We start from the raw sequence: 288,358 nt of genomic DNA, 5'->3' as shown, positions 1-288,358 counted from the left end.
AATATTTTCTTTGATATTCAATGATTGACTGATATTAACCAAGACAGCTTTTTTTGTTCCCTTCAACTTGACTAAGTCTAAGACATGTTTCTTTCTTACTGTAGGCCCCCTAGACCTCTCTTTTCTTAGAAAAGTTGCTATTGCAAACTCTTTCTCTGCCCCTTTCAGATGTAAGTCTTCCTCAACAGAAATGTTTTCTTAAGACACAGGAGCCATCTCTGAAAGGTAATCCTCAAGAAAAATAGCCCCCAATCCCCTAGTCTCTGTGGAAGAGTTAGAAACCAACTTCAATAAGCATCAAGCAGCAAATACTGATGGCCTCATCATATTCACCAACTTTCTCCATAACTTTTTCAACTTTCTCTATAGTTTTTTCACTAGCTCACAAAGCTGCTAAAACCTCTTCCATCCTTTATTTCAAAGTAGAGTAGAAGTTGTCTCCCACATTGCAATGGTCTTGACCATTATTGCAGTAAGTTCCTTGTTGTTTTTAACAAGCGTCCAGTGTAAATTTTTCTTTACACTGCAGGGTCAATGCAGGGTCTGTCCATTTACACATCCTTTAAAGAATTTATAGTATGAAATTAATTTTAAGAACAATGGTACATTTACTAGAAACCAACAGTGAAAAATAATTTCCTGTTTTTATGTTTAAGCCCCAGAGATACAAGTTTTGCTTTGTATTAAGATAGTTTTGCTCCTTCTCTTACTAAACTCTATTATAATTTTGGCTTTATGTGGATCTTGTCAATAACAGCTATTAATTAGTTGTCATGATTTTCAAAATCTCTGATTTGAATGACTGATAGGACATGATGTTTTTAAAAAGAAGCTCAAGAATGAATTACTTTTTGAAAAATCCGGTGAGCACTAAATGAAGCTAAATATTTCTGGCAAAATACAAAAATATGCTTATGACATTATTAATAAAAATATTTTGACTCCTCTCTCAGTAGGCCCAATAAAATAATTTCTTGATGAATTATGGTAGACACGGAAGGACGGAAAATTTTCCACCATGGTTCCAGGATGTTCCTCTTTATCCATCTTGGTGAAATCCAAATTGCCCAAATAATGCCTGGCAATCAGCAAATCAGAAAGAAGTTCTTCCTCTCTGAAACTTTGTGACACCCCCCAATCTGCCTTAATAAAGCCCTAAAAACCATCCCTTCCTCCTTTTCTATCTTAGAATCCTCCTTAAAAGCCTTGTCACCTGGAATGTTTTTGAATAAAAGTTTATTCTAATATTCCTTTATTTGATTTTCTTCCATAAGAGGTATTTCTATGTATTAAATCATTCTTGTAAACTTTGTGTGTGTGTGTGTGTATGTATGTGTGTGTATATATGTGTGTGTGTATATATATATATATATATAGTTTTACATATATATAATATTTTATGGTATTTTGTTATGGGGTAAAAAATATAATGCATTGAAGTATAAATGAATTTACCTTTCCACACATAAGATAAAGAATGTTGCAAAAGAAATTACTCTTGCCTACTAGTTCCAAAGTGTTTCTCAGTACAATAATCCCAAAGAGAGATTTTGATCAGATAAATTTGAGAAATTTTGCAGACTGAAGACCAGGAATGCCAATATCACCTTGTTAGAGCATATGCAGAGTTTGATACGATTTGTTTGCCACAGCAGTTTTAGCTGAAGCAAATATGAAGTTCAAGTCCACAGCAGCTAGGTTAAACCAGTCCAGGGTTGTAAAGGCCCCAGAGCTCAAAGCCACCCCATCGTGGCCTAGGCCCAAGTTGTGTAAAACTCTGATACAGACACTTCAGAGAGATTCACAAATTATATTACTCTATTAAAAGTTTGGATAAATTCTACTCTTAGGAAAACAGTTTAATTCCTTTAGTTTTTATTTGTTTTGCTGTTTTTCTTTTTAATTTCAGCATATATTTAAAAAGTGTTTTGTTTAAATAAAACCTATTCTGGGAAAATATTTTAGAAATATTATTCTAAGGCAAATTACCTTTTTCTACAAGCTATAATCTTTATTCCTAACAAAAAGAAAGAAAAGAAAATATAAATAACATTTCATAGAAATATCTTTAAATCTAGAAAAATATTTCTTAATCACAAATTAATTATTTTTCATTTATTTATTTTTATTTTTTATTTTTATAAAGAAAAAATAAAAGAGAGCAAAGTCTACTTTTGTGGACTGAGTTAAGAGACCAGGGGACAGCATAACTGCAGTCCCCACCACCACAAATTATGCAGTTGAGTTTCCTACATTTGGGGAAATCGCATGGGTCAGCACATCCAGAGTGTAATGGATAAGCCTCGCCCTGGGAAAACCACCTTTGTGATCATAGTATCTCCACTGTTAGGTAAGTATAATCATAAATTCTGATAATTTTTCAAATCTACGAAGGACATTGGGTTAACTATAGAAAATTTAACTATGTCAAAGATAAAACAGCATAGTTTTAAATAGTTTTTTAAAGGCCTTTTCTTTGAAATTTTCTGTTTTCTTTCCTGTTAGAATACTGCTTTTTATCTCTAATGGATCCTTATTATATTACATAAAATTCCCACTGCATTCCAGATATTATGTAGTTGTTATTATTGGTGTGTTGAATATTTTCCACCTTCTGGAGGACAATATTTAATGTTCATTTATAGTATCTTGTTACAAAAATTTATATATTTTAAAATGAATGTATGATGACTGTGAAATTATTTAATACATATTTATATATGTAAAAATTTTATAACCAATGTTATTAGTGCAATTATATTAAATCACCATTTCTGGTAGTAAAAATAATATGCACAAATTTACAAATGTTATTTGCTTTACATGAGTTCCTACCATTTAGCTAAGTAAAATCTTTTAATTGATATTAAATGGAGAAATTTTTTAGTGACATAAATAATACTTAAAATGTTCACGGTTCTGCTAAGATTGCCATAGAAATAATACGTAAAATAGGGTGACTTGCTTTAACAGAACACTTGCAAGTGAAATAAGATTTTAGAGCAGAGTATTGCTAGAGTAGTTATTAAAAGACATCGAAGCAAAACCAAATAGGAAGAATTTATGCTCTTGAGTGCTTTGCTGAAATCCTTTCAGTCATGTTGAAGCAAGACAGAGTCTGTGCTTTTCCAGTTTTGTATCTCAGGTAAAACATAGCAGGGGGTGAAATGAATTCATCTTTCTGTCTTCAAGTAAACTAAAAGCAATTTTTGTCTTCCCATGTGGTCACTTGAGGTGCTTGTCATGTTCAAGCTAATGATATCAGGCACCCTCAGGTTGTTTAAGTATTCATGAAGTAATTAAATTCTCATTAACATATAAATAAAAGAAAACTGAAAACAAGTTTAGCAGGCACCTAACATCTGTTCTAATGCTTTTAAGTATTAAAATGTGCCACACAGAAGGAAAAGTGCATTCTGTTCAGGGAAGTATTTTGCATAGATTATTTATAGAAACTGTAATTAAACTGATTTGGCATATTAAAGAAAGTTAACAGGAGCACATTATTTAGATAGTTTGTTGTCTGTCACTTAAATAAGGAGTTAAAAATAGAAATCAGAAAAGTAAAATTAAGTTTCGTTTATTTTACATTTCAGAAAATATTATGAGTAATTGGAATTTATTTTCATTCTAAAATAAGATGGTTAAATTTTAGTTTATGCAGGTATATATCCAACTTTACAGCTGTACCCAAAAGTCCATTTCATTGCAAATTTTATAAAACAGTTTTGGTACTTGTCCAAATATTTCACTTAAACCCCTAAGTTTACCCTAATCACAGGTACAGATAATTTTCTCTTTATTGCTTTTATATATGGTTTTGTCAAATGGTAAAATGGAATGTATCGAAGGGAATCTGAACTTTCATTACTAGCCTTCTTGTTTACTTCTATTTTTTTTCATGCTATGTATTAACTGTTACAATTAAAAATTTTCCCAAAATTTTGCTGTTTCCCAATCATCTCAATAAAATTTGCTATTCAAATAGAATAAATTCACTTATTTTACCAAGAGTTCGATAACGGTAAGAAAATTAATTTTTTCTTCAACTCTTACAGCTTCTTAGAAAGTAACCCTATAATATAAGACAGATTTAAGGAGAGAAAGACAAACAAAACATTACCCATATTGTTGCATCTCAGAAAATAATACCCACAGAGTTTGTTGCTTTGGTATGCTGAACACCTTAAACTTCTATAGGATGGGTTTAGAATATGCCTGGAACTCAAAAATATTCTGACCTTTTCTGTTTACTCTCACCCCCGCAGCAGGGGCATTTGTCTCTGACCTTTCCTTACTAAGTTAAAACCACACCTATCACTGAAAATACAATTGCATTTTATCCCCTCCCTGAAATTTCACTATTTCAGGTAGAAGAATGAGAAATGTAATCACACCTGAACAGTTTGTCACAAGATATTGCCTGTCTCTCAGGCTCATTTAAATTCCAGAGAATCATTTAAAAAATGATGTCTGCTTCTTAGGTACATTTATTTTCTTTAAAATTTTCCTTCCCTCTAAAATTGCTTATAGTTTCCCACTGCCCACTCCCCTCTCCCTTGTGAAAAGAGTGAAACTGCCTTTGTAAAATTATAGCTAAGGAAATTATGACAGTGAAAGATATCAGACCTAACCAATTCTATCTTGCTTGTAACTTCTAAACTGTCCTTATTCATTCTTGGGTGTAGGTCAAACTAGCCTTGGGAAGGTATTTAGTTTATAATTTAAACAGCAGTCCTTCCCAAAAGCTAAACTCTTCTTGTAAAATGAATGAAAGGCCACCAGCCACAAAGTAACGATTAGAGGGGCTGCAATTGCAACTGTTACCAACCATTATTCTAAAGATCATAAAATTTGCAACTTCTCCAATTACTCTTGAGGATAACGTCACTACTATGAACTTAATTAAGATTGGCCTGTCAAGATGTCTTTGCCAGTTACTGCATATCTAACAACCAGATAGCCCCATCTGGACCTGCCATCCAGTTCTGTGGCCCCCACCCAGGAACTGACTCAGCATAAGAGGACAGCTTGGACTCCCTATGACTTCATCCCTGAGCCAACCAATCAGCTCTACTGACTCACTGACCCCCTTACCACTTAAAAACTCTTATCTCTGAGTTTTCAGGGAGACTAATTTGACGAAAAATAAAACTCCAGTCTGTCACATGGCCAACTCTACATAAATTGCTTTTTCTTCATTTCAATTCCCCTGTACTGATAATTAGCTCTGTCTAGGCAGGGAGCAAGGTGAACCCATTGGATAGTTACAAGAGTGGTTAAGCTTCAATTAACTGGCCCTACTTTAACTCTCATATTTTGTGTGGCTCCTGTGCTTAAGCATGTTAATACATTTTTATCCCTTTTCTCCTGTTGATCTATATATTGTCAGTTTATTTCAGCAAACTCAATCACTTATAGGAAGAGGAAAAATTCTCTTTACCTGTATAACATATACATTTTATATATACAAAAGAGACACCCAGGGAATTAGGAATTACCAAAGAGATAGTTTTGAATTCCAGTTTATGTAGCATTTTCAACCTTTGTTCTTTAGTAGTAAATTTTTGCAGAAGTGACAAGAGAAGAGGAGAGGACTTGCAACTTTAGGGAAGACCAATAAATGGCAAATAAAGGCTAGTTAGTAAAGCCTGGTAATGTAGATTTTGCTAGTATCTTTTTCTAGTATCTTTTGCTAGCATCTTTTTTCAGATGATAAGCAGCTAAAGCTGTTTTCAGTGGTTATGATTTTTTCTCCCTTTTAGGAAGAACTTTAAATTATCTGAGGCTTGAGAGGAATGTGACTCTGTGGCCTGAGTCACATGGCATGTCACTGTAAATTCTCCTTTCACTTCCTTATTCTTGTATTGTAGATGATTAGGAAAGACTTGAAAGCACCTTAGAAAAGAGCACCCTTGAGTCTAATACCCCTTTATAAGTAATGATAAAGCAATCTTACTTGCAGTAAACTGTAATCAATCAAATCACTGTAATGTATGTATTGGCCTTGTGTAGAAAATGTTGCAATTCTGCTAAATTTCTCTATCTCTGCCTATATAAGTGAAATTGTAACTTTCCCACTTTGGAGCACTGACCCAATTCTTCTGGAGTCTTTGTTAGCTGCGTGGAGATCCTCAAGTTTTGCAGTTGAATAAATGCTATACTTAATTGTATTTTTTGAATCTCATTGTTGAAGGTTGACATCTTTCATCTAGGCAAATAGGAGGGTAGAGACCTTTCCTGCATCTGCTTATTCTTTTTTTTCCTTTCTTGGCCTCTTTTTTATGAGTATATTTTAAGTCCTGTGGTACGTGTGCAGATCAAGCAGGAGTGTTGCATAGGCATACACATGCCATGCTGGTTTGCTGCATCCATCCCCCATTATCTACATTAGGTGTTTCTCCTAATGTTATCCCTCCCTGAGCCCCCTACCCCTGCTATCCCTCTTCTAGTACCCCCACCCCCCAAAAGGCCCCAGTGTGTGATGTTCCCCTCCCTATGTCCATGCATCCCCATTATTCAACATCCTTTTATGAGTGAGAACATGTGGTATTTGGTATTCTGTTCTTGTATCAGTTTGCCGAGAATGATGGTATCCAGCTTCATCCATTTCCCTGCAAAGGCCATGAACCCATCCTTTTTATGGCTGCATAGTATTCCATGGTGTATATGTGCCACATTTTCTTTATCCAGTTTATCATTGATGGGCATTTGGGTTGGTTCCAGGTCTTTGCTATTATATACAGTGCTGCAATGAACATATGTGTGCATGTGTCTTTATAGTAGAATGATTTATAATCCTTTGGGTATATACCCAGTATATATGGGATTGCTGGGTCAAATGGTATTTCTATATATAGATACTTGAGGAATCACCACACTGTCTTCCACAATGATTGAACTAATTTACACTCCACCAACAATGTAAAAACATCCCTATTTCTCCACATCCTCTCCAGCAACTGTTGTCTACAGGTTTTTTAATAATTGCCATTCTAACTGGCATGAGATGGTGTATCTCAATGTGGTTTTAATTTGCATTTCTCTAATGACCAGTGATGATGAGGTTTTTTTCATATGTTTGTTGGCTGTATAAATGTCCTCTTTTGAAAAGTATCTGTTTATATTCTTCACACACTTCTTGATGACATTGTTTGTTTCTTGTAAATTTGTTTTAGTTCTTTGTAGATTCTGGATATTAGCCCCTTATCAGATGGGTAGGTTGCAAATTTTTTTTCTCATTCTGTTGGTTGCCAGTTCACTCTAATGATTGATTCTTTTTCTGTGCAGAAGCTCTTAAGTTTAATTAGATCCCATTTGTCTATTTTGGCTTTTGTTGCCATTGCTTTTGGTGATTTAGTCATGAAGTCCTTGCCTATGCCTATGTCTTGAATGGTATTGCCTAGGATTTCTTTTAGGGTTTTCATGATTTTAGGTCTTACATTTAAATCTTTCATTCATCTTGAGTTAATTTTTGGATAAAGTATAAGGAAGGGGTCCAGTTTCAGCTTTCTGCAGATGGCTAGCCAGTTTTCCCAACATTATTTATTAAACAGGGAATCCTTTCCCCATTGCTTGTTTTTGTCAGTTTTGTCAAATATCAGATGGTTGTAGATGAGTGGCATTACTTCTGAGGTCTCTGTTCTGTTTCACTGGTCTATATCTCTGTTTTGGTACCAGTACCATGCTGTTTTGATTACTGTAGCCTTGTAGTATAGCTTGAAATCAGGTAGAATAATGCCTCCAGCTTTGTGCTTTTTGTTTAGGATTGTCTTGGCTATGCATGCTCTTTTTTGGTTCCATATGAAGTTTAAGGTGTTTTTCTCCAGTTCTGTGAAGAAGGTCAATTGTAGCATGTTGGGGATAGCAATTAGGCAAGAAAAAGAAATAAAGCATATTCAATTAGGAAAAGAGGAAGTCAAAATGTCTCTATTTGCAGATGACATGATTATATATTTAGAAGACCCCATCGTCTCATCCCAAAATCTCCTTGAGCTGATAAGCAACGTCAGCAAAGTCTCAGGATATAAAATCAGTGTGCAAAAATCACAAGCATTCTTATACACCATAAACAGACAAACAGAGAGCCAACTTATGAGCAAACTCTCATTCATAATTGCTACAAAGAGACTAAAATACCTAGGAATACAACTAACAAGAGATGTGAAGGACCTCTTCAAGGAGAACTACAAATCACTGCTCAAGGAAAGAGAGGACACAAACAGATAGAAAAGCATTCCACACTCATGGTTAGGAAGAATCAATATTATGAAAATGGTCATACTGCCCAAAGTAATTAATACCATCTGCTTATTTTTAATTGTCTTCAGCTCGAGAATACTTCATATTTTGGTGTGGCATACTCTGGTCTTCCAGAGTTGTTAAAATCTGTTTGCTAAAAGCAAGTCTCAAAAAAATCATAATATTGTAAACAAAGTTTAAGTGAAAATACAATTTCTATGATTTTAAATGGAACAAGACTTGAAATCCATTCTAATATTAACAGTTATTTCATATTTTTGCATTTAAATTTCACATTTTTATTGTCATCATCTACAATTTTGTATATGATTAGAAGAATGTAAACTGGATATTTTGCAAAATAAAATGAGAGTAAGTTCCAGAAAAAAAATTAAAATAAAATAAACAAAATGAAACAAAAAACTAGTTTATGTTTTGAGCAATTTCACACCATGCTATTTTTTTTTTTAATTTTTCTTTTTCAATACAGAAAAATAAGACATGCCAAATGGGACTAAGTAATTTTTTTTTGGTGGGGGAGATAATAATGCTGCTACTTTATCCTATTCATATCTAGAAAGTCATTATAGCTAGATGATTTCTATTATCCTTAAAAAGCCAAAATATTATGTGAAATTTAAAATACATTTGTAAACATTAATGGCATTTTAAGTGAAAAATTATATTTCTCTTGAAATTTTAATTTTTTTCTTCAAGTGGCAAAGATTTTTTTGCTCGACCCAATGTTAGCCTCATGAATTTTCTTACAGGTTCATTCATCTATGTACCTTCTAGTAAAATTACCTTTTATCAAGAACTCTGCTAAGTCAGTTTAATAACAAACCCCCATCTTTCATATCTGATCACTCTCAATATCTAATAAGATTCCTTATTCTATATTATCTTCCAGATGATGTCTAATCACCTTGACCTGTGTTCAGCAAGTATCCTATTAGGTTGTGATAGCAACAGAAGGTAGCCAAATACCTAGGCAGATAATAGCATGTCCCTGGTGAAATGTCACCTTCAAGCCATAAAACAGTTGAAAGGCTGAAGGACCGGACTGCTAGTCCTAGGCGAAACTCACGACCCAGAGTGATATCTTCTGTCCTGTTTGCCCACCCTTTCCTGATTGGTTCTTTCTGAATAACACCTTTTAACCAATTGAATGTTGCCTTTTCTGATGCCGCCTACTGCCTGCCTCTCCCCTATTCTGAGCCCATAAAAACCCCAGACTCATCCACATTGGGGGAACTTTCCCACCTTCAGGTAGAGGAACCACCCTGTGTCACTTCTCCACAGAAACCTGTTTCATCACTCAGTAAAACTCCTCACCTAAAGACCAGCCTAGCTAACATGGTGAAACCCCACCTCTACTAAAACTACAAAAAATTACCTGGGTACGGTGGCAGGTGCCTGTAATCCCAGCTATTTGGGAAGCTAAGGCAAGAAAATTTCTTGAAGCCAGGAGGCGGAGGTTGTAGTGAGCCAACAGTGCACCACTGCACTCCAGCCTGGACAACAAGAGTGAAACTCAGTCTCAAAGAAAAAAAAAAAAAGAAAAGGCTGGGCACAGTGGCTCACACCTGTAATTCCAGCACTTTGGGAGGCCAAGGTGGGCAGGTCACAAGGTAAGGAGTTCGAGATCAGCTTGGCTAACATGAAGAAACCCTGACTTTACTAAAATTACAAAAAATTAGCTGGGTGTTGTGGTGGATGCCCTTAATCCAAGCTACTTGAGAGGCTGAGGCAGGAGACTCACTTGAACCTGAGAGGCAGAGGTTGCAGTGAGTGGGGATCGCATCAATGCACTTCAGCCTGGGTGACAGTATGAGAATCCATCTTAAAAAAAAATCTCCCCACCTTGCTCACTCTTTGATTGTCTGCATATTCCTGTTCTTGGTTGCTGGACAAGAACTCAGGACCCCTGTGAGTGGATACTGAGAAAGGCTGTCACATAATCTTTTGCCCTCGCTAGCAGAGTATAGCCACCCCATGTGAGGGGCCAGACTGTTTTATAAAGGTAAAGACTGTTTTAGTAGCAATGCCTATGCCCACTACTTGTGTAGCTTAGTACAGTTCTTTTCAAATAGGATCAATGTAGTATAAGTTTTTGAATTCAAACATTCATTAGAAATATTAACTTAATTATCCTCAGATATGTTTAATTAAATAAAATAATGTTACTTCTAAGGATAGCAAAATCATTTAAAATTTGATTACTGAATATCAATTATGTATGTTTAAATACATAGTGACAAAGACTAAAATAATTTTGAGTTAAAACATTACTATAAATTTTAAATGACCACTAACTTGAATATGTTATAATCTCATAGACTTTTGCTGTTTCTACTGAATATAGGCAATGAGTATATTTTTAAAACTTTTCATTATTTTTGTTTTACAAGTATAGAAACATACACAGTACACAGACAACATCAACTACATTTTATCACGAATACATGGAATACATACATGATTGATTCCCCACCATTAAACCATTCATAACATGGATGCTAGGGTCTAAATGTTTGCGTTCCCCCAAAATTCATTTTCTAAAAATTTAAAGTCCTAGGTGATGCTATTAGGAGGTAGAGCCCTTGAGAGATGATAAGGTCACAAGGACAGAGTGCATGATTGGGAATAATGTCCTTATGAAGATACTCAAGACAGACCATTTGCCTCTTTTCACCATGTGAGAGCACAGCAGCACTATGAACAGCCCTACATTCAGTAGAAAAGTAAACCATTCAAGCTTACTGACTCAAGATCACAAGTGGAAATAGCTCCCGGTTTTTGGGTAACAAATCATTTCCCTTTTTCTCTCCCATCTATCACTGTTTTGCTGTCCTGATTTTGAGTGAATTTGTAATCAAGTCCTTGTTTTAAGCCTTTCCAGATGAGATCTCCAACATAGCTTTCATTTTCTGGATAAGACCTAAATATTAAAACTGCCAATTGGTTTTTATCTTCATAACTTGCTTAGATTTTCCTTTCTCTAGAATATTATTTTCCCTCTGATTTTAAATTTGGAGTAGCTTCAAGGCCTCTGTATGTTGCTTCATGACTCCTTATAGATCACATGAAAATTTGTTCCTCCAAATCAAGTTATTTACTATAAGACTTCACAAATTAAAACAGATTGTACACAGAGAAATAAAGAAAATTTTTCTTTTTTGATTTTTAAAGTTGTTTGGATGGAGTCTATGTATAGCAGTGGAGAACAAAGTGCTGCCCAAATCTTGTAAGCTTCCTGTGGTACAGTCATTCAAACGGTTCTTTAGGTAAAATTCTCAGATTTTTCTCTCTAAGCCCTCCCTCGTCACTCTTTGACCAAAATGTTTTTTGGTAATTGGGATAGTAAGTCTTAAAAAATCATATGTGTATTGAGGAGAAATAGATACTGAAATCCACACAGTATTTTCAGTAACATCACCCTACACTAAGATGGTTTACTTCAAGTCCTTGTCTCCCTTACATTAGGAATGTTTTAGCTTCTTTTTTAAATGATGTAGCCCTTTCTTGATTTTCACTGAAAACACATATGCTTCTTTTCTTGTCCTCCATTTGGTATGATAACTGAAATCAACATAATTTACCTGTCCATATTTAACACAATATTGAGAATAAGTAAAAGAAGCTTAATTATTTTCTCCAGGAAATAATTAGTACTGAATAATAACACTGTGAACCTCCTCAAATAGTTTATTTAAGAACAGTTTGTTCATCAAGGATTTGCTTCAAGATTCTTACATCAGCATGCTCACTTTATTCATCAGTTGAAAACAATTATGTAATAACATATATCCTCCTAAGTCCAAGTAAAATATTTTCCCATGAATTTTTTTATTTTTGAGATAGTAATAAGACTGTCAAATTTATATTTTCTTTTACCCAGTAAGTCTAAAATCTTAGGCATGCTTGATCAAGTTTTATTTGTTTGCATTTGCTTTTGTTTTGTTTTCCTAGTTTTTTTTAGGGAATCAAGAGTTGACTGGCAGTTGGCTCAGGCTACTCCTTCTTACCTTGACAGATTCCTTAATATTCCCATTGAATCACTACCTACATAATCCCTACATGCCCTCTGCAGGGAATTCAACTTCCCATAAACCACAAGCAAGAATCGAAAGAGACTTTAGAAAGCTAAACTCTGGCCTTCTTACTGTCTCTTCACTCTCCAACTGCAATCTTAGTTTAATGCAGCCACACAGTAATTGTTATGGACAGCTTGCAAGCCCATTGTTTTCCAAAGTCCCAAACATTTAGATGGGAAAAGCCCTCTCTCCTTATAAAATCTCCCAAACCACCGCACAAGTCTCCTTACTTTGGTCCAAAACTCAGAGAGTTCACATTAGAAATTATATTGCAATTTCTTAATTCTCTTTATTTTTCTTCCTTATAATCTCATTGATTAGAGATAAAGATAATTCTCTATTTCTTTTTCCTTTGTGATTTTCCTTATTGAAAACTGCCTAATTGGCCCTTTCAGTCATTTGATAAGCTCAAGGGAAAGTTTTTGTAGTAAAAAGCTCAACTTTGAGAGTGAGGATTGATCAATGGCTTCTTTTCCTAGAACAGTGGCTCTCAACAAGAGGCTATATTGCCCCTGCAGATCTTTGGCATGCAAATACACTTCAATTGCCTTGTTTTGGAGGATGTTACAGGCATCTCCTACTAAATGTCCTTTAATGCACACCACAGCTACCAAAAACAAAAAATTATTCAGCACATGTTAATAGTGCTAAGGTTAATAGTTCTGTTCCAGACAATATTACCCCCCCTTTTTTCTACACTAGATCATAAATAAATTAATACATTTATGTATAGTAATCACTTTTTTTTTTACTTTACAGGCAATGAGTAAGTGATTGTTTAATCATTTATTTATTCAAGTATGTATGTACACATTTCTATTTAGTGTTGCTGAAACATTTATCTATCAAGATGATTACAATATATTTCTCTTTGCAAAAGTGTTTCCAAAAATCAGAGTCTTAATTTGCAATGCAGTTTAATAAGCAGTTATTGTACATCTCTTATATGTAAGCATTCCTGGAGGATACAAATATGTCTAAATAAGAGTTTTTTTTAATTCAGGGGCTTAACCAGTAAGACCTACTCCACTAAGAACTATAATTGGGGGAAAAAAAAGTACTTTGAAAAGAGATGGAAGTAACAGATTAATTCCTGTTAGGAGTTGTAGGAAGGCCTTATTTAGTCAGGAGAATATAAGCATATTGGGAAATAAGCAAGTATTCAAGAAGAAAAAAAAACTTCTTAACAAACGCAGCAAGTTAAATTCCATGGTAAAGTTGAGTTAATTTTAATAAAGTTATTTAATACAGTTTATAGGAGCAGTGAGGGTTAAGAAGATATTTAAAGAATTTTTTTTATAACAGGTAAATTGTCATGTGGGTATTAGAGGTTGTTTTCAAGCATATGGCTTCACAGAAAAATATTCCTGAGAAATTGATGCAAATTTGCACATGCTCAGAAATAAAATATTTGAATTTCAGATTGATTGTTTTACATATTGTACCCTAATAAGTATTCATTTTGCATGTTCTTTGGAAGAGAACATTGAAAGCATTTGCCTAATCAATGATACATGTACATCTTCAAACTTGTATATTCCTGAACATCAAAATTTGATTTAATTACAAGTTAATGAGATGTATTTGGTTCCATCTATATTTGATTATGATTTTTAGGGCTTTACAATTGTAAGTTGAGATCGTCTTACCTAATATAGTAAAATAAAATAACAAAAATACAGCAAAGCCAATTAATTTTATTCAATATTTTTTCATGTTGGAAACAAAAAATAAGCAGGGTAAAAGGAGAATGTTCTCTTTCCATGTCATTAAAGACCAGTAGAATTCCATCAGTAACTTCCTCAAAGGTCAACAGTTTGTGTCTATAAAGGCAAATTTCAATTACCTTGAACACACTCAGCAAGTACCGCATTACTTCATTTATTATGCTTGACTGTTTAAACTAAGACAAAGGTGCATTTGTGAGATTCATTAGACTGTCTGTAGATAAGAGAACCTACAAGCTAATTTTAGCATGGAGAAAAATTTTAAGACATATTTATTTATTTTGTATCAATAGCTTAAAACAAAGAAGTGCTTATCGCCTTCAATTTGCAAGCTAAAAATTTAAACATCAACATTAAAACTATTGCATTGGTTGTTTTACTATTCTATTTTTAAAATTGTTGACTCAGCTTTTGAATACTGAGATTTGTGATTTATAAAAATGGCATGATATAAAATTTAATCACATTTATATGAACATGTTATTGTTGCCAATACTATATGAATTAGAACTTGCATTTTTTCAAAGAGCAATACTGAATAAATCACATTTATTTTTAATAACAACTACTAGTTTATATTTACCTTACACAAATTTCATAGTGATTTAAATTATTCTGACACAAAATATTAGGCAATATTTGGACAGTCATTCCTGAATGTTTATATAACTCTTCTAGGCCCCATAAAAATATTTCTATCATACTGAAAAGTCAGTGTCTAGAACAATCAGGATATTTTCTTGAATATGCATGACTTGTGACATTCCAAGCATTTCTATATATGACTGGCAGAGTGGGCTCATTCCTAGTAAATTCATTCATTCTCTATATTCAGTGATAAAGACAAACTTTCTAACTGAATTGCTCAAGTATAAATATTAGATGCTCATGACAGAAATAAACAGATGTGACCATAACATGGACATTTGTTGTGCATATATGATGTGACTATTGCAGTAAAATTAAAGACTCAGTGGCTTTTCAAGTAACCAGGTAAACATTTTGTACTGATAGTAATACAATACAGAAGTACTATTCTGAAAAGATAAACTATATGACAAAATCAATATCTATGGAAACAGACAAAGTCTTTTATGATAGCACAATATTTTTAGGCAAATGTGCAAATGCAAATGTGAGGTAGCAAATAATGTAATAAATAAACCTCAGTTGTTTAAAATAATTAACTTAGTATCAGATGGTAACTTGAACCCTACGTGTAACAGCCCCAACAGAGTGGCTCAGTTGCAATTGTGCATTATTTTTGCACTAGAGTTAAGAAAGGCAATTTCAATGAAATTGATCATAATCACAAAATAGGTAAATAGAAAAAAGAATTGAATTTTTAATCTTAGTGACTCTCTATTAGAATCAGAAGAACTCTTATAATAAAGGCTTTCTTATTCACTACTAAAACTGGGTGAACAACCCCTTCCCTTTTCTGTGTTATATCAAGACTTGTTATTGAAATAATGGTTTCTGTGAGAGCTCTGCAGGCTCTCCATTATCAAACTTGTGTGTGAGATATAAGAAGCATAAAACAACTTGAATTTTTAGCATTATAGCTCATGAGGTCACCCCATTGGTGAGGGTGAGATGTTTCATTTCAGACTAGAACTTCATAGCTGACAAAATAACTAAGGACTTATAGACTGCATAGCAGCTTAGGGATAATATTTTCCTCTACTAATGCAAGTGAATATGCAACATAATAAAATATATTTTCTTATCTTGATCTAATGTTATCGTTTCTATAACAACTAACATTTTGCATATTATCCTCTAAAATGTACAATGTTTATGCACAGGCACACATGTACACACAAGTATAAATGCACACACACACACACACACACACACATATATATATATATACACACATATACACACATACATGGAAACTCCTAGAGATGACATTGATATTAGATATGTATTTCTGTTTTGTTCTCCTGTGAATTATTTTATTTGAATCAAAATAAAATGAATTCATGTTATAATTGTATGTATGTTAAGTAAAATTTATAGGAGGCCATAATTTTGGAGTTAGCTCCTGCACTAGGCCCAACAGATCATGCCCAAGTGGAGTTACTCATGCTGAAATTCCAGGCCACCAATGAAACTAAGATCCTCATCTGAACTTCTGAGAGAAATCAAGGAGGTAACCAGCCTGATAAGGAAGTCTCTGCCTTAACTTTTATATGAGAAGTAACTTTTAAACTGCCAATCCTCTTTCTGCTTTCTTCAGTCCTTTTCTGTTCATGAAACCAACCTCCTCTGCTTGGCTCATCAGAAGACTCATTCTAATACAAAGAGCTCTTGCTGGCTGGGCATGGTGGCTCACAACTGTAATCCCAACACTTTGGGAGGCTGAGGCAGGCAGATCATGAGGTCATGAGTTCAGGACCAGTTTGACAAACATGATCAAACCCTGTCTTTACTAAAAATACAAAAATTAGCCAGGAATGGTGGCACACACCTGTAATCCCAGCTACTTAGGAGGCTGTGGCAGGAGAATCACTTGAACATGGGAGGACAAGGTTGCAGTGAGCTGAGATCATACCACTGAACTCCAGCCTGGGTGATAGAGTGAGACTTCATCTTAAAAAATAAAAAAAAGAGGTGTTGCTTGATTCCAGGATTAAAATACACTGGGTGCAGTGGCACCCACCCTTAATACCAGCACGTTCGGAGGCTGAACTGGGAGGATCACTTGAGTACAGGCGTTTAAGATGAGCCTGGATAATACAGTAAGACTTCATGTCTATAAAAATTGTAAAAAAAATTTAACCAGGCATGGTGGAACATGATTGTAGTCCCAGTGACTCAGAAGGCTGAGGAGGGAGAATTACCTGAGCTCAGGAGATCAAGACTTCAGTGAACTGTGATTGCACCACTGCATTCTAGCCTGGGTGAAAGAGCAAGACAAGTCTCTCTCCCTTTCTCTGTACACACACACACACACACACACACACAATATATATATATATAAATATATAATTTATATTAAATATATATAAAATCACACATAAAAGTCAATTAAGATCTTAAACAAAATGTATAATTTTATCTTTCAACATGTAGAATGAATTTATTGAATCCTTACATGTTCTCATCCTACCCAAAAAAGTTTTGAGAAACTATCTATATGGACAATTACTGTTGTGTATTGTTTAATACTTTAAGCATCATATGTAGTAGCAGATAGGAAACAGATACGTTGCAAATAACTCACACCTGTTATAGAAGGTAAAACATTAATTCTCTTATTCTTTCAGATAAAATATGATAATTTGGACTGACCTCCTAAAAGTACTCAGTGACTTAGAATGAATAAAATGGCACATAGACAATATAATTGAAATAGATTAACAAATGTATTAAAATTATTCTAGTTATTATTTTGCTCATTAAACCAAGCAGGTAAGCATAATTTAAAATATTATTTCTAGAAACTATATCTGTTCAGAATTTTTTTAGAGATGTATAGAAATAGTATCAAGCTACTATTTCTCTGTCTCATATTTACCTATAAGAACTTTAGAATTAAGTGAATTTTTTTCCATTTTTTTAAATTGAGATGGAGTCTCACTCTGTTGCCCAGGCTGGAGTGCAGTGGCACGATCTCGGCTCACTGCAACCTCTGCCTCCCAGGTTCAAGCAATTCTTCTGCCTCAGCCTTTTGAGTAGCTGAGATTAAAGGCATGTGCCACCATACCCAGCTAATTTTTGTATATTTAGCAGAGACGGGTTTCACCATATTGGCCAGGCTGGTCTCAAACTTTTGACCTCGTGATTCACCTGCCTTGGCCTCCCAAGGTGCTGGTGTTACAGGCGTGAGCCACTGCACCCAGCTGAGTTCAGTGAATTTTAATGAACACAAATAATGTCACATGTGCAGTAAAACAATTCAAATATATCAGACCCAAAGGAGTAATGTGAAACTTAAGTGCATTTTATTTTAGAATACTACAAAAACAAAACTCAGAACAGGATGGAAATAATTTGTCTATAGTTTACAAATGAGAAATTATCATGTTTCCTTTAATACTGTTTTGCATTTTCTAAACATTTTACTTTTGCAGTATAAGAATATATTTTACATAAGTATATTAAGATATATGTAAAATACATTTAATTATACAAATACATTTAAAACAAAATTTTTAAATGTGCAGTGTACAGTACTATCCCTTTATTTATTTATTTTTTACTTTTCCATAGGTTTTTGGGGTACAGGTGGTGTTTGCTTACAGGAGTAAGTTTGTTAGTGATGATTTGTGAGACTTTGATACATCCATCACCCAAGAAGTATACACAGAAACCCTATTTGTAGTCTTTTATTCCTCTCCTTCCCTCCCTTCCTTCCCTTCAAGTCCTCAAAGTCCAATAATGCATCATTCTTATGCCTTTGGGCCCTTATAGCTTAGCTCCCACATAGCAGTGAAAACATAGGATGTTTGGTTTTCCATTCCTTAGTTACTGCACTTAAAATAGTGGTCTCCAATCTCAACCATGTCGCTGTGAATGCCACTAATTCATTCTTTCTTATGGCAGAGTAGTATTCCAGTGTGTGTGTGTGTGTGTGTGTGTGTGTGTGTGTGTGTATCACAGTTTCTTTAAGCATTCTTTAATGTATAAGCATTTGGTTTGGTTCCACAATTTTGCAATTGCAAATTGTACTGCTATAAACATGTGTGTGCAAGTATCTTTTTTATTTTCCTCTAGGTAGATACTCAGTAACCCAGTAGTGGGATTGCTGGGTCAAATAGTAGGTCTACTTTTAGTTCATTAAGGAATCTCCACCCTGTTTTCCATAGTGGTTGCACTAGTTTACATTCCCACTGGCAGTGTAGAAGTATTCCCTGATGACTGCATCCATGCCAACATCTACTGTTTTTCAGTATGAAACCCACTTGGTCATAGTGAGTTATCTTTTTGATATGTTGCTGGATTCGGTTAGCTAGTATTTTGTTAAAGATTTTAGCATCTATGTTCATCAGGAATATGGGTCTGTAGTTTTCCTTTTCGGTTATGTCCTTTCCTGATTTTAATATTATGGTGACACTGGCTTCATAGAATAAATTAGGGAGGGTTCCCTCTTTCTCTGTCTTGTGAAATAGTGTCAATAGGATTTTTACCAATTCTTCTTTGAATGTCTGGTAAAATTCTGCTGTGAATTCATCTGGTCATGGAGGCTTTTTGTTGGTAATTTTTGAATTACAATTTCCATCTCACTGTGTATTTTTGATCTGTTCATGATATCTAATTCTTCTTGATTTAAGCAAAGAGGTTTGTGTCTTTCCACTTCATATTAACTTTAGATAACATGATGACAATGTGCCTAAACAATGATCTTTTTGTAATCAATTTCCCAAGTATTCTTTGTGTTTCTTGTATTTGGATGTCTAGGTCTCTAGCAAGGCAATGGAAGTTTTCCTTGATTATTCCCCCAAATATGTTTTCAAAACTTTAGATTTCTCTTCTTACTCAGGAAGGCTGAGGTTTGTGATCCAAGATGGCTGATCACTAACAGCTTGGGATTGTAGCTCCCAGTGAAAGCGCAGAGAACGAGAGGATGCCACACTTTCAGATAAATTTTCATTGCTCACAGACCAGAAGATTCCCCCTGGAGGAGACCCACGGGTCACCAGCGCAACTCTTGTGGCTGATGCAGCAGTTTTGCCGGCACCTCCGCACAGCAGCTCTTTGTGCAGAGTAAACGGGAGGAGATTCCCAGACAGTAGAGCACCATCAGTCTTAACGCCACTGTTTTGGCCAGTGCAGTGGGTTGCTCAGATTCCAGCACTGGGAATCAATAAACTGGACGTCCACTCAGAAACCCAACTAGAAAGGCGGTAATCGTAAAGATGACAGATGGATAAATTTATAACAAAGGGAAGAAACAAGCCTAAAAAGGCAGAGAATACCCAAAATCAGAACCCCTCTCCCTCTACAGGGGATTACAGATCCTCATCAGCAAGGGAACAAGCCCTGATGGAAAAGGACTGTGTGCCATTAACAGAAGTAGGCTTCAGAAGGTGGACAATAAGAAACTTCTGGGAGTTAAAAGAACTTGTTCTAAACCCAATGTAAAGAAACTAAGAACTTTGAAAAAAGGTTTGATGAAATGCTAACAATAGATAATATAGAGAGGAATATAAATGAACTAACGGAGTTGAAAAATACAACACGAAAACTTAGCGAAATATGCACAAATTTGAATAGCTGAATTGATCGAACAGAAGAAAGAATATCAGAGGTCGAAGACCTACATAATGAAATAAAACGAGAAGACAAGAATAGAGAAAAAAGGATGAAAAGGAATGAGCAAAGTCTCCAAGAAATATGGGACTATGTGAGAAGACCTAATTTACATTTGATAGGTGGGCCTGAATATGACAAAGAGAATGAATCCGAGCTGGAAAATACTCTTCAGGATATTATTCAGGAAAACTTTCCAATCTAGCAAAGCAGGACAATATTCAACCCCAGGTAATACAGAGAAACCACAAAGATATTTCTTAAGAAGAGCAAACCCAAGGCACATAATCATTAGATTCACCAGGGTTGAAACGAAGGAGAAAATACTAAGGGCAGCAAGAGAAAGGTCAGGTTACCCACAAAGGGAAGCCTACTAGACTTACAGCAGATCTGTAAGCAGAAACCCTACAAGCCAGAAGAGAGTGGGGGCCGATATTCAACATCCTTGAAGAAAAGAACTTTCAGCCCAGAATTTCATATCCTGCCAAACTAAGCTTCACAATTTAAGGAAAAGTAAAATCTTTTATGAACAAGCAAGTACTCAGAGATTTTATTACCACCAGGCCTTCTTTACAAGAGCTTCTGAAAGAAGCATTATATATAGAAAGGAACAACCAGTATTAGCCTTTCTAAAAATATACCAAAAAAGTAAAGAGCATCAACATAAAGAAGAATTTAAATCAACGAATGGATAAAATAGCCAGTTAACATCAAATGGCAGTAACCCTAAATTTAAGTCGACTAAATCCCCCAATCAAAACATACAGCCAAAACCTAATGGTATGCTATGTCCAGACCCATTTCACATCCAAAGATACACAAAGACTCAAAACAAAGGGATGGAAAAAGATTGACCAACCAAATGGAGAGCAAAAATAAATAAATAAAAAGCAGGAGTTGCAGTTCTCACATCTGATAAAATAAATTTCAAAGCAGCAAAGATATAGTGGTAAAAGGATCAATGCAGCAATAAGAGCTAATGGTCCTAACACCCAGATACATAAGACCTATAAAGAGATTTAGACGCAACAAGACAGAAAATTGATGAAGACAACCAGGATTTGAACTCAGATCCGGAACAAGTAAACTTAATAAGTATTTATAGAGCTCTCAAGTTTAAATACACAAAATATACATTCTTCACTTTAAATACACAAAATATTGATTGGCCATTATTAATACCCATTTTTTAGAATAAAGCAATATTCCTGTTTTCTCTCCTTTTTTTCCCTCTTTCTTCTTCTCCTCCACTCCTTTTTTCCTTTCTTTTCTTCTTAAAAAAAAAAAGAATGCTGCGATTTGTTCATTTAACATAATCCCAGACTCCTTGGAGGTGGCTTTATTTATATTTTCCTATTCTTTTTTTCTTCGTCTTTGTTGGATTGGGTTAATTTGAAGACATGAATTTCTTTCTTCTACTTGTTAAATTATATTGCTGAGACTTTCCAGAGCACTTTGCATTTCTGTAAGTATATCCAATGTTCCCTGATGTTTTGTTTTTAATTTATGCTATATATTTCCCTGAATATTTCTCCCTTTAATTCTTGTGTCATTTTTTTGGATTTCCTTGCACTAGTCTTTGCCTTTCTTTGGTGCCTCCCCGATTAGCTTAATAACTAACCTCCTGAATTCTTTTTCAGGTAAATCAGGGATTTCTTCTTGATTTGGATCTCTTTCTCTCTGTAGCGCTCTCTCTCTCTCTCTCTCTCTCTCTCTCTTTCTCTCTCTCTCACACACACACACACATCCAGCTGTTGTAGATATTCTTATTGGTCCATAAAGGCAGTTTTGCTTGAGGAATATCTTGAAAAACCAGTACAAGAGAAGGGAGATAGAAAAGTGAAGCATAATATTATAGTCTAACTTTCTGGAAAAAAACTGAAAACCCATTTCTGCATATACTCTTAGCCATGTTTAGGGAAAAAAAACTTAATGGAAAAAGAAGTTTTAATGTTTAATTAGTATATACATAACTGAATATTATTATAATATGTGAAGAGATAAAATGAATATTGAAGTATATACTAAGTAGCTTCAATATCTATATTTTCAAGTAATTTGTTTATGGTCTTACTTTTCAAGGTAGGCATTATGTATTTACTTTTTATTATGAAATAGGAAAATTAAGGTCTCCAGCACCCACCCCTTTGCATCCCACCCTATGACTTTCCAAAATGGTGAAATCATATCTATTGTTTATATCAATATTCACTATGTACCTTGGTAGATTATGCAAACAGTATCCATATCTGAAACATGTCAAAGGTCAAATTATTTCATTTATAACATTTTATTTTTCCAAAGTTAACTCACTATCACTTAGTATGAGCCACCCTCCAGTTATCCACTCCAAATGAAAACATCAGATTTCTCTCAATTTCATCTACATGGGACATACTCTTAGAGCTACCAGTTGTCGTGCTACAGTAAGGAATAATTACTTTCTCTGTCTACAGAACAGAAATTATGTGATTTTCCTTCAGTGCCACCCTAGGAATTTCCCCAAAACCTTTACTATGTGGATCTCTTGTTTTTTGGATATCAGAACCTTGACGCTTTGCTCCCTGAGAATGCCTCCCTAAGTTATAAGACCTTGTTTATTTTAAAATGTCTCTATTTATCTTTAATAGTGATTCAATATTTAATTAGGTATAGAATTATAATGTTAATCACCTGCCCTGATATAATTTTGTTTTCTTCCTCTGGATGATTTCATCATATTATATTTTAAACTTGCAAACTGAAATTTCAATTGATTGGACTTAATGTAAATTTTTTTTCATATGTTTTGCTAGGCATACTTTATATCTTATCAATTAGAAAAAGTATATTATTTTAATTAATTTAAAAAGAAAAAAAAGCATAGGCAATAAACTTGGGGGGAAACTGACAATCAACTATCCACAAAGTTTCTGAATTGGATGAGCATAAAAATCAATATGTTTCAAACCTTATGTAACAAATGATTCTTATGGGGTTTAAAGTTTTCCAGTGAATAGAACAAGATAGATGCTGCCTCAATTCTTTAAAAAAAACTTACCATCATATTGATATCTAAAAGTCTGCATCAAAGATAAAGAAACTCAATCAACTTTACATAAAGAAGCAAAAGTTTAAAACAAAGTGATATTAAAAATCACCTCTGACATTTCATATAAATTATAAGACACCAAGATTAAGCAGGGCAATTTCCAAAATGCAAAAATGATAGTTTAATAATAAACACATTGTATTTAAATATTAATAGAGAAAAGGAGTCAACATAAAATGTGAACAGTCAATGGATGCTGCAGAGATAATTCAATACATTTCACCGTTAAGTTGAAAATTCTTAATAAGGTAACAACCTTGGCAACCACACATTCTCTATAAGTCTAGACAACTCTAAGAATTTCACATCATTCTCTTTCCTTGACATAATAAAAGTGTATGTCCATTTGAAAACAACATGTGCTATCACATTTAGTTTTGAAACACTGGAAGATTTTCCATTAAAGTCTCAGGCAGTGTGGAAAACAGAAATGAGAGTAAAGGTGTAAGAGAAGGCTGTTCTTGAAGCATTGGCACAAATGCTACATAGTGGTGTCCGGTAGGCAATGAAGCCTCATTCTCCTTTTACCTCTGAGAGACAAAAAAATAGTATCCAAGAAGAAGAATTTAGCATTGCCACAAATAATCACAAAAACAAATACAGGAGGATCAAAATAATGCATACTTTTTTTTTCTTTTTGCCAATTGTACTGACTAGCAAGTGATTTTACTGCATGATGGCAAAGCAACTGAGTCACAGTTCAGAGTTGCCAGAGTTTGATGTATGGTGGAAAAGTTGAGTGGAAGTTTACTGTATGTGATTTACTGATCCCTTTGATAGGAAGCAGGTTCAAGGAGGACTTTGACTTCAGAAAGTAAAATCTATATTAATAAAAAAGGAGCATTTCATAGCTTTGAAGGATGTGATCTAGAAAAAATTATGTAACATTTTAGAAAAGTTTTACCCATGACTTAAGCCATATGCCAAAGCAAGGCCGGATAAAACAGTCTTGTAATGAAATATTGAAACCGTGGAAATTGGAAAAAAAGGTAGAGAGTGTTTTCTGAACATGACCTAACATTAGAAACATTTTATTATTATTTTTAACCGGTATAATAAATATACATATTTCTGGTGTATACTGTGATATTTTGATACATGTTTAGATTAATAATGATCAAGTTAGACTATTTAGCATATCTGTAGATACATTTCATGAAATGAGTGCTAAACTTGACTACTGTGCTCGACATGGTTGGTTGATTTTCCACAGATATTTCTTCTGCCACTTTAGAATATCATTATTACAGGTTGCTCTGAATCTTAGTCTTGGTGACTGGGAACTGAGAAGCAGCTGTTGCTGAGCTTCTGGAAGTTTTTAATAGTTGTAAAAAGATTCATAGAATTGAAATACTACTCTAATCAATAAAAGTTTGTGACATCCAGACTGCTGCAGCCATTTTTCAACTATCTGAAAAGACAAGCACTTGACATCTTTGTGTTTACAGAAGTGTACTATACAGAGATGGGACAATCTTGTCAGAATGCTGCTGCCACCACTAACCACACCTGCTTTGATAGAAACAGTTACCATTATCTTCCCTTACTGCTGCTGCAATGGCTAACACTGTTGCTGGAGAGCAGGTTATAAAATATTTGAAATATTTCAATTTCTTTACTTTTATTTTAACTCTGGTGTACAAGTGCAGGTTTGTTACACAGGTAAGCTTTTCTCCTGGGGGTTTGTTGTGCAGATTATTTTATCACCCAGGTATTTAACCTAGTACCCATGAATTATTTTTCCTGATTTTCCACCCTCCACTCTACAAAAGGTTCCAGTGTATGTTGTTCCCCTCTATGTGTCCATGTGTTCTCATCATTTAACTCCCACTTACAAGTGAGAATGAGTAGTATTTGGTTTTCTGATCCATTTTTTTTTTAATCATATGCTGACAAGTAGAAAATCCGTGTTCATTCTTAAAGTCAGGAATTTTTTTTTTTGAAACAGAAGTCTTGCTCTGCCACCCAGGCTAGAGTGCAGTGGCAAGATCTTGGCTCACTGCAATCTCTGCCTCCTGCATTCAAGCGATTCTCCTGCCTCAGCCTACTGAGTAGCTAGGGTTACGGGTACACGGTACCATACCACACTAATTTTTGTATTTTTAGTAGAAAGGGGGTTTCCCATGTAGGTCAGGCTGGTCTCAAACTCCTGAACTCATGATCTGCCCACCTCAGCCTCCCAAAGTGCTGGTATTACAGGCATGAGCCACCATGCCCAGCCTAAAGTCAAGAATTTTACATAAACGGGATCACACAGCATATTTTTGTGATTTTGTATGTACATATTTTGTTATTTGGATTCTAGCATTTAGCGTGTTTAAGATTTCATCATGTTGTTGCATGAGATCCTCAGTTTTTTTTTTTTTTTGAGACGGAGTTTCGCTCTTGTTACCCAGGCTGGAGTGCAATGGCGCAATCTCGGCTCACCGCAACCTCTGCCCTCTGGGTTCAGGCAATTCTCCTGCCTCAGCCTCCTTAGTAGCTGGGATTACAGGCACGCGCCACCGTGCCCAGCTAATTTTTTGTAATTTTTAGTAGATACGGGGTTTCACCATGTTGACCAGGATGGTCTCGATCGGTTGACCTCGTGATCCACCTGCCTCGGCCTCCCAAAGTGCTGGGATTACAGGTTTGAGCCACCGAGCCCGGCCGTTCCTCTGTTTTTAATACACTTAACATTTCTACTGAACTCCTCAATACTGTTGCATATTACTAATTGGATTACTAAAGCACAATTTATACAGTTATTATTGATTTATATCTGGGCTGCTACTAGCTTTTTGGCTATTATCAATAATTCTGTAATATTGACATGCTTTCAGTGTGCTTGGATAGACTTGGAATATCCAGATGTTAGGGTACATAAATGTTTAACTTTTTAAGAAACAATAAAAAGTTTTCCAAAGCAATTGTACTATTTTACACTTCTACCAGCAGTGCATGTGGGCCACAGTCTAATACATACAGTATCTGAAGATGTTCATCTATTTTGTTTAAGCCAATCAATTAAGAGGGTAGGTTTGCTGTGTCATTGTGACTTAAAAATTCTAATTTCTCTGATGACTAATGATGTTGAACACTTTTTCACACCCTTCTTTATGATTTTTTTACTCTGAAACGTGTTTTAGCCTTTTGCCCATTTTTATTGGGTTGTTTTTTTATAATTGATTTGCAGTCATTTATAATATATTTTGTCCTCAGGTACTTTTTAATCTTTTTTTTTATAACTGTATGTTAAATTCTGGGGTACCTGTGCAGATCATGCAAGACTGTTGCATAGGTACATTCATAGCAAGGTGGTTTTCTGCCTCCATCCCCCCATTACCTATTCCTGGCATTTCTTCCCAACCTCCCTCCCACTATTCCACCCCTAGCCCCCACCATGGACCCCAGTGTATGGTGATGCTCCCCTCTCTGTGTCCATGTGTTCTCATTGTTCATTGCTGCCTATGAGTGAGAACATGTGGTGTGTGATTTTCTGTTCTTGTGTCAGTTTGCTGAGAATGATGGTTTCCAGGTTCACCCATGTCCCTACAAAGGACACATACTCATCAATTTTTATGGCTGCATAGTATTCCATAGTGTACATGTGCCACATTTTCTTTGTCCAGTCTATCATTGATGGGCATTTGGGTTGGTTCCAGGTCTTTGCTATTGTAAACAGTGCCACAATGAACATACGTGTGCATGTGTCTTTATAATAGAAGAATAGAATCCTTTGGGTATATACCCAGTAATGGGATTACTAGGTCAAATGGAATTTCTATTTCTAGATACTTGAGGAATTGCCACACTGTCTTCAACAATGGTTGAACTAATTTACACTCCCACCAACAAGGTATAAGTGTTCCTGTTTTTCCACATCCTCTCCAGCATCTGTTGTCTCTAGATTTTTTAATGATTGCCATTATAACTGATGTGAGATGGTATCTCAATGTGCTTTTGATTTGCATTTCTCTAATGACAAGTGACGATGAGCATTTTTTCATATGTTTGTTGGCTTCATATGTGTCTTCTTTTGAAAAGTGTCTATTCATATCCTTTGCCCACTTTTGAATACGTTTGTTTGTTTTTGTCTTGTAAATCTGCTTTAGTTCTTTGTATATTCTGGATATTAGCCCTTTGTTAGATGGGTATATTGCAAAAACTTTTTCTCATTCTGTTGGTTGCTGATTCAGTCTAATGTATGTTTCTTTTGCTGTACAGAAGCTCTGAAGTTTAATTAGATCGCATTTGTCTATTTTGGCTTTTGTTGCCATTGCTTTTAGTGTTTTAGTCATGAAGTCCTTGCCTATGCCTATGTCCTGGATGGGTTTGCCTAGTTTTTCTTCTAGGGTTTTTATGGTGTTAGGTCTTATGTTTAAGTCGTTAATCCATCTGGAGTTAACTTTAGTGTAAGGCGTCAGGAAGCTGTCCCGTTTCTGCTTTCTGCACATTGCTAGCAAATTTTCCCAACACCATTTATTAAACAGGGGATCATTTCCCCATTGCTTGTTTCTGTCAGGTTTGTCAAAGATTAGATAGTGGTATATGTGTGGTGTTGCTCCTGAGGCCTCTGTTCTGTTCCATTGCTCTATATCTCTGTTTTAGTACCAAAACCATGCTGTTTTGATTATGGTTCCCTTGTAGTATAAAGTCCGGCAGTATGATGCCTCCAGCTTTGTGCACTATGCAGGCTCTTTTCCATATGAAGTTTAAAGTGCTTTTTTCCAGTTCTGTGAAAAAGGTCATTGGTAGTTTGAATGGGGATAGCATTGATTCTATAAATTGCTTTGGACAGTTTGGCCATTTTCACAATATTGATACTTTCTAACTATGAGCATGGAATGTTTTTCCATCTGTTTGTGTCTTCTCTCATTTCCTTGAGCAATGGTTTGTAGTTCTCCTTGAAGAGGTCCTTTATCTCCTTCGCTAGTTGTATTCCTAAGTTTATTCTCCTTGTAGCAATTGTGAATGAGAGTTCCCTCTTGATTTGGCTCTCTGTTTGTCTTTAGCATATCTATTCATTTAATTTGTAGTTTATTTTGATGAGAAGATATTTGTAATTTTAAAGAATTTTCTCTTTTATTTTATGGTTCTTTCTCTGGTTTAAGAAACATTTGCTAAACAATTGGTCAGAGAGATAACATTATTACTTATCTTCTAAAACACTATGCTAATTATTTCCTACATTTAGGACTCTGATGCATCTAAAATTGATTCTTGTGAATTGTGTTAACTAGAGATTGGTTTCCTTTTTCCTCCAATTTTGATAATCACTTGTTCCAGCACCATTTGGTGAACAGATTTTCTGTTCCCCATAGAATTGTTTTGGCATCCTTAAAAATCATTTGACCATCTATAAGTGAGTCTATTTCTGTATTCTCTGTTCTGCTCTATTGATCCATTTGTCTAACCTTTTAGCAACACTACAATATATGGATTAATGTAACATTATAATACATTTTGAAGTACTTCAACTTTTTTGTTCATTTCTTTAAGTTACTTTGGCTATGCTTGCTCTTTTGTCTTTCCAAATAAGTGGTAAAATCACCATGCCAATTTCTAGAAAATAATCAGTTTTGAATTGTAACAGATCATTGTGGTGTGATAATTTAATTTTGAAAGAATTTCTATCTGTACAATATTGAATCTTCAAATGCATATTGTAGGGCATATTATTTCACTATTTCTGAAGAATTATTTGTTAGCAAGTATTAAAAGCCTAAAATATTATTACTAGAAGATTATTCTAAGCAGAATAAATTTTTTAATTCTAAACAAATAATAAATTGCATAAAGTTACATATGTTATATATATACGTAACTTTATATATATAAAAGTTCTATATATAGGAATATATATATATTTCTCTATATATAAACATATATATATAACTTCTTGATGCATTATTTCTAATATTTATAACCTGGAAGCAACTAATCTCAATAGTAGATTGTGTAGCTTTATTTCAAACATTAATATTATGGAACTGAGTGACATCCTTAAACTGTGCATTTAGAATTATTTTTAAATTTAGTTTTTTGATTGACATAATAATGTGTATATACTTATACACATGGTATAATAATTAAATCTATTAATTAACATATTCTTAACATAAATTATGTGAACATTTCTTCACATAATTTTGAAGAAATAGTTATGATATATTCATACAGAGAAAATAAGTAAAAAAGTCCAGTATGATCTACTTTTGTTAAGTAAAAAAGTCCAGTATGATCTACTTTTGTAATTACACATAAAACAAAATACGACATTTAATATTTTTATCTTCCTGCTACATTATTACTGTATGCATTTTTGATTTAAGAAATATTTACAAATTGAAAGCATTTTTTACTTTGCAAGAAGCAGCTACTTTAATACATATATAATCTCTTCTATTCTTTTGTTCGCAAACTTTTTTTTCTCTTTGCTTATTGTTTATAATAAGCTAAAATGGAAAATGCTGAAGGAGTAAACAAGTCTTCCATACATAGGCCAGTTTCATTTTCTAAATGAATCGCATACATTTTAGGTACAAAAGGTAGCATGCAGTTTTCTAAAAATTATATGTGTATATATATATATATATATATATATATAATATACACACACGTACATATATCCACATATAATATATATGTATATGCACAATCTTTTTCCTTTGGTTTTTATATTTTAATCTTCAATAATATGTTTACATATGTCTGTATACATATATATATATATGTGTATATATATGTACACAAATAAAGAGATCCTTTGGAACACTGGGGAATATCAGAAAAATTTCATCATCAAGCAGAATTAATTGCTCCTATTGCTTTTCTTGCTATTAAAAAGCCACAAGGTGTACAATATGCATAAGACTTACAGTTTGTCAGACCCAACTGTAGTTTGAGGTTACAATTTAGTGGCAGCATAGCCAACACATTATGTACTTTCCTTGGTAAACCATTAAGTAACCTGGCTATTGAAGGGAGGAGAAATCAGTTTTATTGATCTTTGTTGGTTTTTTTTTTCAGCAGATATCAGAAAAGAATAAGGGAAAAATAATGATAATATCAACAGAGAGAAGTTTTAATATTTGCCCATAGGTATGAGTAGGAGAGAAAGTAGAAAGAAAAGAATGTTTATATAGAGATATTAGAAGAATTAAGAGTATGAAGGGCTACTTGTGATAAAAGAAGAAGTAGAGAAGAGCTCTATGGAATTATGCTCAGAACAGTAAATCTTCAATTTAAATGTTTAAAAATGAAGCCTTATGGATGGTGCTGAAATTGGCTTGTATGTATGAGACCAAGTGGTTGAAATAATGAGCATCAACATCTGGATGTAATAAGAATCTAATAATTTGCATAGAGATCATATATGTGAATATTGCAGTCATTTGTATTATTTCAGTACTGAAGGTCAAGCAGAAGGAATCAGAACAAAAAAAAACAGAAACTAGAATACATGTTAGAATAGGCAAACTGTGTGATTTTAAAGGAGGGAAGACATTTGTACACATTGTTAGACATGTCATTGTGCAGAAGGAGTAGTGAGGTGTGAGGACAGAGTTTCTTTCATTTCAGATTTTCTCAAATTCTATGATATGAAGGATAAGGGAAAGTAACATAGTCTCTTAAGAAAGCTGCAGGAAAACAGTATGTGCAGTTTTGGTCTGGGTTTAGGTAAAACAACAAGAAGGGATTACACTATAATTATAATTGTATAATTATAGTTGTAAATTTTCTTTAGAGAAAATTCTAATAGCATATGACAGTTTTCTTTGGTTGTTTTTACCTATGGAATAAGATTTTTTAAAGCACAGTGAGTTTGGAAGGATTGAGGATGGCCTGCAGCTTCATGAAGTAGTTAACAGATAAAATTGGCTTAAATAAAGAGAAAACTCATTTTTTAATGTAAAAAGGTCAGAGTTCAGAAGTCCTGGGATAGTTTATTAGTGTCCTGAGATCATCATTTCATGGGTTTCTTCTGCCTCTCTGCTCTATCATCCCTAGCGAGTGCAATAAAACTCATGGTCACCTGTTTCATGGTGACGTTCTGTCTTATAGCACTGGTTACAAACATTAGCTGGACAAGCACATGACAAGGAGAAAGAGGAGTGCCTGTATCAGAAAACCAAATATGCCCAAATATTTCAATAGATTCTCATTGATATATGAGAAGAAACTGCAGCTTCACGGGATGGTGGACAATGTTTTCTTTCGTTTACTTTATTTTATATTTTGCTAATACCTAACTCAATTTTTTACCCAGGGGTCTGAATTATCATTTTAGAAGTTTTCTCACCAAATATGAATATTTGTGTTATGAGACTGGTAATACTCTGCTCCTCCAAAGCACAAAGAAAGAGTAGGGTAAAAGTAAAGAGGGGACAGAAGGGAAAGCTGATGATAGGACCATTCATTTCAGCCGCTGCCCTAGTAAAATAAAGAGTCTGCTGGTAATAATCACCAATGTTTTCTCAAAAATAGCCATAGTGGTCCAAGTCTGAATTGATTACATTTCTGATAGATTTAAAGAGTAAAAATTCTGATGGATGCTGTTGAGTGTTTTAGCAAAAAACTATTAGCCCAGTGGAATATTTAATGGAATGGAATATTTAAGTTTGGTGGGGAAACCCTAAAATGATGATATAGATGTGTCCATAAAATGGAGTTAGCTATAAGTTCTTATCACTCCAGTCCTCCACCCCCATACTATTATATCTTACCTATTCAAATCCATGGCTTAAACATATGGAACTAGCAATGGATTTTACAATGATTAATTAAGAACATTTGGTCAAGAGATCGAGACCATCCTGGTCAACATGGTGAAACCCCGTCTCTACTAAAAATACAAAAAATTAGCTGGGCATGGTGGCGTGTGCCTGTAATCCCAGGTACTCAGGAGGCTGAGGCAGGAGAATTGCCTGAACCCAGGAGGCGGAGGTTGCGATGAGCCGAGATTGCGCCATTGCACTCCAGCCTGGGTAACAAGAGTGAAACTCCGTCAAAAAAAAAAAAAAAGAACATTTAATGATATGCTTAAAAAAGCTTATATTATTAAATGGTGAAAGTCTATTGTGAAATTATATACATTATGGCTATTATTTACCACTCCACACCCCATAATTAGAAGAAAATTTACCCAACTGTTGAAAATGTTTATACTTGGGTGGAGCAAGTATTATTTTCTCTGCACCTTTCTGTTCTTATTCTATTACATATATAACAATCATATGAGTTATTATTATAATGAGAATAATTGAGGGTATATGCTTTTAACAATAGTAATTGTTTTTGCTAACTGACACTTTCTGAGAAATTCCTTCAATGGCCTCTGTCATATATATTCCTGATTCCTGGAATGAACCAGATCATTGCTCTATGTTTGCACATCTTCTAATCATAACCTAAGGAAGCCCCTTCTCTGTGGTTAGAGACTGGGATATATTGTAAGCCTCAGACTGTCTCAGGAAAATTGGTAAATCTAGCTACTTAATATTAGGAGAGTGAGACAGACCCATTCTCTCTCATTAAGAACCTGGAGTGATTAGTTGCATTCTAAAAAAACCAAATGTCTTTGAATATTTTATAAATAAGACAAGCCACATAATATGCTATTTTGAATCTTCCAGAATTGTTGATAATGCATAATGTGATGCAGCCTGATGTTATAGAGATCAGCTGCTTTTCTTGTTTGATAATGTTTTTTAAATGTTTTATAGCAAATCATTATGCAACATGTGCATTTATCTTCATATTACAGTGACAATATATTTGTAATTCAGTGAAGTACTGCATTATATTTGCATTTATTTCCTTTGGCAAAATAATAGTTATATATTTTATTCTTACAATTTATACAACTTTATTCATGCACACACTAACAACAACAGCAACAAAAATACTAGTCTTTTTCATAATCACACAGCTATAAACTCACTAAAAACAGGATGTGATGATGAAATACTATTGGGTATATTAAGACAATGAAAATGCAACTGAGAGAGACTCAACTGTTCATTGTAAGATTTCCATTAAATTTTAAGCTTTATATAAATCTAGGTGGCAGCCAAGAGTTGGAGGGAGAAATACTTATTTAACCAGTGTGAAGTTAATTCAACAAATAGCTGAGTGCCTACTATGTGTCAGACCCAGCAATAAGCTCTAGGAACATAACATTTAAGGGTGAAACACTGTCTTGGTGAAGATTTAATTTTAATAAAATAAGGCAGGTCATAAACTGGGAACCAATGAAATGTATAGTGTGACAGCTGGTGAGTGGCACACTATATTCAAATCAAGATAAGGAAAATAGGAATTTCTATGGTTAGGGACAAATTGATATGTTACATTGGAGAGTCAAGGAAAGGTAACATTTGATTAGAGGGAGAAAACTTTATGGCTATCTGGGGAAAAGAGCAAGTGCAAAGATCCTTTAGTGTAGATTGTTCTTGGTGATCCTGGGCAGCAGCAAGGGTGTTGTGGCTAGGCAGAGTAAACAAAAGAGAAATAGGAGATAAGTCACAGGTAAAGTGTGGTGAAGTTCTTCTAGGTCAGTATAAGGCCATTTGTTTTAGTTTATGTGTGATACAGAATTAACAGAGTTTTGTGTTGAGCAAGGAGGTAACTTGACACATTTAAAGGATTATTCTAGCTGCTCTACTGAACACAAACTGTAAAGAAACAAATATGAAAGCAGGAAAGAGACTAAGGAATAACCCAGTAACTCATGCCTCTCTAAGTCTTCATGAGGGAGGTACTGTTTAGGTAGAGATTTTGAGTGTCAGAATCTGTACATATTTTGAAGGTAGGGTCCACGGTATTTACTTAGGTATTGGGATTGTAAAATAGAGAGGTAAAGGTATTAATCACAACACTAAGTTTTTGACTTAAATAAAAATTAAACCACCATTTACTGTGATTATGAAATGAAGAATTGTTTGAGTTGGACAAAATATGAAGTATTTTTGTCCAAATTAATTTGAGGCTTAATATTATTAAACTTCAAAAATGAGCTGATCAGATATAATTCATGTGGCATTTGCTAACATAAATTAGTAATCCAACTGAATCAAAAGTGAACACTCAAGAGAGAGTAATCACCACTGGCTAAGGGAAGACACAGAAAATTTCACCATAATCTTGCCATGGAATTTCTGATTCTGTATGTGTTCTCAAGAAGAAAAAGATACAACAGCTACCATAAAATTCTAGGCAGCCAATAGAAGGAATAAAAAAATTCTAAAAATAACTTAATCTAGAAGGGAAAACTATAAAGATGTGCTATTACACACAAACACACAACATAAAAAATAGAAGTTCAATTGGCCAACAAACTTCTACTATCATCAGACACATGTTTGAAGAATGTTTCTGTGGGAGGAGTTATACTTGGAAGAGGCAGGAAAACCTATGACTACTAAATGTTTGTCTCTTAAAATTGTTCTTTGCTCTGAAATCAGGAACATATGTTAGTTGTGATTTAATAAAATTGATAGAATACTTGGAGAGGAATCCTTATTATGAGAACAAGCCACAGTCATTAATCCATAGCATTTTACATATTGAAATATGTATTTGTAAGGTGTTTAGTATTGTTTATGCATAAGCATCTATAATTCAATTTGTTAGATAATAATTATGTATGTTGTTCTCACACAGGTCCCAAATTAGAGTCTGTGATTGTTTGTGTTTTCAAAAACTACTGATTCTGAATTCTTATACACATAATTGCATATATGTAGCACTTGTATTTATTTATCTTATCCTCTTTGCTCTAGCATATTGGTTTTACTTGCTCTGTTTTACTTTGGTTAAAAGAAAGCTGAAAAAAAAAAGCCATTCTTTATCTGGTTACATAGTCATTCTGTCTTCCCTTTTAAAAATTAAATGTAATTAAAATATAATGAAGTTTAAAAAATTAAAATTTAAATAATACATTATGAATATATTTTTTAAAACAGAAAAGTATATGTGACATTTTTTATAATTGATAAAGGAAAAGTATTTTCTTCCTTATTATCTAAATAACAAATAGGCAATTTAGAATATTTCCTCAAACATGTTATGTGACTTATTCTATTAATTAAATTATTCTTTAAAAGATTTTTATTACCCATTTCACTGATTACTTTCTACACATTTATATGGTACTGAATTGATAAACAATAATTGCATGCAGTATCAGTTATCAAGTCTTCTGTTTATATATAAGTATTTATGAAGGGTTGTAATCTAGAAATATTAGCTGAAATTTTTATTTTCGGTATAAAAGTTGACTCATGAAATAACAGAATAAAACTAAAACATAATCATCGTACAACTTTTACTCATATATTACATTTTAGGTATCAAGTATTTACTTTTTATTTATAGTAATGCTTTGCCATGGTTATAACATTGCTGTTATGTATGTGATTTGGTAGACTGCAGAAGGAGCTAGCTGAGATGTGTTTCTCTAGCTATACCTTAAACCATTTTCACAAGTTCTCTAAGCCTCACTTGACTAATCCTTGGAATAACACTTTATCTCTAACCTTCTTTCATCCCTTCCTATGGTATTCAACTATACTAATAAAGAAATGCTAGGCAGCAAAAAAGCAGGAAAATATGTCTATTTAAAGTGACTTTTACAAAAAAAAAACATAGAAATACATAGTATTGTATAACAGACATTCCTATGATAGGACAAGTACCTATTTAATTCAACATTTAAATATACATCCTTAAGAATCCCAACTAATTCCCCCTTTATACTATATCAGTTTTGTTCTTAGCTGCTTCTCTTTCAATCACAAAATGGCTATTATAGTTTCTCCTAGCACATAAAAACACCACAACGTCCACCATATATATGTGTGTATTCATTCTCTTTGTGTGTGTATGTGTGTGTGTTGTGGGGAGTTGTATCTTATTATATGTTTCTTTTCAACCCTTAAGAATAAAAAATATTTCTTTTTCATTCCCTTAAAGTTGTTCAGCAAACTTCCCCTCACACCTCATTAACTACAACTCTAACAACTCCCTATTTCCTGGTAAGGGGAATTGAGAAAGGTTGATATTTATCTGAGTTGCACCAACATGTGGCCTTTCCACTTGATAAATATTGAAATACCTATAGATTACTTGTGGTGGATTACTTTAAGGACACAATGTCCTTAAAATATGGCACCTTGGCATAGTGACCATTTTAAGCTGAAGGAAATTGAGAAAACTGGAAATGCAAGATCTGAACAACTTCTTCCCTTCTCCTCTGAGAGCCTCTCATGTAACATGTGTCCTGCCCTGTACCCTGAGGAAAGGTATAAGGACACACAAATGTCACAGAGAATCTGAGCAAACAGACATTGGTAAGTTTACCTCGGTTGTTATCATTATATTGTATTCCCTTTTGTCCAGTCATACTTCTACATGACTTTCCATTCATCAAACTTAAGCATAAACATACAGTTTTCCCTGTTTCTTTGGGAATAATTCCTGAAGTCTCTTATGTCATATAAAACTTTTATTGAATAAATTTGTTGTTAGGCTTTTCTCTTGTTTATCTTTCTTATACGTGTATTACATGGTTTGGCTCTGTGTTCCTACCCAAATCTTACATTGAAATGTGATCCTGAGTGTTGGAGGTGGAGACTGGTGGGAGGTGATTGGATCATTTGGGTGTTTTCTAATGGTTTAGCACCATACCACTAGTGCTGTCTTGTGATAGAACTCTCACAAGATTTGGTTGTGTATGGCACCTATCCCTTGCTCTCTCTCTCCTGTTCCACCATGTAAGCTGTGCTGGCTGCACCTTCGCCTTCTGCAATGATTCCAAGTTTCCTGAGGCCTCCCTAGCCATACTTTCTGTATAGCCTACCAAACTGTGAGTTGATTAAAACTCTTTTCTATATAAATTACCCAGTCTTAGGTAGTTCCTGATAGCAATGCAAGAACAAACTAATATGGGTGTCAGCCATGAAATTTTCAACAGGTGAGAAAAAATTTCTTCTTTCCTACACTTGTCAAACAACTGAAGCAATCCTACTTAGATTTGCTAGGATCCTTACCTCAGTAGCATCTGACAGGCAGTGCCTGCAGCTGCAAGATATATGAGAACAGGCAAAAAATTCTTCCTCCCAGATAAGCAAGACAGAGACACAGAAACATTCTGAGCCTGTAACAAGCTCTCCCACCCTGAACACTAAAATATTCTTAGTCTGTAAGAGACAGTGCTCCTAACCTAATTCATCCAGAAGCCCCTCTGAGGTTTATTCTCCAAAATAAACCTGTCTTTGACTGTTGAACTGCTTTTCATATTTCTTTCTTCCTTCTTCTGCTCTTACAGGCAGCCCTCTCACATTCAGAGTGCGAAGCCTCCAGACTTCCATCCAGTGTTAAAGCAGTCCTCCATTCCAACTGGTGGATGCCTCTGAAGTATCAACTGCTGAATATTTTGCAGGGGGCAGTGGGGGATACTAGGGAGAATTAGAATTGCTGTGCCTATTATTGCACAGCTCATGGATACATGTAAGTTAGTGGGTTCCTTGCTAAAAATCAGATTTTTGTTGAAACAGAAGAAAGAGGAAATGGATGGTGACTAAGTCATCTAGAGCGTCTGCTACTACAAGCACTGTAAAAGCCCTCATTATATGTGTAACAATAAGAACTATTTTTTATAGGTGATCCTTCCCAAAGAATTCCTGAGTGCTCTATTAATAACTTAAAGGCCAAACTAGCTAGACACAGTGGAAATCTGCCTTATTCCTTGCAAATTACCACTTATTATATTATTCAAAATTGTTCTTCTGGTTAGTGTTGTTGTCAAAATATAGAAACATTCCTTATGAAATCACACCTAACCCTGAACCCTAAAATAGATAAGACTAGTCTTAAAGTCCAGTCAGACTTTACTGAGAATTTGAGCATAAACAGGATACAATACAAGAATCTTTAAGAACAATAAAAACATGGAACTGAATGCCTCCTAGACTCTATCCAAGACACAAAATTGTCATTGACTTATTTTTCCTTAGACTCCTGGCTATTGTTCAGTTATAGAAGTCTGTTTCCTTTTAACTGAATGAAATTCCTTAATAATCTCCCTTTGCAACTAGAGCGTAGGTCTCAACTCCCCTTTCACTCTAAGTGAGGAAAAAAATAAACAGACTCTTTAATCCCTTGCATAACGCTACAAAATAGACTTCAATATCATCATCATCATAATCTTGCTGCAAGGAGGCATTTAGCCCAGAAGGAAACAATTTTAGACATTAATATGCAGAACACTTTCGTATTGTTTCAAAACCTTATTTCTATTAAAAAGTTTTCTGTCTCACTTCTATCACCAAAGGCCCATTTAAGTGATTCTAACATTCCCACTTTCTCCAAAAGATATACTTCACCCCAATAAATTTTGCCACTCCTAGAAAAACTTTGGAGTTGCATTTCCTTTAATTCTGGTTATCAATTATTTGATATTGGAGCCCAGCTTCAGAAGACTGTAACAGTGCTTTATAACTATCTCTAAACTTAGTCTTTTCAGCAGAACATAACATATATTTCAACTGAAACATAGTCAAACTGAAGAAGCCTTAAGGTGATATTTAATATGGTTGAAAATATAAACAGTTTGTTTACCCTCAGCACCAGGAAATGAGCTTCAATAGATCTGTTTTCAGTATCCTGAGAAATATACTAAACCTCCTTCACTCAACCCATACACTTAGGACTAAATGAAGACAACAAATAAATTTGTTGAGAATGAATCTGTACTCTATAAATCTGTATGCCAAATTCATAAGTTTGAAATATTAATGTAATACATTTTCATATTTTTTGATACTGCTTGCTCCTTTCCTCATTTTACCAGAATATCATGAAATGCTCTATGCTCATTGCTCCAGGGAAAGAGAAGTTAGTCTAAAGAAACCTAATTGTTGAATTTCACATAATTTGACTTTGAGGAAAGTGGAAATAATTCAGGTCATAAACAATAGGCTTTTGGAGACAGACATGAACAGGTGATTGCAATGCCTCTTCAGACTGGGAAAGGAATGCCTAAGTGGAAAGTAGGAGATGAGCATGAATGCATAGTGGGTAGATCGAAAAAATTTTCATTTTCCTGTTCCATGATCCAGGTCCAAGAGGGATGAAAACAACCCTGAAAGTGTTGTACAATTTAATAGTTGAGGCAATATTGATTTTTTTTTCACGTAGAACTAGAGGATGGAGAGACAAGAGCTAGGAATCTCAAGAAAAAATAAATCAATGGCTATATGAAGAACCTAAGTAGATCTTAAACAATCTCGTCATTTCTAGGCAGAAGTGTGAGAATGATTTCTTTCAATGGGACTTTGAGGACTGAAATGAATGATGATTCAGTGGCAGCTCATATGCACTGATGACTAAGGACATGACAGGATGATGAATGTTTAGTAAATACCATCATGGACAGATGATGATGAGAACCAGATGGCACACTTTCAGCAACAAGTAACAAACAACCCAACTGACAATGACTTCAGCAATAAGGGCATTCTTTACCTCACATAACAAGGATTCAAGGGGTCTGATTACTTTAGAAGCACAATGATGTCATTGGGATCCTGGAGGGTTTTTTTCATATTCCTCTCAGTTAACATCAGGTGTTCAGCTTTAGTTGTCTTTTCCTCAAGCATCACTGGATACCTACCATTGATTCTTGGCAGCATGTTCACTACACTGCCTCCAAAAAAAGGAGGTTATATTCTCCTTGAAAAATCTTTTTGTATAAGGGAGAAGAAAAAAAAAAAAAAAACTTGCCTAGGACACCTAATGCAGTCTTCCTATTTGTATTTTAGAGAACATGCCTAAAGCTAAGTGAAATGCCTAAAACTGTTTGTATTTTGGAGAAACACCTAAAGCTAGTTAACTGTCCTTGACTTTCTGGCATTTTCTGGCCTCTGTAAAAGAAAGCATTTTGTATTTCTTGATGTGATGATTAGTTGGGCATGATCACAAGAAAAGACACAGGAAAGGCTTAAGTAAACAATGTTTATGATACTCACCTAGAGACAGGTGGCATGGAATGTGGTGAAGAGCAGGTAGGAAAGACATCATGGTGCTCAGGAGTTAGAAGGTAAGAAAGAGTGGGGAAGTGCTTAGGCCATGGACTTATCAGGGGCTTACTGGGGAAAGTCAAGGCAGGGCAGGGAAAATAGCTTAGGATTGATTCGTTTGAGTAATTTCAGCAGCCTTTAAGCTACAGCGGTAATCTCCAGTTGTCTGACACCTGGTCCTACAATAATTAAAGAATATTGCCTCTTGGGATGCACAGGTAAGATAGTAGACACATTAATGATTTGGTTAGGGTGCACATCAAAGACATGATTCTAGCTGGGCCCTTTGCAATTTTTAAGAATTGACTAGTCTATGGAGAAGTGATATCTTCCCAGCTAGAAGGTTTTTTAAAAGATCTCAAAACAGGGCCTGGTGCAATGGTGCTCATGCCTGTAATCCCAGCACATTGAGAGACTGAAGCAGGAGGATTTATTTGAGCCCAGGAGTTCAAGGACACCCTGGGCAACACAGTGAGTCCCAATCTCTACAAAACAAACTCAAAACATAATAACATACGAATATTAATATCATAAATAATTGTGCCCAATATAAAAATTAATATATAGATATAAGCACACAAATATTAGGTGAACTCTTTCAGCAGGGAGAAGAAAATGAAAAAGTATTGGGGAAAGAGGGAGAATATGTGTTTGGCACACAAAATAGGGAAAAGAGAAAAACAAATACCTATCAGGTTTCAATGAGAACATAGCATCTTTTTGTAATATTCTTATCAAAAATACATAAAATGAATCTGAAATGTAATCATAAGGAAATATCAGATAAGTCAAAGTTAATGAACATTGTATGAAATAACTGCCCTATAATCTTCAAAATCTGCGAAATGTCTTAGACTGAATAACATTGAAGAAGTACCACAACTAAAACTATCTATGATTTTGAATGAGCTTATTTCACTATTGGAACATTTGATGAAACTGGAACGGGATTTGAGAATTAGATGACTGTACTATCTTAGCACAAATTTCCTAATCTTTATGCCATAGCTTTGTGAATACAGTAGAGAAAGGTCTTTTCTTGCAGCATAACTGAGAATCCAGACATGAGGATGACTAATATCCTTTAGCTACTGTTTGAAGGACTGCTGAGAAATTACTATGATGAAGAGAAAGACCTAGAAATCACTAAAGTCTATTGATTATTCATTTAAAAAATAGCATTTATGTAGTTTGTCATGCATAGACTTCTTTGTAATGCAATTACTTCTGGGGAGGGGAACTGGCTGACTAGAAACAGGGGAATAGAGACATTTTTATGGTGTACCCTTGAATTGTATACTATGTGCAGGCATCGTCTATTCACAAGAATAAATAATGTATTGACTTATTAATAAACCAATAAATTATTGATTATTGATCATGATTTATTCCTATAACAAAATGAATGAATAAAAATAATTATGTTTTAATTAAAAAATTTAATTATGTTTTAATGATTCAATAAAGGACCACTGTCTCCCAACTTTCTGGTTGGTAGAGAAAATGGATTTCTAAGTATGGGACTGAATGAGCAGAAAGGCAAAACATGTTTATATTTCTCCTCTCAAGTTCAGTTTATTGAGTTCATACATACTTAAACTGTTGTTCAATCCATTTTCACAAGCCTTAGGATTAGAATATATTCTGTCCAAATTCTAATACTCTGCTGCCTGTTAGCATTGTGTGTTGTTGAATATTTTCTAGTTTAGAGAGTCACTATGAGTATTTTAGAGAAATGCTGGGTAACTACGCATCAGAAGCTTTTAATTATACATCATAAGTCACAGATGCACACATATTTGAATTGCAAACTGAAAGCAACTAACCCAAAGTTTTAAGGTTTACAATAATAAAAATCTAGAATGATTTTGTAAAGAACTCAAAATGTAGAATACAATTATCAAATGTTAATGAACATAAATAAATTGAAGAGTATAGATAAAACTATGTACAATAAAATAACTACATAACTTTTTAAATTGTTTTTGAGACAGAGCCCCTCTCTGCTGCCCTGACTAGAGGGCAACGGTGCAATTTCGGCTCACTGAAATCTCTGCATCCTGGGGTTAAGTGATTCTCCTGCCTCAGCCTCCCAAGTAGCTGGGATTGCAGGGGCCTGCCACCATACCCAGCTATTTTTTTTTTTTTTTGTATTTTTAGTAGAGATAGGATTTCACTATGTTGGCCAGGATGATCTCAAACTCCTGACCTCAAGTGATCCACTGACTTGGCCTCCATAAATGCTATGATTACAGGCATGAGCCACCGTGCCAGCTCTATATAGCTTTTAAATCATATACCAAATGTATTATAACATCCTTAGCTTCAAATAGCAAAACACTACAATATGAGTAGTGAATATTCTATATATTGATTTAGATATACAAGCATTGATTTAGGTACACATAGATTCTCTTTTAATATGAGAAATATAGCAATATGCCTCTTGTTATTCTATAAATGATGATTCATAGGATCTAGCACTGTCACTTAATATCTGTATTAGTAAGAGGATCTTAGTGACAGGGCAGTCTAATTTATAAGATGTAATGAGTATAAAAATAAATTTAACATATAATTTTGCAACTGTGTTTTGAAATTATTTAAAAAGTTTTGTAATCTACTCATCTGACAAAGGGCTAGTATCCAGAATCTACAAAGAATATAAACAAATTTACAAGAAACAAACAAACAAGAAAATCAGAAATTGAGTGAAGGATATGAACAGACACTTCCCAAAAGAAGACATTTATCCAGCCAGCAAACATATGAGAAAAAGCTCATCATCACTCGTCATTACAAAAATGCAAATTAAAACCACATTGAGATACTGTCTCCTGCCAGTTAGAATGGCAATCATTAAAAAATGAGACAACAGATGCTGGAGATGATGAGGAGAAATAGGAATGCTTTTACACTGTTGGTGGGAGTGCAAATTAGTTCAACAATTGTCGAAGACAGTGTGGTGATTCCTCAATGATCTAGAAATAGAAATACAATTTGACTCAGCAATCCCATTACTGGGCATATGCTCAAAGGATCATAAAAAATTCTTTTATAAAGACACATGCACAAGTATCTTTATTGCAGCACTGTTCACAACAGCAAGGACTTAGAACCAATCCAAATGCCCATCAATGATAGACTGGATAAAGAAAATGTGGCACATATACACCATGGAATACTATGCAGCCACAAAAAAATGGATGAGTTCATGTCCTTTGCAGGGACAGGGGTAAAGCTGGAAACCATAATTCTCAGCAAATTGACACAAGAACAGAAAACCAAACACTGCATGTTCTTACTAATAAGTAGGGGTTGAACAATGAGAATACATGGACACAGGAAAGGGAACATCACACACCAGGGTCTGTCGAGGGGTGGAGGTCTAGGGGAGGGATACTAGGGGGTGGGGGAATAGGGGAGGGATAGCATTAGGAGCAATACTTAATGTAGAAGATGGGGTGATAGATGCAGCAAACCTCTGTGGCACGTGTTTACCTATGTAACAAACCTGTACGTTCTGCACATGTACCCAAAAAATTAAAGTACAATAAAAAATATAAATAAAAATAAAAAAGAAATTATTTCTTTGAATACATATGATAATGTAAGAAATAAAAACTGTGTGAAGTTTGTAGAAATTATAAAATAAAAAATATTATCAGATAAAAATCTATTCTGTTCTTTATAAAAATATTTTCTCATACTTTTTAAAATGTGCACATGTACAACTCAAGAATACCTCAATTATATTCTCGTTTTTCTTTCAATGATATATTCAAAGAATTTTAACAGGTATGAATAATTTTTTTATAAAAGTTGATCAATTTATGAGTTAAAATTATATGTCTTTTTTATTTTGATGAAAATACACACTATAAAATTTACCATCATAACCATTTTATAGTGTACAGTTTACTAATGTGAACTATTTTCACATGCTTATGAAACAGATTCAAACTTTTTATCATATAAAACTGAAACTCAATACCCTTTAAACCACAATTCCCATCTTTCCTGCTACCCAATTCCTGGTAACCATCATTCCACTTTATTTCCTATGAATTTGACTATTTTAGATACCTTATATAAGTGGAGTCAAACAGTATCTGTTTTTTTGAGGCATGTTTATTTCACTTAATATATTATTCTCAAAGTTTATCCATGTCATAGCGTGTGAGAGAATTGCCTTCCTTTGTTTTGTTAAATAATATTGTATTGTATGTATATATCACATTTTGTTTGTTCATTCATCTGTCAATGAACATTTGGGTTGCTTCTGTGGGGTACTGTGAGATTCCATATACATTTTAGGATCTTGTTTTCTATTTTGTAGAAAATGCTTTTGGGAGTTTTATAGGGTTCTGGCTGAATCTCCAGATCACTTTGAGCAGTATTTACATCTTAACAATATTAAATCTTCCAAGCCATGAAAATTTGATGTCTTTTCATCTATTTTTGTTTTTCTTTCATTTATTTCAGCAATATTTTATAGTTTTGAGCATCCAGGTCTTTCAATTCCTTGGTTAGGCGTATTCCTATGTATTTTATACTTTTTGATGCTATTTTAAATTAATTTTTAAATATTCTTTTTGGATTATTTATTTATAGTGTATAGAAATAAAACTGATTTTTTAATATTCTTTTTTAACATGAAGCTTAGCAAAGTTTTTAAAATTAGTTTTAACAGTTTTTTGTAGAATATTTAGGTTTTCTGCATATGGGATCATGTCATTTGTGAACAGATAACTTTATTTCTTCCTTTCTAATTTGGATGCATTTTTAAAAATTGCCTACTCTGGCTAGGACTTCCAATATAGGCTGAATAGCAATGGTAAGAATGGTCATCCTGATCTTGGAGAAAAATCTTTTTAGTCTTCCCTCATTGAGTATATTGTTCCCTATGGGTTTTTTATACATGGCCTTTACTATGTTGAGTTAATTTCCTTCCATTACTAGTTGAGTGATTTTATCATGGAAGAATGCTGAATTTGGTCAGATGCTTTTTATGCATGAAATTAGATAATCATGTGTTTTTTTCATCCTACATCCTACTAATGTGGTGCATTACACTGATTGATATTTGTATGTTGAAATATATTGCATTTCATCTATAAATTCTACTTGGACATGCTGTATAATTGTTTTTTAATGTGTTGTAGGATTTGATTTGCTAGAATTTTTGTTTAGGATCTTCGTATCTATATCCATCAATAATATCCATAAGTAGTTTTTTTTTCTTATAGTTTATTTCTCTAGCTTTGGTATCAGGATAATGCTGGCCTCACAGAATGAGATTTTGGAAGTAGTCCCTGTTCTTCAAATTTTTGGAAAAGTTTGAGGATAAATGATGTTAACTCAACTTTAAATATTTGATAGAATTATCCATATCCAAGGAAGCCATCTAATCCCAAACTTGTAAAAGTTTTCCATTTTTCATGATTTAGTCCTTATACATTATGTGTTACATTTACTCTAGGTTTACCAATTTGGTGGCATACAGTTGTTTATCATTGTCTTATAATTCCTTTTAATGACTTCTCTTTTATTTCTGGTTTTAATTATTTGGCTCTCCTCTCTCTGTTGATTAGTTAATATAGGGTTTGCCAATTTTGTTGATCTTGCAAAAAAAAACCTTAGTTTTGTTTTTCTATTGTTTCTCCATTTCACTTATTTCTATTCAAATATTTATTATCTTATTGATTTTAATAGCTTTGGGTTGTCTTTATTTTTTTCTTTTTCAAATTCCTTGCAATGTAAGTTTGGTTGCTGATTTGAAATCTTTCTTGTTTTTGATATATACTTGTTATATGTGACACTGCTGGGCTGCATCACTTAACGTTTAGTAGGTTGTGGGTTGGGTATCATTTGTCTCAAGGTATTTTTGAGATTTTCTTGGCTTTTTCCTTAACCCATTGGCTGTTTAAAAGTATGTTCTTGAAAGGCATGGTGGCTCACCCCTGTCATCCCAGCACTTTGGGAAGTCGAGGAGGGCAGATCGCCAACATGGTGAAACCCTGTCTCTACCAAAAAAAAAAAAAAAAATTAGCTGGGTGTGGTGATGCATGACTGTAGTCCCAGCTACTCAGGAGGCTGAGGCAGGAGAATTGCTTGGAGGCAGGAGGCAGAGATTGCAGTAAGCCAAGACTGTGCCACTGCACTACAGCCTTGGAAACACTGTGAGACTCCATTTCAAAAAAAAAAAGGATGCTCTTTAACTTTATAGATTTGTAGATTTTCCTGTTTTCCTTGTACTACTGATATTTAGCTTCCTTGTGCTATCGATGTCTAGTTTCATTTTCCTGTTTCCTTGTGCTGTTGATGTCTGAAAAAGAGAGTACTGTTTCAATCTTTTAAAATCTATTAAAACATTGTGGCCTAAATTGTGGTCTATCATAAAAAATCTCATGTGTTCTTGAGAAGAATGTATGTTGTGCTTTTTTTATTGGTGGGGGGGCCGCAGGATTGGTGTTCGGCATATGTCTCTTATATCTAATTGGTCTATATTTTTGTTAAAGTTTTCTATTATATTATTTATCTTCAGTCTGCTTGTTCTATCCATTATTGCAAGTAGGATATTGAAGTCTACTACTTTGGAACACTTTCCATTTCTCCTTCAATTCTGTCAAAGTTTGCTTTATATTCTGGAGGCTTTGTCATTTGCTGCATAAATATTTATAATTGCTATATATTCTTGATGAATTGACACTTTTATCATAAGTTCTTTGTCTCTTATAACAGATTTTGACTTGAAGTTTATCTTTATGATATTGTTATACCCATCCCTGTTCTTTCATTGTCTATCATTTGAAGGGGATATCTTATCTATGTTCATCTTTTTACATTCAGCTTCTGTGGCTCCTCAGATCTAACATGAGTTTCTTACAGAGAGCATATAATTGAATCTGCTTTTTAAATCCATTCAGCTAATCTGTGTACATGTAATATAATCCATCCATTTACATGTAATATAATTATTAATAAAGATTCTTTTTTTTTTCCTGTATGTTTTACAACTTCTTTGTTCCTTCTTTCCTCTTCTACTGCCTTCCTTGTGTTTCATTGATTTTTATTGTAACATGCTTTAACTGCATTCCCATTTCCTTTAGTGTATATTTTGTTAATACATTCTTTGTGGTTACCATTGCAACTACAAAATCATTTTCAATTTATAACATTCTATTTTATGCTAATATAATTTTATTTTAAGCTAATAACTTTAATTACCTAGAGAAACTGTACTCCTTTACAACTTCACACATAATTTATGTTACTAATGAAACAAATTATAACTTACATATTATGTAACCATTAACATAGATTTATAGTTTTTCACAATGTTTTTGTCTTATACATTTTATACAAGAATTAGAATTGACCCAAATTGCAATAATACAGGTTACTATTATTGACCATGTATTTATATTTTTTCAACAACTTTGTAGAACAGGTCTAATTGTAGTGAACTTCCTCAGATTTTATTTATCTGGAGTAGTTTTAATTTTTCTTCTGTTTGTAAGATGCAGTATTCTTGTTTGTAGGGTTTTATTCTGTTTTCTTTTCTTTTAGCCCTTTGAATATATTCTCTCAGAAGAAATCTTGAAAGCCAGAAAGGAGAGGGTTAGCATATTTAATTGTTTGGAAGCTCCCTTATAATGAAATACTTTTATCTTGCTTTCAAGAGTCTCTGTCTGACAATTTGATTATATGTCTTTATGTGGGAATCATCAGTTTTACTCTAATTAAGCTACACAGAGCTTCTTAAACTTATATGACAATGTCTTTCCTCAAAATTGGGACTTCTTTGGCATTTATAGCTTCAAATGAACTTTCTTCTTATTTCTCTATTTTTTCTCCATCTGGGACTTATATAATGGCTATATTTGTCGACTTGATAGTGTCCCTTAAGTTCCTTACACTCTATTTTTCTTCATCTTTTTTTAAATTTTTGCTTCTCTTATTTAGTGATTTCAAATAGTCTTTTTTTAGGTTTGCTGATTCTTTCCTCTGATCAAGTATACTGTTGAATCTCTGTAGTGAACTTTTTAGTTCAGTTTGAAAATTACAGAACTCTTTTCACATGATAACTCTATCCAAACTTCTGTGCTAAGAGACCTGAACAAGCTCTAGCATAGTTTCTAGCAACATAAGATCTTGTTCCTAAAATGGCTCCAGCCATTAAAATCTCTACCTGCTGCCACTGTGAAATTTCTGAATAAAATCTGTTTTTACTACTTTAACCACTTTAGCTGTGTTTAAACGTTACAATATTTTTAAAAGTAAATTATTTTGTACAAATAATATTTGACCAGTTATTGTATTTCTCAGGTCTATATTTCATTTGGTTCTGTTTTTTAAATAGTTTTTCTTTGTTGATATTTTTATTTTATGTATGTACCATTTTTAAATTTTAATTAGACATATAATGCTTTATTTGTCTCCCTGAGGGTTTTATGATGGTTATTTAAATTTTTTTGTCAGGCAGCTCATATGTCTACATTTCCTTAAGGTCCATTTCTTTAGGTTTATTTTGTTTCTTTCATTGGGTTGTTTTTTTCTGTTTTTTGATCTTTTATTGAGATTTGGGAATTTGAAAAAGACAATACTTTTCTATTATTTTTAGGCTGTCTTTGTGCATGGGAAGATCTTCACTATTAACCTCCAGTAGAGGTTCCAGGAATTCTCAAACATTATCTAAGAATGTGCTTTTTCTTGGGTCTTGCATGTGTTTTAACTATTTCAAATGTCGTAATCAGCTTTCCTCTCCTTCTCAGGGTTGGTAATCTCTTGCTCCCCCTGGAATCTACCTGAAGAACTGCAGCTCTAATGTGCTACATTGCATGCCTGTTTTTAGCAGCTTTCAAACTCTTGTGGATTCCGTCAAGTGAGACAGAAACCAGTACTTCATGCAGCTCCCTGTAAAGTCAGAATGTTGGGAGCTCAACGAACTCTATTTTTTTTTTTTTTTCTATCCTAAGGGAGGATTCCTGGTATGGGAAGTTTTCTCCTTTGAGTACATTTATTCTAATGAAGTCTGTTGTGATATTAATATACTTACATGACATGCTAATAATTTAGGAATTAAATGTTTCATTTATGTTTGTAATCTTTATCTTCAATGCTTTTAATGTTCAAGATGTGTTTTCAAAAGATTTTATTTTTTAGGTATACCGTCAAACTGAGTGGAAGATGCTGAAATTTCCCATATACTACAGACCGCACACATACATAGTCTCCCCCTCATCAACATTCCCTCCATAGGAATACATTTGTTACAATCAGTAAACTTACATTGATAAATCATTATCATTCAAAGTCTATAGTTTATTTTAGGGTTCATTCTTGGTATTGTACATTCTATGCATTTTGATAAACATATAATGGAGTATGTCTGTCATTATAGTATCATATACTTTTTCATCGCCCTAAAAATACTCTATGCTTTGCCTATTTATGCCTTCCTCCCTCATCCTCTAGCAACCACCAATTTTTTTGCAGTCTCCAGAGTTTTGACTTTTTCGAAGTGCCATACAGTTGAAATCATATAATACATAGCCTTCTCAGATTGGCTACTTTCACTTAGTAATATGCATTTAAGTTTTCTCCATGTCTTCTTACGGCTTGGCAACTCATTTAGTTTGTGTGCATTCAAATTCCTTTGTCTAAATTTACCAAAATTTATTTATGCATAACCTACTGAAGGATATCTTGTTTGCTTCCAAATTTCTGCAATTATGAATAAAACTCCTATAAACATCCATGTGTACTTTTTTGTGGACATAAGTTTTTACCTCCTTTGGTCATCCATAGGAGCATGATTATTGAATCATGTGGGAAGAGTTATATTTAATCTTGTAGGAAACTGCCACACTGCTTTCTAAAGCATCTTAACCATTTTCATTTCCATCAACAAGGAATGTTGCTCCATACTCTTGCCAACATTTGGTGTTGTCATGTTCTAAATTTCAGCCATTCTAATAGGTATGTGTTGGTATCTCATTGATGTTTTAATTTGCATTTCCCTTATTCTTGTGACATGCTTATCTATAATCTATACATCTTATTTAGGGAGATGTCTGTTAAGGTCTTTGGCCATTTTTTATTGAATTGTTTATTTTCTTGTTATTAAGTTATAATAGTTCTTTGTAGAGGGGGACTCAAGATGGCGCTGTGAGAACAACCCAGGATTGGAGTTCTTGTTTTGTCTGCAGAGAGGTGAGTCTGAGCTGCATTTCCAGACTGATCTTTGTTGCTCACGGAACGGGGAAATTCCCAAGTGAAGAGGAGACGCGGGACGCCAGGCAGATATTACGCCTGGCGAAGCCGGCAGCCGGGGTGGCGGCGGCCGGCCCTACCCAGTGCTCCCCACAGGGCGCACTTGTCCGGGTGCCCCGTTGAACCGGCAACTGGAGACGTGAGAGGGCTGGACTTGAGACTGAGCTAGACTTGAACAGTGGGCCAGCCCAGGGGATTGCAGGAACAGAGCGTTAGGATTGGCCCAGTGGGACGAACAAAACCGGGATTTCAAACAAGCCCCGTGCAGACGGCCCGAGACGCTCTGAGGGGGAGGGGCGGCCACCATTACCGAGGTAACCCGCCCCAACTGAGATACACGCCCATTGCTGACGCAGCCAGCCGTTGCCGAGGCAACCCGTCCCTACTGAGATACACGCCCACTGCTGACGCAGCCTGCCGTCGCCGAGGCAACCCGCTACAACAGAGAGACTCCACCGCAGGGTGTGGCGGAGAACAGCAGAACAGCAGAGCCAGGGTGAGCCTCACAACAGCAGGGCGGAGCCTCGGCAGGCAAACAGTGGCTAGTCTTCATCCTAGCTGGGCAGGACCTCAACGGACATCCAAAAATAAAGCCCAAACCCCTCAACACAGCATTTGAGAAAAAAAGGGTTTTTTTAATGAGCTCTGTTGCAGCAGAATCAAACATAGCAGCCTAACAGCCCTGAATGAACAACACAGCTCACAGCTCAGCAATTAAACCCCTATAAAGTACAAACTGTCTCCTCAAGCAGCTCCCTGACCCCTCTATATCCAAAAGACTGACATTAGGCAGGCACCATCCTGGGACAAACATAGCAGAAAAAGAAACTGGTAGCATCCCTCGCTGTGCCACAGCTGCTAGAGGTGCACCCCAGACAAGCAGGGTCTGGAGCGGACCTCAGCACTCGTACAGCGAAGGGGCTAGACTGGTAGAAGGAAAACCAAGCAACAGAAATACTTCATCATCAACATTCAGGGTGTCCACTCAGAGACCCAATCGAAAAGTCAGCAACTACGCAGACGACCAGCGGACATCAGCAAAGATGGGAAGAAACCAGCGCAAAAAGGAGGAAAACACCCCCCGAAACCAGAACACCTCGCTTCCTAGAAAGGACCAAAACTCCTCACCAGCAAGGGAACAAAGCTGGACGGAGAATGACTGTGACGAAATGACGGAATTAGACTTCAGAAGATGGATAATGAGAAACTTTGGTGAGCTAAAAGATCATGTATTAAATCAATGCAAAGAAACTAAGAACCTTGAGAAAAGATTTGAAAAAAGATTTGAGGAAATGATAACAAGAATGGATAACTTAGAGAGGAATATGAATGAATTAAAGGAGCTGAGAAACACAATACGAGAACTTCGCGAAGCATGCACAAGTTTCAATAGCCGAATTGACCAAGCAGAAGAAAGAATATCTGAAGTCGAAGACCAACTCAATGAAATAAAACGAGAAACCAAGATTAGAGAAAAAAACGCAAAAAGGAATGAACAAAGTCTCCAAGAAATGTGGGACTATGTGAAAAGACCTAACCTACGTTTGATAGGTGTACCAGAAGGGGACGAAGAGAATGAATCCAAGCTGGAAAATACTCTTCAGGACATCATCCAGGAAAATTTCCCCCACCTAGCAAGACAGGCCAACACTCAATTGCAGGAAATTCAGAGAACACCACAAAGATATTCTGCAAGAAGAGCAACCCCAAGGCACATAATCGTCAGATTCAATAGGGTTGAAATAAAGGAGAGAATACTAAGGGCAGCCAGAGAGAAAGGTCAGGTCACCCACAAAGGGAAGCCCATCAGACTCACAGCAGATCTCTCGGCAGAAACACTACAAGCCAGAAGAGAGTGGGGGCCAATATTCAACATTCTTAAAGAAAAGAACTTTCAACCCAGAATTTCATATCCAGCCAAACTGAGCTTCAGAAGTGAAGGAAAAATAAAATCCTTTGCGAACAAGCAAGTACTCAGAGATTTTGTCACCACCAGGCCTGCTTTACAAGAGCTCCTAAAAGAGGCACTACACGTAGAAAGGATCAACCAGTACCAGCCATTCCAAAATCACACTGAATGCTAAAGAGCATCAACATAATGAAGAATCTACAACAACTAACAGGCAAAACAGCCACTTAGCATCAAAATGGCAGTGTCAAATTCACACATAACAATATTAACCCTAAATGTAAATGGACTAAATGCACCAATCAAAAGACACAGACTGGCAAATTGGATAAAAAGCCAAAACCCATCAGTGTGCTGTATCCAGGAAACCCATCTCACATGCAAGGATACACAAAGGCTCAAAATAAAGGGATGGAGGAAGATTTACCAAGCAAATGGAAAGCAAAAAAAAGCAGGAGTTGCAATTCTCATCTCCGATAAAATAGACTTTAAAGCAACAAAGATCAAAAGAGACAAAGAAGGCCATTACATAATGGTAAAAGGATCGATACAACAAGAAGAGCTAACGATCCTAAACATATATGGACCCAATGCAGGAGCACCCAGATACACAAGGCAAGTTCTTAAGGACTTACAAAAGGACTTAGACTCTCACACAATAATAGTGGGAGACTTTAACACTCCACTGTCAATACTAGACAGATCTAACATCATCCTCAGCAAACTGACACAAGAACAGAAAATGAAACACCGCATATTCTCACTCATAGGTGGGTGATGAAAAATGAGAACACATGGACACAGAAAGGGGAGTACTAAACACTGGGGTCTATTGGGGGGAAAAGGGGAGGGCCAGTGGGAGGGGGAGGTGGGGAGGGATAGCCTGGGGAGAAAAGCCAAATGTGGGTGAAGGGGAGAAGAAAAGAAAGCACACTGCCATGTGTGTACCTATGCAACTGTCTTGCATGCTCTGCTCATGTACCCCAAAACCTATAATCCAATAAAAAATTAAAAAAAAAAAAAATAGTTCTTTGTATATTTTGGATAAGACTCCTTAATTAGATATGTGTTTTACAAACATTTTCTCCCAGTAAACTGTTTGTATTTTCATTTTCTTGACATTGTCTTTCACACAGCAGATATTTTAATTTCAGTGAAGTATAGCTTATCAGTTATTTCATGAACAGCCACTTTGGTATTTTATCTAAAAGGTGACCACAAAACCCAAGAACATCTAGATTTTCTCCTATTTTATATTCTGGAAGTTTTATTTTTTGTTTACATTTAGGTCTGTGATTTACTTGGTGTTAATTATCGTGAAAAGCTTAAGCTCTGGGCCTAGATACATTTGTATTCATATGCTTGCTCAGTTGTTTCAGCACCATGTATGTAAAGACTATCTTTGCTCTGCGGTGTGGCCTTTGCTCCTTTGTCAATGACCAGTTGGCCAAACTGATATGGGTCTATTTCTAGGATCTGTATTCTGGTCCATTTATATATTTGTTTATTCTTTTGTCAATACCATGTTTTCTTGATTACTGGAGCATTATAGGAAGTCCTAAATTTGGGTAACATCAATCTTCCAACTTCATTCATCTCTTTCAATATTGCTCTGGTTATTCGGTCTTCATTTTTTTTCTCTCCCTCTCCATATATACTTTACAATCAGTTACTGATACCCTCAAAATAACTCACTGGGATTTTGATTGGAATTATGTTGAATTAATAAATCAAGATGGGAAGCACTGACAACTTCACATATTGAGTATTCCTATCTCAACAGAGACTATATCTATGTTACTTAATTCTTGTTAGATTTCTTTCATTAGAATTTTCCTCATATAGACCTTATGCCTATTTTGTCAGAATTAAACCTAAGCATTTCATATTTTGTAGTGCTAATGTAAGTGGTATTAATTTTAGATTCCACTAGTTCATTGCCAGTATATAAAATGTGATTGACTTTTGTATACTAACCTTGTGAACCACAACTCTGACACTGACTAATTAGTTCCAAGAGTTTTTGTTGATCCTTCTGGATTTTCTACATAGACAATCAAGTGATCTGTAAATGAAGAATATTTTATTTCTTCCTTCCCAATCAGCATAACTTTTTATTAACTTTCATTGTCTTCTGTTATTAACTAGGACCTTTAATATGATGTTGAAAAAAATTAGTGAGGAGACATTTTTGCCTTTTATCTTACTGGAAAAGATTCTAGTTCCTCAACATTAAATATAATGTTAGCTGTAGTATTTTTGTGGTTTTCTTTTCTTGAAATGTCTCAGTCTTGTTTTGGTATTTGGATGATGCTGGCCATAGAATAAGTTAAGAGGTATTTTCTCTGCTTCTGTCTTCTAAGATAGTTTGTAGAGAATTGATAAAATATCTTTAAATTGTTGTAGAATTCACCCAGGAATCCATCTGGGCCTGGCTATTTCTGTTTGTGAGGCTTATTAATTATTTATTAATTATAAAAATAGATATAGGCCTTTCCGGATTGCACATTTCTTCTTGTGTATTTGCAGATCTTATCTTTTAAAGAATTAGTCCATTTAACCTAGTTTAGAAAATCTGTGAGTACAGAATTATTTACAGTATACCTTTATTATCTTTTAATATCATTAAAAGATGTCATGATTTCTGCTCTTTCATTTTTGATTTTTTAATGTTTTATTTTATTAATTTTTAATTGTTTTATTTCAATAGTTTTGGGGGACCAGTTGGTTTTTGCTTACATAGATAAGTTCTTTAGTGGTCATTTCTGAGATTTAGGTGCACCCATCAGCCAAGAAGTGTACACTGTATCCAGTGTGTAGTCTTTGTCCCTCACATCCATTGCCCCTTCTTCTGAGTCCCGACAGTGTATTATATCATTCTTTTGCCTTTGCATTCTCATAGCTTAGCTCCCACTTGTAAGTGAGAACACACAACATTTGGTTCTCCATTCCTGAAAATTCACACAGAATAATGGCCTCCAATTATGTTCAGGTTGCTGTGAAAGCCATTATTCTATTCCTTTTTATGACTGAGTATTCCATGGTATGTATGTTCCACATTTTCTGTATCCACTTGTTGGCTGATGGGCGCTTAGGCTGGTTCTGGATTCTTGCAAGTGCAAATTGTGCTGCTATAAACATGCATGTGCAAGTGTCTTATTTATATAATGACTTATTTTCCTCTGGGTAGATACCCAGTAGCAGGATTTTTGGATCAAATGGTAGATCCACTTTTACTTCTTTGAGGACTGTCCATACTGTTTTCCATAGTGGTTGTACTAGTTTACATTCCCACAAGCAATGTAAAAGTGTTTCCTTTTCACCACATTCATGCTAACATCTTTATTATTATTATTATTGTGCCCCCTCTTGCAGGAGTAAGGTGGTATCATATTGTGGTTTAGATTTGTATTTCCCTGATAATTAATGATATCAAGCATTTTTTCATATTTTGGTTGGCCATTTGTATATCTTCTTTTGAGAATTATCTATTCATGTACTTTGCCCACTTTTTGATTGGACTATTTGATTATTTCTTGCTGATTTGTTTGAGTTCCTTGTAGATTCTGGATATTAGTCCTTTGTTAGATGCATAGTTTGTGAATATTTTCTCCCACTCTATGGGTTGTTTACTCTGTTGATTACTTCTTTTGCCGTGCAGCAGCCTTTTTGTTTAATTAGGTTTAATCTATTTATCTTTGTTTTTCTTGCATTTGGGTTTTTTTTTTCCTTCAATTATTCCCTCAAATAAGTCTTCTAAACTTTCAGATTTATGTTTTTTCTCAGGAACACCAACTGTTCTTAAGTTTAGCTATTTAACATAATCACAAAGGTCTTGGAGGGTTTGTTCATTTTAAAAATTCTTTCTTTTTCATACGTATGATTAGGTTAGATTGAAAGCTTTGTATTCAGGCTCTGAAGTTCTTTCTTCTATTTGTTCTAGTGTATTATTGAAACTGTTCACTGCATTTTTGTATTTCTCTAAGTGTGTCTTTCATTTCCCGAAGTTATTACTTTTTCTTTATGATATCTATTACTCTGGATAATTTTTCATCCAGATCCTGTATGTCGTTTTTAATTTCTTTAAGTTGGTTTTCCCCTTTCTCTAGTGCCTCCTTCAGTAGTTTAATAATACCTTTTGGAATTCTTTATCTGGTATGCAGAGATTTCTTCTTGGTTTGGATCCATTCCTGAGGAGTTAGTATGATTTTTGAGGGGTGTTGTAGAACCCTAATTTTTCATATTACCAGAATTACTTTTCTGGTCTCTTCTCATTGGGTTGAGTATTTCAGTGGAGATGTCTGAAACTCAAGAGCTGCTGTTCAGATTCTCTTATCCCATGGGGTGATTCCTTGATATCATGCTCTCAACCTTCCCCTTGGGTTGATGCTTCCTGAAAGCTGAACTTCAGTGATTCTCATTGCTCTTCTTGGTGTAGCCACTTATCAGGGCTACCAGGCTGTGGAATGGTCCTGGGGATGTCTGAAAAGAGTCCTGATGTGATTCATCAAGTCTTTCAGCCATGGATACCAACACTTGCTCTGGTAGAAGTGGCAGAGAAGTGAAGTCGACTGTGAGAGTCCTTGGTTCTAGATACGTTTAGTGCTCTGGCTTTCTTCAATGCTGGTTTTGCTAGCATGAAGTTGTCATATGGACATGCTAAGGTTTTCTGCTTAGCCAGAATGCTGCAAGCAGTAGAATTGGGTATGGACATTTCCTTCTGGAATCAGGGTTATTCTTTCATTAGTTGCTATGATGGTCTAAGTTGATTGGTCTCAAATCAGGAGGTGGAATTTTCAAGAGAGCACCAGTTACAATAGTAGTAGGGGAATCTAAGCTTTGCCCTTGCTGTAAGATGGCCAGGGTACATATATTGGTTTCTCAAGCAATGGCAGGTCTTTATAGATCCAAAGAGTTTCTGTGTTTTGTGTTCAACTACCAGGGCAGGTAGGGAAATACCATAAGCCTGGGCCCATGTTAAGTGGGTCTGGGCTCAGATTCTCCTTAGGCAGGACTTGCTGCCACCACTGTAGCAGATGGGGGTTGGTTCTCAGGCCAATGGGGTTATGTTCCAGAGGGGATCTTGGCTGTCTTTGCTGTGTCATATATAGTTCAGGAAAGTGGGTGATAGACAGTAGCAAGAGACCTCACATAGATCCCATGCAGTTGATGAAGCCAGTCTCATTCCTTCAGTTCCCCACTCAGACCTTGCCCCAGGCCTCTAAGAATACCAAACCCTGTCTGCTAAGTCCATCAGTTGCTCCTGCATGCCTGCTCTCTTATCTGCAGCAGTTCTCATTTGTCCCTCGACTCTGCTCAAGAAAATTTGTGCCCAGTTGGAACCACTACCAATTTCAGTTGGGAGCTTCCTTATCCCCCAACTGCTCCTCAATTCCACTGGCTGACTTCCCCAAGAACCCATGTAATACATAGTGAGGAATGACTTCCCTGGACTCAAGCTGGAGCCTGGGAGTGCCTACAAGGCACTCCCCACTGCTACATTTACTATTAAATTTGATTTGATTCCCTAAATTGGTTTCATCTCTAGGAAAGGTTAAATCCTTCTCCTGTGATCTGGATTTTCAGATTCCCCAGTAGTGATGTGTGTTCAGAGGCAGATATTTCCCCTCTCACACTTTGGGAGCTCAGTTTTTTGCCTGTTTTGTGAAACCTGAAGTAGTGTGCTGCTTTTTTCAAAGGATCTGTAAATTGTTTTGTTTTTTCTGGTATGTTCCTGCAGTAGTTCTTGGAGCAAAATGACATGGTGTGAATCTCCATATGCTGTTCCGTTCATCCACGTGAGAGCTGCATGTTAACTCTCTGTCCTATCCTCCATCTCCTCTGCTCTCTCACATATGATATTAGCAATTTGTGTCCTCTCTTTTTCTTAATTAGCCTAGATAGAGGCTATCAGGTCTTTTGGTCTTTCCAAATAAACTGCTTTTTAGTTCATTGATTTTTTATTTTCAACTTCATTAATTTCTAAGCTCTTTTATTTTTTTCTTCTGTTTAATTTGGATTTAATTGCACTTCTTTTCTAGGTTTTTTTTTAAGGTGGAAACTTAGATTGATTTTAAATCTTTCTTTTTCTGCTATTGTATGTTCTAAACGCTAGAAATTTTCCTATAAGCACAGCTTTTACTGCATCCTGCAAAATCTGATAAGTAGTGTTTTTATTTCCATTTAGTTCAAAATATTTTTACTTTTTTTGAGATTTCTTCTTTGACTTATGTGTTTAATTTCTATATATTTGGGGATTTTCCAGTTGTCTTTCTATCATTGCTATTTAGTTTAATTTTATTGTGTTATGTGAGCAGACATTGTGTAAGTTTCATTTTTTTTGTTGTTGTTCAGGTGTATGTTTGAGCCCATAATGTGGCCTATATGGTAAATTTTCTGCTTGAGCTTGAGAAGAATACATAATTTGCTATGGTTTGATAAAAGAGTCTATAGATGTCAATTGTATCACATTGATTGATGATGTGTTGAGTTAAACAATGTTCTTAGTGATTTTCTGTCACTAAGAACTGGATCCATCCATTTTTGGAGAGAGGTGTTGAAGTCTCCATGTATACGATTAGGTTAATCTATATCTTCTTGCAATTCTATCAGTTTTTGCTTTACATATTAGGATTCTCTGCAGTTAGGTATGGTTTTGTCCTCTTTGATAATTGACTTCTTTATCATTATTCGGTGCCTTTTTCTCTCATAATTGTTCTTATCCTGAAGTCTTCTTGTCTGAAATTAATATAGCTATGTTCACTTTGTTTTAATTAGTGCTATTATGATATATTTTCTCTGTACATTTATTTTTTATTTATATGTCATATATATATTATTGTACTTTCAGTTCTTGGGTACATGTGCAGATCATGCAGGATTGTTGTATAGGTACATACATAGCAATGTGGGGTCTGCTGTCTCCACCCCACCATCACCTATATCTGGCATTTCTCCCTATGTTATTCCTCCCCAACCTCTCTACCCTCTGCTGTCCCTCCCCTGGTCCCCAACGGACCCTAGTGTGTGATGCTCCCCTCCCTGTGTCCATGTATTCTCATTGTTCAACACCCACCTATCAGTGAGAACATGTGGTGTTTGATTTTCTGTTCTTGTGTCAGTTTGCTGATAATGATGGCTTCCAGATTCATCCATGTTGCTACAAAGGACACAAACTCATCATTTTTTATGACTGCATAGTATTCCATGTTGTATATGTGCCAAATTTTCCTAGTCCAGTCTGTCATTGATGGACATTTGGGTTGGTTCGTCTTTGCTATTGTTAAAAGTGGGGCAATGAACATACATGTGCATGTGTCTTTACAACAGAATGATTTATAATCCTTTGAATATATACCCAGTAATGGGGTTGATGGGTCAAATGGAATTTCTATTTCTTGGTCCTTGAGGAATCGCTACACTGTCTTCCACAATGGTTGAACTAATTTACACTCCCACCAACAGTGTAAAAGTGTTTCACATCCTCTCCAGCATCTGTGGTATCCTGATTTTTTAATGATCACTATTTTAACTGGTGTGAGATGGTATCTCAATGTGGTTTTGATTTGCATTTCTCTAACAGCCAGTGATGATGAGCATTTTTTCATCATCAGCATTTTTTCATGTTTCTTGGCTGGATAAATGTCTTCTTTTGAAAAGTGTCTGTTCATATCCATCGCCCACTTTTGAATAACATTGTTTGTTTTTTCCTTGTAAATCTGTTTCACTTCATTATAGATTCTAGACATTAGCCCTTTGTCACATGGGTAGACCGCAAAAATTTTCTCCCATTCTGTTGGTTGCCAGTTCACTTTAATTTTGTTTTTGTTTTTGTTTTTTTTTCTGTACAGAAACTCCAGAGTTTAATTAGATCCCATTTGTCTATTTGGCTTTTGTTGCCAATGCTTTTGGTGTTTTAGTCATGAAGCCCTTGCCTATCCCTATGTCCTGAATGGTTTTGCCTAGGTTTTCTTCTAGGGTTTTTACGGTGTTAGGTCTTATGTTTAAGTCCTTAATCCATTGGGAGTTAATTTTAGTTATATGTCTTTAAGTGGGTTTCCTGTTGCCAAAATACATTTGTGTTTTAATTATTTATATATTCTGGTAATCATTGTCCTATCATTGGTGTATTTTGGCTATTGACATTTAAAGTAATTATTAATTAATATCCAATATATTTGTAAATCATTTTCCACTTGTTGCACTTATTTCTTGTTTCTATTTTTTCTACATTTTTTCTGTCTTTTTTGTTTCAATTGAGCATTTTAAGTAATACAATTTTCTCTTTTTTAGGATATTAATTATATACTTTAAAAAATAGACTTTGTCTTAGAGTTTGCAATGTACATTTACAACTAATCCAAGCCAACTTAAAAAAAATATACTAGTTCACAGGGAGTGTTAGCACTTTATAACAACTAGATAATCCTAATTTCTTCATCACAACCCTTGTATTATTGCTGTCATTAACTTCTCTTATATATGCACATATACATGCACACACACACATATTTGCATATCTGTAATTGAATACATTGATTTATTATTTTGAACAAATTGTTATCTATTAGGTAAATCAGGATAATAATAATTATTATTAGCCCTAACAGTCAATTAAAAATAAAAAATCTTTATATATATGGAAATTTCTGACTATATCATTTTTCTTTTCTTTAAGAAACTTCTAACATTTATTTCAATGATGACTGACTGGAAAAAAATTCCTCAGTTTTTGTTTGTATGAGCAAGACATTATTTCTATTTCATTTTTGAAAAATAATTTCTCAGGGTAACACAATGTATGTTGGTGAATTTTTCTCTAAAACATTGTATATAGCACTTCATTCTCTTCTTGCTCACATGGTTTCTGAGAATAAATCAAATATAAGAACTCCAATCCTTGCTTTCCTATAGATAAGAAGTTTGCTTTTGTTTATTTTTCTCTAGCATATTTGGAGGTTTTCTTCTTTATCTTTGATTTTAAGGAGTTTGTTATGCCTAGGTATATATGTAGTTGTTGTTTGGCATTTATCCTCCTTGGTGTTCTCTGAACTTCATAGACCTGTGGTTTTATATCTGTCATTAATTCAAGGGACTTCTTGATTATTATTTCTTCAAATATTTCCTCTGTTTATTTCTCTGTTTCTTCTCTTTTTGGTATTTCCATTTGCATTTTGCATATTTACAACTTTTGTTGTTGTCTCACAGTTCTTGAGTTTTCTTTTATGAATTTTTTTTTCAGTATTTGTTCTTTTTACTTTCAGTTTTGAAGTGTTTTTGTATTTTTTTATTAAGACATCCTCAAGCTCAGAGGATGTGTAGTCTAGTAATAAACTCGTCAAAGATATTCTTTATTTCTATTAGTATTTTTGATATCGAACATATTTAAAAATTCTTTAAGGTTTCCATCTGTCTGCTTATACTGTCCATGTGTTTTTTTTTCATGTTCTCTACTTTATCCATTAGAGCCCTTAGGATATTAATCATAATTTTTTACATTTCCAGTCTGATATTTCCAACATCCCTGCCTATATGAGTTGAGATCTAATGCTTACTTTTTCTCTTCAAACTGTGTATTTTTATTTTTAGTATGCCTCACAATTTTTTTCTGATACTAGAAAATGATGTACTAAGTAAAAATAACTATAGTAAATAGGCCTTTAGTAATGTGAAGTTAAAGCACAGGAAGTGAGGGCATGTTCTCTAGTACAATGATGATTTTAGGTCTTCATCTTTTAGTAAGCCTGTGCCTCTGGACAGTGAACTTCATAAGCATTTTCAGCTCCCCTTAGTTGAGACAGGATTTTTAGATTGGGGTGGAGTTGGGTATTTCTCTATTCCCAGGTTTGCTAGGCTCTCAAAATTTTCTTATGGTTTAGGTTCTGGTGAAGTAGTTTTATTTCAGGGCGGACTTTGTTAAAAAGAACAGAATGCTGTGTCTTATTTCAAAATAGTTACTTTCCACCTTCCTCTGTCACAAGCTAACAATTTTTTTTTTTTGTAAAACCATGTTTTTTTATTTAGCTATTTTTGCCCCATCAACTGTTGATCTGTTATAATAGGATATGCCAGATGCTGTACATTTTTTTTATAGTTTTTTAAATTGCATTTTAGCTTTTGGTGTACATGTGAAGAACATGCAAGATTGTTGCATAGGTATAGACATGGCAGTGTGATTTGCTGCCTTCCTCCCCCTCACATATATCTGGCATTTCTCCCTATGCTATCTCTCCCCAACTCCCTACCCCCTGCTGTCCCTCTCCTATTTCCCCCCTGACAGACCCCGGTGTGTGATGCTCCCCTCCCTGTGTCCATGTGTTCTCATTGTTCAACACTCACCTATGAGTGAGAACACGTGGTGTTTGATTTTCTGTTCTTGTGTCAGTTTGCTCAGAATGATGGTTTACAGGTTCATCCATGTCTCTACAAAGGACACAAACTCATCGTTTTTATTTTAATCCAATATTCGCTGTTGAGAATGCAGTCAAGCTTCTAGAGGTAAATCTCACAAAAGTATGAAGACACCCTGTGACTAAGTTTCCCTGGAATCTAACCCTTAGACTTGTTACACTGAGTTTCTAACAATGTATTGATTCAAGTTTGGTTTTCCTACCCTGGCACTGTTTCCTATGAAGGTATTTGTAAGTGGGTTTCTGCTGTGACAAATTGTGATTTTTGTATATTTGCTTATCTGTGTCTCCAAATTATGGGGACAGTATCGAGACAGTAGTTTGATCTGAGACCTCACTTCTCTGACAGATCTAAGAAGGAGTGTTATATTTTTTAGTTTCTTCATTATTTCACTTGTAAAAATGGAGTGGAGAATTCTAGTTTCCTTTCATGCTAGACAAGAAACCAGTAATCATTAAGGACTTTATCTTTGCTTACAAATCTTTGTCTTTAATTTTTATTTATTGTACATAATTTTTAGAATTATTCTTTTAAATTGTATCAGTGTTATCAAAATTTCTTTCCATAGTTAAAAATATATTTGCAGCCCAAGTTATAAAATAGCTAGCTGATATTTTCTTCTACTTGTATTTCATTTAGTATTTCATGTCTATATTTTCTGTCTAAAATTTATTTTCTTGAAAAGTGATTAATCACTTGTCAAAACACTAATCATTGTCAATTATATCTCTGCTCTCCTGTTTCAAGTTGCTGTCTGTCCTTTAATATAAAAATCACAATTTATTATTGGATCCAGAATTTGTATTAAGATTGGGGGATGTTTATATCTCTCAAAAGTATTGCTTTTTTTGTTTGTTTGTTTGTTTTTTGGACACGGAGTTTCAAGCTCTTGTTACCCAGGCTGGAGTGCAATGGCGCGATCTCGGCTCACAGCAACCTCCGCCTCCTGGGATCAGGCAATTCTCCTGCCTCAGCTTCCTCAGTAGCTGGGGTTACAGGCATGTGCCACCATGCCCAGCTAATTTTTTGTATTTTTAGTAGAGACGGGGTTTCACCATGTTGACCAGGATGGTCTCAATCTCCTGACCTCGTGATCCACCTGCCTTGGCTTCCCAAAGTGCTGGGATTACAGGTTTGTGCCACCGCTCCCGGCCACTTTTTTTTTTTCTTCACATTTTCTAATTGGTTATTGCTGCAATGGAAGACAGTTACTGCTTTTTTGCATTTGCTAATTTTTTATTGTATTTTGAGTTTTTAAATCTGAAGTCAGTTCATTTGAAATAATTCAACTATTTTATAATATTTATGCTCCTTATTTAACCTCTATATCTGAGTTCACTAGCTACAAGTTGTTCATTAAAATAAATTTGATGAAAGAGAAATTTGGATGCCCAACTAGAAACGGCAGTGTTCTGAGGCCATAACAATTGTGTAAATCCTTCACTGGCAACCAAGATATTCAGGTTCTCATCAGAACTGACTAGGATTCTGGTGTGAACCACCCACAGAAAAGAAGGAAAAACAGTATGGTATGGCAGCCCACCTGAAAGCCACATGGGATAGGGGAGCCTCCACCCCCAAGCCAAGGAAGACAGTGAGTGTGCTGTCCCTCAGGGAACCATGCAGAACTGTGAAAGTCATGAATCAGAAGATCCCACTCACAAACCCATGCAATGGGGGCCTAGTGTCCCAACCCTGGAACCATGCATATTCTCAACAGCCTCTCAGTTGGAATCTGCTAAAGCCTACTGAACTTCCAGATAGAAGTTCAGCACCACAGCTGAGGCTACTACCTGTTGTCTAAGCCATTTGAGCTCCTTTTGGGAGGAACGGCAGCCAGCAGTTGGACTCACAATTGCCTAACATGCTAAGCTCCCAGGGCAGGGTTAGGGTAGCAACCATCTCTATAGCTCCAGGCTGCACTTTTCCCCTGCTGGAGCCAGGGAGGACAGCTTGGTCCCCAGATATGTCTCCCACAGCCCAAGAGCTGCGGCAGTCTGTAGCCAGAGTGCCTCTTCAGACCTGAACCTGACCTATCCTTCCTCATTGGGTGGAGCTTCCCTAATGGACTCCAATAACTCCAGCCAGAGGCTCAGGGACAGAATATGGATCTCCCTAAGTGTGAGACCTTAGGGAGAAAGGTAGTCCCATTCTCTGGTGACCAGCAGACTTAGACTTTCCTCTGGTATTCCTGAGGAATGGGTTTTCATCAGCCCAGATGAATGGGTTTTCCCACAGCGCAACACATTTCCTCTACCAAGTGACAAAGTGCTTTGTTAAATGAGTCGTTTTCCCTCAAGTACCACCCAACTGAGTGATACCCTCCAACAGGGGTTGTCAGATACACTATACAGGAGCAATCCTACTGGCATCAGGTTAGTGCTCCTCAAGGCCAGAGATCCCAGAAGAAGGGGCAAGCACCCATCTTTGCTATTGACATCTCCAGGTGAAGCCTCCTTGAGTGACACCTCCAGGTGAAGGAGTGAGCCAAATGAATCGGTCCTAAAGTGAACCCCCAGCAAATTGCAGTAGCCCTACAGAACAGGGACCTAACTATTAAAAACAAACAAACAAGCAAACAGAAAGGCAACAACAACAGCATCAACAACAACAACAAAATCCCCCCCTCAATAATCCCATCCAAGGGTCAGCAGCCTCAAAGATCTAAACTAGATTAACTCACAAAGGTGATAAAAAATCAACAAAATGATGCTAAAGACTCAAAAGGCCAGAGTGCCTTTTCTCCTCCAAATGTTCACAACATCTCTTCATCAAGGGCATAGAACTGGAGGAGGATGAGATGGACTAATCAACAGAAGTAGACTTCAGAAGATGGATAATCAAAAACCATCCTGAGCTAAAGGAGCACATTCTAACCCAATGCAAAGAGGCTAAGAATATTGATAAAACGTTAGAGAAGCTGCTAACTAGAATAACCAGCATAGAGAGGAACATAAATGACCTGATGGAGATCATGAGCACAGCACCAGAACTTTGTGAAGCATACACAAGTATCAACAGCTGAATCAACTAAGTGGAAGAAAGGCTATCAGACTTTGAAGACCACCTGGCTTAAATAAGGCAAGTGGACAAGACTAGAAAAAAAAAACAATAAAAAGGAATGAGCAAAGCCTCAAGAAATATGGGACTTCATAAAAACACCAATCCCATGATTGATTGGAGTATGAGAGGGAGATGTGGAGAATGGAAACAAGCTAGAAAACACACTTCAGAATATTATCCAGGAGAACTTTTCCAACCTAGCAAGACCAGCCAACATACAAATTCAGGAAATTTGGAGAACACCACTGACATATTCCACAAGAAGGTTAATACAAGACACATAATCATCAGATTCTCCAATGTCGAATTGAAGGAAAAACTGTTAAGGGCAGCCAAAGAGAAAGGCCAGGTCAGATACAAAGGGAAGCTTATCAGACTAACAGTGGATCTCTCAGCAGAAACTCAACAAGCCAGAAGAGATTAGGGGGCCAACATTCAACATTCTTAAAGAAAAAAAATTTCAACCCAGAATTTTATATTCTGCCAAACTAAGCTTCGTAAGAGAAGGAGAAATAAAATCCTTTACAGACAAGCAGATGCTGAAGGATTCTGTAACCACTAGGCCTGCCTTGCAAGATCTCCTTATAGAAGTACTAAATATAGAAAGAAAAACCACTATCAGCCACTGCAAAACCACACCAAAATATAAAGGCCAAGGACACTATCAAGAAATTGCATCAACTAGTGTGCAAACTGAACAAATAGCATCATAATGACAGGATCAAATCAACATGTAACAATAATAACCTTAAATATAAAGGTGATAAATGCCCCAATTAAAGAAACAGACTGGCAAACTAGATAAAGAGTTAAGACCCATTGGTGTGCTGTATTCAGAAGACCCATCTCACATGCTACAACACACATGGGCTCAAAATAAAGGGATGAAGGAAAATTTACCAAGCAAATGGAAAGAAAAAAGGCAGGGGTTGAAATATTAGTCTCTGAAAAAACAGACTTTAATTTGAAAAAAGATTAAAAAAAAGACAAAGGCACTGAACTACATAATGATAAAAGGAACAATTCAACAAGAAGAGCTAAATATTCTAAGTATATGTGCACCCTACACAAGAGCACTGAGATTCATAAAACAAGTTTTTAGAGACTTATAAAAAGTCTTACACTCCCACACAATAATAGTGGGAGACCTTAACACCCCATTTTCAGTGTTAGACAGATTAATGAGACAGAAAGTTAACAAGAATATTCAGAACTTGAATTCAGTTCTGGATCAAGTGGACCTAATAGATATCTACAGAACTCTCTACCTCAAATCAACAAAATACACTTTCTTCTCAGTGCCACATAGCACTTATTCTAAAATTGACCACATGATTGGAAGTAAAACACTCCTCCACAAATGCAAAGGAACAGAAATCATAACAAACAGGCTCTCAGACCACAGTGCAATCAAATTAGAAGTCAGGATTAAGAAACGCACTTAAAACCACACAATAAAACAGAAATTGAACAATCTACTCCTGAATGACTCTTTGATAAATAATGAAATTAAAGCAGAAATCAAGACGTTCTTTGAAACCAAGGAGAAAAAAAAGATAATATACCAGAATCTCTGGGACATAGGTAAAGCAGTGTTAAGAGAAAAATGTGTATAGAACTAAATGCCAACATAGGAAAGCTAGAAAAATCTGAAAAACATCACAATTAAAAGAGCTAGAGAAGCAAGAGGAAACTAATAGAAAAGCTAGAAAAACAGAAGAAATAACTAAGATCAAAGAAGAATTGAAGGACTTAGAGACATGAAAAACCCTCCAAAAAAATCAAGGATTCCAGCAGCTGTGTTTTTTTAATTAACAAAATAGATAGACTGCTGGCTAGACTAATGAAGAAAAAAGAGAAGAATCAAATAGACACAATAAAAATAATAAATGTGCCAGCACTTTGGGAGGCCGAGGCGGGTGGATCATGAGGTCAAGAGAGCGAGACCATCCTGGTCAACATGGTGAAACCCCGTCTCTACTAAAAAAAAAAAAATACAAAAAATTAGCTGGGCATGGCGGCGCGTGCCTGTAATCCCAGCTACTCAGGAGGCTGAGGCAGGAGAATTGCCTGAACCCAGGAGGCGGAGGTTGCAGTGAGCCGAGATCGCGCCATTGCACTCCAGCCTGGGTAATGAGCGAAACTCCGTCTCAAAAAAAAAAAAAAAAAAGAAAAATAATAAATGTGATATCACCACAGACCCCACAGGATACAAACTACCATCAGAGAATTCTGTAAACACTTCTTTGCAAATAAACTAGAAAATCTAGAAGAAATGAATAAATTTCTGGACACATACACCATCCCAAATCTAAACTGAGAAATCAAATCCCTGAATAGATCAGTATCAGGTTCTGAAACTGAGGCAGTAATACCTACCAACCCCTCTTCCCCAAGAAAAGCCCAGGACCTGAGGTATTCACAGCTGAATTCTACCAGAAGTACAAAAAGGAGCTGGTACCATTCTTTCTGAAACTATTCCAAATAATTGAAAATGAGAAACTTCTCTCTAACTCATTTTATGGAGACAGCATTATCCCGATACCAAAACTGGGAAAAAGCACTACATATAAAACCTCAGGCCAATATCCCTGATGAACATCAATGCAAAAATCCTCAATAGAATACTGGCAAAACAAATCCAGCAGCACATCAAAAAATTTATCTACAGTCAAGTTGGTGTCATTCCTGGGATGCAAGGCTGGTTCAATATACACAAATCAATTAACATAATCCATCATATAAACAGAGCCAAAGACAAAAACCACATAATTAACTCAATGGATGCAGAAAAGGCCTTTGATAAAATTCAACATCCCTTCATGTTAAAAACGCTCAATAAACAAGGTATTGATGGAAGATATCTAAAAATAATAAGAGCTATTTATGACAAATCTATGGCCAATATCATATTGAATGATCAAACCTCTGCTCAAATAATTAAGAGAGGACACAAGCAAATGGAAAAACATTCCATCCTCGTAAATAGAAAAAATCAATATTGAGAAAATGACTATACTGCCCAAAGTAATTTATAGATTCAATGCTATTCCCATCAAATTACCATTGACATTGTTCACAGAATTAGGAAAAACTACTTTAAATTTCATATGGAATCAAAGAAGACTCCATATTGCCAATATAATCCTAAGCAAAAAGAACAAAGTTGGATCCATCAAGCAACCTGACTTCAAACTATACTACAAGGCTACATTAACTAAAACAGCATGGTACTGGTACCAAAACAGACATGTAGACCAATGGAACAGAAGAGACCTCAGACATAGCACCACACATCTACTACTATATTTTATTTGATAAACCTGACAAAAACAAGCAATGGGGAAAGAACCTCCAATTTAAGTAAGTGGTGCAGAGAAAATTGGCTAGTCAGATGCAGAAAACCAAAACTAAACCCCTTCTTACACCATATACAAAAAATTAATTCAATATGAATTAAAGATTTAAATGTAAAACCCAAAACCATAAAAATCCTAGAAGAATACTGACACAATACCAGTCAGGACATAGGCATGGGCAAAGACTTTTCAGGGACATGGATGAAGCTGGAAGCCATCATCCTCAGCAAACTAACACAGAAACAGTCAACTAAACACCACATGTTATCACTCACAAGTGGGAGCTGAACAATGAGAACACATGGACATAGAGAGGGAAACAACACATACCAGGGCTTTAGGGGTTGGGGGATGTGGGGAGCGAACTTAGAGGATGGATCAGTAGATGCATCAAACCACCATGGCACACATATACCTATGTAACAAACCTACATGTTCTACACATGTATACTTTCTTTTAAGAAGAAATACAGATAAAATAAAGAAAAAATTATTTTTGTTTTTTATACTTTCAAATGAGATTCCTGCTAATATTAATAAAATAGAATTATTGATTTTTGGTGAGATACCTGAAAACATTATTTAATATGATCTTTTGATTAAATCTTTTTCCAAGAATTATAAAAACTATATTTATAGAGAATCACCACATTACCATGCCAAAGATAAATTATGCTTTTCCAATATTGAGCCATCTTTTATTCCTAAAATTTTGAACCATGCCTGAAAATCCAGTGATTCTGTCATTGTATTTATTTTGCTTTTATTGTTTATATCTACAGACACAATGAATTTTGACTTTCAGTGATTATTTGCCAAAATCTATCAGGCTCTGTATTAGGTTATTCTGTAAATTGGTCAAATTTCCAAAGGCAAAACAAAGGAAGAAAAAAATGCTTCATTTCTTCTAGCTTGAACATAAAATTATTTATTAAAGCATATTTGGTAGCAAACATCTTATCAAAAGCAATAGTGAAGTGGCTTGGAAGTAGTTATAACACCTGATAATTCAGTAAGATTTATTTTTGTCAGAAAGCATGAGACTAAACACAAAAATCTATTGTATTATTTCATTTTCATACTGCTATAAAGAACTGCCTGAGACTTGGTAATTTATAAAGGAAAGATCATTGACTCACAGTGCAGCATGGCTGGGGAACCCTCAGGAAACTTGCAATCAGGGCAGAAGGCAAAGGGGAAGCAAGGTACCTTCTTCACAAGGTGGCAGGAAGGAGAAGTGGTAGGCGAAGGGGAAAGAGCCCCTAATTAAACCATCATATCTCATGAGAACTCACTCACTATCATAAGAACATGAGGGAGACTGCCCCATGATTCACTGTCCTTCACCTGATCTTTCCCTTGACCCATGGGGATTATGGGTATTAAAATTCAAGACGAGATTTGTGTTGGCACAGAAAGCCTAACCATATCATTCATGGTGAGTGGTGCCAACTCAGTGGTGTTTCTGGAGATCTGATAGCCGGGAGAATGTAGAAGAAAGGAAGTCAAGGGCAGAAGTGATAGAGATTAAACACCTTGGGTCCTTGATGAATCTGAAATAAATTTTCCATAGACTGTCTCATTCCTAAATTTTATGACAAAATAAAAGAAAACAAATTTTCATCATGTCTAAATATTTTTAAGTTTTAAAAATTTCATCATTGCTTTTATATGCAGCTAAAATTAACTGGAATTTTTATGGCTTCATACTGGCATTCTTTGTTTTTTCACCTTTTCTTGTTTGCAGAATTTAAATCAATACATTTATAAGCTGGCAGGATAACCACATTAGCATGAAAGGCCAAGTGGAAACAATTAGAACTCTTCCTACTTACTAAAATAGCAGTCCAAATGAAATAATCCATCCCTGTGGGAATCACAGAGATTAATGTCATGGAAAAAATTTTGAATGATGTAGCTTTGAAGAGGCTTACCCATTAATTTCCCTGGTTTGAACTACAACAGTCTGGCATGTATGGAAAAATGACAATACACAATAAAGAAATTAATCGGGTAGTGACTCCAATTATTGCTGCTGTTACAGATGTGGTCTCTTTTCTTGGAAAATGTACCAAACTCTTGGCATTGGGAATTAGTTATGTGTCTGCAAACTTACTGGAGGGTAATAAAACTCACTGATTCAGTCCAAAACGTTTGGCATCCTGTGACACAAAACAGGGATGTGTGAGTGGAGAGTAGATTAATAGAAACAAACATAAAATATCCAAAAATTAGGACTCAAATATAACTGGTGAAACTCTTTGAGTTTTTGAGGCAAGTATATGGCATTCCACTGTCTTGTTCATATTCATCTACTTATATCTAAAATACTACCAGCTGTGCCTGGTGATGAGGAATAGAATAACTAGCTAGCTGATCACATTAGTTTCCATTAAAACATATAGCAAATATTCTATATGCTATTGCTTTTAACAGAATGTGTTATAAATTATTTTTGAAGTTTCTGTGGTAAACTTCTCCACCATTTGATACTTTTGGCTGGTAAGATTTAATGGACTTTGGGTATGCTTCATAGATAGTGATGCTTTATGAAGCCTGGAAATTTCCCTAAAAGAAATCCCATCAGAAGCTCAAAGTTTCATGAATGAGCCCATATCAATTGCACAAAATAAGTGTACTTCTTTAAAAATTATTCTTTCTTTGCCATTACAGAGCTTTGCTGTGTAGTAAATGATTAGCAATGGGAAACTTGGGAATTGTGCAACTTGAGCAGACACTGTGAATTATGTATTGTCTGGCCAATTTAGCCATAGATTGAGATTATTCAGTGACTCCTTATCATAAAGTCCAAGTAGCAAATGCTGTAATGGGTTCAAGATAAAAAACAGACTATCCCAACCCTCTTATCTATGCTATTATTATGCTCTCTGCCAACCACTATGATAATCCTCATGGGTGACTTTATCATTATATACATGATAATCATAATTTTTAGCATCTAAGCTTGTTTAAAAATAAGTAACTATGAGATTAATAATATCAATAATATTGTCTGGCAAAATATTATAAATTGTTTCAACGAGTGAAAAAATACATTGTGCTGCTTCTCCAATTACGTGTGTGTGTGTGTGTGTGTGTGTGTGTGTATTTGCCTGTGCATATATGTATTTAAGGTTACCAAAGAATAGAAGTGCAGCTGATATACTGAAATAATGTATTTAATGAGACACTTTTAAAAAATTTGTCCATTATCTTCATGAATCAGATTTGCATTTGTTCGAAGGTGTTCTCAGTCAAATGAGAAAAATTCAGATCACAGAATGTAATTAGGAGCCCCCAAACATGGCTGAGATTGATACCTGGCCACTTCAAATAATTCCTGCCAAGAATATAGTGAAAAAGAGGATAGGGAGTTAGGTTAGACTGATTGTCATGCTTTACTAAAGAGAGTTAGTGTTACTGCTAAACAGTAGTGACCGGAAAGAGAATAGTTTGAACCTGGAGGATTCTGTGGTATACTAACATACCTATTCATAGTTCATAAAAGACTAAAAGAGCAGTAATTCCAAAAGCTCAGATATGAGTATTTTGAATGTACTCCTGGGTAAAGAACTCTAGCTAAAATATAAGGATAATAGAAAGTCATAATGATTGGCCGTCACATTTTAAATAACTGGACAATTTAGAATTCCAACATTTACTTTTATTTTTGGCTTCATATGAAACAAAGAATTTTCTTTCTTTTAAAAAAGTTTACCTAAAAGTAACACAATATTTGTAGAAAATTCCAAAATATAGGAAAGTAAATCACTGTAAATAAGACATCCAAAATCTTGTATATTAATTAACCCTATCACAATATGAATTAATTCTTCGTGATTTTTTTAATTGTACTTTAAGTTCTGGGGTACATGTGCAGATCTTGCAAGATTGTTGCACAGGTACACAGATGCCATGGCGGTTTGCTGTCTCCATTCCACCATCACCTACATCAAGCAGTTCTTCCAATGTTATCTTTCCCCAACTTCCCCACCCTCCAATGTCCCTCACTAGCCCCCATCCCCCAACAGATCCCAGTGTGTAACGTTCCCCTCCCTGTGCCCATGTGTTTTCATTGTTCAACAGCCACCTATGAGTGACAACATGTGGTGTTTGGTTCTCTGTTCTTGTGTCAGTTTGCTGAGAATGATGGTTTTCAGATTCATCCATGGCCCTACTAAGGACATTAACTCATCCTTTTTTATAGCTGTATAGTATTCCATGGTGTATATGAGCCACATTTTCTTTGTCCAGTCTATCACAGATGGGCATTTGGGTTGGTTCCAGGTCTTTGCTACTGTAAATGGTGCTGCAATAAACATTTGTGTGCATGTGTCTTTATTTTATAACTTGCTTGCACATACACACTATATCTAAATACATAAATATTTATGTTGATATGCATATTACCCATGAAACTTCATCTAATATTAATTTCATAGGCATGGAAAGGAATACTTGATAGTATATTTTCAAACTTTCTTATGTTAACTGGTCAAGAATATAGAAAACCCCCAACAGTGTTTAGTGTGACTAGTATATTCCTATTCACCTGGAACTCTATGCTACTTGGAAAATTAAGACTGGCTTTTCTAAACAGTATATTCTGCAAGCTCAGCTAGTGGATGCAATGTTTGCAACTGGCCATTCTTAGGCATCCTTCATCCAATTCCCATCCCTACCCTTTGACTCTTACCCACTATGGTCTGTCTAGAACATTTTTCACTTTTGGCTTTCTCTTTCCTTGGTCTTTTTAATCTCTGCTATTCTTCCTCCATCCAAGTTACTAGTCTTTTATTTTACTATCATTTCATAGATTGGTTTACTAAAGGCTTTGAGTTTTCAAAGTAAAAGGACACAAAGAGAAATAAACTGGTGTTCTGGTGTAGCATGCAAGGGGATCGTTTGAAAATCAGATTTTCACATTTCACAGAGCAAAATGTCAAATTCTACCGTATCGCCTATATGCTACATTAGTTGTATTATAAATGGTCCCAGATTATAAATGGTGCTAGATGCATTAAGTAAAGAATAAAGGCCAAAACTTTAAAATAAGATAAACAACAACAAGAAACAAGCTCTATTTATTTTAATGAATATGCATATGGCTATACTTTTATATAAAAATGCTTTAAACAAAATTGGTATATATACTATGAAATGTGAAAAATAATATACATATATAAATTAGTCTACTATACATTATATTCTTTTGTGTCACCTTTACTATTATGGAATTTGTGCTTTAAAAGTGGAGAGTTTTGGCTATTTAAATTTGAGCTGAGTTAAATGTAGGTAATGACTATTAGACTATGAAAGTACACATGAATACAGTTTAAATATTTCATTTACCTATGTGGATATCAATACTTTTTGTATCAGACTAAAAGAAAGAAAGTTAAAGCCTGAATATTATGCATTTATTGTTTCTGTTGTAATAATGCATACATTCCACTCAAATTAAACTTTACAGTCTTACAGAAAATATCCTAACAAGTTGTTGATTTAAATATTTAAAATGCAAAAAGCAGCTCTTTATGTATCAATAAGTACTCCATGTTTTAAGTTATAAAATTTGGATGTCAATTGAAATCAATTGGTCCAAAAAGTATGTTTCCTCTATTTTTAAAGCGTGACTAAAATGTAAAATTTTTCTTTCATGAATTTTTATAAAATATATAATCTTTTGTAGAATATATGTTAAATGATATATAAAATACATATTTGTAGAATACATAAAATATTGAAGAGTTTGGATTTTGCATGGAGTGATTAAATTATATTTTATTTCAACTTTAAAACAAAATGAGGAAGAAGAGAAATGAACTTTAGAAGTCTTCCTGGATTTCTTCGTTGACATTTTTCCTCGTAATTGAGTTTTTATATTGATCATCAAACTATGTAATTAATATTAATTTATAAAAACTATGTCTAAAAGTTTAAGAACTAATTATGTAAATAAAGTGTTTTTATTTATTCGAAATATGCCTCATTGTTTCTAGGGAATTTAAGAGATTCAATTAGATTGACTGTGACTTCGTGGGAAGAAGAGTTGTTGCTGAGTTTCACTAAAGGTTATCTAAGTCTACAAATTTACTTTGAAAAATTATAAAGCAGCAAGTCTATTTAGTCAGCCAGAAAACATCACTCAGCTTACTATTGAGCTTTAAGAATAATAAAGATCTCAACATCCAAAATTTATTCACATACAGTATCTTATGAGTGATTAATTTTATCTTAAAAATTGCACTCCAAAAATATATGTATTATAATTCTGTAAGAGGTGTAATTCTTTTTCCAGATGATTAGTGCACAGTATATGACCAATATAGTCACATTTCTATAAAATATGTGCTTTTTCATATATAAATTTGAAAAATATATTTATAAGATCATAACCAGATCTTAATCAGTTATTTAATTTCAGAATGAAGCACCATGTTGAATGGGGAGGGTATATGAATAATCTAAACCATTCCAAAAACTTCCTAATAGATTTTCTGTTCTGGTTTTAATTCTAATTTTGAGACATTTCTTGTCTTTTAAAATTCCCCAACTCTCTTTGAGATTGAGCCAAGATAATATAAATTGAGGCATTTTATTGAGAAATAATTGGTATGGTGTTTTTGTGCAAGCACATTAGTTTCCATTAAACATATATAAAATATTCTTTATGCTATTTTTTAGACAGAATGTATTATAAATTATTTTTGAAGTTACTTTGCATGACTTAGATACTGTATTACTAACAGAAATAAACTACTGGACTTCATAGTAGATAACCATGGCCTACATATAAGAAACAATAAATCCTTTTTTGTAATAAACAACTTCCCAAACTTACAAAGGTTACTCTGGATTTAAGTTTCTTTTTTCCTTGAATTTCAGCAAGAAGAATATTTTTTAACAAGAAAATTCTACTCTGTTTTGTGGCTAACTCCTTAAGGCTGGCTAAGAACGGATTCAGTAGAGTGAGAAATCACCTCCTGACTCTTGAACTTTCATAAGCTAAATAAAATTGTTTGTGGTGATCCCTTGAAAACTTTATCTGACACTCAATAGTCGTTGAAGTAGGAAAATCATGGCTCAAAATTCTATAATGCTGTAAAGAAGAAATTGGGTCACAGTGGCCAGGGTTAGTGAGGGCATGATTGAAAAGCTGAACAGGAACGTGGTTTGACTCCGGTGAGATCTTGCTAAGCTGTTAGGTCAAAGCTGTGCTGGCACAGAGTTATACTGAGAACCAAACAGGACTTAGGAATTCTGCTATGGATTTGGCCAAATAATTTTCCTTACACTAATCAGAAAGATTACCTCTGGGTCCATGTAAATAGTGCATAGACATTATACTATTTTTAGTAACATGAGTAGCTTTGGCAAATTGTTTGCCTTTCTAAATTTCTTATTTATTTGAGGAAGTTTCTGAGACGCTGTGGAAAGAAACCATGCACACACAGATTCAGATGTGTGAAATGTTACATATCTTTAAATATATAATTCATAAGATGATAAAACTATGTAGAAGATGCTGGGGCTTACTTTTTACAAGAAAGTCTGAATATATAATCAGGATGCCGATGTGTAAGACCTTTCATTTTACTGTAGAAAGAGCATAACAAGACCATTTTTGTTTGTATTTTTTTATGTGTATATTTTACTGAGATCTTTTTCGACCTAATAGAGTAGGTATTGGGTGAAAAAGCGTTCTTCAATTAAATACCTTTTTTTAGATAGACTTTATCGATTATACATACACACACATAATTGTGTTTAGGTTTGTAAGTCATAACAATTGTCTACCTTAAGGAAATCAACAATCAACATATTCAGCATTTTAATGTATTCAACATTTCAATTCCCTCAAAAAGCTTCCTGTGACTTTTGCCAGTCAATTGCTTGTCCTTTAGTTCCAGCCAAGAACAAATCTGAATCTGTTATTTTTTCCTTTTACAGTTATATCTTGATCTATTAATATTTCAAGTTACTTTTTGCATATTTTGTAGGAAGCATTGAGGATTATTTTAAAATTTGATACAGAATAATTTTTGAAAGACCATGCTTTCTCTACTAACTTACTTTGCTATCTTTGTCAAAAATTATATTTTATGTATGTGTACCTCTATTTGTATTCTATTTAGTTTCATTGACCCATATGACTATCTTCAGGCTGATTCCATACTGTTTGCATTACTGTGGCTTTTCAGTTAAACTTGAAATCCTGTAATTCTAGTATTCCAGCCTTATACTACATTTTCCAAAGGCAAATAAGTTTTCAAAAAGTGGACAATACAATATTATATTAGTTTGAAATGGAGGACTTCACAGAACTTTGAATATGGTAATGTAATTATTAAATCTCCAAGAGGAAATATTCATTTAGAAAAACTCATATAACCCAACCCCCCTGAATATATGGCAAACATATTTCTACACATACACTTCATAAGGCATATTTTGATGGGTAGGCGCATATATAGAAAGATAAAAAATACATTTGAATCTAGCAATTGATATAATTTTCCTTTAAGATTGAGAACACATTAACTCAAAGTAAATGGAATGCAATGGAAATTGGTGGAGTGACCTCAATTCTATATGTATTATATGCAAATTCAATTACTATTCTTTGGCAAAAAGGACAGAGAAAATAATGTTTGAAGGAATAAAATAAAAATGTAAAATATAGCAGTAGATTCCCTCATTTAGTGAGTCTCCCAAGTAAATAAGGGCTAAGAGACATGTGTTTCTACATGAAGAATTAATCTGTGTTGAACTTACTGTTTGACACAATATAATAGTGAAATTTATGGATGACTGAAGGGATTAATTATAGATAATCTGAAATATACATGAATGTGCTTCCATATATTCACTTTAACATTTGCAGTTGTGTAAAATGCAACTCTTCTATAATACCTGGCTACTCTCCTTATTAAGTGGGAGCCTTGTACTCTGAAAGATTTGGTGACAGAGACAAAGTGGACAAAGGGGAAAATTGGACAGGGGGCAAAAACTGTCTCCTAGTAAAAGAAAAGAAGCAAAGTGCCACTAAAGGCTCCGTCTCGGTTTAAAATATTTTTAGTAATTGAGAGCAAGCTAACACAAACTCACTGACATAATTAATCAATGTTTACTTCAAGAAATATTAAAGTTTTATATTTTACATTTAGATCTATTATGAATTTTAAGCAAATTTTGTATATGCTGTGAGGTATGGTGAAGTTTATGTCTTTCAGTATGCATGCCCAGTAGTTGAAATGAGTATCCTTTCTCCATTAAAATACCTTTGCACTTTCCTCCAAAAGCCATTTACCATACACACGTAGGCCTGTATTTAAGTTATCCATTTTGTTTTCTTGACCTATGTGACTATTTTTTCACCATTACCATACTACCCTATTAAAGGTTTAAAAAACATCTTGAATTATGCAGTATGAGACTTCCAACTTTGTTTTTCTTTTTCAGAATTGTCTTAGCTATTCTAAATTCTTTTTTTTGTTGTTTTTGTTTTTGTTTTTGAGACGGAGTTTCGCTCTTGTTACCCAGGCTGGAGTGCAATGGTGCCATCTCGGCTCACCGCAACCTCCGCCTCCTGGGTTCAGGCAATTCTTCTGCCTCAGCCTCCCGAGTAGCTGGGATTACAGGCACGCGCCACCATGCCCAGCTAATTTTTTGTATTTTTTTTTAGTAGAGACGGGGTTTCACCATGTGACCAGGATGGTCTCGATCTGTTGACCTCGTGATCCACCCACCTCGGCCTCCCAAAGTGCTGGGATTACATATTCTAAATTCTTTATATTTCCTTTTACATTTTAAAATCAGTTTGTAAATTTCGGCAAGCATTTCCTTTTATAGTTCAGTTTCGATCACGTTGGGGAGAATTGAAATCTACCCAATAATGAGTTTTCCAACCTATGAACACACTATATCTATCACATTATTAGGTCTTGTTTAACAAGGCACGTCAATATTTTGTAGTTTTCAGTATTCAGAACATGCACATACTTTCCTAGAATTGTATATAAGTATTCATGTTTTTGGTGCTTTGTAAAAAATTTCAATTTCAAATTTCTAGTGGTAATCTATAGAAGTACTATGGATATTGTAATAACTACCTTATATCCTGAAATTTCGCTAAACTAACTTATTAGAAATACCTTTTATAGATTATTTGAAATTTTTCTTTATAGACAATTATAGACGTTTTCTTCATAAAAGGACAGAGGACAGTTGTATTTCTTTCTTTCCAGTCTATAAACTGGAAAGAATAAAAATTGTATTTCTATTTCTTATATTATTGCACTGGCTAAAACATCTAGTATTAAGCTGAATGCAAATGATGAGTATTGATACCACTGTGTTGTTTCCAATTTTGGGAGGAGGTATTATATATTTCACCATTAACTATGTTAGTGTGTTAGCTGGCTTTTTTCCTTTTCTTTTATCCTTTTTTTTTTTTTTTTTTTTTCTGAGACAGAGTCTCTCTCTGTCCCCCAGGCTGGAGCGCAATGGTGCAATCTCAGCTAACTGCAACCTCAGCCTCCTGAGTTGAAGCGATTTTCCTGCCTCAGCCTCCTGAGTAACTGAAATTACATGTGCATGCCACAACACTTGGCTAATTTTTTGTATTTTTATTAAAGACAGGGTTTCACCATGTTGGCCAGGCTGATCTTGAACACATGACTTCAAGTGATCCACCCTCTTGGGCCTCCCAAAATGCTGGGATGATAGGCATGATGCACCACACTCAGCAGGCTGTGCATTTTTACTTTTATATTTTTTCAGGTTGAGAATAAGCTTTTAGATTGGCTATAGAAAAACAATCTATAAAACAAACTGATAAATAGGATATTAACAAAATTTAAAACTTCTCCTTTGACAGAGAAAATGAAACTATCACAGAAACATATAACATATATATATAACATATAAATAAAACATATATATATTGCAAAAATGCAAATATATATATGTTTTATTTATATGTTATATATATATTTCATATATATATCCTTGATATATATACTTTATATATGATATCTTTGATATATATATTATATATATATCATATATATCCTTTATATATATTTATATATAAGTATATCTATATAAATATCTATATAAAGTATATATACTTATATATATAAAAAGGATATTTATAACATATATATAAGTATATATATAAAGAATATATATAATATACTATATATATAACATATATAATGTTTTATATATATATAAGTATGTTAAAGGATTGCTATCCAAAATATATAAAAAGCTCTCCTAACTCAATAACAAGTAAACAAAAATCTAGTAAAATTTAGGCAAAATCTAAATAGGTGAAGATAACATAAACAGATGGAGGACAGTCAAAAACATGATAACAGGCTAAATAACTTGTTAACAGAGAAATGCAGATAAAACCACATTAATATGCCACTAAAAATCACTAGAATGAAATGATTAGCATTAACCATAATAGTACCAAATGAAAGGTGAAGCTGTAGATTAACTACAAATCTTATGTAGTGCTAATAGGAGTTTAAAATAGTGCAACACTTTATAAAACTGTTTGCAGTTTCTAATATAGTTATGCAAATATTTATATATTGTATGACATAGCCACCCTTATGTATTATGCAAGAGAAACAAAAGCATATGATGATACAAATCTTATTTGTGAATGTGGACAGCAGTTTTATTCATAATCACCAAAAGATGGAAAAATATGAAATGTCTATCAGCAAGTTAGTAGATGAGCTAATTGTATACTACACATGCAGTGGCATATTATTTGCCATTTAAAAAATCAATGACATGGAATAATCTCAAGAGAATTGTGCTGAGTGATTCCATTTATATGTTATTCTTGAAATAACAAAATTATAAGGGACAGAAAAAATCAATGTTTGCTTAGAGCTGAGAATGAGGGAGAGGAGTTCACTAAAATGTAGCAAGAAAGAACTGTTCTATATCTTTATTGCAGTGTTAGCTGCACAATTACATGTGTTTCTCAAAATTCATACATCTGGCCAAAACGTGTATTTTATGATATACATTTTACCTCAATAAGCTAAAAAAGAAAATAAAAGAAAACTAAATAAACTAAAAAACTCAATAAAAGAAAAAAGAAACGAAGTGGTTCAAATTGCAAAGTCCAGTAAGCAAGGTCAGTCTTTTATTTAACACTGTTTGGTGGGTGTACCATATGCCATGCTTTGTGATAAATTCTAGGAAAACAGTAGTGAATCAGTTAGATAAAAAATCTTGTTATTATGGAACTTGCATTCTAATGAGGAATAAACTACTGATAAACACATAAATCACTTAAATATATTGCATCTTCCATGATAATAAGTGCTATAAAAGTAAAGAAGAAAAGGGGATAAAGAAGATGTCAATTATGTAGATAAGTGTGAGAGAGTCATGTGGTCATCTGGAATAAAAAAGTTACAGGTAGAGAAAATAGTGTATGCAAAGGCCTTGAGTCCTGGCAGATTCCAATAATAGCATAGAGATGATTGTGATTGGAATATAGTGAGATAATTTTTAATGTATCTATACATATTCCCATACTTTGCCAAAAATAGTTATTGTGAATATGACATATATGTTATATGGTGAGTTAGATGGTGATGATGATGATTGATAGATACAGATAGATACATGATAGATAGATAGATAGATAGATAGATGATAGATAGATAGATAGATAGAACATGTATCTTCTCAAGACCCTCAGTTCTCAAATTTTAGATCCCACTAACATATGCTTAAAACCATGAAAATAACAATATAGAATTTTGATTTCCTTTTCCTATGCTACAAATGCAGGGTTTGTGGTTGTTGTTGTTGCTGCTATTGTTGTTGTTTTTACCAAATGCTTCCCCAAAACAGAATCATACAGCATATCATTTCCTCCTTATTTCATTTTTCATTGAATAAACATTACCTTCTGATGCCACTCTGTTATTTATAAATATAATATGAATTCCCATATTAACTAATGTAAATCAGTGAATTCTTTTAAATGACTGGATAGTATTTCATGGCACAAATGAATCACCATTAACTCAACAAGTTCTCTGTAGATGGGTATTCCATCCAGCATGTGCAAATTTGTATGTGTATTTGAGTGTGTTTGCTTCTGCTAAAAATGCTGCAAGAATACTTTTGTCCATTATTCTTTATTTACTGAAATTATATTGCTATGGGTATATTTCAGGAATGACCATGTAGAAATGCATATGTGTTCTACATTTCAATACATGTCCCCACTCTCTAATTCATATCTTCATTATGTAATAGTAGCCTTTATATCACATCAATGTGGTATGAAAGCTCATGTCACATGTTAACAATTCCCAGTCTAATGTGTATACAACAATATCTCCTTACTTTAATTTGGATTTACTTTGCTGTTGATATTTTTGGAAATATTTGCAATTATTTGGACATTCTCTTTTCAGAATCATATCAGTTGCCATTTTTTTCTCTTAGGATATTTGTACCTTCCTGTCAATTCTTGAGGGCATGACCATATGGTTTGCTTATAGATTTTGTTTTTATTTTTTAAATAAATATATATGCTTATATAATTTATAAACTTTTAAATTATAACTTACATATTTTATAATTTAATTTATATACTTTTAAGATAGACGTAAAATTTATGTAGTTGAATGCACCTACTTTTTCTTGGACGCCATCTGTATTTTCAGAAGTTCCTCCAGCTTCTAAACATTTTCTAGCATAATTTGCTTTACTGTTTCGTTTTATTTTTCATATGTAAGTACTTTTACTCATCTCTAATTAATTGATTCACATTCTTTGAGGTAAGTTTCCAATGTTTTACTAGTATAAATTAATTATGTTTTAAATATATAATTATATGTAATATTACTAATATATACTTATATTTAATGGACAAAAATTCATTCTATTTCATTTTGCCATAAATTTATCTTTATTTACTTTGAAGATTTGTCCTTTCTCAATATAAAGCTTTATGATTTTTGAAAAAAACATATCTGGGACAAGTAATTTAATTTAACTAGGATTATTTAAGAAGGAATCCAGGAAGTCAAAGGACAAAATGGGAACAGTGACACATAGGAAGTATAAAAAGCCCAAACAAGCTCTATTAATGAATCACTTACATCTATGGGCACCTAGGACTAGGTCCTCCTGGCATGGGTTAAATTGTGTTTATCTTGTTTTAGATTTATGTCCCCTGAAAGTGGAGAGGCCACAGTATTTTCCCAAAAAAGCCAAGCTGCTAAGGAAGTCTTTCCGGTTGAGAAGATGAGAGAGAGATACTTAAGGTGGAAAACTGTGCATGTGACTGGGGGTGAACTCAGATGACTGCAGGAGAGCTCAGGAAAAAAAAAAAAAGACAAATGGCATCTGCAGAACTTTCTATGCCACTTTTTACAGTATATAACGAGTGTGTTCTTCGAATATTTTCTGAATATTCTTGCCCCTAACTAGTTGAGTTTAAAGTATTTTCCACAACCTTTCAGTAAAGACAGTATTTTAAAATAAAGAAAGAAAAAGATGCATAGTGAGCCCATATAAATCCCATTAAAGATGCCCAGTGAGCTAAAGGGTATGAATTCTAACTGCTAAAAGACTATTAGGTCAAATGTTAGCCTGGTGTCTCAGGTTAACTTGGTTACTACAAGGAATCTAAGAAAAGCAAGAATGATGCCCAACATTACTTGCATCTATATTCTCATACTATTCAGTATCTCTTGAGCTCAGACTCTATATTCCTTTTCTCACTTTTTCAAACTATTAAACTGTGCTGTCCTGAAATTAAAGAATATTATCTACAGTTTCCTAATATCCTTAGTCTTTTCTCTGGAGGAGTGCTTCCTCTTTTTGTTTTAGCTGTAAACTGAACATTCAGTATGGAAACTATTTTCAACCCTTAAAGGAGAAGTTATCTGTTTTTCTTCATGCCCAGGCATATATTTCATATAGTTTGTATCCATTCATCCTACTTATAATATCTCCTCTTTTAAACTATTTTCCTTTTCAAAATGTTTCCTTCCAACTTGCCTTAACATATAGATATCTTGTATTTGGGATAGATACCAGATGCCTTACATGACCTTCTTAACCTCTTTTGCCCTATGCAGGACTTTTGGGTTAGATGTTTAACACACTCAGTGAATAGTCTTGGGAATAAAGTGGTTTGTTCTCACTGACTCACACTGTGGTCGAGGTTCCTTGACACACTAATCTGTTACACTATCCCACAAATAACTCTTAAAACGGTGTCTAGTTACAGTTGGTTTCTCCTTAGTCCCATTTATGTCAGACATTTCATTTGTTTACTATTCCACCAGAGAAAGGAGTAGCTGTGAGTCTCTTCAATTCTATGAAGGCCATATTCTACTTATTTTATTTTTTAACTTTAGTTTTAGGTTCAGAGGTACATATGCAGGTTTGTTATATAGGTGAACGGCATATCACAGGTGTTTGATGTACAGATTAATTTGTCACCTTGGCAATAAGCACAGTATCTGATAGGCAGTTTTTCAATCGTCTCGATCCTCCCAACTGCCACCCTTAGGTAGACCCCGTGTGTGTTTATTTCTTTGCATCCACGTGTACTCAATGTTCAGTTACCATTTACTAAGTGAGAAAAAGCAGTATTCGGTTTTCTGGTCCTACCTTAGTTTGCTTAGGGTTACGGTCTCCAACTCTGCCCATGTTGCTGCAAATAACACAATCTCATTCTTTTTTTATGACAACATAGTATTTTATGATATATACGCATCACATTTTATTTATGCAGTCTATCACTGAAGGACATTTAGGTTGATCCCATGTCTCTACTACTGTGAATAATGCTGCGATGAATATATGCATGCATGTGTCTTTATGGTAGAATGATTTACATACCTTTGGGTATATACCAAAAAATGGCATTGCTGGATTAAATAGTACTTCTGTTTCTGGTTCTTTAAGAAATCCTTTCCTCTATCAATTTTTAAAAATCCAGAATCTCTTTCATGCTTTATATATTTATAAAATCTTCTATATTTACTCTGATTGGGTTTTATAATCTGCCATTTTAGGCATTTTTCTGCCATCTTCATCAACTCAAATTGCTTCTCAACTTTTAAAGACTTTCATAATGACAATCAAGTAGCTTGAATTGTTGTAGAAAAATAGCATAACCAAGACTAACCACAGATCTCAATTGTGAATTTAACATTACATTAATTATTCCATTTCTAACACCCCTCTAGCTAATGATGTGGATATTACTAACTTTAGTTATAATTTCCCTCCTCACTTTCGGTAATCTTGTCAGGCCATTTCTCAGGTCTGACTCGTTTTATTTCTTTTTATTTTGTGATTCTCTTGATTCTTGGCTATTTCTTTATGCTCCACTAAATTTTTTCTTCTCAGTTCTTTTTGTTGGCTCTAACTCCAGTTAGCCTCAAAATAACACCTGTTTATGGTGACTCCTGGTTCCTCTTCTCAATCTATAGATTTTATCTGTATTTTTCTCTTTCACTAACACAGATATATAAATATATGCTATTTATACCAATGATTTCTAAATATAATTTTTTTCTGATCTCTTAACTAAGGTATAGAGTCATCCATTCAACAATCTCATTGAAAACTTGATTTGTATATCTTATAGCTTTCCAAATTTAAAATGTCTATATAAAAAACCTTCATATATAACCTTCAAACAGATTCCTCCTTCACTCTCCTCCATCTGTGGAAATGATTGATGCCATGCTCTTGTATTCAGAGCAAAATTCTAGGAGTCAGTCTGAGGTCTGATTTTCTATCCACTCACCTCATTAATCTATTGAAAAAAATTGAGGCTCTAACTTTAAAGTGTATCTTGAATCCATTTAGTTTCTCAATATCTTCTTTGTTAGTGCCCTAAATCTACCCACCATGATCTTACACCTAGACCATTGCAACAATTTTCTAAATGATCTCACTACTTCCCTCCTGCCCCTTTGTATCTACTTTCCATAAAACAGCAATACTTCTGAAGTACGAAATAGAACATATCCTTTATCTGCTTATTAGATTCCTGTTAAAAATCAATCGAGGTAGATTCCGTGCCTGGCCAGCCCCACCTGGCCTTCCCTCTGGCCCACCTGTCCTCCATGCGTTTCTCTTCCTCCCCACCTCGAGGCTGGTAGCAGCCTTCCAGCTTTGGCTCAGCGGACTGGCTCTCCCAGAGCAGCTGCCCAGGGCAGACCCACACCCTTAGGCCTGCCGACACCTCCCTGGGGAGCTTCCCTGGTCAGGGCCAGGCATTCAGCACCCGGAATCCCCCGCAAGCCCGTCAGCATCTAGGAGGATAGGTCCTCAAATCTGCCTGCGCCGGAGAGGACCATGGCTGGCTTGAGTAAGGAACCAAATCCCTGGCGGCCCTTCCCCCTTCCCCACTTGTGTCCGCACAGCCTTCACCACAGAGCAGGTCAGCAACCTGGAGGGCGTCCTCTGGCACCACCAGTACCTGGGCCGTCTGGAGCGGAAATGCAGCTCTCAGAGGTCCAGATAAAAACCTGGTTTCAAAATCGCTGGATAAAACACAAACCAGATGCAGAACTCCCAGCTAAACAGCCCCTTCTCCGCGTCTCTCCTCGCGCCCCCAGCTTTCCACTCACCGTCTTCTGGCCTTGCCAATGACCTGCAGCTGCTGTGCCCCTGGTGTGCCCTGCCAGGGTCCAGGCTCTGATGCTGCCGCCTGGCTCCTTCTGGGGTCTCTGCCATGTGGAACAAGAGGCCCTGGCCTCTGCGTGGTCTTCCTGCTGCGGGCAGCCTCTGGTGTACCACCCCCAAGCCCAGGAAGTGGCGTGCAAACGCGGGAACTAGCGTTGTCCAGCAGGCCCTGGGGCCTGTGTGCTCTGCGGGAGACACGGATACATTTTGAGGGAGCGCCTCTGAATCCGTGCTTTCCACAGACGCCGTTTGTGGAGATCGCACCTGGCGCCTACCAGGAGGACTCGGCTGTTCTGTTTACATCGTGGCGGCACCTCTCACCCTGACCCACACAAAGGTTGTGGAGATGTCTGGAGAAAGTATTTATTAAAGCCGCCTCTTCACTAAAAGTTACCGAAAGAATCCGTTTAGGAAGTAAGCAAAGGTCAGTGAACAGAGTCAAACGCAGAAGTGGGCTTGTTGTGGGTAGGTCTTTCAGCGTATGATAAAAGGATAATTTGTTTTTTAAAAAGTGTTGGAAAAACTGGTTTTCTAGTTGGAAAAAGTAAAGGTTGTCAGCTCTGTGTGTAAAAAAAGAAAACCATGAAGGATGAGAAGGGAAGAAAAAAATCAATCGAAATGCAAAATACTTTGACTTACTGGGCTCTGTAACAGTCTGTTTAGTACTTTCTATCGTTCATTTTATTTGTCATGTTTTGTTCTCCTTAAAGTTCCTCAAAAATGCAAACGTATTTCTGCCTCTCTTTGCCTCTTACTCTAAGACCGGCAAAAGACAGATGCTGCTTATCATTTAGATGTTACCTACTTGTAGAGTCCTTGCCTAATGACTCAATCATCTAAAATAGAATCCGTTTTATTTTTGTACATTTCTCCAATACAGTTTTTCGAATAATCTCTTACTACATTGCTCTTTGATAGTCTGTAACAAATTCACTTAACAATCAAGGATTTGTATATATAAGAAAAAAAAATTTCATTCTGCAGTGAGAATCATCATACACAAAATAATTATTGTCAATACAAAATTCTAAAGTTTCCTTCTCTAATTTTTTCGTCTTTATACACAAAAGCTAATCTTGGAGGATTTATTTGTGTTAAACTATGTGTTTGAGTTGCATTGATTAGTACATTAGTAGATGTCCTGGGTGAATAACAAAAAGGATTTGTGTATTAAAGCATGGTTCTTATGTTTTAAGTATGCTTGATTGGCCAGCTGTTTATTAAAATATGTAGGATAGTATTTCCACACCAAGGCAGAAAGTACATCTAGCATTTATAGATGAAAATCAGAATCTAGAAGTAGAAATGAGACCCAAGGCAGCTAATTTCTTAGGACCTCTTCAGGGTAGCATGACCTTGTCTCTTTTATCTGCTTTTCACCATGAACTTGTGTGTCACTTATATCTTCTTCTCTTTCATTCTTTATGTACATATGACTTAATATGTTTACTGCACACCATACTGATCTTCAGTTCTAGCCATTAACACAGACCAATTTCAAATTTCTGGAGGAGATTATCCATTGTCTTAGCCTTGTCCAAGTTTTTAACCTTAGTCTGTTTGCATTGTCCCAAGAACATACATGGCTCTAAAGCCTCTGTCATTTGGAAGAGTGGTTCTCAAAGAATAGTTAGTACAGGCATGAACACAGTGGTAAGAAGTTCTTCATATATTTGGTGGTAGGAATATTAGGTGGTTTTAATTTTATTTTTATTACAAATTTAAACATATCAAATGTGAGTTATATAAAATAAGTAGTTGAAATAATTTCCCTTTCAAATCTACACTTCATTGAAATTTAAATGTATAGATCCAGTTAATTTTGTAAAATTATTTATAATTAATAAACAAGGTTTATGAATAAATAAACAAAAACCTTTATTGCTACTATTTATATGATAAATTTTTCTTTTCAAAATGCTTTTTAAATTTGGATTAAGGCTTTTAACTCTATTTAAATGTTATTCATTCTCTGAAAGTATAAATTAGGCTATAGGGTATGTTACTATATATAACACAAAGATTCAAACATACAGTGATTCAAAAAATACAGATGTTAAATGTCTCTTACATTGTTATCTATGGGTAGGTAAGTGTTCTACAGTGGGAATGCAGCTCTTCTACATGAAATTATGGGCCTTCAGTTCTTTTCATATAAATAAACGTGAATGAACACATAGAAGGGATGTAGAGTAAGTTCAAACATTGGTTGCCAATATCATTGAAAATCAAAGAAAATATATAAAAAGAACCAGTCCGTTCCTTTCAATTAACTGAATACCCTCATTTCTTATCCCACAAAGAGAATTCATTCTTAAAAATTCGTATTCACATAAAAGGTTTATTTAATTTGAAGATGTTTATTCCCTCAGTGAACAACTCAGTTACTCCTTCATCTTCAAAGTTGTGCTATCACTATTTCAATGTGACATTTTCATTTATTTGTTTAACTTTTTCTTTTAAATTATCCTTCACTAAAACTTATAAAGTTTCATTAAAGAGGCTATTCTGAATTTTCTATAAACAACTATCACGTGTTTCTAGAATTGTCTCTGGCACATATTTCTTGTAGTTGAATCTTTTTACTCTGATTTGAATTGCTTTAATAATGAATGTTTTCTTCAGCTTCCATTCTTGCATATTTCTGTGTTTCTCTTAAAAATAGAATTCCCATAAAATAATTCAATTATCCAGCTAAAGGAGAAGACAATTGTCATATCTTTTTCTGTAAATATTATACAACTATAGTTATATCATATCTGAAGGTTACATTAATGTTTTTAATTGGCATGACATATACACAAATGATAAATAGGGAGAAACTAAATATTCAAGACAGAATTAAGAAAATTAATGGAATATGATCCAAGAAAAGATAGGAGGCAAGACTTAGAAACATGGATATTAGAATTTGCCTCAGACATAGGACACCTCTTTCTCTATGACAGCTATAAGACTAGGGAATAGGTAAAGTTAAGACAGGGATTTAATGAAGAAGCAAGTAAAGGAAGTTGCATTTTAACATTTTATTTTATTGCTATTAAACTCTTAATGAATATATATTTTACATTTCTCTGTTGGCAATAAGTTCAAATGATAACAATAGCAAAACCACAATAGAAACTTGAATAATATAAACAAGAATAATACGGATAATTGCTAATATGTGTTGAGTATATGTGTGAGACAGTCTTCTATGGACTTGAATTGAGTTAGATTATTATATCCTCATAATGGTAATATAACCTAGTTATTACATTTCTTTTATATCTATGCGCTTAACTGTAGAACATAAAGAGTCTCTAATTCTTGTTTAAAGTAGTTAATTTACATTTAAATGAATTATAATTGGTGGTGATAGTCACTTTATAATGATGTGAATTTGGAATTACTATTTTTCTGCACTGCTTAATTAATCCATAGATTCCTCTTCTTGGTTGCTTTCCATGACAAACTGGCCAATTTTTACTATACCTTTAGATAAGTAATTTAATAAAAATGAGAAAGTGTTTTTTCTAGTCCCTATTTCTCTGTTATGAGCATATCAATATTATGCTTTACGCTTTCTACCATAATTATTGTCATTTTATTTTCAGGCTTCTCTACATAATTAGACGTTATTAGCATGCTTATAGATTAGAATTTCACAATAGAACTTTCTGTAACTGTTGCTAATAACTCACAACCTTGGGTAATTTTCTCCTCCCACTATTGACACTTTCAGTTGCTTCTGATCTGGTATGAGTTTGGAAAAATGCCGGGGAAAAGTGGAACGCTCTATTTTCTATTTTCCATTCCATATATAGCCTTTAGATGTCTTTGAAAAAAATCAATAAAATTACTATAAAGATTCAAAGATAATTTACAGAACATATAATGCTATCCTTTACGTTAAAAAGTACTTTTAAAAGCCATTACTCCTGCTAAATATGCTGAAGTGCTAGTTTCTGAAGAGGCAGCAGTAATGTTATTCACTAGGTACAGTTCTTCGTTTTAATCATCATTTCTAAACTTTCACTGTATTCAAGCCATCACCTCCGGTTCTAATGGCTCATTGATTTTGTAAGTCATAGTCATTTCTTCTTTTACATTTCTGTCAAGACAGTTGGGTAGGATAATAAAAATCAGAGTGCCTTAAAAGGAGTGTCTTAGTTTGTGTCTATAACTTATTTTCTTAGAAGATTTTGAGCCTGATATTGAACCATGGGTAGTAAAACTAGGAATGTAAATCCACATGAACTTGTATTGTTGAGCCATATTTTAAGAAAGAGAATTTTTAAATTAAACTTTCTGAATTACAAATGAATTCAATCTCATTAAATGTTGTTTTTTTAAGATACCTCTTGTATACTAGGGCAGATTGTTATCCCCTTTATATTGTACAATACTTAATAATTAACTTTTTATTCACACTGTAAATTTAGCACTGGAATATATATTATTTAATATTTATTACTTTTTAATTATTTACTTGTTGCCTACACTTCAAATCATACAATTTAAGATTTAGAAATATGCATGCCAAATTTCCTGAGATAAATGTCACTTTTAATGCCTCTACGATGAGAAACCATTAGAAATGACTAGGGAAGCCCAGGCACAGTGGCTTACTCCTGTAATCCCAGCATTTAGGGAGGCCAAGGTGGGTGGATCACCTGCTTGGCCAACATGGTGAGACCCTGTCTCTACTAAAAATACAAAAATCAGCTGGGCGTATTGGTGGGCACCTGTAATCCTAGCTACTCAGGAGGCTGAGGCAGAAGAATTGCTTGAACCCAGGAGGCAGTTGCAGTGAGCCAGATGGCACCACTGCCCTCCAGCCTGGGCCACAGAGCAAGACTCCATCTCAAAAAAAAAAAGAAAAAGAAAAAGAAATGACTAAGGAATGGTGGTAACACAACAGAGATATAATATGTACTCACCTATGTCACCTAGAATTATCACTGATAATCTTTTATTGTGTTATGAAATATTTGTTTTATATAGATGTCTACTCTTAAGATAAAATTCAATCACTGGCAGAAAATGTTTCAGTCCACAGTTCTCCCATATCCTACATTAAAGTGCCTCAAATTAGATTAGCAATACCTAGCCATGTATTTATATAATAGCTTTTCCTTTTCCTTTTTGTTACCCCAACTGATTACATGAGAGCACTACTTCTATTCCATTATTCTCTTGATAACAACCAGCTGCCCGTTATGTAAAATTCATGTAATTTGCTGGTTTAAAGAACATTGTACGAACTATTGGCTTTGGTTTTCATCTTAAAATATCAAAGGAGACAAGGCCTCTGATGAGATTCTATCAGGGATTTTTTCCATTTCTTTAAAATTAGTGTTTAAAGGAAGAAATTTAGATGATAGGTAAAATCCTTATAAAGCTTCATCACATGTAAATTCTGATAGTTTATCTCTATAAATCATTGCATGACTCTCCTGATAATAGGGGCAATAGATGTTCATGAAATCACCTAAGATTCCACTGGTCAAAATTTTTATTTTCCTTACGTTATTCCAGGACACTCCTGTGGCCATTTCTCAGTACAGTTTAGTGGGAAAAATAAGGATGCTGTATATCACCCCTGAGATACAATTAATGCACACTGACATTTTCTAATACTGTGATTAGGCATTATAGGTATCATACCGTTAATGCAATATATGTTTGTTGAGGGTCTATTTTGTATAGGAGACTATTTTTCTCTCTATGGGAGATGAAAAAAGGGTAGGTGCTTATAATTTATTCAAATAACTTAGTAAAAAGTGAGAAAATTAAGATATAGTGATAAATATTTATACCATCATCCTGACAGTGCTTTGGTAATAAGAGAGAAATATATGGCTAAAGGGGTATGGTGGAAGTTATTTTGTGTGAAGATGTCATGCGTTAATGTGTGAAGATGTCATGAAAGTGAAATCTAAATTGTGTATCAGAGTCTATAAAATACTGAAGATATAGCACAACAAGCAGAACATTTGCACTAAAATTCAATAATGGAAACGTTAGAGGTGTACTTCAAAATTTGCTGTTGTCTAACTTGAAATATAGAGAATATTAGAAGGAAAAGGTAAGGCTAGAGCCAAGAGGGCCTAGAGTGCTAGGTCAAGCATTTACTACGGGCAAGTGGTAGTTATTGAAGAGGTACTGAAAAGAGTAATGGCATAATTGCATCTATGATTAGATTGTATCTATAATATAATAAAATATTCAGAGCAGGGTAAGGGTATGGTAAATAAGGAATATTAGAACTAGGTTGTAAGTTAACAAAAGAACAAGGGGTAGACAAAAATCTGATAGTAAGTTTAGATATAACTTAAAAATATTGTATTTTTTTAAATGTTACATGATATCATAACCAATCATAAAAAATAAAAAATGTGAAAGTTAACATCAGTTATGTATTACTTGACTAATTTTTAAGTTACCTTTGATTACATATTAACATAAGAATTTTCTATATTCCTTACATTGTGTACATGAAGACAAAAGAGCAGAGGTGATTATAGATATAATGGTCATTGGTCAATGGCTCATATTCGTCTCAGAACACAATGCCAAATACTCTACTACTCTTTCTACTCTTTCTGTGGGGTTTGTTGCTGTGTACTTACCATTTCTGTAACACAATCCTTTATTTTTTTTTTTTTTCAGGGATTGGAAGGTGGACAACTTTGGCAAAGAGAAGTATTATTCTTTTTTATTTTTTTTTGGAAAGAAAGAAAAAAAAGGAGTGAGGGAGAGAAAGAAAGAGAGGAAGAAAAAGAGGGAGAGAGAATGGAAATGTAGCTTTATTCTAAAAATGGGTATTAATAATGGCCAATCAATATTTTGTATATTTAGGGTGGAGAATGTATATTTTGTGTATTTAAAATGGAGAGCTTTATAAATATTTATTGAATTTACTTGTTCCTGATCTGAGTTCAAGTCCTGGATATCCTTATTAATTTTATGTCTCGTTGAGTCTAAATCTCTTTATGGGTCTTATGTATCTGGGTGTTAGGACCGTTAGCTCTTATTGTTGCATTGATCCTTTTACCACTATATCTTTGTTGCTTTGAAATCTATTTTATCAGATGCAAGAATTGCAACTCCTGCTTTTTATTTATTTTTGCTCTCCATTTGGTTAGTCAATCTTTCTCCATCCCTTTGTTTTGAGTCTTTGTGTATCTTTGGATGTGAAATGGGTCTGGAAGTAGCATACCGTTAGGTTTTGGCTGTATCTTTTGACTGGGGGATTTAGTCGACTTAAATTTATGGTTACTGCCATTTGATGTTAACTGGCTATTTTATCCATTCGTTGATGTAAATTCTTCTTTATGTTGATGCTCTTTACTTTTTTGGTGTATTTTTAGAAAGGCTAATACTGGTTGTTCCTTTCCATATATAATGCTTCTTTCAGAAGCTCTTGTAAAGCAGGCCTGGTGGTAATAAAATCTCTGAGTACTTGCTTGTTCATAAAATATTTTAATTTTCCTTCAACTCTGAAGCTTAGTTTGGCAGGATATGAAATTCTGGGCTGAAAGTTCTGTTCTTTAAGGATGTTGAATATCGGCCCCCACTCTCTTCTGGCTTGTAGGGTTTCTGCTGACAGATCTGCTGTAAATCTAATAGGCTTCCCTTTGTGGGGAAACTGACCTTTCTCTGGCTGCCCTTAGTATTTTCTCCTTCGTTTCAACCCTGGTGAATCTAATGATTATGTGCCTTGGGGTTGCTCTTCTTAAGAAATATCTTTGTGGTGTTCTCTGTATTACCTGGGATTGAATATTGTCCTGCTTTGCTAGATTGGGAAAGTTTTCCTGAATAATATCCTGAAGAGTATTTTCCAGCTTGGATTCATTCTCTTTGTCGTATTCAGGTACACCTATCAAACATAAATTAGGTCTTTTCACATAGTCCCATATTTCTTGGAGACTTTGCTCATTCCTTTTCATCCTTTTTTCTCTATTCTTGTCTTCTCGTTTTATTTCATTAAGTAGGTCTTCGACCTCTGATATTCTTTCTTCTGCTTGATCAATTCGGCTATTCAAACTTGTGCATATTTCGCTAAGTTTTCGTGTTGTATTTTTCAACTCCGTTAGTTCATTTATATTCCTCTCTATATTGTCTATTCTTGTTAGCATTTCATCAAACCTTTTTTCAAAGTTCTTAGTTTCTTTACATTGGGTTAGAACAAGTTATTTTAACTCCCAGAAGTTTCTTATTTACCTTCTGAAGCCTACTTCTGTTAATGGCACACAGTCCTTTTCCATCAGGGCTTGTTCCGTTGCTGATGAGGAACTGTAATCCCCTGTAGAGGGAGAGGGGTTCTGATTTTGGGTATTCTCAGCCTTTTTAGGCTGGTTTCTTCCCTTTGTTATAAATTTATCCATCTGTTATCTTTATGATTACCGCCTTTCTAGTTGGGTTTCTGAGTGGATGTCCAGTTTATTGATTCCCAGTGCGGGAATCCGAGCAACCCACTGCACCGGCCAAAACAGCGGTGTTAAGACTGATGGTGCTCTTCTGCCTGGGAATCTCCTCCCGTTTACTCTGCACGAAGAGCTGCCACATCGAGGCATGGGCAAAACCACTGCGCCGGACACAAGAGTCACGCTGGGGACCCATGGGGCTCCTCCACTGGGAATCTTCTCGTCTGTGAGCGATGAAAATTCGTCTGAAAATGTGGCGTCCTCTCGTTCTCTATGCTTTCACTGGGAGCTACAATCCGGAGCTGTTAGCGATTAGCCATCTTGGATCAATCTCCTCTGTAACACAATCAAAGAAACACTTTTGTTCAGAAATGTCTTATCTCCTAATGTCTCATATCCACATACTGCTTGCTGTCATTTTCAAGCCACCAGAACTGATTGTATTTGGTTTCCAATTGTGCTGTGATACCTTCATTAATGTGTGCAGTTATTGTTTTGTTTATTAAAATTAAATTTTATTTGTCTCGTGTGTGTGTGTGTGTGTGTGTGTGTGTGTGTGTTTACCATACCTTGTTCCTGGAAAAATTTAAAGTAAGTTATAATGTGTTATGTAATATACTGAAAAAATAAAAGAACCTGTAAAAAAACTAAGGTTACAAATCAAGAAATAAAAATACTAAAAGCAAAAAATATGCATTTCATAAAAATGTATATACTTATCTGATGTATCCAAAAATTTGCTCATACACTTTTCATTAGCCAGGATAAAGAGAAAACTTGATCAGTTATAAGATACACAGAAAATAACTAATGAATGCCATAGAAACAAACTATTTCTGATCTTAAGTTCAGACACAGCAGTCTCCTAAGGGATCTAATAAAGAAGACTCCAGCTTTTTTGTATCATTTTCATATTTTGTTGACAATACATTCATTGAATTTTGTTGTAATGACATGTACCTTCATAGATAAGAAAATATTGGCCAGGTGCAGTGGCTTACACCTGTAATTCCAGCACTTTCGTAGGCCAAGGAGTGCAGATAACTAGGTTAAAAGATTGAGACAATCCTGGCCAACATGGTGAAACCCCATCTCTACTAAAAACACAAAATGTAGCTGGGCATGGTGTACCTGTAGTCTCAGCTACTTGGGAGGCTGAGGCAGGAGAATAGCTTGAACCAAGTAGGCAGAGGTTGCAGTGAGCCGAGATGGTGCCATTGTACTCCGTCCTGGGTGACAGAGGGATACTCAGTCTCAAAAAAAAAAAAAAAGGCAAGAAAATGTTGTTGAAGTATAATCAGTGAAAAGTGCTAACTACTGAGTGAGGAGAAAAAGAGGATTTGGGAGTGTTGTGTTTTTTACATTTTTCCATTTATCAAGTCTTTAATTATTCCTTAAGTTAATATTTTGTGTCCTTCAAACCAGTGCCTACATAAATAATTTTTTCTAAAACTTCCTTAAATTCATAAAAATGTTATTTCCTTTGGACATAATTTTATATTCAGAAAAACTGTGTTATTATTGGTTTTTCTTGAAGCACACCAAAGCATTAATTAAATACCCATAATCTATGTGGTACTGTGCTTAGTGCTGGTAGTATAATGATGAGCAAAAATAGATGCGTCCAGGTGTTCAGTGAGATTATAATGTTGAAAAAATACTTAAAAATTTTTTTAATAAACTGCAAACAAGGTATATGCTTTGAAAAAAACAACAAATGTATTATTATGCTTCTGTAAGGACTATTAACCAAAGAGCATGACTTAGACTTAAAATGTGCAAAAGAATTCCCTAGGAAGAGCTTATTGTAATGCTGTCTGAAAGATTGAGAGATTGTAACTTATATTAAGAAAAACTTTTTCAAAGGAAATAGCTTTCATAATGTTCTTCAAGTATAAATAAGCATGTGCATTTGGCCAGGCACTACGGCTCACACCTAAAAGCTCAGCACTTTGGGATGCCAACATGGGCAGATCACCTTAGGTCAGGGGTTCAAGACCAGCCTGGTCAACATGGTGAAGAAACCCTGTCTCTAGTAAAAACACAAAAATTAGCTGGGTGCGGTGGCTAGCTGTAATCCTAGCTACTCAGGAGGCTGAGGCAAGAGAACTGCTTGAACCCGGAAGACCAAGGTTGCAGTTAGCCTACATCATGCCACTGCACTCCAGCCTGGGCAAGAAAGAGAGACTCCATCTCAATAAATAAATAAATAAGCACATGTATTTGAAGAACAGTAAAATGGTAAGTGTGACTGCAGCACCAAGAACAAAAGGAAACATGACATGAGATAAAGTTGGAGAAGGAGGGAGGGCCCAGTGCATTCATGACCCTGCCAGAGATTTTGGTGTATATTCTATGACCACTGATGAGTTTGTAAAAAGTTTTAATGAGCCCAATGAAGTTTTATATTTTAAAGAATGAGCCCGATTCAGTTTTACATTTAATTAGCCCAATACAGTTTTATATTTTAAAGAAAAAAGTTGGTTTTGTAAGAGAAAATATATTGAGAGAAATCCATACACTTGCTCTTGGATTTTTTGAGTCTGACGTTTCTGTGAGATACATAAAATATTTCAAGGGACAATTGGATTGACAAGGGTGAAATACATCGTGGCCAACTCATCTGATAATATTACTTTGGGGGCATTGAAATATAAAGTGTGTTAAAGCCGTGACTGGAGATGAGGTCTTCACACATTACTTCTAACATGTTTTTTTATATGGTATGTCCACATTCTTCCCATCCTAAACCCATTATTTCTGCAAAGAAGTCTTAATAATAGTGTTAAACTTTGAATTGTGTCTTAAAAGAAGAATGGGAATTGATAGAGGAGAGTGGATGAAAAGACTAAGCAAACTGTGCCATGGCACAGAGGTGTGAATGAGCTTTCAGAGAACAGAGAATGGCGAAAAATGTTTGATGGTCATGATTCATGCAGAGAAACTCTCAAAAGTAAGTTTGGAATGACAGATTGGAAGCAGATCATGTAATACACTGCCGATTCTCTTAAAGGACTGGTCATAATCATACAGGTGAATGAGAAACTAAAAAGCCATTGCAAGTATTTAATAAGGTAAATATGTGTTACATTATTGAATATAGAGGTTTATTTTGTTCTTGGAACAAGATGTTTAAATTCTTGGTCAAAAATTATATCTTTCCAGATCTGTATTACTTCGTTAGTTACATATTCAGAATTTACCTGATACTTAAAACTGTAGAGTCATAACTTGTGTTCAACTTTAGTACGTTTCATCCCAACCTGTACTCATTTTGGCAGCACTGCTGTTCTGTTCCATTTCTAATACAATAAATTTAATTTCAATTCACTTAGTTTCTACATTTTAAATATAGTACATTATTTTCATATCTAACATGTATGTAACACCAACAATGCGCCAAATACTATAGTAAATGCTGCAAATGTCTGAGAAAAAATAGGTGTCAATGTTACTACTTTTCTTGAGAAATTATTATTATCAGCATTATTATTATTTGAGACAGAGAGTCTCATTCTTTCCCCCAAATTGGAGTGCAGTAGCACGATCTCAGCTTACTGAAACATCTGCCTCCTGAGTTCAAGTAATTCTTGTGCCTCAGCCTCATAAGTAGCTGGAATTACAGGCATGCCCCACCACTTCCAGCTAATTTTTGTATTTTTAGTGAAGACAGAGTTGGCCAGACTGGTCTCAAACTCCTGACCTCAAGTGATCTGCCCTCCTTGGTTTCCCAAAATGCTGGGATTACAAGCGTGAGCCACATGCCTGGCTAAGAAATTAATTCATTCTTTTAGTTTTGAAATTAATTTTTATTCATTCACTTATTCGTTTAGCAAATAATATTTAGTAATAATGAGAGCTAATGCAACAACATAATGCTGATGTTATTTTAAGTTCTTTGTAGAGTGAACAAATTTTATCCTCAAAAATATTTTAAAAATGTTTAAATCACTTTTAAAGAAGTATGAAAAATTTATGTCATTACATTCAACTTTCATGAAGTGAAGCAGAAGAAACATTGACAAATTTGTTCAGGGTCATAAAGCTTAAGAGTGGAACAGCTGAAGTTAAAGCCAGGCAGTATGAATGTGAGTTTACAGCCCTGCTAGTCACTACACTATTCTGTCTCACACTATAATAAAGAGTAAATAATATAGATATGTATATGTTTATATGTTTACACAAATAGGTATACATAAACATGCATAGTATATATATTACATGTATTTTTTATATATATATTATGAATCTAAAATGATATTTATAATATACCATCTATCTTACTGGTATTATACAACACATGAGAGAGAATTTTTTTTTTTTGGAGACAGTCTCACTCTGTCGCCCAGGTTGGAGTGCAGTGGTGCTATCTTAGCTCACTGCCATCTTCGCCTCCCAGATTCTCCTGCCTCAGTCTTCTGAGTAGTTGAGATTATAGGTGCCCACCACCACACTCGGCTAATTTTTGTATTTTGGGTAGAGACAAAGTTTCACTATGTTGGCCAGGCTGGTCTGGAACTCCTGACCTCAGGTTATATGCCTGCCTCCAGTTCCTAACGTGCTGGGATTACAGGCGTGAGTCACCATGCCCAGCTGAGAGTGCTTTAAAATATAGACAGATTTTGTCTTCATTTGAGCTTACACTCATATGAAGAAAGTCAGATTAAAAAATAATTTTAAAATGAGATCAAAATTTCATGATAGGGTGAGAACACAAAACAAAAGTACATTATCTCATGGACCAGAAGTTGTAAGAATTAGATAAAACTTCCCATAAAATGTGATATTTCTTTGGACATTCTTTGGGAAAATCTAAAGATAAAAGTTGTTACACTAGAAGGGGACTCAGATAAAGTGATCACTTCTCTCTGCATAATTCTGTGATTTTTATATTTCTTTCTAATCAGTAATATAAATGCGAATATAGAGAAAGTCATTCTGCTGAGTTTGAAATTTTCATGTCCACACTCAAGGTTCGTATGGTAGCATAATACGGGAAAAAGGAAATGGATAACAGAAATTTCTAGGTGATGCAACAGATCCTTGACTTAAAATTGGAGATGGAAAGATGAGCAACAGAAAAGGTAAATAGTTAAATAAGAAGATCATTAAAGAGATATATATGAAGTCAACAGATATAGCCTGGTAGGTACATTTGAGACTAAAAAGTTAATAGTAATTGTTGAAATAGAAGCCATGTTTGTATTTCAGAGTTTATTAATCAATTAAATCATAGTATATTTCCAGTAGAAAAGAAGGTACATTGTGTACTGATGAAAATAGAAGAAAGGTGATTTAAAATAATGTACTTAGAAATGAAAAGGTAAAGGAAATGAGAGGGCATTGTTGAAATGAATTACGCATTTAAACTTTAGAATCTTGGCGTGTTTAAAGATCTCAAGTGTGTATTTGTACACGTGTATGCATGGGTGTCAGTGTGTTTTTATTTCATTTTTCTTAGTTTGCATCATAAAGATGATTTTTGATATAAATACAGTATCAGAAATGAAATATGAATAGAATGAGGTAAACAGAACGTTAAAAATTTAGAAGAAAAAATTGTGAACTTGAAGACAATTATACTATCTAAACTGTAACTCAGAGAAATATAAGCTTGAAAAAAGAATTGAACAGAGCTTCACTGACTTGTACGACATTGTCAAGCAGCCTTATATATGTTTAATTGGAGTTCTAGGGGAAAGAGGAAGTAATATTTTGAGAAATTATGTATATAATATTTACCAATTGAAAAAGTCTACTTAAAGGACTGCTTTAGTTTTATTAAATAAGCAGCTCACAAAGTCAAGAAATGAGAATCTTTGATCATTTTCCTGTGTTGTCCTTAGTATGTTCAACTCAGACTAGCTACTTGCTGGACAAAAAATGAATGACTTACATCAAAAACTCCAATATTGAACTTAAAATGTACAACAGAAATAAAGAACATTTGAAATTCTTTTTAAGAACATAAATAAAAACATTCCCAAAGCAGATTGGAAAATGTCCTCTTATGACTGGCCAGAATCAAATCATATGTCCTCTTCCAACTGGATATGTTAATGAGAATGGGACAATCATGGAAGTCTTGCCACCATAAAAAGAGAAGAAAATGGCTCTTGAGCAGACAAATTATACTATCTGCCACATTCTGTTTCCTGTCCCTGTATGTCATCCATCAGTTTATACACAGTGCAACTCAGATAAGCACCTACAGGCTTGTTTTACACTTTGATCTCCTTTCATTTCTATATTTTTTATTGAGCTCTCTATTTCTAACTATTAACATTCCTTACTCTATCCTAGTATTTTCTTGCCTAATTAAAGATAGCACATACAGGAGGTTATTTACCTCATTAATAGCACATACAGGAAGTATGTGTGTAACTGGAGGTTATTTACCTCATTAATATTCTTAGATTAGATAAAACAAAAACAATACAATCATCCACTTGCTAACATTGATCACCTCTTCATAGTATAGCTTCATTCCTCTTAAATCATAAATATGTGTATCCCCCATACAGAATTCTACCACAGCACTTTTATTTTAAATGTACGTATTAAATTAATTTTACAAATCTATCAAGGATTAGAATACTGCTATGTGCCAAATAAAATTAGAGTTTGCATTTTCTAAAGTATACCACAGGACAAAGTGGAAATTGGGCAGAATAAGGGGTAAAAAATAATGAGAGTCTCAGACTGAGAAAGAAAAGCAAAAATAAATTTGGGAATTAATGCTTACACATTGAATGGCAGGCAGAGGTGACAGATTTGGGATATTTTAACATATAATTATATTGCAATGTGTTAAGAGTTATAAGAAGAATGTGATTTAAAAGAATAGTGCACAGCTTTAAAGATTAATTTCTGAAAGAGAAACAGTATATTAAAGTGGTGAACTTTCAGCTTATTTAAAAAAATTTTCAGGGAGAGAAGGAAATGTAAGTCCATTTTGTGGTAAATGAAAAGTTGTAAATGCGAATACGTATGAAAGATTGACACTAACATTGCAATGATAGCATTATAACTAAGGCATAGTATACTTAAAGAAATAGTAGATGATTAAGCCAGATAAGTAGATTTAAAATAATCATGAGCTGTTGTTTCTATTCTTATGATATTTATATTTCTATAAGAATTGTGGGACCGTATTTTATATTATTATTTATTATCAATATTATCTGTTCTTGCAGATAAATGTCTTGGTGTTTAGAACAATGTGCTTCCAGAACTCTCCAGGTTTGTGGAAAAAAATTAAAAAATAAAGAACCATATAACTCTTAGGTTTGACTGAGTTATCATTAGTAATATTCAGTAGTGTAAATAAATTGCGTGCAATGTTTTGCCTCTGTTGGCAAAGGGATAGTTTACTTGTAAAGGTCATCTGTGCTGGATGGCAATGGCTAGTTGGGCATTAAGCTAATGTATTCAGAAGTGAGTCTGATGCCATTTTGTATGCATTACATGCTGTCGAGAGAAACTGCACTTTGGTAAAAATGATGGGAGAAGGCCTTTGGAAAATGTGAACTCTAATTTGATTTGGCACATAGCAGTGTTCTAATCTTTGGTGGGCTTGCAAAAATTAATTTAATATGTACATTTAAAATAAGAATGCTTGTGGATAGAATCCCAGATGTGGGATACATACACTCACTCATGTGCTCACACACATACTAATGTTGAGTTTAGTCATTTAAAATTCAGGCATTCCGTTCAGACCAACTTTTACTTTATTGCACAATATCACTTTGTGGATTGTCAGTTCAACCTGGCTTAGGTCCTCATCTTGTTGGGAATATAATGGTCTCTGGGTGATTTTCATATTTTCCTTGGTAAAGCTTAAAGATTTTCTTTAGTTTAACCAGAACAAAAAAGTGGAAAAGAAAACCTGAGTATTTATGATATACATTAAATGGCTCACTAAATAAGAGATATAGAAAAAATTGTAAATTTCAGACCAATAAATCATGTTTGTATTGGGATTCTTTTCTCAATGCTGTTTATTGTATTTTTATTAAATAATCTAAATAACTCTTTCCAGATCTATTTTAAATTGGTGAATCAAATTCAGTGTATGCACAATCAGCTTTAAAATGTTTCATTTAAACAGACCTACAAGGTTCTAACATAGTTTGAATGGAGAAGGCAATCCATTAATTAATGACACACAGGTATTGCCCATGTTGATTTAAACAGATCATCCAAACACATCATCCAAACCTGATTATGATATATGTATTGTGTTAATAATCTATTTTGGATTAATTCTTGCTGAGACAAAGGATATATTATTTGTTTTAATTTAAGGTTCACTTAATGGTTATCAGACTGAGCTTATCTTTAAAGATTAAATTCATCTAATTGATGGGAGTGCTGCTTCTCATAGTCATCACAGTATGATTCAATTTACTAGTGAAGGCAGGAGGCATTTATGAATAATTTCACGGTGGGATTGAAAACTTATTCCCAAACAGTTAGTTACTATTTTTGTACCTGAGTGGAAAGAGAGAAGAAAAATTCCATGCTTATAAAGAAAAAAAAGTTAGAAAATAAAGTGGAAAATTGTAAGATTATATGTATTATGTATATGTTTTGTTTGAATGGATCGACTTTGAAAAACAAGTAAGAATTTGTGTTCATTTCTGGTTTGAATTAAAATTTTTGATTTAAATTAACTGCATAATTGATAGAATACAAAATAGAAATGAATAAATATAGTGATTCTATATTTTCATAAAAATTAGAAAAATGACATTTTATCTTTACTGGTGCTTAAAATATCTTTGTCCTACAAAATCAACTTAAGACACCCATTGCTAATATAGAAAAATGCCATCTAGTATTCAATTTAGATTTGTTTTAAAGAAGATTATTTTTAAAATGCACCTTACAGGGAGTGGTGGCTTGCACCTGTAATCCCAGCATTTGGGGAGGTCAGGGCAGGAGGATCACTTAAGCCCATGAGTTTGAGACTAGCCCGAGCAAAAAGCAAACCCCATCTCTACAAAAAATGTTAAAATAGCCTGATGTGATGGGTGTGCCTGTGGTCCTAGCTATTAGGGAATCTGAGATGGGAGCATGACTTGAGCCTGGGAGATTGAAACTGTAGTGAGCTGTGATCAAGCCATTGTATGCCACTCAGGGGAACAGAGTGAGATTCTGTATCAAAATACTTATACACACACACACACACACACATTTTTAAATGCACCCCATGTAAATTAAAAAAAAAGAAAACAAAGGTGATTATTAGATCTAAAGGTAACTTAAGATTGGTATACCATATTTACACTCCAGCGAAAGAGCTATACCAACAGGGTAGAAGGTAATAAGGAAAATATAGGCAGAGAAAGATGCACAACCACAAGCAATGATAGAATGTTTTAATTTTCACATAAAATTTTTAATTTAATATAATGGGAAATGAGATTATTTTATAATCCAAGTTTGCCATTTAATCTAGGACAATCTGACTCTTGGTTGACTGAACTAGCTTACAGTAGATTCTGAATGTTAACTTTTCTCTGAAAAGAAACATATTGAATAATGAGATGATAATAATGTGATTTCAAGTAAATTGAATAATTATTTTAATGATCTTCATTATTTAAGAGGAATTTGTGAGCATTTATTAAGAGTGACTACTATATTACAGAAAGCATGATTAAAAATGAATTCAGAATTTGTTATTTCATGTTCTGTGTCCTAACTTAGATCATCCAAGTAAGAGAGCAATATAGAAAATGTATTACAAAAACAAAATACAGTTTAATTTTGGAAATAACCATTGTAAATATTTATTTGGCTGTGATTAACATTTAATATGCATGACTTTACTATGGAGAATAGATTTAAAACTTGTCTTTAAAAATACTTTGATTTGAAAAGGAATATGCAGGAAAAGATTTAATAGAATAAGATTCAACAAGCAAATGCATGTTGAAATAATCCCATACTTTCTTTTATGTCTGTAACAGATGTATCCAAGTGATAGGAGTGAAAGGCTCTAAACACTGTTTTGACATTAAAGAGCAACAGATTCAGCTACAATGCATTAATTTGTTTCCACATTTGCTTCTTTGTTGTTTGTGGAAGACAGAAAAGATTGAACGATCTTAAACTTGTGAAATTAGTAAATATGCTTTCTCTTATAAAGAGTCTTTTTCAGCATAAATGTGCATTATTACTGACTGATATTGTGGCCACTTTTAATTTTGTACAGTGTAGCCATTACATAAACAATTTTGTTTCAATTAAAACTGTCATGTCAGTGTCTTTAAATGCTTCCATAAAGAAAAGTACAGCATGATGGATACCAAATGTTTCACCAACATTAAACTGTATAAAGGCAGTTGCTTTATTACCAATTAACAGTTCAAGCACATGCAAAAATCCTTTTTAACTACAATATGTACATAGTAATTTACTATCTTTTAGAACTTTCATGATTGACTACGGAAATGGGATTGTATGTTAATCACATCAAGAAGAAAATTTTAACTTGGTATTTAAGTATTACTAGAGACTGGGAAAAGAATTCATTCCTTACTGAGGAAGCAGCAAATCCTTTGCTGTCCTGTGGCTCTGAGAAATAGGTCACACTAATAATCAATATCCATATGTTTGTCTTCGTTCATGTGTATGTGTGAGCTTCCATTTTCCAGAAATAATAGTCTATGTTATCTGAGAAAACTCTCTTGCTGAAAATAACTAGGACATTGGATAAAATATATATTTTTAAATCTTTTAAAAACCATCTAATAGCTAACAAGATAGTAATAAATTATTAGGATAAATTGTAAAAATCATTACTGCCCAAAGAGCAAAACAACCTGTAGGCACTTTTGGTCTGAAGTATTTAATTTTACGTATCTTCTAATGTAGAAATAAGGCAAAAAAAATAAAAATAAAAAAATAACAAAACCAAAATAAAAGCCACAGAGAGTGGTACTCTAACAGAAGACCCATTGCACAAAAGAAAGATCCATCTAAGTTAAGCAAACAATACAAATGGTAAAGTCTTAGTGCAAAATTAAAAACTAGGCTTTAAAAACTGTGCTATCCACTGGATAATCAAGTCTTGGCTTGAATTGAGGCAATTCCAGACTAGTTATATCTCCAGGTGATTAGTCAAAGCAAATTTAAAATTTCTCAAAAAAGTGTAACCCCATTCAAGGTTGCATATTACTCCATAATGAAATATATATTAATATATATGTAATGGTATATATATATTACCATTTGTAGTGAGGAAGAAACATATTACTCTTTATAGTAAGAAAGAAGCATGTTATTGATAGTTGGTACAAACCAGACCCTGTGAGGAGAAGCATTAGTAAAGAAGACAACTTGTATAAGACAGAGTCAAATGTTAAGCCCATGTTAACCCTGTGGATCCCGGTAAAGATACTATGATGAAATTAAACATCTAAATCATCTTATTAAATTATAGAGAAGAAATGACAATTATCAAATCTTAGAAGAGTCTGGGGTGAGAGAGGATAAATTACTCTCAAAGGAGCAACAGTTGTATGTAACTTTCCTCTGAGCAATAGTGGAAACAATGAGATTATGAAATAACATCTTTGTGTGCTAAAAGAAATAAATGGCACCCTAGAATTTTTAATCCAGTGAAAATATCTCTCAGGTATTAAAGTGGTTGTATTAAGCCATTCTCACACTGCTATTAAGAACTCCCTGAGACTGGGTAATTTATTTTAAAAAGAGGTTTAATTGACTGTCAGTTCTGCAGGCTATACAGGAAGCATGCCTGTGAGGCCTCAGGAAACTTCAATCATGGTGGAAGGCAAAGGGGAAGCAAGCATATTTTCACATGGCGTAGGGGAGAGAGAAACAATGAAGGGGAAAGTGCTACACCATTCAAACAACCAGATCTCATGGGATCTCACTCACTATCATAAGAATAGCAATGGGGGTGTCTGCCCCAATGATCCAGTCACCTCCCATTAGGGGCTTTCTCCAAAACATGGGGATTACAACTGGACATGAGATTTAGGTGGGGACCCAGTGTCAAATCATATCAGTTGTGGAAGTCATTTCAGATTTCAACCTAAAAAAAAAAAAAAAGGCAATCTTAAAATTAAATTAAATTTCAGATAGGTAAATAATATAATTGAATGTGTAGTCAATTTTCCAGTTAAAAGAAAATAATGGAACTATATGGAAAAAAACAGAGATGTAATAGAAACATTGAGTAAAGAGATGACTTATACAAAAATGAATGAAAGGAAAAGCACTGTAGGTCTATATTGTGAATATAGAGATTCTTAACCCATAGCTCTCTTCAAGAAATGACTTGTTTCCCTGGTTCCTGGGAATGCTGTCAGGCTATAGTTTTTCAGTTCTTGTTGGATTCAGAAATGGCTTCAGTGGCACACAGCCACCTCCCCAGTGATAACGCCTTTCTGGAGCAGCCAGATCAAATGACTATATGAGGCAGAGTTAGTAAGTCTCCGATGATTTGGCACGAATTGAGACATTTCAGCTCCAGGGCTACCTGAGGGGTTGCCTGAAAATGACAGGCTTTTATCAAAGATGGATGTCTTCTGCTCATCACTCTGGTCCGCCCATTCCCTTCCACAGGGAATTTCTTCTAGAAATTATAAAATTGTTACAATTCTAAGTATCTAACAACATGCCAACTGATTTTCATGAGGGATAGCTAATAGAACAAAGAAACCTAGTAACTTTAAAAAAATAAAAGCAGAAAATTCTTCAAAGTGGAAGATTTCAACTAACTTCTTTTAGCAATTTATAGTAAATGTACATAATAAATCTTCATAGATATTGAATTTGTGAATAACACAGGAAAATTGACAAAATGGTTATGTATAGAACTTCACACAACAGCAGGACAGCTATTTTATAAATACATTTAATACATATCATAAATTGGTCAGGTACTGTGTCATAAATCGAATCCAACCAAAAACCTAAAATATTAAGAGAAAATATTTTGAGTTTTCTGATTACAATATAAGTTGTAAATTAGTAAGAGAAAGATAAGATATCCATAAAATTGGGAAAATAAAAATATAGTTATAAGACACTCGTGAGTCAAAGAAGACATATAAATAAAATTTTAATATTATTTTAACTATTAATGGCGAGACCACACATCACAGAAGAGGCAGGTAAACTTGTAATTTTTCTAAAAATACTGATTTTTTTCTACAATTTTAGAAAGATTTAAAAGATTATCAAAGAGTAAGAGAAAATTAGGCATTTATTTTTAAAAATAAAGTAAATCTAGATAAAAATATACAAATAACAAATATATTAAATTTGGTCTTCATTAAGAGGATTTTTAAAAATAGAAAAGAAAGAATGAATAGAAAAATATAGTGGAGAAAAAATTTAATAATATAGTCAATAAGAAATAAAATAGAGTTTGTGTGTGTGTGTGTGTGTGTGTTTAAAATGCCTAACGAAAATAGCAAGCATTTGGGAAGAAGAATAAGAAAAACAATGGGAATTAGCAAGAGAGAGATTTCAGCGGGCACTGCTCAGCTCCAACTCCTGCATTACGAGCTCTAACTCTGGGAGACTTCTATTCACCCCCAACATTGTTACCTGGCTCTTTGAGATTTGGAGAGGAGATAGAAACATATACATCAGAATTTAATGAAACATAATACTCAGATAAATGACAAATGTTATGAAAGTTAATTAAAAAGTTGTGGAAAACTTTAAATTTTGAATATTTGTATAAATGTATAAACTTCTAGAAATATATAACTTATTAAATGGATTCTAGGGAAAATTTAAACAGAAGTATTCCATATAACAAATATAAATAATCAAAAACTTTGTCTATCAAAAATGAGATGCAATAGCTTCATTGTCAAGTTGATGTAAATATTAGATCATACATAAAATCTTTCAGAATGGAAAAATAAGGAACACTACTTGACTGATATTTTTCAGGTTCAAAACAGAATTAATATACAAATAAATAAGAGTCAAAAATAATTCGCTAGTCTCTAGATTATGTGATACTCTTCTAAATAACCCATGCACCAAAGAAGAAATCACACAAAAAATGATTAAGAAAAGATTAACATAAAAATCAAGAAAATATTAACTAAATGAGGTCACAATACCCCTGTTTCTGATGATGAAGAAACACACTTGAACCTTACAAATTACTGCCAAAACTGCTTTTTGACAGAGCTGACAATTATATTCATGTTAATTTAATAAATTTGCATCACATCTTACCTTTGTTTCTTTCTCTGTATTATTTTGTAAAATGAATTAAAATTTGTTTGTCAAACAGTGAGTATTAAATAATATAGTGGTCTCTTGTTTGTGAATTTACTTAATGATTGTAAGCCTTTAAATGATTGGTGAAGTTGCAGGAATATATTTTTGGTTTGTTATTATTATTACTAAGTTTAATGCTGCAGTCTACTCTCAGCAAAAATACACATATTTTATTTGACTATACACTTACCAGTACTTTTGCAATAAGTCAGTGGTAGATTTACCCAAAGAAACACCTTCAAGTAATACAGTGAAGTGGTTCAATTCCAGGAATCTTAAGCCATACTACTTAATTTCACATTCTACATAACTTTGTAGAAATTAGTTAACCTCTCTGGCTACTAGTTTATTCATCTGTTTGTTTAAATACACCTAATATATTACTTAAATATACACAAGATAAATCTATCAGTGTAAAATCTCACTGATGCTTTTATTCTCCATATTAGCCATAGCTGTCTTCTAGTGACTTACAGTGATATTTAAATATGCTAAGATAAGATGTTCTTTCCATTTCATCCCCTTACTATGAAATTTATTCTTTTTATTGTTTTCAAAAGTATTTTCTCTATGTTTTCTCACTTTTCACCCATTATTATCCCAAGCAGAAAAAAAGTACTAGGATTTCAAGGATTTGTAATTAAAATCACAAAAAATATTATAGAAAAATAACTCAGGGGCAGGGTGCAGTGGCTTATGCCTGTACTCCCAGCATTTTGTGAGGCTGAGGCCAGTAGATCACTTGAAGTCAGGAGTTTGAGACCAGCCTGGCTAACATGGTGACACCCTGTCTCTACTAAAAATACAAAAATCAGCCTAATGTGGTGGCAGGCGTCTGTAATTCCAGCTACTTGAGAGGCTGAGGTAGGAGAATTGCTTAAACCTGGGAGGAGGAGGTTGCAGTAAGCCAAAATCATTCCATTACACTCCAGCCTGGACAACAGAGTGAGACTCTGTCTCAAAAGAAAAAAAAGAAAAGAAAAGAAGAAAAATAACTCTGCTTAACCTGATATAAATTGAGAAATTAATGTATTCAGAAACTGAGAAAGAGCTGGAAAGGTGACTAAATCGTCCAATTTTCATCTGGCTGTTTGACACAGGAAGCTGTCATATTACAAACAGAAGTGACACATGAACTATTCTAAGGAGACTCATCTGTACCTACCCTTGTTTCCAGGAATTTCCAAAAAGCTCAGCTAATTAGTGAGTTCTTAGAAGTACTTTCAAACATGCAAGCACATTATATGCCCTCTTGACACAGAGTGACATATCTGGAAACTCATAGGAAACTAAAAACTTGTTGTTATTTGTCATTTAGGTCTGACTTACTGATCACTGACATTTTGCTCTATTCTACTTAAGTAAAATTTCCTAAATATTTTAAATTCTACTGATTGGAAATGCTTTAAAAGCTATATAATAGTTTTATTTAGTAAATTTTTAAAGAAGGCCAAGTTATCATACCACCTTAAGAGGGGTTTTCTGAGATAGCTCTTTGTTATAAATATGAGATTATTTTAAGGAAGGACAAAAACACCAATAAAATGGTTTTAAGGGAGAAATTTGTTTTATTTTAATTAAAAAAATGTCTTAGGCCCTATTTCTGTTAAAACGTTTAGGTTGATTCTTCTGTTGACATGGGTCTATTATTTTCATTCATAACACTGACTCAAGTGTTATCACTGGGCAAGTATTAAATGACAAAATCAGCTTCCCAATAAAATATCTAGCAATTGCTTGAAAACTACAGATTTTTATATTTTCTCTTATACTTTGTGATGCTACCATTTTTGAGGGGAGAGTTTTTGCTGTTTTGAGATTGATAGTGATGCATGTGAATTTTAATAAGATTGTCAGGATATATAAACTCTCGAGATTGCTGCTTGTCTTTCACTGATCAAAAGTTCTTGGAGAGAACACAGTAAACAGCATAAATTGAGAAAGGAAAGTGCTGGATTTAGCAGGAAGTGAAACCTTCAGACAACCTCAGAAAGAACTAATGTATCTAGTCACTGGTTTATCTGTAGGAGCATATAGGCTATCCTGATAGCCTAGTGTTAGAGGAATTATAAACAAAAGGGCTGGAGGAAAACAATATTTTTGAGGGATTTTGACAGGCGTCCCATAGAGGAGCACATGTATAATACTTTATACCTGTCAGATGCCAGCCAGGTTAGCTGCTTTATCAGGAAGGGAAAAAAAAAGCAAGCTGATAACTGGGAATTGTTTTCTGAAACGTGATAAACACTATTTTTGTGAATGTATTCTCAGTAGTAGACATACTACGGCAACTTCTTTACTTCGAGGATAACAACAGATTATCATGAAGGTTTCAATTAAAGGAAAGCCTGTGTATGCTCTGGAATGTAACTATTATTTCCACTTTTTTCTGTTGTATGGGAGCAATCTAGGAGATGCAAAGTGATAAAGTATCTATAACAGTGATTCACTTAGACATAATAATGGCTTTAAAAGGAGATTGGCAAGTGACATACCCTTTCTAGATAAAGTCCCCAAGGAACAAACCATATATTCATGCCAAGAAAGAAATCTAAACAAATGAGAAGTGTTCTTTTTGATTTTAGTATTTTTAAGAAAAAGTCACGTGTTATTTTCTAGGATTCCTGTGCATACCACAGAAGGCACTAACTTTTTCACTGTAAAATAAAAAATTAATAAAGATGTAAGAAAACCTTGCCTGCCCAAGTGAATTATAGTCAGTTCCTCTGTGAGGCTAAAATGTTGATCATGTAAATTTTACATAGGGCTCCACAGATGTGAAATAATTGAGCTAGAGGGATGATTGAATAAATTATTTTTAAGTTGCTACCAAATGGTACTCTGAGTGCACCATAGTGATAGAGGTCAGCCAGACACTGATGAATGAGATTTTGGAATTGTACTTACCTTTGGTGGTTTTTTAAAGAACCTCATTTTGTCATTTTCAGGAAATGGGAGATTGAAACTCATTCAATACATTGCAATTTTTATCTTCACAGGAGAGCTGTTTGATTTCAAGTGTGCAACTGAAAAAAAAAGCTATTGCACTTTTCTATAGGTTGCTTCTTAGGCAAAAGGCCAGAAGCTAACATTCATAATTGCAATTAAATTTATCTGAAGTTCGACCAGTGACAAAGCAAACCCACTGATATTTCTTGCTTTCAGAACGCAATTTGTAAGGAACAGTGGCAAGTACACACCACAAAATAAGATTGTATATATACACAGCTGTATTCTACTAAATAGTTGTAAACTGCATCACTCCGCTTCATGATTCAAAGTAGTTTGAATACTATTGCTGATAAGTTTGTATTAAGAAATTTGTACCACGGACATTGATGTTTTCGACTGTATAGCCTAGAGGTGACTGCCTTATTTTCAGGGATTCAAACATGTTTAGCCAAGACTTGTGATTCGGAAAAATACAGCAACTGAGCCTAAATCTATTTCTTCACCACTTACTCATCATTCAAAACGCGTTAATTTGAAGTCTGGTATACCATAAACGAAGACAGACACATATTAATTAAACTACTGGTACACTAGTTCGCACTATCGATGTAATCTTTGGATAGATTTTAGGGTAGAAGATACTGTGTACTTTCCCATGTGTGGAACTGGGTAGAACTCCTTTATGCAGGAACAAAGTAAGAAAATGTTAATCTTTATTTTTTATCATGTAGATGAAAATATGGTAACTGAATTAGATGCCACCAGATTTTCTGAACTGAGGTTCTTGGCCTCACGGACCCAAAGAGTATGTGGTAATGTGGTTTATTAAGCAGAGTGAAAAGACAGCTTCCACTCTTAGAAGGGGACCTTGAGAGGATGCCTCTGAAGGCTTGGGCAGCTGAAGCTTATACCCTTGAGTTATTCCCTCCCGCTTCTTGTTCTCATCCAATGAGAGGGATTTTTCAAACTTTCTCTGGATCCGCTGATCTTTGAATCCTTTACTGGATTGGTTACTGTTTTAAAACCTTGAGTCACTGAGCCTGTTGTGGGAAAATTTCTGCACTGGGAACAAACCTCCTAGCCAACCCTGGAAGCTCCTCTAACACAGTCCTTAAGTCTTGTACTCAAAATATCCCTTGGAAATAGGTGAGTGATAAATGCAAAGTCATTACTAAAAATGCAGTTCTGATAAAATAAAAATAATTTTTCTAATAAGTAGTTGGTAGAATAGTCTGCTAAGAAGGGAACTAATTTTTCTGCTTTGCTTTGTATTTGGCTAGTTACAAGATTCTGAAAGAAGAGAATACACAAAAAATGTGGAATTTTTGTGGGAAAGGTGGTAAAGATGTCAATTTTGAGAACGGTTGATATAGGTAAGCTCACCACAACCTGAAATTTGCCTGAGAACAACCAGATAATTGTTAGTAGGCATCAAAAACTAAATTTTGAGAATGAAACTAATGCTTTTAGAAAACCCTGCCTTATTTTACAATTTTATGGCATTATAAAAATTGCAAGCCAGTAACTGATAGTTGATAATTGAAAAATATAAGTTATATAAATGTATACAATTTTTTTGAATTTTCAAAATTCATCAAAGAAATACAGGAGTCTATAGTATAATTTTTTTATCCTTGAAATTTACAATTATATAAAGTATATTAACTTTTTTGAAGATGCTGGAAAATTTGGTCATTAGGACTTACCTAACAGGGAAGTAATTCAATACATATTCTAAAGTGAAACTGAGGCAGGATAGTCAACCATGTTCTCAGGATATGGCAATCATGGAGACCACGCAGTCAATCCAAAAAGCCCAGCATTTGCATCTGTCAAGCTCATTCAAGCAAAGCTATCTCCAGTAAGGAATTTCCCCTGTAGAAAGCATGCACATTTTGATTTTACCTGTCCTTAGACTGAAACTTTGCTTATTATAATAGTCAAAACACATCCCTGGGTGTAGATTTAACGTGTTAAGACATGCAATGTATGAACAAGCATGTACAGCTATTGTGCTTGTGTCCACAGAGGACCACTCAAAACATGCTTACTAGTAACACCTCTTTCCACTCCTTCTGAATAATCATGTAAGACTCACACAAGGGGAGTTTTGCCAGAAGCAGTCAACACTGTCTCATGCTTAGGAGCAGCATGCTCTGAATCATCTTTCTCAGAGTATACTGTCTATTCTGCACCAAGCTTTCAGAGTATTCCTTTTCCTTTGCAATAAATGGCTCTATGCTGCATCTCCTTACTGTGTATCTCTAAAACTCTTTTAAACTAAGAAGACAAGAACTGAAGTTTCACAACAGTCATCAACACAACCCAGCAATATGTATGAAATCAATAAAGTCGTTGAATTCCTTAGAAATAGGTGAGTTTTTGGTGCAGAAAATGTCCAACACTGTTGCATACTTGCCCCATGATCCTGAGCAAATTACTGAACCTCCCAGTTTCCATGCCTGAGGAGTTGAAATGGTAGAAATACTATGCACCTAATGAGGACACTGTGATGCTAAACACTTTAATTTCCATTAAGTGCTTAGATTGAGGCCTGGTCTATCAGATATACTCAATAAGTGTCATATAATATTCATAAGCTCTAAAATGTTATTGTCTAAGTCATTCCACTCTCTGTGAGCATAGTTTTCTGAAAAAATTATCAAAGGTACAGAAATATATAAATAATGTAGTTTTGAATAATATTTATATAATATAAATTCTAGAAACAGCAAAAACATCCAGCAATAGGCAACTGGCTAAACAAATGTGTCTATGGAGCCATTAAAGCATCTTTATGAAACAGTTTTCAAAATATCATAGTACTGTATTTTAAAAAGGCCATAAAGTGCATATAAAGAAAAAAAAGTGTATCTTTGGTTAATGTAACACTAATATATCATAGCACAACTCAAAATATAAATAACTCATATGTCAACAATAATTATTTTTTGATAGATTATGAGTGAATTTTTACCATACACAGGCGAATATTTGGTAGACTCTTCTATGTTTTACGCATTATGGGTTAAATTGTGTCTCCTGATATAGTTTAGATATGTATTCCCACTCAAATCTCATGAAGAATTGTAGTACTCAGTATTGGAAGTGGGGCCTGGTGGGAGGCGATTGGATGGGGGTGGATTTCTAATAAATGGTTTAGCACTATCCACTTGGTGCTGTTCTCATGATAGGGAGTTCTTGCAAGATCTGATTGTTTAAAGTGTGGCACCCCTTGCTCCTTTTCTGGCTGTGTGATGTGCCTGTTCCCCCTTCGACTTCTGCCAGAATTAAAAATTTCCTGAGGCCTCCCTAGAAGCCAAGCAGATGCCAGCATCTGCTTCCTGTACAGTCAACAGAACTGTGAACCAATTAAACCCCTCTTCTTCATAAAGTACCCAGTCGCAGGTATTTCTTTATAGCAATGCCAGAATGTACTAACATATCCACATAAAACTGATATATGTTGAACTTTTAACTCCTAGTACTTCATTCAGAATCTGACCTTATTTGGAAATAGCATCATTGCAGAACTAATTAGTTATGATAAAGTCATTCCTGAATAGTTGAGCCCTTAATCCAATATGACTTGTGTCTTTATTTAAAAAGGGACATTTAGAGACAAGTACACACAAGGAGAGCACCATGTGCAGATGAAGACAGAGATCAGAATGATGCAGCAGAAACATGGGAACATGAAAAGCAGCAAAAGCTAGGAAAGGGGATTGAAAAAGATTTTTCTTCACAAAACTCAAAAGGAGAGAAACCTACCAACACTTTATTCTTGAACTTACAGTCTCCAAAACTGTGAGACAATAAATTTCTGTTTTTTAAGCCACCTGGTATGTGGTAATTTTTTTTTAGCAGTCCTAGGAAATGAATACAATATGCTTTACAGTTTCATGCACTAATTATGCTTCTTTGTAACAGGAAATAAAATACACTGCTCTATTTATGAATATCAGTGCTCATAGCACAGAAGACTCAACTCTCCAAAAAAGTCTTTTCTTTTCTTTTGGTTGTATTGATCCTGAAGATGTCTATATCATTCTGTATTTGAAATAAGAAAATGTCATGTTTTAATTGTGGCTAGTTGCACTGAGCTTTATTTTGGCTTCAGAGACAGTTTAATTTCTTGGGGCAGTTCAAAAGGAATAAAATTCATGTTCTGTCATTTTTTTTTCTAAGTAAATTCTAATTCCATTTATATATTAGTAAAAGGATTTTTTAAAGAAAAATTATAACATAAAAATACAATAATTTTATGTTAGAAACATTATTTATCTCGCTAATTAATGATGGCACCAGTAAGATATCACAAGGGGCTCAAAGGATAATCCAAAGACCCACAAATATTTTTTAAAAAGTAGATTGACATAAATTTAGAAATAGCTGCAAACCTATAAAATTGCCTGCCACAGGAAAGTTCATTTGCATTTGCTTTGTTTGTGTTATCAGTTTTATAGAATTTATAGAGTTGTAAATTAGCTCATACAGTGAAAGGCAAAGATGACCAGAGAGGATGCCCTAGACAATGCCTATATGTCTAGTTACCAGTAATTTTCTTTGGTCCATTTCAAAGGCTTTTACAGTTTTTCCTCATAGTAATCTATTGTGTCAGTTAACATTGTTGCAACTAGCCACGTGTAGGTATTGAACACTTGATATGCTCTTACTACTATTGAGAAACCAAATTTTTAACATAAACATAGCTAAACTAATTGCTGTCCAAAAAAAGGATTCGGATAGAATAATTTTTTCCTGCACAATGATGTAAGATTTTAACAAACTAATTTGAAATCTCATGTAGGCAGCATGAATCAGTGATACATATATAAATAACAATTTTGAATCAAAATGCCCTTTACTTTAATTATACTATATATTAGTTTTATATTTCTGCGGCACCAAACTACCACACACTTGGTGGCTGAAGATAACATAAACTTATTATCTTACAGTGTTAGAGGCCAGAAGTCCAAAATGGTTCTCACTGGGCTGTGGTGAAGGTATCAGTGATGATGCTAAACTTCTTGTGGAGTCTCTAGGGCACAATCCATTTCTTTCCTATTTAAGATTCTAGGGGGCATCCACATTCCTTGGCTCATGACTCTATTCCACTATATTCTGAGGCAGCAGCATTAGTATTCGTTCTTCTCATCCTACTGATTATCTGGTTCTCTTCTGCCTCCCTTTTCCAGTGAAGAACAATAGTGATTACTTTGGGCCTACCCAGATAATACGCAATAATCTTTCCACCTCAACCTTGACTTCAACTGCTACCTTAATTTCCTATTATCATATATCTAGAAAAAGATGAACTCAGCCCGGGTTGGCTCACACCCTGCACACTGTCAAGAGAGGCTTGCTTTAAGAACTGGCCCCTGACTGGTTCCTGGAAACAGCTCTTGAATTCTATGGACTGTTCTACCCGATATGAATGTATTTGTATGCTTTTGACATTGGCTCACGCTATCCTAATTTGATCACGTTTTATACTAAAAATATGAATTTATGGGGAACAGTTATTTTTACTCTGGACGTCAGGAATCTGAGCAGATGAGGTGAGTCATGCAGGCACTGTATGCCAATGTGAGTGACCTCCCTGAAAAAATTCCTGGACTCAAGGTTCAGGAGAGCTTCCCTTGTGGGCAGCATTTAAAATGTGTTGCTACACATCATTGCTGGGTGAATTAAATGTGTCCTGTGAGACTCCTCTGTGAGGAGACACCTAGGACCTAGGGCTTAATTTTTTCTGAACTATACCTTTTGCACCTTTTTGCTTTGCTGATTTTAATCTGTGTTATTTTCCTGTTATAAAATGTAAGCAGGAGCATAACAGTTAATGAGTCCCATGAGTTCTACTCTTAATGATTACTGAAAGTGAGGATAGTCTTTGGAAACCCAAGTATACTATGTAACTTTACATGATTATAGTTTCTGGAGATTAGGATATGGCCATATTGGAAGATTGCTGTTCTACCTACAACATAATATAGCTTAATTCATATTTTTAGCTTACAAATTAAGTGTAAACACTTTTAAATATTAAAATAAATGCATACTTCTGAGGCAGAATCAACTGAAGATGTGGAAACTATTACTGGGACCATTGCAGTAAAAAGAGAAGAAGAATAAAAGAAGAGGAGAAGGAGGAAGAGGAGGAGGGACGAGAAAGAGGAATGGCATTGCAATTCACTGTTGCATAAAAAAAGTAAAGGTTCTTCTCTGCACAATAACTTTAAAGGTAATAAAGTGAACACTCTTAAAAGATATTACTAGCAAAGGCATAGTGAATTTTATGAGTCAAAATTAATCAATAAAAGTCATTACCTAAAATCTGAATTAAAAGTAGAACAGAAGTTTCATAATTTTAAACAAAATCTGAGCTTATAAATTTGGAGAGCTGCAAAACACAAATACTAAAACACTTTTTAGATTAGGTATTAACTTAATATTTAAATTGTATACATCTTAGAAGTATAGGATAAAAGAAAAAAATTTTAAGAAATATGTATTAAGCATTCAAAAAAGTAATTGCCTATACAATATAAAACCTAGTTAATAATATCATAGACAGATTCAAAATTTGAAAAATTACTTGTAGCTTTAGATTGAGTGCATGACATGAGACATTGACAAATTAATGTTGCACATATGTTTTGTCTCAAATGACTTCTCGATTTAAGAAGAAATGCAATCAATTTGTGTCATAGGAAATCAAACCTCTGGCACAGATGTTTTACAATCATTTTTGTCTCAGCATATTAAAAATAGTTTTTATTATCTGACCATGATGTAGCTATATAGTAAAAATTTTGGCCTGGAATTTTAATACAAGAGACAGATAGTCCTCTTATTGAATATGTTTTCCTCCATGGTACATATTAAACAAATTTGGACATATGTCATGAGTGCATTTGTAAAAAATGCATTATGTATATATCCAAATGTTATCAGTAATGGCTAGGTTATGAAAATGTAAAACAAAAACTATACATTTATAAATCTTGTGTTTTCTTGTCAATGCTTATTTGGTTGAATTGTGGAAAAGTTTACAAAAATTTACACTTAATTCCTCTTAATAATTTTCTTGAAACCAATATGAATAGTCACCAAATAATTATCAAAGACAAAAAACGTTTGATTTATGTTTATTTAACAATATCATCCTGCATATAGTATTCTATAAATTTATATCTACACAAAACTGTCTTGATATAAATATATTATTACCATTTTATACACTTTTCCAATGTCCATCAACATGCAGATGATTTTAATTTTAATGGACAGGGGCAGTGTTATGGCAGCATAGTTGTTGCTACAACTACAAGAAAAATTTAAATAATATTTCTTTGATATTAATACCCCCAAAATTTGTTTTCAATTTATGCAATATACTTTTATGTTAATTGCAACAAATTGAGTTTACTGTAAGTAAATTTCCTTAACTTGCATAGAGTTTTTAAAGTAATATACTGTTACTTAGAAACCAGATTATTCTAAAAAATTCTAAAAAAAGAACAACTATGATAAAATTGATTGCAAGAAAAACATGTATACCATATTTATATCAAAATGTATTTGAGGGAGCAAACTGACAAAGAATATGTCTATGGAAGTTTTTAACAATGTTTCTAAGAAAACTCAACTTTTTGGAAATATTTGGAATCATCTGAATGTGTAGATAGATTTAATACATTTGTATTAACTGCTTTATTAGGATGTAATTGACAAACTGCACATATGCAAAATGCAAAATTGTGTAAGTTGTTGTTACAACTTTTACATACAAATACACCAACTTATAATTGTATAAGTTGGTGTATTTGTATGTAAAAGTTGATCATAAGTATTGAATCATTCTTGTGATACTTAACTAAAACAGAGTTGAAAAAGCAAGAAGGTAAAAGCACTTGAGACTCAGAACATTTTCCCAAAAATGTAATTCTCTGCAAGCCTCCCTGCTGAAACTGCCTTTTGTAATCTGAAATCGGTTTCATCTAATAGCTGCTGAAATGACTAACTGCATAACTCTAAGACTAATTTATCTACCTCCATCACTCACCAATCTAAACTTGTTAGCTCCCCAGACCCTTACTAGTGTCAATAAACTTTCTCAAAGGGCAATATATAGCATTTCTCCTTTTTGTAAAACTTCTAAATGCCTCTTTGTTTTATGAACATATTAAAGGGCACTAGTCTGCATGTATGTCCTTAATTGAGATTCTTTATTCTTAAATAAAATACTAATTTCAGAGATTCATCTCTATGTTTTTATGTTTACTTAGATTTGCCTATGTCAAGAAACTGAAGGGTCTGAGGTTTTCTCACTTGTAAACTAACAGGTTCGCATAATTAGTTTCTGATTCATCTCTATTCTTGTTTTCATAAACAGCTCATTTTTTGTTATTAGTAATAACAGTCCATTGTATGACTATACCAAAGTTTATTTTGCCTTTACCTTTGCATTGTTTTTCAGTTTTAGCTTCTACAAATTACTACAAATAAAGTGCTATATACATTTGTGTTCAAGATTTTATATGAGTATTTCTTTTATCTTAAACAACATGGTAAATTGATGTTAATATTTTGTGAAACTCCCAAAGTATTACCCAAGGCAGTTGTATTATTTATAATCTTTACCAGTAGTACAGGAGATTTCCAGTTTTATCACATAAAGTGTCAACAATTGATACTGCCAGTCTTTTAATTGAAGACATTCTAATTGTTGCTAATGGTTTCATACTGTGGTCTTACTTTGCATTTCCTCAACTACTAATGATGGTAAGCATCTTTTCATGTGTATATGTATTCTATATATATGTGTGTGTGTGTGTATGTGTGTGTACATGTGTGCACATGCACATAATCAGCTTCCATCAAAAACTACAAGATATGTTTTTCACCTTTCGATATTTATAACTGCATTCTCATTGTATTCACAATTGAGTTAGATAATTTTAACTTGTATCTTAAGTTCTGAAATCTCCATTTTCTGAGCTCTACTGCTTATTTCCTATTCTACATTCTTTATCTGATATTAGTTCTACTTTTATAATTCAAAGCTCTCATAAATGTGCCAATGACGCCATCATAAAACATTTAATGTCATGAGAAAACAGACTTCTGCTTTGTTGAAGATAAAGTCTTGTGGATAAGTTAAGGTGTTTAAGGCTGCAAGCAGTAACATCAAAAGAGTTTATTACCTCACATAACAAGATGTCTGTCAATAGAGTAGTCCCTGGCTCAACTTGTATTGTTGCCAGGAGCCTTGTGTATCCAAGTTTACATGTTGCCATTCTAAGCATTTTAGCTTCATCCTAAGATTTATCTTCTTATGGGTTAAAATTCAGCAGCAAGTCCAGATATTATATTCAACTGCACATGGTAGTAGAAAAATATGAAGATTCATGACTTCTCACTTTTTTTAGAATTGAGAAACTTTCCAGAAATATCCCTAACAGACACTTCTCCCCTATGTCACTTGCCTGAACTAGCAGCATTTCTATTGCCAAAACAATAACTGTTAAAGACAACTGAGCATATTCTTCCCAGATGAAGATGGTCATTCAAAAGAAAAGAGTGAACAGTTATTTTCAGAAGGAATGAACTGGGGGTTAATTCCAGGGTAGCAAAGGGACATCACAATAATTCCATGTAGTTATTTTGTTCACATGAACAAATACATTTTTATCATTGGCATAAAAATTATATAAAGTGTGAAATATATTGGATATATTGAAAATATATAATATATTTTAAATGGAATATATGTCTTCTAATAAAGACATATATGTTTATTTTATGCTTAATTTCTTAAATAGCAGAATTACATAAAAGGAAAGTTCTATTTGAAATACATATGAGACCAAAGGTATTTGTTTGCATTTAATGGCTACTTTGGTATTCTTTTGTAGTAGTTGGGTTGGAGATTATTGTCCTATTTCTAAACAAAGTATCTTCACTTATTTAACACAAATACATTAAGCACTTTTCCAAATACTGAGATTGTGGTAAATATGCTAGATGAGTTCTTCAGCCATAGTCAGCTAGCTCTAGCTGTCCAGTTAAGTTTGAAAATGTCTACCTTATCACTACTGGTCTAGTGACTGGCCTGAATCAAAGGCCCCTTTGGTTCTAGAAATTATTCCTTTCACTATGCAGATGAAGTAGACATAAGTGACCTCAAATGGCAGTTAGAAAATATGGCCCATGGGGAAAACTAGTCCACCGTATGCTTTTGCAAGTCAGGTTTTATTGGAACATAATCATATTGAGTCATTTGTGTATAATCTCTATGTTTGCTCTACCATGGCAGAATGGAAAAGTTGATTGTAATGCCACCAAAGCCTGCCTTATTGTCACCTAATCCTTTAAGAAAATAATTGCTGAACTGTGCCTTAAATTAAGAAAAAATTAAGATACAAGACACTTGAAAATATGGTAAACTGGGTAAGTTCTGTGATTCAAGTGAAAAGAAATGTAATTCTGTCATCTCTACTTTCTTTCCTCCACACACTTTTTACTCTCTTTTCTTTCATGCATGTTATTTAGACTGAAAGGAAAAGAAAATAGATTTCTGGGAAATGTTCTATGGGTTTAATTAAAGAAGTTTTCATATAGTGCACACACAAAATAGATATTCTAGAATATATAGTTTAAAACAAGCTGGAGAACAGGATGGTGGAATATCTGTTTTTATTCGTTCTGTGTTTATTTATTTATTTTTTGTTCTGTATTCTTAACAAAACATTGACTCTACTTTCTATCCTTTCTATATACAGGAAGAATGTGCATCAGAAGGCACCTCAGGATAGCAAAATGTGCCAGTGTAGTTACATGTGCTGGCTGTTTCTTTATACCGATGAGAATACAAGTAAGGCCATTTTGAACAGTACCAGGAAATATTAATAGTATTTAATAAATACTATTTGACAACATGAATATTATTTAACAAATATGAATAGTATTAAACCAATACTATTCATATTGAGATAAGATAAATCTCTCCCAGGTTGAGATGATAAACTAATAAAGAGTATATGGGGTGGAGGAAAAAAGTAGATGCATCCTATAATATCTGGCAGGTAGTCATTTGAGATACATTTAACATGTGATTTTATTTTTTAAAAACTGCATTTGTTTTGTGTTTGCTTATGCGTGTGTGTGTGTGTGTGCTTGTGTTAAATGAAAAATAAAAGTAGATCAGCAAACTCTCATAATTTCAAATTTTCCCAAAGCAAACTTATCTTATAGAAATAAAATATTGCTAATATCCCTATAGGCATCAGCAATATTCTAAAACGTTGCATGTATTTGACTGAGTCAATATTTTGTAAATGGTTTCTAGAAATCATTGATAACCAAGTAAAAAAAAAATAAAAACTGTGAAATCTAGAAAGCCAAAATGTTCTCCTTTTACTGTTTCTTATTATTTGCTTGAAACAACCTCACTGATAATATTCACAGACCTAGAATTATAATGATAAATGTCAGATATTTACTAAGATGACATTTTCTAATTATTATTAAAGCTCAATTCTTTTCTTTTATGATGATATTTAGAAATATATGATAAAATCCTTTATTAAAAAACAGAAAATTGGAAATATTTACCATAAACACATAATTTTGATTATTCTCATTATTATAGAACAACATATGATTGAAAGACAAGAACTTACAGAAGCGAACAACAGCTTTTGTGACCCTTTGAAATCTATTACAAGCAGAGCGTAAGACCTGAAATTTTGATCATCTAAAATTTGTTCTATACATTCTAATACCAACTATGGGAGATAGGGAATTTAGTATGAATGTCAAGCAATTAGAATAGATAATGTTCTAAATCTTTTCTTATATAACATTTTAAAAATTATTTCAGAATCTGTAGTGCTCTAATTATCTAATAAGAATTCCAGTGCAGTTTATCTCCTCCTTATTCTTTAAGGGGCTAACTATGCTGTACATTTTACATTTCTTAAGGCCAATTTTCAGAAAGTAATATAGAAATAAGACATTCCCATAGTCTATAAAAATAAGTTGACTCTATACTTAAAGAAAAAGCCATATTTTCTACTAAGGAATTATGTTTAGAGTAAATAATTATTACCCTATCAATTAATAAGGAGAACTGCTTACAATTTATTTCTAGTCAAAGAAAATTCTGAACTAGAGATAGGATTAAGAAGTGTCAGATCACACCTGTAATCCTAGAACTTTGGGAGGCCGAGATGGGTGAATCACAAGGTCAAGGGATTGAGACCAATCTGGTCAACATGGTGAAACCCCGTCTCTACTAAAAATACAAAAAATTAGCTGGGCATGGTGGTGCATGCCTGTAATCCCAGCTACTCAGGAGGCTGAGGCAGGAGAATTGCCTGAACCCAGGAGGTGGAGGTTGTGGTGAGTCGAGATCATGCCATTGCAGTCCAGCATGCATAACAAGAGCGAAACTCCATGTCAAAAAAAAAAAAGTGTCAGAGATGATAAATTCCTCTTCAAAAAGCTTTAGAGCCATGTTCTTTTTTTTTTTTTAAAACCAACTTCCTTTTCTCCTAGCTAACTGTTCCATAAACAACCTTCCCACCTTTGTTGTGCTCCTTTGCCACACCAGACAAGTCCAGCTATGCCTTCCCACCTAGTACTAGACAGTCCCTCTTCCTTCCTGCCTAATAGACCCCATTTAGTTATAAACCTTAGCCAATCAAGTTAGCTTAGATTTTGATGGTTTAACCCCAACCAATGGGGAAAGGACACAGAAGTGCTAGGAACTGCATTAGGGATAAAAACCTCTGCCCTACCCAGGTTGGTGTGCTCTTGTGATCATGACTGGCACAAGCTACACCCTTCTGCAAAAGTAAATTGCCTCATTGAGAAAACTTATTGCCTGAGTACTTGTCCTTCTTTTTGGCACCAATCATTTGTTTCCAACAAAAATAACATCTCTGAGCACAAATCATATTAATGAATACTACTAACATCCAACAGAGGAACGCCTGAATAATGCTAATATATGTGCTTTCCTTTCCATTTTCTTGCCACTACCTAATTTTAATTTCTCCCTAATTTATGATTTCCTACTTGTTTTTAGGATTTAAACTTGCAATTATTTTTTGATGGAGTTTCCCCTTGTGGCCCAGGCTAGAGTGCAATGGTGTGATCTCTGCTCACTGCAACCTCCACCTCCTGGGTTTAAGCAATTCTCCTGCCTCAGCCTCCTGAGTAGCTGTGATTACAGGTACCCACAACCATGCCTGGTTAATTTTTGTATTTTTAGTAGAGATGGGGTTTTACTATGTTGAACAGGCTGGTCTCAAACTCCTAAAAATTTGTCAGTTTTTAAATCTATTCTATCACCCTTTTCTTCTTCGATACAAATTGAATCATGACCTTTCTGTATATAAAACTTTAAGGACTTCTTTCAATATGAACACTATAATACACATATGGTACATGACTGCTATGTTTTGAATGTTGTCCAAACATGTGAAACAAGTTGATTGCCCATACTCATGTTGAAAGTTAATTGCCACTGTAACAATATTAAGATGTGGGAACTTTCAGACATAGTAGGGCCATGAGAGTACTGCCATTATGAGTGGGATTAATGCTATTATGAAAGAGTAAATTCAGATCCCTTTTGCTGCTTGGCTCTTCTGTCTTCTACCATGTGAGAATCCAACCTTCCCCCAGACACCAAACTTGTTGATAACTTGACCTTTGATTTCTCAGTCTCAGGACTGTGAACCAATAAATTTGTGTTTGCTATAAAGTATTCAGTCTCAGGTATTCTGTGACAACAGCACTAGGATGATGACAATGTGATTAGACTCCAGTAATCATTTTCATTTTAGTGTCTTTACACGTTTTATTTCCTCCTGGATGACCCTTTCTCCCTTCTTCATCCAGCCACTTCGTTTTTCCAATTCATTTAAAAAACTCAACTTAAAGATCATATCCATCAGTATGCTTTTTTTCTGAGTCACATAACTTTTGTACTCCTAGTGTTTTAACATCCTCAAATTATCTTAGAGTTCTTCAGATTTAAGTATTTATTTGCCAATCTTTTCCTCTTCAAAATGTATTTGAGTGTATGTGCTATGTTTTCTTGGAATTTTTGTTCCTAGAGCCCATCTTAGTACCTGGAAAATGCTAGCTGTTTAAAAAGTATTTCATAAACCTTAATAAAGGCTGGTGAAATGTTAGAATACAAATGTTCAAGTTGAATGAATTAGATAAATTTAAATTATACTCCTAACATTGTTTCTTCTTTTGTGTATCTCTGGCGCTATGTTCATATCTCAGCTTCTCTAGTATTATTTATCAGTTACATAGATAATCAACTTTAATTAGTTTCAACAATGTTTATGGTTTTTAAAGTAGCAATCATTTCAAAGAGAAAGTACATGTTTACAGACAGAATAACCCAGCACAATAACTCTATATAGAGTAACCGTGTCAAAATAAAGTTTTGTTTACATTTTATATGTGTGTTGGGGAGAGGGATAGATCTCAAATCTGGTGGAGAATATAGGGAGGACCTAAAGTTGAGGACATAGACCTCTGCAAGATCTGTGCTTCTGTTTCATGTGGGCATGAACATAAATCAGATTAACTTTTATTCTTTATTTTTCCCTGTCATAATGTAATTTTTACACTGCTTTCCTTCATACATTTTCATCATATATGTATTAAGTTGTTACCTCAGAATGCTCTAATTTTCGAGATATATTCAAAACACAATCTCCTTGAGAACCTCATCTGCTTTCCAACAATCCTTTTGGGGATTCAGTAGATTCAGCATCATTGAGGGTCCAGTGTTCCACTTAGCAGCATTTAGCAGGTAGGTTAGCATTTAGTTGAGAGTAACAGATAGAAAATCAGGCTAGAGAAGCATGAAAAAAGTCTCAGACTGACTGAAGGTACATTATGCATAAGGCAAAGTGTACAAGAATAAGGTTGGAGGGTAAACAGAGGAAAAATAATGAGCCAAATAAGCTTTGCTAAAAAAAAAAAATTGGTTCATGTCCAGATATCATTGAATAAAATAGTGCATTTTGTAGGCAGAGTTTGACATGGCCCTATCTCTTTTATTTTATTAGAACAAGAGACCACATGCAAGAAGATTTTAATTGTTTAATGAAATTAACACATTTTAATTAAATATCTACTATACTTTTCACAGACATTATGCTGGGCAAAGTTATCCAACAAGAAATTATAAGAGGATAATTTAAGATAGTTTGCGTGAAGGTAAAACGAAAAGGATAAGTGAAAGTGAGTTACAAAGTGTAAAGAAGAGAAAGAAGTTAAGGGCAATAATCAGGTTTTCCCCATGGGAGATAGCTATAGGGGAATCTTCAAAATATAAAATTCAGAGTTTTGCTCAAACATATAGTAAAAAAAATCAATTGAGTTTTGGTCATTTTGAGGTTAAAGTGTCTTTTAATATTCCAGAGGACATGTTTGCATTCAGTCAGATATAGCTCTCTGGTGCCAAACAGTGAGAATTGTCTGGGAGAAAAATGTAGATTTAACAAATATTTTTTTAAAAATGAATTAAATGGACCCACATAGGTAGCTCTCATAAATCCAGGAGTTCCATTAATTGGATATAGATTATTATGTGAAAAAATACAATTCACATAAAAAACTGAAAAAAAATTCTTTCTAATAATGAGATAAAAACAGTGAAATGAACATTCTCATATATAAAGTTGGGGGAGGTAAAAAATATTTTGGCAATCATTTTTGATTATATTTGTGCCTTCATTGAAAGTCTGAATTGGTGTACGTATTTACAAAGCTAGTTGTTGATTATGTATAAAAATATTAAATATATTTATATTATTTGATACAACATTTTCAATTGTTAGAATCTATTTTGGATAAATATTTTAAAATGTATCTTCAAATATAATTATTGAACATTTTCATAATGTGGAGAGAGTTTAGTCTATTTCTACAATGGAATTTTTAAACATATTAGGTTGAATATTTCTAATGAGATAATATTTTGCAGTTTAAAAACTGTGGTTCTAAATAATTTTTTATGACTTGTGGAAATGGCATATTGAGTGCATTTCATAAATTTTCGATGACAAAATTAAGTAACATGGTATGCAAAACTATATCACTTTGATTCAAATCATGCTTTGTATAAAACATTGCATATTCACATATGCATAAACACACTCACATAACAAAGAGATGGAATTTATCGCTGAATGATACTAGCTCCTTACGGTTTTCTGCATTTTGTCATTTTTCTATCACAAACATGTTAATTTATAAATTTAAAGCATCACATTTCTCTGATATAACATTAATGATCCCTGCAGATATTCTAAAGACAATCTATTTTGGCATACTAAGATACCAAAATACTGTAAATGACTTTATGTGGCTTCGTGACTGCCCAACAGGTTCACCTTGCTGCTGCCTAGACAGACCTGACTTATCAAGGCAGGGGAATTGCAACGGAGAAAGAGTAATTCACACAGAGAGGTTGTGAAGGTGTTTCATTTGTACTCAGATCGGTCTCCCTGAGCATTGGGGGATAAGAATCTTTAAGGATAATTTAGTGGGGATGGGCTAGAGAAGTGGGGAGTGCTGATTGGCTGGGTTGGAGAGGCAATCACAGGGGATCTAAGAGAGTATTTCTCTCTTCTGTGATCAATGATGGAAACGTATATGTTTGACATTGTGAAAGAAAATTAAATCTCAGGATCTCAATGTAACTAAGCCAAGGGAAAAGTCAAGCTGGTTGCCAGGTCAGGCAAATCTGCCTCCCATTTTATTCCTAAGTAAGATAGCTAAAAAGACAAAAGAGCAACATACCTCCCTCACAATTTGCCCACAGGAAAATTCCTTGTGGGCCTCAAGACCTTCATTCTAAAACAATTCCATTGAATTTCACCCTGGCAATGGAAACTGACAGCTTACCTTCACAGATGCTGCAGACAGAAAGTCATCTATCTCTATGCTCACCTGAGACAAATGTCTGATTTCTTCCTCTGCTGTGTTGTGTATGTAAAAATTCAGATTCACTGAGCCAGACTAAATTGTGTATTCAGTGAAAGGCTGATCAAGGACTCAAAAGAATACAACATTTATCTTTTATCTTCCTATGACCTAGAATTCTCCCTGACTCTTGTCCCACCTTATGGGACTGAACCAATGTATGTCTTACATATATTGATTGCCATCTCATGTCTCCCTAAAATGTATACTTGACCACCTTGGGCATATGTCCTCAGGACTTCCTGACGCTGTGTCACAGGTGCATACTTAGCTTTGTTAAAACAAACTTTCTAAATCGACTGAGACCTGTCTCAGATATTTTGTTCTCACAGTGTAAATACTATTCCACTTCTTTTGAGGGAAGCTTAAATGCATCTGGAGATGGAGAGAGCTGGGTTATCAAGTGTTAAGTATCTGATTGAAGCACCTAGTCATGAAGAAAAGAATTAAGCTTTTTCTCACTCACTGTCATGCTTTAGCAAGAGGCTAAAACCAGAAAAAGTGCCAACTCACTCTGATCCTTTTTCTTTCATAGAATGGCAGTGCAGTGCAAGGTCAGGAGGATCAGCACAGATGTGCGGGTCATCTCCTGGTGGAGAGAGCCTCCAAAAATGCTCCAGCCGTTTTAAGGACTTTGGGGGTCAGGGGACAAAGGGGAAAGAAGGAACTAGGTATGGAAAATCACTGAGAATTGAGTCAGAGAAGACAAAAGCTTCAGTTTCCTCTCTTCCCTGATAAGGAGACCTCGTTAGAAATGCCATACAAGGGCCTCAGATGAAGGCAAAGAGACTTTGGAATAAAGGTGACTGTGCTAGGAAGAACTGGGAAGAAAAATGTGAGAATTAGAGATATTTATGCAAAACGATGATACTTTCTTTACTTCCTGATGTTAGAGGCATATGATTCTCAGAGGTAATGGCCTAAGATTTTAATATCTATGTTTATTAATATTATTTTAAAAATAGACAAAATTATTTCGGGAACAGTGAAAAATTACTTACTTCAGGACTATCCTCATCATTTCCATTTGCCCTGGGGTACTCTAATGACAGCCAGATGTCTTTCTATACCTACTTATGACTGTACTGTGAGAATCCCAAAATAGAGTCTAGATGTTTATTCAGCAGAGGAACCCTTGTACCCTCACTCCTCCTGAGGAAGAAAGTTGAACACTCCACACTGTAAGCAAATTCTCCTCTCCAAAAAATGTGAGAAAGACTCTGGGTTCTTATTATTTAGAAATGTTAATAAGTGTCTCTAGGGGAAGATATGAGAGGGGTTTTCAAATTTAAAACATGGGATTAATCCCCTTTGGAATATAATAACCTAGGAAAATAACTCACTAATCGCTCTGGAAGTTTCTTGGCTATTCAGTTACCTTTTCCATCAATTCAGGACCCTTCTTGAAGTTAACTGGTCAATATGTGGGACTTTGTTAAGGAAAAACTTCTCTTCCCAGGTCCACAGGGTAATAGTTTCAAAGGTAAGAACTTTCTAGAGCCATGCCTCCAACCACCTCCCCATCCGGGAACCTAGAGTTCTTTGTCTAACATCCCAGCTAAAATTCTAGGCGTGCTCCTTTGTCTAAAAAGCCCTGGGAGGAGGGGTTCTAGTTGAGCACCAGACAGCCAATCCGGTTTCAAAGTCGAAGGTCAATCACTCCAGAGGAAGTTTGAAAGAACTCCTCTCATTGGACAAGAACATGAATGGGGTGTGAATAACTTCTAAGTTTTAAAACCCCCGCTGCCCCTTACCTGTGCGGACTCTTTCTCCAGATCCCCTCCCACGGCAACTTGGGAGATGTCTCTCCCTCTTTACCTGTACAGATGTTCCTCTCTGGAATCCCCTCCCACAACAAGGTAGGAGCTTTCTTTCCCTCTCTACTTGTGCGGATATCCCCTTCAGATTCCCCCCACCCCCCGGGGCAGCATGGGAGCTCTCTCTCTTTGTCTCTCGCTCTGCCCAAGAAATTGCTTTCCGCTAAACTCTTTGAATCCGATATTTATACAATGGCAAGCTCACAGGGTGCCAGGGCCCCTGCCTCATTCTTGGGGCAAAGGGAGCCCAAGAACCTTGGGCACATTCAATTGGGGAGGGAGTTGAGCCCCTTCCCATTTGAGACTCCGTTACAAAAAGAGGTAAGAAAAGGATTTCCATCTTTTGAATGAAAGCAAATGGTTTTAACATTAAGGAAAGTAATGGCTTCAAGCCTAAGACCTACGGCATGTGAGGAACAACGTTTCTAGAAGAAATAAAAACAAACATATTCTATTTCGTAACATAATGCTGGAGACCAGGACTTTGAAGGAACATTGAGAAATTTGGGAAAGACTTGTCTTTCCTCAGTGACATAATTAAATCCTATAGAAACTTTTTAGAGTGGTAGAAATAATAAGCCAGATAATTTCAAGGCAGATAAACTTGAGAAAAGTGTCTTGTAGTACCTCTCAGTTAAAATCAGGGATAGCTAACCAGTTTGCCTAGTTGTTGGGTTAATTATGATTGTAGGAAATAAGAAAAATTTACATTTTTATACTGAACCTAAAAGGTTATTTTTCCCTGAAAAAAATATGAATTACAAAGAATTAGAAAAAATACTAATATTTTTGATGTCTTTTCTCTCATAAAGTATTAGAAAACATACTAATATGTTTGTGTCTTTTTTCTCAGTGTAATTATGCTAACTTAAAGATAATAGTACTTTAAGACTGTTAAGTGTCATTAAACACATAAAAATGAATACATATTACAAAAGTTTATAGCAATACTCAAGTATGCTTCTCTATTCTATAAACAATTATGCTACTTGACTCTGCGCAAATTGCCAGTTTCATAGAAATTCTGGAAAAAGGCATTTTTAAAGATATAGTGCTCAATTTCATGAGCAGAAGGGCATGTATTGTTATTGTGAGCCTGTCAGATGATTAATGAGGATACAGCTTCCAAAAATTAATTAGGTGAAAAGAATACCGATTTTAGTAACTCTCCACAGAAAGCCTGCAATTTTATGACAAACATCTTCTCCTTTTGTAGCTATTAGTAATTTTCTCGATCCCTAAATCTGAATGCAAATGAGCTAAGTATTAACCCATCTAAAAAATGCAATTATTGTTGGAGTAAAATTATCATTATGGAACATAATTTTAAGGCTATAAAATTGATTATTTTTACCAGGTATCTTCAATTTGGAGGTTAATGTGTACTTAAAACACTTTAAAAACTTTCTCTGTCTTCCTAAGCATCAGTAATAGTCAGTGCTTAGTGTTTGTTTAAAATAAAAATGTATAAAATGTCTTTAGTTCAAAACCCACCATGGCTTTCTATTGATCTGTCATAATTTATCAACTATCTAACTTTTAAAGTGGTTCTACATATACTTTAATTATTTTGAATTTATAGACAAAAAGCTATATTTTATTTAATAAAGCATCCACTAAAAAATTAATATAACAACAACAAAATAACAGATTTTATTTTTCTGGTTTTTGATTATGTCACACAAATGTTGTCTCTTTTGTTACACTATTAATCGTACTTTGATCAAAGATTTATTAAGGACCTACTATGTGCGAGAGAGTATGCTAGATATTATTGTTTGCAGAGATTACTGAGCCTTGCATGAACTATATTGCATGATAATTAATCTCTTTGTCTTTAAAGCCAAATAGGCTTGAGTACAAATCCAATTCTGTCACTTAGGGTTTGCAAATAACACTTCCTTTGTTTTATTGTTCATTTAACTATAAATAAAAATACCAATAATATCAATAACAAAATAATGACTTCAAGTGAATATAGACACAGAACTTATACCAATAAATTTTTTGAAAATGAATCAAAGATATAACCACAGAACCCCTGGAAAACAACGTAGCAGAAAATGTAGATACCTTGTTTGGCAATAACTTTTCACACAAAAAAGCAAAAGCATAACCCATGAAAAATTCTGAAATCTGAGCTTCATTAAAATTAAAACTTGTGATATATAAATAATAGTTATCAATGTATGGAAAGAGAGGTCTCAGACTCAGAGAAAATTTTTGCAAAATAGATGTGATAAAAGACTGGTATCTAAAATATGTAAAGAACTAATACAACTCAATAAAAACAAGTGCAATTAATGTGCACTGATATGTCATCAAAGAAGATAGAAAGATGGCAAATAAGCATATGAGAAGATCAACATTATATGTCAGGTCATTAGAGATTTGCACATTAAATCAACAGTAAGATAATACTACATATCTGTTAGTGTGGCCAAAATTTTCAGTAATGACAATGCTAAATGCTGGCTGGGATGTGGAGCAACAGGAACTGTCATTCATTGCTGGTGGGAGTGCAAAATGGTACAGTCACTGTGGAAGACTTTTTATTAGTTATTTATAAAAGTAAACATACTCTTGCTATACAATCCAGTAATTGCATTCCTTGATATTTACCCAAATGAGTTGAAAACTTACACAGGCACAAAAATGTTTATACCAGCTCTATTTATAATTGCCAAAACTTTGAAATGACCAGCATATACTTCAAGCAATGGATAAATAAACAAACACATACTGTGCGGTTCCAACAATATGACATTTTGTAAAAGGTAAAACCATAGAGGCAGAGAAGAGATCAGTATTTGGTGAGGTTATGGGGGTTTGAGTAAAGACAAAAAGGAGTACAGGTGATGAGTAGGGCAGTAAAAGTATTTTGTACAAGGCAGTGATCATTGACAAGTAGTTACATATTTGCCAAAACCCGTAGAATGTAAAACACAGTGAACCCTAAACTATGAACTTTATCAATTTTAGTGAATAATAATGTATCCATATTGGTTCATTAATTATATCAAGTATACCACACTAACACAAGGTGTCAATAATAGTCAACCTGTATGAGGAGAGACAGGACATATGTGGGAACTCTGTACTTTCTATTTATTTTTATGTAAGGATAAAATTATTCTAAAAATAAAATTTATTTTATAAAACAGATGAAGGAAAGATGCAGAGAAGACGACAAAAAAAATAGAGCTTTATGTGTTTTCATCTTGCTCTTGGCTCAGTGTGAGATGTATAGATATAAGAACTATAAGGCAGTAGAGATGCTAATGAATATGGTAAGGAAGATAATAAGAGAAAAAAGAGGAAATTTTAGATGGATGAGATAAGTATCACTTTACCAAAAAAAGAGCTTCCCAAACTCAGAAGAATAAATGAATACCTCCATTAGTGTTGGAAGACTGAGAACAACTGTGTAGAAAGTTTCTACAGAAATATGGCATTTAAGCTAGATTTTAAGGACAAGTAAATTTGAGTAGACAGAACAGGAAGTAAAGAAGCTTCCCAGAGTAGAAATGGCATTTGCAAAGCAAAAGTGTCATGCAAACTGGCAGATTTAAGAAAATGACTAGTAAATATGTCAGAAGTACTGAATGCATGACAAGATATAGAGATGAATTTGTAAGCCAGGAGTCCTTTAAAGATACTTTACACTTTACTTGATTTAAATTCTAAAAGTTTAAAAAATGAATATTGGAGTTACCTTTTAATAATTAGCAATTTGCTTTCAATATTCAGATTAAAAAGTTATCAAATAAGATTTCTAGACTGCTTATCCAGCAATCTAGTATCCAGTATTTTTGAGGTTCATGAAAATGCATAATTTAAGATATGATTTTAGACTTGGGGTTAAACATAAGATTAATTGTCAGTAGAGATAAACTAAAGAACCTACAGATATTTAAGTTTTTAAGTACTTCAGAAAATTTTTATTGATTACTTCAACATGAAAGACAATAGTAAATTATGCATTTCCCATTTTCTCCTTCAAAAAATATTACTGAATAAGAATAATTGGGAAAATTTTATTATTGCTGCTTTTCTATGATTGAAATGTCCCCTTCAAAACTCATGTTGAAATATAATTGTCATTGTGATGATATTAAAGATGGAATAATTACGAGGTGATTAGGCCATGAGGGTACTCTCTTCATGAGTAGGTTAACTGTTATTATCATGGGAGTGTGTTTTTATCACAAGAGTGAGTTGTTACAGAAACAAGTTTAGTTCACTCTTGTTGCTTTTTTGGACTTTTTTGACCTTCTGCCTTTCACCATTAGATGGTGCAGCAAGAAGGCCATCACCAGCTACTGACATTAATATTGAACGTTTCAGCCTCTGGAAGCAAAATAAATAAATTTATTTTCTTTATACATTACCCAGACTATATATTCTATTATTGCAACCCAAAGTGGACTAAGACAGAAAATTGGTACCAACAAATGGAGCTGTTGCTATAACAGATACTTGAAAATGTGAAAGTGGCTTTGGAACTGGCTAATAAGTAGGGGATAGAAGAATTTGGCAGAATAGGCTATAAAAAGGCAACATTCTGTGCATTGAGTAATAAGGACAATTTTGGTGGAGACTCAAAAGAGACAAGTTGTAGGGAAAGTCTGGAAATTCTTATAGATTATTTAAGTGGTTATGACCAAAATATTGGCAGAAATATGGATAATAAAGGTCATTCTGGTGAGGTCTCAGATGTAAAAGAGAAATATCTTATTGGAAACTGAGGTAAATACCATCCTCATTATGTGGTGGCCAAGAATGTGGTTAAATTGTGTGCATGCTCTAGGGCTTTATTGATGGTGGAATTTTAAACTGATGAATGATGATAGCTGGTGGTAAAAATTTTTAAGCAAAATACAAAAGCAGCTGTGGAGCTACTTTTAACTACATATAGTAAGATACAAGAAGGAAGAAATGATTTAGAGTTGTTATTTCTAAATACAAGAGAGACAGAAGGATTTTGAAAATTTTCAGCATAGCCATATAGAGAATAGAAAAGCATTTTCAGGTAAATATACCAAGTGTATGACCAAAGCACACGTGAAAGAGACTGTTGGGAAACACTGCAAAGGAGAAAGGACTTACAAAGTGCCCATGTAAATCAGTTATGAGTAACATATGAACAAGGAACAACAAACGGCTGAAGGCTGCAGGAGGTCTCTGAGGAGGAAAGCCTCTCCATGCCTCGTGTTCTGGTGCAGGATGACCTAACCTCTGTTACCATAAACATTGTGCTCAAGGATGCAAAACCCCTTCATAGTACTATGATGTAGCCAGACTTGTAGGCTCCCTGTAAGGCCTGCCTTCCATCAGCTGCACATAGATAGCAGGCTAAAGATAAACACACGTTCTTATTTTGTGAAACTCCCAAACCGCTAGTGTAACCAGTACTTAGGATGACACACCAGTTCCAGCCCACTGATTCACTTCTGGCTCACTGATTCACTCCACCATTACTCCACCCCTACCCTGTAGATCAAAGTCATTGTAATCAATAAGTAGTGTGGATGATCAGAGCTAGGGGCCTTCACTGTCACCTCCAGAGTAATAAAGTGATGGCCTCTTGGTCCCACTTTTTTTCTTAATCTGTCTTTGTCTCATTCCTTTGTTGCCACCAAACTTGTGGTACCCATGGGTGATGCTGGGCTGGTTCCCTACATTCTGTTGCCCAATGTGGGGCTTATGGATCCCTAAAGAGACTAGTATGTACAGAAGAGGTAACCAGCACAATGGGAGAATGACAGAAAAAAAAGGAATTTCAGGTATCTTTAAGGATCCTGTCTTTTGCCCATCATAGGCCCAGAGATCTAGAAGAGCTGAATGGTTTTGAGGGATGGGCTCAGGGCACTCTCCATGGGCTCATTGCTTAGGGCCACCCTTGCTATTTGCTTCCCACATTCTGGCACAATACGTCTTGGCAGCTCCAGTCATAGCTCATGTGGGTCCAGTTGTAACTTAGCTTCACATGCCATTCCAGGAGATGCAAGCCATAAACCTTGACAGACTCCACATGGTGCCAATTTTTCAGGCAAACAGAATGCAAGAGCTCCAGGACATGGATTCCTTTACTTACCTTTCAAAGGAAATTGTGGATAGCCTGGGGACTCAGAGACTTATCACAGAGACTGAGTCACTGGAGGAAACTCCAGGTAGGGCAATGCCTAGTGGAGCTGTGGGAGTGAGAACACTCTCAAAATGATACCGAAGAACTGTTAAGCTAACACTGTGAATCATCAGCCTGGGAAATCTGCAGGCACAAGACTCCAACCAGAGAGAGCTGAAGAGTATATGAACCCACTAAGGTGGAACTGCCTGAGGTCTCGGAAGTCAAACCCTCACCTTAGTATGCCCTGGATGAAATAAAAGGAGATTATTTTGGAGACTTACTTTAAGACTTAGTTATTTTGAAGACTTGCTTTAAGACTTACTGTTTTACCTGTTGAGTTTTAGACTTACTTGAAACCAATTACCCCTTTATTTTTTCTATCTCTTTGTTTTGAAATGATAATGTCTATTCTATGCTGTCCCACCATTGTATGTTAGAAGCACACAACTTGATAATTTCACAAACTCACATCTAGAGAGCAATTTGCCTCAAATAAATTATTCCTTGAGTCTCACCATATCTGATTTAAATGAGACTCTGGATTTTGAATTTTTTGAGTTGATGCTAGAATGATTTAAGACATTTAAGGTTATTGGCATGTAATAAATGATTTTGGTATATGGAAATTACGTTAGTTTTAAGGGGCCAAGAGTAAAATGCTATGGTTTGAATATCCCTTTCAAAACTCATGTTGACATTGAATTGCCATTGAGATGATATTAAGAGGTAGAACTGTTAAGAGGTGATTAGGTACTGAGGGCTCCATCTCCATGAATAAATTTATGTCATTATCATGGGAGTAGGTTTGTTATGCCAAGAGTGATATTAAAAGAGATTTTGGTCTTCTTACTTGCTCTCTTATGCTCCCATGCCTTCTACCATGGAAAGATGCCACAAGAAGTCCCTCAGCATATGCCGGATCTTGATATTAGACTTCCCAGGCTCTAGAAGTGTAAGAAATAAATTAATTTTCTTTGTCTATAGTACTTTGTTAAAGCAACACAAAATGGACTAAGACTTGCTATAAATCTTAACTTTTAGATAGAATCACTGAGGAGGTATTAATGGACAATTTGTAGGTGATTAAATATAAAATATTTGGCCAGAGAAATAATTTCCAAGGTTTATATGATAAAAGCACTCAATATATTTATGAATATTCAGAAATGCTGGATAAAATTTTTCTAAATTACTTTATTATATTTCCTAGATCAATACGTAATGAAACATTTTCTTATACTTCTGTAAAGACTGCAACATATAATGTATTGATTACTAACAATTGAAGTGTCACTATAAGAAATCTGTTTATATGTCTGAAATCTTTTATAAATCTGCGATGCTATTTAAAATGTATTTGCTGTGCCTATACTTTGGTCTTAAAATGTACTTGTTATTTATTTTGAGTGATGATTTTTTTAGTGCACTATCTTTCTCTAAGTGTAATACTATCACCATTTTTTTTCTTTTTTAACTAAATGCTAGCAGTACCCTAATAACAGTGATGCATGACTCAGATATCACAAAGTGATTGATAGCTGCCCATAGGTCTGATAATGACATAGTCTGAAATGAAAATACAATTTATCTGATGTGAAAAATAGAGTTCTCCTTAAAGCCTCTAAAGCATCAATGTTGATGTTCGTAGAAAGTATCTATAGTGATTATGGTCCAAGTACACCACAGTTAAATTTAGTCTTTGAGGCACCATTTATTAGTGTCCCAAGTACTTTTTTATAGTATCCATAAGCAGAATTCATGGTCATCCAAAAGAGATCAAACTTATAAGTTACTATATCAACTTCTTAAAGTTAACGAGCAGCCTAGGGATTTAAGATTTACTGTCAGTCCAGCAAGAAATGTCAGTGCCTTAGAATATGAGGAGGAAAGTGTCATCTAACTGGATTTGTGAACTTTTCACTTTGCCATTCAGTAGACAGCAAACAGAAAATTAGTCTATAAATAATTGAACTTGTTTTTTTTTTTGAAAATCTATCACAGCATGTTAAAAGCAATTTTGTTCTTGAATTAGCTCTCCACAAGTAGTAAATATGTCAGTCTTTAAATAATGCAACATATAGAGCAACAGATAAGAAGGTTTAATAAAAATAAAGGAAAGGAAGACATTAGAAAATATACAAGATGTATGATTTTGTTGTTTGTATTTTCCTTCTTAGAAAATTGGAATATAAATTCTGGTTCAGAAAGGCCAATTAAATGTAAATAATTTGTATAATGATGTTTTAATATTCTCAGAAAATGATTCAAACTTGTAAATAAACATTTCTAATATGACTTTATACACAAAAGAACACATGTTTTAGCCTTATTAAGAAAGAAAATAGAGTTACAAGTTACTCAAATGGCTCATAAAGATATAGGTATGGTATAAGGAAAATATTATTTCAATAAAATATCTACTAATAGGACATACAAATAAAAAGAAAAGGAGTTTTTAGGTGGTTTTAAAGAACCATATTCATAACACTAAAAGATTGCTTTTTGTTTGTTCATATTTGGTATATATAATAAGGTAAAATATGTATAATTCTGATGTAAATAAAATAATAGAGTTGATTTAGATATTTGGTATAAAATCTAAATTTATTGTCACTAATGATTATAAATACTTATGAAACTAAAAGTACTGTGAAATAAAGGGTTGCATGGCAATAAATATCTATCAAAGGAATCAGTAGTTTACCAAATTAGATTTACTGTTAAATATTTTTTAAGGTCAAATAATCTCAAACTTACAGAAAGTAGCAAAAATAGCACAAATAGCATTCTTATTCATGAGCTAATTGAGTGTAAGTTGCTGACATCATGCCTCATTGTCTAAAAATACTTGGGTGCGTGTTAATTATAACTAAAAATATTATCCTACAAAACCTGATGCAATCATTATAATCAGGCAAATAATACCAGGGAAGTAGCTTAAGACTATGGAATTTTTTCATTCTTCATCAAACTTTTAATATTTACTTATTTTTATAGTCTCTTTTCATACATGTCTATTTTATTTATTGGCAGAAATCCCTTATTATCATCATTTGTTTTGATCATGGATTTTTCCCATATTAGTACAGTGAAAGTTTCTTCAAGGTAGCTTGTGTGTGACTTTGACATATTTGCATGACATGCTCCATGCAGATGACACCAACTAAGAATGGGCTCACATGTAATACAAACATGTCAAAGTCAGGCACCAGCTACCCTGAAGGGACTTGCACAGTCTTACTTCCTGTCATGTGTGTGGAAGACACACACACACATACACACACACACACACACACACACACACACACATACACACAATATTCCAGGTCATTTTCTAGTTCTCTACTCAGCCTTGGAAACAGTCATTTCTCCAAGAAAAGTGTATTCCTTTTAAGGGAGAACATATGTATAAACATATCTGCGCTGTATATATTTTACACATATAGACACCTCCACACATGAATGTATATCTACATATATATGCATATACATGGAGGCCTATGTGTGTATATATATATATATATATATATATATATATATATATATATATATCTCTCATATGAAACTATAAGTTCACATCTGCAATTTCTACTCTAAATTACAATGTTTATTTTAGTTTTCTCCCTTATTTGTGCTTTTCTTCTTTCTCAGTGTAAAAGCTGTATATAATCATCTGAAATTAATGTGCTTGTTTGACCAGTCTGAGTGTATATAAACAACTCTCATTACTGCTGCTGTTCATGGTTCTTGCAGAAATACCTGCCTCAACCTACTCAGGTTTCAACCTCCTCCATTTTCATGATAATTTGAAGATACCTACCTGACACATAGTAAATGTGAAGATCATTGACAAAAAAAATTGGGGTTGAAAATATGGCTTGCTAGCTACCATCCATTTCAATATTCTTCTAAAATGCTTTCTTCCTTGGCAAAATTAAAAATCTAAAAACTGTATTTCCCAGAGTCCTTTGCATTGTTGTTCTTGGTTTGATTTAACTGACACCACATAGATATACTCCTGCAATTTTGACAAATGGAAGGGAAGAATATTTTGTAGGCCACTCTTTCTATTTCTTCAGGCAAATATCATCGTGGATATTTTCATTGTTTTTCTCTCAGCTTCCTGGTACTCATGTTTTCTGATCATGGTGGCTTCCAAACTTAATTGCCTTACTTAAATTGTGTTTGTCTCATCCTAGTTATGTAGTCAGAAGTTGTTATGGCAGCTTCCTAAATAGGCTAAGCCAGAGCTGCCTTAGCTACCTGGTTCTTTAGAATAATTCCAATGTCATTTCTAAAATCTAAATTAAGCTTATTTTTTTAACTTTCCCAATGGTATTATAATGCATTTCATAGATAACAGTATTTTCTTTCTGATAGGAAGTAAATTCCATAAACGTAGAAATGTGGTCTATTTTTTTTTACTGATGCATGCAGATACAAATGCCTAAAACAGTGCTTGGTCCCAAGAGTCTGCTTAACATGGTAATAAATGCCCTAGACATAATCACTCAATAACATTTTCTTTTTCTATAGACTCGTGCAATTAGAAATTCAGTCTGTCTCACACACCATGCATTTCTCTTTTTACCATAAAGTCTCTCAGCCTTTGGATTATTCAAAACATGTATTTCAAGAAACTAGATGTGAATCATGGACTACCAATACATGACCTTCTTATGCTAATGGAAACCTATTTTGCAAAAAGATGATGTTATTCTTTTGAAAATTTAGGGGTCTGACTTTTCTAAAACATTTCTGGAGATACAATAATTTGAATTTGTTGGACTACTGTATTCAAGTAAAGACAAAGGCAAGTTGCTTTTTTGAGGACTTGCTACATTCCATTGTTCTGTGTGCTGGGATATAAACATTGCAGAAAAACAGACAGAAAGACCTGTCTTTATGAAGTTTGGAAGAGAAGTAGTATACATGATTGTATGAAATGATATAACCTATTAGATGATAATTATTGCAAAGAAGAAATATAAATATTAAATTCTGGTCCTTTTTCATTTGGGTCTTTTAACTTGGCTTTTATAACACACTGGATCCAAAAATGTTTGAAATGCTTTCGGCAGATGAGTGATAAGCATCACAGAATAAATAGCAACGACCTAGATTTTTTTTGAGGAAAATTATTTCTTCCTTGGAAAATACATATTTTCTTTCTGAAAAACTCCTGGACTTTTTTTTAGGTCTTGAACAATCCTGAATTTCTAACAGTAAGTTACCATGTAAAACTACAACATGACCTAGCCATATTGAGCAGGGTGTTATACAGAATCCCATAAATACAGGTGGATGTAGTAGCAAGATTCTACTGTTAGTTGGAAGTTGCCTCTGCAAGAAAAGATTCAAGCAAATTTTGACTCTACTAATACATTGACTGAACATGTGGCTTGTGCTTTCAGTGTACCTACTTCTAATTCAGTGACACTTCTTCCTCAATACACACCTAGGATTCCAGGATAAATCTGTTAAGATCTTTTGCCTGAAGAAGAAACAATTGGCTTTGATTTATTGATTTATGCATTTTGCATAATATGCTATCATCAGCTGGGATTAGACTATTAGAGCATTAAAGCTCCACTTGAGGGTGTTCTTGAAATATGATAAATAATAGAATCTCTTTTAATGGGCTAAACTTCAAGCTGTATATCTTTGCTGTCCACTGTAGAAGGGGAATTGTTTTGAAGTACCAGTCTATGATTCATAGACAGTTGCTAATTGTTTTGTAAACTATTAGGAATTTGAAATTATTGAGAATACAAATTGGTTACAAGGAAGCTTGGGTTATGTAGGTGGAACACTTAAAATGGCTTAATATAATAGAAATGTTTCCTTCCATTTTGAAGGTTGACTAATTATGGTAATAAATGGATGATCAAAGAAGACCTATTCTGTGGACTGTTTCTGTAGTTGTATGGAGTACTTGCTATAGCCCAAGCATTTTTTATGAAAATCCAAACGTTACATAAAACAAACAATACTATTTTCACATAAACTGTCTACAATTTTGGAAAGAGATAAGGGACACCATCGATATGAAAATATATAATGCATTAGATAATTCCTATGGTATGAAACCTTGTGCCCCTCCAAATTTCAAGTTGAATCTTAATATCCAATGAAGTATTATTAAGAGGTAGGCCCTTCAGGCAGTGATTAGGTCATTAGGGCTCTGCCTTTTTGAATGGGATTCATGCCTTTGTAAAAGAACTTGAGGGAATTTGTTAGTCTCTTTTTGTGCTTTTGCTCTCCTATCATTTGCGGAAAGAGGAAGAAGCCACCGTAAATGAGAAACAGGTCCTCACCACACGCTTTATCTGCTGTTACCTTGATTTTGGACATCCCAGTTTCCACAACAGTAAGAAATAAATTTTTATTGTTTATAATTTGCCCTTGGAAAAGTCTAAGGTACTTTGCTATGGCAGCAGGAACTAAGACAGAAATTGGTACCAAGGATTGGAGTGTGGAAGCAGCTTTAGAACTGCGTAATGGGTAGAAGCTGGAATAATTTGGAAGTGCAGGCCAGAAAAGGTCTCTATTACTGTAAATGAAGCATTGGGGAAATGGTGAGGGCTCAGAAAAGGAGAACTGTAGAGAGAGACTGTATATTCTTAGAAATTATCAATTTGGTTATGAATAGAATGCTGACAGAAACATAGATGGGAAAGGCAATTCTTACGACATCTACGTGGAAACAAAGAACATGATATTGGAACCCAGAGGAGAGGACATCCTTGTTACAAAGTGGCAAATATCTTTTCTGTCTTAGTACTCTGTAGAAAGCAGAACTTAAGAGAGATGAACTATGATATTTGACGTGAACAGTTTACTAAGAAAAGTGTTAAAGGTGTGGCATGGCTTCTTTTGACTGGTTATAGTAAAATGCAAGACAGAGGAAAAAAATAAACATAGAATTTTTAATTAAAAGCGAAGTATATGAATTGGAAAATTTTCAGTCAGGCCTCGTTGTAAAAAAGGAGAAAGTGTGTTTAGGATGGAATACCAAAGGTGTAACCGAAGGAACACCTGAAGAAGAGATGAGTTTAAATGGAAAGATGCCAGATGCTGTTCATTAAAACAATAACATAACAAACTCAAAGGTATTTCAGAGAGTGTCAGGGCCTGATGGTAGAACAATTTCAATGGAGGGACCCAGGGTACCTGTGGGACCTTGGGATTCATTATCCAGGGCTTCTTCAATTTTTCTGTGCCATGCATTCTGGTGCAGTGCTCCTCAGCCAACCCAAATGTAGCTCAAGCATCTCCAGATGCAGCTTAGATTGTCCTTCCAGGAGGCACAGGCAATAAATCTTGATAGCATCCCTGTGGTGCTAACTCTGCCCAGGCAGACAATTGCTACAGAAATGGAGCTACTCTAGAGGCTTTCTACTAGTGCAATGCCTAGTGGGATCATGGGGTTGGAGCTATCACAGAGAGTCTCAATTAGAGCATTGCCCAGTGGAACTGTAGGGTCAGGACAACTGTAGAGAGCACCCACTAGGGCAATGTCTAGTAGAGCCATGGAAATAGGGCCACTTCTGGGATCCCAGCACTGAAGAGTGACGACTGTACAGCTCTAGCCTGGCAGAGGCACAGGCACAAGACTCCAACCTGTGAGAACTGGAATGTGTGCTGTGTCTAACAAAGCTGTGGTAGTAAGGTTTCCCGGGACATTCAATGTCCAACCTTGGGTGCCCCAGTGATTCTGGAAGGCAGAACATGGAGTCATAGAATATTACTCTCCAGCCTTAACATGTAAGATTGCTTTCCATTAGATTTTGGACTTCTTGGGTCCTATTACCCTTTCCTCTTTTGTAAAGGGAATGTACATTTAAAAAATTCATCAACTACCTTTCCATCTGCCATTTACTTGCCTTTCCTCAAAAGACTCAACCTCTTTTTCCTGTGTCTTGTCACTTCTTTAAATCTGTGCTGCGCTTTATTGAAGATGCAAAGCATGCTGCAATTCAAAGTCATCTCTTTGAGAACCATTCATTCTCTGGTGTCTCCTGTGTATATAGGAAATGTGCATGTTGATAAACTTTTCTTTGTCTTTCCCTCGTTAGTCTGTCTTTTGAAATGAGTCTGTTCCAACTAAGAAATTATGGAGGTTAAGTTTCCCCTGCACAAGATTGGCATCTTTTTTTCCATAGGTTACCATTTTTTGTGTACTTACTAAATCTGAGAATTCTTCATGTAACACAATTTAACACAAATTTCAAAAATACGAAAAAGTATTTTATGACAATAGTATAGACAAAATACCTAAACTAAGAGGAAATGAATTAAAACTGATCATACAGGAAACCATAAAACAACCAATGTGAAACATGTTATTTGCCTCAATATGTTTTTGTAAATATTTAAAATACTTTGGTCCAAGGAAAATGTTGTGATCACTCTTTGAAAACAGAAAATACATAACACTTGAAATTATTGATCCTTTAATTCTTTTATTTCAAAAAAAAGGAATGTGTAGTAAAATCAATTTCTCAGCACCTGGATGAGAAAAGGTTATTCTGAAGGGCAAGACTACAACTGAGAGTGACTGTTGATTTGCTTAGCAACCTGAAGAGTAACTGTCACTTTTTGTAATTTTCTCGGGTAGAGACAGTAATACTTCCCTGCTTTTGCCAGCAAGTTTGCCTCCTGGCCAGTCAACAGGGGAATTAGTCTGGTCTATTTTGAAGAGGTAATTTACCCCAAGAATTAGTTGATACCAACAATGGCTTTGCAAAGCACAAGTACAATCAAACTAATCTAAACTTGATCAATCAAGGGCAAGCAATAGATGCAATGTTTCTTGACATGAGCAATGATTTTGGTCCTAACTCACATGGAATATTTATCAGAAAACTGGGAAAATGTGTTCTTGTTAGAGCCTGATTTTTAGGTCACTGTTTGGACCTGTCTAAACAAATATTCACTGCCTTTTTGTCAATCAAAGAATAATAACAGAAAGAACAACAGGAACAAACATAAGAAGCATGTAAGAGGAAAGAACAAATATCAGTTATATGGGAACCAAATTTAATTTTACTAACAAGGATAATGTCAATTATATTTAGAGTAATGTTGGGCACTTTACATACAGTATGCACTGGTTTACAGTGACCCAACCCTGTGTTAGGCATTATTATAAGGCCCCTACATTTATTTCTGCTTATAAGCCAAAATTTGTAAACCATGTCTGAAGCTGCTAAACTAATGATTACTACCTTCTATTCTGTCATCTCCCAATGCATTATTTTTAATCCGATTTTTTTGTTTCCTGGAAACAAAATAATGTTGCACTTTCTCAATGTATTTTTTTGGAAGGAGTAGATAATCCCTATTCCAGGCCACTCTTAGGCACCTGTTTGATAACTGAAATGTACACACAAATACAAATAGCTTTAACTGGCATAGAAAAAATTTATATCCTACATAAGCTTGCACTTCTTGGACCCCTTTTTGTAAGTATTTGGCTTCTATTTTCTAAGTATACCAGAAATACTTTTTCACTAGAAATGAGTCCAAATTCATAATTTTGATATCAAAGGATCATTTTACTGCATTTCAGAGTTGGAAGGAATATTTAGGGTTATTTAATTTAATCACTCTTTTTGTGCTTGAATTCCCTTAAAAACATCAAATTAAACTTTTCAATTAAATTCAATTACAATTGCATTTATTGAGTACTTCCCCTTTAGCTAACATTATGCTAACCTTTAAACATACAAAGATAAGTATAAAGTTTGATTCCAAGAAACTCATTATTTAATAAAGAGGTAGAGAGAAGCACAAATACAAATATAAATCTATAAAATTAATTTGTTAGGCAAGTCATGGAAGCTTATGCCTGTAATCTTACCACTTTGGGAGGCCAAAGAGGGAGGATCACTTGAGGACAGGAGTTCAAGATCAGCCTGGGCAATATAGTGAGACCCCACTCTATAATTTTTTTTTTAAAGTAGACAGGTTTGATAGTGCACGCATATAGTTCCAGCTACTCAGGATGCTGAGGTCAGAGGATTGCTTGAACCCAGGTGTTTAAGGCTGTGGTGAGTTATGATTTTACCACTGCACTCCAGCCTGGCTGATGGAGCCAGACCCTGTCACTGAAAAACAATAAACATAATAGTTAAAAATTAATTTATTAAAAGTTTTCATGATATGTCATAAGAGTACAAGGTATAGATTCCCTAACATTGTCTGAGAAAGCCAGAAATTTTCAAATAGAAGATAAAATTTAGGACAGGACACAGTGGAGAAAGGGGAACCACAGGAGGAGTCTAAAAAATAGGCAGTTTGATAGAGTGTCTTATTTTCATATGCATAATGAGAAACAACTCAATACACTGGGGACATAGAACTTGTCATGTCACATCAAATTTTGTTTTTTTGCACAGTTGCCTCTGAATAGATCGAAAAGTTTTGGGGAAAAAGTACATATTTATTTTTCTATTTGTGGCTCCCAGCAAAATATCTACCAAGTTGAAAATTGTTTTAAAGAAAAATTTCCCAGGCTTTTTAAAATCATGACTGATAATTATTAATGGTGTAGCTGGAGCCATAGGTTTGAATGAGATCACTCATAATGTTTATATAGAGTGAGAAGAAAAGTCTGAAGATTTAACTTAATGAATATCAACATTGAATGGTGAGAATAAGGAAAAAGAAAAAAACACACACACACTACACAAATAATTACAAAGAGTAGTAAGACATGTTGGGAGATAAAGATGTTAATGCAAAGGCAACCAAGATGGACACATCTTTCAAAAATATGTGTGTTGGCAGAATGATAATAAAATATTAAGTAAGGTAAATGTATTCACTAATTATAACTGGTAGAGGGTAATTCAAGATCTTGGGGGAATTGTTTCATGAAGGCATTGGGATTTAACTCATTATATTGAGCTGAGGAGTAAACTGGTGGTAAGAAATTACATCCAGTAATTCTTAGAGTAGTCCTACAAGGCAGGTTCTGCACACATCTCACATTAGAAGTAAGAGTGCACTATGATTAGAGAGATTACAGAATTAAGTAAATAATCATGAGTATTTCAGCAAATCATCTGCATAGGTAACTGACTCATGGTGGGGTGTTAGATCTACCTCAAATTCTCAAGTGCCATTTATTAAATATCCTGAAAATGTGAAAGCCAATGATCAAACCATTGGTAGTTTGAAATATGTCATGATGCCACATTGAGAATATTTGCATCACAAAAATTGAGGAGCACTATGTCAAAAACTTACTTATTATTTATTTTGTAGTAAGATAGCCAGTTTACTGCCAAATCACGGCAGTATCCACATTATTAACTACCCCTGTACTACATATTTAGGGCTAAGAATAGTTTATAATTTAAAAAAATTTATGAAGACTCAAAATTAAGATATTGTATTCAAACATATGTTATTATTATTACTATTATTTTGGAGACAGAGTCTCACTCTGTCACCCAGTCTGGAGTACAGTGGTGTAATCTTGACTTACTGCAACCTCCACCTTTTGGGTTCAAGTGATTCTTCTGCCTCAGCCTCCCAAGTATCTGGGATTACAAGTACCTGCCACCACACCTGGCTAATTTTTGTATTTTTAGTAGAGAAGGGTTTTTGCCATGTTGGCCAGGCTAGTCTTGAACTCCTGATCTCAGGTGATCCCCTCACCTCAGACTCCCGGAGTGCTGAGATTACAGGTGTGAACCAACATGCCTGGCCATATTATTATTTTTGATGTCAAAAGTGGCCCATCTAGAACAGCTGCTGTAAAGATGGCAGCTGCAGCCAGGGAGGCAGGGGCAGTGCTACATGCTCTGCAAAGCCAGTGGGACCTGGAAATAGGCAAGATCCATCTTACCTACTGAGTCAGCAGGGCAGGAATTCACAATCCTGGATGCCACCACAGTTGCCCAGTCATGGCTCCATATCTCAGCATTGCTGTACTTTTGGGGGCCCAGGAGGACCCCTGTCCCTGCAGGTTTGAAGTGCCTGCTCCCATTTCATGACCTTTCCCTGCTCCTGGTGCCCACTCCAGGGCCAAGCAAAGTTGTGGCAAATTTTGGGTGTTTACAGCCTGGCTGGAGGGTATTTGCATTCAAGGTGGTGCTAACACACCACCCCCCTGCTACCTTGGCCTTCTCTGGACTTTGGGCACTGATGAGGTGGGAAGGGAGACAGGGACACTGAGGGCAGCTAAGCATGGGCCTGTAGGCACCTCTTAGCACAGACAGCCTGGGCTCCATGGACAGCATGTTAAAGGCAGACAGGTTCCTAGGCAGGTGGGTGTGGGTCCCTAGTGAAACCCCACTTTCAGGCCAGAAACAGCCTGAAGCCTGGGTCTGGACTGCCAGTTCTGAGCAAAGTCTTCTCCCAGAGTAAGAACTTCATTGATGACCAATTGGATGGTGCTTTTTCTAGTCTCACCGGTGGTTGCCCATGGATTAATCAGCATGCACTTCCTCCATTCTGAGCACATAAAAACCCCAGACTCAGCTAGACACACTCCTTCATTGGAATGACCTGCCTGCAGAAAGAAGCTACCCTCTACAGATCTCCTCTCTGTTGAGAGCTGGACACTTGTGGAGTTGACCTGCTTGAGGGAAGGAGCTACTCACTTCAGTTCTTCTTTAGAGCTGTTTTGTTGCTTATTGAAGCTCCTCTCTGCCTTGCTCACCCTCCAGTTGTCCACATATCTCATTCTTCCTGGACATGGGACAAAAAATGTGGGACCTGTCAAATGACTGAAAAAGGTGTAACACAAACAGGGCTGAAATACACACCCCTCCTTCACCTCCACTATATTGCGGGTGACAAGGAGAGAAAAGCTGCAGCCCTCTAGGAAGTACAGACTTATGGGGTCCCCAAGCCAGGGCTGTGACACCCTCTCTGGTGCTCTGTGGCTCCTGGTGTTTCCAAGCTTCAGGGTGCCACCACCTTCTCCTGGTCCAGATGTGGGTGGCCACAGCAGAAGCCACCTGTGGTACATCGGATCCACCTGAAGCCTTGTACAGAGCTGGTGCCTCTGCCAGTGCCTGGAGCTGCCTACCCCACCACAGCAGCCAGCATGCCTGGGTGTGTGCAGTGCAGTGCCTGGACACCATGTTTGTTTGCTCGCTCACACACTGCTTTCTCCTCTACACCTGACTTGCCCTTGGCAGGTGTGGGATCCAGTCTGGTAGTGTGAGACAAGCAAAGCCTGCTGGACCAGTGGGCCCAAACAAGCCCAGTGGGCCTGAGCAAAACTTGGGGAAAGGTCCCACTGGTCACAGGCTTCTTGCTGGAAAAGTGCCACCCTAAGGATCCTGTGACATTTGGATTCTATATTTCAGGATGCTAGATATGTTCCAGATCTATACATTTCTGAAGTACCATTTAAAATGTATAGAGGTTATCTTACAAACAAATGCTGAGGCAGGGAGTATTCATACATATGTATGAATACATATACATATGTATATACTTGTTAGCATTGGTCGACATTGAAACACTGGATACCAACTAACAACTTTTATACATAGAATACTATATAGCTTTTAAAAAGAATAAAGCAGTTTTATACATTTGCATAGGGAAGACTCTCTAATATATATTATTAAACGAACAAAACAAGGTGCACAGAAGTGCATTTAATGTGGTATTTGTGGTCAATATTGAAGTGCAGTTGTATATAGAATATGTATGAAATGTTTTAAAAGAAACTGGTAGAGGTAGCTTCATTTGGGAAGGAGCATTGGGAAGCTTAAAGAAATAATTTGGAGTAAGACTTCTGATGTATTGCTTTATGCTTGGATTACCTATTAAAACTATTCAGTAAAAACATTAAGAAGATGAATACTTAAGGCCTGTTTACAGATATGAATATCTTTGAATTTTAGATATTTTAATGTTTACATAGATATTAAATGTTATTGATGACTTCAGAACCAGCTTCCTTACTGTACTCCTCCCATCCCCTCCCCAAAATATACCCCTAAGGAACTCCTGAAAACCCCTTTAACTCATTAAACTAGTAAATTTTTGACCCTTGATTGCTTACCAATAGATTAACCTAAGCACTTTTATCTTTACTAGATAATCAGTGGTATGTTTGATCTCTCTGATAATACCCCAAATTTGCTATACACCAAATATTATTTATTCTTCTTACAAATAAAAGTGTTTCCATTTTTTCTTTACAACTCTTATTGTTCCTATATTAATGATTTTAGCAATAAGAATATGACTATTTTCTCTTTCCTAACATTGTACCATCCCAATTTAATTTCAATGCTGTATTTATTTTTCTAAGTCACTATTTTGTATTACCCAATTAATTAAAACGTTCAATCAATGACTCCTTACTCTGTACAAAATAAAGGGCAAATACTTTAATCTCCTAGTCAAATCTCTTTACATTGTAGTTTGGAATTAATATAATATGATCAATTATTTAAATTAGGACTAGGTCCATGAAAAGGACTCACCCAAGATATGGATGCAATTATGGAGCATTAATGTGAGGCTGTAGTACACACTACATAATGTAAAAGAACAAAAGTTATGATAAAATGATCTAAGATCATTACAAAATATGAACTTAAGTAGATCAGAGAGATCTTACTAGTTGGTCAAACGACATCCCTTTTTAACAGTAGAAATAGCATCTTTCTGTCTATAAGGCTGTGGAACATAAAGACACTACCAAAAGCCTGATAAAGTGACTATAGATATTGATTCCATGGAATGTTTCTCCCACAGACTAAGTTTGTTCCATGTATCATGTCATCATATTCTGTGTAATTGTATGCATGACTAAGCCTGCAGTTTTGAAATTGACATTGATGAGTACTATCTGCCACAAACACAAAGGTCTACATAGATATAATTTAAAGTCAGTATCACAGGCAAATTAAAAATTTAATGGTCTCTATTTATTTGCCAATGCAGGTCATTAGTTGCCACGCCCCTGAGAAATTAGGTTTTATATTCCCTTACTTCTCTCTGCTTTAATCTCTTTATCTCACACTTATCACATTATTTGTTATTTTTGATAGTCTACAGTCTTACATTGTAGATTTATAGATTTCTTATTACTTTGCTATATAATATTTTAATATCTCTAGTTGACTTATATATGTTAACATATGGATATCTGTGAATCTATCTTACCTGTCTATTCTATCATTATCAGGTACTAATATTTTCAATTCTATTTGCTTAAAAAAATGCAGATTTTTTTTCATGAATTAAGGTAGGTTCTATGTCATATTTTAAAATCACTTATTTAAGTATAATATACATTTAAAAGGGCACAAGTCATATGTAGGTTCATAATTGTATAAGTTTTTCCAAATTGAACATGCCTGTGTAACCAGCACCCACCTCAAGAAATAGAACTTTAATATCATCCTTCAGGGCCCTGCTGCCCTTCTTTCTCATACCTAACACCAAGGTTAAAAGCATAGACAAGTTTCACCTGTTTCTGTGGTTTATAAAAATGTAACTATACATCATAATTTTTTGTTGTTTTAACTTTTTTTGATGAAGAGTATATTTGAAGGGTTCATATGTTGTTTCATATGCAGAGAAACCGTTCATTCTCATTGCACTAGAGAGTTGGCACGTTATTATGTCACCATTTATTTATCCACCCAACTGCTGACGGACATTTGAGTGATTATTGGGTTGTTGCTATTAGAAATAGTGTTGATGTGAACAGACAGTACTATCTTCTTAGGTATGCATTTCTGATGGATATATGCCTAGGAGTAGAATTACTGGATCATAGGAAATGCATAGGAACTGCTGGTGGACATTTGAGTGATTTTCAGGTTGTGACTATTAGAAATAGTGTTAATATGAACAGACAGTACTTACCTTCCTAGGTATGCATTTCTGATGGATATATGCCTAGGAGTAGAATTACTGGATCATAGGAAATGCATATGTTCAACTTTAGAAGGTGCTTCTGAGCAGTTTTCCAAAGTGGCTGTAACAATTTATAGTCCCACCATTTGTGTGTGAAAGTTCTAGTTGCTCTAAATTCTTGCTATAAATTACTTAGAATTTTTTATTTTTACCATTTTAGTGGGTGATAGTAAACATTTTTGCCAATCTATTTTAATGCAGTATTTATGATAAATTGGTTGCTATTGATCTGTGGATCACCCGTCTAGTAACTGGAAATAAATAACCTGAAGGCTCTGGAAAACAGATTCTCCTCCAGGACCTTCAGTAAGGAATACAGCATAGCTGATATCTTGAACGTTAGCCCAGTAAGACTGGTGTTAGACTTAACCTACAGAGATTTGAGATACTAAGTAGATGCTTTTTTAAGCTGCTAAATGTGTGGTGCAGAATCAATAGAAAATTAAAACAGCTCTTATGTAGAAAAAGAACTCAGATTTTTTAGAGCTCTTGACGAAAATGGTAAAATTTACTGAGGGTCTTAAGAACTCAGGAATAGATGAAAAATCATTTATATCCATGTATGTGAACAGGGCCAACTCATTGTCTAACTCCTTGGCACACAATATACACACGTGCAATATAGTGATCCTAGAAAACAACACTGACTATGGTAATGATTTTATGTTTCCTTGGATTAATTTATATAATTAATGCACTCTCAACAAAGTATCTAGGAATATTATTCTAAAATATATTTGTACAAACAGATAAGAAAAGTAATAATTTGGGAGAGAAATTCAGTGAGGATTCATACAAATATTCTCTAGTTGGAACAGCAAGCAGTACCTGTATCAACATATTTGTTTAGGTTTACATTTCCCATAAGTCCCTCAGGTGCCATGCAGAAAGCCAGATGATACTGGTACATGCAGTAGGTTGGATTAGAGAGGAACCCAGGCCCAAGAGCCTAGCCCTTTTCAAACAAGCCACAAATGTAGTTAGCAGCCAATAAACCAGTCCTCCTCCCATCAGGGGGCTTGCAGTTTCAAGGTTTCTACACTCTGGTTTCTTTGATCTTTTTAGTTGCCTGTGTGACTAGCCATAGAGACTACTATCTAAAGATAGCTAAGCCTGGCATTCTGGCAAATTCAGCAAGAGGGTGCCTGTGGCAATGCCTCTCTCAACACATTTTCTCACAGAAGTATTTCATCTGTGGCCCCTCACTTAGTTCCTGTTTATGTTTAAATTTATTTAAGATTTTTGGTGGTATTTGACTGATTTAATTTATCTTTTTCCCATTGTAATCTTTGTCCTTTGTTTTCTGAAATCAAATATATTCCTTTTTATTTTTCAATAACTCTCATGCTAAGATTCTCAGGCTTTTAACTTATTACTACACTTAATAGTCTCTATTAAAAATAAGCAATTCATTTCTTCTGTAGGCTATGGAATATTGTATATCTGACTATCACTTGTTAATATCTCTAAAGAGTGAAACTTACTGTATACATATTTAGAAGAAATAATAAACAAATTTCAAAGGTCTCCACGTGAAATGCTAAATGCGACAAATGAATCCATCTTTATAACATAAATTGAGGAGAGTGGGGGGATAAGCAGCCTTGAAAGATTGTTTGAATGGATAACTCTGAGGCTAAGAAAAAAAAACAGCCATAAATAGCACACTCTACTTGAGAAATTTGTTTCTCACAGGAATGCAGGAGCCTAGTTTACTAATTTTGAAATTACTTTCTATGTATACTAAGTTTGTACAAATATGTAAATAAATTATAGATAATGGGAGCCAGGTTTCTCACCGCCAGGATAAGAAGTTAATAAAGCAAGAAATGGAGGTTATAATAAACTCGCTGGTGCTAGATTAGAGTCAAATGTATCATTAGAACTCATGTTTATTTTAATATATATATGTGTGTGTGTACATATGTATATATAAAAACTTGCAAAAACCTTTGAATATTTACATGGTTAACTCAGACATCTATCAGTAGATAGCTGACTTTCATCAAGTTGATGGATATAGAAAGAATTATAGATAGGTATGTATATATGAGTTAGTGTAAATATATAATTACTAGCTCTATCAGTTGAAAGGGTCTTGAGTCAGTGACAACACTGGAATAATGTAATCTTGGTTGTTCTTAATTTATATAACATATAATTATACTTAAATTTAGTTTTTTTAAATAAACCATGCTTAATTTTTATTACTAAGTGTGTTTTTGGATATTATCTGTAACGCTATTTTTGATGCTCAAAACAACTATGTTTCAGTTATTCTGATAAGTAATGTAGGCTTAAGTTGATTAATTTATCTCCTTAGTGTATAATTGGTTAGTTTTATCTCCATAAACTGTGTTTATGGTTTCGATGAACTTCAGCAGAGAGTCGGGCATATAGACCTAATTCTGGGCCATCAGGTAAACATTTTGGAGAGATTTTTCTTGGTATATTCATATATATACTTAAATTAGGTCTTATCTAAGATTCTCATTATTTCAATTGTAGTAGAATACAAATCATCTCTAAATTGATAAGAATTTGTCATTTACAATTAAATTAATAGTCCTAAGTAAGATGCTATCTTAATCTGTTTACATACATGCATAAATTAAATATAGTAACTAAAAATTCTAGGGGTTAATAGAACCATCGCTATTGTAGATGTTTGATTGGTGGTCCCCCCAAAAATACGTCTATACCGAATCTGTGAGTGTGTTCTGTTTTGGAAAAAGGATGATCACAGATAAAATTTAGTTAAAAATCTTGAGATGAGATTATACTGAATAATGTAGACCATGAATCTAATGACAAATATTTTTATTAGATAAGAGAAGAAGAGAAACACGGAGAAAGGGATGAGATGATAGAGGTCTATTATAATTATACTGCCACAGGTCAAGGTATACCTGGAGCAACCACAAGCCAAAAAAGGCAAGGAAGGATTCACCTCCAAAGCCTTCATGGGGAACACTTGATGTAAGCAAGTGGACAACTTGATATGAGACCACTGGCTTACAGAACTGTGAGAGAATACATTTATTTTTTCTTAAAGTTGTTTAATTGAAATTTAATAATGGCATATATTTACAGCGTACAAGGTGATCTTTTTATATACATTTTGTATAGTAATCAGAGCAGTATAATTACATATCTATCATCTCAAACATTTTCATTTCTTTCCATTAGGAACATTCAATGCTCCTACTAGCTACTTGATACTGTATATTATTGTTAACGATTACCATCTTGCAGTGGTATAAAACACTGGAACTGATTCCTCCTGTCTAGCTGTAATTTTGTGTTTTGTTAAGATACCAACTTTGTGATAATTTATATGGCAGCCTAGGAAACTAATATCCCTTTATTCACCTTCAATTGTCCTCCTGTGGAAATTTGCTGAAAATCTTTAGTGGCATAGATCAATTCTTTCACCTTCCCTTGATCTTCCTTATCTATTGATCTAGTTTTGTGGCCTATACCTGTTAGTACTAGACTAGCCATTGACCTGAATCAGAGATGTTAGTATAAACTAGACCGAACTAAAATAAAACACAGTAAAAAAAATCCTCACTTTGTCTAACAAAAAAGCACCCATTTATTAATTAAATGGGTAATTTACTTTCTCCCATAAAGTCAGCAATGTATGTACTTCTGGTCCCTTTTTATATCAGCTATAGTTTTTCTTTCTGTAAAATATTAGGAATCTGTCTTCTTATGTAATGTCAGATTTCTCAATATTATGTTTCACACTAAAGACATAGAAACTCAATTTTCTGTATATTCACCCCACCTCAAGAAAATCTTTTTCAAAATCTAGTTCACTATAAAGATAAAATATTATTGTGTTAAATTTTGACTCTAATATATTTCTAACTAATTTTATAAATTATTGTGTTTAACCCACTGAATTTTTATCACCATATGACTTTGTCTATATCATTATTATAAAACAATGAATAAACTAAACTTTTGCTTGTGAAGATACAATTATTACTGAACATTCAATACAATGGTATAACATGTAACAAAGAGGAAGAAGTCAAAACTTGTAAAATAAAAATGAAGGTTTGGTCAGAGAAATTATCATTTTTTTTGACCATTATGATGACTATCATGAACATAATGAACACATATAAGGTGAAAAAAAGGCAAAAGCTGATCACCTAAGAACTAAGAATAGAGAAGTTTTTGAATGTTTGAGGAGAAAGTGAGTTTTAAAATAATCACATGGGAAGGGGGAGCAATGACTCAACCAGTGATGATTGCCTAGCAAGATAAAACATGCATTTAAGTTTCATTGTCATGAAGCTGAATTTTTAAAGTATTTGTCTTTAGTCAAATTCTGTGCCAAATATAAGGAGAATAGTATTTCTATAATGACTTTGTCAGCAAAACAAATGGTGGATGTCAGTTGTGAGTTTGTTGGGGAAGTAGGAGGAAAGGAAGGAGAAGGTATGGGATGAAGCAAAGTATATAGTATAAAGTAGATGGTAAAGTAGACAGGAAACAGACACTGAGTCAGTATCTATAGAAAAAAGTTAAACTTATTAGCCCGGCGTGGTGGCTCACACCTGTAATTCCAGCACTTTGGAAGGCAGAGGTGGGTGGATCACGAGGTCAAGAGATCGAGACCATCCTGGTCAACATGGTGAAACCTCGTCTCTACTAAAAATACAAAAAATTAGATGGGTGTGGTAGCGCGTGCCTGTAATCCCAGCTACTCAGGAGGCTGAGGCAGGAGAATTGCCTGAACCCAGGAGGTGGAGGTAGCCGAGATCGCGCCACTGCACTCCAGCCTGGGTAACAAGAGCGAAACTCCGTCTCAAAAAAAAAAAAAGTTAAACTTATTATTTTTTAAAAATCCGTTCTCACTATGTAGGTGTTTCTATGGTATTATTTTGCTTTTAATATTGTTTTATTATTTTTAGATAGTTTCTCTCTCTTGTGTTTCTTCACCTAATATATTTTGTAAACTCTTCATGAGAAGAGAATTATCTTGCATTTTATTTTATGTATACTCTAAAGACTTCTAAATTTTTATACTCATGCAATTGTCATTCAATAGACATGTGAAATGAATATCTCTTGATGTTTTTACCAATCTTCATTTTCCAATTTTTAGCTCATATACATAATGAATAAATATACAATCTACATTTTGGCTCAATTTTAAGTAGGGCTATTTTAGGATATAAGGTTTTATAAATGTAGAAGATCCTCCTTAGCTTCAATAATATAGTGGCATTGATTCATCTAAATGGAACTTTTAATGTCACTTACACTTCCTGCTAAATGGCATGCATACATTTCTGCATAAATTAACTTTTTGGCATAAATTTGATACTTCTTTTTTACTTATATATATGAATATATATGTATCTCTATGAATATATACATTTTTCCTTGTTTGATTTTTTTTAATATCTTCATGCAAATGGTAAAATATGTTTAAAAGACATAATAGTCATTAGCTGAATAATAAACCCAAATAAATTTGAAAAGAAGGACTTTCTTTCTCATAAAAGGTGTTAGCTTGCAGTGTGGCCATACTGACAGGTTAGGAAGCATAGCTCTTGGTCAGAAGCTGGAAACACACTTCAAGGGAGTGGCAAGGGAACAGGACTTTATGCTAAGCAGGATGCTCAGATATACATATTTATGAAGCGATAGGAGGAGTCATGAATACTTATAAAAGGGAAAACATGCACACACACAACTGAGAATTAGGCCTGTCTGTGGGTCCCATGTAAAAAAATTAACATAACAAAAGGGAGTTTCTGGCCCTCTCAAGTCAAAAGGTGAAGCAGAGGACATGAAAAATCCTCGCTGTGCATTATTCATATATTGACCAGAACCACTTCCTGGTTGGTTGTCTTTTATCAGGAAGGAATACTGTTTCATTGAAGCTGCTAAAAGGGACAAGCAGCATTAGTAGATGGTTGTTCAAAATCAGCTGTGCAGAGCCTTTTGAAAGGGTTGGTTTCTGTTTAGGCCTTAAGGAAGAAAGCCTAATGGCGATTAGTAAAGGGTTGGATGTAAAAAGGTAATGTCCAGCTTCATGCTCTGTCATGGCTGGGAACTCAGTTTTCACAGTTTCTCTTAGGTTCCCTTGGCCAAGAGGGTGTTTATTCAGTGATGTAGGGGGCTTGGGATTTAGTTATTATAACACAAACCCTGCTTGGGATTTAGTTATTTTCTCACAAAGGAATTCATAAGAAGTCAAGTATCTTGCCATTAAGGCCAAATGCTTAGTAATTAACTTTTCCTATCACAACTTCGCATTTAAGCTCAATTTTCTTCAATTTCCCCATCTTAAAAAAGTTTAATTTACACTGAGTAATTCGTAAATTTCTATTGCTTATGATTTAAGGCTAAGTATTTTTTAGGTAATGTTTAAAAAAGTGTAAGAAAAATAATATAAAAAATGAGTATTTGCTTATTGCACTTATAACATAGATATTTTATTAAATCATACAAATATTATTGAAGTTCCCTTATAATATATGTTGAAGATAAGAATGCTTGATGCCAAAAAGTGGAACCAACACTCAGGCAAAAGTTTAATTAGCAAGGCAATTTACTTCTATAGACGTGCATCTCCTGCATGCAAGGCAGAGGCAAGAGAAAACACCTAGAACAAAGGAGAGCAACAGTTTTTAATCTCCTAACACAAACCCTGTTCTTGGTCCTCCCCCTTTGGCTGAGGTCTGACCACACAATCTAGGCTAATTCCTATTGGCTGCTGTTGACATCATCAAGGGAGCAAAGGTGGGCTTTTGACAGGAAGGATGGTTACATAGGTGATGGGAAATGCTTGGGTGTGTTTGGTCACAGCAGAGACAGGGAGGGCTGATAAATAAATGGGTAAGATTACTTTCTAAAACAGAACAAAGAACCAGAAACCAAAACACTTTGAAGAGGAACTGTGTTCTTAACAACATATATAAGGGTAATGGTACCTTATTAAGAAAAGGTAGATATTTTATTTTTCTAAATCCTCCTATTTTTCATAAATATTATTTAAGTTTGCAGAGATATGAGTTAAATAACTAAACACAAAATGCAAGGATTTTTGAGAGACTATTTTTCATGGTTGTCTTGCATTTCTGAAAATCTTGAGAATGAGGCAATTCTGCTTATTGATCTGAGTTATCTTTCTGAAGATGTCTGTATCCTAAGTGGGTTTGGAATACATAGATAAATATCTATTTCCTTGAAGAAAAGGGAAGATTTGCTTATAGGATTGGAATGTAGAGATAGTGTTTCCCTCTGTAGCAGACAAAGAATGTGTTTACTCTCCATTTCAATAAATGCAAAGCAAAGACCAAGCATACTAAGTCATGATTGTTTTCTAAGCTAAGGGTCCCTATCCCTTAATGTGAACCACTTCATATATAGGTATCCATCTGAGCCTACATTGCCTTCAATCTGTGAGATTTGGCCGAATATCATGTGTTGATATTCAGGCTGATTGCTGTGCTGTGAGTAAAAAGGTCCTTTCTCTCTGACTCATGAGTGTTGTTTCTTTTGCCAGTACCTATGAAATTGTGTCAGATTAACTTGTGGCAGGTAGGATAAATTTTTAGATCCTTGTTAATTTTTGACTTTTTGGTGTGAAAAAGTGAATGCTCATAGTGAGATGGCTTTTTCGAAGATTTGTTGGATAATTTATAGGACTTGAGGGAGTCCATAGAAATTAGTAGCAAACACGTACATCAATTTTAAGGAAAACTAGTGATATGCTGTAGGATTTTGTTGACTTTTAATAAAGAGGAATTGAGACATGATTGTTTGAAAATGGTTCAAAAATCAGTCTTCTGAGCGTTGTCTTTGTTGGTGGAAACTCTGCTCCCAGAAGTGACACTTTCTTGCTTTCTGGCATTTAGATAGGTTTGCTCCATTGCAATAATTAATACTATTATTTATCCTGGGTGAGCAGGAGGTTATGACTTTTCTCTCATCTAGTCATCTGACTATGGATACAGAGATACGTTAACTCTGCTGTACAAAAAAAGAAGAAAATTCATAAATACTATGGGCCAAAAGTCAGATAATTTTTAAAACTTTGAGTCATTGAAAGAGAAAGAGGTGCTTGTTAGGAAAGAATGGCAAGAACTGGGCCATTGTACAGTTCAGAGTCCTCTATTATGACAATAATGTACTAATTAATACATAAATAATCTTTATTGAGTTATTGGCAGTATGGGGTACTGTAAGGGATTTGGCAGTCTTGGGAAAATTTCTCTGAGACAGACAACCCTCATGTGAAAGCACAGATAAAGCATTGAATACTATTGTAGATTTCATTGTTCCAAATCATGTTTAAAATAACAATGAAGTGAAGTGCAAGAGAATAAGCAACCAACCTAAATACAACTAGACAAATTCTTGCAGTCATCCCTTGTAGCATAAAAAACACCCCTCTATCTTGAGTTAAATCTGGCCAGAAATGTGAGAGATAGTATCAGGACAATTGTATAGAAAATGACCCAGATAAAAATAAACTTCTTTTTAAAAGGAACTATTTAAATTCCTTATAGATTCTGGATATTTGACCTTTGGTAGGATGCATAGATTGCAAATATTTCCTCTAGTTCTGTAGGTTTTCCTTTTATCCTATTAATAGTTTCTTTTGCTATGCAGAAGTTCCTTGGTTTAATTAGGTTCCACTTGTCAATTTTTGTTTTTGATTGTAATTGCTTTTGAGGTCTTTGTTGCACAATTCACAATAGCAAAGATGCGGAATCAACCAAGATGCCCATTTGCAATAGAGAGGACAAAGATAATGTGGGCCATGTACACTATGAAATAGTGTGCAGCCATAACAAAGAACAAAATCATGTTCTTTGCAGCAGCATGGGTGCAGCTGGAGGCCAATATTCTAATCAAATTAATGCAGGAACAAAAAAACCTAAATACTGCCTGTTCTCACTCCTAAGTGGGAGCTAAACAGTGGGTACACATGGACTCAAAGAAGGAAACAGTAGACACTGGGACCTACAAGAGTTTGGAGGATGGGAGTAGAGTGAGAATCTATTGGATGCTCTGCTCACTACCCTGAACAACAAAATAATTTGTACACCAAGCCCCGTGACACACAATTTACCCATATTACAAAACTCCACATGTACCTCCTGAAACTTAAAGTTGCAAGGAAAAAACAAGGCTTGGTAAGCCAAAGAGGTAAATTGTTTGGTTCCAGGGGAAAAGCAAAGTGATGTGGCTGTCATCGATGAATCAAGGGATCCTCAAAGTAGAAGTTGATGATGCTAGTAATGCCTTTACAGTCAATATGGGGTACAAAACATTAGAACAAAACACTATAAATTAGATTGAGCATCAAGCAACCATAATGCCGCATGAAACTAAAAGTAAATATTACTCAATTACTGGTTTGGAGACACTCTTGTCCTCTGTTGATTCTCATCTGTCTTCAGCTGCTTTAACATGAAAGATGATTTTCTTTTGTCTTCAGCTGCTTTACCATGAAAGGGGTGGAGATTAATTCTCCTTATTTCCGAAAGTGACTGATGGCTATACATTCTCAGAGAAATTTGAGGAGTGAAGAGAAGCAAAGTTGTCTCTTTTAGACATAGATGTAGAAGTTTCTGTAGTTTGGGAAGTTTTTCAGTGGAGAAAGCATACTAACATGAATTTGTGTGTGGTACCCTTTAGGACCACGTAATGTATGTTGTTGTTTCTATCTCTAAATGTGCAGTAAGAATTGATATATTGTGAATGGCTTCTCATATTGTATTATATGCTCCCTCTTCCCCATCCCATAAGGCCCAGAGAGGATTCTCCTGGTTGAGGGGAATTAGTTGTGCAGAACTGCTTGTATTTTTAATATTCCAGTATACTAATGAATCCTATGAGTTAAAACCTTTGCTATCGATATTTTGATGATTAGAACCTCTGGAAAATGGAGGCCACCTCCACCAAGAAGCACCCTTTGGAATTTTGAATGTGTTTCCTATCCATAAATAGGTCCAGTTGTGGAAAGCTACCAGATATGCAATTTTTAAAAAAGCATCTCTTGGCTTGCTACTGGAATTTTGTTGAAACTACATACCTGACCCAACATGGCCATTTGACTCTCTGGTTTGAAATTCTCAATTTACCATGGATCATCTTGCGTTTCATGTCTAACATGGTGGGTGGTATACAAGAAATCTCACTAGTCAAATGGAGATGATATATTCTAGAATGCATCTGGACAGCCCCCATAGCAACTTGGTTATGCATGAAATAGTAGCACCTATCTCTCTGATGAAACTTTTATCTCCTATTTCACCGTATGAAGAAAAGCAATAGCATGAAGGGCCCTCCACTTAAAGACTTTCACCTAAGTGCCTAGGCGGTATTACAAACAAACACACACACAGAGACACACACATCACAGAAACACAGACACACACTGCATTATTAAAACATACCAAGAAGCTGATATATAAGTTTGAAAATTGTAGTTAAATTTACTAATATCAAAATTTCTACTTCACTGGGACCATGGACTCTTGTTTTGAGGTTAAGAATATATGGCATGCTATTGTTTTTATTTTGGGATTACATAAAAGCGTTATTCTAATATAATTCACACATATATTTCACCAATTTAAAGTATAAAATTCAATAGTTTTTAGTATATTCAAAAAGTTGTATAATTATCAACATAAACAATATTAAACCATTTTTATCATCATAAAAAGAAATCCTGTGTGCTGGGCATGGTGGCTCACACCTATAATCCCAGAACATTGAGAGGCCTAGGCAGGTGGATTACCTGAGGTCAGGAGTTCAAGACCAGTCTGATCTGCATGGTGAAACCACATCTCTACTAAAAATGCAAAAATTAGCTGAGCATGTTGGCAGATGCCTGTAATCTCAGCTCCTGGGGAGGCTGAGGCAGAAGAATCACTTGAACCTTGGACTTGGAGGTTGCAGTGAGCCAAGATTGTGCCACTGCACTCTAGCCTGGGTGACAGAGCTATACTCCATCTCAAAAACAAAACAATATAAAACAAAACAAAGAAGCCCTGCACCATTAGTAGTCTTTCCTCATTTTCTCTCACACATGAGCCCTGGGCAAACGCCAATCTTTCTGTCACCACAGATTTGACTATTCTGGACATTTCATGTAAATGTTGTTATAAAATATATAATTTTTTTCAATTTTTTTACTTGTCATAATGCATTCATTCATGTTGTAGCATTGAACATGCTATCTTATTATGAGTGTTTAAACATTAAACATACATGTTTCACATTGTAACGTGTATTTGTTGCCATTCCTTTTTATTGATGAATTAATACTCTATTATGGGGATATACATTTTTATCCACTCATCGGTTCATGAACTTTTGTGCAATTTCTGATATTTGGTGACTGTGAATAATACTCTTATAAACATCCACATGCAAGTGTTTGTGTGAACAAACATTTTCATTTATCTTGAGTACATACCTAGGTGCAGAATTTCTGGGTTATGTGGAAACTCTACATTTAAATGTTTTGAGAAATGGCTAATCTGATATGATAAATATCAGGGTGAAGAAGCTTTCTTTTATTCCTAGTTTGTTGAATGTTTTTACCATAAAGGTTTTGGACTTTATCATAAAGGTATTGCATTTCTATCTGTGTCAGAAGTTTTTTTTTTTTGAGTTTGTGGAGATAATAATGTAATTTTGGTCTTTTCTTTTATCTATATAATATATTGCATTAATTTATTTTGGGATGTTGAGCCATTATGAGGATATTTTCTATTTGGTTACAGTATATAGTTTTTTTCAGTTAATGCTGAATGTACTCCAGTTGTATTTTTATATTGTTTTTTATTCTCCATTTTATTAATTTTCACTCTAATCTTTATTATTTTCTTGTCTCTTAATATTAGATTTAGTATGCCCTTTTTAATGTTTCTTTGTTTAAATGTAGGCATATATATATATATATATATATAATTTTGAAAGGAAAGAAGAAAAGAAAGGGAAAAAAAGGAGTGAAGGAGAGGAAGAAAGAGGAAGAAAAAGAGGGAGAGAGAACGGGAATATTGCTTTATTCTAAAAAATGGGTATTAATAATGGCTGATCAATATTTTGTGTATTTAAAGTGGAGAATGTATATTTTGTGTATTTAAAATGGAGAGCTCTATAAATATTTATTAAGTTTACTTGTTCTGGATCTGAGTTCAAGTTCTGGTTGTCCTCATCAATTTTCTGTCTCGTTGAGTCTAAATCTCTTTATGGGTCTTGTGTATCGTGTGTTAGGATCATTAGCTCTTATTGCTGCATTGATCCTTTTACCACTATATCTTTGTTGCTTTGAAATCTATTTTATCAGATGCGAGAATTGCAACTCCTGCTTTTTATTTATTTATTTATTTTTGCTCTCCATTTGGTTGGTAAGTCTTTCTCCATCCCTTTGTTTTGAGTCTTTGTGTATCTTTGGATGTAAAATGGGTCTGGATGCAGCATACTCTTAGGTTTTGGCTGTATCTTTTGATTGGGGGATTTAGTCGACTTAAATTTTAGGTTACTGCCATTTGATGTTAACTGGCTATTTTATCCATTCATTGATATAAATTCTTCTTTATGTTGATGCTCTTTACTTTTTGGTATATTTTTAGAAAGGCTAATACTGGTCGTTCCTTTCTATGTATAATGCTTCTTTTGGAAGCTCTTGCAAAGCAGGCCTGGTGGTAATAAAATCTCTGAGTACGTGCTTGTTCATAAAATATTTTATTTTATAAAATAGGTATACATTTCTAAGCACTGATTAAGCTGTATTCCATGAATGTGGGTATGCTTTGTCTTCATTTTCATTAATATCAAAGGGCTTTCTAATTTCTCTTGTAATTTCTTCTTTGATTTATTGATTGGTAATTTAGGTATATGTTGTTTAATTGAATAGTATTTGTATATTTCCCAGATTCTTTTCTGTTATGGATTCTAACGTTATTATATTTCAGTTTCAATATATGCCTTTTGTGCTTCCAATTCTTTGAAATTCATTATCTTATTTCATGAATTAATAGTATTTTTTAAAGAATATTCTGGGTGCACTGGAGAAGTAAATTCAGCTTTGATGGAATTGGAAACAAATGCTTATTCCTCAGTGCTGAAAAGAACAGCATACAGGCAAAGAACTTTTCTCTGCAAGACAATTTTACTTTTTGCAGAAAGGGTGCTTCTCAGAAGTCTGATTGACATGAGAGCACATCAAATTTTTAAAAAAGCAGAAGATTTACCCATGACACATTCAATCCTTACTGCTATGTCCTATCTCCATTGGAATGAGTTGGACCACACAATCTAGACTGATCCCAATTGGCTAAAAACTTCAAACTTTCTTAAACAGGTAAACCCATGATGGAGAACAAAGAAAGAAAGGAGGTTGTTTATGGGAAACTAGGAGATTAATAACATTTTCAAATAAGAAAGAGGCATAAACTGTGATCCAGGAAATTCCTGGGCGTGTTTGGACAAGTCTGAGCAGGCTCTAGGCCAGAACAAATAACTTGGTTAAAATACAAGGATATGGAATGTACATATTCCTTTACTATATTTAGCAGCTACATAGGGCTTAACAAAGAGTTACTAGCAAAAAGGAAGGACGCTTGAAGGAAGCTAGTTTTTAAAAGAAACTATTATTTGTAACACTTGTTATTTATTCTTTAACAAAAAGGAAAACTTTGAAGAGGAACCTTTAACTTTTCACAGAATGGAATGTTTCAAAGATGTCTGTTTGTTAGGTATAACTGACTTGTAAATCTTAAATCTTCTATTTCCTTGTTGATTTTCTTACTGTTTGTTCCATTCATTATTGAAAGTGGGCTATTAAATTTTCTATCTATTGCTATTGATTTATCTGTTTCTCTTCAATTCTGTAAGTTTTTATTAAAGCAAATTTGGCACTGTATTTCTGATTGCATATTTGTTTATATTGGTATATATTTCTAATGGATGGATTCTTTATTACTATAAAATAATTCTTTTTTTCTTCTATACATCTGAAAACATCTGTTAATAAACTCACTCCATTTAGTCTGTTAATACACTTATTCCTGCTTTCTTAAGTTCACTGTTTGCATAAAGCACAGTTTCTGCCCTTTAACTTTGAATATATTTGTGTCTTTCAATCTAAAGTATTTCTCCTACAGATTGCATAGACTTGAATCTTGTTTTTTGTTTGTTTGTTGATTGGTTGGTTGATTTTTTTCCAGTCTCACATTCTCTGACTTTTGATCAGTTTGTCTAATCCACATATATGTAATGTAATTGTGATTTTATTGTTAAGTGTACTATAGTTATATATAGTCTATGCCCAGTGATGCAATGGTATACCTATTGATTTATAGAATACAATTTAGTTAGTTAAGTGTGTAAGAAGAAGAAATATGCATTTTTACTATTATTCATACTTACATATATTTTTACCTGTGATCTGTTTTTTCATGTGGATTCTAATTACATTTTGGGGTCACTTGCTTTCACCATAAAGAACTTCCATTATTGTTTCTTATAAAACAGTTTTGCTCGCAAATAATCTCTAAGGTTTGTTTATTTGGGCATTTTTTTATTTCACCTTTACATTTGAAAGCATTTGTTCTCAGTATAAGATTTTTGTTTGATATTTTTTTCTCTCAGAGCTTTGAGTATTCTCATTTCCTCTGGTTTCAATTGTTTCTGCTCTGAAATTGGCTGTTTCTCATATTGGGGCTCTTTTGAATGTGATGAAATGTTTTTCTCTTGCTGTTTTAAAGATTTTTTCTGTCATTGTCCTGAAGTATTTTTACTATAATATACGTGAGTATGAATCTCTCTGCACTTATTCTACTTGGAGTTCATTGAGCTTGTTTGTGTAAGGATTAATGCCTTTTATAAAATTGTTAATTAAGTAATTTCTTCAAATATTTATCTGCTTCTTTCTTTCTCTCTTGTTCTCTTTCTCTTGGTATTCCCATTACCCATATATTGTTGTGCTTAATGGTGTCCCACATATTTCTGAGGTTCTATTTATGTGTCTTTTATTCTTTCTGTTTTATAGGGCACATAATTTCTACAGATTTGTCTTCAAGCTTGCTGATATTTTCTTCTGCCAATTCGTATCTACTTGTGAGCTCCTTTGGTAAATTTTTATTTTCAATTATTATACTTTTCAACTCCAGAATTTTAACTTGATTCTTTATATTTTTTATATTTCTGGTGATATTCTGTATTTGATGAAACAATGATATTTTATCTTTCCTTACATCTTTACGCATGGTTTTCCTTGGGCTTTCAAATGTAATTATAATAGTTATTTTGAATACTTTGTCTACTAAGTCTGACATCTGGGCCGTCTCATATCTAGTTTTTTTCACTGCTGCTTTCCATCTCCCATTTCTGGGGTCACAGTTTTCTGTTTAGTTACCTCACAATTTTTTGCTTATGGTTGGATGTTTGGATAATTTCTTGGACCAAGTCTAAACATTGATTTCCCTTTTCTTTTTCTCCAGGGATTGCATTTGTTTTTATTTCATTGTGTGTTCATTTATTTAGAAACTTGGGCAAGATTATTTTAGTAAAGTATATTTTCTATACAGTATAAAACCTCTGCTGTCACTCCTCCAAGGTATAAGGAGATTGTCTCTATATCAGGACTATCACCCTGGCATCATAGTGATTCTACAGGGCTTTCGTAGATAGTCTTTCCCTAATATTTCTGTTAACCTGTCTACCTCTGTTGGTATCTCACCTCGCTGGCAGACATCACAAATTGCTTGCTGATTGCTCTATGGATTTCAACAATTCTTGTGGCATAAATTACTTCAAAGTCTCTTTGAAACAGTATTTTGAGGCTAGTTTTTGAGGTTTGTTTTTACCACATGAATGATCTTTTTATCTTCCTTTTCTTGTTGTGTATGAGTGTTTAGTATCCTGGTAGCCTATAGTTTGTGCTATTGTTCTCATGAGATATCTAAACTCCCTCAATTGTTTACCACCAAAATCTGTTTTGTAAATACCTTTAAGCTCCCTACATTGTGTTCTACGTGAAGTCAATTCTCCTAGACAATGCTTTGGAACTACCCTGTCTTATGATCTGTTTAACCCCCTGGGAAAAATCTCTGCATAACTTTTCCATTGCTTGGAATATGGAGAGTGGTCCAGTTCTTTTAGTGATACACTTGCATCATCAACAGACAACTTTTTTGGGATCTCAACATCTTCTTTTCTCAGCTTGACTGTTTTAGTATGGAACTCCTCTGCCTTTTGAGTGAGTTGGATGAGGGTCTTTATTATTCTCAGCTTTCCATACCTGGTTTGAAATCCTACCCTCTAAATGGGGTGGAGAAAGTAAACCCCTTATCTCTAATATATACTCATTTGAAATATAACCCCCGCCACATGTTACTTGGCAGAATGAAGAATGCCAGTGGCATGATTCTCCTCAAGCAATACTGCTGCCCTTGGCTGGGAGCTGGGGAATAATAATCTCTACCTTTTTGGCTCACTCCTTCAGAGTGGGAAAAGATTGGTTCATGGTTCAAGTCTACACATTCCTGTTTTCTTACAAAAATTTACTACATTTTTGTGAACAAGTGTTTATCTTTTGTATGCACTTAGAATAATTTATGAAAACTGTATTTTTATTTTTTAAAATTCATAATGGTTATTTACTGGGGAGAGAGCTTATCACACCACCATTCTGGAACTATTTTTCCTCCCTTGCTATGTTTTACAAATTACTAGACTACTCTTAATGACAGTTATTTAGTTTGCAATTTGGAAAATAGCATACTAGCAGATTGAAGATAACCTTTTTAATGTCTGTGAATTGTGGAAATAAATTTCTGCTGTTGGTCAAAGTTCCTAGGTCATTTATGAAGAGCTTCAGAATCAGGCCTGCTGATACACTTGTAATTAAATTGCTGATCAAGCTTGGATAACCATCAATGATGCCTAGATCAACCATCCTATAATATTCATTCATTGCAGCACATCCACTCTTATAGGCTAATCACAAATCATAAGACGATATGTTTGTAATAGAAAGGCTACTGGTGTATATCCGACTTTAACCTACTGCCAGAATTTATTTTTTCTTGTAAAGAGAAAAGGACATTGTACAGAAGTTTGCAGCTATGTGCTCTTTTGTATATATGTTATTTTTACAGTCTGATATATATACAAGTTATGTCTAATATATATAGGTTATATACATGTTATATACGTATATATGTTTATATAATATATATATGTTATCTATGTATATAGCATATATAGATATATACTCTCTATATAACCTATATATAAATATAAAACCTATATATATGGCCGGGTATGGTGGCTCAAGCCTGTAATCCCAGCACTTTGGGAGGCTGAGGGGGGTGGATCAGGAAATCAAGAGATTAAGACCATCCTGGTCAACATGGTGAAACCCTGTCTCTACTAAAAATACAAAAAAATTAGCTGGGTGTGGTGGCGTGTGCCACCCAGCTACTCAGGAGTCTGAGGCAGGAGAATTGCCTGAACCCAGGAGCAGAGGTTATGGTGAGCCGAGATTGCACCATTACACTCCAGCCTGGGTAACAAGAGCGAAACTCCGTCTCAAAAAAAAAAAAAAAAACCTATATATGTTATATAAACATATGTATTATATATTATATATAGGTTTTATATATACAGGTTTTATTTCTATATAGTTATATACATCAGACATATACAACATATATACATATATAACAATATAACCTATATATCAGACATATATATTATATATAACATATATATGCTATAAGGACACATTGATATATATGTGTCATTCAAAAATGGGCTGGTAGTCCAGGTATGTTGATGGATATCCACAATGCCTACCATCATTCTGGTTTTCTGGAACTATGCAAATATCAAATAAAAAAAAAAATTTCTAACACTGTCTCTCTTACTTCCTCCCAGGCCAAACACCTTAATAAGCTGATTTGCTGTATGCATATTGTTGACATAAACAAGGGATCTTCTTCTCTTGACCACTTCCTGAAAAACAATTTTTTAAAGAACTAGGGAGGTTTATCAAAATATTTTTAAATATTCAGGACTCAATCTTTATGATTCCTAGACATAATTTTTTTTCCTCACTTAGCACCACCCTCAGACAATCCGGTTGATGTAGTTCCAAAGTGACAGCCTAGCAAAAACAGGGTCTTAGAGATTTAATTTTAATTCTTTTTGAAGCATCTGGATTCACTTGTTTGACTGACTTGATCTCAGTTATGAAAATTAATGACTGAGTACTTGGTTGTGTACTGTGTTTTCAAAGTCCACCAAAACTGACTCAAGAGGGAAATGGTTATGGAAATAACAGATTTCTTTAAGGTTTATAAAACTGCGCTTGTATTTCTTGCACCCAATCCCTCCAAATGACAAATTCGGGTATGATTATGTGATATTTGAGAAAAAGATGAAGTTGTAGTTACTTGAATAGAAAACATCATTTCTGTCAAAATGGAAAGAGCAACAACCTTAGGAACCTGTGTAGGAAGCATGTTAGACCTTAAGAAATACAGGAGAGACACTTGTGTCCTCTCAAGCCTAAACCAGGAGGAAGCCAAAACTATGAATAGACTGATAACAAAGTCTGAAGTTGAGGCAGCAATTAGCTTACCACACAAAAAAAGCCCAGGTCCAGATGGGTTCACAGCCGAACTCTACCAGACACACAAAGAGGAGCTGGTACCATTCCTTCTGAAACTATTCCAAATAATCCAAAAAGAGGGAATCCTTCCCAAATCATTTTATGAGACCAACATCATCCTGATACCAAAACGTGGCAGAGACTCAACAAGAAAAGAAAACTTCAGGCCAATATCCATGATGAACATAGATGCAAAAATCTTCAATAAAATACTGGCAAGCCGATTGCAACAGCACATCAAAAAACTTACTCATCATGATCAAGTAGGATTCATCCCGGGGATGCAAGGCTGTTTCAACATATGCAAGTCTATAAACATAATTCACCACATAAACAGAACCAAAAACAAAAACCACACGATTATCTCAATTGATGCCGAGAAGACCTTTGACAAAATTCAACAGTGGTTTATGCTAAAAACGCTCAATAAACTCGGTATTGATGGAACATATCTCAAAGTAATAAAAGCTATTTATGACAAACCAACAGCCAATATCATACTGAATGGGCAAAAACTGGAAGCATTCCCTTAGAAATCTGGCACTAGACAAGGATGCCCTCTCTCACCACTCCTATTCAGTATAGTACTGGAAGTTCTAGCCAGAGCAATCAGGCAAGAAAAAGAAATAAAGGGCATTCGAATAGGAAAGGAGGAAGCCAAATTGTCTCTGTTTGCAGACAACATGATAGTATACCTAGAAGACCCCATTGCCTCAGCCCAAAAACTCCTGAAACTGATAAGCAACTTCAGCAAAGTCTCAGGATATAAAATCAATGTGCAAAATTCACAAGCATTCCTATACACCAATAACAGGTTTAAAGAGAGCCAAATCAAGAAAAAACTGCCATTCACAATTGCTACAAAGAGAATAAAATACCTAGAAATACAACTTGCAAGTAATGTAAGGGACTTCTTCAAGGAAATCTGCAAACCACTGCTCAACGAAATAAGAGAGGACACAAACAGATGGAGAAACACTCCATGTTCATGGATAGGAAGAATCAATATCAGGAAAATGGCTATACTGCCCAAAGTAATTTACAAGACTCAATGCTATCCCCATCAAGCTACCATTGACTTTCTTCACAGAACTGAAAAAAAACCACCTTGAACTTCATATGGAACCAAAAGAGAGCCTGCATAGCCAAGTCAATTCTAAGCAAAAAGAACACAGCAGGAGGCATCACACTTCTGGGCTTCAAACTATACTACAAGGCTACAGTAATCAAAACAGCATGGTACTGGTACCAAAACAGAGATATAGACCAATGGAACAAAACAGAGGCATCAGAGGCAACACAACATATCTACAACCATACAATCTTTGATAAACATGACAAAAACAAGCAATGGGGAAAGGACTCCCTATTTAATAAATGGTGTTGGGAAAACTGTCTAGCCATGTGCAGAAAGCAGAAACTGGACCCCTTCCTGACACCTTACACTAAAATTAACTCCAGATGGATTAAAGACTTAAACATAAGACCTGGCACCATAAAAATCCTAGAGGAAAATCTAGGCAAAACCATTCAGGACATAGGATTAGGCAAGGACTTCATGACCAAAACACCAAAAGCATTGGCAACAAAAGCCAAAATAGACAAATGGGACCTAATCAAACTCCACAGCTTCTGCATGGCAAAAGAAACAGTCATTAGAGTGAATCAACAACCAACAGAATGGGAAAAAATTTTGCAGTTTACCTATCTGACAAAGGGCTGATATCCAGAATTTACAAAGAACTCAAACAGATTTACAAGAAAAAAACAAGCCCATTCAAAAATGGGCAAAGGATATGAACAGACACTTTACAAAAGAAGACATACATGAGGCCAACAAACATGTGAAAAAATGCTCATCATCACTGGTCATTAGAGAGATACAAATCAAAAACCACATTGAGATACCATCTCACGCCAGATGGCAACTCAATCTGGTGATCATTTAGAATGGCAAGCATTAAAAAGTCTGGAGACAGATGCTGTAGAGGATGTGGAGAAATAGGAAAACTTCTACACTGCTGGTGCTTGTGTAAATTAGTTCAACCATTGTGGAAGACAGTGTGGCAATTCCTCACGGACCTAGAAATAGAAATTCCATTTGACCCAGCAATCCCATTACTGGGTATATATCCAAAGGACTATAAATCGGTCTACCATAAGGACACATGCACACAAATATTCATTGCAGCACTGTTTACAATAGCAAAGACCTGGAACCAACCCAAATGCCCATTGATGATAGACTGGACTGGAAAAATGTGGCACATATACACCATGGAATATTATGCAGCAATCAAAAATGATGAGTTCGTGTCATTTGTAGGGACATGGATGAATCTGGAGAACATCATTCTCAGCAAACTTACACAAGGACAGAAAATGAAATACCACATATTCTCACTCATAGGAGGGTGATGAATAATGAGAACACATGGACACGGGGAGGGGAGTACTATACACTGGGGTCTATTGGGGGGAATGGGGGGAGGAACAGCAAGGGGGGAGTTCGGGAGGGATAGCATGGGGAGAAATGCCAAATATGGGTGAAAGAGAGGAAGGCAGCAAATCACACTGCCACGTGTGTACCTTTGCAACTATCTTGCATGTTCTGCACATGTACCCCAAAACCTAAAATGCAATAAAAGAAAAAGAAATACAGGAGAGAAAGAGGTATATTAATGATCTTGTCTTGCAGACCTGCCCGTTAATCTTTTCTCTCAAAGAGAAATAATCTGATGTGGCTTCTTTAACCTATTATAAACACCTTAATTTTACCTGACTTTTGGGTCTGCATCCCTCTGCCAAATAATTCTAATCATAATTTGATCAACATTTCCATCAATATTACCAAGAAGTCTTCTGGAAACATCAGGAAGAGGACCCAGATATTGTTCCTCCCACACAATACACCTGACAGTAATTATGTATTACATTTGCACATGCAATTCCATAGCCATTTCTCAGTTATTCTATGTAGTAGATGAATGCAACCTGAATGATGGAGTAGACAGAAAGGATAGGCTTGTATAGATGTCTTCTAATTGAACTATGATGAAATTCAATACTTTAAACACAACTAGGAATTTAAAGACTTGCTAGCTGTCTGGAAAACCACATTGGAATCATTGACCGATAGAGGTCTCACCTGGGAAGCCTCAACAGTGTTTATCACACAATGTTTCCAAGGTCATCATATGTGCCCTGGGACTGAACTTCTTATGTAAAAATAAAGCATTTACTTACTTCTTTCCGGGAAACACAGTCTTAAACCAAAGAAGTTGTTATAGGAGTTTAAAGAAGCACAAGCAGTAGATCCTGTAGCCCTCAGAAGACTACAGAGTCCTCTCCTACATGAGGCTCTAATGGTCTTTGTGGGAGCTTTCTTGTGGGATACGTGACTGATTACTTATGCTTACCATCTGGGAAATTAACTCTACAATGGGAGTCATCAAATTAAAAAAGACAGTGGAAAGATTCTTCCTCACTTCAACTGAAGTTATCAGTAACACCTCTTCAGTCCCCAAAGTGATTTAGATCAGTCTCAACTCTGACCAGCATTGTTATGAGTGATATAATTTCTTCACTTTTTGTTCTCACAAACCAAGTTGAAGTCAGTGAAGTATTTCATGGGATTTTTTTTTTTTTTCTTGGATCTGGTTAGGTGTGGAACTCAGCGGTGGGACATTGTTGAGGTCAATGTTGCAGGATGGTTTCATCTTCCTGTATGGAATCTTATTTAAAGTATTATTAATTGAATGCTGTATGGCATGAATTAAATGGATATGGTCCCAGCCTTTCTAAGTTAGACTAATTGGAGCAGGTGGTAGAGTGGTGTATTCATGAAAAAGATGCATGAGCCAAAAAGTTATTAAATCAAAGTAAGAATCTCCTTGAATTTCTTGTGTTTATATATCTTGCAAGCAAGTAACTTGATTCCTTAACAGTGCACAATCTTTCTATGAATGTTTTGATAGCATACATTCTTAGAAGATTAATAATGTCTCTCTCTAGAACCAAGCCCCATCATGCTGACCATGTAGTATTGTAAAGATAATATTCTTCCTGAAAAAAGGGGCAGTCATGCTTATTGCCCAATATAGGAGATTCACAGTTCCTCTCTTATAAGCTAGTCTACTGCAAGGGTCCATCTGGACCCATAATGTGTTGTTTCCTTGGGGCTTGGGATCTAGGGAAAGCAACACAGATGCTGATGCTCATGAAGCTGACTGATCTGAGACTTATAACATTTTTAATCTTTGATTCCTAAGTCTCATGTCTTACAAAGAGCATGCAAAAGATTGTGGTAGGCAAAATTTTTAGGATGCAAGTAGCATAAAATCACAGATCCTAAACATTTTTTACTATGGATGTAACATGTTGTAATCATATCTTCTGGGTTATATTAAGGGAAGAGTAGGTATATATACAATTCTAAAAGGAAACATTTTAATGAAAATAATAATATAGCTTAATTCATATTTTTTCCTATTTTAAGACAATTTTAATTTTATTAAAAACAGAAGACAATAATTTTATTTTTTATTTAAAGACAGTTAAACTCCTTTAAATTATTAATAGAATACAAAAAGTTTGCTTTGGGACTTTAATATGATATATAAGGCATTATATACTCTTTAAACAGTATGAGTAAGAAATACAAACCTTAGAATGATTATAGTGTCCATTCTTGAGTGCTTTAATCAGAATATATTTACATATTTATTTGAACAATTTCCATAATTTATAAAATATAACTTTTCCCTGTGCATAGTTTTTATAACATATTTTGTAAAAATATTTTATTTAATATGGTTTAGCATAATACAGCAACCACATGGGAATATAAAATTAACAAAAGCCTAAGTTGTAAATGTGGTGGCATTCAATCCTTCCTCTGAGGGACGTTAACTTCTCTTCCCGGGTCCACATGGGGTATGGTTTCAAAGGCAAGAACTTCCCAGCACGATACATCTATCCACCCCCATCCCCCCTAATGGGACGCTTAGAGTTCTTTGTCTAACTTTCCCATGCACCAGATGGTTGACTGCCAAGGTGAGCTTCTCTTCTTTAGAAAGCTATGGAAAAGCTGTGGGGACTGTTGGGTCAAACAACCAATCCAATGCCAAAGTCAAAAATCAATCAATCCAGCTGAAGTTTGAGGGAACTCCTCTCATGCGACAAGAATTTGAATGGGGTGGGAGTAACTCCCAGATTAAAAGTCCCCCTTCTCCTCATCTGCGTGGACTCCAACTCTGGATCCCCTCCCATGACAGTGTGGGAGTTCCCTCTCTCGCTCTCCTATTTCGCTCTCTCTCTCTCTCTCTCTCTCTCTCTCTCTCTCTCTCTCTCTCTCCCTCCCTCTCTCTCTCGCCTAATAAATCACTTTTCTGCAAAAACTATTTGTGTCCAACATTTACTTGAACTAGCCCACCACACCTCCAGGGCCTCTTCCCTCATTCCTGGGGCAGGGGGGCTAAGAACCTGGAATACCCAGTTACACTTTGTTTCATGAAATAAATGCCAAAATTTCATTTTTATAGTTGCAAGATAAGCATTTGTCCCCCTATTTTGTGTTCTTAGAGGTCACTTGACTGAAGGCCACCAAAACAGTTGTCTCATCAAGCATGAAAGGAGGTACCTACAAATACTTAAAACATTCTTTTATATTCCCAATGACAATATTTCAGGCAAGAAGTCAATAATGCTATAATATTATAAAGCTAGGATAAGTACATCTTAAAATAAATGATAAAGTTTATGCAGTTCCAGAGCTTGGCAAACAATTTTTCTTTGTTTCCAAATATTTGAGTATTGTGGTAAAATAACTATTATGCCCTCTCCTATGGCTAGTCTTTTAACCCTAGACAAAATTTATTTTTAAAATTGAATGAGCAACACTTAATTGGAATTCACATCTGATTATTGCATAAAAAACATAAATTATATAATAATTTCAGTTTGAGCATTTTATTTATCAGTACCTACTAGAGAGATTAACTGCAACTTAGAGGATGTGAACCTGTAAAAGCAACCATATTGTGGAAGATTCTTAGAAACATATTTGACGATGCACAAAGTTCTTACAATATAGACAAGTCAATAAAGCCATTATTTTAATATCAAATGAGTGTGGGAAATTTTATTAATTTTTGTTAGAGAGCTTTGAAGAAACAAATGTCTCATTTTAGAGATAATTAGTAAGTTTTTTCATATTTTTAAAAAAATACTGTTTGAGATTACTTCTTTTTTCATTATTTCATTTGGATCACTATATTTTGCACAAATGAAGAAACTGAGGTAAAGAAATATTAAATGTCCTGAATACTACTAAGAACTAATGACTGATGGGATGGTAAACTTAGAATTGTATCTTAATTGGTGACACTCAAGACCCTCATGTTAAAACACTTTATATGCCTCTCATGGACTCAAATATAAAGGAACATGTTACTATACTAAAAATTTATGTACCCAATCACCATACAAAAAATCCATATATCCAATACGCTGTTCTAGTAGGAATCTCTAATATATTTTTTCTTTTGACATTGAAGGAATATCACATAAATTGCTTTTAAAAGAGATTTCTTTTTGAAGTTAAAATAAAAAGTTATAGAGCACTAAGAAATGTCACATATTTGCAGTTGATATAATTTAGGAAATATTTAATCAAGTTGTTAATGAATTTTACCTTGTTTAATTAAGAGAAATTCAAATTCCACATCTTGATATCTTTAAATAGAAATTAATGATTTTAAATATAAGGAAAATATTATAGACATGAATAGCCTATATATAAGCACATAACACTGTCATCTGTCAGAATGCATGAACAACCTACACATAGTACTGTAACACATAAGCACATAAAATGTAAACATATAATACTGCTAAAAGAGAGACAGTCACTTTGATGATTTTAATGAAAATTTAAAATAATTTTTATTCAGTTATAATTGGCATTTGTCATCCAGAGTAACTTCATTTAAAAATATGGTTTCTTAAGTTATTGCCCTACATAAAGTTCTAGGATATTGAAGATGGTGTTAAAAGAAATTTAGTATAGTACTTTCATTTTTATGAACATGATTTTTGTAGATTTTTCTGCATAATTCTGTAATATTTCTTTATTAATTAAAGCTGTAGTAATATGGGTATAAATTATGCTATGTAGTTATTGCTAGACTCTCTAGGGCAATTCAGTTGATTTCACAAAAAAAGATTTGTACTATTCAAATGGAATAGACTGATTTTTTAAAAGAGTTTCAATATCAAATAATACGCCATGTCTTTAAAGTCACACAAGTGTGCATACCTAAGAATGTCAGAGGAGATAGTGTTTTGCATTCTATTTAATTTTTCAAGCAAAAATGGTACTAATAATAGTCTTTATGTTAATTTGAGATTTTAAAGCTTTGAAAATATTAAAATATAAACTAGACATACTCTATATTTTCTAAAACATACACAAATTTTGAGACATATCATAGAATTCATTAATGTAATGTATACAATTCAATACTTACCATAAAAATGTTTTAAAACATTTGAAAACTCAGTAATCATGTTCATTAACTGTTAATTCTCATTCTCTCACCTTTTCCCTATTTCTTGCACCAGGCAACCACTGTCTGCACTTCCTTGTCTAACTTGTTGCTTTAAGATTTAAGGCTTACATAAAACTTACCAAAATTAAGAGATGAACATTGGTATGGTATACTAGCCTGCTCTCATGGTGCTATAAGGACATAACTGGGTAATTTATAAAGGAAAGAGGTTTAATTAATTCACAGTTCAGCATGGCTAGGGAGGCCTCAGACAACTTACAATCATGGTGGAAGGGGAAGCAAACACATCCTTCTTCCCAGAGCATCAGGAAGGAGAAGAATGTGGGCAAAGGAGGCAGCAGCAGGTGGGGGGGGGTAGCCCCTTATAAAACCATCAGATCTCATGAGAACTCACTCACTATCATGAAAGGAGTATGAGGGTAACCAACCCTGTGATTCAATTACCTTCCAACAGGTGCCTCCCACAACACATGGGGATTATGGGAACTACAATTCAAATAAGGTCTGAGAGGGGACACAGCCAAATCTTATCATGTGGTATCATTAACTGAACAGCAGAATTTATTTGGATTTCACCACTAACATTCATTTTCTGATTTGGGGTCCAATCTAGGATTGGTTTATTTCTCATCTTCCAGTGATAGGTAGAATTAAGGCCACCCTTTCTTCTTCCCCAAGATGCCATGCTTTAAACCTCAATACCCATGAAATTTTACTTTACATAGTAAATAGAATTTGCATATGTGATTAAAGGGATAGGTGCTGAGTTAGGCAATTTAGTTTTGATTTTACAGGTGGGTTCTTTCTTATTGCAGGAATTCTTAAAAGCAGAAAATTATTGCTGGGTGTAGTCATAGACAGATGTGAAGGTAGAAGGTAGGTGAAAGAGATGTGAAGTTGTTTGCATGAAGGATAAAGAAAATGGGCTAAACAAAACAAAACAAAAAATTATCCTCTGGAAGCTAGAACAGCCAAGGAACTGTATTTTATTCCAGAACCTTTAAAAAAAAAAACCACAACCCTGCCAATGCCTTCTTTTAGCCCATGAGAACCATGTCAAACTTCTGACCTACAGAAGAGTAAGACATTGTTTACTCTTAATTAGGAATATAATACATTTTTCTCCAATCTGTGACAAAATTCAATGTTTCATTACATTTTATGATCTTGACATTTCTTAACAGTCAGGTTATTTATGTATAGAATGTTTCTTAAGTTTTGTTTCTCTGGCTTTTTTATGATGATCAGATTGGAAAGGACACTACCAAATTGGTTTGCCCTTCTCCATCCATAAATCAGGGCATTACATGGTGTTAACTCAGGCATTACTAGTAGTATTGACTTTGAGTAATTAGATTTCTCATTTAGAATTCTCATTTTGGCATTCTACTGGTGATTTTCTATCCGTCATACTTTCTACTATTTTAATTGAGTCTCTTCTCTAAAGAGTTGTGTCTTTTTCTTTCTTCCTCTCTTTCTTTGATAAGCAGGGACTCATGAGTGCTTATTTTATTCTTTAGGTTATAATTCAGTGTTATCATTACTGATTTTGGTCCTCAAGGCATTGTAATATTTGCTGTGGGAAAATTTTTAGGTTAGTTCCCTATGCACTTTTGACATTCCCCTGTAGTCTTCTCTTTCTCCAGCACTGGAATCAATGAACTCTGCCAAGATCCTGGACTCCTTCTCCTGCTGCATAATAAAGGTGGGCACTGAGTGTGTTTCTTGCTCTTGGAGTATCACTGATGGATTTTGAACTATAGAAAGGAAAAATGTTCTTCAGTGATTTTTAATATTATTAATTCCCAGAATGAGTGTTGGGTTAGAGAAGCAATTTACATGTTGATTTCTGTTATCTTGAGTCATTATTTTTTATTTTTATTACTCTGAAATTTTAATCAGAAATCACAGTTTTTATTGTGCTTATTATCATAAAATGAGCACAATGTTATAATATGGATATTCAAGAAAACAATCGTTGCAGATCATTATTGATGATTATGTTTTGAAGCAAGATAAAATTAAGCATGAACAATATCATTGTAAAAGAAAGGTAGAAAGAAATGCAATTAAATATCAAAGATGATTTCATATGGCTATTATAATAGTGTTCTTAAATAACTTAAATCCTGGGAAAAATATTCCCACTGTCAGTCTCTGAGCTGTCATAAACAGGCCTATATGTGCTTTTAGTATTGATTTATACTAGGGTCTTTGGAAATTTTACTTCTTGGGTCAAAACTGCTGATCGTAGAAGTTTAGAACTTCATATCCTGAAAATAGATCTTGACTTCAGGAAAGTGACTTGACAAGCAAGTAAACAGTATTACAGTATTTTACTTAACTTTATTAGAATTTAGGTATTTTATTTAAAATTAATAACATAAAAGTTGATTTAGAAAGGATTAGTTTAAATGCTGTGGGTTCATACATACGTACATATATATATAATTTTGGAATATTCTTTTAATAGGTATTTGTACCTCTATGTATTCTTAATGATACTACAGTTAACTTGGTACTATTTTATATAAATTGCTCAAATCTGCTGTGGAATCAGAATAAACTAGACAGACAAACTTTTTGGCATTATTTTCCTAGGAAGATCAGAAATATCTGAATGAGAGCCTAAGGAGCTCTTCTATGAGTAAAATACAAGGACTTCAGTGCTTAATCCTTATAATATCGAATTTGGCAGCTCTGAGAAATTATTTGTTCCATGCTTCTTATTTGCCCCAAATTGAACTCTTTCATGCTTCGATGGGTGCTTCTAATGTTAATGTACTTTTGATTGAATGACTCTGCCTTGCTAATCCTATCCACATCCCCCATTAGTTTATTAAAGTCTTGGCAGTCATAATTTCAAAAGGCTAAGTTTTATTAGACAAACAGTTTTAATTTTTTTAGTCTCTCCTCAAAAAGCAGTCACAGTGTCTTTCTGCCTTCTCTATACCCAAGGTGAAATATTAGAAATATTACTGATCATTTACACTTGGACAATATTGAAAATTAAAGGGGTACTAATGGCTACAGGACAAGGGAAATACGCATTGGAGAACATAAAGTCTATTGATTGTGTTACATATACACCTTTCATAGTTTTAATTTTAAATACCTTTCCTTTTTTTAAATCAGATTAGTATTCCAGTAAGGATGTGTTATGGATTATAAAAGGGATCAAATTATTTGCATTTAACCTCAGGGCTTTACTTTTGTCAAGATTTTTTTTTAATAAGAGAAAACTTTACCAGAGTTTTTCTTTGTTTTATTCTGTTTTCTATCAATTACCAGGAACCATGAGTTGTTCAAGCCACTTAGCTATTTTTCATATAATTGTCAAACACATGCATGATATTTCTATGATTACAGTTTTTTATATGAGAAATCCAAAGCTAGGGTAATTTGTGTGTAATTTCTAAAACTTTTGATAGAAAAGAGGTTCAGATTTGCAATCAGATGCCATATAACTTCAAATCCTCATTCACAAATCTCATGGAAACATAGTATTATTCCACTTATATTATAGATTTCCTCAACTTTAAGTTTCACAATTTATTAATTGTTCAAAGACAAAAAGTGTGGAGCATATGAGATTATACCCTAAAGCTAGGTTCCAGAGTGAAATCACTCTCTGCTACCTACAAGTTATGTGATCTTGGAAAAGTCACAAGCTTTCTGCTCTGAGTTCCCTCATTCTGTGTACCCTCCCAGGGGAGTCCATAGTTGTTTTGAAGAATAAATTAGTTTATGTAGTTAAAGCACTTATCTATTTTACAATAAGGTTGTTACCTTATGTAAAGTGTTTATATTTATTCCATTCTAATTATTTTAATGTAATTGGATTTAATATATGTAAATAATTTAATGAATACATTTAGTTTTAGCTAATTAAAATATAAAAATTTCTATAAGGAAATATATATTCATACATGTTTTATTTTATGAGCATTTTATATATATGTATGCATGCCTTTAAGTAATATATCCTTATATCTGCATATATATTTTAAATGTGCATATGTAACTATAAGTGATATATATTCGTTAATAAGTAAATACAAAATATCAAGTAAGTGAAAAATAATACTTTACAAAAATTTGGATAATATATGTAAAGTGTTAATGCTTATTACATCTTAATTACTATTTTGATATTTCATTACTAGGAATAATTCTATGTTATCTATGAACTTTAAATTTTTCACTGTAGTATAATTTCTACAGTGCTGAGAAAAATATTCATTAGAGACTGGTCACAGAATGGGGGAAGGGGAAATATTGCTATTTATTTGAGTTAGATGTTGTAATGAGAATATACCTATAATCTTTGTTTATATCTTCGTATCCTAAATCAATTCCTCATTCATCTATGTGTAACTTCATTAATCTTATTAACCCTATTTTAAATATAGTGTACTTTAGAACACTGCTGTTATTGAAATTTTGAATAAATAAAACATATGCATTGGTTATACTTTTTCTCCATGCTTCCTATCCCCTCAAAACAAAAATTTATAAAATTGTCATCATCAAAATTACTTTTTTTTTGGTTTCTGTCATACACTCCTCAGAAAATGTTGCCAAGTTGAATAAAGTTCAGGCAAAACAACAACAAGAACAACAAAACTGAGATGTGAGAGGTGTCAGGGCACTCGCCCAAGCTTGGAGAAGTACTGATGATCTAGCTGTGGTATAAAGCTGTATATGCTTGGCTCCAAAGCTGCTGTTTTTTCACTGTGCTGATTTTCCTCACAACGTGAAATTCTGCTTCATAGATGAATAATAAGATCTTATATAAAATGTTACATGATATAGGAAAGACAATTTGCATAAAACAAGTCCTCAAATTGGTCACCATGTATTTATAATGTAGCAGCTAGGTTGTAAATTTTGTCATCTTTCCATGAAAAATACAATTAATGCAAATTTATTTTTCTTACTAAAACCATGGATCAAATAAAGTGTGTGTGTGTGTGTGTGTGTGTGTGTGTAACTTCTATGTGGAAATAGAACTTTAAAATTGTTAGATGAAAAAATCATTAAGAATGTAGTAAAATATGTCAAAATCATTTATATTTTGATTTGTAAACTGAATCTTAGTACAATTTAGGCTAAACTCTTTATTTTCCCTATGGATTAAGTAAAAGCATAATATGTACTAAATAAATTGTCCAAGATCTCATGGTAAATTTTGTGAAATCCTGGATGAGAATTTACTTCTCCTGATTTTAAAGAATCCTTCTTTATTTATTCCAAATGCATTTTCTATACATGTTTTTAACTTAGAGAGAATGTTATATAAATACCAGTATATGCAAAAACCAAATAACTATGAAATATACATGATAACGATGCTATCAGTTTGATCTATGTAAATTAATGTGCCAGCTTTAATGAGGTAAAAAATAATTACTATGTAATAACTTTTCTTGTCTTCTCAGAAATAATACTTTCATTAATGTGGTCCTAGATCTTTGTATGTCACATGTGTATTTCATAAGTGCAAGTTATTTAACAAGTAAAAGCTCATAGACATTTAAGAAGATTCTTTCTTAGCTGCAAGGTGAAATCCCTGTAATAAATGCATATACTAAATAATTTCTATTAATTATAACTTGACCTTATTCATGATAATTTAGTAGGCTATAATGTCTGGAACTTTATTAAATGCAGAGGCTTTGAATTAAGAAATATTTTTTACAATTTGCTAGCTGTGTTATCTTAGAAAATTTATTGTTCTGTCTGTTCCTCAGTCATTTTCCTATTACATGGGGATGATAATAATATGGGAGAAGCCGATTATGAAGAATAAAAAGTTCATGTACAGCATTTACAACACACTGCTTTTTTTTTTGGTCTTATTTCTTTTCTTTTAAGTTAGATGTAGCATACGCCTTTGTAAATTTTTATAAGACTTAATTAAATACATTTTTAATGAGGCTAGACCATACCAAAAACCTGTTGGCATTTTGAGTTTTGTTTTATACTTACCTTTCTTGCCGAAATACTGCCACTTTCTAGAATTGTGACTTTCTTAGCAGTGAGAAAAAATAGTGTATTCTCCATAGTATTGTGACACTCATACAAGTCAATTTTTGGAGGAAGTGGTCTACATGTCAAGGTGAGGTGCTTAGGTCAGCTCTGCCTATAGCAATATCTACCACACAGTATTTCTGCTGCTGATATAGATTTCTCTAGTGAAAGCAGGTTTGTGATATCAGATAACAATGCAAACTCTTGGTAATGTTAATTTTCATATGTACAGTAGGAAGACGATAAGCTTTTATAAGCAATTAACACTAATTTTTTAATATAGTAGAAAAAGCTGTAACATTTATATTGTGTTTTATACTTACCATTTCTCCACTTTTCCTTCTTGTCAAATGTGGTTTAGTTTAGCAATCAGCTTGTATCTTGTAGCTCAACTAGAAAGCAGTAAGAAGCAGTATCTCCTAAGCTACTTTAAATTGTTTTCTCCTAAAGTTACTACTATTTCTGTCTAAATGACTACTCCAACATAGTTATGTATAGTTTTAAAGCCTTAGCCTATGTAGCTTAGGTTTGGTCTAAGTCACCAAATTTCTTCATTAGCAAATGAATTCAACTGAGTATAAAGCATATTCATTGCCATATGAAAGAACCTCAAAGACTTGGAAGAGTTTATACAATCTATAAATGAAGAATAATTATATATTTCCTCTGTGTAACAAAGTTAGAATATAGAAAAAAATCTTTGCAAGTAGTATAATAAAATATATATTAAAATAAATATGAAACATTATTGAAACAAAAGGCTGTGCTAAGTGTAAAGCAGGGCTAAAATAAATATTGTATGTTTTAAAAAGAATAACAGGTAAGTTTAAAGACATAGAACTTAGAGTAGTGTGAACATAAATATATATCAAGATGCCTTCAAATCTATATCAATATAACTTTGCTTTTAATATATTTAATGTTATAATTTCAATGTATGCTAGCATCAAGAAAGTATTAATCCTATTCTATTATTTCAGAAAAATAATCAATTATTTCTTCTGGACTAGGGACTGATGATGCTTTCTATTTTAAATGTTACAGTTAATAATAAATAGACAAAATTAGAAGAAAACCAATATGAATGTTCTTCAGGAGAATAATTAATGATAAATGACACTCAATAGATTTAAACACAGTTCATAAATTTCATTTTTAAATGATACTGCAATTCTGAGTGTCCTTGAGTAATACTGTGCTTTAACTTAATGTATGTAACTTACTACTCTTATTTCCTCCTTTGCCAGTTCTGGCTTTTGTGTTTATTTTTAGAGGTTTAGTTCACCTCACCTTTTAAGAAGTTGTGATCTATAATATCACAGTCCAGAACACTGTTTCGGTAAACTCCAAGAAAAACTGATTACTAGAGGAGTCTAACTTCTTTTGAAATCATTGCCATAATTAATGTATTATCAACCTTGTAAAGTCTTGCATATATGTATACACATTTGAGAGGAAGCTGCATTTGTATAATTTCATAGATGTATAGCATCAAAACATGTATATTAAAATTGTTATATATTCCAATATAATTGTATAAACATGTATTTTTATGTGATGGCAAAAGTTGGTTCATAGGCTTGGAGAAATAATTTTCCCGGCAATGTTCATATGTTTATATGTTCATGGCATAAGCAAATAACATTCTAATTTATTTTGTAAATTTACATTGTATTCAAGCTTACATCTAACAATTTTCTGAGTCTAATTTAAGAAGTTTTCATAATTCACTATTTGAAAACATATCAGTCATTTTTTTTCTTCCTTGCAAAAACTTCTGTACTTTTTCTCTCAAGGTCAGACAGACCTGAATTTGATAGCAACAGAGCTTCAGCAATAACAGCAGATGCCATCTTAGATTAATGTAAGTGAATGTTTTTTTTCCACAGTTTTTATAGTTTCTCTTCTTTGCACCCATTTTGACAGGGAACAATGTTGGGTTCAATGCTGGATGCCCTAGGGGTGCCCTAGAGTTATTTTAACGGATTCAATTTACTGTGCTTTTCATGTAAGCACGGTTTTTCTCTTAGATATTTTTTGAGGTATAAGAGAAACTGTTTCTTACATAAAATAGTTTTAAAAGTTTACTCTTTATATAAACCTTCATTATAGAATCATAGAATTAAGAAAACAAAGACTATAGAGATTATCTATTCTACAGTTTCTCAAGGATAATAAGGCAAAAACCTCTGTCTACCACTCATTTTTATTTTTGTTTCTCTTTATGAATATAATGATACTCACCTGCTTTGCCCACTTTTCCTATTTCTTCTTTAGGTCAGCAGTGGAGAATTTAAAACGTTTACTTTTTTGTAGTATATTTGAATTATGAAACACTAACGTAGTTTTAAGTCCTCATTTCACGTAAACTAGGTTACAGAACAGTTTAGCTAATTACCAAAGAGCGCACAAATATCTAGTAGGAGAAGCAGGTCATGAATGGCTCAGAAATGCAGGGCTGATTCCCCCTGGGAATTCTAAGCCAGAAAGTCTACACCTGAAAGCAGAGCTTTGACTCCTTTTCCACTGCACATAACTTTCTGGCAGACACTGGCCAGTGACTTCTGCCACTACCATATTTTCCTGATTGAAAAACCTTAGCTTATCTCTTCACATTCTTTTTTCTTGATGCTTGCTATTTAATTTTTCTTTCATCTTCATTTGCTTTCTTCTTAATTTCAATAAATTTCCCATACAAATGTACATAATGCCAGAGCCCATGGAAAAGTGAAATCAGATTATGTAATTCCCTGGCTTAAAATAATTCAGTGATTCACATTTCATTTAGTGTTCTAATCCCAGTGTTTATTCCCAAAGTTCTCAGTGATTTGGCCACAGTCTAACAGGCAGTTATGTGCATCAAGAAAGAGTCAAAGCTCTGGTTTCATGTGCAGACACCTTGTATTAAAATCTTGTGTCTACCAACTATTTACAGTATAGTCTTGGGCATATTATTTTACTGCTTTATTGCACAATTCTTTCATCTGTAAAGTGTGCATCATAATTGTACCTGACTCACAGCATATTTCCTAGCATTAAATGAGTTCATCTGGGTAAAATATTTGGAATAATGCCTGGCACAGAGCGTAAGTATGAACTCTATCATTGCCCCCTACACATTACCATCCCACCACACTGACTTTCTTTCATTTATTTGAACATTACTTCTCAGGCCTTTAACCCTTAGGATTTTACTTACCCAAGTGCTTTCTACGTTTGTCACGTTCCTAACTTACGAATTTTCAGTTTATATGTCATATCCCTTATAGAGATTATATCTGACTTAAAAACACCCATCATCACATCCATTTGTTTTCTGTCATATCAACGTTTTTCATCTTCTTCATGTCAAATTTCAGACCTGATATTTCTTATTTATTAATTTATGTATTTGTAATGTCTTCTACAAAGGTGTTTATATTCTTGCAAATGAAGAAATTGTCTATAATAGTTGTGACTCATTAGAGTAGCTTGAGAGTTATCACTAGGGCTTAAACAGTCATAGAGTAGTAGACTCTCAAAATTATTGCTGAATGAATGAGTTTACTTTTTTTTTCTTTTTCTTTTGAGGCAGAGCAGATTCTGGCTTTGTTGCTTAGGCTGGAGTCAGTGACACTATCTAGGTTCACTGTAACCCCTGCCTCCCGGATTCAAGCCTCAGCCTCCCAAGTAGCTGGGATTACAGGCATTTGCCACCATGCCCAGCTAATTTTTGTATTTTTAGTAGAGACAGGGTTCACCATATTTGCCAGGTTGGTCTTGAACTCCTGACCTCAGGTGATCCACCCACCATGGCCTCCCAAAGTTCTGAGATTACAGGCCTGAGTTACTGAACCTGGTTGAGCTTATTATTTTTTAATCTTCCTTTATCTTTCATTGAGCATTTTGTCTTAAAAATCCTCAATTCTTCAGATATCACTCCATACATTTTTGAAAAATGTAAGTGAAAAAGTGAATAATTTTTTGACAATTTAAGAATTAAGGAACCAAGCAACTTAATTTTATTTCCAAAGAAGATTTTTTGGTCCTTGTTATCTGTTCTGACTCCATCAATAGTTCTTTCTTTATGTCAGGTTCCAAGTATCTAACTGGTTTGCTTGCCTTAAAACAAAGAAATATAATGAGATGAACTTCCTTTGAACCCTGAAGTTGGGTATGGTTTTCTGGGTGTATTAGAATAGCACACCTAATGAAGATTTCACAATTGTACGTATAGACAGACAATAATGATTAACTAACACTGTTACCTAAAAACATACCACTAAAATGTTTGTACATTTCATAAGTTCAATAAACATTTTGATGAAATAATACAAATGAATAAGATAGGTTAAAAAGCAAAACAGATTCATTTCAGTTGATTTGCTAATATTTTAAACAAAAACAACACTTGAAAATTAAAAAAAATTAAACCTATTGACTAAAATTTGGAAATATGTAGGTTTCTAACTCATTACATTGTGATTCTGCAAATTTTAATTTTGTAATACGGAATACTTCTTGATATAAACTATCCATCTTACATTTACAACATAATTTTATATTTATATGCAACTATGAGAGTTAATGTATAAATTATTAGATATGAAAGCAAAGTCACAACTATATTTATATTAATCTACTTTCTTAAGGAGTTGAAATTTTAAAAATCACACAGCAGAAAGGAGGACCTGAGGTCCTTATTTGATTGATTAGCTCTTTGGTTTGTTTTATTCATGTATTATACAAAGATAGTCACATATAAGTTAGCTATTATTCTACATTTCTACATTCTTAAAATGGCAAGGGTTTGCTTATTGTTTTCTGAGTATTTTTTTCTTGCTTTGCTTATTTTTTCTTCTATTTTGTTTGTTATATATATGGTTCTTTGTAATTTTCCCATTACACAAGTATATTTTTTTCTCTTCTATGTATATTTTTGTATATTTGATTTAATTTCTCAATATAAACCACAATTGAAGATTTTAAAAATTCGTCAAGCATAGTTTTATAAAGTATGAGTTGATTATTTAGACTAAAATTATAGAATAGGCAGACATTGATTTAATCACAATTATAGGCATCATTAAAGAATTCTAATTACATGTATGGATGAAGCATTGTACTCCAGTATATTAGTTCACATATTTATTATGATTATGATTATTGATATTGTTATTAGTATTTAAATAGCCTCATCCATTTCAGAGTGTCTTTTTCTACAAGTTGGTAAATGAAAATAAATTATGATATATTGGAATAACCATGACTTTTCTTTTGAATTTCATAGTTTCTTGAAAAATATACTTCACTACTGGACATTAAAATTGTTCCAGTTTTTATCATAGAATCTGCTACATTATATTTTAACTGGTTATTTCCGTACTTTATTCTGTGCCCATCTCTCATTATCAGTTTTACTTGAAAAAAAGAGTGAAAATAATACCGAAGTCCAGAAGAATTAAATAGATTGATTAGATAAATATAAGTAATTATGCTTAGTAAAATGCTCCATACTAAGTCCAAGTTAAAAAAGTTTCTTTTTACTTCATAAAAATTGTAAATTTTTACTTTTATTTGTTTATTCATTAATCCAATCATTTGCCTATTTTTTCATTTGCTAGTTTGTTTCTAAATCATAGAATGCTATTTACTTGAAGATGCTTCTTAAGATGCTAAGTATAAAGAGGTGCTGTTAACACAAAAGAATCATGGAGAAGTGACATTATATTAACCCCTTACAGTCGCAGATCTGTGCACAGACTAAAATAAAAACAGAATTGCACTTTGGAGAGATTGCTGGCTCTGATATTAGAGTTCAGAATTTAGCTTTTATATCTGTGCTATGTAGTTGACTTTTGGCTCCCAGCCCTTCAATTATTCACCAAATAAAAGGAAAGTATTTTCTTTATTTTATGCTTCTTCCACTATGAAAATACAGATGGCATACATAATAATATCAACTTAATTGTGACACGGGGAAAGCTAAATATCACTGATGTAAAATCCCTGTTGCAGAACTTTCACATAGTAGTAAAGAAGTAGATTTGTGTTTAAGACTTGTATTACTTCTGTCACTGAAGTATAGTAAGAATTAATTTTCACATTTCTAATGACGATATTGATGGTGACAATCTCGTTGAAAAAGACAGTGATGGTTTTTATAACTTTCTTAATCCCTTTTGTGTACATAGTTTAATTGCATCCTTTATATACATTAGTAGATTTGTATGTGACTGTGTCAAGTGTTACTAAGTATTGCATACTCTCTGAGGAGGCATTATGTCCTTTTGTTTACATTTTCCACAGAAAATGTAAAAGTAGATTGTACAAATAACTGAAAAACTTTTAAAAATCTAGATATAAAGCAAAGCAAAGTGCCCAAATTTATTTTCTTTACTCCTTGAAAAAAAACGGCAGTGAGTTGTATTTCTATGTTTTGTTTTCCCCCTAGTCAAATGCTTTAAAATAATACCCTTCACACTTTTCTCTGATGGTATAAAAACACAAACTTACCTATATGGATATTGAAATTGAAATAGTTTGGGAAAACACTCACTTTTAGAAAGTGATTTTTTTTTTTAATTTTTTATTGGATTATAGGTTTTGGGGTACATGAGCAGAGCATGCAAGACAGTTGCGTAGGTACACACATGGCAGTGTGCTTTGCTTTTCTTCTCCCCTTCACCCACATTTGGCATTTCTCCCCAGGCTATCCCTCCCCACCTCCCCCTCCCACTGGCCCTCCCCTTTTCCCCCCAATAGACCCCACTGTTTAGGACTCCCCTTTCTGTGTCCATGTGTTCTCATTTTTCATCACCCGCCTATGAGTGAGAATATGCGGTGTTTCATTTTCTGTTCTTGTGTCAGTTTGCTGAGGATGATGTTTTCCAGATTCATCCATGTCCCTACAAACGACACGAACTCATCATTTCTGATTGCTGCATAATATTCCATGGTGTATATGTGCCACATTTTTCCAATCCAGTCTATTATCAATGGGCATTTTGGTTGATTCCAGGTCTTTGCTATTGTAAACAGTGCTGCAATGAACATTCGTGTACATGTGTCCTTATAGTAGAACAATTTATAGTCTTTTGGATATATACCCAGTAATGGGATTGCTGGGTCAAATGGAATTTCTATTTCTAAGGCCTTGAGGAATCGCCACACTGTCTTCCACAATGGTTGAACTAATTTACACTCCCACCAACAGTGTAAAAGTGTTCCTTTTTCTCCACATCCTCTCCAGCATCTGTTGTCTCCAGATTTTTTAATGATCGCCATTCTAACTGGCGTGAGATGGTATCTCAATGTGGTTTTGATTTGCATCTCTCTGATGACCAGTGACGATGAGCATTTTTTCATATGATTGTTGGCCTCATATATGTCTTCTTTTGTAAAGTATCTGTTCATATCCTTTGCCCACTTTTGAATGGGCTTGTTTGTTTTTTTCCTGTAAATCTGTTTGAGTTCTTTGTAAATTCTGGATATCAGCCCTTTGTCAGATGGGTAGACTGCAAAAATTTTTTCCCATTCTGTTGGTTGCCGATCCACTCTAGTGACTGTTTCTTTTGCCGTGCAGAAGCTGTGGAGTTTCATTACGTCCCATTTGTCTATTTTGGCTTTTGTTGCCAATGCTTTTGGTGTTTTGTTCATGAAGTCCTTGCCTACTCCTATGTCCTGGATGGTTTTGCCTAGATTTCCTTCTAGGGTTTTTATGGTGCCAGGTCTTATGTTTAAGTCTTTAATCCATCTGGAGTTAATTTTAGTGTAACGTGTCAGGAAGGGGTCCAGTTTCTGCTTTCTGCACATGGCTAGCCAGTTTTCCCAACACCATTTGTTAAACATGGAATCCTTGCCCCATTGCTTGTTTTTGTCAGGTTTATCAAAGATTGTATAGTTGTATGTATGTTGTGTTGCCTCCGGTGCCTCTGTTTTGTTCCATTGGTCTATATCTCTGTTTTGGTACCAGTACCATGCTGTTTTGATTACTGTAGCCTTGTAGTATAGTTTGAAATTTGGTAGTGTGATGCCCCCCGCTGTGTTCTTTTTGCTTAGAATTGACTTGGCTATGCAGGCTCTCTTTTGGTTCCATATGAAGTTCATGGTGGTTTTTTCCAGTTCTGTGAACAAAGTCAATGGTAGCTTGATGGGGATAGCGTTGATTCTGTAAATTACTTTGGGCAGTATAGCCATTTTCACGATGTTAATTCTTCCTAACCATGAACATGGAATGTTTCTCCATCTGTTTGTGTCCTCTCTGATTTCGTTGAACAGTGGTTTGTAGTTCTCCTTGAAGAGGTCCCTTACGTTCCTTGTGAGTTGTATTCCAAGGTATTTTATTCTTTTTGTAGCAATTGCGAATGGCAGTTCGCTCTTGATTTGGCTTTCTTTAAGTCTGTTATTGGTGTAGACGAATGCTTGTGATTTTTGCACATTGATTTTATATCCTGAGACTTTGCTGAAGTTGCTTATCAGTTTCAGGAGTTTTTGGGCTGAGGCAATGGGGTCTTCTAGGTATACTATCACGTCGTCTGCAAATAGAGACAATTTGGCTTCCACCTTTCCTATTTGAATACCCTTTATTTCTTTTTCTTGCCTGATTGCTCTGGCTAGAACTTCCAGTACTACATTGAATAGGAGTGGTGAGAGAGGGCATCCTTGTCTAGTGCCAGATTTTAAAGGGAATGCTTCCAGTTTTTGCCCATTCAGTATGATATTGGCTGTTGGTTTGTCATAAATAGCTTTTATTACTTTGAGATATGTTCCATCGATACCGAGATTATTGAGGGTTTTTAGCATAAAGGGCTGGTGAATTGTGTCAAATGTCTTCTCTGCGTCAATTGAGATAATCATGTGGTTTTTGTTTTTGGTTCTGTTTATGGGGTGAATTACGTTGATAGACTTGTGTATGTTGAACCAGCCTTGCATCCCTGGGATGAATCCTACTTGATCATGATGAATAAGTTTTTTGATTTGCTGTTGCAATCGGCTTGCCAATATTTTATTGAAGATTTTTGCATCTATGTTCATCATGGATATTGGCCTGAAGTTTTCTTTTCTTGTTGGGTCTCTGCCGGGTTTTGGTATCAGGATGATGTTGGTCTCATAAAATGATTTGGGAAGGATTCCCTCTTTTTGGATTGTTTGAAATAGTTTTAGAAGGAATGGTACCAGCTCCTCCTTGTGTGTCTGGTAGAATTCGGCTGTGAACCCGTCTGGACCTGGGCTTTTTTTGTGTGGTAGGCTCTTAATTGCTGCCTCAACTTCAGACCTTGTTATTGGTCTATTCATAGTTTCAGCTTCCTCCTGGTTTAGGCTTGGGAGGACACAGGAGTCCAGGAATTTATCCATTTCTTCCAGGTTTACTAGTTTATGCGCATAGAGTTGTTTGTAGTATTCTCTGATGATGGTTTGAATTTCTGTGGAATCTGTGGTGATTTCCCCTTTATCATTTTTTATTGCATCTATTTGGTTGTTCTCTCTTTTCTTTTTAATCAATCTGGCTAGTGGTCTGTCTATTTTGTTGATCTCTTCAAAAAACCAGCTCTTGGATTTATTGATTTTTTGAAGGGTTTTTCGTGTCTCAATCTCCTTCAGCTCAGCTCTGATCTTAGTTATTTCTTGTCTTCTGCTGGGTTTTGAGTTTTGTTGATCTTGCTCCTCTAGCTCTTTCAATTTTGACGATAGGGTGTCAATTTTGGATCTCTCCATTCTCCTCATATGGGCACTTATTGCTATATACTTTCCTCTAGAGACTGCTTTAAATGTGTCCCAGAGGTTCTGGCACGTTGTGTCTTAGTTCTCGTTGGTTTCGAAGAACTTCTTTATTTCTGCCTTCATTTCGTTGTTTACCCAGTCAACATTCAAGAGCCAGTTGTTCAGTTTCCATGAAACTGTGCGGTTCTGGGTCGGTTTCTGAATTCTGAGTTCTAGCTTGATTGCACTATGGTCTGAGAGGCTGTTTGTTATGATTTCAGTTGTTTTGCATTTGTTGAGCAGTGCTTTACTTCCAATTATGTGGTCAATTTTAGAGTAGGTGTGATGTGGTGCTGAGAAGAATGTGTATTCTGTGGATTTGGGGTGGAGAGTTCTGTAAATGTCTATCAGGTTTGCTTGCTCCAGGTTTGAGTTCAAGCCCTGGATATCCTTGTTGATTTTCTGTCTGGTTGATCTGTCTAGTATTGACAGTGGAGTGTTAAAGTCTCCCACTATTATTGTGTGGGAGTCTAAGTCCTTTTGTAAGTCATTAAGAACTTGCCTTATGTATCTGGGTTCTCCTGCATTGGGTCCATATATGTTTAGGATCGTTAACTCTTCTTGTTGTATCGATCCTTTTACCATTATGTAATGGCCTTCTTTGTCTCTTTTGATCTTTGATGCTTTAAAGTCTATTTTATCAGAGATGAGAATTGCAACTCCTGCTTTTTTTTGCTTTCCATTAGCTTGGTATATCTTCCTCCATCCCTTTATTTTGAGCCTTTGTGTATCCTTGCATGTGAGATGGGTTTCCTGGATACAGCACACTGATGCGTTTTGGATTTTTATCCAGTTTGCCAGTCGGTGTCTTTTGATTGGTGCATTTAGTCCATTTACATTTAGGGTTAATATTGTTATGTGTGAATTTGATACTGCCATTTTGATGCTAAGTGGCTGTTTTGCCTGTTAGTTGTTGTAGATTCTTCATTATGTTGAAGCTCTTTAGCATTCAGTGTGATTTTGGAATGGCTGGTACTGGTTGATCCTTTCTATGTGTAGTGCCTCTTTTAGGAGCTCTTGTAAAGCAGGCCTGGTGGTGACAAAATCTCTGAGTACTTGCTTGTTCGCAAAGGATTTTATTTTTCCTTCACTTCTGAAGCTCAGTTTGGCTGTATATGAAATTCTGGGTTGAAAGTTCTTTTCTTTAAGAATGTTGAATATTGGCCCCCACTCTCTTCTGGCTTGCAGTGTTTCTGCCGAGAGATCTGCTGTGAGTCTGATGGGCTTCCCTTTGTGGGTGACCCGCCCTTTCTCTCTGGCTGCCCTTAGTATTCTCTCCTTTATTTCAACCCTGTTGAATCTGACGATTATGTGCCTTGGGGTTGCTCTTCTTGCGGAATATCTTTGTGGTGTTCTCTGTATTTCCTGCCATTGAGTGTTGGCCTGTCTTGCTAGGTGGGGGAAATTTTCCTGGATGATGTCCTGAAAAGTATTTTCCAGCTTGGATTCATTCTCTTTGTCCCCTTCTGGTACACCTATCAAACGTAGGTTAGGTCTTTTCACATAGTCCCACATTTCTTGGAGACTTTGTTCATTCCTTTTTGCGCTTTTTTCTCTGATCTTGGTTTCTCGTTTTATTTCATTGAGTTGGTCTTCGACTTCAGATATTCTTTCTTCTGCTTGGTCCATTCGGCTATTGAAACTTGCGTTTGCTTCGCGAAGTTCTCGTATTGTGTTTTTCAGCTCCTTTAATTCATTCATATTCCTCTCTAAGGTATCCATTCTTGTTATCATTTCCTCGAATCTTTTTTCAAATCTTTTTTCAAGGTTCTTAGTTTCTTTGCATTGATTTAATACATGATCTTTAACTCACAAAAGTTTCTCATTATCCATCTTCTGAAGTCTAATTCCGTCATTTCGTCACAGTCATTCTCCGTCCAGCTTTGTTCCCTTGCTGGTGAGGAGTTTTGGTCCTTTCTAGGAGGCGAGGTGTTCTGGTTTCAGGTTTTTTCCTCCTTTTTGCACTGGTTTCTTCCCATCTTTGTGGATTTGTCCGCTGGTCGTTTGCGTAGTTGCTGACTTTTCATTTGGGTCTCTGAGTGGACACCCAGAGTGTTGATGATGAAGTATTTCTGTTGCTTGGTTTTCCTTCTACCAGTCTAGCCCCTTTGCTGTACGACTGCTGAGGTCTGCTCCAGACCCTGCTTGTCTGGGTGCACCTCTAGCAGCTGTGGCACAGCGAGGGATGCTACATTTTCCAGCTTGTATTCATTCTCTTTGTCCCCTTCTGGTACACCTATCAAACCTAGGTTAGGTCTTTTCACATAGTCCCACATTTCTTGGAGACTTTGTTCTTTTTCTGCTATCTTTGTCCCAGGATGATGCCTGCCTAATGTCAGTCTTTTGGATATAGAGTGGTCAGGGAGCTGCTTGAGGAGACAGTTTGTACTTTATATGGGCTTAATTGCTGAGCTGTGCGCTCTGTTGTTCATTCAGGGCTGTTAGGCTGCTATGTTTGATTCTGCTGCAACTGAGCTCATTAAAAAACCCTTTTTTTTAAAATTTTTTTTCTCAAATGCTCTGTGTTGAGGGGTTTGGGCTTTATTTTTGGATGTTCAATGAGGTATCCTGCCCAGCTAGAAGGCAGACTAGCCACTGTTTGGCTGCCGAGGCTCCGCCCTGCTGTTGTGTGATTCGCCCTGTTCCTGCAGGCTCTGCTGGGGTCTCCGCCATGCCCTGCGGCGGAGTCTCTTTGTTGTAGTGTGTTGCCTCAGCAACGGCAGGCTGCGTCAGCAGTGGGCGTGTATCTCAGTAGGGACGGGTTGCCTCGGCAACGGGAGGCTGCGTCAGCAGTGGGCGTGTATCTCAGTAGGGACGGGTTACCTCGGCAATGGCTGGCTGCGTCAACAGTGGGCGTGTATCTCAGTTGGGGCGGGTTGCCTCGGTAGTGGTGGACGCCCCTCCCCCACAGAGTGTCTCAGACCGTCTGCTCAGGATAGTTTGAAATCGCGGTTTTGTTCGTCCCACTGGGTATCCCAAACGATCTGTCCCTGCAATCCCCTGGGCTGGGCTACTGTCCAAGTCTCGTTCAGTCTCAAGTCCAGCCCTCTCAAGTCTCAGGTTACTGGTTCAACAGGGCACCTGGACACGCGCGCCCTGTGGGGATTGCTGGGTAGGGCCGGCCGCCGCTGCCCCGGTTGCCGGCTTCGCCAGGCAGACCTACTGCCTGGCGTCCCGTGTCTTTTTATACTTGGGAGTATCCCCATTCTGTGGGCAACAAAGATCAGTCTGTAAATGCAGCTCAGACTCACCTTTTGTGGATTCAACGCGAGCTCCAATCCTGGGTTATTCTCACAGCGCCATCTTGAGTCCTCAGCGAAAGTGTTTTTTTTTTAACAAATTTTTATTCTTGTCTTTCTTGTAATATAATCTATTTTTGTTAAGGATATAATTTTTATGAACTGTGCATGTAACTGTGTGCATAAAGTCAGTTTTTCCAGTGTTATTTGATGCCGTTACAGGCAGACATTACTGAATTAGTTATTATTGTATCTGACAAGGAGTTACTTTCTCAGCATTTCTTATTGCATAAACAAGAACATCTAGACGATATAACTTGCGGTTGTTGTTTTTTATTATTATTTTACAGATTTAGAGGGTTATAGCTGCTGGTTTTTTACGTGAATAAATTGGTGGTGGTATAATTTAGGATTTTAGTGTAGCCATCACCCAAACAGTGTACATTGTACCCATGAAGCAATTTGTCATTTCACAACTCCCTTCCACTCTCCCATCTTTCCAAGTCTTTAATATCTGCTATTACACACATTAAGTCCATATGTACACATTATTCAGCTCACACTTATGAGAACATGGGATTTTTTTTTACATTCTGTTGAGTTACATCCCTTAAGATAATGGCCTCCATTTCTCTCCATGTTGCTGAAAAACACATTTTTTTCTTTTTATGGCTAAGTTGTATTCCATGATGTATGTGTATATATGCCTGTGTATAGATAGGTATGTATCTACATAATTATACATGTCTATATACAAACATCATTTATATATACATTTAGGTGTACATCTATCTATTAATCTATACATTTATCTAGATATATCTCCAATCATCTGTTGATAAACACTTAGACTGATTCTGTAATTTTCTTATTGTGAATAGTTCTACAATAAACATGATTGCAGGTTTTGTTTTATATATATATAAATTGATTATATATATAAATCGATATATATATATAATCGTTAATTTTCCTTGGGATAGATACCTAGTAGTGGGATTGCTGGATCCAATGGTAGTTATATTTTTAATTCTTTGAGAAATTTTTATACTGTTTTATATAGAGGTTCTACAAGTTTAAGTTCTCAACAACCATATATGAGCATTTTCCCTTGCAGCTTTGACAACTTCTGTTTTTATTTACTTTTTAGTAATCTCCATTCTGACTGGTGTAAGATGGTATCTAATTATTGTTTTCATTTGCATTCCTCTGATGATGAGTGATGTTGAACATTTTTCATACGCTTATTGGCCATGTGTATGCCTTCTTGTAAAAAATGTTTGTTCATGTCGTTTGTCCACTTTTTGATGGGGATACGTTTTGTTGCTATTGAGTTGTTTGTAGATTCTGGATATTAGTTATTTGTAAGATGCATCGTGTACATATATTTTCTCTCATTCTCTAGGTTTTCTGTTCACTCCGTTGATTATTTTTTTTTGCTGTACAGAAGCTTTTAAGTTTAATAAAGTCCCATTTTTCTATTTTAATTTTTGTCACACTTGTTTTGAAATATTAGTCTTGAATTTTTTGCCTAGACCAATATCTAGAAGAGCTTTTTCTAGGTTTTCTTCCAGTATTTTTATAATTTTGGGTCTTACATTCACATCTTTAATCCATCTTGAGATTTTTGTTTATGGTGAGAGATAGGAGTCTAGTTTCAGCTGCCCTTTTAAAGAGCTATGATGTAGCCAAGATTTTTCAGTTTACTTGAAAGCTAGCTAGTTAGCCCGACACCATTACATGGATGTTGATAGAAGAGACAAGACTCTTGGGTCATATACAAAGGTTCTTATTCAGAAATTACAATAGGCTGAGCTGCTGTCAAGCAGAGTGATGTCAAGAGGGCTAGGTGAGACACACACGTGCAGTGCAATACTTATAGGAGTGGGCCCTTAAACTCAGAGAAACCCACTTTTGTAATAGGTAGTAAACATACCTTCTTTATTCTGGAGAAAGTTACTAATATTGCATGTCAAGCCCAGAAAAGTTTGTTCTTTGCTATGGAAAGAAATACTGTATCTTCCAAGGCATCTCACTAACATTCTTGAAAATATATTTAATAGTTTTTTTTTTAAGGCAATGAGGAATTAGTGTCCCAGCTCTCAAAATGTACAGAAACATAAGAGAACCAGGGATCATTGCCTCCCACCAAACCCTTTCTACACAGTGACAACGTCTTAATTGTAAGATCAAAACAATACATGACAGTTTAAATCGGGGCATGTGCGGTCTGATATGTTAAAATTTGCATCTTCATTCTTACCATACTTTCTTTTTTAAATCTTTTTTTTTGCTACCACGAGTGTAACACAGCCCTCCCTGTGCTTTGAAGTTAAGTTCTTCAAAATATGACACTACCTTTAAAGTACAATTTGCAAATTATATACTTGTATACATATACTCACGGGGAAATTAATTACTAGTTGTGGCTTTAAACGTCTCAGACTAGATAGCAAGTGCTCATATCATGACTCTCGTTCTGTTATTTATACAGAGGCAATAGCAGATTTCTCACCAGGAGGATAAGAGCAGTTTCTAGACACCTGAGTGCTCAGATGGCAGCAACATTCTTCTGAGTTTAAACGTATTTTTCATCTCTGATATCTAGCAGTCTGGAAATCCAGTGACACCTTAATTATAGTAATTATTATTATAGGAAAATAGGGTTAGAGAAGAACTGTGTGTTTGGCTAAGATGCTGGAGTACAGGAGTGGACTTTTTATTTTAAAAACTACCCTTTAGCTGCTTATTCAAGGTAACTTTTATTTACATTTTGGTAGTTCTCTTCATTACTGTTGAATGTGGTTAAAAATATATTAGTCTCTAAAAACAGGAATAGATCGCTTAGTTTCCCAAAAGGCTAAAAACAAGTTGGGGAAAGAGATGCTTGCTGAGATGGTGTAAAGGCTAATCCAGTTTTTCCTTCTGTTCCTCTTGAACTTTGAGCGAAACTACAGGACCAAGGTCAGCTTTTTCTCTCCCTGAGTGAAGTTAACAATGTAAAGAAAAATTTGAATTACTCTGTAATCAACTCATATGATTATTGTGGACAGGATAAATAATCAATACTGGGCAAGATGAGATCATAGTCATTGTAGGACTTTTAACCTCAACTATTTAAGATCTCTGTGTCAAGCATGACTCTTGAGAGACTGAAATGAAAAATGAAAGAGAGAGTGAAAGGAGAAGGTCACTGGCCTCAATTTCTTTCATTAATTTGCTTTCTGTGAAAAAGAATTAAGTGGAAATGACTGACAAATGTTATTTGTGAAGGTTGTAGATCTTGTTCTTACATTGTTGTTTTGCTCTAGTTTGTTTGCCTTTAATGTGATGATTTTATGTGATTACTTATTGAATATATACACACTAAAAGCCTTAGATCATAGAGTCTTAAGATTACAAGGTTGCTGCTGTTGCTTGCTATTGTATATTTGCTGATGATAATTGAAAAATAAAATAAAATAAACACATTGGTCTATTAACACCTACTAATAGTTAGACTAAATATACATATTCGCATTTATTAAAGGCATTTTAAATTTCTTCCTCTTTTATAAATATCCATATTGCATAATAATATTTTACAAACTGAATATCTTGATAGAAATCAATTCATAGTGCTCGAATTCATTTGATAAGCCTAGCTACCTTAAAATATATTGAGTGTGAGTAAAGTAATGCATCTAAATATTTACAAAAAATATTTATTATCCAACAGCTCAATAGCAATTATTTGGTACTACTAAAATATTAAGTCTTGGTAAAAACTCTAAATAAGCTGAATGATCAGTTGAATTATGTAAAAATACAAATGATAAGAAACAGATCTAATTAAATTTTAATGTCACCTAAATTTATACATTTTTTCTTATGTATTATCAAAGCCTCTCTCATTATTATCTGATAAAAAGAATAGTATGCCTCTATCACATTAATTTATTGTTATCAGTCATTCGTTTGAAATTGTAAAAGAAGTCAGCATAAAGGAAAGCAAATTCTGGCTTATTTTTCCTCTCATGCATGAACCCTTAAACTGTCCCATCATTGGTCATTCATTTCCCATGCCTCAGATCCTGCTTTTCAAGAGATGAACGAAGTTATATTGACATAATTCATTTTCCCTGAGTCCCTATTTAAAACTATATACACTCAAGTCAAAAAAGTGCAGAATAACATACAGAATAACATTTTGCACTGATAATCACAACAGTAATATTATTTTTATTTTTAAGGGCTTTATTCAAGGAGAAATGCCTATGCTAAAACATATATCCTTAGAAATTCTAGAATATCGAGATCTTTAAATTAGCTCTGAATCATACATTCTAATATAACTGTTTTACAAAGATGGCAAATTTGAACTCAAAAAATGTATCGTTATTAATAACACCTATAATTTTATGTTGTGGGCTCAGGGTTTGATATGCAAATGCACAACTTTAGGGCTCCAAAGATTATGCAACTTCTGCTACTCTTACCCGAAGGTAGCCTGGACTTAAATTTGAGGTTGCTAATAAGCAGGAGGTGACAAGGGATGAGATTTATTGAATCCTTCAGTTTCTGTTTCTCCATTATAAAATTATTTGATATGATGATTTTTTAGCGTTGTACAATGTACATTTAGGAAAGAAATTCTCTTCCTTCACGTATCCATCATTTCCATCATTACTCAAATGCCAAGGCTGATAGAAGGTCAGTACTTAAAATAAAACAACACTAAATTTTTGTTAGGTCATCAGTGGATTAGGCAAAGAAAACCCAAACTGAAGTTGTCATTCTTATAAGCATTTCTTTATAACTTATCTCCATTCATTTGAATTTCAAGGTAAAGCAAATTTTATGTCTTAGTTTTACTTTAACAGAGATATGTGTATGTAGTAGGGAAAGTTGTTTCTTCCAAAAAATAGTTTGAAAATATATAGTCTCCCGAATTAAATGTATTTTTTTTCTAGTCGTACTTTGCAAAATAATTTTTGTCTGAGACCTTTTTCTTCCATGATATGCATTTTTTATTTTCTGACAATACTTTATCAAAATCGTTAATATCTTACACATATGGATTAACATGGACAGTAGGATAAGATAAACTAACATATCATAAAATGTTTATATTTGGTACTTGACAAAACATACATACACACATATAAACATGTACATACACAAATGCATACAAGTTCACATGAAAATATACCACTTACCAAATTGGGTATGATTTTTTTTCCAGTAATACCTCACAGACACAGAAATATCTGTACCATGATGTCATAATCTGTAAATAAATTTGACTTTGTATATCAGTGTCCATCACTTATTTTATAACCATTTTAAATATTTTTAGTTTATCTTAAATATTTAAATATTTTAACTGTTTAAAAAGTTACAACATAAAACATTTCTATGCTTTCTTAAAAGTACTAATTTCACAATCTATATTCCAAATGATAATGCATAGAAAATAACTGTTAGAGTATTACATTTAATGCATAAGGGATTAGTTTTGATTTTAGCTTCTCAGAAGTATGGCCAGGACAAGGGATAAGGTGTCTGTGCAATATACCTTTGTAAAATAGTTTTTTGTATACTAATTTTCCAAATATTTTTAAAGATTTTATCATATGCATTAGGGACTTTGTGTGTATATAGGAATACACCCCATTTTCTAGCTCTATGCCTTCAAGGACACAGCATTAATATCATGGGCATTTTAGCTTTCTATGTTCAGGTTCCCTTTTCTATGAATCCTGTCATGAGCTGAACTACACAATATTTTACTTTCTAACTATAATTCATTACACTCTTGTGATTTCTTTATAACACATTTTTTCTTGATTTGCAGGAAAGTCTTCAAAAGTATACCATCAATCACTGAACATGTGCATGAAGTGACCTTCATGTCCATTTTTTGTTCTACATAATTTTCCTCTCCTTGGACAAATTTTTCAAGGTAGTAGTATTTTTTTTTCAGCTTCTTGTTCCACATTTTTGCTATGGAATTATAATTGGGGATAGCAGGATATTATATATGTATTTATACTTCTACATATGTATATGTAATATGTGTACATTACACAGATATTATATGTATATATTTATATAAGCCTGATCCATTAACTAATTAATCATTTAGCTTCTTATTGTTTTCTTATTTGTACTTTTTAGGTACAAATAAGCAAACAAAAGAATAATAGCTATATTATATAATAATAAATATTATATTTCTTATAATGAGTGAGAAAGTATTCATATGTCTATATTTCCTTTTGTATAGTTTTGCTATTTTGAATACTTAATTATATGATCTCATTTGAAACAATTACTTTGAATGTTAGTTTTTTGAACTATTCTTATGAAGTGCAAAAAGTTATCATTAAACAAGGCTAAAGCTTTTATTATTTTTATTTTTAAATTTTCAACATGTGAGGATTAAGCCTCTGAAGGAAGCTAGACTAGACCCATTCCAATTATGTAGCACATGTGGATTGATTACATTAGGCTGGATTAATCTATGGTAACCAACAATTCCAATCTTAGTGGCTAAATACAATAAAATTTTAGTACTTATGCTATAAATCTATCATGGTTTGGTAGATAATTCTACTTTACATCATCACTTTAAAATACTCTGAGGGAGACCTATCATCAGGTAATGGGAACATCTAGATAACCAGATCTCTTTATCACCACATATGTTGAGGAGAGCACTTGGGTCTTCAACTATCAATTAAATGTTTTGACACAGAAGGTCATATCTATCATCACTGTACCATGATGATAATTTTTATAGCTGCTGACCAGGACTAGTAACATAGCTTCACCTACTTGCAAGAAGGTACAATTCTGCTATGTGTTCGAAGGACTGTAAACCAAGATAAGGAGGAGCACCAGAAGACTCCTGTTCAAACTGTAAACTTATTCTGTCACATTTATTTACAGATGATTTATCAAAAGACATTAACGATTCCAAGAATGTGATGTTATTTTGTTATTTTAATTTTACCTATGATGTCAGCTTCTTTTTCTTCTTCTTCTTTTAATTATACTTTAAATGTGCAGAACATGCAGGTTTGTTACATAGGTAACATCTTCAGAACTCTCCACCCCAAATTAAGAGAATGTACATTCTTGTCAGTACCACATAGCACTTAGTCTAAAATTGATTACATAATTGGAAGTAAAACACTTCTCAGCAAATATGAAAGAATGGAAATCATAACAAACAGTCTCTCAGACCACAGTGCAATCAAATTAGAATTTAGAATTAAGAAACTTACTCAAAACTGCACAACTACATGGAAACTAAACAACTTGCTCTTGAATTACTACTGGGTAAATAACACAATTATGGCAGAAATAAAATAGCTTCTTTTAAACCAGTGAGAACAAAGACACAATTTTCCAGAATCTCTGAGACACAGCTAAAGTAGTGTTTAGAGGGAAATTTATAGCACTAAATTCCCACATCAGAAAGCAGTAAAGTTCTAATATCACAGTTTAAAAAACTAGAGAAGTAAGAGCAAACAAATTCAAAAGCCAGCAGAAGACAAGAAATAACTTCAGAGCATAACTCAAGGAGATAGAGACATAAAAAGCTTCCAAAAAAAAAAAAATCAATGAATCCAGGAGCTCATTTTTTGAAAAGCTTAACAAAATAGATAGACCACTAGCCAGAGTAATACAGAAGAAAAGAGAGAGGAATCAAATAGACACAATAAAAAATGATAAAGGAGACATTACCAGTTCTCCCACAGAAATATGAACTACCATCAGAGAATAGTATAAACAAGAATATATGCAAATAAACCAGAAAATCTAGAAGAAATGGTTAAATTCCTGGACACATATACCCTCCCAAGACTAAATAACAAGTTCTGAAATTCAGGCAGTAATTAATAGCCCATCAACCAAAAAAAAAAAGCCCAGGACCAGATGGATTCACAGCTGAATTCTATCAGCGATACAAAGAGGAAGCTGGTACCTTTTCTTCTGAATCTACTCCAAACAATGGAACAATAGAAAAAGTGGGCCTCCTCCTTAACTCATTTTATGAAGCCAGCATTATCTTGATACCAAAACCTGGCAGAGACACAACAAAAAAAGAAAATTATAAGCCAACATCCTTGATGAACATGGAAGCAAAAATCTTCAATAAAATATTGGCAAACAGAAGCCAGCAGCACAGGAAAAAGCTTATCCACCTCGATCAAGTAAGATTCATCCCTGGGATGTAAGGCTGATTCAACATATGCAAATCAACAAATGTAATTCATCACATAAAGAGAACCAATGACGAAAATCACCTGTTATCTCAATAGATGCAGAAAATGTGTTCTATAAAATTCCAACAGCTTTTCATGCTAAAAACACTCAATAAATTAGGTATTAATGGAACATACTGCAAAATAATAAGAGCTATCTATGATAAACCCAAAGCAAATATAATATTGAATGATCAAAAGCTGGAAGTGTTCCCTTTGAAAATCGGAACAAGACAAGGATGCCCTCTGTTGTCACCCCTATTCGACGTAGTATTGGAAGTACAGGCCAGATCAATCAGGCAAGAGAAAGAAATAAAGCATATTCAAATAGGCAGAGAGGAAGTCAAATTTTCTGTGTTTGGAGATGACATGATTGTATATATAGAGAAAACCTCATCTTCTCAACCCAAAAACTGCTTAAGCTAATAAGTGACTTCAGCAAAGTCTCAGGATATAAAAATCAATGAGCAAAAATTACAAGCATTCTCATACACCAATAATAGAGAGCCAACCCATGAGTGAACTCCCATTCACAATTGCTGCAAAAAAAAAAAAAATACCTGGGAATACAACTTACGAGGGATGTGAAGGACCTCTTAAAGGAGAACTAGTTAGCTTTATAATGTCTAAATTATTTAATCTTCTTACCTCTGTTTACCTGTATTTATCATTAAATTTATATTTATAATTTTAACATTTAATAATCAATTGACTTTTGTCTTTGCTTATTTTATGTATGTCTTGCTAAATTATCCCTGATAACTCAGAATTACAGTTTATCTTGTTTTCAAATATTTCAGTTAAGAAAATTAAAATGTTAAGTGTTTTATTGTTACTGTTGAGAAAAAATAATATTTGTAAGTTTCCAAGTTTAAAGAATCCTCTATACTTTTCTCATGTACAGCATATGTTCATGGCAATTGTTTCAGTTTTTTTAAAAAGAAAGTGTATTTTGTTTTGTTTCCTTGTGATAGTTAATAAGAATTTGTAAAGAATCCCTTGGCACTTACACAGTTTGGTCATATTATTATCTGCTTATTAATGCTTCTTCACACCACAGCACAGCTACATCACATTATGTTTATTTATATAAACTATAGATTCTGTTCTCAAATTTTGTCTAAGGCATTTCTCTATAGTTAAATGGAATTGTCGAGTCAACACTTTTGGAGTGTCTATTATGCTCACAGCACTACAATACCTGCTGCAAGTACTAAGCCTAACTTGATTACTATAATATTGTTGAAGAGATAAAGCATTTATACATGCATTTGTTTGGTTGTTTTATAGCTTGAGAGTTTATTTTCAGAATTCCATAATAAAATAGAATTATGTTCACAGAAATGGGTAAATCTCTCTTATCTGTGTGTGGATTATGGGGCATGCATAATTCTAAAAACAAATCATTTCAAACCATTTACATTTCAGTTTGGAATATTTAGTACTATTTGAGGCAATAGATTAAATAATCATCTGATATATATTATGTTTGAATAAAGCTAGAATTGTCTGCCTTGTCTGGGAAAACTTGTATACAGACAAGGGCAAGGATGTTCTTTGTGTACTGGGGGCTGAAGGAAGTCAAGTTAGAGAATTAAAAATTCAGCATGAAAATAAGTAGGTATGTTCCTGCATTGTGGTTTAATAGACGAAATAGCAGATTCTTAGCATGACTGACTTGGATGCACTTATAATAATCAATGTTGCAATTACACCAGCTAGATGGCAATTCATAGATTGCATCTCCTGATTTGCCATTTGCCATTATGTTTGTGCTATTTATCAAAAGTCTTTTCAGTCACAAAGCTCTTGTATATATTAAAAAAAAACTATAGCATTCCCTGTTTCTAAATCTAATCCCACAAAGTAATATACTTTCCAAAAACTTAACTGTTTTACATATTTATGAATTTCTCATAGGCCCCCTAAGGGATTCATTTCTCAATTGTGTCATAAGACACCACAGTATAATGCTTGGCTTATTTTCCCATCAAGTATTGTTCTACAGCTACACGGTGTTTTCTATTTGTCGTTGTCTAGAGCAAACTGGGGATGTAGCATTGACCCAGCCTGCTCAATGTGCAGGACTCATGCCTGCAAGCACCGGGACTCCTAAGAATTATCACTGTGCGTTTCTGTGTCATATCAGCAAGCTCATCTGCAGAAATACATTCTGACTGAGTAACCCTGAGGTAGGCAATGCTTAATTCTCCATTTCAAAATCTTCCAGGAATGGAAAAATGATTCAGCTGGAAGGCATCTGCACTGCCAGAACCCTATTATCCTAACACAGTGTTTACTCTGTTACTAGTTTCAGTTATCCTTACACAGTTTGATAATCATTTTTGAAGCCAGCCTGGCATATAACTCAGCACTCATTCATAGTATGTTTATGATTGGTTTTAGCATGATACCTATAGATTTGCATCTGTCTTTTTGCCTATTTTGTCTATTTGCTACTTTTGAGAAACTATACTTAAAAGAATGTAATTGAAGAAAAATATTGAAAATTAGAAATATATTTCTTATAAATATTTTAAAGCTTATTTTAGTAATTACCAAAGAGGAATTTATTGAAATTAACATATAGACACACATAGAGACACACAAAGAGAGGAAGAGGTGCTATCAACAGTGTGTGTTTGAAAATGATCATGTATAAGTGTAAGATATGATGTAATTATATTAAGAAATTCAATCTTTCTTGAAAGTGAAATAATTAAATTTACTATTTAGCATTCTATACTTCCATATATATTTATAAGATATTATTATAACAAAAAGTTATAAATATTTAATATAAAACATAATCTTTATTGAAAATGTTGTTTTATATTAGCTTAAAATGACACATATTTTAAAAAAAGAAAACAAGCCTAAAATTTCAGTACCCTTAATATTAAGTTGATTTTAAAATTATGTTTTCTATATAAATCTAGGGAATATGTTTTATATAATATAATATCATTATAAAAATATCAACATTAAGATTATGTTTTCTTTGTGTTCATAACAGTAACTTTAATACAAATATATTGAGTTTAATAATTTGTAATTTGATAACTTAATCATTGAATAAGTACTTCTTACGTTTTTACTATGTATCAAATACTTTCTTTAACATAATGTACTTTAGTATCAAAGTCATAAATATGTTAGTGTTAACACTACTATATTTGCTCTTATATTTATTATTTTCTAGTTGCATCTTTCTTTAGTATCTTTCAGAGATGAGACTGCTGAAAATCTGTTATACAACGCATCAAAATTCTTTCAGGGTCTATATGTAATAATAAGCTTTAAAAATTGTCTTTGTGAAAGTTTATTTTTGGTCTAGATTACATACAGTTTTTATCTATTTCATATATTTAGGACATTATAATGTAAATATAGTTAGAAAATTATCTTTTCAGTTGATTTTATGTTTGATTTGAGAATTATGCCATGATATGTACATTTGAAGGATAATATTTGATTTGATTATGTACATATGTTTCTATTTACAGATAAATTTTCTTTCTGGTATGATTTGAAAGTCAATGAATTAAATTTTCATGATTACATATATGTGTATGTATATGCATCTATATATACCCATACATGCATAATCATTTATATTGTTTATAATCCTAATGATGTCTATGTATACACATACATATGCACATGTATGTATGCCATAAACAAATTACCACATACTTGGTAGTGTTAAGTTTAGCCTAAAGCTGCCTCCTTACATATTTTAACTTTGGTCTAAAGGTTTCTTTGTACATTGTGAACTGTAAAAAGTGAAGATGTAAACAGACCATAGCCTATACTTTTGCCAGTGACTGAGTTTTGACCAATCAACTGTAGCCAACTGTTCAAATAAGGCATACAATGTGCTGTAGCCAATCCGGTGTTTCTGTACCTCACTTCCATTTTCCCTACTTTCCTTTCCTTTTTTTTGTTCATAAATCTTCTTCCACCATGTAGTTGTACTGGAGTCTGAACATACTATGGCTCAGGAGGCTGCCCTATTCGTGAATGGTTCATTGCTCAACTAAATGCTTTTAAATTTAATTCGGATGAAATTTTTCTTTTATCATAATGTAGAAGGACAGTTCTGAAAGCTAGATGACCAAAATCAAGGTGTCAACAAGATTTGGTTTCTTCTTGAATTTCTGAGGAAGAATCTGTCCCTGGCCGCTCTTCCAGCTTCTGGTGGCTGCTAACAATCTTTGATGTTCCTTGGCTTCTTAACACACTTTCCAGTCTCTGTCTCTGTCTTCACATAGCATTCTCCCCTGCGTTTCCGTGTCTCCTCTCATAATGATACAAGTAATATCCAGTATACAGCCCACACTGGTCTAATTTGAGATCCCCATCTTAAATGAACTCATTACTACAAGGCCCTGTTTCCAAATAACATCACATTTGGCCGGGCGCGGTGGCTCAAGCCTGTAATCCCAGCACTTTGGGAGGCCGAGGCGGTGGATCACGAGGTCAAGAGATCGAGACCATCCTGGTCAACATGGTGAAACCCTGTCTCTACTAAAAATACAAAAAATTAGCTGGGCATGGTGGCACGTGCCTGTAATCCCAGCTACTCAGGAGGCTGAGGCAGGGGAATTGCCTAAACCCAGGAGGCGGTGGTTGCGGTGAGCCAAGATCGCGCCATTGCACTCCACACTCCAGCATGGGTAACAAGAGCGAAACTCCGTCTCAAAAAAAAACAAAAAAAAAAAACAAAAAAAAAATCACATTCACAATTCACAATTACTGTGGTCAGGATTTCAACAAATCTTTCCAGGAGACTCAATTTAACCACACTATGTGTGTATACATATGCATATACAAATTTATATGTACAAAAAATTCACTTTAATAATAAATATTATGTTTTTCTTTGTTGAAACAAAAGTATGTGTCATTACCACGTACTGTTTTATTACCACTAACTGAATACTAATTTAGTACTAAATTGGTTACACCAGTATTTCATAGCATTATATCTTAAATAAATTTTGAATATGATCAATTAAAATAATACACAATATTTTAACATAAAATTGATGAAGTACAGAGTTCTTCAGTATTTGAAATTTTAAAGAATGCTAATTAATTGCAAACATTAGTTTTAAGACTAGGTGGATTCCTAGCATTCATGTAATGTTAATCCCTAACCTTAGAAAATGTCAAATTATAATAAAAACATTTTTTAAACCTAAAAATAATATTATTCATAAATACACTAGAGCAATAGGAATAAACAGAATGGCCTGAAAAAGCTCTGAAGTATGGTCACCCAATTCAAAAATAAAATAACTTAGCTGTAAAAGGCCAGGAGTGTGGCTCATGTGTGTAATCCCAGTACACTGGGAGGCTGGATCTGGAGGATTGCTTGAGCCCAGCAGTTCAAGACCAGTCTGGGCAACATAGTGAATCCCCACCTCTATTAAAAAAAAAAAAAAAAAAAAAATTAGCCAGGTATTGTGGCATTCACCTGTACTCCCAGCTACTTGGATTGCTTGAGGCTGCAATGAGCTGTGGTTTTACCATCTCACCTCAGCCTGGCCAACAGAGTGAGAACTTGTCTCAAAATAAATAAATCGCATAACATAACTACATTTATAAAGTTCGGTTATGAAATAAGAAAACATACTTTATCTCTCTTCAAATCTCCACAAACAGTATTTTTGTTTATATTCTAATATTAATAAAAGAGTGAAGAGGTCCACTGAGGAGACATACTCTTAAACTCTTGTTAATGTCTTTCTAGATATGATTTTTATTATAAAAATTTTTAAACATACAAGGTTGAAATAATTTACAGTGAACACTAATACATTCATTATTTAGAGTCTATGAATAATATTTTACATTTGTTTAATCACATATATATCAACTTGTCTTCTATCCATCTATCAACTCTGTTCATTTTTGATGCATTTCAAAATGAATTGTGAATATTTGTATATTTCCCCGAGTACATCTTTATGATAACATTAATTAAAGGTCAATATTTATTACTGTTTTCTTTAATTTGATATAAAGTTTACATAAAATGTCATGCACAAATCATAAATATATATTTAAGTGTATTTAATTTGAATACATTTACTCTTAAATCCACGTCTCTACAGGTGTATAACACTATCATCACCCTAGATGATAGGGTTCTTTTGTGTTTCTTCACAAAAGTTATTTTGATTCACTTCCGAACCCCAATTCCCTGGAGATCTGTCTTCTGTTTTATTTCCTCTGATTAGATTAGCCTCTTCTAATTAAATTTATATGAAATCTTACAAAGGGTACTATTTTGAATAATAATTCACTAAGAATAATATTTTTGAGATTCATCTATGTTGTTGCAAGTATCTTTAATTCATAGTTTGCAATAAACAATTTACACCTATTCTAAGTCATAGGCACGAAACTCTTTCTACATTTTGGCTCTTCTAAAGCAAACATCCATGAACTTTCTTGTGAAGGTTTTTTTTTTTTTTTTTTTTGGTGAAACATTTTTATGTATTTTGATAAAAACCTAGGATAAACCCATGGATTTATAGATAGATGTGGCCCATATTTAATTTAAAATAACTTCCATATCTTCATGGGTTGTACCATTGTATTCTACTACCAGTATGTAAGGTGATTTCATATCTTTGCTAACTTGTAGCATTATCAGTCTATTTTCCATAATTCTCTAGTTTATCTGTTTACATTTACACTATGTTTAGGATCTGAGGAATGGTCAAGGCACTGTCAAACATGCTCTACCACTTTCTAAGCAAACCAACAATGTATGAGAGTTTGAATTTCTGCACATTCTTGCCAACAATTGTTATTGCCTGTGTTGTTGTTTTTAATTAGAGCCATCCTTGTGGGTGTGAAGTGGTATATAGTGGTTTTGATAGGAATTTCTCTAATGACTAATTACATTAAGCAACCTTTCATTTTAATTATTTGAATAGCTACTTTGGAGAAATGACTCTCCAAATGTTTTTCAACAATTTAAAGCTTATTTTAAAATTGGATTGTTTTACTTTACATAATTAAGTCATAAAAGTTCTTTACATATTTTGGATACATTTTATTATTAAATATATAACTTGCAAATATTTTCTTCCATTCTGTTGTCTTTTGTACTTTTTGAGCATATCTTTATGATACAAACATTTTTAATTTGGATATAATTCACCTTTTTTACTTGTGTCACTTGTGCTTTTGGTGTCATATCTAAGAAACCTTTGCCTAAACCAAGCCAAGAAGATTCTTATAGTTTTGGCTCTTACATTTATACCTGTCGACACTTTTGGTAATTTTTTTGTGGCTGACGTGAGTTTGAAATCCAAATGATGCTTTTGCATACACAGTTGTCTACATGTTGCAGCACTAGTTATTGAAAATATTTAATAAATTACCTTGGCTTCCTTGTTAAAAAGTCAGATGACTAAATGAATGAATGAATTTCTGGAAATCTTGACCAATTTGTGTGTCTTTTCTTATACTATACCACATTGCCACTATTAGTCTAATCGTGTAGTAAGTTTTGAAATAAGGAATTGCTGTCTTCCAAATTATTTATTCTTTTTCAAAATTATCTCAGCTGGCCAGGCGCAGTGGCTCACGCCTGAAATCCCAGCACTTTGGGAGGCCGAGGTGGGTGGATCACAAGGTCAAGAGATGGAGACCATCCTGGCCAACATGGCGAAACCCCATCTCTACCAAAAATAACAGAAAAATTACCCGGGCGTGGTGGCACACGCCTGCGGTCTCAGTTACTGGGGAGGCTGAGGCGGAATAATCGCTTGAACCCGGGAGGCGGAGGTTTCAGTGAGCTGAGATTGTGCCACTGCACACTAGCCTGGCAACAGAGCAAGACTCCATATCAAAAAAAAAATTATTTCGGCTATGTATTTATATAGAAATTTTAGAATAATTTATGATTATGTAATATCTTCATTTATTTAGATATTTTCTTTCAACAATATTTTGGGGGTTTTAATTCCTGGATTTTGGTAACCTTATTGGAAGGAAATATGAAAAAAGGGTGATTAATTATTTAAAAAGTATGAATACTGAGAATTCGTACCTAGATTCTAAACTCACTTTTGCCACTTACCCTGAGTCTTATAGCTTCACTTTGCTCCCTTTACATCACCAGCAAATGAAGAAGATAATGACTGACCTCACTGTCTTTACAGGAATGTTGTTAGAATAGATGAGGCAATGTATACAAAAACACAGAGTATCTTGGAAGACAAATAATCTATAAAACTGTAGAATCATCATTATTATTATTAGTGTTAAAGAGAGAATTTCTGGAATGTCAGAAAGTTGAATATATTAATTTCCTACTAAGAAGAAAATAAAAATATAATTACAATAGAGATTTAATAGCTTTGTCTTTTATTTTATTCAATGCGGTGTAAGAATATAGATGTACCTCCTTTGTATTATTATAAAGGTAGGTTGTTTTCCATTTCATGTTACCTTTATGTCTCTAATCAGAATCTAACGATATGTATGTTATTGCACATACATCTCTTGCATTTCTAAAAATCACCAAAGTTTGATTAATCATAGGTGCCAGATGTTTTAAATTATACATTTTTCACTATATAAATGTACGTACACACATGTATACAATGTGCATCTTTGTGCATCAGCTTTTCCTGGTACACTTTAACTCTAAAAATACTATGTGATGGTTCACATATTTAATAAAAATATCAGTGTATTAATTTTTTACAACTTAAGTTCCAATGACTTCTTTGTATAATGAAGAGATTATATACAACTGTTTTCATTTTAAACAATAAATTTTGGAATTGATAGCTATCTATATAAGCATGAACAAGTCAGTCACTTTCTGTAGGATTCTTTATTTGATATATTATGAAGTTAGGCACAATTATTATTAAGCTCTGTTTCCATTCCAATATCCTTGAAATATGCAGAATATTTAACGTATGGTAGAGAATGAAGGAAAAGATAATTCTATGATCAAGTTATAGCATATAATTGATAAACATATTTTTCAAAGTAAAATCTTGCAAGTAGAGCAATTTTTCAATTTCAGTTTACTTGAGTATTTAAATTATGCAACACCACTACTTAAATATCTGTTTTTAGTTTCCTTTAACGTTTTAAATAATTTTTACAAAATATTAAGTTTAGCATGCAGCTCATGAAATAAAACATACATCATACTCTAGAACAAATTAACTATGAGTGAGTACTTTTATCTCAGCATACATTTAATTAAAAATACTCTAATGAACTCTTTTTATGGTTGAAATTATTTTTTTAATATCTAATTTAATTTTATTCTATTATATTATTTAAAAAGTATAACATATTAAATACAGTTGACTCTTGAATGACATACATTGGAATGCATAAGTTCCAACTTAATTTGCAGACTTTTTTTTTGTTAAAAGTTATACCAAGTGTGCTTGCTTCTCCCAACTCCCTTTCAACTCCTTTACCTCTTCTTTATCTGCCACCCCTGACATAGCAAGACCAAACCCTACCCTTTCTCCTACTCCAGTACTTACTCTAAAACGAAGACTTTTATGATAATCCACCTCCACTTAATAAATGATAAATGTTTTATCTTACCTATAATTATCTTAATAGCATTTTCTTTTCTCTAGCTTAGTTAATTGTAAGAATATAGTGTATTAAACAGATACTACACTTCATCTTAGTCAAAGGCAAAAAAGAAGACTTTTATGCAGCCAACAAACATGAAAAAAGCTCCTTGTCACTGAACATGAGACGAATGCAAATCAAAACTGCAATAAGATACCATCTCATTCCAGTTAGAATGGAGATCATTAAAAAGTCAGGAAACAACAGATGCTGGTGAGGCTGTGAAGAAACAGGAACACTTTTAACTGTTGATGGAAGTGTAAATTAGTTCTACCATTGTGGAAGACAGTTTGATGATTCCTCAAGGATTGAGAACTAGAAATACTCTTTGACCCAGCAATCCCATTACTGGGTATGTACCCAAAGGATTATAAATTATTCTACCATAAAAGCACAAGCATACATATGTTCATTGCAGCACTATTTCCAATAGCAAAGACTTGAAACCAACCTAACTGCCCATCAGTGATAGATTAGATATAGAAAATGTGGCACATACACACCACAGAATACTATGCAGCCATAAAAATGAATGAGTTCATGTTTTTTGCAGGGACATGGAAAAAGCTGCAAACTAACACAGGAACAGAAAACCAAACACTGCATGTTCTCACTCATAAGTGAGAGTTGAACAAAGAGAACACATGGACACAGGGAGGGGAACATCACACACTACAGCCTGTTGATGGGTAGGGGACAAGGAGAGGGAGAGCATTAGGACAAATACCTCATGCATTCAGGGCTTAAAACCTAGATGTCATGTTGATAGTTGCAGCAAACCAACATGGCACATGTATACCTAGGTAACAAATCTGTGCATTCTTCACATATATTCCAGAACTTAAAGTAAAATAAAAAAAGAATACAGTATATAATTCATGTAATATACAAAATATGTGATAATTGTTTATGTTTTTTGTAAGGCTTACTATTAACTAAGTAATAACTAATAACTTAGTTATTACTATAACTAGTAAGTTATTACATTCATTACTATAACTACTAATTTATTACTAGTTATGTTTTTGGATAGTCAAAAGTTAAATGTGGCACAGTGGTTTGGTGCCACTAAGCTCACATTGTTCAAGGGCTCTGTATTATAATGACAGTCTCATAATTGCAATCTGTTGGCTTACAAGTATTATAATTGCTTGATAAATGAAATGGAGCTTTGGCTTTGTTATAGATTGTAAATTTATTTTCCCCAAGCCTTTAAAACCAAATGAATTATTTTGTTTTCATGTACACGTACAAAGGCATTAATATTTTGAAGCTAATGTGTCATATTTGGCTGCCCCTGTCATAGTCCATCCATCATATTCCTTTCAGTAAGACAAAATATGATTTTGGTTGATGAACATAACTTGATTTGAGATACAGGAGCCCCATCTTATGTGGAAGGTCAGAGATAACCGAAGTAAAATGAAGATTTTAAGATTAACAACAACCAAAAATCCTTTGTCATGGAGTAATTAAAATACACAATAGAAAAGAAAACTTTTTATTTCCCCATAGTCTTTATTCTCAGTTTTATTTATAAATGAATCTATAAGTTAAAAAAGAAAAATTTGCAATAAAGCCATTGAATATTATATGCAAAATGGCTGCAACTATATGCACAAAATTCTTTGACAAGTACAAAAACATTTTTAAAAGCAAGGCATTTTGTTTAGTAACTAATAAATGTGTCGTTTACATGTAAACAATGTTTGTCCTGCTGGTAAGTGCTTCAATAAGTTATAAACTTCATTTTGTATCCTCTTTATCTTACGGCAGTTTCCAAATCCTCTGCAACCATATAGTTTAAGAAAAATTTATTAAAAAGCTTTTGTGTCTACTTTCAAACAGTACCATTTTTGCCATTGTTACTACTTTTTATTCTCCTTCTCACTTTTTGATGCATAAATTTCATTGCTGCTTATTAAAATATACCTGTAACCAACACAAAACAAATTTTAGTACTTCTTAATCATTTGTTAGGGGAATTGATATCACTGAATTCAAGATAAGGGGGAAAAGAAAGACACCAAAAATATGAAAAATAAAATATCATGGACTTGAATTATTCTATCAGTATCTTATTTTTTCTTTCAATTAACATGTGTGGAAGATAGAAGATCACTGTTTCTATGAACATACTGTTCATTAACTTTTGTTTCTGTCTTGTTCATTAGCCATGCTAGACAAAGTGTCATAGACTGGGAATCTTATAAACAACAAAAATTTGTTTTTCACATTTGTGGCATCTGACAAGTTCAAGTTTAAGGCACTGGGAGATTCAGTGTCTGGTGATGACCCTGTTTTCTGGTTTGTACATGTCCCCTTCTAGCTTGGTCGTCACATGATAGAAGGGAAGAATTTTGATCTTTTTCCATTTTACAAGGGCTCCACTCTCATAGCAAGGTCATAAGAGTGATGACCTTGTGAATGCGGCCTCCAAAGTCCTCACCTCCTAATACCATCGCTTTAAGGGGTTAGGATTTAACATATGAGTTTTTAGGGGACATAAGCATTCGATCTATTAAAAATACCTTTATTTTCTTAACTTAGTTTTGGAGTAAAGTTATAGATGACTGTATCCTTTCCTCATTGTGCCCAATGTAGTTGTTTTAACAAAATGGAAGGTAAATTAAAAAATGAATAAAAATACTAGTAAATAATTCATTGTCTTGGCAGCAATAATATTCTATAAATAATAACCCCTGGGTTTCAAATTACAAGGTATTGCAACAATTTTGTGTTTAATACATGTAGTCATGACAAACATACATAATAGTCATAAGTCCATATTTTATTTATTATTTTTCTTTTTTATATTGCAACTATTATAAGTATATGGAAGCAATTTTTAAAAATAATAGGCTTTATTTCTTAGAAATATTTCAAAGATAATAAAATATTTAACAGACTGTGAAAAGGATTTCCTTTACACTCCTTCTCTACCCAAAGCTTTCCATATCATTTACATCTTGTTTTGATGGGGCACATTTATTGCAATTGATAAGCCACTATTAAGACATTATTAATAATGAATTATGTGGCTTACATTAGGGTTTATTTTTTATGTTGTAGAGTGATCTGAGTATTTCAAAATGCATAATGCTGTGTCTACAACATGACTATGTTATACAGAATAGTTTCACTCTCTTGAAAAATTCCATGCACCTCTACTCATTACTTCTACTTTGTCAATTAACCCATAGCAACCACTAAGCTTTTTAAAGTTAGTATAGTTGTGCCTTTCCCAGAATGTATATATTGGGAATCCTACAGTAAATAGCCTTTCCAGACTGGCTTCTTTCACTTATAAATATTTATTTAAGTGGCTTAGTGGCTTATGTATTTTTGTTATTAAATAATGTGTTATTTGAATGTACCACAGTTTATCTTGTCACATGTTGATGGACATCTTGGTCACTCCAATAATTGGCAATTATATATAAATAAATTGCTACAAACATTTGTATGCAAGTTTTATATAAATATTAATTTTGAACTCACTTGTGTATGCACCAGGAGATTCTATATAATAAGGTAAAATTATGTTTAGTTTTTAAAGAAACTGCCACAAGTCCTCCAAAGTGGCTATAGCATTTTACATTCCCACCAACAATGAGTAAGTGTTCCTGAAGTTCTACATTCTCATCAGCTTTTTGTTCTGTCAGTGTTTTGGAATTTAGCTATTCTAATATATATATATTATATATATGTGTATATTATATATATAATATATATAATGGTAACCTTTTATTGTTTTCAATTTATAATTCCCAAATAGCATAAGATAGTGATCATTTTTTAAAATGCTCATTTGCCATCTATGTATCTTTTCTGTTAAGATATTTCTTCCAATCTTCTGCCTACTTCAAAAAAATATATTTGTCGTTTTTACTTTAGATTCAGGGGCTACATGAACAGATCTGCTAAAAGGATATACTTTGTGATGTTGAGATTTGTGCGTCTATTGATCCTATCACCCAATGAACATAGGCATCCAATAGAAGTTTTTCGACCCATCCCTCCCTCCCTGTTCTTGGAGTCCCTAGCATTTATCGTTCCCATCTTTGTGTCTGTGTGTATCCAAAGTTTACCTTCCACTTATAAGTGAGACTATTGATATTTGATTTGGTGTTTTTGTGTTAATTTGTTTGCAATAATGCCCCCCAGCTGTATCCATTTTGGTGCAAAGGACACGATTCTGTTCTTCTTTTATAGTTGTGTACTATTCCATGTTGTATAGGTACCACATTTTCTTTGTAAAACCCACCAGTGATGGGCACCTAGACTGATTCCATGTCTTTGCTATTGTGAATAGTGCTACAATAAACATATGAATGCAGGTGTCTTTGTGATAGAATGGCTTATTTTCCTGTGAGTATATATCAAGTAATGGGATTACTGGGTTGAATGGTAGTTCTATGTTAAAATTTATATTAAAGCTCATATATAAAGTTCATATTAAAATTAAATATGTTTCTATTTCTCCATAGCCTTGCCAACATCTGCTATTCTTTTATTTTAATACTAGCCATTCTGACTTATGTTAGATAATATCTAACTGTAGTTTTAATTTGCAATCTTGTGATGATTAGTAATGTTGAGCGTGTTTTTATATGTTTATTGACCACTTGTATGTCTTTTTTTGAGAAGTGCTTGTTCATGTCCTTTGCTCACTTTTGTTGTTGTTGTTGCTACTGTTTATTTGTTTAAGTTCCTTATAGTCTGGAAATTAGACCTTTGTTGGATGCATAGTTTGCAAATATTTTCTTCCATTCTGTAGGTTGTGTGGTTATGCCATTGTTAGTTTTTCTGGCTTTGCAGAAACCCTTTACTTTAATTAGATCCCATTGTCAATTTTTGTTTTTGTTGTGATTTCTTTTGTGAACTAAGCCATAAGTTTTTTGTCCAGAAGGGTATTTCCTAGGTTTTCTTTTAGGGTTTTTATAGTTTGAGGGCTTAAATTTATGACTTTAATCTCTTTTGAGTTAATGTTTTCATATGGTGATAAGCAGTAGTGCAGTTTCACTCTTCTGCATATGGTTAACCAGCTTTCCCAGCAGCATTTATTGAATAGGAAGTCCTTTCTCCATTGCTAATTTTTGTCAGCTTTGTGGAAGATGAGTTGGTTGAAGGTGTGTGGCTCTATTTATTGGGTCTCTATTCTGTTCCATTGATCTATGTGGTTTATTTTTGTACCAGTACCATGTTGTTTTGGTAAACATCATTTTATAGTGAAGTTTGAAGTCAGATAGTATAATGTCTCTGGCTTTGTTCTTTTTGTTTAGAATTGAATTTGGGCTTTTTTGGGTTCCATATAAATTTCAGAATAGGTTTTTCTAATTATGTAAAAAATGATTTTGATCACTTGATAGGAATAAACTGAATCCCTAGATTTCTTTGGGCAGTATGAACATTTTAACTAAATTTATTCTTCTAATCCATGACCTCAAATATTTTTTTTTTCATTTGTGAGATCTATGCTTTCTTTCAGCACTGTTTTGGAGCTCTCCTTATAGCAATCTTTCAACTCATTTGTCAGATATATTCCTAGATGTTTTATCATTTTTGTGTTATTTTGTCCACTTTTTAATTAGGTTGCTGTATAGTTTAGATATGAATACTTTATCAGACATGTGTTTTGCAAATATTTCATCTCAGTTGTGACTTGTATTTTAATTCTCTTAACACTGTCTTTCACAGAGCAGAAGTGTTTACAGTTTTAATAAAGTCCAACTCGTCTGTTTTTTATGGATCTTGCTTTTGTGTTATATCTAAACATGCATTGCCAAAACTAAGGTTACATAGATTTTTCTCACATGCTATCTTTTAGAAACTTTAGAGATTTGCATTTACATTTAACTTTATAATCTGTTTTGAGTTAGCTTTTATAAAGATCTATGTTTATAATCCTTTTTTCTTGCATATGAACATTTAATTTTTTTAGCACCATTTGTCAGATTTCCATTTCTCCTCTGGCAAAGATGAGTTGACTGTTCTACTGTGGGTGGCATTTTGGGCTCATTTTTTCATTCCATTCATTTTTTTTGTGTATACTTTTGTTAAAGCCATTCTGTTTTTATTATTCTAGCTGAACAGTAGGTCTTGAAATCTTACTAGTCAGTCATGTAGTATTAGTTCTCTGACTTTGTTATTATGATGTTGGTAATTTAGACTTCTTTGTTTCTTTGTATAAAGTTTAAAATAGTTTGGTGATATACACAAAGTAAATTGATGAGATTTTTGTTGAGATTGAATTGCATGTATAGATGCAATTTGGGAGAAAGACATTTTAAACAATATTTAGTTTTCAAATTTATGAACATAAAATATCTCCATTTATTTGTATTTTTTATTGTATTACAATTGTGTAGATTTATCCATATACATCCTGTACATATTTGGTTAGATTTCTTCCTCCTCCTCTTCTTCCTTCTCCTTTTATTTCACCTTCTCATTCTCTTCTTTCTTCTTTTTTGAGATAACTAAACTTGTGCTGTGTTTTTTATTTTGGTTTCCAACTCCTCATTGATAGTATATAGAAAAGCAATTGGCATTTGTATATTACACTTGTATCCTATGCCTTTACTATAATCACTTATTATGTCTAGGAATATTTTTTTCTGATTTCTTTGAATTCTTAAAATATATGCTAAAGTGAACTAAATATTACCTGAGAATAAATTCTATATTTGAGTTCTTGTGGACAAACCATAACCTAATTTTATAGATAGACAAGATTGAAAACCTAACTTAGGAGTATGTACCTGTAATAATAACTGAGACATGACCAGTCCTAGCAGCCATACTTCAGTTGTATACTGCTGAGGTGTTCAAACTGTGTCTAGATAAGTTAAATTCAGAGCTGTAACCAATCCAACTGTTTCTGTAATTCATTTTTATTTTTATAAATCATTCCCTTTTGTCTATAAATTTGTTTTACCACAAGGCATCCCTTGAGTCTCTCTGAATCTGTTGTAATTCTGGGGTCAACTCAATTCATGAATTGTTCATTGCTCAATTAAACCTATAAATTTAATTCTGCTAAGTTTTCCTTTATTAGATGGTGTCAGAAGTGGGATCCAAAGTAGAGCTTCTAATGATCCCCAGGAATGCTGAGTGACCAAATGAGATACCTGATGGAGTCACTTGTGTCCACTTTCAGGACAGCTGAGGATTTGTGGTAAGTTTTCTTTTGGATTCTGAAGCTCCACAGATTTGTGTTTTGAGCTCTCAGAGTTTCTTTGAGAAAATTTGTGTTCCAAACTGGGTTTGGAAGTTGTGACAGAAACTGGACTGGGTCCAGGATTGGATTAGATATGGTAATTAACTGGGTTGGATCCAGTTAGAGGTCTCTGACATCTGACTGGGTCAGAAAGAAATTGGTAGCAAATGGTAAAATTGCAAAAATTGCAAACTTTGGCTTTTAAAAATTCTCAGGGATTTTTGTGTTCTACCCCTTTGTTTAATTTTTCTTGTTTGCTTAGGTAGGAAAAAAAATCATTGACCAAGTTGATAAAGGAAACTAGAAAGCAAAGCCAATATCTTAGGTAAAAATTTCTGAATAACTGAGTTCTTTCTGGCTTATACATGCATAATTATATAAGCCAGAAATAACCCAGAAGCAGCAAAGTCTTACAGAAATGGCAAAAATCTTACTAAAGATAACTTGCAGTGGAACATTCTGAATGAACAACAATACACTAAAGTACATTTAAAAATGTGGTCTTCCAAATTATTCTTATCCAGGGATGCCTACTGATGTGCAGAAGTTTCTAAAACAATTTCAATGTTTTTATTTAATACTTTACAAAAGGCATATAAAAACTTAAGTGGCCAATTGATTTTTAAAAATCTGTTTTGTACTTTTTGCTGATGGTAATTGATATTGGGATTAGGCATGCACAGGATCATGGGACCCAGGAAACATTTTTCTTCCTAGGGAGGAGCTGAAGAGCTGATGGGACTGCTGAAAAGATCCCTTCCTGACTGAAAAGTAGTCACCCGAACTTTTGATTCAGTATTGCTGCAACATGTAGATTTTTCTCTGGCCTCCCTGAGCGCCTCCCCACCCTGCCTCAGATAAATGCTATTCTCTCTCTCTCTCTCTCTCTCTCTCTCTCTCTCTCTCTCGGCAATCCAGTTGTGGGAATGATAAAAATCATTATCTCTCACAAAGTTTTAATTAATGAGAAAAAGAATTCATGAGGCCAGTCTTAAGCTGCACTGAATCTAGTGTATTTTGTGCTGTGAATTTGTTTTTTTTTTGTCATTCTGTCACGAATAGGGGTAGCTTAGGTTAGAACATGGGCTTAAGAACCCATAGGTTAGGTGTTCAAAACAGCCAAGCAAGCTTGTCAGTAACAAACTTTGCTGCAAGTCCCCAGCACAAACAAAAAAACTGGATGAGGTCTCTATCTTGTTTTTTGTCCTGGGGAGCTTGATCTTGTAACAATGTGTTGGTACTTTCTTTTGGTCTCCACCATCTAGGGAACAGGAGTTTTGGGGTTCATGTTATAGTTAGCTCTAAAAATTACCTTAAGTAGTTAAAAGCTATTTCAAATTCAAAATGGACTGCTCTAGACTCCTTCTGGAAAAAGCAAGGGATACTACCCAAATGCTGTAGTTTAGCAGCTAAGGTTTCATCATTTTATGATAGCAGCCTGGTTCAATCTTAGCTGAGGGAATGAGTACTTTCTGGTTAATACCTTTGTGACCTTTATTATTTGTTACTTCTCTTCCCCTCTATGAAAACCTTCTGGTTTCTTAAATTTTCCTCACCTTAAGCTCCCTTGAAAGACTCTAGATTTTATAAAATCTACTTACCACCTCTTTGAAAATACCTCATACACATATAGTTACATTGTAACCTTAGTTGAGACTTTATGGTTTCACTTGTGAAGCTACCTTTGGTGAAGATTAAAAGCCGAAAATATTGGCTGTTTGGCCTGGCAAAAGTAGCATAATAAAAAACTAAAAGAACGTCTTTTTAGAGAGCATTATGATAATCCCAGCTACTCAGGAGGCTGAGAGAGGAGAATCACTTGAACCCAGGAGGCAGAGGTTGCAGTAAGTTGAGATCATGCCACGGCACTCCAGACTTGGTGACAGAGTGAGTGAGACTTCATCTAAAAAAAAAATCAGCTTAATTAAAAGTGGATATCCAAGCTATAGATATATTTAAAAGTCCTTTATATATATATATATATATATTTATATATGTATATAATATATATAATATATATATTTATATATGTATAAATATATATTTAAATAATATATATATTTATATATGTATAAATATATATTTAAATAATATATATATTTATATATGTATATAATATATATAATATATTTATAAATTATAATTATAAATAATATATATAATTTATATATATAATTTATAATATATATTTATAATTTATATAATTTATATATTATATACAAATTATATATTATATTATTATAAATATATAATTATATTTATATATTATATATTATTTATTATATATTATATATAATTATATTTATATATTATATATATAATATATTGTTTATATAATATATATAAATAAATATATGTATATTTCCCAGAATAACATGATCCAGAGAGAGAAAGAAAAAAAATATATCTATATTTTTTCTTTCTCTCTTTGGATCTTGTTTTTCTGGGAAAAGGGTGTTTTTTCTTAATTTGTTTTCTCAATGACTTAATTATTACTTTTCTCCATTTTTTCTTTCCACTCTGAATGCACACATGAAGGGCCCTAAGATAACTCTTGATAGCCTGGGGATCTTGGGAAAAACAGAGGAGGTACCACAACCCAATTTTGAGGAAAAAAACAAAAAACACACAAACAAAAAAAAACTCTGTTTTTCTCATGAAACTCCAGGAACAAAAAGTGAATAAATTCATTTCAAAACCCAAGGCTCTGTTCTGTTTTGTATTGTTTTATCTGATGGTTAGTTTGCAGGGTATCAGAATTTACTTCACATTATGAGAGTTTTGGTGTGTAATAACTAGGTAGGCAATAGACTTTTGGGACTGCCTAATGGCAGTTATGGGGAAATACTTAGCTCTTTGCACCTTTGGATCAGGGAAGTCTGCTCTTAGTTAGCCAGGAAGTATGGAAATGTCCTTATCTCCCACTGGGAGATAAAACTCCCAGAGAGATGGGCTAACTGCAAAATGGGCTAATTGGTTTTGAGTTGCCATGCAATAAAATGCATGGTAAAGGCATTGCACTGCCATGTCGTCTAGCATTTCTCTCTTCTGGGGGCTCCAGGATATGGTATAAAAATGAGATCCTAAGATTTGTAGATCTGTTTTTGTCTTCCAGCTGTGCCTGCTTATTAGGCCCTAGAAACTGCATGTTTTCCTGGCTCTGTTACTTGATGAACTCCACCCTCAAGCCAGTAATCCAATTAAACAACTTTAAAATCGGCAAATTAATGATCTTATAAGTAATGGTTATTCTTCTGTTTGTATAGTTATATGTGTTGCGTGTGTGGTGTTTATGTAAAAGAGTTCTAATTAATTGACTTAAATAAAAATAAGTGTTTAAATTAAATATTTTAAAAGAAAAATGAAACCTAATTCCTTTTAATTAAGTGTCTTCAAAAATCTTTGGGAAATAAAAACAACTTTAAAAATTATTGGTAAAATAGGACATTTGATCTAAATTAAACAGATCAGATATTAGGTTTGATAAATGCTTTAAGGTCATAAACTGCTTCTTTAATTTTGAAAATTGTTCAACTTTCCTGCTATATAGCTAGGTAAGGCATGGGGGCATGTGGAGTTAGCCACACACCTAGCTATGCTGAAAAGAGTCAAAACTTATCAGCACTTCTGTCTGGTGTCCTAAGCTCCACTCCTAGCATATAATTAAAATATCTTACCAAGTTTGTCACCAAAATTAAAAATTTTTAAGAGTTATCATTATAACATATATTTGAGATGACTGTATGAGTGATTGAAGTATGGCTGCTGAGAATGGCCAAGGCTCAGCTGCTGGTACAGGTACATACTCCTAAGTTATGTTTTCAATTTTGTCTACCTATTGTTAGGTTACAGTTCATCCAGGACTCAAATATTGAAGTACAGAGTCCTTTGCAGGCTGTATTTAGTTTGCTTTAATAATTCCCCTTTTTTGGCAGTCTCTCAATTTAGAGAGATTGATCAAAACTTTATAGATGCCACTCTCTGTCACCATCATAAAGATTTATTTGGTCTCAGGTTATAATTCACAAGTCTCCTTTAGTTTCATTATGGAGCTTCACAAGTCTTCTTTTGTGTTAATGTGGAATTCACAAGTCACAGCTCTGTACCAGCTGAATAATTCTTTGTGTTCCTGCTGACCCAGTTCTTGATGATTCTTTGTGTTCTTGAGACTGTTCAACTCTCAACAGATGACTGCATTAGAAACATTTAAAACTTAAGAGAATACTGCACACGAGGGGGACTGTTATGATTATTAAAAGGATAACAACAAAATACTATTGCATACTCTTTAATAAGAGTTCCTATGAAACAAAGCAAACCAAATTAACTAAGTTAAGGTTTAAATGACATGGGAAGTTTAACATTGTTAGGATCTAAATGGTCATAGTCCTCATTTGGAGGGTTTTTTATTGTAACCAGGTTTTTTCTTGGGTGCTGGTGAGGCACAGCACCCCCGAGAAAATGCTGTGGGTTCTTGGCCTCCAATCTCTTAAAGAATAAGCAATGGGCCACTGCAGGTGCACTGTATGCTCATAAAAGTAAATATTGGACCAAAGAAGTGTTGCAGAAAGGTGATTTTATTTAGGTAGAGAAAAGAGAAGGAAAGGAGAAGAAGAGAAAGGCTTCCACGAAGAGTGTGGAAGGGGATTCCAGAGGGGAAATCCCAGAGGTGAAAGGGAGCTCCCATAGTGTAAGAGGGGATTCCAGAAAGCTGGAAATCCAGTGTGGGTGAAAGAGCAGGGGAATTTATCCTGGGAGAAATTCCCACCTTCCCAAGGTCCTTTGGCCAATGAAAGGAGTTCTTTAGAACTTTCACTGCAGTGACTGACATTTAGTTTGTTCCTGTGCTCTTGAAATTCAAACATGAACTATTAAATATCCTGGATGAAGAGAGATGGGAGGGGGACATGGTGCTGGGAAATTCTTGCCCTTAAAATCATGCCCCGTCATGGACCCAGAAAGAGAAAACATTCCCTCAATATCGATCGAGGACTATAGTGCACTGTAAAGTAGCCTGATTTTTTAAATTCAAATTGAGCAAAAGCAAAGCCTTGAAAGTGTCATGAATATCACTAACAAGAGTTGTGATCTCTAAATCTGTAATAAAATGGTTCATCTTCAAATGTCTTACTTCAATACATAACCAAATTTTTATTTGATTGGTATTCTATTTTAGATCATTTATATTTATAATTTTCATCTTTCAAGATTTTCTTTTTATATCTTTGCTTTTGTTCAGTTTGAATATGATAGGCCTAGGTGTAGGCTATTGGTTTATATTCTATTTGGTGTTCTCTGGGCCTCCTGGATCTTTGTTTTGACAACTGTCATTAATTTTGGAAAATTATTAGTCATTATTACTTTCAATATTGTTTCTGATTCTTTTTTTATTTTTTTTCCTTCTTGTATTCTCTTTGTAGGTACATTGCATATTTGTATTTGTCCCACTGTTGCCAGATATGTTATTTCATCTTCTAAATTATTTTATCTCTCCCTATTTCCATTTTGGAAGTTTTTATTGACATATATTCTACCTCATTGTTTTTTCCCCTCTCTTCTGTGTCCAGTCTACTGATACAGCCATCAAAACCATTCTTCCCTTCCATTAAAATGTTTTGATTTTTAGCACTTCCTTTTTACTTTTTCTTAGGTTCACACTGTTTACATTTCTCATCTGTTCTTACATGCTGTTCACTTTTTCCAGCAGAATATTTAGCATATATATATTTTAAATTTCTAGTCCGATAATTCTAAAATATTTATATTTAAGCCTGAATTTGATGCTTGCTTTGTCTCTTTAGACTGTATTTTTTCCTTTTAGCATATCTTCCAATTTTTTGTTAAAAGCAGGATATGATTTATCGAGTAGATAGAACTGAGGTAGACAGTCCTTTAGTGTAATATTTTATACTTATCTCGTGAGTAGTTAGGCTGAATTTACTGTTTGCAGTAGCTGTGGTGTTTTAGGCTAACATTTTCTCTATTGCCTTTGTATTTGTCTTTGAGTATTCCTAGAGATTCTTTAAGTAGTACTTGAGACTTGGAGTTATTTTAACTGTAATGACCTGTTATGAAGGGGCAATATTGATGTGATGATAAGGTGATTGTGGCAGGGGAGTTGACTGTTTACCTTTTTTCACTGCAAAGGCTAGAGAGCCCTGGCATTTGGGTATTTTCCTTTCCTCTGGTCAGTTAGGCTTTTATAAAACTGCAGTGGGTTAGGCCTCAATAAAGTAGTTCTCTCTTTTTCTGGAGGGTAGGCTTTGTTAAGAAAAAGACAGAACCCTGGGTCTGAGACACTAAAAATAATTACTCCACCCCTTCTCCCTGGTAGAAGCACCAGGTGATTCCCGCAACCCATCTTCACAATAAGAATCAATTAGAGCTTATGCAGATAAAACACAAAAGTACAGGAGCTTGCCTAAGACTGGGCCCCATCAGAATTGCTAACTCTCAAGCTAGTCTATACTGAGCATTCAGAAATTCGTCAATTACTATTTAAGATGTTTTTACCAGTATTGGCTCCAGCTTCAGCCTTTTGCTTCTGAGCTTTTAACTTATGGGCTTCAGCTCCAAGTAAACCGTGATTCTCTGTATCTATCTGCCTATATAGTTCACCAGTTATTTTGGCAGAAGTTTGCCCTGTGAACTAAATTTTCTAATACATTTAAGAAGAGTTGGTAATTTTTATTTTTAAAATATTTTTTCTTGTTGTGAGGAAGACAGGAATAATGATTTCTAAGGTCTTTACATAACTGACTGGATAAAGCAAATTATATTTCAATAACTGGCAGTTGCAATGAATAAGAAAGAATAGATTTTCAGAACCAGTATTCTGATTACTTTGGGCGTATAGATCCATAGATTTTCTCTTTAAAAGCAATTAATTAGAATTATGTCATTATTTTATCAACACTTCTACTTTGACATTAATTTATTTTGACTAAATTTTTTCAAATAAAATGGTCTCCTCACCCCCACCTCATAAAAGCACAAAATGAGGTTTGATATTTGAAACCTAAAAGTAACAAACCTAATACTTTACCACATATTCTTACAAAAGTCATTGGGTTCAGGTTGCTCATTTTTTGAGACAAATAAATCATTCTTCAGAGTTTTATGAGGCTGGCAATATTTCACTATAGTGGAAAAGGTATCCATTTTTTCCCTAATTACATCTTTCTTCTAAAACTATTATAAAATTTAAATTTAAAGGGTTGGCACTTTGACATGTATCATGAAGGCCATAAAAATTGGTTCCCAAGAAAGAAACAGGAACATCGTAGAGGGCAGAAGAAGAAAGATGCTCATTTTCCTGAGGAAGCAGGATAGAAGACTCTCTTTACTTCACCTTGTATGCATAAAGAACATAAAGGAAGATGTGGCTAAACTGGTTATCTTTTGGAGATAGTTACTGATATCTGAGGACATTGTTCATAATACTTGCCAGAGGTTGACTCTAGAGATGGTGGTCAAGTGTTTCAGAAAAAGTATCCATATAGAGTATATAAAAATATGGTCATGTAAGGTTTAGACTTGGGTAAAAGATGTTGATTAAATAGATTATATATACATATATATATATGTATATATTAATACATATGTGTATATATACATGCATGCATTTGTAAACAAATACATGTATTTTAAAAATAATTTTATATTTCAACTAATTTGTATGCATTTTTGTCACATAAATTTCAAAAATAAAATAGAGAAATGATAAAAATCAAGGTAAAAATTGACTTCAATCATCAAAGCAGTGTTAATACGTCTCTGAAAGTATTTTAGTGATACAGTTCTTAACAGGTTCTGCTTTAGAGTAAAGAGTGGTCGTTCTGTCTGTGATTGTTCTGCTTGAGTCTAGTTCTGCTTTGTTTCAGAGCCCCTTTTATATCTCAGCCTGACAGAAAATTTCTAATATTTCCACATGTAAACATAAATATGTTCAAAAATACGTTACTTTCCTCACCATTCAAATGTCAGTACCTTCCAATATTCAATATAATACTTTATAAACCCAAATTAAAATATTTGTGTCTGAATTATATTGCCACTATTTGAAGCTGCACGAAGGATTTGGGTAGTTTTTTTAGAGGACTAACTAGATGTTCAAGAAGCCTCTTGAAGTCAAACCTTACCAATTAGTAGAGGCAAAGCCAAGTGTGTCAGTTTCATCAACTCATCTCAGAGCATCCAAACTCAGAACTGGAGAAATATATTAAATTACAACAACTAGATGTGATTTTTTTAAAAATTTTACATCTATGGAAGTTAAACTGAATTCTCAGTATCTGGAAATGTTAGATAACTAAAAATGTAATGTTGATTAAAAAATTGTGGCAGAATTGTCACATTGGTTCAGAACACCAGATTTATGAGAGGAAAAGTTACCACCTGGGGGTCATGTAGCTTCCAACACAGTTGGTGTTTGGTAAAACTGAACAACATACTACCAATTCTCCAAATTCAGCAAAGGAGTCTAGATTATTACTTCAAGGCTCCATTCTACTTAGCATAATCCCTAAAAAAGAAAAAATTTAAATTTATTTTTTTCACATCAATTTAAAATAGAAAACAGAGAAATGATAAAATTCACGTTTAATACTAATGGGGAGTTAGCCTCTTTTTTTTAAAAAAAAATGGGAACATTCTAACTGCATCAGAGACACAGGATGGCTACATTACTCTCTGTTATTTTCATGATTATTTACTCATTTAACAAGTATATACCAAGTATGTGTTCTCTGCCAAGCAATCTTTAGACAAAACTATCTGTAATATATATATATATATATATATATATATATATATTAATCATAGTCTAATGTGTGGGGCAGAAATAAATAGCTAAACAAATAAATGTATACATAATATCAGGTAGCTCTAAGTAACAAGAAGACAAATACATTTGTGTATTGGATGAGAAAGGGATAAAAGTTACTATATTCATTTAAGTGGTCATGGTATTTTTCTTCAAATAGTTTATATCTAACAGAAATCTGAATAAAGTTGTAGAGAGTCTCATACAAAAAATATCTTCCTGAAGAAGGTTCCAGTTAGAATAAACAGGCACTGTAAATGTGTTCAAACTGTTGCTTAGCATATTGGAGAAATATAAAGAAAGTCCATGTAGTTGGACACTGTTCTGAATATTTTATTTAAAAGTTGCCAGGTGCTTTGAAACAAGTTATGATATGACTTTCACTGAGGATTCCCAAACTTCAATGCAAATTATATTTACCTGGAGATCTTTAAAAACAATTGTCTGGATTCTCCCACTGACCTTAGTCACTTAATTAGTATAGTGTGCTACCGCAGCACCTGCTTCCCAGGTGATTCTAATGAGCCACAAAGTCTGGGAATTTAACTGTGCTCTACATTACAGTTGAATCGCTGGATAGCATAAATATCAAGCTATTTAACAAAACAGAACATCATCTTCACAGTCTGGTCTCAGTTTCTTTCCAATATTATTTATCACTACATCTTTTGCTGTATTTTTTAGCAGGTTTCCCAAGTCCTTTTTTTTTTTTCCTTTTTAAATTCAGTGCTTCTACTCATGCTGAGCCATATAACTTGAATTTATTTTTTGTCTATTATCCCCAATATCTTTTCTGTTTGTGTATTGAACAGCTTCCACTTTCAGGCTAAATTCTAAAATTTTTTGAGAAGTCTTCTACCTCTACTAAGCTAACATGCACATTATCCAATTTTTTGTATAGAATTTTGATTTATTCTTGTTGTTGCAGCATAATTATTAATAATAACTCTCATTTTACCCATAACAAAGTCCCAGTTTACACCAAAATTTACATGATGACGCGCTAATTGGTCCTACCACAGTTCATGTGATGTTTATCATTTGCTGTAATATACCATAATTTTTAATTAAAAGATGAATTGGGTTCGTCTTTTACTATGTTGTGAACTCTGTAAGAAGCAGACCACACAATAAACTCTTCTGTAACCTCCACAACAAGCACATTGCCTATAACACAGTAAATATTCAGCTGTGCTGAACAGCTTTAACGGATGTACAGAAGTTAATGCATGTGAGAAATGATGCAATATTTGCATGAAACAGCACAAGTGTTGGTATTTTTTATTTTAAAATTATTTTATTTTAATTCTTACCCTTAAGGCCAGTTTTTCATCAGGTGTATAGAATATTATGAATTAAATTTACACAAATCCAGCCAAGGTCACTTCTGTAACACAGCAACAATGATTTTACCAATATAGTCTGAAACAAATTGAGGTCAGTAGACATTTTCTCATAGCCTTGCTCTCAGCTTTCTTCCATGAACTACAGAAGGTTTCAATTTACTGAAGCACCAAGGTAGGTAAGATCCAATCAAAGTTAAAGCAAAATCAATAAATGCTAACCTCAAAGGGCTAAATAGTAGTGACATCAGTGACAAAGTAAAGTTGTTTGCAGGTTCGAAATACTATTGTTCTATAAAGGTAAGAGAATAAAACTGCAAATTTGGACACTTGTAACTTTTGTTTATCATAATATTATTTAACCTGCAGACAAAGAGATAACAATGTCAATTGCATTGTATAGGCAGAATAGGACTAAGCAATGGGAGATAATTTGATCATCTCATCATAACTGAAAATATTTTGTCATCACAATGTATTTATATAACATATTCAAAAAGAGTCACAAGTGTTTTTAAATGTTTGTGATAACATTTATATAAATGAATATTTCTCATAATATTAATGCTTTTAAGGCCTGTGTGTGAAGATTTCATGAATTTTACATTTACACACGTTTTATAAAAAAATAAAGGAAGAGTGAAACTCTGTCTCAAAAAATGTATAAAAAGGTCATTAAAAGCATATGTCCTAATTCTGCTTCTTAATGCTGCATGAACTTGATCAAGTTATCTTCACTAATTTTGTTATATTTGTAACACAGTACTACTTGTCTAGAGCATAGTAGATATTTATTTAATAAATATTTAGTAAATGATTATGTGCAATAGTAAATAATCAAGAAATTTAAGTTATATAGTTATGATGGCTTGTTTGGAGACAATTTCATCATTTTTCATCAATGATCTCATAGTAATAAAGGAGTCAAATTTTTATAACTTGTGACACAGTTTATTTTAAAATTTTAAATAAATTTTAATATTATCATTCATTGTCCATTCATTGATTCATGAATCATTAGATTGAACATTAGGCAATTGCTTAATGTGGCTGTTTTAGAGCCACAAAACTATTAATTTTATATTTGACCTAACAAATTTAAACAAAAATTACAATCTTGTATTTTTTCAATCTCTGTAAAAAAAAATCAAAATAAGAATTGTGCATGAATCCTGTGGTCAATATATTTACATAGAAAGCTGGACTCCTGGGCCGGGAATGGTGGCTCATGCCTATAATCCCAGTATTTTGGGAGGCCGAGGTGGGTGGATCGCGAGGTCAAGAGATCAAGACCAACCTGGTCAACATGGTGAAACCCCATCTCTACTAAAAATACAGAATTAGCTGGGTGTGGTGGTGCACGCCTGTAGTCCCAGCTACTCTGGAGTCTGAGATGGGAGAATTGCTTGAACCCAGGAGGCAGAGGTTGCGGTGAGCCGAGATCGTCCCATTGCACTCCAGCCTGAGGAACAAGAGCAAAACTCTGTCTCAAATGAAAAAAAAAAAAAAAGAAGCAAGCAAGCAAGCAAGCAAGCAAGCAAGCAAGCAAGCTGGACTCCTGAGCTATGAAAATATCTTTTACTGTTTTGTACTGTTCTACCACAGGATTTGTTGTTCTATATTCAGTACAAGGATCATTATTCTCTCAATTATATTTAGTTTATTTTTTTAGTACTTCTACTTTGTTACTAAATTGCCCAATCTTTAAAGTAATTCCATAGTACAGCATAGATGTAACTCTAGGAGGAAGTTTGAGTTCAGCAAATTACTGTCAAGCATACTGGTATTGGGCAGTATATGTTTTTCCCAGAAAAGATTATGATTCATTTAGGAAAGAAATGGATGTTAAGACAAGGAACTGAAACTAGGAAGATAAGTATTATATATCACTGTGTAGGGGTAGACATGTTGAAGGGCAACCTAGATAACAAAAGGCTCTGCCACAGGAATCAGGTTGAGGCTCATATGGATATTGTACTCGCTCACGTTTACACTTTTGTTATCACCTAAGGCCTAATAAAATTTTGATTTAATGTCTTGCCTGATCTCATCTCTTCCAGGTGGAACAGATAATGAGGTCAAGCAGTTAAGTGTATTAAAGCAAAAGCAGGACTCCTTGAAAACTATGTATTATTATCATGTTAGCTGATTGGAAATCCCCAGGGTGAGATAAACAGACAGAAAACCAGAATGTGACCTAATGAGGTTTAGCGGCACTTTTTCAACAGAATATTGTCCCTTCTGTAACAATTAAAATTATTTAACTTTGGTTTTAAAGTTTTTGTAAAAAGTGAGCTTTCTTTTCAATTCTGGAGAAATAATTTGTGAGAAAAACAAATTTATTTTTTCTATCCCATCAGAGGCAAAACAATTATTTTTGTTTTTGCCTTTTGACAATGATACTACATTAAATTAAACAGGTTTTTATAATCTATAAAATAATACAATCGTATGGCCAGTACATTTTGGCTTTTGCAGTTGACTTATAGGCAAGAGTAATACAAATCTTTCTGCAAGGCACATAGTCAAAACCTACTAATTGATGCCAGACAGTGCCCCTGTGCTGGGGAGGATGACACATGGTAGATCTCCGTAGCTGCAGCTAGAACTACATGGATGATGTTTGTTGTTTGTTTGTTGGCTTTTCTGTTGGTTTGTTGGTTGTTTTTGCTCATCTGAAACCAGAATTTGTTTGCTCATTTGAAACCAGAAGGGCAAACTGAGCCAGGAACAGAGGAATACATCAAAGTCCAATATAGCAGTTTGGAAGTCCAGGGTTTTTGTTTTTTTAATGATAAAGTTAGAAGCAAATATAAGCACAGAACTATGCAGTGGAAATCCAAGGAAGAAACAAGAGCAGGAAACTTGTCTGTCTTCAAATGGCTCTAGTCCTTCCTTGCAGACCCTGCACATTTTTGAAATGAAAGGAAAAAAATATATGTCACTTTTCTTTAAAAAAGTAACAGACCGACTTAAAGAATAAATAATTATGTTAAAAGTAAATGAGAATGGTTTCTGCGGCTCATGTTAGGCTGTGAATTATTTAGTAGCATATGATTCTTTATTTTCAATTGCATAATTAGAGTTGAAACTTGTGAGTACATTCATTTTTTCTTTTGGAAAACTAGTGCCCAGGATAACAACCATGTACTTTGCTTGACATCACATAGCTGTTAACTAACCCTACTCAATGCTCATACTGTTTTTCTTCTGAAAATATATGCTTACAATACAGGTATATTAGGGTTCTCTAGAAGGAAATAATTAATTTGAGATACACACACACACACACACAGATGCACACACACACACACACACACACACATATATAAACTCCCATATATAGCTATACTTTCCTAAGTATATATGTATATATACTATATCTATCTATATACATATATACTGTATCTATATAAAGGAGTTTACTAAGTATTTACATATATGTATATATAATATATAAAATATATTATATATATTATGTATATGTATATATAAGAGTTTACTAAGTATATAATATATATGCATATATATCTATATAAAGGAGTTTACTAAGTATTCATATATGTATGAATATACTAAGTATTACTTTATATACATATATACTTTACTAAGTATTTACTTTATATACATATATATAAATACTTAGTATTACCTTGGATTACAGGCTTGTGCCATGGTGCCCAACTAATTTTTGTATTTTTAGTGGAGATGAGGTTTCTCCATGTTTGTCAGGTTGGTGCCCAACCTCAGGTGATCCACTGCCTCAGCCTCCCAAAGTGCTGAAATTACAGGCATGAGCCACCGTGCCCAGCCTGAAGCTTTTCTTAATGGAATGCTAAACTGGTACAAAGCAGGCTGCTTTGCTTTTTTATAATTTAAAATTCACTGTAGTCTTTAGGACTCTTTGTGGTAGTGATCTCTGTGGAAATAATACCTCATTGTGCAAATCCACAAGGTCATAGGAGAATATAATTCTCAAGCTCTTTTCGAATGCAATTAACTTCTTTTCTGGTTCAAACTCCTTGAGTTATAGCAATATATCTACCCATGAAAGCCAAAAATGTATTCCCATTTGTTTGAGTGACCCAAGCACATTATAGCTGTATAGATCACTAGTTATTATGTGGTGTGTGTCATGTAAAGAAGACCTTCAGCTTTACTGTAATAAGTCTTGGTTCACTTGGTTTTCAAGTGTCCTGTCAATTTTGGTTAAATATTGATAACTTTGCACAGCAGAATGCAGAATGTTCATTTTGTGGGTAGGTAGCAGACAACTAACAGGTAAAGTGAAGCTTTTTATATTCTGTGAAAATGCAGAAGTCGTATAGCATATTGACATAACAAAATCCCATTATGCAGAAACTTATACAAAGAGTACAAATAATGACAATATCCTACATGTAAAGTCACGAGGTTAAATAAGACATTCTGATCTTTAATAAAAACATGAAGAAAATTGCCCTAAAATAAATTTGTTAACATACCTCTGACAGCTAAAAGGTATTTAACATACTTCAGGAAACATGAATTACTTTTCACAGGGAAATTCTGGAAAATCAGAAAGAATACATGTATTATTAACTACTATCTATCATAACCATCAGAGATAACATTAATATTTTCAATGTAAAAATATCAGTTATATAAATGTATATTTGTAAGATATTTGTATATCTTCATGATGCAAATGTTTTATGTTAGTAAAATATTCTCTACCTTAACTCTATAAAAATATATATCATTTTCTTTAAGACTTAACATCTTAGATCTTTAAGTAGACAGTTGATTAGCATTATTAAAGGTTAAGCAATTTCAAAATAAAATTACACTTTCTATAACAGAAAATTATTACTTAAAATATAGTGAAGATTTTAATGTAAAAGTAATTTTTTAATCTCTCATTTTATTTTTGTTTCAAAAATATTGAGCAAAAGTATCTTTATAACATGTTCTATGCTAGGTACAGAGCTAGTAGCTCACAATAGCAGTGAAGAGGTCAGACCTTAGCTTCATACAAACATGTCAAGTTACAGGACAATACATAAAATATATAATTCTTTAATAGAGATTTTAATAAGCAGTGCATTGGTTCTCTTTTACATACAACATCATAACCTCTAGACCCTGTCCCATTGCAGCCACTGGGCAGTGTTTAGTCCCTCACAGGCTCTAAACAGCAGCTATGTCTGTCAAACCAGATTATCTTTCAGGCACAACTTTCTTATCTCCTTATCAATTCAGCGATGCAAACATGCCTTATACATACAGAGCTCAGAAGTGAAGGGGACTTAAGGCATAGTGAGCAACAGTCTGTGACACTTGCCCAATCCCACTGCAGCCACTGGGCAGTGTTTAGTCCCTCACAGGCTCTAAACAGCAGCTGTGTCTGCACAGCCTGATTATCTTTCAGGCACAACTTTCTTGTCTTCTATTCAATTCAGCTATGCTCATACCTCATGCATACAGAGCTCAGAAGTGAAGGGGACCTAAGGCACAGTGAACAACAGTCTGTGACACTTGCCCAATGGGAAATGGGAGCTGATGTATAAATATTTTTATTTGCTCCATCCCCCAACTTGCTCCATGCCAGTTTTTTAGGATAGCATTTGCAAATAGACTATTCATACGTAAATTTTTATCATAGACACTGTTCAGTAGAAAAACCCAGGCTAAGATAGTGAGTACCATAAATACATTTAAATAGTAGACACTTGGGATGGGACTGTGGAGCGCTGTATTATTCAGCAGTCAAAAAGCAATAATAATCCTTTGCAGAAGCAATAACTTCTGGCATGAAGCAATATGGCATAATTATGCACACTGTCACTTGTGCTTCATTGGGAAGGGTGCAGGTGAAAGCTGAAGTGTTGGCTTTTGCAAAGGCTGTAGTACTTCATCAATATGAGGGAAAGACTAATTATAAATATCGGAAGAAGTGGTGTGGCTTTTTAAACCTAATTTGAAAGCCTTTACAAAATAACCATGTGATGCCCTAATATTATGAAATGCATCAGCATTCCGAAAGAGTCTGCCTGATGTAATAGTGGAATAACTTGTTGAAGACTCAGCTAAAAGCCAGTTACAGAACAATTCTTTAAAGAGCTGTCCTTCAGGATGGAAAATATTTATAGAATCAATGGCCATTGTTTGAAAGTAGGACTGCAGCATGGTGTTGAGGGAGTAAAAACATGAGAGAAGGCTATGAGTTAGTCAGGAGACAGATGACTCAGGGTCCTACGATAAGGGAGATATATACATATATACAATTTATGAACACATACAAATAGAGAAAGATATATAAATATACCTATCTACATATATACCTGTATATAATTTAGAAAAATAATGCTTATGCTTTGGAGGTATATGTGCCAAGATTGCAGAAAATTAGAGAAAAAAACAAAGCAACAACAACAACAACAAAAAACATGGAGTAAAGAGGTTATAAAACCAGTAATCCAGAGTATTCAAAAAACCGACTTTCTAAGAGAAGGAATAAATTGACTTTATGAAAGTTAATCAATGGTCTCAATGAGAGTAGTTTTGATGCTATGGGAAGAAGCCTGAATAAATAGAATAATATATACATTTGTTCATTCAATAAATATTTATTGAGCAACTGCCATGTGCCAGACACTGTTCTAAGTCCCTGGGAAACATCAGAGAACAAAACCAATGAAGAGCCTTTATCTCCTCATGAAAACAAACGAGAAAAAATAGCATATTGAATCAATTACTCATTGAGTATATTAGAAGGTGACAAAAACAAAGGAAAAAGTTACATTAAAAGTGGACCTGGGGAGGTGGGACCAGGAGTGTAAGGGGAAGAGTTGGGAGACTGCTATTTTAGAGGTTAGTAAGATTGGAATCATTAAGTAGGCATTTGTGGAGAAACTCAAAGGAGGAAGCTCACTGAAGGAGGATAAAATGTCAGTCACATGTGTGTAATTGGAGAAAAAACGTTCCAGCCATAGAGAAAGCCAGTGCAAGAGGCTCATGGGGAAAGGCAGTGTGTCTGAATGAAACCTGTAATAGAAGAGTAGGAAGGGGTAAAGAGAATCAATAAATAGGAAGGCCAAATCATTCAGGACCCGCAGGCCATTGTCAGAAATTTGGCTTTACCTTGAGTAAGATAGATTTAGTGGAATAGCACCATTTGATTTGTGTTTTAAAAATAATTACCAAACCTAAAATGCAAAAAAAAAAAGATTATAAAAAAAAATAATAATTACCCTAGTTGTTCTGTAGTGAAAAGACTCTGAAGGTATAAGGGTGGATGCTAGAAAACTGGTATATATCTCACAGGCTAGCCCACTGCCTATTTTTGTAAGGCTTTGAATGAAAAAAACTTTTTTCAGGTAAAATTGACAATCGAGAATGGGAAATACTAACAGGAGTAGATTCCAGTTCTGTCATTATTAGATGTGTTATTTTAAAAATTGTTCTCAATTAGTATTGTTGCATCTGAATTTTGTCAACAAAACTATTTTCTCTCTTGCTCTATATACAACTACATCATATCCTGGTTTTTGCCTCTTGTCCTTTAAAGTCAAAAATATTTACTAACTAATAAAATACTAGAAAATATATTGTTAACTATATTAGTAAACTAGTAAACATACTTGTAAAAGGTTTAATAAAAATATGTAAATTATCTGACCCTTTAGAGAAAATATTTGCAATTCCCTGAATGAGAAAACTACTGAATTAATGTTCAAAAGAAATTGTGTTTCACATCTGAGTCTTTACAGTGGAATTGAGAAAAAAATAATGGCAGAGTTCTAGATTTATTTTGATAAAGAAAATATAATTAGCTGATGGATTAGATATAGAACATGAGACAAAGAAAGAGAACCAAAATGTCATTAATATTTTTGGCCCGAGCAATTAGAGAAAGGAGTTGTCATCTCTAAAATGTGGAAAGTGGTAGTGGGGCAGGTTTGAAAGCTAAAAATCAGTAATTCATTTTTAAGATGTTGAGATTAAGTTGGATGTTAAATATGCAAATTACATGTATGTAAATCTGGTGATGGCAAGAGTGGTATGAGGAGGGTGAGGAAGTGGAAGCACTGAATGTAGATGCCTCTTTGAAGAGGAGGCTTGAGGCAGTAGATTATATATGAATGAAAGTGTAACAATCCTCTACCAGCTGCCTACACTGAGCCGATTTATCAAGATAGGCAAATTGCAATGAAGAAAGAGTGTAATGTATGCCAAGTCAACTGTACAGGAGACTGGAGTTTTATTATTTCTCAAATTAGTTTCCCCAAAAACGTGGGGATCAGATAGGGGATCATAAAGTGGGGAGTGCTGATTAGTTTGGTAGGAGATGAAAGCACAGGGAGTTGAAACTATCCACTTGTACTAAGTTAGTTCCTGGATGGGAGCCACAAGACCAGATAAGCCAGTTTATGGATCTGGGTTCTGCCAGCTGATCCATCAAGTGGAAGGTCTGAAAAATACCTCAAGCATTAATCTTTCTTTGAGATAGTGATGTTATTCTCAGGACTAGGAGGTTTGGAATCGTGCAGACTTCAACTGTGTGACTCTTGAACCATAATTTCTAATCTTGCAGCTAATTTGTTAGTCCTATAAAGGCAGTCTAGTCCCCAGGCAAGAAGGGGTCTTATTTCAGTGAAGGGCTGTTATTATCTTTGTTTCAAAGTTAAACTGTGTTTGGTTTTCTCTTCTTGTGTTAGTTTGCTAAGGGAAATAGCCTCCAGCTCATCCATGTTCTCACAAAAGACATGATCTCATTCTTTTTTATGGCTACGTAGTATTTCATGGTGTATACGTAGCACATTTTCTTTATCCAATCTGTCATTGATGGGCATTTAGGTTGATTCCTTGCCTTTGTTCTTGTGAATAGTGCTGTAATGAACAATTGTATACTGAGTACCAGCTTGGCTGGAGAGACCCCCACCCAGGAGGCGCTGAAGGAAATGAGAGGCAGACACCCAGATAGAACAGCAAAGTGGGTCTATCTGGGGTGGGGGTGGGCAGCAGCCTTCCAAACTGGGAGCCTCAGGGGCTGACAGCATTCCAGGCTGAAGGCCACAAGCAGACTCTGTTCCACATATTTATTCTCTCTGAACACATGATTATTATTAACCAACAAGTGTCTGTATTTTCTCATAACACAAAAATATACCAAGTAGGCAGCTATTGCCCACTTACCATGGATGACAAACAAGCTAAAAGGTATTCTCCATAAGAAAGCCACAGGGGCAGGGGCAGATATCGCAAAGAATTGTTTAAACCAGTGTGTGATATTTATACATTGTCCTGCCACTTTGGAATGCCCCAAGTAGTTTTCTGCTTGGGGTGAGGGGGCGGCTAGGTTTTCCTTGTCATCATTTGTCCTAGCAAACAATATATTCTATCATACATTCAGCATTCATCAATATTCATAAACTTAATATTTCTCAACATTTGTATGCATGTGCCTTTATCCTACAATGATTCATATTCCTCTGGGTATATATCCAGTAATGGGATTGCTGTGTTGAATGGCGGTTCTGCTTTTTGCACTTTGAGGAATTACCATACTGCTTCCCAGAATGGCTGAACTAATTTACACTCTTACCAACAATGTACAGGTGTTCCCTTTTCTCTGTAACCACACCAGCCTCTGTATTTTTTTGACATTTTAGTAATAGCCATTCTGACTGATACAAGATGGTATCTCATTGTGGTTCTGATTTGCATTTCTCTAATGATCAGGGATATTGAGGGTTTTTTTTTTTAACATGCTTGTTGGCCTCATGTATGTACACTTTTAATGGAGTTGTTTTTCCCTTATTAATTTGTTCAAGTTCCTTATAGATGCTGGATATTAGACCTTTGTCAGATACATAGTTTACAAATATTTTTTTCTATTTTTTGTGTTGTCTATTAACAGATATTCTCATTTAAAATGGGAGCTTAATGATCAGAACTTATGGACATGAAGGAACAACAGACAGTGGGGTATTCTCAAGGTTGGAGAGTATGAAGAGCAGAAAAGATTACCATTGGGTACTAGGCTTAATACATGAGTGATGAAATAATCTGTACAACAAACCCTAGTGACACGAGTTTACCTATGTAACAAACATTCATATGTACTCTTGAACCTAAAATAAATGCTAAAAAATAAAAGGAAATAAAGTTAAATGATAAACTAAGTTCCTCCCAAAGCTAGTTTGGCCTGTGCCCAGGAATGAACAAGGACAGACTGGAAGTTAGAAGCAAGATGGAGTCAGGTAGGTCAGATCTCTGACACTGTAATAATTTCTCTCATAATTTTTGCAAAGGCAGTTTCAAAAGTTCCAAAGGTTTTATTTGCTATTATATTTCCTCTTGTTTTACACATGAAGGATATTAAATTATGTGAGCTGTTGATAGTAATAGGATGGTGCAAAAGATTTGAAGAGATTCAATTAGAGAAGATAAAAGGGAAAAATCATCAAAGTTCTGATTGATAGGCTCAATAAGTATGACTCAAGGGCAATATTGTAAACACAACTTTATTTTACCCTCCCACTTGTATTAATTCAGGTAATTTTTCTCTGCTTTCAGGTGAAAATTTAGACAAGTTTTGTTACTAGAAAGGGGTCCCAATCCAGACCCCAAGAGAGGGTTCTTTGATTTCACACAAGAATAAACTCAGGGAGAGTCCATAAAGTGAAAGGAAGTTCATTAGAAAAGTAAAGGAATAAAAAATGGTTAGGTCATAGGCAGAGTAGCCCTGAGGGCTGCTGCTTAGCTATTTTCATTATTGGTTAGGTATTTCTTGATTATATGCTAAACAAGGGATGGATTATCCTTGAGTTTTCCAGGAATGGGGTGGGCAATTCACAGAACTGAGGGGTTCACCCCTTTTTAAACCAGGTAGATAAACTTCCTGACATTCCAAGACATTTGCAAGCTGTCATAGTGCTGGTGCGAGTGTCTCTTAGCATATTAATGCCTTAAAAGCTTCTAAGGGTGACCAGAGGTCACTTGCATAGCCCTCTTGGTTATGGTGGGAATTAACTGGTTGCTTTAGCACATTCTGTTTTATCAGCAAGATCTTTGTGACCATACCTTGTGCCATCCTTTTATCCCATCACACTTAGAATGCCTAAACTCCTTGGAATACAGCCCAATAGGTCTCAGCCATATTTTACCAAGCCCCTATTCAAGATGGAGTTGCTCTGTTTGAAATGCCTCTAACAGTTTTGTTACTTCTGGTTATTCTTACAAAATGGAAATTCCTAAGATTTTTCAAAATTTCAAACACAGTCTGAACTTAGTAATTATAAATTCTAATTGCGACAAATAGTCAAAATTGTGACTTTAACTTAGTGTCAAATATTTCCCCTCCCTTACCTGGAAAGTTTAGTCTGGGAAGGAGCGCCACATTAGGGCTGGAAGTTCTTAAATGCCCAGGAGGCAGGTGGAACCCTTTTCTCTGGGCTTAGTCAGGCTAATAGCTCAGTTTCTCTGTGTAATTCCCATCGCAAATTGCTGGCAGTGCATTTCATTTGTAGGCAGCTTCCCATTCATTTCCTGGATTTCTCTCTCTCCATATTGACCCCACACTTGGAGTTCTATTGCTTTTTCCATGGGTTCCTTTTGTACTGAACTTAAATTGGCCTCAAAAAGGGATATTGTATTATGAGGTCCACATTTGATTCAGATAAAACATACTTGAAAATGTGGGGCTCCATTCAAAAAGTACTCCTGTGTTCCAGATATAATAGTGACCCATGTTTGCCATGCTGCCCAAGCAGTTTGTCTCCGTGTGTTACTCCTGTCCTTCACTCTTCCTGGGATGGGTCAAAACTATGTTCTTGGTTCTGCTAAGTTCTATGAGAAATTATTAAAACTCATTTTTTATTCCTATCAATGTCTTCCCTTTGTCCCTTGGTGGTGAAATGCGGGGTGTGGTAATAACAGCTCTCTCTCAAAATATTGCTTTAAAATTCTCTTCCTGAAGCTCCACCTTTTTATATTTTCTTTATTGAATTAGGTGAAGAGTTGAAGAGTTTTGAAACATATTCTACATATCGCTTTCAATTTCTACTTTCAGTCTACGATATTTTATCAGAATGTCATATCTATTGAATCCAGGTGGTGCAAACTGTATCTTTCCATTGAGTATTCTGTTACTTGCAAATTTATTGAGAAGATGGGAAAACTAGAAGTATAATGGAAAATAATCTAGCATATTGATATGGCAGATAGTCATGATGGTTTTCATCAGAAATAATTTAGAATATTTCTAAAGCATGAAATGAGTTTGCTTTAACAGTATTCTGAGAGGAGTTTATAAAAACAATTCTTAAATATATGTTTTAAACTTTAGGTAATATAACATTCAAAATCACATGATGTATTAAACATATACTGTTTGCAATTCAGTTTGGTGACTTGAACTTGCAAATAGCAACATGTAGCACCGAGACACTCCATTTTTTTTAATCTGAGTCCCATGAACCCTCTTTTTTATTTACCTGGCATAAAAAAAATAAGTCAATCAGGATAACTTTGGCAGAACTTTATTATAATTTTATGATTTAAGTCTCAGAAAACAGTTTGGGCTAAAATAGGAAGATATCAGAGACTTTTAGAGAGCCACCTTTTTGTCAGCTAAAACAATTTAAAATAATGTAATTTATCATTTTCCATTAGTATTTAAATGGATTATATTCAAAATGAATAAAATCCATACAGCATGTAAAAGTGTTAAGGTTTGCTGGAGGAAGAACTACTTTCAATATCATAAGAATGAAAGAGAAAAAAATAGATGCGAACATTGATTTTCAGTACGTTTACAGGTTTTGTGTCTGGTGGATTAGAGAATGCCTGAGTTGAATTTTGAAGCCAGATGAAAAAGTAGTCTTATGATTCAAAGCATGAACTGTAAATAATACCACCTAAGAGAGTTGTGAGAAATGGGAATGAAGCAGTAGTCAGGCACTAGATAATAAAAGATCATGTGTGGCATACTAAGGATTTTTTTAATTCTACAGGCAACAGAGGGTCATTAAACAATTTCATCAAGGTAAAATCTCATGCTGGTGGTATTTATGTAAGGGATTTATGATGGATGAAGAATGAGAAGCAAGGATCCAACTAAGAATGCTATTACAGTAGTTTAGTTTAAAGATAGTAAGAGGCTATGATGTCTCATAGCATAAAAAAAGAGAAGTTGTCAGGGCGTGGTGGCTCAAGCCTGTAGTATCAGCACTTTAGGAGGCTGAGGCAGGCAGTTCACGAGGTCAGGAGATAGAGATCAGGTTGGCCAACATGGTAGAACCCAGTGTCTACTAAAAATGCAAAACTTAGCTTAGTCCCAGCTTGGGAAGCTAGAACAGGAGAATCGCTTGAACCAGGTGGTGGAGGTTACAGTAAGCTGAGATGGCGCCACTGCACTCCAGCCTGGGCTACAGAGCAAGACCTCATCTTAAAAAAAAAAAAAAAGACAGAGAGAGAGAGAGAGAGATGGAAAGAGAAACATTAATGAAGGCCAATTGGCTGGACTTGAAGCATAATAAGATGTGGAAAATGAGAAAGAGCTCAAAGTCAATAATAAGATTCAAACTTTTATATCAGCTCTATGTTTTGGTATTAATCAATATAAAATTTAAAGAAAGAAATTCAGTTTGAAAAGGAGAGGGAGGCAAAAATATTGATAAAGAAATAATTGAATTTTGTAAATATTGATTTTGAGGTGCCTGCTGGATATTCAGATGGAGATATAAGGTAAAAAATTGTGCATAAAATTTTGAAGTTTAGGTGGAGATGGAGGCAAGATAAATCGATTTGGTACTCATCAAGATAAGCATGTGTTGGTTTCAAGAGTAGAAGAGATTATCCAGATATAATTAGCTTTGTGATGCTGTTTTCAGAATCTTATTATGTTTGCAAGCCATGGAAGATGAAAAAAATATTTCTTTGGTCTTTTATTTGTACATTTTATTAGTTTTCCTTTCAAATTAAAATCAGTATATGCTTTTTACAATAAGCCAAGCAACTTTCTAAAATGTCTTATGGTTTTGATTACAAATAATTTCATTGATATTATCTTCTTCTGAATCTTTGTATGTTTTATCATTTTTATATCTCATTTTTATATTTTGTATCTCTGTAGTATTATTTTATGAATCAATTTTTAAATTCTTTTTCCTGCTTGTTCATTCAGGGATAAATTATACATAGCAACCTAATATTTTACAAAGTGCATGAATTGCCTTTAGGAATCCTTACTATCTACATGAATATTTGTATATAACTCCTTAGTTGATGTTAAATTGGGGAACATTTGAGGCAGGGGTCCTTGGAAGAAGCTTTTTGAATTAAATATTTATATAGCAAATTTGGGGATGTGCACTTGAGAAAAACTGTAAGTAAGTGAAAGAAGCAGGACTGGGCAGAGGTTGAAGTTAAAATGTACTGCAAAGGATTCAGCTGATCCCAAGGACTGCACAGTCCAAAACAAAGACAAGAGGTCTGAGCCTCTGTATTCCAGTATCAAGGATGCTTTGAATGCAGGTTGACCTTCAGACAAAAAAATTCCAGGAGAAAGACTGAGCTGTGAGTTGTCAGCTGCCAGTACTAGCTGTGTGAAAGAGGGCTTTATCCTAAAGCAGGAAGCATCATGGATTCCACTACAGTACCCACTTTATCCCATTTTGATTCATGTTTCTAGTAGCAAGCTCACCCCCACCTGGTTCAGATTCTCTAAGATTCTATTTTGTCTTATACCCTGGGGAAATGTATAATATGCATGCCAGTGGGGTGATTTACATCTTCTCTCTCTTCACTGCATTGATCTCAAGGACAAATACCTTTTCAACATTCCTCTCACACTGGATGGCATCTCTGTTGGTTTAGGTGGCTTATGTGGGAGGTGAAGTTTTCTTTTATCTATTGATAATGACCTCTTTAGTCCGTGACTGATACACTTATTCGTTTAAGATTAAAAATTTAGGACAAAAGGGCCAGGCGCGGTGGCTCACGCCTGTATTCCCAGCACTTTGGGAGGCTGAGGAGGGTGGATCAGGAGGTCAAGACATCAAGACCATCCTGGCCAACATGGTGAAACCCCATCTCTACTAAAAATACAAAAAAATTAGCTGGAAGTGATGGTGCGCGCCTGTAGTCCCAGCTACTCGGGAGGCTGAGGCAGAATTGCTTGAACCCGGGAGGCGGAAGGTGCAGTGAGCTGAAGTCACGCCACTGCACTCCAGCCAGGCGCCTGGTGACAGAGTGAGACTCTAACTCAAAAAAAAAAAAAAAATTAATACAGTAGGTACCAATGAGATGTCTCAATAAATTAAAGAAAAGTCCAAGCTTATTCTTTCTTGCAGGGATTTTCTAACAATAACCCTACCACTCACTGACGATTAGGTCAATTATCTTATCAGTATGTTGATGCCTTTACTTGTAGGTCTTTTGTACAAGGTACTTGAAATGACCATATGGTAGCTGCCCAAGACCACAGGAGCCCACTCTTGTATCAGCATGACACGGATGAGAGACATGGAGTCAAAGGAGATCATTTTGGAGCTTTAAGATTTCACTGCCCAACTGGGTTTTGGACTTGCATGGGACCTGTAGCCCCTCAGTTTTGGCCAATTTCTCCCACTTGGACTGGCTGCATTTACACAATGCCTGTACTTCCATTGTATGTAGGAAGTAACTAACTTGCTTATGATTTTACAGGCTTATAGCCGAAGGAATTTGCCTTATCTCTGACAAGACTTTAGACAGTGGACTTTTGAGTTACTGCTGAAATGAGTTAAGACTGTTGACACTCTTGAGCAGTCATGATCGGTTTCACAATGTGAGGACATAAGGTTTGGGAAGGATTGGGTGGAATAATATGGTTTGGCTGTGTCCTACCCAAATCTTATCTCGAATTGTAACTCCCGTAATTCCCATGTGTCATTGGAGGGACCCAATGGTAGGTTATTGAATCATGGGGGAGGGGTCTTTCTCATGCTGTTCTTGTGATAGTGAATAAGTCTTATAAGATCTGATTGTTTTTATAAAGGGGAGTTCCCCTGAACATGCTCTGTCTTGTCTGCTGCCATGTAAGACGTCCATTGCTCTTCCACCATAATTGTGAGGCCTCCCTAGCTATATAGAACTATGAGTCCATTAAACCTCTTTGCTTTATAATTTATCAGTCTTGGATATGTGTCAGTTAGCAGTGTGAAAACAGACTAATACTTAAAGTTCAATGGGACTATTATTGTGTCCTCTGCCAAAAGTTTCCTACCCTCTCCCTTTGGAAATTAGCACCCCTAGACCTATAGAGCCTAAGTTATTAGAACAAAAAGTACTTCCATTGGGTGACTGGAAGGACAGAAAACAACTCTACATCTATTTACCCTTCCTTGTTTCTACCTTGGGAAAAAAGCACCATCTAAATTTTGGTGATTTATCTTGGAGTATCACACCCTATCCTCGCAAAGTACCAAATGCTGTCTTGCACTTCAGCTGTTGTGTTAAGAGGTCATTCCCCTGCTTTATCAGATCAATAGACTTAAAGTTGCAGTATTTGATGAGTAGTAAATCACATCCTCATGTATATGGCCACATCTTGGTTGTAAATGATTCCTTTGATCAGAGGCAGTGTTATGAGACATTTCTATGAGGAGATCAGATACTCTGTTAGGCCTTGGGGACAGCCTGGTGAGCAGGAAGGCAAAGGAAAAAATAATCATCAATTTCATGCAATATGGATTTTAACCCTTTCAAGGGTATTGGGGTCTAATACAATCAACTTACCAACAAGTGACTGATTTGTCTCTAAACAACAAGATGTCATCTGCATTATGAATCAATGTGCTCTGCTAAAGAATGTACAGATATTAAAAAATGAAGAATGCATTTGCTAGATCAATGGCAACTTACATACTTGAGGCAATGTTAATCTGTTCTAGCAAAAACACATTTGCTATGGTACCTTTATACTATACAGACTGAAACTAGGATGAGTTTGTGAAAGTAAACTCTCTTTTCCTTAGATTCACCTTCTCTTAGGGGCCAGACTGGTGAATTAGAGATATAATGGGAATCACTACCCTCATCTTTAAGGAGTTATTTCCTTCTGGATGTGATATTAATTTGGATGTTTCTCCTGACTGACAAAGAGGGGCAGACTCAGAGTCTTCCTTTTTGCCTACACCACCATAATGGCTACAACCACACAGGTAAGTAAACTGGTGTGAAATTGCTGCTACCTATGAAGAACTGCAAAGAATCTGAGCTTTTACCCTAGATGCACATTAACCCAGAGGATGAAAGGCTTCTGCCTTAGAGGAAAATAACTTGATTATGCACAGTAGACCAAGCAGAATGAGCTTCAATATTTACATGAGTTCCCTGCTCTCCAAGACCTATAGGGGCAATGCAGAGTGGTCTAAGTGGTTGCAACCTGTTTCACAGTAGAGGAATATTAAGCTTAGAGAACACATATTTTTGATAATGAGTAGATCGCATGCCTTGGCTTTGCCCTGAGTGGAGACATTTTCTTTATTAAATTAGGCAATAAACAAACTGGTCCTGTACTTCAAAATGAGGCACTATCTTATGCAGCAAAAGATATTTGCTTGTACAACTATCCTTGAAAAGTTATCACAGAACAAAGCAACCAATGCCTCTGCTCTCAATACATGCAGAAATGTGGGAGACTGATGGGAACTTTTCTTTCAAAACTGTTTAAAAAAACTATAATAGAATAATCTAATTCAAGTTCTGAAAAGTCACCAAGGATTAGCTACCTAAACACAGTAGACCAACTGTCAACCAAATGTAGGCCACGATTTCATTTATTATCTTGCTCTTACGTGTTCTGATTTTAAAAGCTGACTATCCTGATACTTCCAGCCTTCAATATTTGATGTCAAGTTAGGACCTGTCTTTAACAGTTCTTAAAATGTTTGGCAATTTTCTGCTTCCCATTGTATGGTTACATGAGTAAATGTCATGGTTATTTTGGTGGGGGAGGGAGTAGAATCTGGGACAATCATAATTACAAGAACTTACTGTGGTATTGCAAGTGTCCTTCCTCTGGGCACATTGTTTCTCCCTTAGCCACAGCTAAAATTTGGTTCAAGTTTTCAAGCCGAGTAGGAAATAATGACTTCCTGTTAACCCGACCTCCCTCATCTACCTGATTATCAATCTCTGATTACTTTTGATTTTGTAAATCAAGAATACTTTTGTTGGCTATTGATTTACCTTGTCTTAAAAAACACTATATTTTGTTTCTTTACTGGTTTCTTTTAGACAATCCCCCCTAGTTTCCTTTATGGTCTTATAACTCGTTATGATAACTGAACTCATCTAAATTCTGACATTTAAATGCTGCCACGTGGTTTCAATATCCCATTCCTTTTATTACTAAGAAATTCAGTTATGTAATAACATCCATTATTTTCGGCTTTATTCTGCAAATACACACTCATTACTGAACTTCTTCGCCATGCTCATGTCCCTTTCTTTAGAAAATTCCTTGATACTTCAGTAAGAACTGTTTCCACCGAGTCCTCTCTTGGATAATCGCATCACAGTGGATTTTGTGAAGTTACATAGTAAATCCAGTTAGCATGATACATTATTTGTACCTTTTGAACCTTTCCTCCATTGTTTTCTATTCTAGAATTTCAATATCATTTAGAGGAAGCCATTGCTTTCCTCAAATTTTCAAATCCCATTTCCTCTCTGTATCTTTATCAGAGTAATAAATCAGGAATCCTGGGAGAGTATGTCATATTAATAAGCTTTCTGGTTTCAACTTTATGTTTCACCTCCCCCTTGATCATCATCCTCAGATCTCATTTCTATACATAGTCTCCTGGCTCTAGCCCATATATGGTGGCTTGTTCTGCAGCTTTTGTTGGCTTTTATTTCCTTTTCTCCTTAGTGAAAATGGCATTTCCCCAACCTGGCTGTTTTAGTTATTTATCTTATGACCAGGAGGGAAAATGGGAATAGATTCCAACGAAGTTTATGTTTTCTTGCAAGGCAGGTGACTCTACATCATGTTCAGGTAGGGAAGGATCTGACATTTAATAGAGAAGAGTAAGCCACTTCAGCCCTTTAAGAGAGTTGAGAAGAATCTGGAGTCTTGACGATTTTCAAAGGGACTCATCTGAATTCCCAGCGTCTCGTTCCATCATAATCAGAACCTTGATTTTGTTGCAAGAGACTTGATTGGGTGAAGAATTCAAATATCACTGGAGCTCTGCTACTCTCAAGTCTGATATCTACATTTGATGCTAGACTTCTTTAGTCCTCTGAATGCAGGAATGAAATTAGCCTTTTAAGCTACCAAGGAATTCCATTGGTTTTCACACTTCATATTAAGTAAGCCTTTAATTGACTTTCCATTGTGTATGAATAGTATACAACAACTCCTATATGATTCCATAGTCCTTGTAATTACTATTTCCTTCATATCTCTCAAATGTATAAAATATTACTATAGACAGTTAATTCCCATTCGTAGTTATCTCACTTGAGTTCAACACCAGTGAAAATTTTAACAATTGCACTGCTGCATAATTCCAAGGACACCCAGAACTTCCATCTACTCTCAGTGATATTTTTATGATTAACACAACGTAATTCCAAGACACCACAAAAATTGACAAAGCTGTATAAAATTCCACTCAAATATAAAATAATAATAATCAGCCTTTAAAAATTATTACATGTCGAATTTTTAAAGACAACAAAACAAACAAAAATTCCCCAAACCTTCCAGCCTAAAGTACCAATAGGTTTTTATTTTCACCCCTGGTTAGAGTCTTACTCTTTTTCATAAACAAGTTCAAATAAATATTAAATTAAAACTTTGAGAGAAGAAGTTAGCTTTTACTTGACACTATTGTTTTAACTCACTATTTAAACAACAGGAAGTCCTGTCAGTCTACAAAAGCAATGAAGCTAGTTCTAAAGTAGGATAACAGAAAGATTCTGGAAAAGAGTTAGAAAAGTAAGATATCAAAATTACAAACCTTTTCAGAAGTTAAAAACGTTCTGTGTATATTGTCATTGGAATATTTGCTCTGCTAAATTTTAATTTTCTCATTCAGTCTTCCTTAATTGCACTTGTGAATGAGAAAGGAAGAGGAAGGGAATAAGGGAGAAGAGAGGGAAAAAGAAAGGGGGAAGAAATAATAAGTTCTTAATTGGAAGGTCAGCTTCTCTTTTCTTAGTATGTTTAGCAAAGATTGTTTCATGTTTACTGGTATTGTTATGGACACAGTCATCAGGCACTTTCCATAGTCATTGATGAATAGCAGTAGGTCTTTGGGTCCCGCGGTGAAGAACTCTATTACTGCCATCTTCAGATGACTGTCCCATTTGGCAAATATTCTACATGACTGCTATTGAGCTTCCATCTGTCACAGCTCAATCCAACATCCAGGACAGGCACTTTAAAAGGGCAATTGCTCTACTGTCTAGTGGACTTAAAAAATAAAGAGGAAGAACACACTGTGGGTGTTTACATTAAATAAAAACAGAGGCTCATTTATCTAGTACTTCTTATAGTCAAAGAATTCTACATATGCTTCACTTTTAATTAATGCAAAAATCCTATAATAGAACCATTAATTACTAAGGGAAACATTCCTCATAAATTAATACATTTCAAAATAGAATTCAAATCTGAAGCTGTATATTTAAAAGCAACTCTTCATCTTGGCTATAATTTTTCAAACACTTAGATTAATGTTATTTTTAGGACATACTAACAATTTTCACTTAAAAATATCAATTCCATTTTCTATTTATTTTCCTGAATCCATGTCTTTAGGCTAAGGCCACTCTTGAGTACTTTTTATTTGAGTCCATTTTATTCATTTCTTAAATAGTTGGCTTTACTTTTTAAAAATATAGAATGCCTGTATCTGTTTTATTCCCCGTTTGTTTAGTTCTATTTTTTTAAACCATTATTATCGTTTTTTTTTTTTTTTTTTTTTTTTTTTTTTATCTTGAGGCAGTCTTGCTCTGTCACCCAGGCTGGAGTGAAGTGGCACAATCTCAACTCACTCCAATCTCTGCCTCCTAGGTTCAAGCGATTCTCCTGCCTCAGTCTCCCAAGTAGCTGGGATTACAGCACATGCCACCATGCCCAGCTAAGTTCTGTATTTTTAGTAGAGACTGGGTTACGCCATGTTGGCCAAGCTGGTCTCAAACTCCTGACCTCAAGTGATCCACCCGCCTTGGTTTTCCAAAGTGCTGGAATTACAGGCATAAGCCGCCATGTCTGGGCTTTTTAAACCTTTATTCTTATCCCATATAGCAAGATATACAAAATTACTTCACACAGTTCGAAAGTCCTCTGGGTAGAACCCCATTCTACTCTTCAAACATTTCCTCTCATCATTATAAACAAGCACCCTACAAACCTACATGGCTATATTAGCAATTGTCACATGCTGTTTTACCTCATTCTGTTTTTAACACATGGTATTCCTCTCTTTATCTCTTCTTCACCTTTGCTCTCCAAAAATGCCCTTTTCATCTACCTGTTGAATTACTACTTGTCTTTCAAAATTTACTAGAAATATTTCCTCATCCTTGTGTCCTCTTCTGATACCCTGAAATCTAATATTGTTATTCTTTGCTATATTCCTTATTATCATAAGTATATTCTTATGAAAGAACTTATCATATCCCTTTCCATGTTTTCACATCTCTCTCCCATTAGACTAGAATACTTGAGAACATGTATTACTGTATCACAGTTAGTGTTGCAATCCCACAGCCATATTACCCAAAAGGCTTTCAGTAATAATGCTGTAAATACAGGGAATAATTCATTTCTGACATTTAAACACCACATTGAAAAGCCTTGTACTATGCTTAGTCATAAATTAGAAAAAAAAGCCTTATTAGCAAGTTTTATTTTCTTACTTAAAGTAATAAAATTCTGGGAGAAATAAAATGAAAGTTTTACATTTTACATTATAAATTTTTAATGTCTTATATGGAATGTTTTCTAAAATATATAGCTCTTCTATTCTGAAATTGTAAACTGATATTTAGCACAACATTAATAATTTATTGCATGAACACCTATGATTGTCAAAGCACTTTTAGAAACTTAAATTTAAATTGCCATAAAACTTGAAAACTTGTGTTTACAATATTTTTTAAAAAGCTGTTTTTCCTGCTGCTGTATTTGCTCCCTGAAAGTCCAAAGTGAACCATCTCGTTATTGTCATATAAATTATTTCAGCAGTGAAGTGTTTGCAAATGAAATGCAGAGCATTAAGTGACACAAAATGCAGTATTTGTAGAACATAACTAGTAAAACATAAAACTTGTAAAACCGGTTTTGTAGGGAATATTTGGTTCATATTCCATTTTACCCAAAGCTCTATTTAGCAAGATTTTCTTTTATTACCTTGCAATTCACCAAGCATGAGTAATTTCCCCATCAATTCTTTTATCCAGTGGCAACATAAACACTCACACTTTTGGAAATAAAGGAGTTGCAGGATTACCGTTGCTCTGTTCAAGCAGCTATCTTTAAAGTTGTGTCAGCATTTCCATTACATACCTAGTTTCCTGAAGTTTATAACTTGCAGTAAAAACTAACCCTTGGGTTGAATCTTTACTTACAGAGGTATTTTTCAGTTCAACTTATGGAGATATAGCTGCAAGACACCCCATTTCTGTTAATAGAAGCCAGGTCATGAATCCCTTCCTGGAACATTGAACATATTTATCCTGTAACTTTTCTACTGGGAGAAAATTATTTTTATCAAAATGGGAGAAGTATTTTGGTTTGATTTCAGTAAAGTTATAAAGTGCAATACCTATCTCCTGAAGGTATGAATTTTCAATAGCTTTTCTATTCTATGGCAGACTCACTTATTTTTTTTTTCCCAAAAGTGACCTTGGTAAAGTATAAGCTAGTTGGTTCTACTCAGGTAAAATTAAAACTAAGCCCATATTTTTTTCTCCAAAATCGATTTTCTTTCTTGAGCATGCCATTAAAAGATGGAAACTATTTAAAATATGTTTTACAAAATAAAGTAAAATAATGAAATTGATTATTATTAGTACACTATAGTTCTACTTACAGAATGCACGTTGAGTTCTATTTCCATCCCGTAGCTATTTGCTTGGGATGCAAACGAAAGTTATTTATATGCTGTAGGTGGCATTTTTAATTTTTTAATATATGAATGTAATAACAAAATTCTGAATTTTAAAATGTAAAAACATAAAACAAGTTGCTGTAGAAATTAGAAAATTTTGTGTTATTTAAAGTAAGCAAAATTACCTGAAGTTGAAAATTTTAACATATAATTTAATTCCTCTACATTTAAATGCACACACTTAGGTGTCATTATTCAGTACATAAACCTCCCAAATTCAATAAAAATCAGACAGCACATGTTCTGAAAAAATAAAAGGGAGGTGTTAAAATCAATTAAATCAATGATCCTTGAGCCACAGATAGGCTACAGGTGTAAATTGTAATGGACCAAAGCTCCATCAGTTCCAATATCTACAATAACACAGTATAAGTTACAAGTCATATTAAAAATATTAACATGATAAAAACAGAATGTATAAATTGAAACATGTTTAAATAATACTTCACAAAAATACATATGTATGTTAACATTAATTTCAATGTTAGGTTCAAACTACATTTTCTTTGTTTAATTAACATGGCTAAAAAAATTAAATGGTCACTATCTAGTTATATTTTTAGTTGTTTCTTTTTATCAGAGAATCTACCAGTTGGTGCTTGATATAGTTTGAATGTGTTCCTGCCCAAATCTCACACTGAAATGAAATCCAAAATGTTGGAGGTAGGTCCTGAGATAGGAAGTGATGGCATCATTAGGGTGGATTTCTCATGAATGGTTTAGCACTGTCTTCCTTGGTACTGTCCTCAGGATAGTAAGTGAGTTCTCCTAAGATTCGGTCATTTAAGAGTGTGTAGCCCCTCCTCCCCTTGGTCTCTTGCCCCTGATCTTGCCATTTGACCTGCAAGCTTTGGCTTCACCTTCTGCCTGAATTGTAAGCTTCTAGAGGACTCCCCAGATACATATGCTGCTGTGCTTCCTGTAACATCTTGCAGAACAATGAAGCAATTAAATCTGTTTTTAAATAAATTCCCCAGTCTCAGGTATTTATAGCAATGCAATAGCATAGCAGCCTAATACAGTGCTTTACAACTTAGACATTTCTTTTTTTTAAAAAAAGTTATATTTTACCTTAAGTTCTGGGATAAATGTGCAGAATATGCAAGTTTTTTACATAGGTATACGTGTGCCATGGTGGTTTGCTGCACCTATGCACCCATCATCTAGGTTCCCTCCTCTCACCCCAACAAACCCCAGTGTGTGTTGTTCCCCTCTCTGTGTACTAATTTACACTCCCACCAACAGTATAAAAGCATTTCTATTTCTCCACAGCCTTGCCAGCATCTATTGTTTCTTAACTTTTTAATAATCACCATTCTGACTGGTGTGAGATGGTATCTCATTGTGGTTTTGATTTGCATTTCTCTAATAATCAGTAATGTTGAGCTTTTTTTTCATGTTTCCTGGCCACATAAATGTATTCTTTTGAGTAGTGTCTGTTCATATCTTTCACCTACTTTTTGATAGAGTTGCTTGTTTTTCTCTTGTAACTTCATTTAAATTCCTTTCAGATTTTGAATATTAGACTTTTGTCATATGGGTAGTTTGCAAAAATTTTCACTCATTCTATAGGTCACCTTTTTACTCTGATGATAGGTTATTTTGCTGTGCAGAAGCTCTTCAGTTTAATTAGATCACATTTGTCAATTTTGGCTTTCGTTGCAATTGCTTTCAAAGTTTTTGTCATGAAGTCTTGGCCCTTGCCTATGTCCTGACTGGTATTGCCTAGGTTTTCTTCTAGGGTTTTTATGGTTTGATATACTCCATTTAGGTCTTTAATCCATCTTGACTTAATGTTTGTATAAGGTGTAAGGAAGGTGTTCAGTTTCAGTTTTTGGCATATGGCTAGCCAGTTTTCTCAGCAGCATTTATTGCACAGGAAATCCTTTTCCCATTGCTTGTTTTTGTCAGGTTTGTCAAAGATCAGATGGTTGTATATATGTGGTGTTATTCCTGAGGTCTGTGTTCTGTTCCGTTGGTCTATGTGTCTGTTTTGGTACGAGTACTATGCTGTTTTGTTTTCTGTAGCCTTGTAGTATAGCTTGAAACCAGGTAGCATGATGCCTCCCACTTTGTTCTTTTTGCTTAGGATTGTCTTGGCTACACAGATTCTTCTTGGGTTTTATATAAAATTTAAGGTAGTGGGCCGGGCGCGGTGGCTCAAGCCTGTAATCTCAGCACTGTGGGAGGCCGAGGCGGGTGGATCACGAGGTCAAGAGATCGAGACCATCCTGGTCAACATGGTGAAACCCCGTCTCTACTAAAAATACAAAAAATTAGCTGGGCATGGTGGCGTGTGCCTGTAATCCCAGCTACTCAGGAGGCTGAGGCAGGAGAATTGCCTGAACCCAGGAGGCGAACGTTGCGGTGAGCCGAGATCACGCCATTGCACTCCAGCCTGGGTAACAAGCACGAAACTCCATCTCAAAAAAAAAAAAAATTTAAGGTAGTTTTTTTTTTTTCTATTTCTGTGAATAATGTCAATGGTACTTTGATGGGAATGGCACTGAATCCATAACTTACTTTGGACAGAATGGCCATTTTCACAATATTGATTTCTCCTATCCATGAGAATGAAATGTTTTTCCATTTGTTTGTGTCCTCTCTTATTGGCTTGAGCAATGGTTTGTAGTTCTCCTTGAAGAGGTCCTTCACATACCTTGTTAGCTCTATTCCCAGGTGCTTTATTCTCTTTTTAGCAGTTGTAAATGGTAGTTCATTAATGATTTTGCTCTCTGCTTGTCCCTTGTTGGTGCATAAAATGCTTGTGACTTTTGCATATTTATTTGGTATCCTGAGACTTTGCTGAAGTTGCTTATCAGCTTAAGGAGTTTTGGGGTTTAGGTGATCTCAGCAATTGCAAAACAGCTAAAATCATAACAAAAAATAGTCTCTCTGACCACAGTGTGATAAATTAGAACTCAGGATTAAGTAACTAATTTAAAACCATACAATTACACGAAAATGAGAAACCTGCTCCTGAATGGCTCCTGGGTTAATAATGAAATTAAGGCAGAAATCAAGAAGTTCTTTGAAACCAATGAGAACAGAGAGAAAATAAACCAGAATCTCTGTGACACAGCTAAAGCAGTGTTAAGAGGGAAATGTATAGTGCTAAATGCCCACATCACAAAGCTAGAAACGTCTCAGATCAACACCCTAACATCACAATTAAAAGAGCTAGAGAAGCAAGAGAAAACGAATCCAAAAGCGAGCAGAAGAAATAACCAAGATCAGAGCAGAAGTGAAGGAGACAGAGACATGAAAAATCCCTCAAAAAAAAAAAAAAAAATCAATGAATCCAAGAGCAGTTTTTTTGAAAAAAAAAAAAAAATCAACAAAATAGATAGACTACATGCTAGCCTAATAATGAAGAAAGAAGACTCAAACACGATAAAAAATGATGAAGGGGATATCATCACTGACCCCACAGAAATATAGACTATTATTAGAGAATATATAAACACCTCTATGCAAACAAACTAGAAAATCTAGAAGAAATTGATTAATTCCTGGACATACACACCCTATCAAGACTAAACCAGAAAGAAGTTGAGTCTTTGAATAGACTAATAACAAGTTCTGAAATTAAGATAGTAATTAATAGCCTACCAGCCATTAAAAGCCCAGGACCAGACAGATTGACAGTCAACTTCTACCAGAGGTACAAAGAGGAGCTGGTAACATTCCTTCTGAAACTATTGCAAACAATTGAAAAGGAACTCCCTAACTCATTTTAGGAGGTCGGCATCATCCTGATATCAAAACTTGGCAAAGACACAACAAAAAAAGAAAACTTCAGGCCAGTATCTCTGATGAACATCAACATGAACATCCTCAATAAAATACTGGCAAACTGAATCCAGCAGCACATCAGAAAAAACCGATCTACCATGATCAAAACAGCTTCATCCCTGGGATGAAAGGCTGGTTCAACATATGCAAATTAATAAACATAATTTAAATATTTTAAGTGCACAGTATATTTAAGAGTTTTGCTTTGAAATGGTATTAATGGTAGAAATACCATTTGACCCAGCAATCTCGTTTCTGGGTATATACCCAAAGGATTATAAATTGTTCTATTATAAAGATACATGCACATATATGCTCATTTTGGCATTGTTTGCAATAGCAAAGACCTGCAACCAAACCAAATGCCCATCAATGATAGACTGGCTAAAGAAAATGTGGCACATATACACCATGGAATACTATGCAGCCATAAAAAGATGAATTCATTTCCTTTTCAGGGACACGGATGAAGCTGGAAACCATCATTCTCAGCAAACTAACATAAGAACAGAAAACCAAACACCACATGTCCTCATTCATAATTGGGTTTTGAACAAGGAGAACACATGGACACAGGGAGGGGAACATCATACACTGGGGTCTGTTGGGGGTGGGAGCTAGGGGAGGGATACCATGGGGTTGGGAGATTGGGGAGGGATAAAATTAGGAGAAATACCTAATGTAGGTGATGGGGATGGAGGCAGAAAACCACCATGGCATGTGTATACCTATGTAACAATCCTGCAACATCTACACATGTACCCCAGAACATAAAGTATAATAATAATAATAATAATAAAAAGTTACAGATGAAAAAAGAAAAAAAAAGAAATGATATTAACTATTTTAATTTATATATGTATACTTCATATGTACATAATTTAAATAAACTAATAAAATGTAAAAAAAATTATTTAAATTTGGTTTTGATTCACTCATTTATCAGTATATGAGAAAAGACATAACAAAAACATAAGTTCACTTAGATTAAGATATATCTTTTAAAATTTGAAATAAACAGAGTTTACTCAGAAGTAAATACATTTCTGTAACACATATTTCCTAAGCCAATTAAAAATTTCATAATCCTAGAAAAAAGGAAATAATGACTTGTAAATTACAATGATATCTGTATACTCAACAAGTTTGCTTATGTTAGGGAAAAAAAGACCGAATACTATCAGAATAATATATATTGAGACATAAAAAATAAAGAGCAAAACATTTCGAATTGTTTTACAAATTTCAGATTAGTGTTTGTTCCATCTTTTCACAATATTTTTGTTTGATTGATTGGTTTTAGGAAAGTTCATGTTGTAAATAATAGCTTCAAAAGTTATATGATAGATAAGAGATACTTTAATTATCCAAGGTAACTAAAAGCCAGAGAAGACTAGCATGTGTATTTCAGTCCATGTTTCCAGATTTTCAAACTAAATAAGGACTAGATTTTAGAGCTACTAACTTAAAATAGGAAGATTACATTAAAGGATAGGAAACAAATTCAAAAGTATTATTTACTTTGCTTCCTCAAAGGTAAACATCATGCTGAATAACTCTCAGGGTGAGTTTAGCTATCAGATATGTCCACTTATTTTATATTTTTCAACATGGTTTGGCACAATTTCTTTAATGTCCTTAAGGCTCTTAAAATTTTGTTTTAATATGCTCAAGGTAACTTCTAATATTAGCATTGGAGTGGCTTGTAATGTGTTCAAATTGGATAGGATAACATTACTCAGAATTCCCTTCTCTGTATGTTTTTTAAAAATTATTACTTAATTCCAACAGGTTTTGGGGGAACAGGTGGTGTTTGGTTACATGGATATATTTTCGGTAGTAATTTAGTGGTTCTTTAGTGGTGATTTCTGATATTTTGGTGCACACATCATTGGATCACTGCATGCTATACCCAGTGTGTAGTATTTTATTCCTCACTCACCTCCTATCCTTTCCTCCAGTCCCCAAAGTTCATTGTGTCATTCTCGGCCATTGTGTCCTCAATATTTAGCTCCCACTAAAGAGTGAAAACATACAAGAATGGCCATAAGCAAACCATCAGCGGCATACAGAGAAGAAATTTTGAGTAATGATGTCAGCCTATCCAGTCTGACACATTACAAGCCACTCTGATTATCATATTAAAAGTTACCTTGAACTTACTAAAGCAAAATTCAGAGATGACACAGAAATTATTTGAATGATGTTTGAAGTGAAAGTGAAGCATCAGCCATGATGTCTGCACATTTGAGCGGTCAGTACATGGTCACCAAGTGCTATTGCAGAACATAGGTGTGGCACATCTTTAGGCTCACCTCCATGTCGCAGATGAGTCTGCAACTGCTCCACTACATTTTTTTGGAAACTCCTTCACCTTCTGTGATTTTGTAGTCAGGATATGTGTTTAACTCTGTAATTAAGCATTCCTGTTTCTCCACCAAAGAGCACAACCACCTACCATCATCAAAGTTTAGTCAGAGAGACACTGACATGGGCACAAATCCATCCTTGTGGGATTATGTTCCCTCCACCTCTTTATATTGTTTTTTCTTCCCAGCTGCCTGCTCTGCAGACTTTAAGAGACTCCACAGACAATTATTAAATAAGTATGTTTGCGCTCCTGATTACAAGATACTATTCAAGAGACTTTCAGTAAAAGCCTTTGATAATTTGCTCTTGGGTTGAATTAAATGAAAAAACTTATTCTTGAAATTGTGAGTTTTCAAGATTTCACATACTAATAAATTAGTTTAGCAATGTAGCAGGATATATAATTTTTATGAAGGTATAATTAACAAATAAAAATAAAAATTATATATATATAAACATGGTATTTCTATATATGTATACATTGTAAAATAGTTAAATCAAGCTAATTAGCGTGTCTGCCACTTCACATACTTACCAGTTATTGAGATGAGAACATTTAAAACTAGAACTCTCTTAATAACTTTACAGTATAAATTACATTAACTATAGTCACTATGATAGACAATAAATCTCCTGAATTATTCCTCTTTTCTAACTAGAACTTTATACCCTTTGACCAACATTTCCCCATTCCCCTTACCTCTAGCTTCTGGCAAGCCACCAATCTATTCTATTTCTATGAGCTGAACTCTTTTAGATTCCACTTGTAAGTGATCATACAATATTTGCCTTTCTGTGACTGCTTATCTCCCTTAGCATAATGTCCTCCAGCTTAATCTGTGTTGTCCCAAACGACAGGGTTTCCTTCTTTTTAAAGGCTGAATAGTATTTCTGTGTGTGTGTGTGTCTAATTTTTTCATTCATTCAGCTATCAATGGGCACTTCGACTGATTCTGTACCTTGGCTATTTAGAATAGTGCTGCAGTCAATATAAGATTGCTGATATCTCTTAAAAATAATGATTTTAATATCTTTCAGCATATGTTTAATAGTAGGATTGCGTATTATGGTAGTTCTATTTTTAATTTTTTGAGTAACTCTCATACTGTTTTCCACTGAGTGGCTCTCACCAGCAGTGTGCAATGGTTCCTGTTTCTCCATCACAGAATATAAGACTGATCCAAAAAAATCAATTCTACTTTCATACATTAACAGTGAACTCTGCAAAATAAAACTTACAATATTCCACTAATAATAAAAATTATACATTATCTAACAATAAATTTAAGAAAAAATTGCAACTTATTCCCTGAAACCTATGAAACATCATTGAAAGAGAAAAGAAAACCTGAAAAAAATAAAAAGATACCCATTAAATATTGGGTGTTTAAAATATAACCAAATTTGCCATTGATATCGCCACCTCCACCTCCACACCCTTTTGTATTGTTCACTGTAGATTTTTTCATAAATAGAATTCTCTATAGACTAATGTCTATCTCAGTCTTCCCCTTCCTGCATTTTCTTTCTTTCTTTCTTTCTTTTATTGTTATTATTATTTTTTTTAGACCGAGTTTCGCTCTTGTTACCCAGGCTGGAGTGCAATGGCGCGATCTCGGCTCACCACAACCTCCGCCTCCTGGGTTCAGGCAATTATCCTGCCTCAGCCTCCTGAGTAGCTGGGATTACAGGCACGCGCCACCATGCCCAGCTAATTTTTTGTATTTTAGTAGAGACGGGGTTTCACCATGTTGACCAGGATGGTCTCGATCTCTTGACCTTGTGATCCACCTGCCTCGGCCTCCCAAAGTCCTGGGATTACAGGCGTGAGCCACTGCGCCTGGCTCTGCCTTTTCTATTCTTTTCTTTTTACACTTTGTTATTCAGGGCAACATTAAATTATTTTTCTCAAATAGGTTCTCAATTAATTTAGAATGCTATAGGACAAAACACATGGAGATCTGTGTTATTTGATACATATTAGAAAAGATAACATTTGTAGGCAAGTGGAATCAAAATAATGATATTCAAGATTTAAAAACTCAATTTACACCAGCAGTCCTGGAAAACTTAAGCTCTAGTATGCTCATGACACAATCAGAGATAATCAAAGAAAATAAGCTTTTTCAAGAATGTCAGTATCCAAGACAAAGGGGAGAGGAAGAGTAAAGGGCATAGCAAGCATTTCCTTTCTTTCTTTTTTTTAAAAACTCTCATATTTATTTCAGCATTATTCATAATAGTGAAAGGAAAAAACAACCTAAGTCCATCTACAAATTATTATTTTTTATTGTACTGGGGTACTTATGCAGATTATGCAGGATTGTTGCATAGGTACATACATGGCAATGCGGTTTGCTACCTCAATCCCCCCATCACCTATATCTGGCATTTCTCCCCATGTTAACCCTGCCCAACCTCCCTACCTTCCACTGTCCCTCCCCTAGTTCACCTCTTCAGACCCCAATGTGTGATGCTCCCCTTCCTGTGTCCATGTGTTCTCATTGTTCAACACCTGCCTATGAGTGAGAACATGTGGTGTCTGATTTTCTGTTCTTGTGTCAGTTTGCTGAGAATGATGGTTTCCAGATTCATGCATGTTCCTACAAAGGACACCAACTCATTTTTTATGGCTGCATTGTATTTCATGGTGTATATGTGCCACATTTCCCTTGTCCAGTCTATCTTCAGTGGGCATTTGGGTTGTTTCCAGGTCTTTGCTATTGTAAACAGTGACCCAATGAACCTACATGTTCATGTATCTTCATAACAAAACTATTTATAATCCTTTGGATATATACCAAGGATTATATGGGATTGCTGGGTCAAATGGAATTTTTACTTCTAAGTCCTTGAGGAATTGCCACACTGTCTTCCACAATGGATGAACTAATTTACACTCTCACCAACAGTGTAAAAGTGTTCCTATTGCTCCACATCTTCCCCAGCATCTGTCTCCAGATTTTTTAATGATCACCATTATAACTGGTGTAAGATGGTATCTCAATGTGGTTTTGATTTGCATTTCTCTAATGACCAGTGATGATGAGCATTTTTTCTTATGTTTGTTGGCCTTATATATGTCTTCTTTTGAAAAATGTCTGTTCATGTCCTTCATCCACTTTTGAATGGGTTTTGTTTTTCTTGTTAATCTGTTTTTTTTTTTTTTTTTTTCTATCCTAAACTCATCATGCTTACTTCCCTGGGACAGAGTATGTCAGGAAGTAGAGAGACAGTCTGGAAGCTTCACACAGATAGTTGTTCCTCTGCATTGAAGAACATAATAGTATGAAAAAATAAAGCAACCCACTCTTCCTTTAATAAAATTTTTCCATTATAAAAGCCTTCAATTACTTTTCTCCATTTTCCCACAATTATAGTGATTGAACTAAAACTCAAAATTGTCACTAAAGTTTCTATTTGTTTAGTCTTTAAAGTGAAACAGCCAAATATAACACCAACAATCTTACATTATATGCTGTTTCATAGTCAACTTACTAATGTATACTTTCTTCTTTCTCCCAAACTTCATCTCGCATCCCACTCTCAGATGATTAACACACAACACAGAAATTTTTCACATATGAGAGCATATAAATAATCAGTTGCAATTGTCTCTTATCTGTACCACATCATCACAATGAATTCCATTGTGCCAGTTTTAGTGATTTGTTCATTGTCTTCATTTCATTTAATTTCTTGGAAGCATTTTCTATGGTTCATTACCTTTCCTCTTTAAAGGGATATTTCACTTCAAATACAGGAACAGTATATATTCCTGATTTTTACTCTATCTCACTGGGTAGTCCTTCTTAATCTTTGCCACAGGTTCTCCTTTTTTGCTTACTTATAAATGTTCACGCAATTTTGAACTCCGATCTTAGACTTCCGTGAATATTCCTTCACATCCTGGATTATTGTATTCTTGTTTATGTTTTTAAATATCCCATATTTGCTAAAGATTTACACTTTAATATTTTAATCTGTTCTCCGCAAGTGCCAGAATTACATTCACAAATAGATGTCTACTCAACATCTAAATGGATGTCTAAATGGTGTATACCAAATGTAACATGTATAAATCAAAATTCTTAATTCCAAATCTCATCCCAAATCTACTTTTAACCCAGATTTCCTCATTTCAGTAGAAGGCAACAAGATTCATTTGAAGTCAGCTTGGATTTCCCTTATTTTTCATTCTTCACATTCAAACAATCAGAAAATCTTACATTTCATACCCTTATTATGAAATCAGAATTGTTCTCATAGAAGCACTCCTGCTTTTAACTGTAGTAATTTTCATCAAACATAGACATGGCATTAGTTTCTATTACTGCATAACAAATTACTGTGAACTTAGTGGCTTAACACAACAACCATTTATTATTTCACAGTTGTATCCTAGGACTCCAGACATAGTTTAACAACTCTCTTATCACTAAACTGATAGTGACAGGCTCTTCTACTTATTAGCCAGGTCTCAACTGAGGCTCAGGGCTCCTTTCAAACTCACATAATTGTGGGTAGAATTTATTTTCTTTTAGCTGTAAAACTCATAGTGCCTAATGTCTTCAGTGTCACCAAGAAAGGTTATTGGCTGCTTCAAGTTTCCTCTGTCTAGACCCTGTTATAAAAAGCTTGACTGATTAGGTCAGATCCATGAAAGATGATCTTCCTCTTGAGGCTCACAGTTAAACTCATTAGGGGCTTTAATTTTATCTGCAAAAAAAAAAAATCCCTTTACTTTCCCCATATAATGTAACATAATCATGGGAGTTGCATCTACCATATTTACACGTCCTACTCACACACAAAGAAAGAGGGCTATGTAGAGCAAGTACACAAGCAGATAGCAATCTTGGATCATCGTAAAATTCTTCCTACCATAGATGTAGAGACCTTACCATGGTTGTTTAAAAAGTTTTTCAAACTTATCACTATTCTCTCAGCTTCCTTTTATCTATTACTCTTTCTGTTCCTCAAATAGGTCAAGTACAATTCAGCCTCAATGCCTCTGGAAATTATTTTCTCTGCTAAAATGTTCTTTCCACAATATTCACATATTTAATTTCCCTTTTATTATTGTTTTTTTCATGTATCATATTGCAAAAGGTCTTTGCTAATCACCTACTAATAATTATTTTTAAAAATACTTTAAATCTTATTAATCCTTCTCTCCCTTTATTCTGTTTTTCATGTATCATTTCCTGGAATTATATCATATTACATTATATTATTAATTAGCTAATATATTTTCTGTCACTGCCTTTTCAGCTTAATCTCTATTAGAGAAAGAGACTATTCTATTATATCGTGGACGATTTTATCCTTAAACATAATAAGTGCTCATAAATGTATGCAAGACAAAGAAAAAATGGAAGGGAGTAATAAAAGAAAGGAATACTTTGGGAAGCTGAGGCGGGCAGATCACAAGGCCAAGAGATCGAGACCATCCTGGCCAACACAGTGAAACCCCATCTCTACTAAAAATACAAAAAAATTAGCTGGTCCTAGTGGCGTGCACCTGTAGTCCCAGCTACTTGGGAGGCTGAGGCAGGAGAACTGCTTGAACCCGGGAGGCGGAGGTTGCAGTGAGCGACATCGTGCCATTGCACTCCAGCCTGGCGCCTGGTGACAGAGTAAGACTCTGTCTCAAAAAAAAAAAAAAAAAGGAAAGGAAAAATTATTTCAAAAAGAATATTTAATCACATAATTTCATATTTACATACCTTTAATGGCTTTCCATTACTTACAGAATAAAATACAAAAATCCTTAAAGTACTAAAATAAAAGACTACATAATCTTGTTCCTGCCTAACTCCCAAGATTTCTGTTCTACAATTCTTTGACCCATACTTTGAATCAGAGCAGCACTGAACCTCTCAAAACAAAAATCAAGTTTTGTTGTATAATATCACTCTTTCTTTGCTAATGCATTTACCTTTTCCAGTTGATCTGCAGTAATCATTTCTCTAATCCTGAGGTTTCTTTCCAAAGAGAGTACTCTACTCAGGTTTGTGACTGAGATAGGCTTTCCTTTTCTTTGCTTGTCTAATAAAGCCAATTTAGTTGATAATTGAGTTAGACACTTTATTATTTTCCGATATGTATGTATCTATTTTTACCACAAAGGTGTTCAAAATTAGAAATTGAGTTTTATTCCTTGATATTTTTGTAAATGGATTTGTACCAATTTTTAAAATAAGACATAATTTAATATCAGTTATAATCTCAATTTTAGAAACACTTCTGCAAGTTTGGATAAATGTTTATCAAATGTAGTAATTAATTATGGTGGTAAGTACATTATCTTATTAATTAAGAGACACAATACATTCATAACATAAAGAAATTCACTACGCCCTTTTGTTGTCAATTCCTCCCCAAAACCAACCCCTACTAACAACTGATCAGTTTTTCATTTCTCTAATTTATCTCGTCCAATAACATAGTATACATCAAATTTTAAAATAGGTATCCTTTGAGTCTGGTTCCATTTAACTTTTCATAATGCATTTGTAATTAATCCTTGTTGTGGCATGTGCTAAAAGTTTGTTGCTTTTTATTATTTAGTAGTAGTTCACTGTAAGATGTACCCTAATGTGTGCATCCTTTCCTGTTAAGGGTATTTTTTTAAAATTAACTAAATTATTTTTAAAAATACAAATAAAATCTTAATATGCATTCAAGTACTAAGTTTTGTGAGAAAATATCTTTTATTTTATTTTTTTCATTGACAGCATCTCCTTAGGTATCTCAGGCTGGAGTTCAGTGGCATGATCAGACCTCACTGCAACCATAAATTCCTGGGCTCAAGGGATCCTCCTGCCTCAGCTTACTGAGTTGCTGGGACTACAGGAGCACAAAACCATGCCTGATTAATTAAAAAAAAAATCTTTGTAGAGCCAGTGCCTCTGTTTCCTAGGCTGGTCTCAAATTGCTGGCCTCAAGCAATTCTCCTGCCTCAGCTTCCCCAAGTGCTGGGACTGCAGGCATGACCACACCTGGCCTGAGCATACTTTTCCAATTTGCGTGGGACATACCTGGGAGTTGGTTTGCTAGGTCATATGGTAAGTTTTTGTTTTAACTTCATAATAAACTAAAAATTACCTTTTCAAAGTGGCTATACCATTTTGCATTGCTGTCAGCAATACACGATATTCCTCTACTGTGCCGTTGCCAGCATTTGCTATTCTCAGGATTCTCAGTCATTCTATCTGTGTAGATAGATAGATATGGAATCACAGGTATATCATTGTTAATTTAATTTTAGTAAAAATTAATAATGGTTATTATTAATACTGCTACCTTGAGATTAGTGGTATTATTAATTTGAGAGATCAAGGCAGATCACTTTCCTAAGCCAAGGCAAGCATATTGCTTTGGGCCCAGGAGTTTGAGACCATTTTAGGCAAGAGGGCAAAACCCTATGTCCATAGAAAATAAACAAAATTAGCCAGGCATACTAGTACATGCCTGTAATCTCAGCTACTTGAGAGGCTGAGATGGGAAAACCCCTTGAACCTGTGAGGTCAAGGGTGCGGTGAGTCATGATTGCACCACTGCACTCCAGCATTGGTGACACAGCAAGTCTCTGTCTAGAAAAATACTAATAATGATAAGCATATTTCTGTATGATATTTTCCATCCATACATCTTATGTGGAATGAACACTACAATATCCTGCCAATTATTAAAAATTGTGTTGTTAATTTTATTATTTATTAGAGTTCCTTATTTTTAAAGGTAGTCCTTCATAAGAAATATAATTTGAAAATGTTTTCTCTCAGTCCTGGATTGTATTTTTGTCCTTTTAACAGTACTTTTAAGACAACAGATCTTAATTTTGATAAAGTCTGCTACAGTTAAAAAAAATAAAAAAGAAAGAAAAGCTGGTGTGTAATAAGGAAGATAAGAAATCTTGGCTTGCCCCAGAGTTATAAACACTTTCTGATATGTTTTTGGCCTTAAGTTCAAAATTTAATTTTAGAATACTCTATGAAATTAGAATTGAAGTTTTTTTAAATATATGCATATCCATTTGTTTGAGCACCATCTGTTAAAAAGGCTGTCTGTTCTCCCTTGAATGACCTTTCTTATTTTCCATATAGGTTGACCATATATGCATGGCTCTATTTCTGAACTCTCTTCTCTTCCACTGATCTATGTGTCTCCTCTTTATCCAAAACCATGCTGTCTTGTCTAACACAATCTTCTTAGTCCCTGGAAAACATGAAGTTTGAGTCTTCCAACTTTGTTCTAGTTGTTGTTCCTTGGGTTCCTTATTCTGTTTTCTTTTCATATAATTTTGTATCAGCTTGTTGATTTATAGAAAAAAATTCTGCTGGGATTTTGATTTTAATTATGTTAAGTCTAGAAGTTAAATCTTAGGGAATGGGAATCTTAACAATATGAAATACTCTGATTTATGAACAAGCTATACATCACTCTTTGTTTAGGTCTTCTATGATTGCCGTTATCAGTGTTTTGCAGTTTTCAGTGTACAGATAGATAGATGTTTCCCATAAGTTTATAGGTTTTATACTTAAATATTTTAGTTTTGATGCTATTAATATAGTAGTACTATGTTAAACTTCAATTTTTCATTTTTTACTATTATACTAAAATATATTAAAAAAAAATACTGGCCTTGTGCCTTGCCACTTTGCTAAATTAATTTCTCAGTTCCATACAATTTTTGTAGCTTCTTTTTGTATTTTTATATAGACATTTATGAAGCCTGGAAAAAGAGGCAACTTTATTTTTTATTTTTGAGATGGAGTTTCGCTCCTTACCCAGGCTGGAGTGCAATGGCGCGATCTCGGCTCACCGCAACCGCCGCCTCCTGGGTTCAGGCAATTCGCCTGCCTCAGCCTCCTGTGTAGCTGGGATTACAGGCACGCGCCACCGTGCCCAGCTAATTTTTTGCATTTTTAGTAGAGACAGGGTTTCACCACGTTGACCAGGAGGGTCTCGATCTCTTGACCTCCTGATCCACCGGCCTCGGCCTCCCAAAGTGCTGGGATTACAGGCTTGAGCCACCGCGCCCAGCTTCAGGCAACTTTATTTTTTTCTTTCCTGTGTATATTCTTGTATTTCTATTTCTTACCGTATTACCCTGACTTTATCTCCAGTGAGATGTAAAATATGAGTGGTGACAATAAACACCTAATCTTTGAAGGGATTAATAGCCCACCAAAGTGCTATGAAAATTACTTAAAAGTAAAAATATCAGAACAATCAGCAGCCACATGAAAAAAAAAAAAAGATAGATTATGTAAATTTAAACAGAACCTCATGAACCTTTAGCATGGGGAAGTACAAATGTAGCTGTCTATTGCATCAACAAATGACTTCATGTTTCCCCAGTGAAACCCTAAACTCTCCCACTCATTTTGCAATGCTTAGAATATCACAAACCTATTATTTCTGTTTTTTTTAGCAGTTTACACATCACTAAGTGTTTCTGCTTGTAAGCCAGTGCACACATGAGTAAACCTCATGGTTTAATATAAGCAAGTAAATAAATGTGATGCATCACATACACAGAATTTAAGCCTATAGTGATATAATTGTCTCAATAGATGTAGAAAAAGCTTTTGACAAAATCCAGTATCTTTTTATGGTAAAAACTCTGAACAAACTAGGCATAGAAGAAACATGCTTCAAAAAAAATTTATAACAAGCTCACAGCCAACATCATTCTGAATGGGGAAAAGTTGGAAACATTCCCCTGAGAACTGAAAGTAGACACAGATGCGCACCTTCACCAATTCTATTCAGCATAGTACTGGAAGTCCTCATAGCTGGGACAGTCAGACAAGAAAAGTAATAAGGGGGATCCAAGTTGGAAATGATGTTGAACTATCTCTGTTTTCCAATGATAAGATCATATACCTAGAAAATTCCAAAGATGCCTCTGAAAGACTTCTAGGTTTGATAAATGAATTCAGTAAAGTCTCAAATTATATAATGAATGTGCAAAAATCAGTAGCACTGCTATATACCAACAATGGCCAAGCTGAGAAAAAAGTCAAGAACTCAACCCCTTTACAATAGCTGCAAAAATATAAAATACCTAGAAATATACTTAACAAAGAAGCTGAAAGATATCTTTAACAAGAGCCATAAAACAGTGCTGAATGAAATCATAGATGACACAAATAGAAATGCATCCCATACTCATAGATTGAAATACAAATATCTTTAAAAATGACTATACCACCCAAAGCAATCTACAATGAATCAATGCAATTCTTATAAAAATACTAAAATAATTTTTTTAAAAAATTATGAAAACCAATTCCAAAATTCACATAGAACCAAAAAAAGCCCAGGTAGCTAAAGTAATCCTAAGCAAAGGGAACAAACCTGAAGGCATCACATTACTGGACTTCACATTATAAAACAAGACTATAGTTACCAAAACAGCATGGTATTGGTGTTAAAGTAGATACATAGACTAATGTAACAGAAAACAGAACCCAGAAATAAAACCAAATACAACCAAATGATATTTGACAAAGCATGAAAAACCATAAGCTGGGGAAAGGACACCCTATGCAATAAGTGGTGCTGAGAAAACTGGCAAGCCACATATAGAAGAACGAAATTGGATACCTATCTCTCACCGTATACAAAATTTAACTCTAGATGGATCCAGGACTTACATCTAAGACCTGAAAACATAAAAATTCTAGTTGAAATCTTAGGAAAAATCTTCTAGATATTTACCCTGGCAAAGAATTCATGACTAAGATCCCAAAGGCAAACATAAGTAAAAATAAATAAACTGGACTTGATTATAAATAAATAAAAATAAAAATAATAGACTGAATTAAAAATAAATAGACTTAATTATAAGTAAAAAAAATTCTGCATAGCAAAGAAATAATCATCAGAGAAAACCGAAAACCCACAGAATGGGAGAAAATATTTTCAAACTGTGCATCTGACAAGGAACTAATATCCAGAATCTGTGAGGAACTCAAACAAATCAGCAAGAAAAATATCCATATAATCCCATTGAAAAGTGGGCAAATGACATGAGCAGACATTCCTCAAAAGAAGATATACAAATGGCCAAAACATATGAAAAGATGCTCAACATCAGAAATCATCAGGGAAATGTAAATTAAAACAACAATGAGATATCACTTTACCCCTGCAAGGAGGGCCATTATTAAAAATTCAAAAAAACAATAGATGGCGTGGATATAGTAAAAAGGAAATGCTTATACATGGCTGATGGGAATACAAATTAGTACCATCTTTATGGGAACTAAAAGTAGATCAACTGTCCCATCCAGCAATCCCACTACTGGCTATCTACTCAAAGGAACAGAAGTCCTTATATCAAAAAGACACTTGCATGCATATGTTTATTGCAGGACAATTCACGACTGCAAAGATAATGGAACCAACCCAAGTGTCCATTAATTGATGAATGAATCAAGAAAATGTGGGATATAGACACCGTGGCATAAAACTTAGCCATTAAAAGGAATGAAATAATTATTCTGGAGCAACTTGGTTGGAGCTGGAGACCATTACCCTAAGTGAAATAACTCAGGAATAGACAACCAAGTAGAGAATGTTCTCATTTATAAATGGAAGCTAAGTTATGGGTAGGCAAAGGCATGCAGAGTGGTAAAATGGACTTAGGAGATTCAGAGGCAGGTAGGTGGGGAGGAAGGATAAAATACTGAAGTGGGTCATTGGCTGTGGTAAATACCCAGGATTTGTTCTCTGTCACCAAGAGCATTAAGGAGACAGACATGAAAGAGGAGTTAGTATAGAAGCTTGGATGCTAGTAGGCAAAGGAAGAGAAAGGAGAGCAGCTCTCTGTGTGTGTGAGAGAGAGGGGTGTCCCAAGGGGAAAAGCGGGCCTTTAGTAGACTGCACCAGATTTCATAGACAGGCTTGAGGGGGCGGTGTCTGATTTACACAGGGCCCAAAGATTGATTGGTTAGGTGTGATATTTATGTAGTGAATTGGGAAGACTGGCCACCCCACCCTAATCTTATTATGCAAATAGTCTTTCCACTTGACCTTAATGTTGTGTTGTCTGCTTCTTACTGTACATGTGGCTGACCAAGAGAAGGGAAGATGGAGCCACCATTCTGAACATGCCTAGTCCCAGGTAGCCTCTTCCTATTGGCACATATGCCAGTATTTATCCATGCAAGTGTCCAGCTTGCTTGTCTATGTCTGCAGCTAAATTTTACAGGCTGCCCTTTGTTAGAAAAGAAAATGATTTGGAGACTGCTTTTTGTTAAAAGGAAAACCTTACAGAGGACTTCCTAACCCTCACTATCTGCCTACATAATTTCTTTTTAACTCCTATATCAGTACTACATATCAGGTATTATGTACACTACATAGATGACAAGAACACTGAAAACTGAAATTCACCACTATAAAATTCATTCATATAGCCATAAAACACTTGTACCCCAAAAGCTATTGAAATTAATACATTTGTAGATATTAGAAGCATGTCTTTTTTTTCCTGTTAATCTGTATATTGTCATTTCATTTGCAGGCCCCCAACACTAGACCCAAGTTGTAAGATGAAAATTTTCCTGCGCAGTTTTGGCAAGCAGGAGGGGCTGTTTTAGACTCTCAGCTTACCCTGAAGACTCCTGCGGCGATATTGGATAATATGACCAAGCTGGCAAAGGTAAACCTTTACCAGTCAGACCCTGAATCTCTGCTTAGGATCCTGAGCAAAGGCAATAAAAGCCACTTCTATTTTTTTCCCCCAAAGGGTAGTTTCTAAATTTTAGATTTGAAGGAGAAAATTTTGGTTAGAACTTGTTTTTTGGATCCTGTGACTCTTATTGAAGATAGCTATTATGTATCCACTTTTCACTGTCTCTTGTGCTATAATTTTGTGTGGTGCTGTCTAAACCGTGTTGTTTGTTTCCTGACAATTTAGCTGTGCAACTCAAAAAGAATGTTTTCTCCGGATTTTGCCCTGCTGGGAGAGAGGTGACAAATTGTCAGGTCTATGCTCGGTTGTGGACAGCCATCAGGAGGAAAGCATTGTCTTTCACCGTGAAGTATGATATTTAGTCTCTACTCATTATCACTATGTAGGAACAGTATTTTATTGCCAGTGTACTGAGAACTTTTAACATGAATGATGTTGACTTTTTCTGTCAATTTTTTCTTCTGCATATAATAAAATGTTAACATAGTATTTCTCTTGTGCTCTATTTAACTTGGTTACTTTCATTGATTTTCTATTGTTTAATCTGTTTTGCATTCCCCAGGTAAAACCCACTAGAACACAATATATTATTGTTTTAATATTGAAAGCAAATATTAGTGGATTTGCTTTCCTAGTTTTTTTTCTTCTTGGACATTTTTCACCTATATCATGACGTTTACTGCTTGATAGTTTGGTTTTCTTACTCTCTTTGTTTGGCTTTGCTATCAGTGTAATTCTAGCACCATAAAATAAACTGGTAAATAGTCTTTTCTATTCCCTATTCCAGAAAAAATAAATCTGTGTTAAATTGGTATTATGTTTTCCTCAAATAATTGGTATAACTTGTCAGGATAGCCATCTGGGTCTAGAATTTTCTTTGTTAAAAAATTGTTGCTACAAATTCAAATCTTAAAAGATATAAAATATTTTGGTTATTTAATTCTTATGGAGTAGTTTGAACATTTTAAGGAATTTACCCATTTTATAGAAGATGTTGCATCTATGAATACAGAGTTGTTTGAATTTTAAAATTCATATTGTTTTCACATATGTGTGTTCTGTGATGTTACCTCTATTATTTTTATTATGTATATATTTTTTATCTTATTTATTTAAAATTTTCTTTGTCAGTTATGCTAAAACTTTATGAATTTTGTTAGTTATTTTCAAAAAACCAGAGATTACTTTTTGTTGTTGTTATTTGTTTGTTTTTGTTTTTGAGGCAGAGTCTCACTCTGTCATCCAGGCTGTAGTGCAGTGACACGATCTTGGCTAAACTGCAACCTCTGCTTCCCAGGCTCAAGTGATTCTTATGTCTCTACCTCCTGACTAACTGGGATTACAAGTGGAGGCCACCATGCCCAGCTAATTTTTGTATTTTTAGTAGAGATGGGGTTTTGCCATGTTGCTAGGCTGGTCTGGAACTCCTGAGTTCAAGTAATCTGCCCGTCTTGGTCTTCCAAAGTGCTGATATTACAGTTGTGAGCCACCACACACAGTCTAGATATTAATTTTTAAATTTGTCTTTATTTATTTATTTTTTCAAGAATGTTCAGGATTTCTTTGATTTATTTATTTATTTATTTATTTATTTATTTATTTATTTATTTATTTATTTTTTAGGTGGAGTTTCGCTCTTGTTACCCAGGCTGAAGTGCAATGGCGCGATCTCGGCTCACGACAACCTCCACCTCCTGGGTTCAGGCAATTCTCCTGCCTCGGCCTCCTGAGTAGCTGGAATTATAGGCACGCACCACCATGCCCAGCTAATTTTTTGTATTTTTAGTAGAGACGGGGTTTCACCATGTTGACCAGGATGGTCTCGATCTCTTGACCTCGTGATTCACCCACCTCGGCCGCCCAAAGTGCTGGGATTACAGGCTTGAGCCACCGCGCCTGGCCAAGGATTTCTTTAGTAGATCATTCCTTCTGTTTGCTTTAACTTGTTATTCTATTCTGAGTCTTAAGGTAGCACCTTAAATCTTTTCCATCTTCCAAAAGCGCATTGTAGTTGTAGTTTCTTCACACCTCATGCTTCTCTTCTTTTGGTGCAGAGGGTGTATGAGACTTATTCTTTATTGTTCTTACTCACTGTAAGGGTCAGATAGGCACTGTATCTCTGGCCCTGAATTGTGGTGTCTTCTTTGTGATTCTTTTAGTTATCAACCTGTGTATCTTGTTTCAAGGTTTATTTCTGCCCCTCTCCTTTGAGTAGAGAGGTCTTTTTGATTCCTCCCCTCTTTTTCTTCCTGAACTGCAATGGTTTTCACCAATGCCGTAAGTGCAAAAGAGTTTCTTGCCCTTTTCTAGTCTTTTAAGGTCTTTTTTTCTGTAATGTATGCTAGAAGTGTTGATGTGGGCTCAAGCAGCAGCTGCTATTCCCTCCCCAAGGCCTGCACAAGAGTGTTGGTTTATTAGTACTATCACCTTCCCCTACTTTGTGTGTGTGTGTGTGTGTGCGTGAGCCTCTGCAAAAAGTACACTTTCCAATTTTTATTTGTATCCCCCAGGGATTTATATTCTCCCACTAGTCCACACTTTTCCTTTTTCAAATCATTAAAATTCTTGCTAAATTATTTTTTTCTCACTATCCTGACATGTCTTCTCTATGAAAGTAAATACTTGTACCTGATGTTTTCATGAAAGTTACTGTCTTTCATTAAATTTTGGTCAGTTGGTTTACCAGTGATATATTCCCTAGTGCACTCAAGAGAACTTGTACATTTGCAGATTTTCTAGCATTTTTTCATAGGTGTAGAAATGTTCTTTCAATTTTATCAACATTCCAGGTAGCAATTAGACAATATTGGTATTTTAAAAGACAGGCTTTAGTATACAGCATGTCATAAGACAGTCTCTCAATAAAGACTTAATGAATGAATTGTGGTATTTTATGTATAATGGATGATTAAATCTTTAGTATTCAGATTACATATATGGATTTAGAGGGTTATGCTATGAAAGATTCCTACAATAGTTATAAAAATAAATCATTATGATTAGGGGAAAACTCAGCAACAGAAACACAGTTACTATTGTTTGACTATTTTATTAATGATAAGTGTTTAGGAATATTTAGCAGGACTATGGTGAAGCAAAATGGTATTTTCAATTCAGGAGATTTGGCTAATAAACAGATTCCTAGAGGTATGCTACAAGAAACAAATGCATCTGCATGTAAAATGATACACTAATCCCTGGGAATATTTTAAAAGTCCATTTAAAACTACTTTGATCATTTTCTACTCAAATATATATTTATCACGTTTTTTTTGAATTCCATGGTGCCAGGCTCCTATCCTTAATTAATTCAACTATAGTCATTATTGATTATTTGCATATTTTAATTTAAGATTTATTTACATGATAATGATGATAGTAATGTATATGACATTTATCTTGAGATAGACACAGTTTAAAGTATAATACATATATGTTTAATACTTAAAATGCCCTAGGGATTAAGTATTGTTATCCTAATCTATGGATGAAAAAACTGCAGGAGAAAAAGGCTGTCCAAGTTCACAGATTATAAGACTTATAAGACTTACAAACATAGTTAGACCTATTAAGAACCATTTGAAAACAATGGCCAGAGGGCCGGGCGCGGTGGCTCAAGCCTGTAATCCCAGCACTTTGGGAGGCAGAGGCGTGTGGATCAGGAGGTCAAGAGATCCAGAACATCCTGGTCAACATGGTGAAACCCCGTCACTACTAAAAATACAAAAAATTAGCTTGGCATGGTGGCTCACGCCTGTAATCCCAGCTACTCGGGAGGCTGAGGCAGGAGAATTGCCTGAACCCAGGAGGCGGAGTTTGCGGTGAGCCGATATCGCGCCGTTGCACTCCAGCCTTTGGGTAAGAAGGGAAACTTGGTCTCAAAAATAATAATAATAATAATGGCCAGATACTGTTGTATTTCTCCAAGTAAGAACCTGACATTTATTTCTCAAGTGCAGTGTGGTGAAGACACAGACATACATGGCAGGCTATTAAGGGCTATGAGGTAGGAAGAACTGATCAAAGACCAACTCTCTATTCTCAGTAAAGCCCAGTTTTTCATTAGTCCATTCTCACGCTGCTACAAAGAATTACCTGAGACAGGGTATTTATGAAGAAAAGAGGTTTAATTGACTCAGTTCCGCAGGCTGTACAGGAAACATGGCTCTGAAACCTCAGGAAGCTTACAACGATGGGGGCAAATTGAAGGGGAAGCAAGCACGTGGGCAGCAGGAGAGACGTGAAGGGGGAGATGATACATACTGTCTTGAATTAGATGTGTATAGAATTGTAACATTTTATTTTTCTCATAGTTAAAATCAGATATTTTATCCTCTCATCTCCTGTCTTACATACGTTATACTCTTACATTCTACAAACAGCTCACCCTGGTAGATTCTATTTTCTTCAGTTTACAAAAGAGAAAATAAGGTTAAAGCCCTAAGGCTCTCCAGAACCAGAGCTTCTTACACCACACTATACTATTCCTACCACCCCCATCCTGAGGTAATTTCTGTATGACCACTGATGAAACAAGAAGCCGAACCTGGCCTTTATTCGACCACAGCTAGGTATGTGCACATTACGCAACTCAAATTTATTGCTGCTTGAGCTCAGCGATTGATCACAAAATTGCAGCCAGTATTCACTTTGGGAAAACAAAATTTAGCCAGTAGGAAAATTTGCAAATGCAGAATCATGAATAATAAAGACCCACTCTATACATCATAGGTCAGATACACATATGAGTGAGTGCTTATGTGTGCAGCAGGTCCTCAAATAATGTCATTTTGTTTCATTATGATTTCATAAAAATGAAAAAAAAAAAAAAGATATTCAGCTAGGTCCATTGTCTATGTGGAATTTGTACGTTCTCTCCATGTCCTCATGGATTTCATCCAGGTGTTCTGGTTTCCTCTCACATCCCCAAGATGTATATGTTAGGTTAATTGGTGTTTCCACAATGTCTCAGGATGAGAGAGAGAGAGGGAGAGAGAGCACCAAAGTGTATGCCACATGTGTGTGCCCTGAGATGAAATGGTCTGTCCTGTCCAGGGCTGATGCCCACCTAGAGTCCTGAGCTGCCTAGGTAGACTCTGGCCAACTGCAACTCTGAACTGGAATAATTGAATAAATAATTATCTACTTGTTTTTATTAATCTTTCTTTCTTAAATGTATGTATAGCTCACATTTATTTCAACAGTTAATATTAGACGTGTTTTGATCTTTATTTAGAAGTTTGGTGATGTTATTGTGACTGAAAATATACCATAGGAAATTAACTCATGTTTATATCAATTAGTCTATGGTAAAATTTGTTTTTTATGCATCATTGTTCTCAAATACAGTGTCTAGGAATTTATGGATGACATTACGTGAGGACTTACTGTGTATACTCTTCTATAAGTCCTCATTTTAGGTTGTAGACATGCACACACACCAACACACACATATATACATTTGTAAATGTGTTTATATGGGATATATTTAAGTATATACTTACAGATACATGCATACATGTTCCCATGTAGAAATATATGCACTTGGAAAATGTATATTCTAAATCAGGATTCAGCAAATTAGTCACTATTTTCAAAGCTCTCTCCAATTTCACTCTCCTTGTGAATATTTTTTCCATTCCTGTCCTCCACGTTCTGCTTATAATCTCTCTGAGTGAACAGTTTAATAATAATCACTGTCTTGCAGACCATGGTGGAGCATGAGCATATTATCCTATTTTTCCTTCTACAGAAAACTTGCAAAACCACTAGGCCTGTTGCATGTCTAACTCATAGTTGTTCTGCTCCCATGTACAGGAATGAACATAATTGGGGGGCAGGTAATGTGTTAAGTTGTCCTGTGGGCTCTGTGTGTTTTCAAATGTCCTTCATTCATGTATAATCCTATGAATGAAAATGATATTTTGCCTCTTCTTTCAAAATCAGATCCATTCCATAAGTGTCTTCTGCTGAAGTGGGGATGGTCACTTTGGTTTCAGGGGAAGGCTCTTTTCAGGGCTGACAAGCTACCCAAGTATGCTTCCACCATTTGTAATTCCTTCTTGGTCCACAGAAAACATGTGAATTTGTGCCACACCAAGTTTCTCTGTACATAAATCTGGGTACAATATTTTCTCTCTTAAGTCACTGTACTTGTCTTTTCACACTATTATTTTTTCATAAGATAAAGAAAATAGAAGATGCCCATGGGCTCCACCTCTCAGCAAATTCTCCATAAAGGACATGTGCCATCCTTGTTTTCCAAATCTTGCCATATACTAATTCTCAGATACTTTAATCCATCTATTCTTTTTATTTTCAGACCTTGCCCTAATTTAAGCTCTCACCATTTCATATAATCCATTGAAATGATTTTTCTAACTGACAGCTCTGTCTGTGGTTCTTCAATTCATATTTCACACTGCTGTCTTTATGTTTCAAAATACACATTCAAAGTTGCAATGTGATTATTTAAAAGTTTTAATAGTAATCAACCTCACAATAAATCTCATATATTTGAGTAATTACAAAATGTCAGCCAACGTTCTGTCACTGATGATGGGTTGTCTATGAACCTCTATTTTTATATGACAAAATCTAAAGTTTCTAGAACAGCAAAAACATATTCCATTTTACTTTTTCTTACAATTTTCAAATTTCCATACAAAACTACCCTCCAGTTATCTATGATTATTTGCTTTTCTGAGAATGATGTCATGCTGCTTGTATCATTCCTTTTGCACTGTAGAATATTCCACTTCTGCTTGGAAAACTGCTTTCTTCCAAGTGTATTTGTAATACATCCTTTTCTGTGAAACTTTTCCCAATCCACTAGCTCAAATATTTGCTCTTTCTCTTATGATGCAAGATGACCCTGTACATAAGGAAGAAATGTATTCTTGACCTACTGGTTAATGGAATGGACTCGATTTTATCCTTATGAATCTACCTGCCTCACTTTCAATTTTGATAACAACGTGATAGCTAAAAAGTGAATGAGCACTTTAAGCAAAATCAACAAAGAACGTGTCTTAGAACCATTTCAAGGACTCTCCAATCTCCTCTGAGAGCTGTGAAAGAGAGAGAGAGAATTATAGAGATATTTTTTTGTGAATACGTACTTGGAGTTTTAACTCTTTCTTCCAAGGTGAGTCAGGGATGAGCTACCTAGACATTAACTCCACATCAAATTTAAGGACTATCAGCTTCACCCTTGGATAGCTTGATATGCAGTCCCCAATAAAGGAATATTGTTGACTGGTATCTGAAACATGCAAGAGAATGCTAAAAAACTGTAGGAGAAATATTTGGTGAGACAGAATAGAGCATCCCATCATTGAGAAATAGCTACGTGAGTAAAAATAAATGAATCAATGAATTAGTAATTTAGTTTTATCTATTATGGGGCAGTTGCACAACCTGAAGGCTGGAACCATGGGATCATTTTGGATCAAATCTGCAGGGGCCGCTGTGGAGGAAATGAAATCCCTGTACAAAAGAAGATGGGGCTGAACTATTATATTCTCCTGGAAGTAGTGGTAGAAAAGATTTATTTATTTTCAAGACCCAATAGCTTTGAACACTTATTTTAGCTTTTAACTGCAGCTATGTTTTCTTGAATGAGATATGCAAGAGGGCTGGAAGAGTATCTAATAGCCTTTTAATTTTCTCTTCTGAGAAATATCCAAAACTGCTTTTTTTCTTCAACTAACATGTGCAATTCTCAGCATCATTCACTTAGCTTCTCAGTCTACTTACTGGATTTTTTTCATTACAAAATAATTACATCAGAATTTAATTTATCAACAATAAAGTTTGCTCCATTTGCAGTTCTGAATTTTAACAAATGTATATACCCAGATAACAATTACAACAATCGAGATAGAGGGAGACTATTTACATCACCCCAAAAAATGTCTATGCTCCTTCTCTGTCTATTCTTACTTCCCAGCACATCTAAGCAAATGCTGATAATGATTTCTATCATTAAAATTAAAAAGACTAATATCTATAAAATTAGTCCTTTTCTGAGTTCTCGTATTGTTTTCTCAGTCTGTTTTTTCCCCTGAAAGTTTGCATTTATACCTAGGTTTTCTAATTTTCTGGTTACATTTTTAAAAATACTTAATGTATACTCAGTTTAAGAATGAATTATTGAAATTTATTTCTTCTTCCCAAATAGTAAAATAACATAAAATCATTTAGCTCAGCACACAATATTTCAAATGTAGATGATATTAGGTCAAACTTTTTTTGGCAAATTTTACTATTTTAAACCTCCAACTTGGTATTGTTATTTTTTTTTATATTTAGTCAGTGATAGAATTCCTAAATACTTTTTATCTTGCTTTCTTTTCATTATTTCCTGCATTGCAGACATTTCTTCTGAAGTCAATGCCTTCCTACTTAAATCACAACTTTTAGAATTTCTTTTAGTGGAGACGTTTTATTAGAAAAAAAACATTTTCTGAAAATGCTTTTTTTATAATTATTTTTAACAAATAGTTGAGTATAGCATATAATATTTGATTGACAATTACTTTCCTTGAAAACTGAAGACATTTTTCTGTTGTCTAATAGCCTCCAATTTTATGAGAAAATCTCTCTCAATAAAATTATTGTTTCTCCATAGAAAATCTTTTCTTTGCTCTTTGAGGGGCTGTTATCCTCTTTAGCCTGCAATGCTACTTGAAGTATGAATGTCTTCTAATTTTTCTGACTCACTGTCATTGCATTTCCTGAATATGAAGATTAAGGTCTTCCACCAATTTAAAGAAATGCTTAGTGATTTTTAAAATCAAATTAGGTATATCGCAAATCTTCTCACCTACATTTTGTGTCTCATAAATACTCCTTTATTTGTCTCTGTTGCGTTTTGAATAATTTTGTCCATTCTAATTACTAGTTCATTATTATTTTATTCTTCAATGTCAAAAATAATGTTCTAACCATGACCTGGGTCTTGAATTTCAATACTATATTTCTAGTTCTATTTAATTCTGCTTTGAAATATCTAGCTAAGTTTTAATGCCTGTTTCTTTATTTTTTACTTTTTATTTATTTAAATATATTTGAACATGTTAAACATATGATATTCTGATATCAAATGATTATCTGATTCTGATTATTTTAACTCTAAAAATATATGGGTTATGATTATGCTCTCTCTTGTCTTCCTTCTCTGTGAATTCTTCTTTTTTCTTTTTAATTTTATCTTGCAATTTATTTTGCTTGAAATATTATCTGAGTTAAAGGTGCATACCGCTAGAGAGAGTCTTATTTGTTTCACCATGTACTGTAGATTACATGTACTTGTAATCTATAACATTTCAGCTTGAATTTATTTAAATCATATTGGGAGTGTCAATTTAGACTTCAAAAAAATGTATGATGACTGGCATGTGGTTATGATTTTAGGGTTGTTTTTTCTTTCCTATGATCAAGCAATAAAATTGAAACTCACAGATTCTTCCCATCCAGGTCATTTTAACATGGTAATTCATTTGGTCCCAGATTTACATAGGAGATCTCTTTAGATTGCCCAAGTAGAAGATGTTGTCCTTTACCCCTGCACTTTGTGGTTAAAATGAAATCTCAGTAGCACCAGGGTTGGTGCATGCCTCCAGGGTCAACATAGTAATCTATTTTGCTTGCCTTTCCAAATTAAACTTTTATTCATATTAGACTCTCAGGTTTTCCTGTGCTCTTATTTTCTTAGTGTTTTAGTTAAAAATGTATTTTATGATACATTTTATCACGACTTTTAGTTATTTTTATTTTATTTTATTTTTAAATTTTTTATTGGATTTTAGGTTTTGGGGTACATGAGCAGAGCATGCAAGACAGTTGCGTAGGAACACACATGGCAGTGTGCTTTTCTTTCCTTCTCCCCTTCACCCACATTTGGCATTTCTCCCCAGGCTATCCCTCCCCATCTCCCCCTCCCACTGGCCCTCCCCTTTTCCCCCCAATAGACCCCAGTGTTTAGTACTCCCCTTTCTGTGTCCATGTGTTCTTATTTTTCATCACCCGCCTATAAGTGAGAATATGCAGTGTTTCATTTCCTGTTGTGTGTCAGTTTGCTGAAAAAACCACCATGAACTTCATATGGAACCAAAAGAGAGCCCGCATAGCCAAGTCAATTCTAAGCAAAAAGAACACAGTGGGGGGCATCACACTACCGGATTTCAAACTATACTACAAGGCTACAGTAATCAAAACAGCATGGTACTGGTACCAAAACAGAGATATAGACCAATGGAACAAAACAGAGGCACCGGAGGCAACACAACATATCTACAACTATACAATCTTTGATAAACCTGACAAAAACAGGCAAGGGGGAAAGGATTCCCTGTTTAACAAATGGTGTTGGGAAAACTGGCTAGCCACATGCAGAAAGCAGAAACTGGACCCCTTCCTGACACCTTACACTAAAATTAACTCCAGATGGATTAAAGACTTAAACATAAGACCTGGCACGATAAAAACCCTAAAGGAAATCTAGGCAAAACTATCCAGGACATAGGAGTAGGCAAGGACTTCATGAACAAAACACCAGAAGCATTGGCAACAAAAGCCAAAATAGACAAATGGGACCTAATGAAACTCCACAGCTTCTGCACTTTTAGTTATTTAGTAAAAGGCATACTTAGGGGGCTTGATACAAGATAAGTGCAGCAATAATTCCTTGCATACACAACAGTAACTTGAAAAAATCTTTTTAAGTTTTTAAATACTCACTTCTCAAGTGTTCACACAAAGAACTCAGCCAAAATACTATTTTTCATTGAATTTGTTTTCAGGCCTTATGTTGCCTCATTAAATTTAGAAGGAAAAAAAATCCAAAACAACAATTAAATCTTTTGAATGTTCTAGGCTGATAGGCACATTTCTTTCTCAGAAGATGTGATCTTTTTGTAAATGATTTTTTTTTTTAAAGTAGTCTTTCTTTTTGGATGTGGCACCACAAAATTTCACAAGCAGAACTACTACTAACCATTTTGGCTAGACATCTTCGTGCAGGAACAATTTGTACAAATTGTTCCCACTCTTTTCTCTTTGAATAATTATGTGCAGGCAAAAGATACCTGAGTGTATATCATAGCTCATTGAATAAAATCCTTGGATTTTCTGAATTAAAAGCTGATACCTACACAAAATATAATACATGTTTAATACCGAAGCATACTTAAAGTAAATAAGAAACCTATATATCCTAATTTTTAATTAAAAAGACTTTACATTTTTAGTGAATTACTGACCATAATAAATAATTTAGAGGTTATCTTGGATAAAAGGAGTCATCTTAAAGGAATATAAGACCTTAAGTGACACATGACCCTGCAGGACCATGGGCACAGGCAATCTAGTACCGTCAAACAGGTTGACAACATCTAAATTTATTAAAAAACAGACAGACCCTTACTCTACCAATGTAGGTTTAAAAAGTAATGCCAAGTACCACTTCCCCAATTATTATTTGAATGAGAAATATATCCCCATACAGTATCTTTTTGTACACGTCCTAATCTATAAAATTATATTTTTGGGAAACAAATGATATATTATCTAGAATTCATGAGAATGAAGTTTGTATATTAAATCTGTTTTTAATCATTATGTATTGGTGCTAGATACTTCACAGGTATTTTGTGGTTGATTTTTTTAAAGAAATGTTTTTCTGTGTATTTATCAGTTCCTCCTACAGGCTTTTAGCTTTTAGAATTTGAATACATGTCCTTTCTTTCATGTAGGGGGCCCATCTTTACAATCTTCACTACTGATGCAAAAGATGATTAATTTCATGAGTCCACCATCATTAGCATAAGTGTGTTGAAATGTTTGAAAAATGTTATTAAATTGTTTCCTAAATCTGCTCTACTACTTTATATACCACTGCTCATCAATCAGAGTGTTAATTTTATCCTGGCTTGTTGGGTCTTTTATATAATTATTGCCAAATTTCGTAAATTTAATGAGCAAAAAATTGTAATCCATTCAGAGTTTAATTTGCATCTCTTAAA

At 34.3% G+C, this 288,358-nt stretch overlaps 1 long non-coding RNA gene, 1 other non-coding gene and 1 pseudogene across 2 annotated transcripts; 2 read left to right on the top strand and 1 right to left on the bottom strand.

Moving 5' to 3' along the window:
• Positions 1 to 2,195: 2,195 nt before the first annotated feature.
• On the bottom strand, positions 2,196 to 2,358 carry LOC118147895 (U1 spliceosomal RNA). Its single transcript, XR_004734599.3, has one exon. It is a non-coding gene; the product is annotated as a U1 spliceosomal RNA (small nuclear RNA).
• An 84,291-nt stretch (positions 2,359 to 86,649) lies between these two features.
• On the top strand, positions 86,650 to 87,743 carry LOC100393223 (homeobox protein VENTX pseudogene; annotated as a pseudogene).
• A 43,872-nt stretch (positions 87,744 to 131,615) lies between these two features.
• LOC144579012 (uncharacterized) lies at positions 131,616 to 252,395 on the top strand. The gene is made up of 5 exons (XR_013525738.1): positions 131,616 to 131,753; positions 187,827 to 187,894; positions 204,847 to 204,954; positions 223,965 to 224,084; positions 251,297 to 252,395. It is a non-coding gene; the product is annotated as an uncharacterized LOC144579012 (long non-coding RNA).
• The last annotated feature ends 35,963 nt before the right edge of the window (positions 252,396 to 288,358 follow it).

Source organism: Callithrix jacchus, chromosome 1 (assembly GCF_049354715.1).
Source record: "Callithrix jacchus isolate 240 chromosome 1, calJac240_pri, whole genome shotgun sequence".
Lineage (NCBI taxonomy): Eukaryota > Metazoa > Chordata > Mammalia > Primates > Cebidae > Callithrix > Callithrix jacchus.
The sequence above is the reverse complement of the archived record's forward strand: the minus strand, read 5'-3'. Positions and strand labels throughout refer to the sequence as shown.